Source organism: Schistocerca nitens, chromosome 1 (assembly GCF_023898315.1).
Source record: "Schistocerca nitens isolate TAMUIC-IGC-003100 chromosome 1, iqSchNite1.1, whole genome shotgun sequence".
Lineage (NCBI taxonomy): Eukaryota > Metazoa > Arthropoda > Insecta > Orthoptera > Acrididae > Schistocerca > Schistocerca nitens.
In genome coordinates this window covers 1,060,085,603-1,060,329,395 of record NC_064614.1, presented here as the reverse complement: position 1 = coordinate 1,060,329,395, position 243,793 = coordinate 1,060,085,603, and the positions used below count along the sequence as shown (strand labels likewise).

Below are 243,793 nucleotides of genomic sequence, written 5' to 3'. Positions count from 1 at the left end.
GCAATGTCACTGGGCCACAACTTTTTGCTACTCGTTTGAAGAACGGTCTGGACAGTTCGAGCGAATGATTTGGTCATCCAGATCACCCGGTGCGAATTCCATCGAACATTTATGGGACATAATCGAGAGATCAGTTCGGGCACAGAATCGTACATCGGCAACACATTTGCAATTATGGACGGCTAAAGGGGCTTCGTGGTTCAGTATTTAATCAGGGTACTTCCAACGACTTGTTGGGTCCATGACAGTCAAGTTACTGCACTACGCCGTGCGAAATGAGGTCCGACACAATATAGCCCTGACTTTTGTCACCTCAGAATGCATCCCAGCAACTCTATCGTTTCAGCAGGGCCTCTAACAATCTGACTGATGATACACTTATCTGCCGTGTTCCTCAGAGTTTACCGTGAAAGCAGAGCTGTGCTCAAAGCAGTTTTATCCCTGATGTGACTGCTTCTAAAGCTTAGACATTAAGATCTACATTACCATTTCGCATATTGATTTTTTGCCAGCGCAGTCAATATTGTCGTTTCACACGCAGTTTCACTTTCTTTCGTGGATAGATATGACAGGATAGCAGACTTCGACTCACCATAGTGTCTGCAAAGTAGTTTGATGAGCTGTCCATTCCTATTTCTTCGCCATCCATGGACATAGTTACCGTACGGTTACTAAGAGCTGCTCGACACGAAAGTTTGGACGAAATTGGTATCTACCTTGAGTGTTTTCCTTTGCCCTCGTTGTTATTTTTTAGTCCAAAGACTAGTTTGATCCAGGTCTACACCCTAGCCTATCCAGTGCTGGGCTCTTTATCTCTATGTAGCTACTGCTACATCCGCTTGAACCTGCTTACTGCAGTCAAGACTTGGTCTCCACACTTGCCTCCACAACAAAGATGACTAAACCTTGATGCCTCAGGATGTGTTCTCTTAACTGATTCCTGATTTTATTCAGGTTGTGCCTTGATGTTCTCGTCTATTCTAGTCGATCCAGTGCCTCCACTTTAGTCAGTACACTTACGCGTCCATTTATCAGCATTCTTCTGTGACACCACATTTCAAAAGCTTCTGTTCACTTTCTACCTGAGCTTTTTATGGCACATGTTTCACTTCCACACAAAGCTACACCGCTGTCAAATACTTTCGGAACACCCTTCCTAAAAAAAAAAAAAATTGTTACATTTTACCAGATTTCTCATTTTCAGAAGAGTGATTTCGCTGCACTGCAAACCCTTCCCCACGTATCGTATGGTGACTTACGGTGTACAGATATAGGTGGGAAACTATATGTTTATTTCATTTCAACTAGATTGGTATAGAATATTACAGCAAATTTTGTTTTCCCCAGTATAATGAGTTCTCGTCTGTGTATGCAGTTCCCTTGTAGGAGTAAAATGTTTATCGAAAACAATAGTCGTTTGAAATACCGAACCCTAGTCTGAATAGCGTACGTACGAAAAAATCTCATAGACCCTTCACTTTTCTGAATCTTAGCTCTCGTGTAAAGACTCCTTTACGTGCTTGCTGATCCGGTAACCCGCGAAAGGAGATGTCTCAACGTATCAATTACCCAGGCTCATCCACGACTAATCGCACATGAGACAGTTTCTTTCGTTGTCTTCGCTTTATGGAAATGAGATGGAGCATCCTTCGCCCGTAGAATACTCTGTCAGTCTGGCTCCAAATTCGGGTGGGAAGTTGTTAGAAGTTAACTTTCTCATATGGAGGCTTTGAAAGTCTCAGACCGATTCAAGTGTCCTTCTGAAGAAGACAGTTTTTATTTAATATAATGATATCAATTTATATAAGCGATCTCTGTCACGATCGCTACCTCTCTACCTCATCCAGTAGAAGTGCTCTTAATGAATGTCACCTTCTATGATATTTCATTATAATTTCTTGATAACAACGATTCATTGAAGTAGTTGTTTTCTGATTGCATGTTCTCACGACTAGGCCTTGTGCAGAGACAATTCCAACTATCGGATCTTTATCTTTCACAGTGAACATGTCATAGGTTTCAAGTGTTCCTGCAAGTGATTTAAAAGTAGTGCCAACCATTATCTGGAAAAACCATAAGAAAGTTGCTTCTCAAACCTCTGCATAACTCTACACTTGTCTAGTCCTTCCGCGATGGAATCCTTAGAGGTTCCTGCTAAAGCCTGCATCTGTAGTACTTCACTTACAACGTAGAAATGTTTTTTAGATGATCGATCGTTCGATTGCTTTTATGCTGGATTCCAATATTTACTGCCTTGTTTCAACCTTTCCATATCTATGCACCACGGCAGCCAAAATCGCCTACAATTTGTTTCTCATACTCTAGTCTTCGACCCTGCTATTTGTCCCCTCTTCTGCTCCTGCCAGTTCCAAGCCAACTATTCCTTGATGCTGCAGCAGCATGTCCCACTAACCCAAGCCTTCTTCTGCTAAGGGTCTTGTTCCCTCACCTGTTCTTTTCAATACTTCTTCATTTCTTACTTTACCTGTTCATTTTTACATTTCTTGGATAGCTCTGTATTGCAATTGCTTCAGGTGTCTTCCCCTCTAGATTTTCGATGATCCACGTTTCACCCTTACAATACACTTCGAAGAACTTGTTCCTCATTTGTTAATCAACATCTGATGGTAGTAGAGCTCTTTCATTGAACAAAATGTTTTTGGTTTGCACCAGTCACTTCTAATATACACTCCTGGAAATTGAAATAAGAACACCGTGAATTCATTGTCCCAGGAAGGGGAAACTTTATTGACACATTCCAGGGGTCAGATACATCACATGATCACACTGACACAACCACAGGCACATAGACACAGGCAACAGAGCATGCACAATGTCGGCACTAGTACAGTGTATATCCACCTTTCGCAGCAATGCAGGCTGCTATTCTCCCATGGAGACGATCGTAGAGATGCTGGATGTAGTCCTGTGGAACGGCTTGCCATGCCATTTCCACCTGGCGCCTCAGTTGGACCAGCGTTCGTGCTGGACGTGCAGACCGCGTGAGACGACGCTTCATCCAGTCCCAAACATGCTCAATGGGGGACAGATCCGGAGATCTTGCTGGCCAGGGTAGTTGACTTACACCTTCTAGAGCACGTTGGGTGACACGGGATACATGCTGACGTGCATTGTCCTGTTGGAACAGCAAGTTCCCTTGCCGGTCTAGGAATGGTAGAACGATGGGTTCGATGACGGTTTGGATGTACCGTGCACTATTCAGTGTCCCCTCGACGATCACCAGTGGTGTACGGCCAGTGTAGGAGATCGCTCCCCACACCATGATGCCGGGTGTTGGCCCTGTGTGCCTCGGTCGTATGCAGTCCTGATTGTGGCGCTCAACTGCACGGCGCCAAACACGCATACGACCATCATTGGCACCAAGGCAGAAGCGACTCTCATCGCTGAAGACGACACGTCTCCATTCGTCCCTCCATTCACGCCTGTCGCGACACCACTGGAGGCGGGCTGCACGATGTTGGGGCGTGAGCGGAAGACGGCCTAACGGTGTGCGGGACCGTAGCCCAGCTTCATGGAGACGGTTGCGAATGGTCCTCGCCGATACCCCAGGAGCAACAGTGTCCCTAATTTGCTGGGAAGTGGCGGTGCGGTCCCCTATGGCACTGCGTAGGATCCTACGGTCTTGGCGTGCATCCGTGCGTCGCTGCGGTCCGGTCCCAGGTCGACGGGCACGTGCACCTTCCGCCGACCACTGGCGACAACATCGATGTACTGTGGAGACCTCACGCCCCACGTGTTGAGCAATTCGGCGGTACGTCCACCCGGCCTCCCGCATGCCCACTATACGCCCTCGCTCAAAGTCCGTCAACTGCACATACGGTTCACGTCCACGCTGTCGCGGCATGCTACCAGTGTTAAAGACTGCGATGGAGCTCCGTATGCCACGGCAAACTGGCTGACACTGACGGCGGCGGTGCACAAATGCTGCGCAGCTAGCGCCATTCGACGGCCAACACCGCGGTTCCTGGTGTGTCCGCTGTGCCGTGCGTGTCATCATTGCTTGTACAACCCTCTCGCAGTGTCCGGAGCAAGTATGGTGGGTCTGACACACCGGTGTCAATGTGTTCTTTTTTCCATTTTCAGGAGTGTAATTCCCGTTCTGGCTATCTAATGTAAACCTTCTTCATACACAGAGTCCTGACATATCTTCCACTATTATATCGTTTATAACTATAATGTGAAGCACGTCGTCCCATAGAGTGTGCTAGTACGCTGTCTGTTACTTTCAACAGTTCTTATAAGCCGTCCTTCCACACAGCCTGCAGGGCTATGTCGTCTGCAGATTTTGCCATTGGAACCTCTTCCTCTTGCACTTTTATTCTTTTTCTCATATTGTCTTTGCTTGCAAACTAGTACACAGTGTTTGTTTTAAGTTATAAACCTTGTTCACCTACAGTTTATATAAGAATGTTGCACTGCACACAGATTTTTCTAGAATTAAAGTTAGCTGGCAGCCCTTAGTCTAGTATCACTTACAACAATCTCACACCTTTCGCTGATGGCTAATCCTTTCTCTGATGAGCGTGCTAGAGGTTCTTACCACATTATATAGCACCACTGACTCAAGTTCCAAGCAGTAACGTTGTGTTCGACAGCCACTGTCTCGAAACACCGAAATATTCTGTGTGTTGCCTAACTAACTCAAGATGCTATCACACAAAGGAGCCGGCCGAAGTGGCCGTGCTGTTAAAGGCGCTGCCGTCTGGAACCGCAAGACCGCTACGGTCGCAGGTTCGAATCCTGCCTCGGGCATGGATGTTTGTGATGTCCTTAAGTTAGTTAGGTTTAACTAGTTCTAAGTTCTAGGGGACTAATGACCTCAGCAGTTGAGTCCCATAGTGCTCAGAGCCATTTTTTTCACACAAAGGAACTAATCTGAAATCTTTCTGTCATATTAAAGCTGTATGAGCGACCTGGAATCGGACACACTGTTACCACCCAAGAACAATGATCTTACCATTTTCTTTACTTTCTAGTCTAGTTACAAAAATCAGAAAGTATAATGGTCAGTTATCTATATCTACGTGACTACTCTGCGGTTCACAGCTACGTGCTTGGCAGGGGGTTTATCCAACCACCTTCAGGCTATTTCTCTACCGTTGCACTCTCGAACAGTGAGTGGGAAACACGAACGCTTAAGTCTTATCACGAGAACACTGGTTTCTCTTATTTTATTGCGACGATCATTTCTCCCCATGTAGGTGGGCACGAACAAAATATTATTCCATTCGGAGAAGAAGGTTCATAAATTGGTGAAAAGATCCCGCGCAACGAGTGCCACCCCAACTCTCGAATCATAGCCGTGACACTCTCTCACCTATTTCGTGAAAGTACAAAACGTCCTGCTCTTCTTTGAACTTTTTCGATGTCCTCCGTCCTGTCTGTTAAGTTTCCCATACCACACAGCAATACTCCAGAAGTGGAAGGAGTAGCGTAGTGTAGGCAGTCATCTCTTGCACAGTCTTTCTGCCAATAAGAAGCGCAGTCTTTGGTTCGGTTTCTCAATGAACCTTCTTTGCGATCGTTCCAGTTTAAGTTTTTCCTTGGTATTTAGTAGAATCGATAACTTTTGAATTTAAGTGATTCATACATGTAACCATCAGATATATAAGAGAACGACGACAGTGAAAATTTGTCCCAGACCAGGACTCGAATCCGGATTCCCCTCTTATCGTCAGTGGTCGCCTTACCGTCAGACCATCCGACCACGATTCACGGACAGACCCCAACTTCCATGTGTCATCAGCCATATGTCTAAAACCTACACTTGTGTATTCATCACGTATATTCTCATACAGGGGAGACATTTTATTTGAAAGTAGCTTGCCCAGTGTCGGCGGATGAATACGATATTTCAGTACCTGTGTTGTCCAAAAGTACGATGCAGTACCCCATACCGTGCAGGAATACTCCAGAAGAGACCGGACAAGTGTAGTGTAGGCAGTCTCTTTAGTATATCTCTTGCATAGCCATGCATGCATGTCCGTAGAAACATGCACTGCGGGTACAGCCGCTACGCAAAGTATTCGCATTTGCCAATACGGGCAGCCATCAGCTGTATACTGACAATTAGTGCCAGGCCAGGACTCGAATCCGAATTTCCCGCTTCGGTTGCCTTACCATTCCTTAAATTTATTTAGATCACATAGGACGTCCTTCTCTTACGTCAATTGGGATGGGTGTGTAGTCTTTTTTTTTTTAACTTCTATCTTCGTGTTCTATAGTTTTCACTTGGGTGCGTATGACGCCAGCTGTTTCTGCGCCCTAAAACAAAACAAACAAAGAGTTATGTTGCCAACAGAAACATCGTTTAAAAAAAAACGCCGCAATTCTACATATTTGGAGTAGTAATAGGCAGGTTTAATTTAAATCTTCATCGTCGCTGCCTAGTGCAAAGTTGTTCATCTTCATTTTATTTCAATGGACAACATCAATAATTGTCTTCTGATCGGCCTGTAAGCTGAAGACCGATTAAAATAAATAAACTACGGCAGATGTAGTGGGACGCGAAATTGAAGCGTCACCCCATCCACCAATGTCAGCCCAGTTTGCAGGTGAATATAGGTTTAATTTAGTTTTTTTTTATTTTTTTGTAATATTTGTAATGGTTATGAACTGTCTAAAGTTTGTATTTATTTTTTATGTTTCATGTACGGAGAGGGCGGCGCAACGAACGGAGACAGCATCTTCGTTGCCGGGACCGGAGAGAAAATTGCTGGTCACTATACGTCGCTGGTCGACAGCCAAAGAGCAACAGAAGATCCTGAAACTGAGTTGTTGCGTCGTGCTTCTAAAAATCCAATAATTGAGAATTTGTAATGTTTTGTACAACAATGATATCATAGGAAGTTTAATCTTATTGAAAAAGTTAGTTTTGTCTCGTCAAGGCTCAGGTTCACGTCTGTATGTAGGAAGATAATAAACTAGTGGATGCTGCTAAAGTTGAAATACGTGTTCCGAGGATTTATTTATGAAGAATTATGTGAATGAATTAATAATATATTTGACAAGATTATTGAATTTTGACAGCGTTCATCGCGACTTTGAATCTCAAAAAGTTTATTCAATGTGGTCCTAATATCGATTAAATCAGATAACGAGTATCAGTATAATTTCTGAGGAGAAACAAACGACATCTAAAATTGAAAAAGTTTACGCAAACCAATTGTCCCGAGTGACGTAATTCTGCGCATACGACTCAAATGATGTTTTACAGTTTCGTTCAAGAACCATTCTGAGACAAATTTTAAAAAAAGAGTTTAAATAATTTTGAAGTGTGTTGTAACTGACGTAGGTGACGAAGTCTGCACATGGTCATATGTCAAATGAAAATCATTTAAACAAATCTATACGTCGTTACACTACACAGGACAACCGCAGTTAATGTTATAAATACTCACCAATAAGGAACTAGAGTACTAAACACATGTTTTGGTCTGACGACAAACCGGAACTTATTTTTTTTATAAAGGAACATAGAGAAGTGATTCCAGCATTGATAACTACTGTGGGCTTGCACTGGTAACGAAATCGCTCTCCAAACAAACTTGTATGAAATGGTGTGTATGCAATAAAGGCGGCATGAAAAATTTTGGAAGAAGTATAAAAAGGAATAAAGTGTGCTATGTATAGAAAATTAAATTTTATTAACAGTAAGAACAACAGTAAGTTTACATGGTAACTGAACGTTACGTCGAGTGTATTTCATTTTCCTGCTGCGCCCAGTACAGCGCACAGAATTGACGTATTTTGGCCTGTGTGTGCTCAGCACTATGTTCATATTGTTGTCGCCGGTGATGTTTGATTGATTTGACACTGCTTGGAAATCTTCCACTACTGTTCTCTGTTGCAGCTACGCGGTTACTGCAGACTTCCCACTGCGGTCTGCTACCTTCCAAACGAGAGGCTGTTTTCTTGTTTCGGCAGGCCGCTAATTCTTAGGCTGCTGGTGTAACTGAGGTAGCGCCGGGGCAGCATACACCAAGGAAACTGGAAAAAAGTAAATGCTGCTTTAGACAGATTGTAGAGATGCATATCAACAAATGGCTTATGTTAGAGACTGAAATACCGCAAATTTAGAACATAAGCAAGGTCCTTTCGCTGGACTGTCATTTTTGACATTTTTCACTTTGAAACGTAGAAACAACATTAAGAACAATTAAATAGTGTCAGCTGTAAAAGAATTCCGCCTTCGATATGTGCATCGTGTTGACACAGAGGACAGGTAGAACGAGGTAGGTCAAAGAGAGAAGTAGTACTGTATAGCGCAAGACAGTGTTATCACTTACCATGGACAGAACGATTACAGCATTATAATGTAATTTAAGCGAGGTTCATTTGACAGCTATCGGGCTGGATAAGACCCTCATCAGTAAACAAATGGTAGCCTGGCATTGACAGCGCCTACTGTGTTGCCACTTTCGCTGTACAAAGCATTGTGCCTGCCAGGACCCCTTGAGCTGATTCAGTAAGAGATTCGTCTAACGCGGGGGTGGTTTTGTGAGTCGATATTGTAAAATCATTCAACAAAAAATGAACTGTTTTTTGTAAAATGTGAGTTTGTTGACAATCTGTTCAAATGGTTCAAATGGCTCTGAGCACCATGGGACTTAACTTCTCAGGTCATCAGTCCCCTACAACTTAGAACTACTTAAACCTAACTAACCTAAGGACATCACAGACATCCATGCCCGAGGAAGGATTCGAACCTGCGACCGAAGCGGTCGCGCGGTTCCAGACTGTAGCGCCTAGAACCGCTCGGCCACTCCGACCGGCTGACAATATGTCTTCGCACGGAATTCGTAGGCAGTAAATCTGACAACACTGACTTCTCCTCTTTTGTCTCCATTTGCATTTAACCGGTTTAACGCTCGTGCCAAGCAACGGTCTTTTCTCCTGCACAGTTACAGAAATTAAATGTTAAATACTTTCCTCAAATACAGTCAGAACTATCCTATCAATGAACATTATTGGACCAAGAAGCTGGAAAGGATAGGACCAAAATGACAGCAGTGAAAACCGATTTTCAGATTTCAAGGCAATCGAATCTCTTCTAGCTTTCATAGCTCAAGATTTCCAAAAACGGATGTGGAAGATATTATAAGTAAAATGCGTACTCTTTTTCTGTTTTAGTGCGACTGAACTTGAAGATTGACATTTCAAAATGACATTTCCTTAAAGCCATAATACAATAAAGATCGCTTATGGAAGTTAGTTAAAAACGTACTCTAATTCTGTAAAAGATAGCTTTTGGAAGTTATTGTGTGCAAAAACCTGCTCTAACGGTATAAAAGTGGTATCTTATGTTTAATCGCTTCTTGGATCAACTTATCTATGTGAGGCAGGGATTTCAACGATGAACACAGCGAAATGTATGAGTAAAATTGAAATGAGTGATCTTTGAATGCATTCTAGGAGGGGAGTTGCAGAACTAGTCAAATATTTCCTTTCAGAGGCTTTGCTTGCTTTTTGATATACCGTGTAAACGATGAATTCCCCGCCCAGTCCACCCTCTGTCCCCGCGCTTCAGCCGCAAATGGCCAATGTGATGGATCCAACACAAGCTTTTCAGTTTCAGAAACAACAAATCGCTACCTTATTGACGACGGTACAACTACTACTGGCTGCACAAGCTACGTCGGCCCAACAACCACAACGGACCAACCAACCACCCCAACAAGTGCCGCCGACCAGTATACCACCGCCCCGGAAATTTAAGGAAACATGGGATAAATGGATTGAATACCTGACTCGGTTCCAAGCACATTGTCAAGTTGATCATGTTCAAGGTATAGTAAAGTTACGATACTTCCTTTCGATCGGGATGTCCCCAGTGTTTAGATTAATAGAAAAATTATTCCTAAACGTGTCTTCCGACGAACTAGTCCATAACAAAGTAATCGCTGCATTAACTCAGTACTGTGTCCAGCAAATCCAAGTAGCTGCAGCTAGATACCAGTTCTTTCACTTGCAGAAAACGCCGGAATAGACGTACCGCCAGTGGTACACAGCATGAGTAGGAAGTGTAAATTGAAGTGTAGTTTTGGCAACTTTTGCAATGATTTAATGATACGTGATGCAACGACATTGTGTCCCAGATAGAAGAATAGGGGAACAGATTTTACTCTGATCCATCACTTCGCCAAGTATTGCAGGTCTTAGAGCAATTTGATTCGGGTGCCATAGCGTGGATAAGTTTGACAGGGTCCCGACTGGTCGGGTCGAGTCGCTCCTTGCCGCGACCGCCCCTAGAAACCACAACGAGCGCCTACACAGCAGCGCCGACAGTCACATAGACAGGTAAACAGGCATGTGAATTTAGTAAAGTCTTGCCCTAAATGTTTTTCTCGCCATAAGACAGGACTGCCCATCACGTAACGCAATGAGTTTCACGTGTGGAAAGAAAAGGCCATGTCGAAGCAGTTTGTTTGTAACGGCAGAAAAACGCTGATTTTGCCCGCTCCCAGAAAAAAACAGGCTCGCGTACATACAGTGAACGGTGTGTTTTCAAAACCTAAAACAGATTCTCTTAATAACAAGATTAGGAATGTTCCTCCTTCTCGCCCTCATGCTGTGCAACGACGTTCTAACAAACTACACTCCTGGAAATTGAAATAAGAACACCGTGAATTCATTGTCCCAGGAAGGGGAAACTTTATTGACACATTCCTGGGGTCAGATACATCACATGATCACACTGACAGAACCACAGGCACATAGACACAGGCAACAGAGCATGCACAATGTCGGCACTAGTACAGTGTATATCCACCTTTCGCAGCAATGCAGGCTGCTATTCTCCCATGGAGACGATCGTAGAGATGCTGGATGTAGTCCTGTGGAACGGCTTGCCATGCCATTTCCACCTGGCGCCTCAGTTGGACCAGCGTTCGTGCTGGACGTGCAGACCGCGTGAGACGACGCTTCGTCCAGTCCCAAACATGCTCAATGGGGGACAGATCCGGAGATCTTGCTGGCCAGGGTAGTTGACTTACACCTTCTAGATCACGTTGGGTGGCACGGGATACATGCGGACGTGCATTGTCCTGTTGGAACAGCAAGTTCCCTTGCCGGTCTAGGAATGGTAGAACGATGGGTTCGATGACGGTTTGGATGTACCGTGCACTATTCAGTGTCCCCTCGACGATCACCGGTGATGTACGGCCAGTGTAGGAGATCGCTCCCCACACCATGATGCCGGGTGTTGGCCCTGTGTGCCTCGGTCGTATGCAGTCCTGATTGTGGCGCTCACCTGCACGGCGCCAAACACGCATACGACCATCATTGGCACCAAGGCAGAAGCGACTCTCATCGCTGAAGACGACACGTCTCCATTTGTCCCTCCATTCACGCCTGTCGCGACACCACTGGAGGCGGGCTGCACGATGTTGGGGCGTGAGCGGAAGACGGCCTAACGGTGTGCGGGACCGTAGCCCAGCTTCATGGAGACGGTTGCGAATGGTCCTCGCCGATACCCCAGGAGCAACAGTGTCCCTAATTTGCTGGGAAGTGGCGGTGCGGTCCCCTACGGCACTGCGTAGGATCCTACGGTCTTGGCGTGCATCCGTGCGTCGCTGCGGTCCGGTCCCAGGTCGACGGGCACGTGCACCTTCCGCCGACCACTGGCGACAACATCGATGTACTGTGGAGACCTCACGCCCCACGTGTTGAGCAATTCGGCGGTACGTCCACCCGGCCTCCCACATGCCCACTATACGCCCTCGCTCAAAGTTCGTCAACTGCACATACGGTTCACGTCCACGCTGTCGCGGCATGCTACCAGTGTTAAAGACTGCGATGGAGCTCCGTATGCCACGGCAAACTGGCTGACACTGACGGCGGCGGTGCACAAATGCTGCGCAGCTAGCGCCATTCGACGGCCAACACCGCGGTTCCTGGTGTGTCCGCTGTGCCGTGCGTGTGATCATTGCTTGTACAGCCCTCTCGCAGTGTCCGGAGCAAGTATGGTGGGTCTGACACACCGGTGTCAATGTGTTCTTTTTTCCATTTCCAGGAGTGTATTTGTGTCGGTACGAATTGCTGGCCGTCGTGTGAACTTTTAGTTAGACACAGGTGCCTCAGTAACTTTGTTTAAACGTGCCACGTACGAGTAGTTAGGCTCATCACGCCTTTCTAAATCTAGCAAACACCTCATTGCTTAAGACGGACAAGAAATTACAGTGCTTGGACAGTGTAGTTTGCCTGCCACTTACAAATCTCACACCAGGGCAGTGGATTTTACTGTGTTGAAATCAAGAGACAGTGAGAATATATTCGGTTTATATGCCTTTAATTTCTTTGGACTTAGCATCCAAGACAATGTACTTTCATTGACTGCTTTTACTCCAAAAGACAGTGTAACTAGCTTGCTTAAAGAATTTCCTGGGACGCGCGGGATTAGCCGAGCGGTCTAGGCGCTGCAGTCATGGACTGTGCGGCTGGTCCCGGCGGAGGGTCGAGTCCTCCCTTGGGCATGGGCGTGTGTGTTTGTCCTTAAGATAATTTAGTTTAAGTAGTGTGCAAGCTTAGGGACTGATAACCTTAGCAGTTAAGTCCCATAAGATTTAACACACTTTTGAACATTTTTTTTTTTTAATTTCCTGGACTATTTTCAGAAGGAATGGGAAACGCTAGTAACTTTGTAGCGAATGTTACTTTGAAAGACAACGCAGAGCCTAAGTTTTGCCGGGCCCGTCCCGTTACAATTGCTTTAAGAGACAAAGTAGCCTGTGCTTTGAAAGAATTGCTCCCATTCAAGCTAGCCAATGGGTACGTCCTCTCGTTTGTGGCCTAAGCCCTCAGGTCGCATTCGTATTTGTGTTGACTTCAAGTCTACAGTCAACCCACAGACAATAGTTGGCACTTACCAGTTACCTCGCCCTGAAGAACTCATGGGCAGGCTTGGTACAGGACGTTACTTTTCGAAGATAGATTTTCGTGATGCCTACTTGCGAATTCCATTGGATAAAGAATCAGAGAAAGCTTTTGTTGTAAATACACACTTAGGACTGTTCAAGTACTTGTGTTTGCTCTCCGACAGTGCTTCCAGACCCGCCATTTCTCAACGTTACTAGGAACAACTGACTGCATGCCATTTTGTTCAAAGTATCTTGACGATATTGTCGTCTCAGGTCGTACACCAGAGGAACACATTGCCAATTTGTGTACTCTTTTTTGAGTGATACCAGAAGCAGGACACAAGTGTCGTCTCGAAAAGTGTGACTTTTTTCAGACAGTATTTAGGTCATGTGACAGTTAGGGTGTGGACCCCTCCAATCTGATTTGCTTGCAATCCGTGACCTGCCTTTTCCTTGCAATGTCTCTGAACTACAGTCAGTGCTAGGCAAGTTGAGATACTACATCCGTTTTATTCCGAACGCTTCATAGATTGCGGCTCATTGTATCGCTTGCGTCGCAAAAACGTGCGTTTTGTGTGGACTAAAGACTGTCAAGACGCATTTTAGGAACTCAAAACTGCCTTTAGTGCATTTTGACCCTGGCAAATTAGTGATGCAAGTAGACGCTTCTCCCTTCAGAAGCGGCGCTGTGCTTTCGCACAGAATTGGTTCACGAGACTGACCTATTGCTTTTGCCTCAAAGTTGTTAACTCAAATTCCGTGCAATTATTCTCAAATAGAAAAAAAGGCTCTCGCCATTGTGTATGGTATGACCAAATTCCATCGCTATTTGTGTGGTCACAAGTTCTTTTTAGTGACAAATCACAAGCCTATGCAGTCCTTGCTTCGTCCTTCAAAGCCAGATTATACACGCACTGCTCAAAAATTACAGTGTTGGGCTTCGCTGCTTTCATTGTATCAGTATGAAATTGTGTACAGATCTACGGTACAGCATGGCAATGTAGACGCCCTATCTCGATTTCCTATTGGCCCAGATGCAACTGCCGCACCTTGTTGCCAAATCCACGCTCATGACTCGGAATTCCTGGAATAATTTCCCTTAAGCACTACAGAAAAATTGCACTGGTCATGGAAACAGAACTAGATCACAAGATTTGTTGCATTCCCACGTCTTGGCCTCAATCAGTGAATAGTATCGAGAACTCAGCTGTGCTCCAATATTTTGCTCGTCTACATAGCCTTTTAGTTCAACCGGATGTTACTCTAGTTCTAAATGACACTGGACAATCGCGTGTGCTAATTCCCAAAGTGTTGCAAAGGGATGTGTCGCCTTGCTCCACCAAGAACATTGGGGAATTGTTCGTACTAAACAGTTAGCGCGACGGCACTGTACTTGGCAGGGCATGAACGCCCATATTGAATAGATGACATCACATTGTCGCGCATGCGCGGGAAACCAATCAGCTCCGCCACAGACATTCTCAGTTTGTCCTAAGACTCAATCCCCAAGGCAACGAGTGCGCACTGACTTCGCAGGACCATTTTGGAATACTCGTTGGCTCATAGTGATAGTCTCTTTTAGACAGTTCCCATTTACGGTGCCTATGAACTCTCCCGTGTGACGTAGCACCATTCAAGTGTTGTCCTCAATATTGCATGTAGAAGGTTTGCCAGAAGTACTTGTGTCTGACAAAAGTCCACAGTTCACTTCACGTAATTTAGAACCATTACCATTTTGTGAGCGAAATGGCATTCGTCATCTATCAAGTGCTCCAATTCACCCCCAGTCCAATGGAGAAGCAGAACACTTCGTACACAGTTTTAAACATCAGATGGCCAAGCTTCGTACCACCCACTCACGGGAACAGACGCTGCAACTCTTTCTCGCCTCCTATCCCTCTCACCCACGAGACGGACTATCACCGGCTGAACGTCTGTATGGCCGCCACCATCGGACGCTGCTACTCTTGCTACACCCACTGCAGCATCCGGCGCCGTCAATGACCGCAAGCATCGCTTTGAGAGGCATGATTTGTTCTTTTCAGGGTTTATGGCAACCTTGGGCACTGGAAAAGATGTGTAATCCAGGAACACATTGGTTCTTCTACATCTGCATCTATACTTCGCTAGCCACAAGGCGATGTATGGCGAAGGGCACAATTCTCGCCAAAGCCATATTCCCCCCCCCTCCCCCCCCTCCCCCCCCCCCCTCTGTTCCACTCGCGGATCGCGCGAGGGAAAAACGACTGTCTTAACGCCACAGTACGAGCTCTAATTTCCCTTATCTTTGAATGGTGATCATTGCGCCATTTGAAAGTTGGTGGTAACAATATATGTTCTACATCCTCGGTGAAGATCGTATTTCGGAAATCAGTGAGCAGCGCCTTTCGTTTAGCGCGCCGTCTATCTGAAAGTGTGTCCCACTTCAAACTTTCTATGAAATCTGTAACGCTCTCCCGATGGAGCGGTTGCAGTTGGTACCAGTCACGAATATTGCCACTCTTCTTTGCACCTTCTCAATCTCTTGAATCAGACCCAACTGGTAAAGGTCCCATACAGACGAACAATACTCTAAGACTGGACTAACTAACGTATTGTAAGCTATGTACTCAATTGCAGGTCCCGATGGCTTGCAGCGCCACCACCAGAACCAAATTCGTGCGTGTCATTTGCCCTGTGATTCTGCTGCTTTTATTCCACCAGATTCACGACCTCACGGCACCACGCGGCCTTCGCAGCCGCCCGCCGGAGGAGGAGCGGATGGACGATGCGCCCTCACTCCCATCGTCTCCGCTCGTCGAACGAATAGTCGTGACCCGTCGTCGCCGTCGCCATCATCGCCCCAGAACACACCCTCGGGCCTGGGAGTGTGCCCAGACAGCAGTTTTCTGAAGGATGTTCCTGTTGCCTCGCAAGCCAGATGGCGGGGTGTGTCAGGAGTTTGCTGTCCTCTAGTCACATCTCCCAGCTCATCTCTATGTCCAGTGTCCTGTCTCCCTCCGTTGTCGTTTGTATCCTCCCTACATGACAAAGGTGTGGCATTTTGAGGGAGAAATGAGCTGGCATAAGCTGTCACCAGCCCACCAAATTGGTAAACATGAAGCGTGAAGAATGTTTAGTAGGTGCTGGATCAACCGCAGCTATCATGAGAGAGGCCAGAGACACATTCACAAGCAACACGCCGCCAACGCAATCTCAGCAGCTTGTACTTAAGTCACGCCGTTCACTGGTTCAAATGGCTCTGAGCACTATGGGACTTAACATCTGAGATCATCAGTTCCCTAAAACTTAGAACTACTTAAACCTAACCAACCTAAGGACATCACACACATCCATGCCCGAGGCAGGATTCAAACCTGCAACCGTAACGGTCGCGCGGTTCCTTACGGCCGCCGCTGACAGGAGTGTCTCATTCAATCATCCAGTTTGGCATCTGGTAGACTGCTTACAGAGCGTGTTTAGTTCGTCAGTACATAGCGACCAGATTAGTAACTATTGTGGGATTAGTTTACCTCAATCAGAATTGTACTTTACATCAGCCTGCAAGAGGACTATTACTGATGAACTTTCACCACAACACATGGACTCTATTCAAGTTAAGTACATGTTTTTCCACTTCATGTAAATAAAGAACCGTATTAATCCACGTGGACATTTGTCTTCTAGAAAGAGGACACCGGCCACCATCTCCCTTGCTTTCTTGCTGTACGAGACTCTAAGTTTAATTACCTAAATCTGTGACAATCTTTGACTATTTACAACGCAAGGAAGCTCTAGTTTGCAACTACTGTTTGCGGGTTAATGTTTATTGTCAACGTGTAATGATAAGTTTGGTTAAATCTAACACGTTAGTTGTGATATTAGGTTAAGTCGCTTACATTAAATACTTGAACCGCTATGTTTTCCTGCCGTTAAATATTCAATTCGGAATCAGTCTCTTCCTTTGTATTTCAACACACTGTCTTTGGAATGACGTTCATCAGTCAAATGAAGTTCTGTGATCCAAGGAGTAGAGCTGTGCTGCAGCAGGAATCGAGCTGTTCGAACAATTGACGTCACAGATCGCGGATTCTCGGGCTCTTCTCGAACTTCGGATCGCTGCACGATCTAGCGACTTCTCTTGGTACTATTTTCGTGACAGGTCATAGTTATTAATATATTGTGAAAATTTATCATAAAAATAACCTTGAAACACGTACTGCAGTACGTTATAGAGTGTAAGTCATATGTAAACACAGCCTTTAACAAATAAACAAAGGTTCACAATCGCGATTCAGTCTAATTCTCCAGCTTTAGCTTGTTCTGCAATCTAGTCGCTTCTGTTGGAAGTATCTGCACAAAGGGTCTTGCCACGTATTTATTCTCGCGATCACAGTAACGGTCAATTTAATGTAATTTATTATGTTTACTAGGCATCCAGTTCCAAATTAATTTCCTCCCTTGTTTCACCTGAATGTTACCATTGTGTTCTAAATGTGATTAACAACTGGTAACATTTTTACACATTAAGTGAATAGGGATCAAATTACTCATTTGCAACTCAATTGGTAAATTATTGTAGTCTCTAATAACACTGTATTGGGCTCATATCAAGTAATATTTTGGAACGACATAACATTCGCAGTTGACTGTTGACTTTACATAAAAACTCACCAGTGCTCTTAATTACTGTATGGGAACTCCCATTTTAAATTTGTTAAAATACAACAGGAATTTATACGAAGGTATGATTTGTTTCCACTTCGATCTGTCTTTCACGAAACTGTCAGATATCAAGCGTATTTATAGCTTGTCCTTGGGGCAATCTTTTAGCTTCTCACAATCGGCTGCTTTTGCGCCGCGTGAGTCAAATGTCACGCGATTGTTCGAGTTAGAAGATTTCTTTTGAGCAGTTTTAACAGCCATTTTAAACTAGAGATGAGAAAAGAAAACTATATAACCGAAAACCCGTTGTATCAACGATAACAGTCATTCTTGCCACGGCCTCGCCTCAGGTGGTCTGTCAACATAGTGACGTGAGTGGAGTCAGATGTTTTAGAAGGTGACTGATTGAATTTGAGAGATAACACTTCCATGGATGACATTTACGTGAGATATGCGCACACAGACTTTCATAATGATCTGAAAACGCGGTAAATGTTCTCCAGGTAGGTATCACGGATTCTGGTGGACGACTTCAATGCTACGCGCGAGGCAACTTGCAGGGGAGGCTGACACTTGATGAAGACGAAAATGGGACTCTGTTTTCGACAGCAGTGGCGATGGATAAGACATGGATGCCGTTTTTAAATCCACAAACGAAGAGCCAGACAGCTCAGTGAAAACACAGAGGCTCGACACCACCAAACGTGCCTGTGATGAAAAAATGATGGTGGCCTAGTTGTGGGAGAACACTGGCAACATCCGTACTCTTAGTGTTTCAAAGAGCACTACGGTGACTGGTGCGAGCTAGCAAGACGTTTTGAAGAACAAGCCCTACAAGCACTGCGAGAAAAACATCTGGGAAAGGTTGCACGTGTGCTCTTTCGGCAAGAAAATGGACCAGAATATTGTGCGAACGTGGCGAAGGAGTTCCTTCGCGAAAAGAACTTTGAAATTGTTTCTAATTCTCCTTACTCAGATGACCTGGATCCTAGCGACTTTACGGCGTATTGCAACTATGAAAGGGACACTATGTGAACGCACATTCTCCAGTCATATTGCTGTTGCAGCAGCTTCCTTCCAGGAATCAAAACAGGCTCCTGGCGAAGTGTTCGTTGACGTTTTGGAAAGTTTGAAGGGAGGTTATTTGAGAAATAGTATTTATTAATTTTCTTCGTGACTACTTTGTGAAAAAGAAAGTGGATGCCGTAGAACTTGATCATACCTGCTGTGGGTTCACACGGACCTAACGCAGCAGGGATTCGATTTGCCATTTCGTACCTCGGGTTCTAGCCAGTTCGATGTGAAGCATGACACTTGTTTCATGCTTGATATCAATTAACTGTGTTATATTATATATTAAATTTCAAATATTGTAGCCTATATTGTTATATATTTTATTTTATATTATGTTATATTATTATATTTAAATCTCAAATTTATCCGTATATTACTGGCTTAACCTACCAAAGTCAGAACGGTTACTGTCAATATCATTCGGCTAAAAACTTGAGAAAATCATAAACACCAAGTGCTTTAAACCCATGTTGCACCACTCCCATTATTGAACTTCTAAGAGACAATACGAGCAGAGCCGGTTTAAGTAAGTAGCAAGTGTCACACATGCTAAGGGCTCCTAGCTGTCATGGGACCGGTACCTCATAACCCAGTTTTGTGGGAAATATTAACCGTTAACGATTTTGAATGTAGAGTAATAACACTCTCATTTTACCCATATTACGCAGTGTGAAGACGAATGTATTTAGTACGCAGGAGTCTGAATAATAACGGCTTCAGTCATAAGTTATTCTTGTTTATTGAAATACATGATGCATTTCGGACCCTGTGGTCCACCGTCAGAGACAAATCGTCTTTACTGATTATTTAATTCTGATTCAGGTGAGGTTTGTCTCTGTAATAAGAAGGTTAGGTGTTAGAATTTTATTTCGCCAATCAAATGATGGAAAATATGATGAGAAACCGCGAAAAACATAGGGAAAAACGAAGAGGGAGCATTTTTTAACATTCTTATGCAAGTAGACGTTAGTTTATTCTTTCTGTGACCATGCGTGACGTTACTCAAGGCGCACACTTATTTATACATTTCAAGACACTTCATAGTTGTAGTTTAACATGAATTGACCGAAGATGAAGTTTACCAAGTAGTGTCAGACATCAGAGTGCTAAATGAATTGACATGTGGAAGGAAATAGATTTAAAATAAGTTTTTAAATTATTAAAATAGGTAAAACTAGCGAAATCTGCCTGTTCATTAAACATCTATTAATTTTATGAAAGAATTTTTCCAATTGTTTTAACAGATTTAGGGTCTTACCATTTGTTTCATTGTGTAGTACTACCAAACTGTTTTCTACCCTGTCAATAATGTGTTTGTTTACCGACATATTCCCTACAAAGTCTGGTTTTTCAAAAGGTTTGAGTCTGAAAGTCTTGATGTGTTTGAGAAAATACATGATTAACCATCAACTGTTTATTACAGACCTGTATGTCTACCTGTTTTGGTCATAGACCACAATCACAGAACGTCAGGAGATAACAGATCAGGTTAAAGCATGGTATAATGTTCTTTACGGCCTCGTATAACATAGAAGTCACAACCAATTGATTAAGGATTTTTCACTATGATAAATTTGATGTTATACAAACCCATAAGGACATGAAATATTCTTTCAACTGATCTGTTGTAACCTTACCTCTTCTAATGATGGGCTATGACTAAAGCTGATGGTTCATAACGAATTTTCTCAACTACTTGACGGCTGCTGACTGTCACTTGACGAAAAACTTAACATTCACGTGTTTTTGGAAACGGGTTTTGAAATTCGTGTCTGTATTCCCCAAGTAACGGGCAGAACAAGTGGGGCATGATAGTTCATATACTCTCTGTTCTTGAATTTTTGGGTACTTGTTTTAAGTTATGGACTAGTAACAGTTTTTTGCCAACAGGGCTTTCAAAAAATGAGAGGGCAAGCCAAGAGATAGCCAATTCGTTATCTTCAAGTTTTTGTGTGAAGAACGATGTAAGTAGTCCTTCAATTTTACCCATCACGTAGCAGCAATGCGTCGTCAACATACCCCAGTAATAGACTATGTAATTTTTGCGTCTATCGTTTTCTTTAAGAAAAGTGTGCACCTTGAGTGATGTGATGTATGATGTACGATTAGAGAAAGGACAAACCAACATCTGCTGACATACAGTGGAGAGCCAAAGAAAGTGAACGTCTCTCTGATATCGTGTAGGGCCCCCGCGACCACGCAGAAGTGGCATGGACTCGACTAATGTCTGAAATAGTGCTGCAGGGAGCTGACACCATGAATTCTGCATGGCTGTCCATAAATCCGTAAGATTACGAGAGGGCGGAGATCTCTTCTGAACAGCACGTTGCAAGGCATCCCAGATATGCTGGACATTACCTAAAAAGATATCTGGAAGGTGATCTGTTGAGTGCAGTTTAGAATCATTTTATTGGTTAGTCATTGACGGAGCCATTGCCTCTGAGGGAAGCTCATTTTCGCAAATTTTGTGCATAGCAGAGAGGAAGTGCAGTATTTTGGAGAGTCTGGAGACGGATACAGAAGCAGCGTTGACGGACCCAGGCGACATTATTACACCACTCAAAGTGGACCACAAATTTCTCTCTGTCACAGTGCAGGCAGGCCGCTCACTGGTTAATTTAAAAATTATTAGCTATATAAGTGTTTCATGTGAGGGGAGGGAATTAATTGGGCGACTGCACCATTACGGAGCCTCCACTAGTTACCACAGTCCCCTGCAGATATGCAGGGTCCATGGATTCATGAGGTTGTTTCCATACCCGTACACGTCCAACCGCTCGATACAGTTTGAAACTAGACTCGTCCGACCAGGAAACATGTTTCCAGTCATCAACAGTCCAATGCTCAATGATGTTCATGTCTGGGGAATTTGGTGGCCAGCAGAAGTGTTTAAACTCAGAAGAGTGTTCCTGGAGCCACTCTGTAACAACAGAAGAAAACACTCTGGCCTGAGGCACAGAGATTGGGGGTAGAGATGCAGAAGATGGTGGAATAGTCTGGGAGTTGCGGCGCGAACCACAGTTTGCTATCTTGAGAATCAGCTTATCAGATCATCATTAAAGAGTTGCTGCCACCAGCGGGCCGCAGCATATGTCTTGTCTCCTTGAGTCGTTAATTATGGTGAGAGCAGCTTGCATTGTTGGTTATCACGGAAGAATCGTGATAAGGTGCTTTCGATTCGCGTTGCCCTAGATGTCGTTAAGCAGCGTGGTTCAATGTAGCCTCATAGCTAAGGGCACACCCATGACCGAGTGGATCTAGGCACTTGCATATCGAATCTATATCTCGTTTTCTGTTTCTATCAGAGTAATCATATTGCGAACCCATCTGTTGTTATGATTGCTAGAGAACAACCTGTTGGGGTGACTGGTCACTAGCATCACACCTCTCTCTTATGGCCCATACAACGTCGATCTAACATTGTGTTAAATCGTGCCTGTGTACAATATTTCTTATTGTTTCTGTTTGTTTTTTATTCTTGCTATTCTCATTGATGTGGGGTCTTTCCTTTTTTCCATGTGTGTGCTGGTGACGAGCGAATAAAACTGATGTAATTTTGGACCAAGACTTTTAATTCAGCAGATGTGTGACCTTCTCCAATCAATTATCGTTAATGATTTTGTAAGAATCGTCACCCACGACTCATTCACGAGGCCCAAATCTTTCTCATTATCCAGTCTGTTGGGCGACAGATCCATGTCTAAGTTGATGGGGACCAGTTTTTCTCTCAGTCTGTCCAGCCGGGAGAGATTATTAAAATTGCAGTTGGCGTCTTGCAAAGAGGTTATTTTATGTACATGTATGTTCCCAATATAGTCTGCTCTGTATTTCCACGAATTTAGTCTGAAATCTGTTTGTTTGAATGATGGCCGATGACAATCTTGCCCACTTACAATTACTGTTCTGGCACACCTTATTTACGTTAGTTCCATTAACTTTTGAGTTCAAGCAAGCTTTGTCTTTGTAATATATTATTGTGAAATTCAATATGTTATATCAACTTCAACATAGTATGCACACTTTAGCATTTGCAGCAGCAGTCATTTGTCAGTCTCATTGGCGATAATTCAGCAGACGGTACAAATCTGTGACAATGCATATCTTACTTTTCCATGGAATGAAAATACGAATAAGAGCAAACTAGTCAGTAGATAAATTTTCAGTGTACTTATGACCAACGTAACTAATGGACTAAAAATTTTCGTTTTGGCGAAGAAGAATTTTATATGTACAAAGCTAATAATAGTCAACTGTGATGCGTAATTTTAGTGACTTGAGAAATTTGATTATGATGCTGAATTGATAGTTTCATAAAACAAGGTACACAGCATGTTAGTGGACGAATCAGTAAAATAAAATTTCCTGACGTGTCATTTCGGATATTATATGGAAGTGAAATTAGACGTCTATAAACTGCTGATTAGAGATCCCGCAATTGATCAAAGCAGCGGAATCCCCCTCCCCCCCTCCGCCCCCCACATTAGTCTTAATTCGGTCCTGAAGACAACAGGTATATAAAGGCTGTCTCACCTGCCCTCAACGACGCACAGGTAACCGGAGAGGAAGACGTCCAGCCTCTCCTTGAACTCGGGGAGAATACAGGCGGCCAGATGTCGGCAAACGCCAGATCCGCCAGGTGGCGTGGTGCAGTTCTGGAAGCTGCCCTCCGTCTGGAACACAAAGCATAGGCTGCAGTCAGCTGCCACATCTTGGACTTTCTACTATCGTAAGGGCATACCGAATGGCCCAAAAACATGTAAACGCCTTGATAGTAAATGTTAATGGAACGAAATGTCATACCGTTACAATTCTTGAACATGGGAGAGGTTTTTTTATGTTATAGGTCATATAATTAAAGTTTTCCGTGAGACATTTAAGACTCGTCTTTATCTGCGATAAAGTAAGAACTTAAAATCTACGCCACTGCCAGGACTTCAACCCGGGTCTTCTTGCTTACTAAATGTTAAACATTACACCACCGCAGCTACATAGTAAACATTGCTGCACGAACTACCCAAGTCGAGTGCCCTCCGCAACAAAAAATTCAGTTCATATCTTCAACTTATTTTCCCTGGACATTGTCACTATTGGCACAAATTTTAATTTCTTCCTTCTAAAACTAAACTCCTCCCGCACAGGCCGCCGCGTCATCCTTAGCCCACAGGCGTCACTGGATGCGTATATGGAGGGGCATGTGGTCAGCACACCGCTCTCCCATCCGTATGTCAGTTGCCGAGACCGGAGCCGCTACTTCTCAATTAAGTAGCTGCTCAGTTTGCCCGACAAGGGCTGAGTGCACCCCGCTTGGCAACAGCGCTCGGCAGACCGGATGGTCACCCATCCAGGTGCTAGCCCAGCCCCACAGCGATTAACTTTGGTGATATGGCGGGGAACCGGTGGTACCACTGCGGCAAGGCCGTTGGCCAATTTCTTTCTTCTACTTCATCATTATTGCAGATAAAGACGAGACTTAAATGTCTCAGGAAAAACTATAAGATTTATAACATCACCTATGTACATGACTTTCCCATTACGTCTAACACTGTGGTGCTATTCCAATGCCGGAGAGCCCTGACAATGGTGACAATGTAGGGGAAAATCAAACTGAAGATATGAATTTAAGTTTGTGTTGGGGAGGGCCGGTGGTGTAATGGTTAGCCATTTTGCCTCCTAAGCAAGAAGACTGGGGTGCGAGTCCCAGCTGTGGCACAAATTTCAATTTCTTTCTTCTGCTTCCATCCTTATCGCAGCTGTTTCTTCAAAGTGACCCCCATTAGCAGCCAAACAACATCGGTGCCGCTGTATTGTTGACCGAACTACGGTTGTCAGTGTTGTCTGTATGACAGCCGCACAGGACGCCTCGACGTTTACCCGCAGCTCTTTCAGTGTAGCTGGCTTCTGTTGATTATTTTTCAAGGTCCACCATAGGTAGAAGTCAAGAGGTGTAAGGTCTGGAAACCGTGGTAGGGAACTCAACAGCTCCCATTCGCCTATCCATCGTACAGGTAGATTTTCGTCCAAGTAGGCTCTGAAGCCTCTATGGTAGCGAGGAGGAGCGCCATCTTGTTGTAGGTAAACTGTTTCATTTCTAAACATCTCTCGGATAGCAGGTGAAATCGATGTTTGCAGCATATGAAGGTGCTCCTCACCAGGTACGCTACCTTCAAAGAAGAAAGGGCCTATCAAACCGCGTGATGGCAGACCACACCACACAGGAACCCTCTTCAAATAAACGTGTTTGTCCACGTGAACATGAGGATTTTCAGGAGCCCACTACGCGTAGTTGTGACGGTTTACAGTATCGTTCAGTTTGAATTGCATCTCGTCAGAGCAGATAATCATCCCTGCAAACCGTTCATTCTCGCGAATCATGCCTTCAAAGCACTCGCAGTACTCCATGCTTCGATTTGGGCTGACCTCGTCCTTTGCGTGCGGCGATCTTGGAATGTACACTTTCCACTTTGCAGCCTTCAGAACTCGTCGTACTCTTGATCAGCTTACCCCGCCCTCACGTCCAACCTGCTTCACAGATTTTTTAGATTACCTAGCAAAATGTTGCAACACAACAGTGCTGGAAGCTAGACTTGTTAATGATTTTGGTCACCCACATACTGAACAGTGCCGTCGCCTTCAAATTTATCTCGAATACGATAAATTGTTGTACGTGTTGGTGACTGACTTCCGTTGGACCTACGTCATGTTCTATTGCACCGTGATGGTAAAATCCTTTACACCTAGCAGAAATTATTTGTTGCCTGCAGATCCCTTGCTACCCCTTTTTTGATACTTCAAGATTATTTCCACGATCAGTTCTGTTTGAGTCTCTAATGGAAAAGCTTTCTCGGCAGTGTTGAGACGGTTTTTCTATTGTTCTTAATTTCCTCCACTGTTGATAGCAGTTTACATGGCAGTCTTCGTTTGTGCTTGCTCCTGTTGTGGAAGTATTGATTAAAACTCTTATTTAAGCATTGCATTACGTCACCACATTTTGCCTTCATTTCCCTCGAAAACACTTCGTCGGGCTGTGAAGCCCACAGGGGCTGACAGCTTACCCTTTCCGTTCAACTTGAAAGAAAACACATAAGTGAAAGCTTGTATTCGTGTATTATCGGTTGCGAGTTCAAGCACCAGTATATGTTCGCCTTCATTTCCATGCAACATGCGTAATGAAGGTGGAGTTAGTAAGTTTAGACGGTCTCTGCAATTATGCGGCCTCTGTAGTGAGCTAAAGGAAACACATAAATATACGGTTAGGTTTCTCACAATATGTTATTACACGTGTCCTTTTTCTTTATAGGAGCCGCATATTTTATTTCTGTACGTGCTGTTAAGATAAAAATGTTATTCACTTTAGTCGTGTAAACACTTAAATTCCAAAATAAAGAAAAGCCAACGGGGATTTTTCGAAGGATTAGAAGGGACGTGCTATTAATCAAGATTAGCTAACCTTTAAGCATGTGCAACTATCATTGTGTTCAATACCGTCTCTTGCGTATTTCCATACTGGGGGTCTATCAAGGAAAACCTAAAAAGGTTTTAACAATAGCTGTAGCAGGAGTACAGGTACGGAGCCTGTCACAGATGAGTTCCCTCAAAAATTAAGCATCTTATTTACAGCTGGGCACTGGTCCGCTGCAGAGGTACTATACATCTGCGCCAGCGGTAACACTCTTGCTAAGGTAAGGCATAGCTAGCGTCGACTTACCTGGTTCTCAGCGAGCTGGAGTTGTTGCTCGGTGCCGTTAATATTCAGTGTGACCTGAGATCCGTTCCGCAGCGGGCCCAGCCACGTAATGTCGGCCAGCGTTGGCACTACCTCTGCGAAAGACGACAAAGCGAATGCCAGTGGTTATCTCTTTAGGTAAACATATAATATGTGATACTTCATGCGTATTTCCGTATTATTGTACTTCATATGCACTATGTTATTTCAGTGTTGGCGACAGACCAAAATATTTTCGTTCCTTTACTGTTGACTCGACACCACGCGCCACAGAAGTAAGGGTTGGGCTTTCAACGGCATAACCGCCACACTCTCAAGCGAAATGCATTGAAAACGCGATGTATTTCAAAAAGCTTGATTCAGTTTAGCGAGACTATCTTCTACACTACTGACCATTAAAATTGCTACACCAAGAAGAAATGCAGATGAAAAACGGGTATTCATTGGACAAATATATTATACTAGAACTGACATGTGATTACATTTTCACGCAATTTGGGTGCTTAGATCCTGAGAAATCAGTACCCAGAACAACCACCTCTGGCCGTAATAACGGCCTTGATGCGCCTGGGCATTGAGTCAAACAGAGCTTGGATGGCGAGTACAGCTACCCATGCAGCTTCAACACGATACCATAGTTCATGAAGCGAAGTGACTGGAGTATTGCGACGAGCCAGTTGATTGGCCACCATTGACCAATTGGTGAGAGATCTGGAGAATGTGCTGGCCAAGGCAGCAGTCGAACTTTTTCTGTATCCAGAAAGGCCCGTACAGGACATGCAACATGCGGTCGTGCATTATCCTGCTGAAATGTAGGGTTTCGCACGGATCGAATGAAGGGTAGAGCCACGGGGCGTAACTCATCTGAAATATAACGTTCACTGTTCAAAGTGCTGTGAATGCGAACGAGACGTGACCGAGACGTGTAACCAATGGCATCCCATACCATCATGCTGGGTGATACGCCAGTATGGCGATGACGAATACACGCTTCCAATGTGCGTTCACCACGATATCGCCAAACACGGATGCGACCATCATGATGCTGCAAACAGAACCTGGATTCATCCAAAAAAATGACGTTTTGCCATTCGTGCATCCAGATTCGTCGTTGAGTACACCATCGCAGGCGCTCCTGTGTGCGATGCAGCGTCAAGGGTAACCGCAGCCATGGTCTCCGAGCTGATAGTCCATGCTGCTGCAAACGTCGTCGAACTGTTCGTGCAGATGGTTGTTGTCTTGCAAACGTCCCCATCTGTTGACTCAGGGATCGAAACGTGGCTGCACGATCCGTTACAGCCATGCGGATAAGATGCCTGTCATTTCGACTGGTAGTGATACGAGGCCGTTGGGATCCAGCATTGCATTCCGTATTACCGTCCTGAACCCACCGATTCCATATTCTGCTTACAGTCATTGGATCTCGACCAACGCGAGCAACAATGTCGCGATACCGTAAACCGCAATCGCGGTAGGCTACAATCCGACCTTTATCAAAGTCAGAAACGTGATGGTACGCATTTCTCCTCCTTATACGAGGCATCACAACAACGTTTTCCCAGGCAACGCCGTCAACTGCTGTTTGTGTATGAGAAATCGGTTGGAAACTTTCCTCATGTCAGCACGTTGTAGGTGTCGCCACCGGCGCCAACCTTGTTTGAATGCTCTGAAAAGCTAGTCATTTGCATGTCACAGCATCTTCTTTTTGTCGGTTAAATTTCGCGTCTGTTGCACGTCATATTCGTGGTGTAGCAATTTTAATGCCAGTGTCGTAAATAAATGAAGATAGAAACTTGAGATAAATTTAAACTGGCACATCTAAACTAAAAGAGCACCTAAGTGCCGATCCGTTGTGGCCACCAGTCGAGGTATCCCCGACGCAACTGCTAGAACGTGCCGAAAATTTCAGTTTTCGACCGGCAGTTGCTTGTGAGGGCATTTCTTAACAATAACCATTATTCAGTGTATCTCGATGGTTGATTGCAAGTATTTCTGCTGGTGACCACGTCGGCGACGTCCGTGTCTCTAATCCACCCAGATGGACAATTGGGGAAGCGAAACCTACAATTTAACGTGGAACCCGAGCTACGTGTCACTGCTGACGACTTCTCAAGTCGTTAAACGGTGAAGGTTAGGTTAAAGACAGACTGAAAATTTCCATGGTTGATAGGAATTCGATCCGCTGACCTCTCGGTTTCCAGTCATGCGCCTTATCGCTAAACTACAAGACCTGATAATTCTTAACAACGTCGTGTGACGAGGGCCTCCCGTCGGGTAGTCCGTTCGCTGGGTGCAAGTCTTTCAATTTGACGCCACTTCGGCGACGTGCGCGTCGATGGGGATAAAATTATGATGATTAGGACAACACAACACCCAGTCCCTGAGCGGAGAAAATCTCCGACCCAGCCGGGAATCGAACCCGGGCCCTGAGGATTGACATTCTGTCGCCCTGACCACTCAGCTACCGGGGGTGGACATTCTTAACAATAAACTGCCTAAATGCAGAACTACATTGCACCATTGGCCTTGTATGTCACCTGATCTCACGCTAAGAATTTTTTCTTTTTTTTTTCGTGCCGGTTCGTCGAACACTCTGCTGACGTGTTTCCGTTTTCAACAACTTTTGGAGACCTGTGACACACCTGAGACACAGCACCAGTTAATGAAAACTATGGTAGTTTTACTTTCGTCTACAAGGAATGATGTATCACTTGCAGCCACGTAGTACAGTGTATATACACTGGTCATAGTAACCGACGGGGAACTCCTTGTCTGACTCAAATCCTATAATAATAACTGATGTTAAAAACAGGTCCAAGTCAATTAGTTTCCGAGAAAACATTGCGATGGGAACTGGATGCTAAGGGCATCGGAAGAAGATTGCTTCGCAAAAGACCTTTGTTCACAGCGATACACAAGGCTGCACCAAACACAAAATAAGGCCAGAAGTTGATTTTAGACGCCGAGTGTGGTCCGACGAGTCGTGATCTTGCCTCGAGGTGTGCACCAAAGGCTCTCTGTGACCTTTGACCACCAGATGTGGAGGGTGTAGTTCGGCCCGGAGGTGGTTCTGTGAAGTTTCTGAGGTGTTTCTAGTAGCACGACTTGGGCCCACTTCTTCAAGTTGCCGTGAAAATGAACCGGAATGTTTATTTCAGTGTCACTTGTGACGAGGTGGTGCCCTTTCTTCTATATCTTCTTCATGAGTTTTCTGTGGAGACTTCGAAGATGATTACAGCTACAATCACAGGGCTGCACGGGTATTTTCGTGGTCTGACGAACACTCTACAGGAACCTGTACGTGACAGTGGTAAATATACATTGATATGGCAAAAGCAAAGGCATAGCGATATGCACATACGCAGAAGTTTATTAAAAATGAAACTCCTGCAGCTGTACTTAAGATTTTATATTTATAGTACAGCTGGAGGAGTTTCATTTTTAATAAAAATTGTACCAGCTGTGTCCCACCTTCGTCGAATTTAAATATGGATGTACCAAGACATAATTATACAGATGGCGGTTACATCGCGTACACAAGGTGGGCAGCGATTTGGCTGAGCTGTCATTTGTACTCAGATTATACATGTTAAGAGGTTCCCGACGTGATTATGGCCGAGCGACGGGAATTAACAACCTTTGAATGGGGGACGGTACTTGTAGCCAGACTTGCGGGAAATTCCATTTCGGAAATCGTTAGCTAATTCAATATTCCGAGGTCCACTGTGTCAAGAGGGTGCCCAGAACACCAAATTTCTGGTATTACATCTCACCTGGGACAACACATTGGCCGGACTCTACTAAACGACTGAGAGCAGCGAGGTTTGCTTAAAGTTATCAGTGATTACAGACACGCAACAATCCATTAAATTTAGCCGAGCGGTCTAAGGCGCTGCAGTCATGGACTGTGGGGCTGGACCCGGCGGAGGTTCGAGTCCTCCCTCGGGCATGGGTATGTGTGTTTGTCCATAGGATAATTTAGGTTAAGTAGTGTGTAAGCTTAGGGACTGATGATCTTAGCTGTTAAGTCGCATAAGATTTCACACACGTTTGAACAATGCATTAAATAACCACAGAAATCAGTGTGGACGACTGGAAAAACTTGGCCTTGTTAGATGGGTCCCGATTTCAGTTGGTAAGAGCTAATGGTAGGGTTTGGGTATGGGCCAGACCTCACGAAGTCATGTAATAAGTGGTCAACAAGGCACTGTGCAACTGGTGGTGGTGTAAGCTGTTTTCACGCGGAATGGACTGGGTCCTCGGGTTCAACTGAACCGGTCATTGGCTGGAAAGGGTTATGTTCGGCTACTTGGAGCCATTCGCACTTACGGACTTCATGTTCTCAAACAACGATGTCACCGGGCCATAGTTGTTCGTGAGTGTTTTAAGGACCATTTTGGGCAATTAGAGCGAATGATCTGGCCACCCAGATCTCTCGACGTGAATCCCATCGACCGTTTATGGGAGACAAACTAGAAGTCAGTTCGTATACAAAATCCTGCACCAGCAACACTTTTGCAATTACGGACGTCTATAGAGGCAACATGGCTCAATATTTCTGCATGGTTCCAACGACTTATTGAGTCCATGCCACGTCGAGATTCTGCTCTACGCCGGACCATAGGAGGTCTGACACTATATTAGGAGGTATTTGATAAATTTTGCCACCTCAGTGTATATACTACTGGGTTACATGCTGTGTATTACTTTATTTAGTACAGACGATCGATGTTATTGGTATTAATATTTTCACAAGTTTCTATAATAAATATGAGTACCATTCTTATGTGCCTAAGTTAGTAGGCGTTAGTTATCAGTGAACAAGCTAGAAGTGGCCTTAGAGGCGCTCGTCTACATTTCTGGTTTCCCGTCAGCTGGCATTTGTCACATGTGGATTTTTGTCTTCTGGTATCTTAAGTTCAGTTCACAGTAACATTTACTACATTATAAAGTTTAAAATCAGTATGGGAGATGTTTGTAAGCAAACTTTTGCTAGTTTTGTTCTGCACCGTACATGTCAACAAACAAATTGTCGTGTAGTCAGTTCTTGGTTAAATCCTGCTTCACGTGTTACATGCTGAGGAATGCTTCTTCTGATGTAGAAATAAATATTTTCATAAATGTTTTCGAAAACATTAGAGACAATGTAAAATATTTTCGCTGACAGTGAACATATAGTACGATTACTTAAAATATGGAACACGATTAGTTTATGCACACTCTTGAATGTAACAGGCATGTTATTTACTTTTTTTTTGTTTGGTTTTTAGAGTTAGAGGGATAATATTGACATTCGTGAGTATATTTTTTGTCTATAAGAATTATGCCAAGGAGATGGAGTAGTTACGTGGCAGATGAAGACTGTTTGATGCTGGGAGAGGAGGAGTAGATCAGTGTTTAACGTCCCGTCGACAGCGAGGTCATTAAAGACTTAGCACAAACTCGGATTAGGGAAGGATGGGGAAGGAAATCGGCACAGTGTCCTTTCAAAGAGACCATTCTGCCATTTGCCTGGAACGATTTATGGAAATAACGGAAAACCTAAATCATGATGAACCGTAGTCCTCCCGAATGCGAGTCGTCTGATGCTGGGGCTACAGAAGAGCAAGGAGAAGAATCAAAATTTAGAGGAGACACTGAAGCAGACCGTTTAGCTACTCAAATTTCCACAGTTTCAAACACTACTACAGTAACTGACGAGAGTATGAATAACAAAGTGCCAAGTGGACCAGTGGGTGCAGCGTTTGTTACACACAGAGCAGGTTGGGTAGACTATTTGCCTATGCTTGAAAAAGCTTTTAAAACAAGTCAAAACACACTCTAATACTGATGTGGCTGAAAATGTGTGTTTGTATGCATGGTCTAAAGTCGAACCCCAATTTTGGGAACTATCTTCCTTCTGTGGACAGATGTGTACTAACAGAAGTTGAAACTGATAATTTTCAACAGATTCCTTTCGTAATTAACAGTGAATTATTTACTATGTATAATTATGAGCTTCTGATTCCTTTGTATGAATATTCACCACCCCATAACTCATGATTGGCGTAGAAGTAGATAATAAATTGAGCAGTTGTATTTAGTACTACTCCCTAGAACACATCCTGATATATACCCTTTGATTGTTTTGTTGGATGAAACATTTTGTCACTTTAAGGATTAATCCTATAGAAAATATTTGGGGTTATTTAAAGGAGCGGGAGCACGAGCAAGTCTTTTCTGAAAGCCTTACCTGTTTGGGCCACTACGGGATCACCGAAATTAAAACTGCGCGCTGAAACAAATGGAACTGGTATTAGAATCAGATCGAGAGTTGTTTAGTTATAAGATGCTATCAAAAAGTTTCCGTTTGAGGGCGTTGCAGTAGCTTATATGCAACCCAGTGCGACTCCGATGCGAGTATGTAAGCACCGACGTGCAGAGAAGTGCTTAGTGTGACCTTCGAACGGGAACTTTTTGATAGTTTCTTCAAATACAATCATACACTGAAATAAAACTTGCTTTACTCTACTATAGCTTACATCTTTGTCACTTTCCAGAATGCAGACTGTTTAATTTTACCAGAATATAAAGTTGAGAGTAGGATAGGTGTAATAGGGGAAGTCTAATCGAGCAACATTTTGCCGTGTAACCGTAAATTGAAAATACACCCTAGGGGACCTAAGCCTATAAAGCGGCAACCAATCTTCAAAGAGAGGGCGAACATATGCACATTTAACACAACCTAATTCCCCCCAACTGATCCGAGTTATCTTAAAGAACACTGTGGCTGGTTAAATTAACTCAAGATAATTGTTGCATTAAACTGTCAAAGCTATGCAAACACTAGATTTCTATCCTCGTGTGATTTCCTCACACAGCATTTTTTGCGATTTTTAATGTAGGAAGCTCAGTCACAACAAATGTATCGTAGCTCCATTAAATTGTTAAGATAAAAAGGTGCACTTCCGGAACACCACAGTAGCAAGGTTTGTACTGTATAGTGCTTTTAATCACTGACTCAAAAGACCATGTGTTTTAAATTTTGCTAATTTATGGAGAACATGTACCAACTTTTGTTCCATAAAATAGATCAATAGCTGTAAACTGGGCGCCAACAAAAAAGAAAGAAAATAGGTCGAAGACTTTTTTTTAAAAAATACAATGAAATGAATACCCTCAGCTGCATATAGTCGTTGATATAAGTCAACGGGGACAGTTGAAAATGTGTGCTCCGACCAGGACTCGAACGCGGGATCTCCTGTTGACATAGCAGACGCTCTATCCATCTTCTCTCTCTCTCTCTCTCTTCTTTTTAGCGTTTGGTCTGGGCGGACGTCACAAGACATCCGTTCAAGTTGATCGTTGATTTATTTACACATTTTTTTTTTATTACAGAGGGCGAACAGCCCTCTGACCGAACACGCTGAGCTACCGTGCCGGCTTCCATCTGAGCCACCGAGGACACACAGGATAGTGCGACTGCAGGGACTTATCTCTAGCACGCCTTCCGTGAGACCCACATTCGCAACTTATTGTCCCGCACTTTATTCATAGTGCCCTGCCCATTATACTCATTACTCGCGGCTTTACTGCCGATTACCGTAAGAGTTCGGGCACTGTTTGTGCATCCGCACAGAAGACGGCCAATTGGCCGGTGAGCCTTAACTATATATATATAATGTCCGAAAGAACAGATACCATCTTCATATATATAGTTAAGACTCATTTTTGGTCAAATTACATTTTTGCAGCAAACGGACCTAATTTCTGCATCCAACATTGCTATTAAGTCGAAATCGTCGAAGATATTCTGAAAAATTATTGCGACGAGCTGTTCTGAGGTCTTGACTTCCTTGATCTCTTAGCTGATTGGGAGACATTCTGTGGCCGTAGCTAGACAACGTGCGTATCCCACTAATGGTTAGCTGGGAAACATCTGTACAATTCGTCGAAACCCTTCTCTTCTTTGGCAGTGCTACCATTTTTTCTTTCAGTCTCCGTGTGTCAAATGCCCAAGGCCAATGCACAACAATAGATTCTCCTCCTATAGGCTGGAGGCACAAAACTACCCAGTTAAATGGCTTTCAGTCTGCTGTAAAATGTTTAAATAACACGAATACTGTCCGCTCATGTAAAAACTTCTCACGTAATGTCAGAACGTCACGTAATAATTACTTTCGCGCATTTGTAATTTGGTTGTAGTCTAATGTCGTTGTTTACGGACCCAGGTGAGACGTAAAACTTCGTGCCGTGCCGCAATCAAGGGTACACGAGTGGGCCTTCGTCTCCGGAAGCCCATATCGATAATTTGTCGTTGAGTGGTTCGCACGCTGACACTTGTTGATGGCTCATCATTGAAATCGGCAGCAATTTGCGGAAGGGTTGCACTTCTGTCACAATGGACGATTCTCTTCAGTCGTCGTTGGTCCAGTTCTTGCAGAATCTTTTTCCGGCCGCAGCGATGTAAGAGATCTGATGTTTTACTGGATTCCTGACATTCACGCTGCACTCGTGAAATGGTCGTAGATATTGTGTCACATCGCTGGTGCGCCGACTATAATACCACGTTCAAACTCACTTAAATGTTTATAAACTGCCATTGTAGCAGCAGTAACCGATCTAACATCTGCGCCAGACACTTTTTTGTCTTATAGGCGTTGACGACCGCAGCACCATATTATGCCTGTTTAGGTATCTCTCTGTTTGATTAGGCATGTCTATACTAGTTTCTTTGGCGCTTCAGTGTATAACTGTCGTAGAGCTATCGTAGTGTATGACAGCATGCAGAGGCTCTCTAAAGTGAGAGAACGTCTGTTGTCCGACAACACGTGTTTGTAATTTGACACTGTTTCAACATTTACTGAAGAAATTCGAGTGTACCCCTATAATGTCTTCTTTTAGTTTCAAAAACGAACCTAAAACATCGTAACACGAAATTTTACAAATGAGCAGTACGTTCGATGCAATATTAGTACAAAACATCGAGATTTTTGTTTCTGTAGCCATAGCTGGTACAACTTAACAACAGTAAGCGATGCAACGATGATAATAAGCAGGTGAACTATTATCCTTTTCAGCATGTACAGATGCATTCTTGATCAGCATTGACGCGTTTCTTGGCAGAGACACCAGCATTGTTCGTTCTTGTCAATATAAAAAGATTGAATTTTTGATCCATAAATGGACATTAAACATAAGCATGTAAGAAGATGACTTAAAATCTTAAAAGTGACATCATCTTTGAAAAATTAAATACAGTACGGTACTGTTATGAAGAAAGAAAAAAAGTAAATTTACATTTCTATAGACAGAATACTGTGCGCTTGAGGAAGTAGTCACAGAATGGAACACAAATATTAAGAGTGGTATAAGACTGGGTTTCAAAAAGAAGAACCTCCAAGTAAATTGCATTGCTTTTGCAGATGATATGGCCCTGTTTACTGAAACAATGGAAGAAGCACGGGAGCAAATCCTTGAACTAAAGAAACAAGCAGCTAAAATTGGTCTTCACATCTCCTTTGAAAAAACTAAGATATTGACAAACATCAAGCACTCATGTAAATACCTCAAAGTTCAAGAACAGAAGATTGAAATAGTAAAAGAATTCAAATATCTCGGAGAATGGATTAGTTGAAATGCTGGGGCAAGCAAAGCAATGGAATCCAGAAAAAATAAACTTGAATTGGCCTTCCAAGTAACAAAAAATACATACAACAAAAAATCCCTTTCATGAGGGTCCAAAATTACACATTACAAGACAGTGATTAAGCCAGAAGCACTGTATGCAGCAGAAACACTTAACATGAATTTCAAAGGCCAAATGGAGAAACCTGAGGTAAAGGAAAGAAAAATTTTAAGAAAAATCATTGGGCCAAAATTTCAAGACAATAAGATTATATACATCAAAAATGAAACCCTCTACAAGAAAATTGAAAAAACTTTCAGATTATATGCGAAAAAGGAGAATCAATTTTTATGGTCATCTTCTCAGAATGAACTCCAACAGATTAACTAAACAAATCTTTGACTTCTTCCGTAACCGAAAAACGAAGCCCAACTGGTTTAAAGAATCTGAGAAAGACCTAGTGGAATTAAAGATTTCAGAAAATTCACTTATTGATCGAACTGCTGAATTAATTACTAAAGATGAAAACATAAGGTTCCAAGACAAATCCACACAAAAGTCCAAACCCTTCACCTCGGAAGAAGAGAGGAGAAGAAGATCAGAAAGAATGAAGAAATACTGGGCCCTACGAAAAGAACAACGCACAAAGAAATGATTGATTCAGCGTACCCCAAAGAGGGTGAAACGAAAGAAGAAGAAGAAGAAGAAGAAGAAGAAGAAGACAGAATACTGGGTATTTTAATGTGCAGATAATAAGAAAAGGAAGATTACATGTCAGCAAAGTCTGAGCATTATTAATAAGCTACAATAGAATGAAATGAAGTTTCCGATCGACTGAGTGACACAACTGCTACATGAGTATGCTGTCCTACTAAGGAGGAGGAAGACATTTGTATTTAACCTCCCGTCGACATTAGAAACGGAGCAAAATGTCGCACCAAGGAACGATGTGGGAGGAAATCGGCCGTGTCCTTTCAAAGGAAAGATCCCGGAATTTGCCTCAAATGATTTAGGGAAATCACGGAAAACCTATGTCAGGGTGGCCGTACACGGGTTTGAACCGCCGTCCTCCCGAATGCGAATCCAGTGTGCTAACACTGCTCCACCTTGGTCGGTGCAGCCCCATTAACAAGGATAGCCACGGTGAGATTTACGTCTCGGACTTATTGCATTCCTGGGGAACGTCACTTGTTGGCCACATCTTCATAAACACTAAATGGCTACTACCAGTTATCATTTACATCAATAATGCACGGCATGGTATGGCATTAATTGTCCAGGCGTCGAGTGATATGGCATGACTGATGTTTGGAGTGATAATGATGGCTTGAACGTGATAGGTTGACAGTGATTTTGACATGAGTGGTCTCAATACCTTAGCAGCCACAACAACTTCCTGTGTTGCCATACTTCGTACCTGTCAAGCGTACCCAGGTTCTGGATGTGCCGGTTTCAGACTGACGACAGGAAAAATGAAAATTTGTTGCCAGGGCCTTGTATCGCTCGAGAAGGGGTGGGTTGCTCGCTTCATATTGCAAATAAGCAACCGTAAAGAAGTGCGGAGCCTGTAAAGTCAAGCAGCTCGGGATTAGCTGAGCGGTCTAAGGTGCTGCAGTCATGGACTGTGCGGCTGGTCCCGGCGGAGGTTCGAGTCCTCCCTCGGGCATGGGTGTGTGTGTTTGTCCCTAGGATAATTTAGGTTAAGTAGTGTCTAAGCTTAGGGACTGATGACCTTAGCAGTTAAGTCCCATAAGATTTCACACACATTTGAACATTTTTTTTTTGCTGGCGATCCCCTAGGATCACATTGGCCATACTAGTAGATGTGGGGAGAGAATTCCCTTACATTCCCTGACTCCTATGCTCTCGACATCAAAGGCCAAAAGTATATAAGTATTAGTAGGGAGGCCAGTGCAGTTTCTGATGCAAAGTAGGTCACTGATGACACTGTCGATGATAATCGGGTTTACCGACCACTACACCTCCCTCTATGATGTCATACGCATTTGCCATATTTCCCCCAACCCTCTGACATACGCCTATTTGTACAGCGGTGGGAAACTTCAAATAGTTAAGGTTCCTCTCACTCCCATGGCAGCACTGACCAAATAAAGTAGTTGTTCTAAGTAAATCGCTGAAAAATTCAAACATCCAAGATGAGAATTTCCATATTGGTGGCATTAGGACACTTGTGCTAATTACAGAATTCGGGATGGTTACTGAGAGTTCCCCTGATGTCACTGTGAAAGTAGATCACTTTTTATAATTATAGAATCCAGGATGGCCGATGTGGGATACTGACACAGTCACTATGATGTCCAAGATGCTAAGTAAGAGGGAAGTAACCAGTCTGCTGACCCACTTAACATGTTTTACCAAAGCTACCATTCACTCAGATGCATGTGACTTTTAATGGGAGTCATATAACTTACAGAATTCCACTGTTTTCCCCTCTGATGTCACCATTTAAACAGTTATCAAATGGTTCAAATGGTTCAAATGGCTCTGAGCACTATGCGACTTAACTTCTGAGGTCATCAGTCGCCTAGAACTTAGAACTAATTAAACCTAACTAACCTAAGGACATCACACACATCCATGCCCGAGGCAGGATTCGAACCTGCGACCGTAGCAGTCGCGCGGTTCCGGTCTGAGCGCCTAGAACCGCTAGACCACCGCGGCAGGTTAAACAGTTATCATCCTAAGTTTAAGTTTGGTAGGAAATTCAAAATGGTCATGTCACAGAGCACCATGTAACTCCAATTCCGACCCGAAAGCCCACCTTTCCCCCTAAGTTTAATAAGTGCCCTCCTGATGTTACAGTTGAAACAGGTTGTCCTGGAGCTTACTTCGAACCGTATATTTGTCAGTATCACGTGCTGTAACATATCCTAAATCCGCCAGTGCTATTTTTAGACAATGTTGAAGTTTAAATCATGCTGCCACCACTGTTTAATTGTTTAAACACCTCAGAGGCTACATTAAATTTCACACGCCAGAGCTCACTTCTCCTACAATTAAAATGGCGGGAAAAAATCACCAAATGCACTTATTGTAAGTTTAAAAACGACATGAAATTAAAAATCAAATGACCTTAAGCAAAATTATGGAAATCCCGCTGACTGTTAGAACTGTAGAGTAGCTCTTGTTAGGATACTATCAGGCAGCTCTTCTAACTTTAAAATTGTGTAACTCACTGATGAAGTCTGTATGGTTGTCAAACACTCATCACCGTCATGTGTAGTGAGATAACGAATACAACAGATATTCGCTTGCTTGTTTATTGGCTCCGAGGCCACACCACACTGAGACTGAAGAGGGATCATGGGCGCTGACTCGCACCAAATCCGGCTCATTGCACGCTGTTCTGCCTCGTGCTGTCCTGGACCGCATGGAGGTAACCACCCATACCAGCTGACCACATAAAACTGAGCACTGGTATCGGTCAGAGCACACAGCGTAATGTCACGTTGCGCGCGAATGCACAGCTACAGAGAGGCTGCTTTCGCCTATGAGTCTGGAGCAGCCAGCGCCACGTCATAGGGTTAGGAATACAGATCGACATCCCTCGCCTTTGTCCAATACTGGCTATGTGCCCTGACACAAAACGGGCGTACTCTATAAGATGACACATCTTTGTGACGTATTCAAACGGCAGTTGTCAACACCGTTCACCCACACTGAGACTGATTACGATTCATTTATTTTACGATGATTCCTGGTCCTGAGAACCAAAGGCATAGTCGACATGTAATACGATGAACCCTTATCTCTGTTGTAAACTTCACAAATCTGAAATGTCTGATAAGCGACGACATCACGTGACTTGAAATTAACTAGCCCTTTTACTTATCGACTTTTGATCCACGCACAAGAGCAACGGTGACCCAGCCGTTACCGTGTTCATTCGTATCCTTGTTAGCGAGAGTGAAGTTCAAAACTCCACTGAAAAACACCGATGGCCCATGCAAGATGACTTGGGCACCTACGTAATCATTGGTAGTAATAGAAATGTTGTCTATTGCTTTAAAAACTGTAAGACGCGAACGCCTACTCCTCCTAAAATAAGGCGGCATAACTAATCTGTCTCGATGCTACTGCACTTGCGGCTGCTCGACGACTGACCCTGTCTTTCCAGATTCATTACTTATATAGCTGCCAGTTATCAAACCACATCGTAGGTGCCCAAGTCATCTTGCATGAGCCATTGGTGTTTTGCGGTGGAGTTTTGAACTTCACTCTTGGTAACAAGGATACGAATGAACACGGTAACGGCTCTTGTTAGAACGTATGGGCAAGTTTTGATTTGCAGTCAGTTAAATATCGTAACAAGTGGTTAGTGTACACCACTAAAGAAGACGAGGACTGCATTACTAATATTAGAGAAAGTGAATTAAGTTTCTATTATCAGTTGCGCAAATTTGCATCTCGATCGGATTCATTTGAGATTGATGTTACTCATCCTTTTGTAATCAAACATTGGCCCAAGCTAAAAGTTATAGAACATTTTGTTCATGATTATAGGTTGAAAAGAGCAACAGTTAATAACTTTCGCTCTTACGACTATCTATACATCGGAGGATCTTGGGATTGGGAAGTTGTGCGTTGGTATAATCGCACATATGCGTTACGACAGGTAAGGAAATTGCAATTATATTTGTGAGATGCAGTGGCGATGTAACAGATGTACAGATGTAACAGCTCCGATATTCCATAGCTCGAGCAGCCTACATGGCTCTCTGTACACTGATACTCACCTTTCAACAGATGCTCCTTTTGTGTGAGCTAAATATCGTTACCTGATGCTTTCATCCGATGGAAGTATACACCAGCTATGTTACCGATTTTTGTTGTATGTGTACAGTATGGATATCACAAGTGAAAATCTGATTAGAATATCTTTTGCATTGGATACAATGACGATTCTGCGTGATACGAGCAATTAGTAGGTTTTAAAGAGATATAAGGCATATATTCGCTCACGAAATTCACTTAAACTGCGTGCGCAGGGCGGTATTACACCCAGATGAAGAGTAACCTCGAAGGGAGGGTAATGTTTTCTGGTCTCTTAGTACTCAGAAATACGGCGCTATCAACATTCCAATGTAAGAAATCTATTTCCAGCGCCTGACGTACGTATATTTACATAGCGACGTTCTCTTGCACAGTGTTCCACACATTACGGTTACAAACCTTAAGAGGATGAAACTACTACCTTGTACGCCAAATACAACATAACACATGACACCCCTCATTTATAGGGTTCTGCAGTCGTATAACAAAATTCACGTCCATTTACGGTTCGGAAATAATTCCGAATACGCTCACATCACTCCTATACAATGATCATCAGCGAACGTTCCAACCTATGCACAAGCATCTGGATTTCAAATATAGGTCAGAAACATGGTACGTAATTTCATATACTTCCGGTGCCACCAGTTAACCAACTTCAACAATTTTTATATTTCTTAGGGAACCACAAAGGCTACAGAACGCTGCTCTCGGCCTTCAGGGATGTGGTATCATAGAAATGAACGAAAACTATACCTCTGTTACGACGTCAACTGGTCGAGGCAGCGACAGTACACGCAATCTCTCTAGGCGTGTGCTGTGTTGTCACCCTTATTACTCGTCCATTTGATAGGTTTCCTGAGGGGGTAAACAGTACCATGTGTTTACGAAATTTCTTTCAGATACTGGTAAGAATGCTCACAGCCTGCAGTACAAAAGTTCTGGTTATTTTCGCTGCAATAATTTATCACCAGTGTCAAGTTTGCCTCACGGTACAAAATTCGCAGTTCTCTCTAGATATCACCGTTAAGTGCCATCTCATTCGACAAAAACGTTTGCTTGGTAAGTCTTTTGCTGACGCAGCGAACGGTTATGATAATGATGGTGTGCTACTATGACTTACTCTAACCTGGACACATAGGCTTACGAATGCCAGCAGATGAATCCGCTGCTGTGGTTTTAAAGTAAAATCATCCAAGCCTTACTACTTATGTTTACCGGACACATGCCTTTAATTTCTGTATATCACCTGAAATAGCCGGAGCTACATGGCAGTAAACTCTCAATGTAACTGGACATAAGAATGCTTGCATTTGGCAGTATAAAGTTTCTGCACGTTACGGTTACACTAATTTATCATCAATCGTAAGTTTGATGTATGTACTTTCTTGACCCCGTTACGAACAGTTATCATAAAAATGATTTCCTGTAGGAATTGCATTCACAGTAAATGAAAAAATATATTCAACTCAATATGTATTTCAATCACAAACCAATGTCGCAAATACACACACCTATACACACATCCATCTCCTCCCTTTCATCATGAACTTCGTGTTCCAATACGTACTTGACAGTTTCGTTGAAGAGCTGTGTAACACACTCTGGCTAGGGCACCAATGTGAGTGCTCCGCAAACCACTACAGCGCGAGATAAGCCTTATATCACAGTCAACTATAATTTTGTTTGTGCAGGAAAACGTGTTACATTAGTTCTTAAAGAGCTGTGGTTGGTGTGGTACAGTTGGCAGAGTACTGGTGGATCTTGTAGTAGTACATCCGTTCGATAGATTCAAACAGTAGTTCCAATGTCGAATTCAGTGACGTAGATTCACATTATAGATTCAAACAGGTACTCATCTAGCCGTGATCAATTCATAACCATAGCTACTCAACCAGTTGTACTACAGTGACCACACATTCTTTTGGTGGGTGACAGTATTATTTTTAATCGCCATTTAGAAACTGAGCACCCTTCCCTTATAAACAAATCCTGTGACTTTTTTACACGAAAAGCTAAGGAGTGAGAAAATGATTCAACTACTTTTGTATCTGCTGCAAACAGTGACAATGAGAGTGCTCTTGAAGTGTCTTGCCGCGTTAGCTACAGATTTACTAAAACTGGAAAACTTCATTCAATAGCTGAAGATTTAATACGACCATGTATAAATGATGTAGTATAGTGAGTACCGAGAGAATCTTTCACAAAAAGAGCCAATATGGTACCACTGTCCGACAATACAATGAACCGCGAGATTAAAGACATATCAAATGATATAGAAAATGAAATTTAGGGGAGAGTTCGTACTAGTCCTTCTTTAGCGATTTAAATTGATGAATCAGTTGATGCCGCCAATTTAGCCATTTTGTTACTTTTCGTCCGTTATATTAATGAGGAGTCTGTAGAGGAGGAGGTATTCTGCAGACCTTTAAAAGAGAGAACTGCGAGAGGAGATATTTTTAAGTTCAGCTACGAATACTTTCGTGAAAATTCAACAGACTGAACTCGCTGTGTAGGTATTTGATAGATGGTGCGAAATCTATGACAGGGTGTTATGCTCGGTTTGTTGCCAAAGTGAAATCGGTAGCGCGGAACGCTTCTTGGACACATTGCTGCATTCACAAACAGGCTCTTATTCTTTAACACATGCTCGAAGGATCGGAATCTTTGCTGGACGATGCAGTGAAAGTAATGACTTTTATTAAGGCTCGCCCTACAAATTATCGCATCTTTTTAGTGCTTTGTGACGAAATGATAAGCATTTATAAGTGTTTATTGTCTCACACTGAAGTTAGGTGGGTATCTCGAGGTAAAACTATTTGTAGTACACTGAATGAGCATAGAGACGAAGTTTACGTTTTCCTCACCAGCCATGCCTTTCACAAAGTTCATGGAAGATGAAATCTGGCAGACATTTCCTCAAAAATTAAGAGTCTATACTTATCTCTCCAGGGCTCAAATATAAACGTTTATGCTGTGCCAGACCGTATCGCATCATTCATTAAAAAACTTAATATTTGAGAAACGTGTTTCAGTAGGAATCAAATCGAGTGCTTTTGATACCCTTGACGACTTCTTGGTGGAAAGTCATCTTTCTTTGGACGAAAATGTCAAGAACATGCTTAAAGAACATTTGGAGGGACCTGGAAGAACCCTCAGAGAATATTTCCCTGCAATAACAATAATTATATTCGCAATCCCTTCGAAGAGTCAACAAATGTAGATTCCATATTCAGTGTAAATGAAAAAGAGTAGCTTCTTGAAATTTCCACAAATTTTCAATTACAGGAAAACTGTAATCTTTGTTATTAATTGGTTTTTCATTAGGTTTAAAGCATTTTCAGACACATACTTGCGGGGAAAGTCATTTTATTTATATGCCTGTTTAAAAAATAAATACAGAAAAAGACTTTGTGCTGAAAGTAATCTGAATCTTTATTTAACTTCTGTGATTCCATACTTCAAAGCTCTGAGCCACGGAAAGCAGGCGCAACTTTCTCACTGAATTCCAAAGAAGAGGTGAGTAATTACAGTCTGCAGTCTCAGAGAACTGTGGTGTGGTTTCAGTTCTCTGAGGCTGCAGACGTGTGTCAAGTTGCGTTTGCGTGAGTGTGTGCGTGAGTGTGTGCGTGCGTGTGTGTATGTGTGTCTACTGCCGACAAAGACCTTAATGGCCGAAAGCTATAATTGTGTGAATCTTTCTGTTGAGCCTAGCGCGACTCAACATCTCCGCTATATGGTGAGTAGCAACTTTTCTTCTCTGGTATTGTTCTTACATTCGTTTCACAAGCTGCAACCTCCACCATATTATCTCACGCGTTAATGCTAGCATTTGAAATAAAAAATGTAATTATTGGTAACTTTTCTTATTAGCATTACAGTTTTACGAAATAGTGATAATAATGAGAACGATATTTTCAAAATAGTTTAGTTTCGAGACCCAAACGCTACCGAACCTTTCTTTTTTTAGCCCTTAGAAAATTTCGTTTTACCCCTCAAGGAGTAATTATCCCCAGGTAGGGAATCAATGAACTACAATGAGAAGTAGCGGCTTTACTCACGAAAGCTGACAATGGCCGGGATAACGGTGTGGTGACCACATGCTTCTCCCTATCCGCATCCAATCACGCCTGTCGGCTGAGATGACTCGGCGGTCGGCTTTTACCATTGGGCCTTCCGAGGCCTGTTCGGACGAAGTCTGAGTTTATTAATTGGAGAGTAGTCTAGTATGGTAGTGAAACGTGAACTACAACCAGTTCAGACAAGAAGGGAATAGAGGCTATCATAATGTGGTGCTACAGTAGAACGTTGAAAACTGCATAGGTGGGTCGTATAAGTAACGAGGAGGTACAGATTCGAATTGAGGAGAAAAGAATTGTGTGGCACAACTTGACTAAAAGAAGGGATCGGTTGGCAGGACCCTTGAAAAGCATGAAATATTCGTCAGTTTGGTACGGAAAGGAAGTGCAGGAGCTAAAAATTATAGAGAGAGACGAAGAATTTAATACAGTGAGCCGGTTGAAGTGAATGTACACTACTGGCCATTAAAATTGCTACACCACCAAGATGACGTGCTACAGACGCGAAATTTAACCGAAAGGAAGAAGATGCTGTGATATGCAAATGATTAGCTTTTCAGAGCATTCACACAAGGTTGGCGCCGGTGGCGACACCTACAACGTGCTGACAAGAGCCGGCCAGTGTGGCCGTGCGGTTCTAGGCGCTTCAGTCTGGCACCGCGTGATCGCTATGGTCGCAGGTTAGAATCCTGCCTCGGGCATGGATGTGTGCGATTTCCTTAGGTTAGTTAGGTTTACGTAGTTCTAAGTTCTAGGGGACTGATGACCACAGATGTTAAGTCCCATAGTGCTCAGAGCCATTTGAACCACTTTGCTGACATGAGGAAAATTTCCAACCGACTTCTACACACAAACAGCAGTTGACCGGCGTTGCCTGGTGAAACGTTGTTGTGGTGCCTCCTGTAAGGAGGAGAAATGCGTACAATTACGTTTCCGACTTTGATAAAGGTCGGATTGTAGTCTATCGCGATTGCGGTTTTACGTATGGCGACATTGCTGCTCGCGTTGGTCAGATCCAATGACTGTTAGCAGAATATGGAATCGGTGGGTTCAGGAGGGTAATACGGAACGCCACGTAGGATCCCAACGGCCTCGTGTCTCTAGCAGGCGAGATGACAGGCATCCGCATGGCTGTAACGGATCGTGCAGCCACGTCTCGATCCCTGAGTCAACAGATGTGGACGTTTGCAATACAACAACCATCTGCACGAACAGTTCGACGACGTTTGCAGCAGCATGGACTATCAGCTCGGAGACTATGGCTGCGGTTATCCTTGACGCTGCATCACAGACAGGAGCGACTGCGAAGGTGTACTCAACGACGAGCCTGGGTGCACGAATGGCAAAACGTCGTTTTTTCGGATGAATCCAGGTTCTGTTTACAGCATCATGATGGTCGCATCCATGTTTGGCGACATCGCGGTGAACGCACATTGGAAGCGTCTATTCGTCATCGCCATACTGGCGTATTACCCGGCGTGATGGTATGGCGTGCCATTGGTTACACGTCTCGGGCACCTCTTGTTCACATTGATTGCACTTTGAACAGTGGACGTTACATTTCAGATGTGTTACGACCCGTAGCTATACCCTTCATTCGATCCCTGCGAAACCCTATATTTCGGCAGGATAATGCACGACCGCATGTTGTAGGTCCTGTACGGGCCTTTCTGGATACAGAAAATGTTCGACTGCTGCCCTGTCCAGCACATTCCCCAGATCTCTCACCAACTGAAAACGTCTAGTCAATGGTGGGCAAGCAACTGGCTCGTCACAATACGCCAGTCACTACTCTTGATGAACTGTGGTATCGCGTTGAAACCTGCATGGGCAGCTGTACCTGTACACGCCATCCAAGCTCTGTTTGACGCAATGCCCAGGCGTATCAAGGCCGTTATTACTGCCTTAGGTGGTTGTTCTGGGTACTGATTTCTCAGGATCTATTCACCCAAATTTTGTGAAAATTTAATGACACGTCAGTTCTAGTATAATATATTTGTCCAATGAATACCCGTTTAACATCTGCATTTCTTCTTGGTTTGGCAATTTTAATGGCCAGTAGTGTAGTTTGCAGTAGTCTGCAGAGATGAACGCACAGGATTGCCTAGCACGGAGAGCTCCTACAAACCAGTCTTTGGAATGAAGACAACAACATCAGAAAGAACTAATAATAATCATAAACTTACAAGTTTACAGTGATAGATTGTTTTTATTTTATGTTATTTTAGTTATGTGTTATTCTTTTAGTTACTGAATTCTTGACTACGGCTTGTTGGTTTGAAAGCTAAAATTGTATTCTAAACTATTCGCGAAAAAATTTGGGTGTGAATACAATTATTCCAGCAAATTAGAACACGAAGAAAAAAAGGACATATCGTTTATTGCGAATGTGATATTTTAAAATACGTTACAGGAGATCCTAAGATGACTATTCTCTCCCGTAACTGGCACATGAATAAATTTCGCGCTAGAAGTTTGGCGAGCTGTCTTTTGGTACTTGGGGCGCTGCATGTTCCCCCGATCTGCGTGTCCTGCAGACACGACTCCAATTCAATATGAATGGGACGCCGCTACTGGCCAACTGGACCTTCACTGACGCACAACAGCCTAGAGGTATGTGGCCTTTGGATTCCAGCAGTCTTGCTGGCAGGGAAGCAGTAGCGTTGCGGCGTAACGCGCAGTCATACTTAACGTAAAATTCTAATTTTTATCTCTGTTTGCGACTCAGAAACTTCACACTGGTCACACCACAGGTAATCGACCTGCTTCATGCAGCAGTACTCGGAAAGTTGCTCGATTTTCTTTATAACGCGGTAATACACCCATAAAGAGAGTTCCACAGTGATGGGATCGTCTGTTTGAAACCATAAAGGTTAAGGTCCCGGGTATGAAATCCTGCAGCCATTCAGTCTGGTGGGCCCTCGTTTGCAAGTAAACGACGAATAAAAATGTTGGAGTTTCACGTGATGTTCTAGAGCGTTAAGCAACAAATGTTAGTGAGGGTGGTTGTGTAGCGCAATGATTATAATACAAGCCTTATCTACAGGAGAACGTGAGTTCCAATCTCATTTGATACATTCAAATTTTTTATTTTTAAATCTTTATTGAAATAGCTTTGAACATTATTTTCATACAGTTAATAAGTTTAAATTTAATTTTTTCTGGTCCTTCGTCATATCATTTTAATCGCCATATTAGTTTTTTCAATTGCTGTAATGTTTTCTTTTTTCCGCTTGGAACCTTTCTGCATACAGTTGTAACTATTTTCATGTATCAATATCGATTTTATTTCTTCTGTTTCATGATCCTATATTTTCATCCACGGTTATTGCATTCATTACTCCTGTTCCTTATATTGCTTGACCTCCTTTTACTTATAATCCCTTCTTTTGTTTATATCTTCAACACCGATAACGATAGTTCAGATACACATGCCGACGTCCCAAGCTGAGAATGAAGAGAGGGAGAAAGTGTATGAGGGTAATGGTAGGGTAATACAGTACGTAAAGGGAGATGAAAATCTAATAGTCATGAGGGACTGGAGTGCAGTTGTAGGGGAAGGCGCAGAAGAATAGGTTACAGGACAATATGGGCTTTAGACAAGGAATGAGAGAGGAGAAAGACTGAGTTCTGCAATAAATTTCAGCTAGTAATAGCGAGGAGGAGGTATACTTGGAAAAGGCCGGGTGATATGGGAAGATTTCAGTTAGGTTACATCATGGCAGGCAGAGATTCCAAAATCAGATACTGGATTGTAAGGCACACCCAGGAGCAGATACAGACTCAGATCACAATGTACGAGTAGTGATGATGAAGAGTAGGCTGAAGTTTAAGAGATTAGTCAGGAAGAATCAATATGCAAAGAAGTGGGTTACGGAAGTACTAAGGAATGATGAGATAAGCTTGAAGTTCTAAAAGGCTATAGAACAGCAATAAGGAATAGCTCAATAGGCAGTACAGTTGAAGAGGAAAAGACAGCTCTAAAAAGGGCAATCACGGAAGTCGAAAATAAAAACATAGGAACAAAGAAGGTAACCGTGAAGAGGTCATGTATAACAAAAATACTTCAGCTGGTCGATGAAGAAATGAAATAGAAAAATGTACACGGAAATTCGGGGATACAGAAATACAAGTCGCTGAGGAATGAAGTAAGTAGGAAGTGCTAAGAAGCTGAGACGAAATGGCTGATGGAAAATATGAAGAAATCGAAAAAGAAATGATTGTTGGAAGCACTGATTGAGCATATAGAAAAGTCAAAACAACCTTCGGAGAAATTAAGAGCAAGGTTGGTAACATTAAGAATGCAGTGGGAATTCTGCTATTAAATGCAGAAGAGAGAGCGGGTAGTTGGAAGGAATACATTGAAGGTCTCTATTAGGGGGAAAGATTTGTCTGACGTGATACAAGAAGACGAGTCGATTTATAAGAGATACTGAATCCAGAATTAGAATCAGAATTTAAGGAGCTTTGGAGGACTTAAGATCAAATAAGGCAGAAGGGATAGATAACATTCTATCAGAATTTCTAAAATGAGTGGGGGATATGGCAACAAAACGACTATTCACGCTGGTGTATGTAATGTATGAGTCTGGTGACACACCATCTGACTTCTGGAAAAGTATCATCCAGACAATTTCGAAGACTGGAAGAGCTGAAAAGTGCGAGAATTATCACAAAATCAGCTTAACAGCTCATGAATCCAAGATGCTGACAAGAATATTACACAGAAGAATGGAAAAGAAAGCTGAGCCTGTGTTAGATGACGATCAGTTTGGCTTTCGGAATACACCGGAGAAGCAATTCTGACGTTGCGGTTGGTAATGGAGGCAGGACTAAAAAAAAATCAAGACACGTTCATAGCATTTGTCGACCTGGAAAAAGCGTTCGACAATGTAAAATGGTGCAAGATGTTCGAAATTCTGAGAAAAATGGCGGGGGAGGGCTGTAAACTATAGCGAGAGACGGGTAATATACAATATGTACAAGAACCAAGAGGGAATAATAAGAGTGGTCGTCAAAGAACGAAGTGCTCGGATTAAAAAGGATGTAAGACAGATATAGTCTTTCGCCCATACTGTTCAATCTGTACATTGAAGAAGCAATGAAGGAAATAAAAGAAAAATTCAGGAGTGGAATTAAAATTCAAGGTGAACGGATTTCGGTGATACGATTGGCTTATGACATTGCTATTCTGAGTGAAAGTGAAGAGGAATTACATGATCTGCTGAACTGAATGAACAATGCGATGCGTACAGTATACGGATTGAGAGGCACCGAAGAAAGACGAAAGTAGTGAGAAGTAGCAGAAATGAGAACGGTGAGAAATTAAATATCAAGATTGATGGTCACGAAGTAGATGAAGTTAAGGAATTCTACTACCTAGGCAGCCAATTAACCAATGACGGACGGAGCAAGGAGGACCTCAAAAGCAGACTAGAACTGGGAAAGAGAAATTCCTGGCTAAGAGAAGTCTACTAGTATCAAACATATGCCTTAATCCGAGGAAGAAGTTTCAGCGAATGTAGTTTGAAGAACAGCATTGGATGGCAGTGAAACACTGTGGGAAAACCGGAACAGAAGAGCATCGAAGCACTGGGATGTGGTGCTACAGAATAATGTTGAAAATTTGGTGGAATGATAAGATAAGGAATGAGCAGATTCTGCACAGAATCTGAGAGGAAAAAATGTGTGGGAAACACTGACAAGGAGGAGGGACCAGATGATAGGACATCTGTTAAGACATTAGGGACTAACTTCCATCGTACTAGATGGGGCTGTGGAGGGCAAAAACTGCAGAGGGAGACAGAGATCGGAATACATACAGCAAATAATTGAGGACGTAGGTTCCAAGTGCTACTCTGAGATGAAGAGGTTGGCACAGGTGAGGAATTCGTGGCGGGCCGCATCACACCACTCAGAAAACCGCTGACATTTTTTAATTAAAATTACACTATTGACACTACTACACATGTAAATGGATTAACTTGTCTTTTTTTTAGCCGACAGGTAGGCATTTTCGAATGTTTAAAAATTATTAAAGGTAAATAAAAATAATTAAATAATCAAATTCACGTACAAAAAAAGTATTCCAACAGGAAAAAGAATGATGGAAAGACAAAATGAGAGAAAATGAAGAAGTTAAGATGGTGATTAAAATGACGTGACAAAGGAATTGAAATTAAAAAATAAATACATTTTAACCCATTAACTGAACAAAAATAATGATCAAGTCATTTTGATAAAGATTAAAAAATTAAAAAATTGATTGCACCAGGCGAAATTCGAACCGATAACCCCCTCCTTAAGAATCTTGTATTATAACCATTATGCTGCACAACCGATCTTACTAACAATTCATTCTTAATGCCATATCACGCGAAATTCCAATTTTGTTTTCGTCGATTGCTCGCAAAAGAAGGCCCACAAAGGTGAATGATTGCAGGGTGTGGTAGCTGGGATGGTTTCAAAAAGGCGACGCCACCGCCAGGGACCTCTGATTGTCAGAATAAGGTCACCGGGCAAAATATTTGTCACCGTTTTAAACTTGCAGACTCGTCGACGTTGAGCGCTGAAGACGTTGTGGAGGGCTCTCAAGAGACTCTCTACTGCTGTGGGTGTATATGTGCCAGTTGATTGCACTGAATCAGCCCAGTAAGAAAGGCCCACGTGGAGGTTTGTCAGAATGTCACAAAAGAGATTTTCTGTTTGGGCGAACCCATGACAACACTGTGAATGAAGTTGCGGGATTTGTTGGTGTATCAGCGCACGGACTGTCCAGGGTGACTACAAGAAATTGTATACCACCCGTAGCAACGTAACCCACAATGAGAACGGTGATCGTAAAATATTGTAACTGATAGGTAAAGGAGAGGAGTAGCCAGCCTAGTCAATGACAATCGGGTTCCAACCTAACAGGAACTGCTGCTGTTAATAAAAACGAGTTCGTCTGTATAAGTTTCGGAGTGAACATTGCAAAGGGAAAAATGGCTCTGAGCACTATGGGGCTTAACATCGGAGGTCATCAGTCCCCTAGAACTTAGAACTACTTAAACCTAACTAACCTAAGGATGTCACACACATCCATGCCCAAGGCAGAATTCGAACCTGCGACCGTAGCAGTCGCGCGGTTCCGGACTGAAGCGCCTAGAGCCGCTCGGCCACCACGGCCGGCTCATTGCAAAGGAAACTGCTTGTAATGTACAGGTACTACGCAAAAGGCTACTGGCCATAGTGGCATATAGAGCTCCACCTTTTCAGTAGGCTAAACTACAATGAAACTGCACAGATGCTGACTGGGCCGACGAGTCGAGATTTTTCCTCTTTCCAGATGATCGGTAGCCCATTAAGCCCTTTGGCCTCCAGTATGTGATGGATACTGGGTGTCGTTCGAAGACTGAGGTCCCTTGTTAAAGTAGATACTTCACGACTGAACCACAAGATAACGACAGTCGCTGCCAGACGCAGCCACGAACGAGAGATGTCGACGTTAGGCGCGTCATGGAGCCCCTTAGGGACATGGCTGCCAAAAGGGGAAGAAAGCCAATGTGCACTCCGTGTGCATACCGGGTGGAGTCATTCCAGATGAGGAACGGGTCCTTCCGGATACCATGAAGAGCACAGCGTGCAGCCAACTGCAGGTGGTGGCTCACGTCAGTGCCAATGATGTGTGTCACTTTGGCTCAGAAGAGATTCTCTCTGTCTTAGAGTGGCTAAATGAAGTGGTAAAGGCTGCCAGTCTTGCATGCAAGACGAACGCACAGCTGACCATTTGCAGCGTAGTCGGCAGGATCGATTGCCGACCTCTGGTACAGAGGCGTGTGGACGCCCTGAAACAGAAGCTCAGACGGTTCTGCGACCGTGTAGGCTGCAGATTCCTCGACTTGCGCCATAGGGTGGTTTGGTTTCAGTTTCCGCTGAATAGGTCAGGAGGGGCTGTGTGGCGTAGACTGGGCGGTTTTTTAGGTTAGAGGGTCTCGGGAAAACACAAAAAGAGGTTCAGTCCCAAAGGATCCAGGAAGAACACAGGAAGAACGTAGATACAGCAACCTTCGGTATAACAGCTGTAAATTGTCGTAGCTGTGTTGGGAAAGTCACAGAGCTCCAAGCGCTAATAGAAAGCACTGATGCTCAAATTGTTATAGGCACTGAAAGCTGGCTAAGGCCGGATATAAGCTCAGCCGAAATTTTTGCGAAGAACCTAACGGTATTCCTAAAAGATAGGCTAATATTCCAGAATTCGAATCAATAACAGCTGCCAACATGAGTAACGTAGAAGTAGATATCCTTGGATTAGTGTAGCAATCACTTTATAAAAGCAAGTCTTCAGGTACAGACTGTATACCAATTAGGTTCCTTTCGGAGTATGCTGATGCACTAGCTCCATACTTGACAATAATATACAACCGTTCGCTCTACGAAAGATCAGTACCCATAGACTGGGAACTTGCACAACCCGTAAGGGTAGCCGAGAGCGCCAGCCCCGGATCGAATCCGCCCTGCGGATTAACGACGAGGACCGATGTGCCGGCCAGCCTGGATGTGGTTTTAGGCGGTTTTCCACATCCCGCTAGGCGAATACCGGGCTGGTGCCCATGTTCCGCCTCAGTTACATGGCTCGCAGACATCTGAACACTATTCCATGGATTACACTCGACACAGACAGCTGAGGTACACTAATTCCGTCCTGGGCGGGGGGGGGGGGGGGGGGAGGGGGGTACGGGGTGGCGGTAGGAAGGGCATCCGTCCACCCCTTCAACATTACATACCAAATCCGATTAACAATGGCTAACACTGCGTAACTGTGGGACAAGGCTAAAGCGATAGATAGATAGACTGGAAGTTGCACAGGTCACACCAATATTCAAGAAAGATAGTAGGAGTAATCCACTAAATTACAAGCCCATATCATTAACGTCGATATGCAGCAGGATTTGGGAACTATATTGTGTTCGAACATTACGAATTACCGTGAAGATAGTGGTCTACTGACACAGTCAACAAGGATGTAGAAAACATCTTCCTTGTGACACACAACTAGCTCTTTGCTCGCATGAAGTGGTGAGTGCCATTGACAAGGGATTTAAAATGGATTCCGTATTTCTGGATTTCCGGAAGGCTTTTGACACTGTACCACGCAAGCGGCTTCTAGTGAAATTGCGTCCTTATGGAATATCGTCTCAGTTATGTGACTGGATTCGTGATTTCCTGTCAGAGAGGTCACAGTTCATAGTAACTGATGTAAAGAAATCGAGTGAAACAGAAGTGATTTCTGGCGTTCCCCAAGGTAGTATTATAGGCTCTTTGCTGTTTCTTATCTATATAAAGAATCTGGGAGACAATCTGAGCAGCCGTCTTCGGTTGTTTGCATATGACGCTGTCGTTTGTTGATTAGTAACGTCATCAGCAGATCGAAACAAATTGAAAAACGATTTAGAAAAGATATTTCTATGGTGCGAAAATTGTCAGTTGACCCTAAATAACGAAAAGTGTGAGGTCAAATCTGAAGGCCGTAAATTCAATTAAACACCTAGGAATTACAATTACGAACAACTTAAATTGGAAGAAAAAAAAAATGGTTCAAATGGCTCTGAGTACTATGGGACTTAACTTCTAAGGTCATCAGTCCCCTAGAACTTAGAACTACTTAAACCTAACCAACCTAAGGACATCACACACATCCATGCCCGAGGCAGGATTCGAACCTGCGACCGTAGCGGTCACGCGGTTCCAGACTGTAGTGCCTAGAACCGCTCGATAAATTGGAAGAACCACATAGAGAATGTTGTGTGGAAGACTAACCAAAGACTGCGTTTTATTGGCAGGAGACTTAGAAAATGTAACAGGTTTACTAAGGAGACTGCCTACACTACGCTTGTCCGTCCTCTTTTAGAATACTGCTGTGCGGTGTGGGATCCTTACTGGATAGCATTGACGGAGTACATCGAAGAAGTTCAAAGGCTAAATATGGGAGAGAGTCTCACCGTAATGATACAGGATTCGGGATGGATGTCATTAAAACAAAGGCGTTTTTCGTTGAGAAGCAATCTTCTCACAAAATTCCAATAATCGACTTTCTCCTCAAAAATGCGAAAATATTTTGTTGACGCCGACCTACATAGGGAGAACCGATCACCACGATAAAATAAAGGAAATGAGAGCTCGTACGGGAAGGTAAAGGTGTTCGTTCTTTCCGCGCGCTGTACGAGTTTGGAATGATAGAGGATTGTGAATTTGATTCGATGAACCCTATGCCAGGCACTTAAATGTGATTTGTAGAGTATCTATGTAGATGTAGAAGTAGAAGAAAGAAGAGGCTTATTCCTTCAGTCGAAACTAAAAAAAAGAAGAAATAGAGCCGTCCTCAATCCGAAGTTTGGTAGAAACCCTACAATGCTTTAATATCCATTACCTTACAGGAGGTGCGTGCATTAATCTTCCTCGGCCCTCTGAAATGGCTCACCCATTCAGTTATCCGGGAAGGTACCGTTTACCGTGCATTCTGAACCACGAAATGATGCGCTACATGCCGATAAACTTACCTGTGACGGGATCTGGGTCGATATCTAGGGCGTCATCGTCATCAAAACTCAAATCTGAAACATATGGAATTGGCTTTAGAATAAGATACAAAGCACCCTGCTCTCATACACATAATGCAATGAAATACAGTTGAGGCGTTCCTTGGAACAGCGACTTAACTGGAATATGTTGAGATCGAGATATGGAGCATTAAACGTTTTAAATAGTAGTTTTATGAATTTCAAGCTCTTGTGTAAGGACTATATTTCAGTCACATATGAATGAAATGTCATGCTTCATCTGAAGGTGGACCAAAGGGCTATATGATCTTTTCTGCTCCTTATCTTCGCAGATATAGTTTACTACAAAATCTCCCCGTATGTCTGCGTCAGAGCTGCATGATTGCAGTTATAATTTATTTCTTCTTAAAGACTTTTTGGAAAGTGATTAATAAGAGGCTCATTGCCTGTAACATTATTTCAAGACCATATCAGGGGAGTTCAACAGATAACGCAACATTTTGTTTCATAAAGCAGGTTCGATTTATTCAGGATTCCAATACACCATATTATTCCCCTCTGTTTTAACCACAGAACTCTATTTTTCAACATAATTTCCGCTCAATGCAACGGCTCTACGTCATCTTACTGGGAGCACATGTGTGCCCGCATGGGTAACACTCTACTGGTTGACGTCAAAGCCAACGTCAGCACCTTGAGTACCGCGACTGGTACACATTGTGTCAGCGCTACCAAAAGGGACGTGCAGTCGCGCAGTGAGGTGTTTGATTGTGATCCATCGATCATCTCGAGGGAGAGGGTCCGCACGTTGCAGCATTGCGGGAGTGACAGCTGTGCGGCTGGCCAGCACACGGGAGATCGTAGAGTTGGGCGCGCTCTTCTTGAGATGATGACGGACGCCTAGCGCAGAGACTCATCGAACTTTTGTTCACTGCCAGGTCTCCACAGACATTCTGCAAGCGACTATGAACATCTGCGATGCTCTGTTTTCATCCCAAAAGAAACTCAATGACAGCTAACAGTTTCGAACGCACCTCCGTTACAGACGCCATTTTGAAAGCTACTTATAGCGCTTTATACCGGGATTTTTTGTGCCGAGTACCCAGGAACAGCGGAGCATAATTCAAAGCAGGGCCTCAGTTTAGATACTTACGCTGGTAACTTATAACTTGCAGGGGACATTTATTTTAGGTACCTTGTAGAGATGGTTCACCCAAGATAACGTGAATAACACGAATTCTTACTGAACTTTCGTGCTCAGGATTCAGTCCCATCGATGACGAAGTCGTTAGTGCTGGGGCACAAGCTCATGTAGGAGAGCAGCAGAGAACTAGACCAGCCTTGTCTTTCAAAAAATAACGATGCCCACAAGTTTAGGAAAACCACTGAAACCTACTTTCGAGGCCTAGCAGAAATTTACCCCGTATACATGACCACTGCATTGCACTGCCTAGCTCGGTATCAGTCTTGAGACCTATACATGCAAGAAGAAAATTTGGCGTGCTCTGTATCTGGGGGCGCCCTGAGTGGAAAAAAAAGAAACTGTACGTCCAGTTCTTGGGTCTCAGAGAGAGAAAAGTCTGAAACTGTAGAGTTCTTAGTCCCACCTGACAATCAGTGATTTGCGTTTGTGACTTTGTCAGCACTGCATTGCTGGGCAGTGCGTATGGATCATTCAGACTTGCAAGTCTTTGTAGTTCGTGACGTTTACAGTCGTCCGTAAACGCTGTAGGCACAGATTGAGAGGAAGAGTGGAACACCTCCACATTATGCCTGAGATCAGGCAGCGACGGATAGGACTGGCTTTAAGTAACACTATTACCTGTCGAAGAAAATATAGCTAAAGTTTTCTAAATTCTTGGACGAGGATATACAAGGAATCGATACTACGCCTTACCAGAGTCGTCACGTCTGTTACTCGGAGGAGCTGGGACAGATTCCCGATACTATTCAGAAGTTTTCGTTTAGTGGTAGGAGTTAAACAAGTTGCATTTGGCAGAGCGTAAACAGTTAAGGAGCTACCTGAAGCGAAAGTGGCGATCGTGGTGGAATCTACATCTACACAGATACTCCGCATGCCACCGTATGGTGCGTGGTGGAGGGTACCCTCTACCACTACTTGTCATTTCCTTCCCTGTTCCACTCGCAAATAGAGCGAGGGATAAACGACTGTCTGTATGCCTCCTTATGAGTCCTAGTTTCTCATATCTTATCTTAGTGGTCCTTACGCGCAATGTATGTTGGCGGCAGTAGAGTCGATCGGCAGTCAGTTTAAAATATCGGTTTTGTAAATTTTATCAATGGCATTTCTCGAAAAGAACGTCGCCTTTCCTCCAGGGATTCCCATTTGAGTTCCCAAAGCATCTCCGTAACACTTACGTGTTGTTCGAACCCACCGGTAACAAATCTAGCAGCCCGCCTCTGAATTGCTTCGATGTGTTTCTTCAATCCGACCTGGTACAGATCCCAAACACTCAAACAGAACCCAAGAACAGGTCGCACAAGCGTCCTACATGTGGTCTCCTTTGCAGGTGAACCACTCTTTCCTCAAATTCTCCAAATAAGCCGAAGTCAAACATTCGTCTGCCCTACTATAATACTCTTATGCTCGTTTCACCCCGTATCGCTTTGCAACGCCATGCCCAGATATTTAAATGATATGACAGCGTCAAGTAGGACACTAGTAATACTTTATCTGAACATTACAGGTTTGATCTTCCTACTCGTTGTTGTTGTGGTCTTCAGTCCTGAGACTGGTCTGCAGCTCTCCATGCTACTCTATCCTGTGCAAGCTTCTTCATCTCCCAGTACCTACTGCAACCTACATCCTTCTGAATCTGCTTAGTGTATTGATCTCTTGGTCTCCCTCTACGATTATTACCCTCCACGCTGCCCTCCAATGCTAAATTTGTGATCCCTTGATGCCTCAAAACATGTCCTACCAACCGATCCCTTCTTCTAGTCAAGTTGTGCCACAAACTTTTCTCTCCAATCCTATTCAATACCTCCTCATTAGTTACGTGATCTACCCACCTTATCTTCAGCATTCTTCTGTAGCACCACATTTCGAAAGCTTCTATTCTCTTCATGTCCAAACTAGTTATCGTCCATGTCTCACTTCCATACATGGCTACACTCCATACAAATACTTTCAGAAACGACTTCCTGACACCTAAATCTATACTCGATGTTAACAAATTTCTCTTCTTGAGAAACGCTTTCCTTGCCATTGCCAGTCTACATTTTATATCCTCTCTACTTCGACCATCATCGGTTATTTTACTCCCTAAATAGCAAAACTCTTTTACTACTTTAAGTGTCTCATTTCCTAGTCTAATTCCCTCAGCATCACCCGACTTAATTTGACTACATTCCATTATCCTCGTTTTGCTTTTGTTGATGTTCATCTTATATCCTCCTTTCAAGACACTGTCCATTCCGTTCAACTGCTCTTCCAAGTCCTTTGCTGTCTCTGACAGAATTACAATGTCATCGGCGAACCTCAAAGTTTTTACTTCTTCTCCATGAATTTTAATACCTACTCCGAATTTTTCTTTTGTTTCCTTTACTGCTTGCTCAATATACAGATTGAATAACATCGGGGAGAGGCTACAACCCTGTCTCACTCCTTTCCCAACCACTGCTTCCCTTTCATGCCCCTCGACTCTTATAACTGCCATCTGGTTCCTGTACAAATTGTAAATAGCCTTTCGCTCCCTGTATTTTACCCCTGCCACCTTCAGAATTTGAAAGAGAGTATTCCAGTCAACATAGTCAAAAGCTTTCTCTAAGTCTACAAATGCTAGAAATGTAGGTTTGCCTTTTCTTAATCTTTCTTCCAAGATAAGTCGTAAGGTCAGTATTGCCTCACGTGTTCCAACATTCCTACGGAATCCAAACCGATCTTCCCCGAGGTCAGCTTCTACCAGTTTTTCCATTCGTCTGTAAAGAATTCGCGTTAGTATTTTGCAGCTGTGACTTATTAAACTGATAGTTCGGTAATTTTCACATCTGTCAACACCTGCTTTCTTTGGGACTGGAATTATTATATTCTTCTTGAAGTCTGAGGGTATTTCGCCTGTCTCATACATCGTGCTCACCAGATGGTAGAGTTTTGTCATGACTGGCTCTCCCGAAGCCATCAGTAGTTCTAGTGGAATGTTGTCTACTCCCGGGGCCTTGTTTCGACTCAGGTCTTTCAGTGCTCTGTCAAACTCTTCACGCAGTATCTTATCTCCCATTTCGTCTTCATCTACATCCTCTTCCATTTCCATAATATTGTCCTCAAGTACATCACCCTTGTATAAACCCTCTATATACTCCTTCCACCTTTCTACCTTCCCTTCTTTGCTTAGAACTGGGTTTCCATCTGAGCTCTTGATATTCATACAAGTGGTTCTCTTCTCTCCAAAGGTCTCTTTAATTTTCCTGTAGGCAGTATCTATCTTACCCCTAGTGAGACAAGCCTCTACATCCTTACATTTGTCCTCTAGCCATCCCTGCTTAGCCATTTTGCACTTCCTGTCGATCTCATTTTTGAGACGTTTGTATTCCTTTTTGCCTGCTTTATTTACTGCATTTTTATATTTTCTCCTTTCATCAATTAAATTCAATATTTCTTCTGTTACCCAAGGATTTCTATTAGCCCTCGTCTTTTTACCTACTTGATCGTCTGCTGCCTTCACCACTTCATCCCTCAGAGCTACCCATTCTTCTTCTACTGTATTTCTTTCCCCCATTCCTGTCAATTGTTCCCTTATGCTCTCCCTGAAACTCTCTACAACCTCTGGTTCTTTCAGTTTATCCAGGTCCCATCTCCTTAAATTCCCACCTTTTTGCAGTTTCTTCAGTTTCAATCTGCAGTTCATAACCAATAGATTGTGGTCAGAATCCATATCTGCCCCAGGAAATGTCTTACAATTTAAAACCTGGTTCCTAAATCTCTGTCTTACCATTATATAATCTATCTGAAACCTGTCAGTATCTCCTGGCTTCTTCCATGTATACAGCCTCCTTTCATGATTCTTGAACCATCCCCATTAATTTCCATTTTTCCACATTTAGGGCTGGCTGTCATTCATCACACCAGCCCGAAATTTTGTCTAAGTCGTCTTGTGTCTTTCCACAGTCACTCAACTTCGACATTTTACCGTACACGACGGCATCATCAGCAAACAATCGCAGATTGTTGCCCAACATGTCAGGCAAATCACTTATGTGTCTAGGGATGTCTAGAGACCAATAGCGGTCCTTACCACACTTCCCTGCGGCACTCTGATGGTACCCTTGTCCCTGATGAACACTCGCCATAGAGGTCAACATACTTGGTTCTGTTGTTTAAGAGGTCTTCGTGCCACTGATATATCTGCAAACTTATTCTATATGCTCATACCTTCGTTAACAGCCTGCAATGGCGCACCATGTCAAATGTTTACGGGGAATATAGAAATATAGAATCTGTCTGTTGTTCTTCATCCAGAGTTCTCAGTATGTCATATGAGAAAAAGGAAAACTGAGAAAAGACATCGGACAGCGAACACAATTTATAAGAAATGAAATATCAGACAAAAAAACGAAAAAGGTTAGGTAAAATCTCACAAGAAGAAGCGATAGAGCAATTAGATGAAAAGCATTGGCCAAACGACTTAGAAGATACAAAAAAAGTGAAAATAGATGGATACAAAACCAAACATTCAACACAAACCAAAAGAAATTTTACCAGACAATAGATAACACACACATTAAAATAGACAATCCACCAAACATAACAGACATGGAACACTTCTGGAGCAACATATGGTCAAATCCGGTACAATATAACAGGCATGCACGGTGGATACAAGCAGAAACAGACACATACAAGATAATACCACAAATGCCTGAAGTGATAATTTTTCAACATGAAGTCACCCGAGCAATTAATTCTACTCACAACTGGTAAGCCCCTGGAAAAGATAAAATAGCAAATTTATGGCTAAAGACGTTCACATCAACATCTAATTAAATTATTTTACAGTTACATTGCAGACCCATACACATTCCCTGATACACTTACACATGGAATAACTTATCTGTAACCTAAAGATCAAGCAGCTAAATATCGCCCCATAACATGCCTACGAACAATATACAAAATATTAACTTCAGTCATTACACAGAAATTAATGACACATACAACACAGAACAAAATTATAAATGAAGAACAAAAGGGCTGCTGCAAAGAAGCACGATGATGTAAAGAGCAACTGATAATAGATGCAGAGGTGACATATCAAGCTAAAACTAAACAAAGGTCGCCACACTACGCATACATTGACTACGAAAAAGCTTTTGATAGTGTACCCCACTCATGGTTACTACAAATATTGGAAATATACAAAGTAGATACTAAATTGATACAGTTCCTAAAGATAGTAATGAAAAATTGGAAAACGACACTTAATATCCAAACAAATTCAAATAATATAACATCACTGCCAATACAGATTAAGTGTGGAATATACCAAGGAGACTCATTAAGTCCTTTCTGGTTCTGCCTTGCTCTGAACCCACTATCCAACTTGCTAAATAATACAAATTATGGATACAATATTACTGGAACATACCAACACAAAATCACACATTTGCTATACATGCATGATCTAAAACTAGTGGCAGCAACAAATCAACAACTCAACCAATTACTAAAGATAACAGAAGTATTCAGCAATGATATAAATATGGCTTTTGGAACAGACAAATGTAAGAAAAATAGTATAGTCAAGGGAAAACACACTAAACAGGAAGATTACATATTGGATAACCACAGCGACTGCATAGAAGGGATGGAAAAAACAGATGCCTATAAATATCTAAGATACAGAGAATAAATAGGAATAGATAATACAAATATTAAAGAAGAACTAAAAGAAAAATATAGACAAAGACTAACAAAAATACTGGAAACAGAATTGACAGCAAGAAACAAGACAAAAGCTATAAATACTTATGCTATGCCAATATTGACCTACTCATTTGGAGTAGTGAAATGGAGTAACACAGACCTAGAAGCACTCAATACACTTACACGATCACAGTGCCACAAATATAGAATACATCACATACATTCAGCAACAGAAAGATTCACATTAAGCAGAAAGGAAGGAGGAAGGGGATTTATCGACATAAAAAACCTACATTATGGACAGGTAGACAATTTAAGAAAATTCTTCACAGAACGAGCAGAAACTAGCATAATACACAAAGCAATCACATATATAAATACATCAGCTACACCACTGCAATTTCATAAACACTTCTACAACCCTTTAGATCACACAACACCAACAGATACGAAGAAAGTAAATTGGAAAAAGAAAACACTACACGGCAAGCACCTGTACCATCTAACACAGCCACACATCGATCAAGATGCATCCAAAACATGGTTAAGAAAAGGCAATATATACAGTGCGACGGAAAGATTCATGATTGCAATACAGGATCGAACAATAAATACCAGATATTACAGCAAGCATATTATTAAAGATCCCAATACCACAACAGATAAATGTAGACTTTGCAAACAACAAATAGAAACAGTAGATCACATCACAAGCGGATGTACAATACTAGCAAATACAGAATACACCAGAAGATATGACAATGTAGCAAAAATAATACATCAACAACTTGCCATACAACATAAACTAATAAAACAACATGTTCCCACATACAAGTATGCACCACAAAATGTACTGGAGAATGATGAATACAAATTATACTGGAACAGAACCATTATAACAGATAAAACAACACCACATAACAAACCTGACATCATACTCACCAATAAAAAGAAGAAATTAACACAACTAATCGAAATATCCATACCCAATACAACAAATATACAGAAGAAAACAGGAGAAAAAATTGAAAAATACATCCAACTGGCTGAGGAAGTCAAGGACATGTGGCATCAGGATAAAGTTGACATTATACCAATTATACTATCAACTACAGGAGTCATACCACACAATATCCACCAGTACATCAACGCAGTACAGCTACATCCAAACCCCAGATCACATAAGAAACAGATTGACCGTTCTTACGGTGGAACAGGCAACCGTAAAAATAGTTTTCCCGTCGGTCAACAGATGTCACAGGCGACGCTACAATGCTAACTGACCTGTCCATGTCGCGGAATTGGCAACGCTGTATCTTCGGTGACGTGAATGACGCTCATTTGCGTTCGGCTAGAGCGCTGCGCGCGAAATGCATTCGTAACACTGCTGACTGTAGCTCATTATCGGCTGTGGTTTTTCCCGAGTTTTCAATCAAAGAATGTAGATTAGCTCCTGTAATTCTACAAACCAAGTTTATTTCTCGCAATCATATGCGAAATGAAATAAATGAAAAGTAACACACAAACATTTCTCGCGAGTTACTGTTTAAATGCAGACTGTATTGCAGTCGCAAGGGTTTTACACTCGCCTTCCATGCCGTCGATTTCCTCTTTGCTATACAGCTCTTCTGATACGGATTATGGTGGTAAAAAAGATCTCCACTTGCAGGTTAACACTAGAAAGTTTTCAAAATCCGCACTCGGTTATGATGCGAATTAGGTCTGGACATATTTCAGTGACAGTCATTTCAAATTTAAATTCTTTTACTTTGCATGTAACTTATCGTAAATGATATAAGAGTGGCACAAAACGATGAATTTTGGATTGTTGTTGAAAGGGGGCTGCAAACGCGGTAATATACAAGTATAAGCGTGTTTTTCGAGCATATTTTGGCGGTGTCAACTTTGAAGAGCCACAGACAGCAAACCGTAATTATGTTAAAAATTTACTTTGTGCAGTTTAAAGGTAACCCGCAAATATTCGCAACAGACACAGTTATTACTGGGGATATCTGCACTCGCGCAGACCTGTTACTATAAGTAGTGTTGTTTTCAAGTGAAAGCTGTGAGAGGATTATTAGTGCAGAGATTTAAAAAAATTAAAATAGGCAGCGTCTATAGTTTGCATGTTATGCTCGTTCTCTTCTATTCTCCTCCCTTCATTCCAGTATAAACGCTTGTTCACAAGTATAAACTAATGGCAGTGAACGTTGGCGAATTATCTATGAATACTCGTTTGCAGCAGTGTAAACGATGTTTTACACTCGTTCGCTCTAGTATATACCAGGATTTAGAGGGACCGATGATCTAGCAGTTAGATGACGGCTATTATTCAGTTATTTCACTGTTGCAATTTCAGCTCTAGAGCTATTTTCAAGTACCAAGGGAAAGATCTTGTTAGGTAATGCTTCTTGAATTGTTTACCAAATGTTACTACACTATGCTTTGCATTTTGTTATCCATATGTTATAATGTTATATTGGTTTCAGTTTTCACATTGCGCACAAAAATGCCTCTACACCCAAAATTACGATAGTGAAGTGAATAAACAGTTTTAAAAAGTCCAAATCGCAGCAAAGATTTCATTAAAAAATTATATGATATGATTCTTGTACAGGAAGGGCTGCCACGTTATATCGAATATAACATCGACAAAATTTAAATAGGATCGAATGCTTATGGCTATTTGTTAATTCTTACTTGTAACTGATTTATTGATTTGCCTCAATTTAAAATCCACTCGCGTAACCTTTCTTTATCTTTGACAGGAAATCTGAACATTTTTAGTTGAGGATTTGTTCGTCTACTCCTTCCACAGTTGATATACTCGTAGGTCCTCGGTGTGACGACTCGATCCACTACCACCGGTATGTCAGAAACAGCTGTATTTCACAGACGCCAAGTAGTGGAAAGCTGCACACATTTGGCCGATGTTGCCACATATTTCACAGAACGGAGTGCCATCTAGTGGTTGATTCCAGAAGTAATGGTGTGACGCTGTTGCCGCATGGTGGCCGTTCCCTGACAAGGGTTGCCTGCTAGACCAAGCGATCAGGCAATCTGTTTCTTACATGATCTGGGATCCAAACGTATATATACAACTACAGAAATCGGTAATTATTGATGTATCTTCAATTACACAAAAGTTCCTAAATGCAATGTAACATATACCGTACAGTTAAAAGGAAGTCACGCTTGATTAGGGTCTGTGTCACTTTCCATTTTTTACCAGACATAGCGTCTGAGAAAGGAAAGAAATAATAATAATAAATGATTATACAATGATTATATATACAATGATTATCCAATAATTATATTAAGATTAACACGATTTTGAGGAGACAGACATGTTGGTGTACGATGTTGGGTTAGGCCCATCTGCATGTACTGTGAGTAATAAGAGATTGTGGAACACTGATCTGGAACATCATTTTCATTTAAAATATATACGGACTATTAAAGGTGTTACTACGCTTACCTCTTGCCGCATCGTATGACATTGGGATATCTGAAACAGATTCCAAATGTGTGTCAGAATTTGTTAATTATAGATTGCAGTAGCAAATTATAGCGTTGTAATATAAAGTACATAAAGGTGAGAAGTAGTCATTACGCTTGAGACAAAGCCTATCCTTTGAGTTAAAAAGCCTGTGATCTTGGAACTTTGGAATAATTGGACGAAATATGGGTGAAAATAAGAAGAGACTTATTGTAAGCAGTTGTGTATTAAACTAATGTCCACCAGGGGCTTCGCTGGCGGTAAGAGAGTAGGTGGATAAAATATTATATTAAAAAATCAAAGGAAACAGCTGTAAAATTTTTGTGACACGAGAATCAGCAGAAAGGGACCATAATGTCATATCATTTTTACATCATCCGTTGTTTTTATTAACAATGAACAGTTTTTTAATTCGATAAGTGTGCGTTAAAATATTTATGTAGCAATAACTCTGGATTTAAAATTAGCAGCTTTGTTTGGACACAATAATGCCAGTTTTAAAAGCAACAAAAATGTATCAACAATTTTATAATTACATATAACTGAAATAGATGCAACTGAAAATAAATGTAAATCAAATCAAGGAGAAATTTTCATTAGTGGTTATTGTGTAATTTTTTATTTAGAGGTATTAGGAACAGAAAAAAATTCTATTGCTATGAGTAAACTGTATATCAAACCACTGTCCTCGCCTGCTTTTATCCAGAAAGAAATTATTAACCGTACAGAAAACGTACATTCTTGCGTAACCTTACAAATATATGGCACAGAAATCATAGAATGGCGCAATTGTAACTGACAGAAATGTATATGGCAAATTGTATAATGTTCTTAATAAGAACAGATTGATAGACAATAGACAAAATGATTTCAGGTGAAACTAGTCAGCGGAAACAAATGTCTGTGTTTGTGACACGCAGTAGAGAACGAGAGGTAAACAACACTTTTCATGATATAGGAGCCTTAGTTATATGTCCCACCTAGCTCTGTATGAAGCCATTCGTTAAATTACATATTTATAAATGATATGCCAAATAGGCTTTTAGTAATTGATAAAGAAACTGGTATAGGCATCCGTATTCAAATACAAAGCTACGTAAACAGGCTGAATACGGCGCTGCGGTCGACAACGCCTGTATATGTTAGAACGGTTACTGCTGCTACAATGGCAGATTATCAAGATTTAAGTGAGTTTGGAAGTGGTGTTATATTCGGAGCACGAGTGATAGGAGACAGCATCGCCGACGTAGCGATGAAGTGAGGATTTTCCGTACGATCATTTCACGAGTGTGCCGTGAATATCAGGAATCCGGTAAAACATCAAACCTTCGACATCGATGCGGCCGGAAAAAGATCCTGCAAGAACGGGACCAATGACGACTCAAGAGAAACGTTTAACGTGACAGAAGTGCAACCCTTACGCAAATTGCTGCAGATTTGAATGCTGGGCCGTGAACAAGTGTCAGACTGCGAACCATTCAACGAAACATCATCGATATGGGCTTTCGGAGCCGAAGGCCCACTCGTGTACCCTTGATGACTGCACGACAGAAAGCTTTAAGCCTCGCCTGGGCCTGTCACGACCGACAATGGACTGTTGATGACTGGAAACATGTTGAGTGATCGGACAAGACTCTTTTCAAATTGTATCGAGTGGATGGAAGTGTACGGGTATGGAGACAGCCTCATGAATCCTTGGACCCTGCATGCCAGGAGGGGACTGTTCAAGATGGTGGAGGCTCTATAGTGGTGTGGGGCGTGTGCAGTTGGAGTGATATGGACCCCTGATACGTCTAGACACGACTCTGCCAGCCAGCTTGTCTCCGTCTCGCAGTCCAGGTGTCAGGGAGTTGTTCCCCTGGAAGACGACGGATTCGCGCCTTCCCATCGGCATGATGAAGAAGGTATCGGGATTCATCAGACCAATTAACGCTCTGTCACTGCACCAACGTCCAGTGCCGATGGTCACGTATCCATTTCAGTCGTAGTTGACAATGTCGTGGTGTAAACATTGGCACATGCACGGGTCGTCGGCTGCGGAGGCCCATCTCTACCAGCGTTAGGTGCACTGTGTGTTCAGAGACACTTGTACATTGCCCACCATTAAAGTTTGGTGTTATTTCGGTCACAGTTCGCCTCCTGTCTCGTTTTACCACTCTGCTCAACCTACGACGTCCGACATCTATAATGAGGGATGACCGCCCAACCTTACGACGTTTTGATGTGGTTTGACCTTGGTTTCGCCATGTGTTGAAGGCACTCACCACAGCACTCCTCTAACACCCAACAAGTCGTGCAGTTGCTGAAGCGTTCGTGCCGAGCCTCCGGGCCATCACAATCTGCCCTTGGTCAACCTCATAGATAGCGTACTATTCCTTCGAAGTAAAACATTGTGTAATTATCTGACACTATTTCACCACTATCTGCCTGCTTCACATCACTTAAACCAATTATATCACATGAATTCGCAACTTCGAATAATGACTACCATCAGCTATAGAATGGAATGACGGCAGTGAAAGTCTGTGCCGGACCTGGACTCGAACCCGGTAATCCCGCTTATCGCGAGCGGTCGCCTTACCATTTGGCTATCCGTGCACGACTCACGGCCAGACCGAAACTTCCATATGTCATCAACCATACGTCTGCGATCTGTACTCGCGCATCCATAATCTGCATTCCCGTACAGATCAGACGTAATCGCGATAAGCGGGATTACCGGGTTCGAGTCCAGGTCCGGCACAGATTTTCACTGCCGTCATTCCATTCTATAGCTGATGGAAGTCATTATTCGCAATTGAGAATTCATCTGATGTGTTTCGTAACGGCTGTGGTCGCCGCAGTCAGCAGAATAACACAGGCACTGAAATCTCGTATAAACCAATTATGTTCACTTCAGGTTTGTCCATTTCTCTCCTCAGATTTTCCAGTTCTCCTGCTCTTTGAAATGGTCTTACGTTCAGTATCCTGATCCTGATTTGATGACACTCCCTGAAGTAATAGCCACCTGGAGATCCGAATGGGGGAGCAGTAAAACCTCGGAAATTTTTTACTCCAGGTGCGGCCATCAGTATTCGCCATCTTCCAACGTACAGTAAATGCAATAATGTGATAGTCTTTCCAATTCCTTTACACGTTGCAGAATCACGGCCGAAGAACCAGACTATGACTGGTTTCGCTCATGAACATCGATATTGATCGAGGGCAGGGCTCGCCGCAGCAAAGGCGGTGATTAACGGGAGCAGACCACACACAGCAGCAGGCTGGCCTGCTATCGAACACTCACGTTCAGAAAAAAAAACAGAACACCTTGAATAACTAGAGACAGGACGTTCATATTCACCCGACATGTATATTAGGATATTCTGCAGAAATGATATAATCGTTTAAACCATGTCGGCCCGCGGTTCAAGATCAACATCGATATCGTGGAGCAACACCACCTATCGGTAGAGTGTGCCTGCGGCTGTAGTTGTCGCTATAAACCGAAGGTAACGGGTCAGTGTAATTTGAGTAGACGTGCAGGATGCCTCGCAAATTGAATGCACGAACCGTACCGTTAAATCAATGAGTTTGAAAGAGGGTGCATTTTTGGCATGAGGGAATGTGATGCATCCATCCGGGAAATTGCTGCTCGTGTTTCGGCAGAACAAGGGAGGGGGATCGGGAATGCTTCACGGAAGGCCGTACAACACGACAAGACGGCTCAGATCGGACCACCCAGATTCCGCCCCCCCCCCCCCCCCCCGTGCCCCGTTGTGACGGTACGTCACATAAATATTGACATTTTTGTCGGTTGTGAACCGTAGTTAACGTATTTTATGAATATAATTAGTATAAAAGATACAGTTAATGTTCTTGAAACAACTGATATGCAGCGATAAATTAAGAGTAGCATCTTTATTTAATGTCTATGAAAATAAAAAAAGGATCGAAAGAGACGAGATTGTACGGCCGAGGAGGAAGGACGTACTTTATGGTACATACACTGTTTTGTTTCGCGATACGGAAGGCAGCCATTGAGCAGCTACACATATTTTATGTAAGTTATTCTGTATTCTACTAAAATAAACTTATTATTATTATTATCACAAAATGAATTTCTCTGTAGTAGTTGTCACTTCAAATGCTCACAGTGGCTAATTATTTTTAATAAGCATTTTTTCATTAATTTGCGCTGCGGGAAGCTCATCTTCCGATGCAGCCTCTGGTCGGCCATTACGCGCCGAAGTATTAATTTATTTTTCAGTGTTAACAGTAACTGTAAATGCGAGAGATTTCGTTGTAAGAACCATTTTAAATTGCAACAGATAATTAATTTACGTTAAAACTCATTTTTATATTATACAGATTCCATGAGTTCAGTAAGTTTTTTCTTTGCCGCTCCACGGCAACAATCGAAATTCTCTCGAGCCTTGCTTTGCAATCAATAAATAGATATTAACAAAATTACATTCAATTCAGTTTACGGCAACTATATTTTAGTTATCACGTTCAAAATCTAAAGTTGGTACATGAATAACAGCTGCCCTTCAAGAACCCGTTTCATCTTTACTTATGCACGTAAGTAAAAGTGATAAGAAAAGATAATATCCCTGAGAGAAAGAATCATGCTCTAACAAAAGAGAAATTAATGTTCACAAATAAAAATACATACATATATATATATATATATATATATATATATATATATATATAATTTTTTATATAATAACGTAACAAATGGCACCGACGTAACACCGTGAAGATCGACACCTCTACCAAATGGCATTGCAGGACACATCTGCTTTCTTCTCGGCTCTGGCACAAAAGTGGGACACTGTAACACATCTTACACTATCAGGACTGACAGTCCATTGCTGTTTATTACGGCAATGGTAACGTGCGCGTCATCCGCATCTCCGCCTACCTTTGACGAATGCGCAGAAACATGCTAGACAGCAATGGTGTATGAAACGACGTCACTGGAGATAGGAATGGCATCAGATAGTGTTTTCGGACGAATACAGGTTCTGTTTCTTTGGAAATGAAGGCCGCATTTTGGTTCACCGCAGACAGGGGGAGCGGCATCTCAGTGACTGCATTCGCACAAGACATACAGCGCCAACTCAATCTCTTATGACGTGGTATGCTGTTGCTGCACGAACATGTGCCTTCTTAATGTCACAGGATGTTAGCATTTCGCCCTGGCCCGCCAGATCACGAGACTTGTCGCCAATCAAATATGTATGGGACATGGTGAAATGACAGGTGCAGTGTTGTGACCCAATGCCAACCACACAGCTGAACTTTGGAACCAGGTGAATCCAGCATGGATGGCTGTACCACAGGGTGCCATTTGCGCCTCATATGCGTCGATGTCATCACACTTGGAACAAGTTATCGTGGCTCATGGAAGACCCTTTGACTGTTAGGCAACAGGACACATCCTGACCCGTGGCGACTGAAATGCTAATCATTTGTGCAGAACATACTAGTGTACGTATCCTGTGAATACGAACGTCCTATCTCTAGACGTCCAAGGTGCTCTGTTTTCTTCTGAATGCGAGTGTATAACAAGCGGAAAAATACTCATATAATCGCACCAAATATGCGAATACGTTCCTGTTTATTCAAAAGACTCTGATTGAAAATTGGGGTACCAGCTGTCTCATTCTACCTTCCTCAGCACCTGTAAAATTTCCCCAAAAATTGTGGCAGGCGAACACATTCGCGCTTTTTTTTGCTGTATCATACTGCTACTATGTCATTCTTTGCACTGCTGCTGCCTCTTCCCACTGTCACTCTCTCTCTCACACCTCCTCGTTGTCACTGTCACATACTCTGTCTCTGGCTCTCTCCCACTTCCACTTTCTCCTTCTCTTTATGCCTCTTCCAATGGTATTGTCTTCTTTAACCATTTGCTAGCACTTTTGGTATGTCCATTATTTTGACTGGGGTCTTGGCGACCACGACAGTTCACTACTGTAAGAAAATGAAGCGCCTACAGCCGTCTTTATGATCTTTTTTATTGTGTAGCTACCTGTTTCGGCGCTTCAGTGCGCCATCTTCAGGCCTTAGTTGGCCTTAGTTGATGCTGAAGGGGTTATCACTATTCATACACTCCTGGAAATGGAAAAAAGAACACATTGACACCGGTCTGTCAGACCCACCATACTTGCTCCGGACACTGCGAGAGGGCTGTACAAGCAATGATCACACGCACGGCACAGCGGACACACCAGGAACCGCGGTGTTGGCCGTCGAATGGCGCTAGCTGCGCAGCATTTGTGCACCGCCGCCGTCAGTGTCAGCCAGTTAGCCGTGGCATACGGAGCTCCATCGCAGTCTTTAACACTGGTAGCATGCCGCGACAGCGTGGACGTGAACCGTATGTGCAGTTGACGGACTTTGAGCGAGGGCGTATAGTGGGCATGCGGGAGGCCGGGTGGACGTACCGCCGAATTGCTCAACACGTGGGGCGTGAGGTCTCCACAGTACATCGATGTTGTCGCCAGTGGTCGGCGGAAGGTGCACGTGCCCGTCGACCTGGGACCGGACCGCAGCGACGCACGGATGCACGCCAAGACCGTAGGATCCTACGCAGTGCCGTAGGGGACCGCACCGCCACTTCCCAGCAAATTAGGGACACTGTTGCTCCTGGGGTATCGGCGAGGACCATTCGCAACCGTCTCCATGAAGCTGGGCTACGGTCCCGCACACCGTTACGCCGTCTTCCGCTCACGCCCCAACATCGTGCAGCCCGCCTCCAGTGGTGTCGCGACAGGCGTGAATGGAGGGACGAATGGAGACGTGTCGTCTTCAGCGATGAGAGTCGCTTCTGCCTTGGTGCCAATGATGGTCGTATGCGTGTTTGGCGCCGTGCAGGTGAGCGCCACAATCAGGACTGCATACGACCGAGGCACACAGGGCCAACACCTGGCATCATGGTGTGGGGAGCGATCTCCTACACTGGCCGTACACCACTGGTGATCGTCGAGGGGACACTGAATAGTGCACGGTACATCCAAACCGTCATCGAACCCATCGTTCTACCATTCCTAGACCGGCAAGGGAACTTGCTGTTCCAACAGGACAATGCACGTCCGCATGTATCCCGTGCCACCCAACGTGCTCTAGAAGGTGTAAGTCAACAACCTTGGCAGCAAGATCTCCGGATCTGTCCCCCATTGAGCATGTTTGGGACTGGATGAAGCGTCGTCTCACGCGGTCTGCACGTCCAGCACGAACGCTGGTCCAACTGAGGCGCCAGGTGGAAATGGCATGGCAAGCCGTTCCACAGGACTACATCCAGCATCTCTACGATCGTCTCCATGGGAGAATAGCAGCCTGCATTGCTGCGAAAGGTGGATATACACTGTACTAGTGCCGACATTGTGCATTCTCTGTTGCCTGTGTCTATGTGCCTGTGGTTCTGTCAGTGTGATCATGTGATGTATCTGACCCCAGGAATGTGTCAATAAAGTTTCCTCTTCCTGGGACAATGAATTCACGGTGTTCTTATTTCAATTTCCAGGAGTGTATATACGCTGCGTCAGTTGTCAACATAACTGGTTTACGCTAACTGTAACTGTGATGTCAGCATTCCATCCATCACCTGCCAACTGACTGGAAAACCATCCAAAATACATCCGAAAAAAGTGTCAGCGGATACCATGTGGTATACCATAGAAAATATAACAGAATATACAACAAATATGTACAACATAATATACAACAGAATATACCATCCAAAATACAACTCCTTATATACCTTGTGGTATTCGCTGACATTTATCTTTGGTTGTGGCAACGGGTGCTACTGCTTCGTGATAACTCACTTTTCCATATCGCAAATGTCGTAACGCAGGTGTTACGCCAACTCTAGTGGTAGGCATTAGAGCAACAGCCCTATAGTCCTGATCTCTCTCCATGCGACTACCATGCCTTCGGTTGCTTAAAAATGACCTCGAAGTGTTGACGATTCCTGTCGGAAGACGATGTACAGCAGACAGTTACGGAGCTCTTCACGCAGCAGTTTGCCAAACGGATGAGATTTTCTCAAGGAAATTGCGACTGGTGCGTTTAATTCCTGCGCTTTTATTCTTCATCACCAATAAAAAACTATAGTTTTTTACATACCTCTCGTTTGAATATGGTTATTTTTATCAGATCAGCAGAGATTTAGCTTTCGGAAAGGTAGTTTTCTTTTTTAGTTCGAAAAATGCTGATAACGTCACGAAGACATAACATACTGGCCTTGCAATCCGAGAGGAGAACTATATATGAGCACCGAAAAATTTTCGGTTTTCGTGTTGCAACTAATTTGTACGATAATTTGGATGCATTATTTACTTACTAGGGGAGGCCATGACATAGAGATCAAGGATTTACTTCAGACTTTGTACACCTTTAGTAGGCCATTAAAACAACATAATGTGCAAGTATACCTGTGCACTACTCTGGCTATTCATAGAAAATCTGAAAGGAAGTATGACGTGTCTGTTATGTGGCTTATGTATCTGTGCGTAGGTACCGGACGTTAGAGTTCATGGTGGTCAAGTGATCTGCCGGCACTGTAGCCCAGTGTGTTCGGGCAGAGGGTTAGCTGCCCTCTGGAATAAAAAACTGAGTTAATGGATCAATGTTGAAACTGAACAAGCTTCAGGGGACGTCCGCCCCGAACAAACAGAATGAACGATAATGAACAAAATGAGTTAAAAAAAGTGAATAGCGCTCAAGGTTCATAAGATGATCCTGTATGAGGCGACGGTTCGACTTCCGTTCAAGCATAATTACCAATCAATTATTTTTCATCACTGGTCATATTATTTAATCTATGTGACATTTGAGACGTAATGTAATGAAAAAGAAAACCACTTGGATTTGCATTAAGTATTTGCATGAAGTTTCAATTTATGTTTTCCGTGTCTGTATGACAAATAATATCCTGCAAAGTGTGATGTCGAGAGCACATACGACAAGTGATCGTACATCACTCTTGTGGTCTGTCACATTGAGACTTATTATATTACTGATTGTGAATAACTTCCATTCGCATCCTTATTTATCGAGGTTTGACTTGGGCTATCCAAGCCTGACCCTCGTCGTTGAAAATTTAATTAAAAATAGTAAATAGCCAAGTAAAATACGAATTTCACTATAACTTCATGAAAATTCATGTTTTTTTCTCATATAAATTAAATCAAGTGACCAGTGATGAAGAAAAAATAGATTAAAAGAAGCGTTTGCGGGGTTCATTACGTCATTATGTAATTATTTAACTGTCGGTGACAGTGCATGGGAATTTACTTTGCAATAACAAAATAAAAAATAAAATCTATAGCTGTAAAAAAGTAAAACTAAAGCCGAATATGAGAGCGATACCAAAACTTAGACGTCGGACAGTAGTAAGGATCGAACCCGAACCAAGGCTCACCATTCACGTGCACTATCATCTACGCTATGAGAACAACTTATAGGGTTATTTTACACATAAGCCCCCTTGTCAGTAAAGAAGAAAGAATATCACATGTGAAATACTCTGTGTCAATTATCAAATTACGCATGAATTATGTAATGTTCACACAAGTAAGCTTTATGCAAATTAAATGTTTTATGTTCAAAAGCATTCAGAGACGGTTTGTATATTAATTTCTTCCCTTAGAACTAATGCGTTCTCCACGCCCCGCTTGCTGTTAGCGAATCACAACCACTTTTTTATATCATTTTGTTCGTTGCATTTGTTCGGGGCGGACGTCCCATAACACCCGTTGAAGTTCACTGTTGATCCGTTCACTCAGTTTCTTCATTACAGAAGGCAGTTAACCGTCTGACTGAACACGCTGAGCTACTGTGCCGCCAAACCACTTGACCACAATGACTTCTTGCTGCTGGAACATCCGCACAAATACATCACTTTCATAGTAGACGCATAAGACTTTTCTTGAGATTTTTTCGGAATTGCAAGAGTAGTATACCTTATTATTTGCACATTATGTTGTTTTAATAGCCTATTATAGGTTTACAAAGTCTAAAGTAACTGCGTGATCCCAACGTCGTGGCATGTCCTTGTTAGAATAGGTATCACAAGTGCGGCAGTAGAAGTATTGACAATATCTTTGTTTGGACTTTACGGCTTGACATTCAACAGTTTTTTTAGGATATCAGGAAATACATGGCAGGTAGTAAGCAAAGCGCGCCAAGCAATTAAAACAAAGTTTATGTCACACTACGGCCAAATGCTTCAGATGTTTCTCGCAGCTGTCGTCTCAACTTGCCACTCTGGCGGGCCACGTGAGCTAGCCTGCAAGCGCGAGGCGCGAGCTAGATAGGCCTAAAACTGAATCCTACTCGACTCTAACCAACATCAACATCTGCACATGAGGCCGAAGTCTACTATTGGACACTGACAGCTGTTGGGAAAGAAACACAACATCCTTTGGACAAGCAACAATACCAGTTTCCTGTTACACTTGCATCTTATTTCTGGTAGCAAGTAGTTTATGCGTATGGTACTCACATTGATGACGGAATGGGAATGTACGGTGCGACATGAGTTGCGGCCAGCTCTGTGGTAACGAATGCATTGCGTGAAGCCCAGGAGGCGGCGGTAGTCCTTGGAAGGAAGCCGGAGCATACGCTGCTACAACACAACAACACAACGCATGTTCCACTGCAACAAGTGCTGACACCTTGCGTCATAGGCAAGAGAGCTTTAGTACAGCGTGGCCAATAAGAACCACGACTATTTTTGTTGGGATTAAAGATAAGGAAGGTCTCAATGTCTAGTTTATGTTGCAGCAGCACTGCGCGCGTGAGATTCTTAACCTTAATTAGCGGCATTAGTAAAAAATGGTTTCTTTAAAGTTTGAGTGATGGTGGGACTGTGTTACTTGGTCTGTATTGAATTACAATGTAAATTATTTAACGAAGATGAGAAAAAACAAGTTTTTGGTCTGGAATGGTTGAATCAGCTCACGAAGCAAAATGGAAGCTTCATCAGAGAGGTTGTCTAGATTTTTCTTCATGAGGTCAGACATACCTAAAGGCCATTATGTAATTATTTAACTGTCGGCTACAGTGCATGGGAATTTACTTTGCAATAAAAAATAAAAACTATAACTGTAAAAAAAATAAAACTAATGAATAAGAGAGCGGTACCAAAACTTAGACGTGGGACACTAGTAAGGATCGAATCCGAACGAAGGGCTCACCATTCACGTGCACTATCATCTTGTGGTGTGCGTACTGTAAGACCTTCAGTACACACACCATCAGATTATTTGGCTTGTCGCTCTAACGAAGTAGGCGAGTGTCAACAATACGTCTCGTGGTCTTATCGTGGCGTGATTATCTTCTGCCGTTAGGTCAGATGATAGAAATGCCACTTGCACGCTTAGAGTAGCAGATTGACGGTGACCAAAATTGACAATCTGAAGTTCCTTTGGTTTTGGTACGTTAATCTTATTCTCACATATATCTCTGATACTTGACAAAAGTGTCTATACATTTATCTTCATGGCTATGTACAGGAATATGGTAATCTTATTAGGCGCAGACTGAAACTTGTCTATAAACTGGTACAGACAAACGCAGACTGGTACAGACTGGTGCAGGCAAATGCAGACTGACAAATCGGAGGTCTGTACACTTGTTATAATACCTCGCACATTCATGTCTCACTGCGCGAGTGTGATCCGCGAGGAGAAAAGGTTCTACATCAGCAGCAATCTCATTGGCTGCGTTACGTATTAATACGTGGATCGGCGGAAGCAGAATTTGGTCCGTCTCTATGGCAGCGCCATCTCGTAGTGCGGGGACGGACGAGCGCTGCACCTGCGCTGTTGTGCTTAGCGGGGCGCGCTCTAGTGGGAAAGGTGTGTACGCGCTGACTACGCGGAACTATGTACACAACACATCCACGCTATGAGAACAACTTATAGGGTTATTTTACACATAGGCCCCCTTGTCAGTAAAGAAGAACGAATATCACATGTGAAATACTCTGTGTCAATTATCAAATTACGCGTGAATTATGTAATGTTCACACAAGTAAGCTTTATGCAAATTAAATGTTTGACGTTCAAAAGCGTTCAGAAACGGTTTGTATATTGTTAATTTCTTCCCTTCATAACCTAGACATGAGCTAGGATATTCGTAAGTCCACTATATGCTCTCATTATCTGGAATAATGACAGTTATATGAATTTAACTGATTCAATTTCAGTAAGAACTAAATTGGTTCAAATGGCTCTGAGAACTATGGGACTTAACATCTATGGTCATCAGTCCCCTAGAACTTAGAACTACTTAAACCTAACTAACCTAAGGACAGCACACAACACCCAGCCATCACGAGGCAGAGAAAATCCCTGACCCCGCCGGGAATCGAACCCGGGAACCCGGGCGTGGGAAGCGAGAACGCTACCGCACGACCACGAGATGCGGGCAAGAACTAAATCAATAAGCCTTTCCTGTCAAGTAAAATAACAGATAATAACGTTTAACCGTTCAAACTAAGTTCAGATCGGTAGTTTCATGACGGAACGATCTAGTGTTTCAGTGAGATATCGTTAATTGTTACATTGTTTAAATTGACCACTCGTTTTCCGACAGTCTTGTCCTTTAAAGTAATTTTCTCTTGTGTGTAGTAACATTAATTAACTTATAAGGTCAAGAAACATCTTGTGTGCCGTCAACCACCATTGCACTTTTGGATTTACAAAATATGAAACTACGTATACTAAAAAAAAAATAGATTTACAGGAAAAGTATTCAAAATTAAATGCTTTCATCATCCTGTACCGAATAACAGACAGTTCCATAATTCATGAAGTGCTTCATTTCGAGAAATATCTTGTATTTCCTAAGACATAATGCAAAGGTAAGCAAGCCGCGATAGGAACGCTTCAAACTGAACACCAACTGTATCTGGTGGACCACTTGAGTTTGCGGGCGCGACGGCGTCATTGCATAAATGCAACGTTAATTAACTCGGGAACGGCGCAACGTATCGATTTTTTTTCTAAAGAGTTATTTCTAAGCGAAACCTACCTGGCAACAAGCTTCCAAGCTTTTCAGATTGTTGCTGACATCCTGCACAGGGAAATATTCCTACCTTATAACTTTGACATGTCATATGGTGTAATGAGGGCTTAGCATAGAGCACTGAAGAACCACAGCGGTAGTAGGGAGTTGGGGCTACGAGGACACTTTTGAAATCGAGTTTATATGCAGATTATTTAAGTTGATCAATTAATCGCCCCCCACTCCCGACCACACCCGCCCAACCCCGTCCTTGACCATGCCCACCCCCTGGATGACATCACATGTTTTTCTTAGCCTGCACGTCGGCCCCTGCCTCTCTCCATCCGCCTCCCCTCCCTCACCCCACCCCCTACCCCATCCTACCCTGTTGGTGGACACTGGACTCGCATTCGGGAGAACGACGGTTCAATCCCGCGTCCGGCCATCCAGATTTAGGTTTTCCGTGATTTCCCTAAATCACTCCAGGCAAATGCCGGGATGGTTCGTCTGAAAGGGCACGGCCGACTTCCTTCCCCATCCTTCCCTAATCCGATGAGACCGATGACCACGCTGTCTGGTCTCCTTCCCCAAAAACCAACCAACCAACCTATTGGTGGAAAATATTGAATTTTGGTTGAAATTTTAAATTTTGGTGGTAATTTCGAATTTTGGTGGTAATTTCGAATTTTGGAGGAAATTTCGTTGTCCCATGGCTGTGCTGAAAACCCACCCCATCCCCCACCTGGGAAATGACGGGAAATTAAAATTGGTGGTGACCTTCCGGCACTCGAACCCTGGTCGTCCTGCGTGGAAAGCCCAAGTGCACCCCCCATAATACAATGAAACCACCACAGGCTAGAGAGGAAGATTAGATTATTGTAATTTATTTAGTTTGGCCGGGAAACTGACCCAAAGATTGATCCTAACTACACAATTCATCACAAAGAATGGGCCTCATTACACAACCATATGCATAGCGCTACACAAGGACGGCATAAAAGCGAAATACATGTAAAAAATTGGCGACACCTTACAACTGGTGTTATCTTGCTGGGGAAAAATTTCGGAATACCACTCGAAAATAGGGACAGACGCACTCAAACACTACCCTTATCCCACAAGCTGGCAGGAAAAAGGCAGGGGATTAAGGTACTACCGTTGTTCTTTTTAGTGGGAAATATGTTCAACTGACGAGGCGCTGGTTTTCGACAGAGAGGACTTTAAAAAGTGTATTACCTGTAAGCAAACAGTACCTATCGCTGCTTGACGTCAGATTTCGCTACAGATAGATGCCTGGTCAAAAACCCACCTGCGGCCCAGGTAATCGAAGCCAATAACCGCTATCACAACTGATGAAAAACATTGCGTCACAGTTCGAATTACACTTCGAAATTGTCATGAAAAAACCAGCACTCATTATGAACGGGTCATAATGCAGCATATGTACTGGGGAAAATCGTCGTCCTAAAAGACTACAAAGGGATTGGTAGTTGAACGTGCATTCTCTTCAATGTACAATCACAAACAGCCAGAGACCGTGGCCCTCTCCCCTCCCTCCCTCCCTCACCCTGCCTTCCTCCATCAATCGATTTACATGGAGAACACATGCTTCTCAAATGGCCGGCTTCTCCGCCGACCACCCTGCAGCACGGGCAGGCCACTGTCCATCCTCTGCTGTTTTTCTGCCGAGCCCTCTATGGCCGCAGGCCTCACCAGGCCCTTTGCGTTCCGTCCCGATATGCAGCATGCCTTGACGCAACGCTCCTAGGCAACACAAAAGGGAAATTTTGTAGCATAGACCCGCCACCCCTAACAGGAGAACTCTCCAGAAGGCTATTTCAAAAGTCAGCTGCTTGTGAAACAGGAAGACCCTGCTACCTAAAGCGACCATTGCCTAACGCCGGCATCCCTCAGAACAGTGATAAATACCTGCTATCCTGACCGAAGGAGATCTGCGGCCTGTTAGGGAACTTGCCCGTAACAGTTTACCGTTCTGCCCTTGACTATTTAACATCAATGCAAGTATTAAAGAAGAAACACACAATGGCGCCCATAATAAACGTCCTCTTTCCACGAAAATAGCTAAAGTCTTTTTTCTTTTAGTTTTATGAGCAAAATCGGTACAGTTTTTTACGTTCGGCTCCAGATTACAGTTCGCATCTCATTATTTTGCGACATCCAGCGAAGTGTACCGCCACCAGTTAACGGATGATCAGCAGAGACATATCCACCATGTGTAAAATCAGGAAAAAAAAGCTTCGACTATTTTGCTGCGAAAATTACTAATCACCGCAGAATGTCATTATCTCTAAACCGTCAATGGAGTAAAGAAAAAGCGAGAATTTAAACTCGAAAGAAAAAAATCCATTTTAATCTATTTCTATCAGCTTGCTGAACAAATTACACGACCTGAGAGCGTATCTCGCGTTTAGTGTCTGTAAATAAATTATCGTGCACGTGTGTATTAAAACCATTTCAGACAATCTTTCACGCCATTGGCACACATTCATTTTACGTTTGACGACAGCGGGCTATAATTCAAAAGAACCGTAGCTGTTTTTACACTATGACAAGTCCCGTTTTACCAGTGCGATGCTATATCATACTAGCATTTACGAAACAAATCGTCAGAGCCTGTCTCGCCATGTGTAGGTGGGAGTACGAACTTTCGTTAAAAGATATTGCTGCAATGGAAAAGAAAGAAACACTAGTCAAGAATCATGCCCTAGCAATCTCTTCCACCCGTCAGGTAGCAAGTCATCGATATCGATTTGATAGGCTAAGTAATTAAACTGATCATGAGAGTCAGTTTGCATTGCGAGGATGTTTTTTCAGTAGTCGGATCACACTCACCAGGCAGACCAAAAGGGAATCCCTGAATGGAAGACGATGTTCTTTTAGAGGAACACTGGTGGAAAATGGTATCTGAAGCTTACCATAGAGGGATTCTACAAGCCAGAATATATATTTTGCGTAAAGAGCGCGCTATTAAAAACACGATCATAATGCTTATGTTACCATCACCCTGTATAAAAAAGTGGTATTGAGTCTACACGGGCCGCTGATAGTGTTAACGTTTTCTGGTAGAGATGCTGTCCGCAATTTGGAATCAAATCTATCAATTTAACCATATTTGCGTTGGATCCTGTAGATACGTCTTTTAATGAATACAGCCGCTGGTGAATCACATTCGCACCACTCTCGTATCTCGAAACGAGTCACCTTTTTTCGAACCTACCTGCTAAGGATCCCAAACGCCAGCGCTGTTTTTTAGACAGTCCCTCTGCATTTGTAGCTGCTCCTAAGTCTCTGCCCTGCCCTCCCTGCAGCTACGTCCATGTATTTGTCACACTTTAAGTCGGATCTGAACAGAAGTCGGCCAGCGCTCTATCTAAGACCTTCTGCAACCTGTGGGGAAACGGGACGAGCTGACTTAATGTGACATAAGCGCGTTTGACCACTTGATGTAAATGGCAACATTTCGTAGCTCCGACAACCGTGTACATCTACATCTACATCTACATCCACACTCCGCAAGCCACCTGACGGTGTGTGGCGGAGGGTACCTTGAGTACCTCTATCGGTTCTCCCTTCTATTCCAGTCTCGTATTGTTCGTGGAAAGAAGGATTGTCGGTATGCTTCTGTGTGGGCTCTAATCTCTCTGATTTTATCCTCATGGTCTCTTCGCGAGATATACGTAGGAGGGAGAAATATACTGCTTGACTATTCGGTGAGGGTATGTTCTCGAAACTTCAACAAATGCCCGTACCGAGCTACTGAGCGTCTCTCCTGCAGAGTCTTTCACTGGAGTTTATCTATCATCTCCGTAACGCTTTCGCGATTACTGAATGATCCTGTAACGAAGCGCGGTGCTCTCCGTTGGATCTTCTCTATCTCTTCTATCAACCCTATCTGGTACGGATCCCACACTGCTGAGCAGTATTCAAGCAGTGGGCGAACAAGCGTACTGTGACCTACTTTCTTTGTTTTCGGATTGCATTTCCTTAGAATTCTTCCAATGAATCTCAGTCTGGCATCTGCTTTACCAACGATCAACTTTATATGATCATTCCATTTTAAGCCACTCCTAATGTGTACTCCCAGATAATTTATGGAATTAACTGCTTCCAGTTGCTGACCTGCTATTTTGTAGGTAAATGATAAGGGATCTATCTTTCTATGTATTCGCAGCACATTACACTTTCCTACATTGGGATTCAATTGCCATTCCCTGCACCATGCGTCAATTCGCTGCAGATCCTACTGCATTTCTGTACAATTTTCCATTGATCATACAATGTAAACTTTCACGGCCGGTATTGACTTCACTTAAAACTTCCGGGCTGATAGGCCGTGGTCGAAGTATAAAACTGTCTCCTAACGTTTCGTCTCCGACTGCGGGAGACATCATCGGAGGTAAAACGGCGAACTGCGAAGATGACTCGAGGAGATTGATAAACATCGTAATAATTTTAACAGGAAAGACGAAGGTGTTAAACTGGATAAAATTTGGATGTCAGCGTTGCACCGCAAGCGTGACGATCGATTACTTTCAATCGTGAATGTTGGCATTACCAGAGACAATCTCATAGCCGACGCCACGTGATCGACAGTGGCGCCCTCTGTACTGCCTATATAATCAACGCCTCCTCGAGTCATCTTCGCAGTTCGCCGTTTTACCTCCGATGATGTCTCCCGCAGTCGGAGACGAAACGTTAGGAGACAGTTTTATACTTCGACCACGGCCTATCAGCCCGGAAGTTTTAAGTGAAGTCAATTTTCCATTGCTACAACCTCTCGATATACCACAGCATCATCCGCAAAAAGCCTCAGTGAACTTCCGATGTCATCCACAAGGTCATTTATGTATATTGTGAATAGCAACGGTCCTACGACACTCCCCTGCGGCACACCTGAAATCACTCTTACTTCGGAAGACTTCTCTCCATTGAGAATGACGTGCTGCGTTCTGTTATCTAGGAACTCTTCAATCCAATCACACAATTGGTCTGATAGTCCATATGCTCTTACTTTGTTCATTAAACGACTGTGGGGAACCGTATCGAACGCCTTGCGGAAGTCGAGAAACACGGTATCTACCTGGGAACCCGTGTCTATGGCCCTCTGAGTCTCGTGTGTAAGTGTGTAAGGCCAGAGCCAGAGCCAGAGCCAAACGAAGATTTCCCCTGCTACACGATTTAATAGAAGATATAGTATGAGGAGTTAAAGTGGTGTTTCTTCTTGGGAAAATTAGGAAGACTCCGCATCATACGTGGCATGGAGGAAGCACGAAGATTTTTCTACTGCGTTGCTACTCATCTTCAAACTACATACAGGTACTGCAATAAAAGAAATATGGTTCAAATGGCTCTAAGCGCTATGAGACTTAACATATGAGGTCATCGGTCCCCTAGACTTAGAACTACTTAAACTTAAGTAACCTGAGGACATCACACACACCCATGCCCGAGTCAAGATTCGAACCTGTGACCGTAGGAGCAACGCAGTTCCGGACTGTAGCGCCTAGAATCGCTCGGTCACAGCGGCCGGCTACTGCAATCCGAAGGACATCTGTGTCTCTCAGGGTGCATTCATGTCTATCACCAAAACATATAAGGCGATCATATTAAATATACAGGCATTGGTTCACTGGGGCAGGTGGTTCATTATCGTACTCGCTACCACAGTAAAGTTTCATCACCTGTACTGTAGGGTGACCAATCCAACTGACTATCAATGACACGACAGGTTTCCTCTATTGTTCCTTCATAGGCAATTTAATACATTGTTTTTTCGTTTGTAACACACCCAATCAGTGTACACTGCCATACACTTTGTTTTTTCTACCATGACTTAGAGATCCGTGTCAGCTGCTGCTAAACCGACATTAACATGTTTCGATCATCTGGCTCTCACAGAAAGCTGAACATCGCATTGCATATACTACACAGCTACCACAACACAGGCTGGTGGAAATAAAACACAGAGGCGATATTTCTCATTGGCAAAAATGTGGAAGAATTCGCAACATATGGAGACCGGAAGAGTTTGTGATATTGCAAAGCCCTCCCAACAGCTATTGGAAGGTACACTTATTATCCTGTACACTTAATCTCATCTTCCTCATCGACAGGCTTGCGGGTGTCTCGGTGTTCCATTTCGAAAAGCATTGTTCCTTCATTTTGCAGTCATGTACATGGTTACTGTTCCGGAGTCGACCTTCGCTGGAAGGGACTGTTCACAGCATGCGTGGGGTAGTACAATGAAAAAGAGGTACCGGCGCTTTATTGGTGAAAAAAAAATTAAAAACATATGGAGGGCATCGCAGCATATGGAAATTGAACCATACTTTAGCATGGAGGAACACTACCAAACAACTGTATGGAGGTGATGACCTCTACATTTAATCCCATGCTTCACAGCGACAAGTAGCAGTTATCTGGAGTTCCGCCAAGGCTCCCTCCCTCTTAGCCGAGAGGTGTCAGTCAACCATTATGCAGTAATCACCAGCTTACCAAGTAGACGGTCGGGGTTGAAAGATACCATTGATATGGAACGATTTACTGTAATACACACTGCAATAGATAGCGAGATCAATTGTACCCAGAAGTCGGAGAGAGCTAATTTCCTTGACATTCACGCATCTTGAGAAATCTTGTGCTCTTGGGTGGGTGCCGACCAGCAGTTATAGCCTCGGTTCACACTGTTCCTACACAAAATGTAGAATGTAGCGGTCTACTTCTGATCAAGAGCAGATTAAATCGATGCCAGTACTGCAGGGAGCGTTGGTCAAAGGCAATATGAGGAAATCTTTCGGTCTCTAACTTTATCCTAAGAATAAGAGAATGCCCTGTGACTCCCATCCACATAGAGAAAGATCGTAAATTATGCACTATGATCGAAGTACTAGAGATATTCAGGTCACTCTCTGGTATACTTTGGTGTATACGTTCGAGAATTAACGAAGAATGAACGTACCACACAGTTGGCTATTTACATTCGCTATGGAACTCGCTAAGTCGTGGAGAGACTGTTTAGTGATGATACAGAAATTGGTACGCATCCAGCCGCATCACTGGTCATTATTAAAATTACGACAAAATTGCTAAACTTGATCGCACTATCATTTATGTTGCTTATTATTACAGTATATCGATGGTGCCTTTTCCATCCTAGCAGTCCACTGGTAAGCTGTTGATTACCACATAATGACTGACTGACATCACTTGTTTGAGATGGAGAAAGGGTGGAGGGGGCAACTCCTTCCAGGGATGGCTGACAACAAAACAGTGATCAAGTGCATGGCAACAATATGAGGAATCAATCAAATGGAACACAGCGACATCTGCTATCCCGCCACTGTCAATAATGACTTGAAATGTAGATGTCTTCAATCACTTACGGTTTGCAGTTTGGAAACGCTCCACAATCCCTCAAAACTCTTCCAGGTTCCTTTTCATGTGACTGTCTCTCATTTCAATTACCCATTGTGTGGGTGTGTTGTAAGATTTACACCGTGCGATGTCTTGTTTTTTGGGGGACAAAAACGTGTTAATGTCAGTTTAGAATCTGACATCGTAGTCGTGGCAGAAAAAAAACTGTAATGCAGTGTACAACGGGTGTTACAGCAGAAACAGTGGTGTAGCAAACAACGAAACAGGGACCCTCTCCTGCGACTGATAACCTTGGAAGATGGTTCTCGTACAGTACAGGCAATTAAAGTTTAAACCGATCTGTGCAAGTGGCTTCGATCACTGGCCACCTGCTCCGACGGATAAATACCTGTATATTTAATAGGATCGCCACGTATGCTCGATGCTAACATGTAGATGGTATTCGTTTTCGATATATATCGTAAGTGTCAGATGTGGTAAAAAGGCATTGAATAAAGTTAGCGGAGTTTTTATAGTTCGTAATTTTTCTCTGTTGGATGGTACAGAATAACGAATGTTTGGGTGATATCCGTGAATGGACCCTGAGACACAAATATGTCGTTAAATTGATAGACTTGATCACAAATTGTGGACAGCATTTCAACTAGAAAGCGTTAACACTATCAGTGACCCATGTGTTCCTGTAGACTCAAGACCGCTTTTTATGTAGGGTGATGGTAACATAGGCGTTATGATCGTGTTTCCAATGCCGCGCTCCTTACGCAAAATGTATGTTGTGGGCTGTAGAATCAATCTGTGCTGGGCTTCAGATATCATTTCACAATAATGTTCCTCGAAAAGAGCATCGCCTTTCCTCTATGAATTCCCATTTGGCCTACCTTGCGAGTGGAATCCAAATACTGGAAAAAAAAATTACTCACCATGCAAACTGACTCTTATGATCAATATAATTGCTTAAGCTATCACACTGATATCAACGACTTGTCGCCTGGTGGGTGGAAGATATGGATATTGCACCATGGAGTGGTTCTTGACTGGTGTTTCTTGTTTTCCGTTGCAGCGATATCTTTTAACGAAATTTCAAACTCCCAGCTATACAGGGCGAAACGGACTCTTACTATTTGTTTCGTGAATGCTAGTATGATATAGCATCTCAATGGTAAAAGGGAACCTGTGATAGTGTATAAAACAGCAATGTTCTCTTGAATTATAGAGTGTTGCCGTCAAACGTAAAATGAAAGTTTCTTTCCGACATGTGTGCCAATGTCGTGAATGATTGTCTGAAATGGTTGTAATACACACGCGCATGACAGTGTTATCAGGAGAAAGAAAACTGGCGTTATACGGATCGGAGCGTGGAATGTCAGATCCCTTAATCGGGCAGATAGGTTAGAAAATTTAAAAACCGAAATGGATAGGTTAAAGTTAGATATAGTGGGAATTAGTGAAGTTCGGTGGCAGGAGGAGCAAGGCTTTTGGTCAGGTGAATACAGGGTTATAAATACAAAATCAAATAGAGGTAATGCAGGAGTAGGTTTAATAATGAATAAAAAAATAGGAGTGCGGGTAAGCTACTAAGAACAGCATAGTGAACGCATTATTGTGGCTAAGATAGACACGAATCCCATGCCTACTACAGTAGTACAAGTTTATATGCCAACTAGCTCTGCAGATGAAGAAGAAATTGAAGAAATGTATGATGAAATAAAAGAAATTATCCAGGTAGTGAAGGGAGACGAAAATTTAATAGTCATGGGTGACTGGAATTCGAGAGTACGAAAAGGGAGAGAAGGAAACATAGTAGGTGAATATGGATTGGAGTTAAGAAATGAGTGAGGAAGCCGTCTGGTAGAATTTTGCACAGAGCATAACTTAATCATAGCTAACACTTGGTTCAAGAATCATGAAAGAAGGTAGTATACATGGAAGAACCTTGGAGATACTAGAAGGTTTCAGACAGATTATATAATGGTGAGACAGAGATTTAGGAACCAGGTTTTAAATTGTAAGACATTTCCAGGGGCAGATGTGGACTCTGACCACAATCTATTGGTTATGAACTGTAGATTAAAACTGAAGAAACTGCAAAAAGGTGGGAATTTAAGGAGATGGGACCTGGATAAACTGAAAGAGCCAGAGGTTGTACAGAGTTTCAGGGAGAGCATAAGGGAACAATTAACAGGAATTGGGGAAAGAAATACAGTAGAAGAAGAATGGGTAGCTCTGAGGGATGCAGTAGTGAAGGCCGCAGAGGATCAAGTAGGTAAAAAGACAAGGGCTAGTAGAAATCCTTGGGTAACAGAAGAAATATTGAAATTAATTGATGAAAGGAGAAAATATAAAAATGCAATAAATGAAACAGGCAAAAAGGAATACAAACGTCTCAAAAATGAGATCGACAGGAAGTGCAAAATGGCTAAGCAGGGATGGCTAGAGGACAAATGTAAGGATGTAGAGGCTTATCTCACGAGGGGTAAGGTAGATACTGCGTACAGGAAAATTAAAGAGACCTTTGGAGAAAAGAGAGAGACTCTTGTATGAATATCAAGAGCTCAGATGGAAACCCATTTCTAAGCAAAGAAGGGAAAGCAGAAAGTTGGAAGAAGTATATAGAGGGTCTATACAAGGGCGATGTAGTCTAGGACAATATTATAGAAATGGAAGAGAATGTAGATGAAGATGAAATGCGAGATACGATAATGCGTGAAGAGTTTGACAGAGCACTGAAAGACCTGAGTCGAAACAAGGCCGCGGGAGAAGACAACATTCCATTAGAACTACTGACGGCCTTGGAAGAGCCAGTCCTGACAAAACTCTACCATCTGGTGAGCAAGATGTATGAGACAGGTGAAATACCCTCAGACTTAAGAAGAATATAATAATTCCAATCCCAAACAAAGCAGGTGTTGACAGATGTGAAAATTACCGAACTATCAGGTTAATAAGTCACAGCTGCAAAATGCTAACGCGAATTCTTTACAGACGAATGGAAAAACTGGTAGAAGCGGACCTCAGGGAAGATCAGTTTGGATACCGTTGAAATGTTGGGACCCGTGAGGCAATACTGACCTTACGACTTATCTTAGAAGAAAGATTAAGGAAAGGTAAACCTACATTTCTAGCATTTGTAGACTTAGAGAAAGCTTTTGACAATGTTGACTGGAATACTCTCTTTCAAATTCTAAAGGTGGCAGGGATAAATACAGGGAGCGAAAGGTTATTTACAATTTGTACAGAAAGCAGATGTCGAGAGGCATGAAAGGGAAGCAGTGGTTGGGAAGGGTGTGAGACAGGGTTGTAGCCTCTCCCCGATGTTATTCAATCTGTATATTGAATAAGCAGTAAAGGAACCAAAAGAAAAATTTGGTGTAGGTATTAAAATCCATGGAGAAGAAATAACAACGTTGAGGTTCGCCGATGACATTGTAATTCTGTCAGAGACAGCAAAGGACTTGGAAGAGCAGTTGAACGGAATGGACAGTGTCTTGAAAGGAGGATATAAGATGAACATCAACAAAAGCAAAACGAAGATAATGGAATGTAGTTAACTCGGGTGTTGCTGAGGGAATTAGATTAGGAAATCAGACACTTAAAGTAATAAAGGAATTTTGCTATTTAGGGAGCAAAATAACTGATGATGGTCGACGTAGAGAGTATATAAAATGTAGACTGACAACGGCAAGGAAAGCGTTTCTAAAGAAGAGAAATTTGTTAACATCGATTATAGATTTTAGTGTCAGGAAATCGTTTCTGAAAGTATTTGTATGGAGTGTAGCCATGCATGGAAGTGAAACATGGATGATAAATAGTTTGGACAAGAAGAGAATAGAAGGTTTCGAAATGTGGTGCTACAGAAGAATGCTGAAGATTAGATGGGTAGATCACATAACTAATGAGGAGGTATTGAATAGAATTGGGGAGAAGAGGAGTTTGTGGCACAACTTGACAAGAAGAAGGGACCAGTTGGTAGGTCTGTTCTGAGGCATCAGGGGATCACAAATTTAGCATTGGAGGGCAGTGTGGAGGGTAAAAATCGTAGAGGGAGACCAAGAGATAAATACACTAAGCAGCTTCAGAAGGATGTAGGTTTCAGTAAGTACTGGGAGATGAAGAAGCTTGGACAGGATAGAGTAGCATGGAGAGCTGCATCAAACCAGTCTCAGGACTGAAGATCGCAACACATGACAGTGTATTTGCAGACACTGAACGCGAGATACGCTCTCAGGTAGTGTAATTTGTTCAACAAGCTGATATAATTAGCTTAATATAGATTTTATTGTTTCGAATTAAAATTCTCGCTTTTTCTTTACACCGATGGTGGTTTCGAGATAACGAGGACATTCTGCGGTGACTGGTAATTTTCGCAACAAAATAGTTGAAGCTTTTTTTTCCTGGTTTTACGCAAGGTGGACATGTCTCTACTGATCATCTGTAATTGCTGGCGGTGCACATCGCTGGATGTCACAAAATAATGAGATGCGAAGTTTAGTATTTGCTTATTATAGGAGTCGCGTTGATGTTAAATAGTCCAGCACATAACAGAGGGCTGCTGCGGGCGAGTTCACTAACAACCCGCAGCTCTCCCTCGATTGGGATAGCAGTCTTTATGACTCATTCATTACGAGTGCTGTCCAACACCAGCATCTCGTCAGTTGAACTTACTTCCCACCAAAAAGAATAAAGATAGTACCTTACACCCCTGCCTTTTTCTTGCCAGACTTCTCTATCCCTAGGTTTTGAAATCCATTTGGTCGTACTATCGAGTCCCTGTTTTCGCAAATTATTCGAATGCTACGATGGTATCACGAAACGGGTTCCTAGCATGTCGGGGTGGGGAGGGGGGAGGTGTAAGTGTCGCGAAAACATCGAATTTGGAGCTACTGAATGCAGCAATTAGCAATTTATCGCACTTCCAAATGTTTTTAGGAACAAATTTCTTCTGTTTCCACTTTCTCGCTCCAAATATTTAATATTCGTTTATTTTTAGAGAAACTAAAATGTTAATCGCATATACTCATTCTGCACGTCATAGCTAATCGTAACTACTTTAAATCAGCACAATAGTTTGGATACCTGTCTAATCCGAATAAATATTTGTAGGTGAAATTTGCTCGATGTGTGTATACGTTCAATGGGTTTACTAACTGTACACCCGCACAGTAGAGAATTTATCTGTCATTGGCTCATAAATCTGTGGCCATACAGTCACAGAAATGAGCCTGACGACATCAGTTCATTATTAAACTGCTTCCCGATTTTTTTCAGCTCATAACTGGTATGATTATTGTAACTAGATCTCAATGGTACTTACTATAAGTAACATTTCCACTTTCGATGTAGCACGATCTGCATTCGTAGTAGCAACAACTATTCACCATTACTGTAACTAATAAATACATGTATAAAAATATCGTGCAAAATATGAACAAACAGCTTTATAATCGCGGCACGTGACAATTCCGATCTGATGCTGGCGGCGTGCGCAGGTAGGACGTTGTAGTCACTCCATAAACATTCCTATTATGTGATTAACTCTCTTTGCATTACAGAATAACTGTATCTATATTGATTCACGAAGGTTTTAGTGAAACAGGCTGTGGACAATTCGAGAGTTTAACGTACATGTGTCTTAGAACAATGCTAGGTTGATTCCCAACTTTTAACAGAAGTGCATCAACTATGGGATAAAGTAAAGGCCTTGTAATGATGATAATTGGCTGAAGGAGTAACAAAGATTTACATTATTTATATGTTATTCGAAAAAGTCAGATCGGATTTATATCATAACTTCTGTAAACAGAGATCAATGCAAGATTATTACCTTCTCCTGGCGCGTTGGGCTCATCGAGATTGACTGCAGACGTAGCATTCGGCTTGACCACCACCAGTGACGTAACAGACGTCACAAACGAGTACTGTAAGGGAGAAAGTAAGAATTAAGAGTCTTACTAACATAATACTAGTGCTTCGTGGAAGAATGATTAACCGGATACGCTGTAAAGAGGATGTATTATTATTATTATTGCTTGCTTAGTCATCCGTACGATACCGAATGTTGTGGCCCATTTTTGTGGGTAACAATCAGGGAGATGAAGTATAAAGGTAAAGGAATTCTTTCTTATCCATCTACATTATATTTGTTTAACAATGAAATTCGCCAACGCGGACAGCAGCAATACAAAAACTTTAATCGGAAAGTTGTTTTCCCTTTCCTCTTACAGAACGTTAGATGTACAACATTTTTAACCATACACGAAAAATATTTAGCTTCTGCTTGAACGTTATCAGCAGCTTTCACTTCTGATCCACTCATCAATATTACAACATAAAAAGGATTTGATGAAGGTGCAGTATTCTTAACATCACACTTTTTCTCAGAACGTGTCTAGTCTGTTACAGTATCAGTGGACACTTTCGAGCAGGTTTACTGTATGTTAAATATTTGTTTGCAATTTGCACGGATGTTTCGCGAATTTCTTTGCTGAATACTTGACCAGCCGCTGTCCCACATCCATAATGGATCAACAGAGACTTTACCTTATTTTTTCTGTTAACCGTCTTTCCCTAGTTGCTTCAAAAGTCGTGGATGTATGTTCCGTCTACGCAACTAATTGAAGGCAGTTTATTTATTGCCATACGTGTTCCGCTTCTTTTATTTGTGAAGCGTCTTCAGTGGTGATGGCGATGTCCAGCGCTGTTAGCGCGTGCGTGTTGTCCTGGAGATGTGTTCATTAGTCTCCATGTTCCAGTTGGCCAATTTCCTGCGTTCTTTCCCCCACATTCGGTTCAATACATCGGATACATTACTTGCAGTTTGCACTTTGTGTTCAGCATGTGTGTGTTTTCTGTGTATAGTGTCGGTTAACAACACATCTACAGGACAACACGCATGAGCTAACAGCTCTGGAAATCGCCACCACCACTCAAGACGTTTCACAAATAAAAGAAGTGAAACGCGTATGGCAATAATTAAATTGCCATCAATTAGTTGCTTAGACGTAATATACATCCACGAACATTATATCTATGTAGCGTGAATTATTGTGATGAGAGCTCGGACAGTGGTATAGCGTTTATGTTGCTAAGGAACATTATGCAAATGAAAACAAGTGACAAATGTTGCTTCTCTACTATCCTTGAATACCACTACGGGTAATATCGATCTTGACGTCGCCTTTCCACAGTTGAATCGTCCTAGAGAATATCGCTTTCACTCACTCCTAGAGACATCGAGGAGGTTTTTAACTCACATCACCAGAATCTGGTGATCGGAAACGGTGGATACCTTATTCCCTCGTATTATGGACTAGGACGCGAACTGGTGTGCTCATCATCAAACGCCATTGCACTATCAGGCGACAGCGACATCAGCTACGAAGTTATGACAGCACTTACTAACATATTTCATAACATCGTATTGCGAACAGATAATTTTTTTTTCTACTAACTTTGTATTCTTCGATCGTATTTTCGGATCACAAGCCTGAGCGTGACAAAATTTGTGAAACCAAACCTACATTGATTTAGAATAGCAATAGCTTGCAATATCAATGAGAGCCTTGTGTTGTAAAATATGAGAACATATTTTGAGCTCAAAGGTAATGTGGCATCGCGAACTGACCTTCACCACACCAACCAATATGGTTCAAATGGCTCTAAGCACACTGGGACTTAACATATGAGGTCGTCAGTCCCCTAGACTTAGAACTACGTAAACCTAACTTACCTAAGGACATTACACACACCCACGCTCGAGGCAGGATTCAAACCTGCGACCGTAGCAGCCGCGTGGTTCCGGACTGAAGCGCCTAGAACCGCTCGGCCGCAACGGTCGGCGCCAACCAATATAATTCACAAAACATCGGTCACGCGAAACCCAACTCGCGCTTTTCTCCAATGACATCGTGAAACCTATGTATCAAGGCAGTCAGGCAGATGCAATACTTCTTGTCTGCCGAAAAGCATTTGACCAGTGCCACACCCGCGGTCATTAACAAAATTACGATCGTATGGGATATGAAACGAAATTTGTGGGTGGATTGCCGATTTCTTGGCGAGAGGAAGCTGAATGTTGTTATGGATGGAGAGTCATCGACATATGTAGGAGTACATTCAGGTGTATCCCAGTCAAGTGTGTTAGGACACTTGCTGTTCATTTTGTATATTAACGACCTGGCAGACAATATTAATCGTAACCTCAGGCTTACTGCAGTTGATACAGGTGTCCATCATGAAGTTATGTCTCACAAAAATCTGCACAAATATTCAGTCAGACCTTAATAAAATTTCAAAACGGTGCAGATAGTGGCAACTTATGTTAAACGATCAGAGATGTAAAATCGTGCACTTCGTAAAAAAAAAGAAAGGAAAAAAAACAAGAGAGAAGCGCAAATGGGATACGCGCTCTGAGAGTTCCGTGCGAACTTAATTATGTGTACGAGATCTGTTCCAAAAATTCCGGAAAATTCATAATTTCTTGCCAATGGTGTGTTGGAGCGAGATGCGGTTAGTACCCTTGCACACGCCTGTGTTTAATGTATAACCGCCGGGAGTTTCATTGTTGAATGTCTGTTAGTTTTGTCCAGTGCTGTATTGAGAAGAACGTTGTGTCGCACAGTTTGTGAATTTCGAGATGACAGAGAGAAGCACGCGTCTGCCTTAAATTTTGTGTTTAACTCAGGAATACCTTTACAGAGGAACACCAAATGTTTCAAGAAGCCTATGGCGATGAGTGATTAAGCCGTTCTCGGTGATACGAGTGGTTTACACAGTTTGAAAATGGCCGGACGGGAGTTAAAGATGACCCTCGTTCAGGACGCCCTTCGGGGTTTGTCGACGCCGCTCATGTCAGGAACGTCAACGAAATTGTGCGTTCCAATCGAAGACTGACTGCCCGAGAGACTGCAGAAGAATGTAACATTTCAGTTGGATCATGTCATGAAATCCTGACACATCGGATTTTACCTGTGTATGTTGGTGTACAAGTAGAGTAACTTTGAACCTCTGTAACTCGTTTTGCCGCCAAGTTCGTCCCACGGCTCATGAGTCAAGACCAGAAAGACCTGCCTCACAGTCTGGGAAGAGCTTTTGGGTCGCGCAAATGAGAACGAGATGTTCTTAAAGAAAATCATAAATGGAAATGAGACGTGAGTCTACAGTTATGATGTTGAGACCAAGGTTCAAACTTCACAGTGGGCCGGGAAAGGTTCTCCAAGAGCAAAAAAACCTCGTCAGGTCAGATCAAAAGTGAAAACAATGCTGAAGTTTTCTTTGATTTTGAAGGAATTGTTCATCATGGATTCGTGCCACAGAGACAAACGGTTAATTGATGGTACCTTCGGGATGCATTGCGACGCCTGCGAGAAAAAGTTGGAAGGAAACGGCCTGAAATGTGGCGAGACAATTCCTGCCTCTTGCATCACTGTAATGCACCCGCACATTCATCCACGTTGGTGCGTGACTGTTGCACAAAAAACGAAATCACTGTGTTGTCTTATCCTCCATACTCATCAGATCTGACTCCTGCGGACGTTTTTTTATTTGCAAAGTTGACAACGCTGTCGTGAGGACGAAGATTTGCAACGATAGACGAGATAAAAGAAAATTCGCAGACTTTGCTTCGCGCGATCCAGCAAGAGGTGTGCCAAAACTGCTTCTGTAAGTGAAAACGGCGCTGGGAGTGGTGTATCAATTTTGGAGGAGAGTATTTCGAAGGAGACCATGCGCAAGAAGCAAAAGGTAAGCGTAGAAAAATTTTATGGACAAAGTTCCGGAAATATTTGAACAGACCTCGTATAGATAGTTCATGCATAGTCTTTGGTAAGTGAGTTTGCGAATATCAAAATATGTGATATAAATGGCTGCATCTTTTGACTGAATTGTCTTAGAAGGCAGAATTTTGTACACCGCCAACGGACCGTCGACTTTAGTATTTGATAGTAATTGCAGCTAGACAGCTCTACCCGTTCCTCAGAAGAAGGCGTCTTAACGGACGGAGAGAGTGATCCTATAACGATTCCATTTTTACTGTCTAAGGTATGGCACTCTAAAAACGTAAAACCCTATGACTGTAATATCATTGAGTGACCGCCGGAATCAGCCAAACCATAAAAATACCTGTGTGTAACATTTTGTGTGAACGTGAAATGTAATGAACACAAAGATTCAGTTCATTAGAGGCATACTGGGAAAATGCTACCAGTCTACGGAGGAGATTGCTGACGAAACGTTCGTGTGTGCCATCCTAGAATATTGTTAAACTATGTGGAACCATATCCACATACAAATAACAGCGGATATTAAACGTAAGGAAATTTGTGTGTTTGTGACCTTTGACTGTGCACTATTTGATAAACTAAATTTTTATACCTGGGATTCACAGTCACGTAGAACTTTATAAATGACATTATATTTACGCCAGTGACTGTTTGTGAAATAAAGAAAGTTACAGTCACTAGCGTAAATATGATACCTTTTATAAAATTTGAGAAACTGTTCTTAGATTAAAAGAAAAAAAGCTTTAGGAGACACGTTTTTTTGACTTGAGTTTGGAAAGACTGAATAATAATAATAATAATTTAAGTGGAAATTTCATTATTCGCAAATGTAATAAATTAGAAAGGCTCGTATCAAATGAGAGCCGTTCAATCGTCATAATTAACAACAGTTCCCCTGTAGCAACAAGTAACACAAACCAGAACCGTAACTATCAATAGTGCTCATGATAAAAAATTTCAAATGTAGCATCTGTGGAACAACAGCGATTGATGATTAAAAACTGCACTTGAAACTGCCCATGTGGAATCAGAACGCATGTGACAGCATGATGTAACTAATATGTTCGAGCACGCCGCGCATAAAAACGGGATTCTTCCGGGGCTCATACCCGGCGTTCTATTGTGTTACAAAGGCAGGGTCAAGTGTTTTCGATAGCCCTTGAGCTAGGTACCAATTGTATACCCAACATAAGGATCGTCTTAGTGTTACTGTTCTACTGTACAGGGTCAAAGTAGGAATATTACACACTTCCTCCTGCCTAGGATAATGGAGCATATCGGTTCGTTCTTCTTGCATTAGATGTGCTCTACAATGTACCTTAAAGGATTTATTCATCCACCATCAGTTCATGGGCAGTTCCTTAGGCTATCTCAATTATTTTTCCATTTTATCGTACCAAAATCGAGTCGCGGATTCGAAGACGACTATGCACAGCAAATGGCTTGTACTTTTGGGATACATTCCTAACAGCCCGGTCTCGAACAAGCACTGAAAATTTTCTTGACATCTTCATCCATTTCCGAGTTACAGAGGTTCAAAGCTACTCTACTTGTACACCAAGATACACAAGAAAAATTCGATGTGAGACGAAAATGTAATGTATAAAGTGATGTAGCACGGAGAAGTACGCTGTAAAATGTCTCTGATATCATCAGAAGGGTTACGGTAACCTCATGTTATAGTACAAAATTTTTGTGGACGTAAAATTCTCTCTAAGGTGTAAAATTAGTTTCGGATTATATAAATCCCACACAAGTAAATTATCAAAATTTTACTGAACCATAAAGTTCTTTTCATGTGCATGACATGACCTGCTGCAGCAGGAAAAAGGCAGGAAGCAGCGGAAAAACATTCCTACCGGAGCACAAAAAAGGCGAATATGCTCCGGTTTTAAAGAATGACATGAAAATTGGGGTACCAGCTGCGTCATTCTACCTTTCTCTGCACCTGTAAAATTTTCCCAAAAATTTTGGCATGGGAATATATTCTGTTTGTTTTATGCTGAGAGAGAAGGAGACAGTGGCTATGGGAAAGAGACGGAAAAATTATAAATGCTGGTAGATAGTAGACTCTAGTTGTGGTATTGGAAGAACGAAGGAGGAGAGGAGAGGAGAGAGAGACAACGAGAATGGAACATAGTTTACAGGGAGAGAACAGTACTAGGAAAAGTGTCAAGGAGACAGTGTCTATGGGAGAGAAATAAAGAGACGGAGAAAGTGCAAGCTCGCGAGAGCTTCTGGTAATGAGAGACAAAGTCTATGACAATGACAACGAGGAGGAGAGAGAGACGAAAAAAATGGCTCTGAGCACTATGGGACTTAACATCTTAGGTCATCAGTCCCCTAGAACTTAGAACTACTTAAACCTAACTATCCTAAGGACAGCACACAACACCCAGCCATCACGAGGCAGAGAAAATCCCTGACCCCGCCGGGAATCGAACCCGGGAACCCGGGCGTGGGAAGCGAGAACGCTACCGCACGACCACGAGATGCGGGCAAAGAGAGACGCACAGTCAGAAGAGACAGCAGCAGTGGGAAGGAATGAATGAGACAGTAACGGCAAGAGAGACAGCGAGAGCGAGATCGTGACAGTAAGAAGAGTCAGTATTAGTTGCACAGAACGAGGGAGACTATGGCTATGGGACAGGCACAATGACAGTTACGGAGATACAGAGAGATATTGGCAATGATTTGGGACGAATGAGTAAGTGAGAATTGTGTAGTGGGAGTGGATGGGTGAGAGACTTACAGCAGTGGACAAGTGGGTGTGAGCGAGTTACAATTAAGGTAGCTTGTGGAAGTGAGAGGCGTGTTTCATTTTAAAAAGAGCACAAATATTTTCGCACGCCAAAATCTTCAGTAAAATTTTTAAAGGTGCAGTAAGGTAGAACGTGAGGCAGCTGGAACACTATTTTTCGATCAGTCTTTTAAACAGGAGCATATTTGCCATTTTTTCACTCCGATTTGAGCCTTTTTCCGCTAGTTTTTATTTATACGTGATGACAGATTTCAGTTGAATAATCGGTATACCAAAATGTCTGTGGTGAAGTAGCATCATTGGTGGCATTTATAAAGTAATACGGAACATTAGGAGCAACGAAGCGCATAGTAGCAAAAGTTTTCGCGTCAGCCGCGTCTCGCAACAATATTCGTGACAACCTCGTCGCGTGATGTACGCCAACCCTGAAAAACTCTCAAATTGGTAACCGAATAGTCGAGAAGTAACCACACTAGGACGTTGTAACATTTTCTGCCGGGACAAAGTGTCTCCTAGAAGCGCTGCGAATGCAAGTATCTGAACTATCTGAGCAAGTAACAGCGCTTCAGACAAGCGTCGCAAAGGCAACTCTCTCGCAGAAGGAGCAAGTGTTCGTCAGCCAGAGAGAACTGGGAGAACGTGTGCTGGTATAACAGAAAATTTTGCTATTCATTCATTCAGTGTCAACCAGCAGGCGACATGGGAAACGCCGCTTGGTATCAATGGCGACAAGGCTACTTTCGAACCGGACATGCGTCGACTGTTCACGACAGAGCACTCTAACAAACTACAGTTCCTGAATGATACAGATGCTGAAGATCCAATGTACTCTTCTTTTCGTCTTCCACAGCGAAAAAAATCGATGACAGTCACCTTTCTGCTGCAAATGGACGTTTCAAGACCTAGGGCCACGTCACGCACCATCTGAGTTTCAACCTTCGACTTGCATTCGCATGGAGATTCATTGCCTCTGACTAGCTACAGGGTGTTTCAAAAATGACCGGTATATTTGAAACGGCAATAAAAACTAAACGAGCAGCGATAGAAATACACCGTTTGTTGCAATATGCTTGGGACAACAGTACATTTTCAGGCGGACAAACTTTCGAAATTACAGTAGTTACAATTTTCAACAACAGATGGCGCTGCAAGTGATGTGAAAGATATAGAAGACAACGCAGTCTGTGGGTGCCCCATTCTGTACGTCGTCTTTCTGCTGTAAGCGTGTGCTGTTCACAACGTGCAAGTGTGCTGTAGACAACATGGTTTATTCCTTAGAACAGAGGAGTTTTCTGGTGTTGGAATTCCACCGCCTAGAACACAGTGTTGTTGCAACAAGACGAAGTTTTCAACGGAGGTTTAATGTAACCAAAGGACCGAAAAGCGATAAAATAAAGGATCTGTTTGAAAAATTTCAACGGACTGGGAACGTGACGGATGAACGTGCTGGAAAGGTAGGGCGACCGCGTACGGCAACCACAGAGGGCAACGCGCAGCTAGTGCAGCAGGTGATCCAACAGCGGCCTCGGGTTTCCGTTCGCCGTGTTGCAGCTGCGGTCCAAATGACGCCAACGTCCACGTATCGTCTCATGCGCCAGAGTTTATACCTCTATCCATACAAAATTCAAACGCGGCAACCCCTCAGCGCCGCTACCATTGCTGCACGAGAGACATTCGCTAACGATATAGTGCACAGGATTGATGACGGCGATATGCATGTGGGCAGCATTTGGTTTACTGACGAAGCTTATTTTTACCTGGACGGCTTCGTCAATAAACAGAACTGGCGCATATGGGGAACCGAAAAGCCCCATGTTGCAGTCCCATCGTCCCTGCATCCTCAAAAAGTACTGGTCTGGGCCGCCATGTCTTCCAAAGGAATCATTGGCCCATTTTTCAGATCCGAAACGATTACTGCATCACGCTATCTGGACATTCTTCGTGAATTTGTGGCGGTACAAACTGCCTTAGACGACACTGCGAACACCTCGTGGTTTATGCAAGATGGTGCCCGGCCACATCGCACGGCCGACGTCTTTAATTTCCTGAATGAATATTTCGATGATCGTGTGATTGCTTTGGGCTATCCGAAACATACAGGAGGCGGCGTGGATTGGCCTCCCTATTCGCCAGACATGAACCCCTGTGACTTCTTTCTGTGGGGACAGTTGAAAGACCAGGTGTACCGCCAGAATCCAGAAACAATTGAACAGCTGAAGCAGTACATCTCATCTGCATGTGAAGCCATTCCGCCAGACACGTTGTCGGGTAATTTCATTCAGAGACTACGCCATATTATTGCTACGCATGGTGGATATGTGGAAAATATCGTACTATAGAGTTTCCCAGACCGCAGCGCCATCTGTTGTTGAAAATTGTAACTACTGTAATTTCGAAAGTTTGTCTGCCTGAAAATGTACTGTTGTCCCAAGCATATTGCAACAAACGGTGTATTTCTATCGCTGCTCGTTTAGTTTTTATTGCCGTTTCAAATATACCGGTCATTTTTGAAACACCCTGTATATGCGATTGATGGAGTTGTATAGTCAAGGACACCTAATCGTATGCAAAGTGATTGCTGGAGAGTCACCACACGAGTACTTCATATCCACCAGCCTCCCACTCCAGCACCAGCATAACACTGAACAGTATCTCACATTTCCGTCTCGCCAGGAGCACCAGTTCACACACAGCTCTATCGTCTGACTACAGTTACAGATTGTTCCGTCCGACACTTACGATTCAACTCTAAATATCGTTGACGGAGGAAGTAACGTGCAAAGTAAATCGTCTGTAGTATTTCACGTGCAGTGTAGATCCTTTGATAAATGATACTGTCCCAGAACTTAGAATAAATAAATGATATACGACTCTCTTTGCCGTTGACAGTGCTCGCAGCGAACTATTGCTTGTTGGGTCGAAAAAAATTCCTTTTCATACGATACATACGACAGAAAGATTGTACATCGTTTGTGACATGACTAAATGCACAACTGGCCATTAAAATTGCTACACCAAGAAGAAATGCAGTGATAAACGGGTATTCATTAGACAAATATATTACACTAGAACTGACATGTGATTACATTTTCACGCAGTTTGGGTGCATAGATCCTGAGAAATCAGTACCCAGAACAACCACCTCTGGCCGAAATAACGGCCTTGATACGTCTGGGCATTGAGTCGAACAGAGCTTGGATGGCGTACACAGGTACAGCTGCCCATGCAGCTTCAACACGATATCACAGTTCTCAGTAGTGACTGGCGTATTGTGACAAACCAATTTCTCGGTCACCAATGACCAGACGTTTTCAATTGGCGAGAGATCTGGAGAATGTGCTGGCCAGGACAGCAGTCGAACATTTTCTGTATCCAGAAAGGCCCGTACAGGACCTGCAACATGCTGTCGTGCATTATTCTGCTGAAACATACGGTTTCGCAGGGATACAATGAAGGGTAGAGCCACGGGTCGTAACACATCTGAAATGTAACGTCCACTGTTCAAAGTGCCGTCAATGCGAACAAGAGGTGACCGAGACGTGTAACCAATGGCATCCCATACCATCACACCGGGTGATACGCCAGTATGGCGATGACGAATACACGCTTCCAATGTGCGTTCACCGTGATGTCGCCAAACACGGATGCGACCATCATGACGCTGTAAACAGAAGCTGGATTCATCCGAAAAAATATTTTGCCATTCGTGCATCCAGGTTCGTCGTTGAGTACACCATCGCAGGCGCTCCTGTCCGTGATGCAGCGTCAAGGGAAACCGCAGCCACGATCTCCGAGCTGATGGTCCATGCCGTCGAACTGTTCGTGCAGATGGTTGTTGTCTTGCAAACGTCCCCATCTGTTGACGCAGGGATCGAGACGTGGCTGCACGATCCGTTACAGCCATGCGGATAAGATGTCTGTCATCTCTACTGCTAGTGATACGAGGCCGTTGGGATCCAGCACGGCGTTCCGTATTACCCTCCCGAACCCACCGATTCCATATTCTGCTAACAGTCATTGGATCTCGAACAACGCGAGCAGCAATGTCGCGATACGATAAACCGCAATCGCGATAGGCTGCAATCCGAATTTTATCGAAGTCGGAAACGTGATGGTACGCATTTCTCCTCCTTACACGAGGCATCACAACAATGTTTCACCAGGCAACGACGGTGAACTGCTGTTTGTGTATAAGAAATCGGTTGGAAACGTTCCTCATGTCAGTACGTTGTAGGTGTCGCCAACCTTGTGTGAATGGTCTGAAAAGATAATCATTTGCATATCACAGCATCTTCTTCCTGTCAGTTAAATTTGGCGTCTGTAGCACGTCATGTTCGTGGTGTAGCAATTTTAACGGCCAGTAGTGTATTTAGAAGCTGAGCCAGCTCAGTACCTGGTCGGATTGCTAAAATTAATTTCTAATATGAAGACTTTATAAATAAGGGGTACATAAGTACGGCACTGTCATCATGGACAGGTTGGTTGGTTGGATGGTTGGTTTGGGGGGATTAAAGGGGCCAGACTGCTATGGTCATCGGATTATGGACAGGTATTCAGCTGCCCTTTCCGCCTAGTAACAGTCAGGTGTGCTAGTTAAAAATGTTTTTCGGTGTACGTCACTGATGGGTGTGTTACCCTGAGAGCGATGTCCTTGGCCCTGGTGCGGAGAGTTTCGTTGGGTGTGGCGGCGTCCTGGTCCAGCAGCTGCCGCACCGTCAGGTAGGCCCACAGCCGCTCTGCTGACGTCACGTTGACCACGGCGGGCGCCGGTACGGCGCTTGCCGCGTTGCCGTCCCTGCTCCTCACGGCACACCACGGCTCTCTGGTCCCGGAGGACAGTCGGCCCGCCACCACCAACTCCCCGCCGCCGAACAGCGTCGGGAACTTCACAGTCGTAAGTGAGTTCTCGTCCACCTGTTGAAAAGCAGATTTTTCTAAACAACTTAATATTCATATCTATACTGACGTCTCAAAAGTCACGCGACAGCAATATGCACACGAACAGACGCGAGTAGTATCGCTTACGCAAGGTATAAAGGGGCAGTGCTCTGGTGGAGCTGTCATTTGCACTTAGGTGATTCATGTGGAATGGTGTCCTACGTAAGTATGGCCGCACGACGAGAATTAGCAGACTTTGTGCGCAGAATGGTAGTTAGAGCTACACCCATGGAACATTCCATTTCGGAAATCGTTGGGGAATTCAATATTCCGTGTCAAAAGCGTGCCGAGAAATCAAAATTTCAGGCATTACCTCTCACCACGGTCAACGCAATGCCCGACAGCCTTCACTTAACGACCGAGAGCAGCGGTGTTTGTGTAGAGCTGTTGGTGTCAGCAGACAAGCAACACTATGTGATAAAATCGCAGAAACCGATGTCAGACGTACGATGAACGTACCTGTTTGGAGAGATCAGCGAAATTTGACGTTGATGGGCTGTGTAAACATACAACTGACGCAAGTGTCCTTGCTAATAGCACGGCATTGCCTGCAGCGCCTCTCCTGGGCTAGTGACCATATCGGTTGGACCACAGACGACTGGAAAACCGTGGACTGGTCAGATGAGTCCCGATTTCAGTTGGTAAGAGCTGATCATAGGGTTCGAGTTTGGTGGAGAACCTACGAAGCCGTGGATGGAAGTTGTCAACAAGACACTGTGCGATCTGGTAGTGGCTCCATAGTGGTCTGGCATTAGATGGAATGGTTCTCTTATCAAACTGAACCGATCATTGGCTGGATGGTTACGTTCGACTGCTTAGAGACCATTTGCAGCCATTCATGGACTTCATGTTCGCAAACTATGATGGAATTTTTATGGATGACAAAGCGCCCTGTCACTGGGCCACAACTGTTGCTATTGGTTGGAAGAGCATTCTGGAGAATTCGAACGAATCATTTGGCCACTCTTCGAACATTTATAGTACATAATCAAGGGATCAGTTCATGCACAATATCATGCATTGGCAACGCCTTAACAGTAATGGATGGCTGTAGAGGAGAATGGCTTAATATTCCTGCACAGGACTTCCAATGACTTGTTGAGTCCATGTCATGACTATTGGCTGCACTACACTATGCAAAGGAAGATGCGACAGGATATTAGGAGGTATCCCTTGGTTGTTTTTTTCGCCACAGTGTATGCTGTTTGCGGTAACCTGCATATCAAGACGTTCATTCGAACCCAAACTCGATAGGTAGAGTCAATTTCGCATACTTCCATTTAATCGATATGCAAATCTAATAAATAAATTGTAAGTGCGCACAGCGATTAAAAAGTCAAGGCTGGCGTACACAAACATTGAAGACACGACGGCCACAGGAGCTTTTGTTCGGCGGAGTCAACCAGCCCGCTGGAAAGTCCGTAGGAGGGTGAGTTAGCATGCAGCTGTGCCGGCTGGCTGACTGCCCAGGGACCAAAACAGTTTTATGCCAGAGAAAAGGGATAATGGCCTGCGTGTTCACCTTAAAAGCAAAACACACTGTATTGTTTGGGAGAGCCCCAGTCCACAGTTTTCCATTCGTCTGTGGTCTAGCCAATATGGCCATGAGCCCAGAAGAGGCGCTGCAGGCAATGTCATGGTGTTAGTAGGGACACCTGCGTCAGTTGTCTGTTTACACAGCCCATTAACGTCAAATTTCGCTGATCTTTCCAAACAGGTACGTTCATCGTACATCTGACATCGGTTTCTGCGGTTTTTTTCACATAGTGTTGCTTGTCTGTTGTCACTAACAGCTTTACACGAACACTGCTGCTCTCGGTCGTTTTGACGGACCTGGTGCACAGTTTCAGAGTTCTCACAGGTGGACAGTAAACGCCTAACGCAGATGCTATATACACTCCTGGAAATTGAAATAAGAACACCGTGAATTCATTGTTCCAGGAAGGGGAAACTTTATTGACACATTCCTGGGGTCAGATACATCACATGATCACACTGACAGAACCACAGGCACATAGACACAGGCAACAGAGCATGCACAATGTCGGCACTAGTACAGTGTATATCCACCTTTCGCAGCAATGCAGGCTGCTATTCTCCCATGGAGACGATCGTAGAGATGCTGGATGTAGTCCTGTGGAACGGCTTGCCATGCCATTTCCACCTGGCGCCTCAGTTGGACCAGCGTTCGTGCTGGACGTGCAGACCGCGTGAGACGACGCTTCATCCAGTCCCAAACATGCTCAATGGGGGACAGATCCGGAGATCTTGCTGGACAGGGTAGTTGACTTACACCTTCCAGAGCACGTTGGGTGGCACGGGATACACGCGGACGTGCATTGTCCTGTTGGAACAGCAAGTTCTCTTGCCGGTCTAGGAATGGTAGAACGATGGGTTCGATGACGGTTTGGATGTACCGTGCACTATGCAGTGTCCCCTCGACGATCACCAGTGGTGTACGGCCAGTGTAGGAGATCGCTCCCCACACCATGATGCCGGGTGTTGGCCCTGTGTGCCTCGGTCGTATGCAGTCCTGATTGTGGCGCTCACCTGCACGGCGCCAAACACGCATACGACCATCATTGGCACCAAGGCAGAAGCGACTCTCATCGCTGAAGACGACACGTCTCCATTCGTCCCTCCATTCACGCCTGTCGCGACACCACTGGAGGCGGGCTGCACGATGTTGGGGCGTGAGCGGAAGACGGCCTAACGGTGTGCGGGACCGTAGCCCAGCTTCATGGAGACGGTTGCGAATGGTCCTCGCCGATACCCCAGGAGCAACAGTGTCCCTAATTTGCTGGGAAGTGGCGGTGCGGTCCCCTACGGCACTGCGTAGGATCCTACGGTCTTGGCGTGCATCCGTGCGTCGCTGCGGTCCGGTCCCAGGTCGACGGGCACGTGCACCTTCCGCCGACCACTGGCGACAACATCGATGTACTGTGGAGACCTCACGCCCCACGTGTTGAGCAATTCGGCGGTACGTCCACCCGGCCTCCCGCATGCCCACTATACGCCCTCGCTCAAAGTCCGTCAACTGCACATACGGTTCACGTCCACGCTGTCGCGGCATGCTACCAGTGTTTAAGACTGCGATGGAGCTCCGTATGCCACGGCAAACTGGCTGACACTGACGGCGGCGGTGCACAAATGCTGCGCAGCTAGCGCCATTCGACGGCCAACACCGCGGTTCCTGGTGTGTCCGCTGTGCCGTGCGTGTGATCATTGCTTGTACAGCCCTCTCGCAGTGTCCGGAGCAAGTATGGTGGGTCTGACACACCGGTGTCAATGTGTTCTTTTTTCCATTTCCAGGAGTGTATTTCCAGATTGGTCGGCTTAAACGGAGCGCCATTCTCCCATTTGTAAGAGTAATACTGATTGGCGGACTATTTCTGAAGCAATGAGCCAGAGGAGTGAGGGAAAGACAGCGGATGATATACCTTTTCGCTTTTTGCATGGAGAGGGGTCATTTCGGTGACGCTCTTGAAGTGGGAAAATGTAGCAGGAGTGAACGTGTTCGTGCATGTATGCAGAGAGCATGGAATAAAGTCTCTACTCTGTACTGCACTTAGAGAGCACCTCTGTCGCTAGTGATTTGGAGTGATACTCTATATTGAGTCACTCGTGATTAAGCGTTTGCTCACTGTGTTGGCCGTGACACTTAATGTGTGGTGTGAACACAGAGTATTAGTTAGCGCCTGCAAGCGAACATTGAGTGGCATCGCAGTGGACTGGTTATCTGACCAGGGTACCACACCAATAGTTAGACCTGGGGCAAATATAAGTCCCTGACTTCATCAAGGTGTAGTGAGAGTCAGTCCAGATAGAAAGAGATAGTCTTGTTATTTTTCAGCAGCTAACGACGCAGGCATCTGTCGTCACATTTCACGGTATTGTGAGCTACAGTGTAGGCGAGCCCCATCTTTCCTCCATTAGAAATAACGTACTTCATTCACCACTACATTTCTCTTGCAACAGCATCGAGCGTACTTAGAAGATTTCAATCGGATAATTATTCAAGTTTAGTGGGCGCAGCTCTCAGCCATTCTGCCGAGTAAATAACATTTTTAAAGAAAAGGGATAAAAGAGCTTTCTCACATTTTGTATATAAATTTCGTTAACAGGATTCCTATCCATAAGAGGTAAACTCCTATTCCGAAAAGAACCCGGGAATTTGTGTATCAGTTTATAAACGAAAGTTTCACTTGATTTTCTCTTATTTTGCAATAAATAATATTTTCTGTTCGTTTAATGTTTATCTCACACTAACTAGCAATACATCAGTACCCATGTATCCCACTAGTTACGTAACAAAACAAAATATTTTTGTGTCTTTTCCTTACAGCGGACTACTCCAGAATATATTTACTGCTGAAAGTTTTTCAGGCAATTTTGGTACGTTAGGAGCGTCTGTCCGACTTCTGTAGTAGTGTGGGGTGGAAGTTGCTTCTTGCAGGAGCCAAAGAGTACTTGTCAGATCAATCCGTTGCGCAACTCATCAACATAACAGCCACACACTTACAAGCACCACACCTGATACAGTTCCGTCACTGTCCAGAAGTGCCTACCATGAAGGGTTGCCCCATTCCCGGTCTCCACTGAGTGATTATATAGCAAAACATAGCCTCAACGTGGCGTCAGTTCGTCGCCCCCCATCCGCTTGTGAGCTTGAGCAAAGGATATCCATTGTAGGCTGAACTTAATAAATCGTAAATCAACTGCCTCCAACATGTACGTGGCTGATTTGCTCTTACTTATCCACTAAAGAATCCTGTGCCATTAGGTTTGGAATCAGGAGAGCGACTGGGAGCTAACGACATTGTGGCTGCGGAGCAAGATAGGCAAATCCAGCAACAGTTCTGAGACAGCATTTAGCAGAAGGGTGCAAGTCAGTGTTGATTATGAGCGTTATATGGGTTCGTAAGGTCATTTTTTTCTCTTAATGTGGTTGTATTTCACACAGATTTGTTTTAGCTTCAGGAGTAACATTCTTTGAGCGAGAAGGTATGTGCCCAGGGGGCGACCCAGCCTTTACTTGATCAAGTCGCTGAAGTATGAGCAGATAATTTAGAATTACTTAAGAAACTAGAAAGCTTACTGGAAGAGAGAAAAGAACAGCCACCTCCTAGTGTGTCCCTGCCCATCCTAGACGCTAGCACTGCCACATTAGGTTATGGGTAAGATGGAAGAAAACGTTTTGGCGTTCATGAACAATCTACACAATCATGGATTCAAAATTAGGAGGCTAGAACGATGAGCAGTTGTTGAGTAAGGCTTGATGGAGGTTAACAGGGGACGAAACGGCATGTGTTTTGTGCCAACAGTTGTGGGGTACTCATGCCCTCCATGAACTGTGGGAAGTGTTATTGGACCGCTGTCAGAGTAAAAACGCTTCTAGGTAGTTTCAGGAACAGCTGAATAATGTACCTCAGAGGCGAATAAACAAAAAATTTTGTGGACAGAATTAGGACAGTAAATAATAATCCTTTGAGCTTCTACAGAAAGCAGAAGAAAGGGCAATGGATGCATTACTTCAGTGATTACCAGCTGAAGTTCCCTGCAAGATTCGAACAGAATTTCCGAAGTCATGAAACAAAGCTGTGACAACTGATTTGGCTCTGGCAGAAATAAATGCAGTGGCCAGACCTAGGAGAGAAAAAATAGTATTTAATACAGAAGTTACATGTTATCAGTGTGGTCAGCTAAGTCACATTTGTGACATTCGCTGGAAACCTCTGTGTGGGAATTGTAAACAGGTTGGACATTCGGATCCAAAATATTAACTGAGTTTTTCACTTGCACAGGATAGATTGATGCAAGGTGGAATTCGAACTCCAGCGTTAAACATAAGCAGGGTACTTGTGGCCACTGTGTGGTGTTACTGTAAATATGAGCTCAGCAGATCCGTGTGTGGAATCAGTGGGAGATTATTGTGTGACCGACTTTGCAAAATACATGGTCACAGGTATGTACGGCGAGTCAAAATGTAGTTGGAGTGCGAAATCTAGACCCATCTTGTTGTAGACTAAGTGTCATAGTTAGAGATAGTGTTCAGTTGCTCGGTTTGACATTAGTGAACTTCTGACTGAGAGGGAAAGATTTCCAGGCTTGTGTGGAAATACTTCCTCCAAATGGCAGCAATTGTCATGTCTTAATGGGGCTGGATTTTCTGAGCAGACATCATGCTGAAGTCGATCTGACATGCCAAACAATAGAGCCGGATGATGCATTGTACCACTGAGGTATTACAGCCAAGAAAACTGAACTACTATGAGGCACATTCCTAGACCAGGGGAAGTCACCTTAACTATGAACTCGTTCGAATCGACTCATGAAATAAAGTATTACAAGTGCAGGGAAACTAGTCTACGCAGATTTGCCATTCAGTATTTTGTGTATGGTTGAAGTTCAGGAGAGAATGAGCAACTGGACAAAGTGCAATGATTAGTGTGCCGTAGAATATCGCGTGCACAAGAGGTTGACGGGAGTTGAGTAGTGATTGTCACCAAGGATAATTCTGGTTATTAGAGGTAGAGCTGTTATGAGGTGCACTGATAGCCAATCTGGAAGACAAAGATGGGCTGGAAGATAAAGATTTTGGTAGGGAGTTAAATATAAAATTCTCTAAGCCATAAAAGTCTGCCAATTTAGCTACAATGTGGGAGGTATCTACAGGGAAGGGATAAGGGGGAAATGGAAAAACTGTTAGAAGAAAATGCAGAGTTTTTTAACGCTCCAAGACCATTTTCTGTACCACGGATAATGAAGTATAGGATTCCCACTGGAGTGAGCTGCTGATGTCCAAGCAACCATACCGAGTTCCACACCACTTCCAATCGGCGATGGAAAAATATAAATCAACAATTTCATTATAGTATTATACAAGAAAGGATCAGCACTTGGAGGGGGGCAGCAATAGCAACGGTACCTGTGGTGTGCGTACTGTAAGACCTTTGGTACACACACCATCAGATTATTTGACTTGTCGCTCTAACGAAGTAGGCGAGTGTCAGCAATATGTCTCGTGGTCTTATCGTGGTGTGTTTATCTTCTGCCGTTAGGTCAGACGATAGAAATGCCTCTTGCACGCTTAGAGTAGCAGATTGACGGTGACCAACTTTAAACAGAACTTGATTAATTTTCACACACATTTATTAAAATAATAAACAGGATAGACATTACGTAACTTGATTCTGGATGCTGTTTACAATTGACAATCTGAAGTTCCTTTGGTCTTGGTACGTTAATCTTATTCTCACGTATCTCTGATACTTGACAAAGTGTCAATACATTTATCTTCATGGCTATGTACAGGAATATGGTAATCTTATTAGGTGCAGACTGAAACTTGACTACAGACTAATGCAGACTGGTAGAGGCAAATGCAGACTAATGCAGACTGACTAATCGGAAGTCTGTACACTCGTTATAATACCTCGTGCGAGTGTGATCCGCGAGGAGAAAAGGTTCTACGTTAGCAGCAATCTCATTGGCTGCGTTACATATTAATACGCGGATTGGCGGAAGCAGAATTTTGTCCGTCCCTAAGACAGCGCCATCTCGTAGTGCGGAGACGGACGAGCGCTGCGCCTGCGCTGTTGTGCTTAGCGAGGCGCGCTCTATTGGGAAAGTTGTGTACGCGCCGACTACGCGGATCTACAGGGTGTTTCAAAAATGACCGTTATATTTGAAACGGCAATACAAACTAAACGAGCAGCGATAGAAATACACCGTTTGTTGCAATATGCTTGGGACAACAGTACATTTTCAGGCAGACAAACTTTCGAAATTACAGTAGTTACAATTTTCAACAACAGATGGCGCTGCGGTCTGGGAAACTCCATAGTACGATATTTTCCGCATATCCACCATGCGTAGCAATAATATGGCGTAGTCTCTGAATGAAATTACCCGAAACCTTTGACAACGTGTCTGGCGGAATGGCTTCACATGCAGATGAGATGTACTGCTTCAGCTGTTCAATTGTTTCTGGATTCTGGCGGTACACCTGGTCTTTCACGTGTCCCCACAGAAAGAAGTCACAGGGGTTCATGTCTGGCGAATAGGGAGGCCAATCCACGCCGCCTCCTGTATGTTTCGGATAGCCCAAAGCAATCACACGATCATCGAAATATTCATTCAGGAAATTAAAGACATCGGCCGTGCGATGTGGCCGGGCACCCTCTTGCATAAACCACGAGGTGTTCGCAGTGTCGTCTAAGGCAGTTTGTACCGCCACAAATTCACGAAGAATGTCCAGATAGCGAGATGCAGTAATCGTTTCGGATCTGAAAAATGGGCCAATGATTCCTTTGGAAGAAATGGCGGCCCGGACCAGTACTTTTTGAGGATGCAGGGACGATGGGACTGCAACATGGGGCTTTTAGGTTCCCCATATGCGCCAGTTCTGTTTATTGACGAAGCCGTCCAGGTAAAAATAAGCTTCGTCAGTAAACCAAATGCTGCCCACATGCATATCGCCGTCATCAATCCTGTGCACTATATCGTTAGCGAATGTCTCTCGTGCAGCAATGGTAGCGGCGCTGAGGGTTTGCCGCGTTTGAATTTTGTATGGATAGAGGTGTAAACTCTGGCGCATGAGACGATACGTGGACGTTGGCGTCATTTGGACCGCAGCTGCAACACGGCGAACGGAAACCCGAGGCCGCTGTTGTATCACCTGCTGCACTAGCTGCGCGTTGCCCTCTGTGGTTGCCGTACGCGGTCGCCCTACCTTTCCAGCACGTTCATCCGTCACCTTCCCAGTCCGTTGAAATTTTTCAAACAGATCCTTTATTGTATCGCTTTTCGGTCCTTTGTTACATTAAACCTCCGTTGAAAACTTCGTCTTGTTGCAACAACACTGTGTTCTAGGCGGTGGAATTCCAACACCAGAAAAATCCTCTGTTCTAAGGAATAAACCATGTTGTCCACAGCACACTTGCACGTTGTGAACAGCACACGCTTACAGCAGAAAGACGACGTACAGAATGGCGCACCCACAGACTGCGTTGTCTTCTATATCTTTCACATCACTTGCAGCGCCATCTGTTGTTGAAAATTGTAACTACTGTAATTTCGAAAGTTTGTCCGCCTGAAAATGTACTGTTGTCCCAAGCATATTGCAACAAACGGTGTATTTCTATCGCTGCTCGTTTAGTTTTTATTGCCGTTTCAAATATACCGGTCATTTTTGAAACACCCTGTATGTACACAACAGTACCATAGCAAAAAATAGGTGGGAGTGGGGTACATCGGTTTTGTTTAAGTGATGGTATTTGATTCAGCATGGTTATTGATGCGTAGCCAGTGCCATATAGTACGGATACTTTGATAACCGGGACAAGGCCGATATGTTACAACTATGGATTTGCAAAGTGGGTACCAGCACTTGGAAGATCGACTCAAGACCACATTTATGTCTGTATCTGGTAGCACTGAAAGTCGTTTGTATTGAAGAAAGCACTAGTGATGTTGCAGAAGGGTGCTGCAAGGTTTAAAACCGAGACAATTTACGGTAAATTTAGATGATATTCTAGTGTTTTTCAAGGACATCTAAAATCGTGATGTATGGTTATTGGATGTGTCTAGTCGATTATGAGCAACATAGCTTGGTTCGGTGAAATACCATTTCGTCATAAGTGAAATTCGCTATTTCCGCCATGTTATCGGCTAGGATGGTGTGTAAATAGACCCCTTGCTCGTATCATCCATGTGAGAATTTCCTGATTGTAATACAAAAAAAAAGAGCTGCAATCCTTTGTAGCTTGGTTATCTATTATAGAATGTTTGTACCAAAACTTGCGGATATAGTGAGATCCCTCACACCTAAGGAAGGGGAGAAATTTCACTGGCGAATAGATTCTGAAGAAGCCTTTGTGTAGTTATAGGACTTATTAATCACTGGTCATGTCCTAGCTTTTTCAAGTTACCAAAAGCAGTTCATGTTGTCTCGTGATGCTTGCAACCATGCCGTAGGCTGCGTATTAAGTCAAATTGTAGATGGAGTAGAGAGTTCAATAGCCTGTGCTTCCAAGCAAGTAAATAAGGTGAAGAAGAACTATTCGACCGAAAGAAAAAGAGACGATCATCCTGATTTGTGGTATCACATATTTCTGTCGTTATTTTTACAGCAGATGCTCCAAAATAGTAACAAATCATGCAGCCTTAAAATGGCTTATAGACCTGAAGGATCTACTTGATACAATGGGCATTACAGCTCTGTGATTTTGACATTGAAGTATCCATGACCTGGGAGAACTCACAATAATGCCGACAGCCTCTGTCAGAAAGTGCACGCAATAGAGTGTTTTGGCATTCCTGTAAACGAATAGCAGAATGCACAGGGCACTGACCCAGATTGTCATCAGTTTGTATTGCCAACAGACTAGCGCTGATGAAGGGGTACTGCATAAATAAACGAAGTGTGGATAACATATAATCATACTATAAACTTTACATGATGAGATGTTGAGATAGCCCATGATTCTATCTTGGCAGCACAAAGAGGCCGAGTAATTACAGAACGATGTATTACAGAGAAGCATTTATGATTGACACACGAGTGGGACATGGAACAATACTGAAAATCTGTCTGTCTTGTGCACGAAGATCAGTCCTTAACCATCATACAGTTACAGAGATTACCAAGCCTAATGATTGGTGTGAATATTACTGAGCGACGATGTGTCAATAGCAGGGAATCAGGACATTTTAATTATTACTGACCACTTCACATGCTCTGTATCTATGATTGCTGTGCCTAATCAACAAGCAGAGACAGTAGTGCAAGCAATGGCTAACCACTGGAGCTTTAATTTTGGGACACTGGAGACCATGATAGCCAATCAGGGAACTAATTTTATATCTGAGTTAATAAAGCAGTTATCTCAGTTCCTACAAATCTAGAAGACATGAGCATTTGATTTGGAAGGTTATGGAAGAGCAAGGTAGGTGCATAAACAAGAACATAAATGAAATGTTGAGTAGTATGTGAACAGTCACCATAGTAGTTGGCATACTTTGCTGTCTTATTTTATATTAACATATAACTCGAATGTGTATTAGGTTACTATAGGTGGAGGATCCCTTTCAAGCTATAAAAATCAACCCCTGGGTACGATGTGTCAACCTTCTGTAGTTTTGCAAAACGAGTAAGAGACATGTGGCGTCAGGTACAGAAAGCAAATACCAAAGCCCTGGAGCAGCAAGAAGACAAATAAAAATTAAACTATCTAAATTACAGACTGGTAATTGGATGATGCTAACCAACCCTAACATTCCTATGGGCAAAACGAATTAATTCGTTACATGGCATCAGGGACCCTATCAGATGGTCAAGATGACGTCTACGGTCACTGTGAAATTACAGCTTCTTATGCCTATTATCATAGTGCACATGGAGCAGGTTCGACCATTCAAATGTGCCGCAGAAGCTCTGCCGTAGTTGTTAGCAGCTTCCTCAAAGAGGAAGAAGGAGATGGTGGCAGGTGAAGAGTAAGGTAAAATCCAGCATAGCGAGAAAATTCCACCTACAGCTGTACCTGCCCCTCCATATGCACTGAGATTGTGAAATCAGCAATGATAAATATGAGTAGATACTGAACACAATCTATTCACTGCTTTATCTGCTTTATCTTTCTTTTGAGACCCTGCCCACCGAAAAACTAAAATGCCTAAATTCCAACAATTCTCGCGCCCTGGACGAAATGGTAGCAGCTCAGAATAATCCAGTTCGAATGGAACAGCTGCTGGTATATGTAAGGCAACGACGCAGAGAGTACCAGCATCGTCTCCTTACATTAAGAACTTTTATTACAGCCATTTCCTTAGTTTTGATATTGATAGGCTCTACATATTGCTACCAACAAAAATTGAGCAATTCAAACTTCACTCCATCTGGAGGTCTATGCCAACCATGTCATCCGTTTGGAGAAATTGCGTGGTAAGAATTCAGCAGTACCAGCAAGACTGAGACACCTGGCTGTCTGTACAGGCCATACAACAAGGTTGTATTCAGTGTAACTAGCAAAATAAAGATAATATGTGTGTCCAGTATGAACTGTGTCTAAAGCAGTCAGTGCTACTACAGCAAGGAATTCAGAAGGTGGAATTTTTCAAAGAGGGGAAGAATGTAGCAATGCTGGCCAGAGCAAGCGATCGTTGCTATAATCGTGCTCCTTGCACTACTTGGTCGATAACCAGCCATGTTACCAAAGTCCAGGACGCTTCTGCAATGTTTGGTACAGCAGAGCATCATGATGCCCGAGGTGCACCAGACCCTGGTGTGTACAAATATTGGTAATCCAGCGAACAGGAGGCATTGAACTCTTGACCTCCGTGGAGCAGGCTACTGCTGTGTGACCCAGAGGAGAATCATCACCCTATATCATGCACTGAAGCAGCCATCACTATCTATCACGGGACCATTTGTCTTACAGTTCAGCATCAGCTCTAATGGGCTGAGAGTCTGACAAGTACACTTTCAGCCACCAACTCTTTTGCCATCTGTCTTTGCCAGGTGCTGTGAATATCAGGGTATACTATCCAGATGCCGTTACTTCTGTCACCTCCCATTGCTGGGCCACGCCACCAACATCCAGTGCTCTCATCACAGCCATACTCTTCTGCATCACCAGCTCTTGATGTAGCCCTGCTGCAGGCCACGAATGCCTACCATGCAAGGTTGCTTTGTTCCTGGGTCACCAACTCGCTTGGCATCATAGGTGACTACACAGAAACAGATCAGGACAGTGGATTGTATGTTCGACACCCGCTGACCACCTGTGGTTCTGGGCACAAGATACCCGTTGTAGGCTTAATAAATAAGAAAAAACTTCTGCCAAGCTCAATGTGACTGGATTTTACTTTGCGTACTACTAGAGAAGTATGTGCCTAACAAAAATATAGGGGACGGAAAGGATCCACTTTGGAACAACAAACATATTAGGAAGTTGCTGAGAAAGCAGAGAATTTTGCACAGTCGTTCTAAGCCCCGCTGACAAACAGAAATTATGAAAGCAGTTGTCAAAAAATCTATGAGAGATTCTTTTAACGAATATGAAAGCAATACAATGTAAACTTTCACGGCCGGTTTTGTCTTCACTTAAAACTTCCGGGCTGATAGGCCGTGGTCGAAGTATAAAACTGTCTCCTGACGTTTCGTCTCCGACTGCGGGAGACATCCTCGGAGGTAAAGCGGCGAACTTCGATCACGGCCTATCAGCCCCGAAGTTTTAAATGAAGATGAAAGCAATATTTTATCTGCAGATTCTAGAAATAACCCCAAAAGATTATGGTCATACGTAAAATCTATGAACGCTACAAATAATTCAATACCTTCTCTTTCTGACAGTACGGGTAATGCAACGGATGATGATAAACAGAAGGCTGAAATTCTAAACCTAGCTTCCAAAAACTCGTTTACGATAGATATATCTCATGATGATCATATAGATCAACATCAGGAATCAAAAATAAAAAAAAAAAAAACAGTTCGCTAATCGAAGATCACAAAAATCTAGATATCACCTCCATAGAGTTATGATACACCTACCTCATAGAATGTGTATACTGAATTATTCATAAATCTCTGGAATTAAATATTTTTTCTACATTCATAGAACACTTATTACTGATAGTTCTTTTAGGATAGGAAGTCTAGAAACTTTGCTCTTGCTTAAGGTGTAATAAACATCCGTTTTTCACTTATTATAAACCTGTTTTAAGGATTACTGCAAATTTCCCAAAATTTGACAGTTTTATGTATTCACATTGTCATTTAAATGTTAAGCTGATTATTAAAAGAATATTATGTTTCCAACAAACTGTTTTCCTTCATCCAAGCGATTTAAAATTTCTAGAGTAAGTAACCTGAATCTGTATATTTTAAGTTAGTGTACCATTGTAAGCAAGTAATGAAGAAGGAACGTTCAGCTCAATAACGAGACTAGTACCATTGTGTAGAGCTGTTAATAAAATGTTTTCTCACTTTCTCTATGACATCTAGAGACATGGGCATTCTTTGATAATTAATTAAAATCTGATGAACTGTTACTCAAGAAACTACTTAGGTTACTCATAACTGTGAAGGCCTATTGAAAAAACACTCTAACATATGTGATATGAAAATGACAGTGAAATCGGTCAGAAATGCTGAACCTTCTAGGTATTTAATGGATGTTTTGTGGTAATTGGAAATTCATCACAGTCTGGGATCCCAACCAAAAGCCATTGCTTTCTATGGGTCGTCGCCTTAACAATTACGCTGTCGGAGCATGCGTCGATGCCCCACTCAAACTTTCATTGTCGCTGAAAGTTTCCACCTACGATCCCTGAACACAGGACACAGAGGTCAGGTAAGAATGTGGAAATACCATCGCTAGTGGAATGGATTTTTTAGAGGACTGAGGTTTTACCCTGCCGCAAAGGATGTGCGTGAACTAAATCAACTGAAATGAAATGGAGTCAATGGGGATAAAATCAATACAATGCAATGATAATCTTTGAAAATTAGGCAGAAATGCTCAATCTGCAAAGTAAAAACAATTGAAAATTTGTGCGACCAGATCGGTAGAGCTCAAGCAAAATAGCTTTGCAGGAGTGCAGAAATGCATGCTGGTTCTCAGCGATGGGCAAGTCCATCCCTTTGTTTCTGAGTGATCGCCACATTAGTCTGCTGTCACTTGCCGAAGAAGCCATCTCAGTTGTTAATACACGGATTTTCTTATATTGATATTCAAGTCAGAGACTACTGACTGCTGAAGTTATTGCTCATACTGGCATAACCCATTAATACGGTAGTTTGCAGACTTGCTAGTTGCAACTTGTTCCGCTTGTGAGTAGGCTTCATGTGTTGAACTACACCTCCAGTACTGCACAGCATTTGCATGCAACAGAACTCCCAACACTACCATCGTCTCTGCCCTATCACACCATGTGTGCAGGTATGGGCCAAGTTAATTCGTGCACACTCTAACAAGCGTGGCGATAATCCCATCTTGTGCAAGCAAGGAATTTGTATATTTTTTTAGTTATCGCTTTTATTTAACACAGACCACGGTTGCTGTGCCATCTCAGAAGACAGCCACAGGCCAGGTACAATCACAAAAGACTATATATGCCCACATATATCACAATGACTTGAATATAAGCTGCACAGTTAATATTGAATTGAGAGAAAGAGAAAAGACCAAACGAGAAACTTTTATGTCAAATTAAGAGTGTATAAAAACTTTCACTGAATGGTCGTTCTCAAACACTTGTTTTTATGTAGTAATGTAGAAAAATTACACAGGAATAAAAATATTTTAATCACAATCTTTAGTGATGTCACAGCGAATGTTACTATCGTTTGGAGATCGCGGTGCTATGCCAAGGTTGTCAACGTGAATCGATACCACGAACATTACCAATGGTTCGGTATAGTCTGCAACAACCAATGGGAGGCACTTAAGATGACCACACCTTCCTTTCAGCAAAGCATCACCCTCACGCTGAGTTTCTGACCTCATCTGAAGGAGACGGCGTCTTAGTGTAGAATCAACGAATTGTTAAGGTTTCACATGAACTTGTGCTGCCGTAAACGTCGAACCTCAAGAGAACAATTTGTTACTTAGTGCATCAAGTGATGCTTTTATATTCAATGACAGATGTAAATTATCAAGTTATCCTGTGGAAAACAAGTGTGTCAACTGTGAACTAGTATTTCATGTATTCTAGTTCGATCAGCCTTCTCCTAGAACAATGAAAGAATCTACAGTTATGGCCGGATGATGGTAGTTTCATCCAGTATTTAACAAAGGGTGTTATTAGGAAAGAGACATGTATCAAGCTATCAGGCCTCATCCAACTGGGAACTAATTACATGTGGGGTCCCACAAGGTTCCATTTTGGGCCCCTTACCTTTTCTTGTGTATATCAATGACCTTTCATCAGTAACATTACCAGATGCCAAGTTTGTTTTGTTTGCCGATGATACAAACATTGCAATAAATAGCAAGTCAAATGTAGTCTTAGAAAGATCAGCCAATAAAATATTTGTGGACATTAATCACTGGTTCCTAGCCAATTCTTTGTCACTAAACTTTGAAAAAACATACTACATGCAGTTCAGAACTTGTAAGGGGTGTCCCAAGAGTATATGTCTAACATACGATGACAAGAAGATAGAAGAAGTGGACAGTGTTAAATTCTTGGGATCACAGCTTGATAATAAATTCAACTGGGAGGAGCACACCACAGAACTGCTGAAGCGTCTTAACAAATCTCTGTTTGCAATGCGAATTTTGTCAGACATAGGGGATATAAAAATGAAAAAGCTGGCATATTATGCTTAATTTCATTCTATAATGTCATATGGGATTATTTTTTGGGGTAATTCATCAAGCCAAGCGAAGTTTTCCGGGCACAAAAACGTGCAGTGAGAGTTATATGTGGTGTGAACTCAAGAACATCCTGCAGAAGCCTGTTTAGGGAACTAGGGATACTAACTACTGCTTCCCAATATATTTATTCCTTAATGAAATTTGTCGTTAAAAATATATCACTTTTTCAAACCAACAGCTCAATTCATGGAATCAATACTAGAAATAAGAATAATCTTCACAAGGATTTAAAGTCACTTAGTCTTGTACAAAAAGGTGTGCATTATTCAGGAACACACATTTTCAATAACTTACCAGCAGCCATAAAAAGCTTAACAACCAATGAAATTCAGTTTAAGAGAAGCCTAAAGGATTTATTGGTGGCCAACTCCTTCTACTCCATTGATGAATTTCTTAGTAAAACCAACTGATTTGTATATAAGTGCAACATAACTTCTGCACAATTTCAGTGCAGTAATGTGTTCATCGAAAATTTGTGTGTGTGTGTGTGTGTTAGTATAATCTAACTTCTGCACCATTTCAGTGCAGTAATGTGTTCATTGTAAATAAGTATTACAGCAGTTGTATTACCTTATAAATAAATAAAAAACTTTTTTATTTTAAATTCAGTGCATTAGTATTTGTTAAATGACTCTTAGTGTTCATTAAAAAATGACGATCATTCCACTTGGGACCTGTGGAATGGTACATTAGCTTATTTGTTTTAGTTGTAAATATTTGTCATGTATTGTTGTTTTTCTGACATGTTCCACATCCTGGAGGACCTCCTCACTACGGATCAATTGGAATGAAAGTAAATCTAATCTAATCTAATCTCAACACTGTCAGTATTTCTTTATCCTCCTTCCATAGTACATTTACCTCATTATCATGTATGGTACTAAACACATAACGCATCTTCAACTCTTACACTAGAACCTGGTGATATTGTAAACAAAGAAAAGAACATTAACCCCAAGTTCAGGATATTTCACAATTTTAAGCACACTCTATTCTTTCATTTACGAAACAGCGCTCTGTATATCATTCTCCAGTGCGAACCAATGCCACACATCTGTTTCGTTCAAGTCATAACTTTTGCCAGCTTCTCTGTTTGCATTATAGGTGCTCCAAATTTCGTAGTTTGTTGTTGAGTTTCGCTCAACGTTACCAATCATTGGTGAGGAATGAATTTTTAGCTTTAGTTCGATAACTACTGATTTGGAGTAGGTATGAGAACATTTGCCAACGGCAACACCAGTTCCCGTCAGATCAGCGAAGTTAAGCGCTGTAGGGCTTGGCTAGCACATGGATGGGTGACCGTTAATGTCTGCCGAACGCTGTTGGTAAGCAGGGTGCACTCAGCCCTTGTGAGGCCAATTGAGGAGGTACTTGATTGAGAAGTAGCGGCTCTGGTCACGAAAGGTGTCAACGACTAGGAGAGCGATGTGCTGTCTACATGGTTCTCCATATCCGCATCCAGTGATATATTTGTTGAGGATGACATGGCAGTCGGTCGTGTTTCTTCCTTGTTTCTAAAACTAGCCTACCCAAGTAAAGCGACCATGCCCTCTATTCATTGGCTGAGCCAAAATAGCTCGAAAGAGCGCAGGCAAAGACCTAAACGTAGCCGTTGTAGCGAGAAAATGCGGAAATCGATCAATGTGTTACGGATACAAAAGCAATGAGCGTTTGGCGTCATTGACGGGAAGCCCCTTGCGCGGCAGCTCCGACTGCCTTGGTGCAGGTCTTTCTACATTCGAAGCCACATTGGGCGACCTGTGCGCCGGATGGGGATGAAATGATTATGAAGACACCCAGTCCCTGAGCGGAGAAAATCTCCGACCCAGCCGGGAATCGAACCTGGGCCTGTAGGACGGCAATCCATCACGCCGACCACTCAGCTATCGGGGCGGACACAAAAGCAATAAGTGCATGTCAGTAATCAATAAGATAAATATGGAACAAATGAACAATGGCTGATCAAACCTATCAATATTGATGAGAGGTTTGCAGACAGTGGTGCGAAAACCTACCTGCTGGCCGTCGTAGTTGAACGTGACGTCGGCGAGCAGCGGCGAGGCGATCTGGCGGTAGAAGTTCCGCAGCTGCAGGTGGGCGTCGGCGGCCTCGTAGATCCTGCGGCCGACGCCGCTGTTGCGCAGCGCGAGGCGTCGCAGGAAGCCGTAGTCGGCGCCGGTGCCGAAGGCCAGCGTAAAGATCGCCGCGCCCGACTCTGCGTTGCGCTCGGTGATGCGGCGAACGATCTCGTCAGTGTCGCTGACCTCGCCGTTGGGTTCGCCGTCCGTCAGCAGCACAATAATGGGCGCGTGCCGACGCCACCCAGGCGACGAGGCGCCGCCCCCGCTGTGCACCCCCGCGTCCGACACGCGCAGAGCCGTCTTCAGTGCAGTGAACATGTACGTGACTGCACAGCACACACGTGAGTAAATTTGTTATCGTCCTGCTTCCAAATTACTCGCAGCTAACACATTAATTGACTAGTTTAGATGGTTATATTTACACAGTGCTAAAAAAAGAAACCTTGAGGACTGGTCCTCTCCTTTTCAGGCTTGTGAAATTGAAAGCTCAGTACCCAGACATCACTTCCTAAAGAAGTATTACGCAAAAAATCCAAAGAAGGCTGGGTTAAGTACAGAAATTTTTTAACTTATTAACGTAGTCGCTGACAGCTGAGTGTGCAATCTGAAAGTCTTGTGAACGATCGAAATTTCTGTTGTAGCCCCTTTTATAAGATTTTTTTTTTTTCAATTTTCGTATATATTATTGTTGTGGTCTTCAGTCCACAGACTGGTTTGATGCAGCTCTCCATGCAACTCTATCCTGTGCAAGCTTCTTCATCTCCCAGTACTTACTGCAACCTACATCCTTCTGAATCTGTTTATTGTATTCATCTCTTGGTCTCCCTCTACGATTTTTACCCTCCACGCTGCCCTCCAATACTAAATTGGTGATCCCTTGATGCCTCAGATTATGTCCTACCAACCGATCCCTTCTTCTAGTCAAGTTGTGCCACAAATTTCTCTTCTCCCCAATTCTGTTCAATACCTCCTCATTAGTTATGTGATCTACCCATCTAATCTTCAGCATTCTTCTGTGGCACCACATTTTGAAAGCTTCTATTCTCTTTTTGTCTAAACTATTTATCGTCTACGTTTCACTTCCATACATGGCTACACTCCATACAAATACTTTCAGAAACGACTTCCTGACACTTATATCTATATTCGATGTTAACAAATTTCTCTTCTTCAGAAACGCTTTCCTTGCCATTGCCAGTCTACATTTTATATCCTCTCTACTTCGACCATCATTAGTTATTTTGCCCCCCCCCCCCATATTTATTAGCGAATGGAAACGTTAACTTAAAAATATTTACTTATATTTTTTTAAATAAATAGAACACCCTTTGTTCTTAATAGTGCGGGAGTGCTGTAACAAATAAGTCTGTAAAGGCTGCACTCAGAATCCTGGTTTGGAGGGGGCCTCGGCTCTTGGGGTTGTATGTGAACTACGAACATGGGGTTAAAAGCTATTTGGTTTTCCCCCAACCAGTGGCCATTTGTATAGCCACTCAAACATCTGACTTGAAGTAGCTAGGTTACAACATATTAAGCAAGGTTTGAACGACTAACCAGAAGCGACGTCCAGGGAAATTGCATGAATTGTTTAATTCGTTCAGCAAAAGACTTTAATTGGAGTGATATTAACGCGCAGGTAATAGCACCATTTGTATAGGCATCCTTCAGATTTTACGTTTAAAAACACCCAAAAAACACGTTGTATGATGAAATTTCTGAAGTGCACTGCGTCTGTACTTTAAACTTGTACGAATAGTTTCAGACTTTGTATCAAAGTAGGTAAAAGGATGAAGTCAAAATGAAATTTTGTTGTCCAATAATCTTTGTCTCTAGGCGGGTATGATGGTTTAAAGTCGAGCTAAATGCAGCATGTAAAATTCGCTCTTACTTGAACTGAATGTGTGGATAAGGTTTAAAGTGGATAAAATAAACTAAAAAATGCATTCTTACCATAAAATTGAAAATATCTAGCTTCATTCGGATTTCATGCACAAAAAACAGGTTTTTGTAACAAAATAGAGAAATACATGTTTTGTGGAAGCTTTATCCATTGCCACGATGTAAGGAACGTGGTTCATAAGATCGGATCATCATTACCTGATTCAACAAAAATTTACATCGGTTTAATGTCAAAGTTATGGTAGAGTAAAAGTTGGGAACCATAAAGAAAAGTGCTCCTATCATAAGAAAAAAAGACGAATATGCCCTGGGCCGAGTTAGGGACGTAAAAAAAAAAAATTGCTTTTCGACATAACTGGCAGTTTCTAAGACTTCTGAATCCAAACATTTTGAAATATTCGCACTATTTTACACGTTAATCCTACTTCCTGAAAATGTCTGTAGTCTGCTTCCGAATCTGAATGGCTGAAATATTTATACGTAAAACGATTTTCATGGAGCTTCTCGGAGCTAAGGAAATCGAGGGTCATTGGCAGCTCTTGGGACTGTGGTAACGTTTTTGTGAAAGTATAGTGTGGAGGTAGCAGTAAATTAGTTGTGTGTATGTAGTCGAGGAAGAGTGAGCCTTAATGAGTCGCAAAGTTATTCTACTGGTACTGAAGCGCGTAGGAGAATTAAAGTGTGTTTTCCCTTATGCAGGTGTGGAACTTCGTTTAGAAAGGCGCCTTATGTGCACAGACATCAAGAAGATTGTAAGATATCTAAATTCTGTGAAGCACAAAACAGATTAATAACAAACTGATCAGTAGTGTAGCACATAGCATAATGAGGTAACTACATGTAAAGATATCAGTCCTGGAATTTCTCTAGTGGCATACTTTTTTCACTTTTTTGGATCTCATTTTTATTTGAAAATGAAAATGTTAATTAACATAAGTGGAACCATAGTTTTTCTTGAAAATAACATCGGTTTTTTAATTAATATTTGCAGAAAATATACAAAAATTTAAATTTTTGTTTAAAAGTGGAAACATCAACAAAAAAAATCAAATACTTTTTTTTTGAGAGTGAATGGTACTGTTGATGTATATAATCTTTTCGTTTAGTGAAGAGTCTTTTCGCGTATCTGTATCGAAAATTCAATTTTTTATCATGCAACTGGCAATCAAAAGTAGTAAGATTTTTTAATAAAAAAGTCATTTGTTTTTTGTTAGTTAACATCCTTTTCTTAATAAATATGAAGTACAAATGTGTGCTAGTATCAAAATTAAAACCAACAACTTCATGATTACAATCTCATTAATCTACATGCTGAGGTCTCAACGAATTTGTAATTAAATTACGAATGATTTACCCTTAAGAGCATATTGCAAGTATTGGTCGTGGTAAATGAATAATCTTCCAAAGAACCATTAAACATTAATAACTGTTGAACACTTCATGTAATCTTGACAAAGAAGGTAACAGATGATAACTTAGGGCACTAGCTATCATCAGTAAAAGCCTATTTATCTGCATTTTATTTATTGAGTTAATTCGTATTTTACATATTTTAATTATGTAGCTGTGTCAGATTATTGTATTATCTCTAGTCGCATATCAAATGAATATAGCATGGTATTCCTTAAACCTTTCCCTACTTCATTGTACAACATATGTCTAGGTTATTACTTCATTTCTAATTTATGTAATTAAATTGTAATTTGGGCTACATTAAAGACACTTGCAACTTGAAAATGGTATTTTTCACGTAAAATTTGTTAGCACCACTGAATAGAGCGTAAAAAGCACATATACTGAGGATGTTAACAAATTTTTCTGTGTTAATTGTCGTTATTGCACATGTGCAAAATTCATGATTAAATTATTAATCGTTAAACTTTTAGAAATAGAGTAATGTGTATGGTCTGAGGAGGTTCAGAGAGAAAGACCTTTCATTTGACATATGCGTCTTTGTAACATGTATATTCCGAATGGTGCTCCGTTTTCTATATAATTTTCATTATTTTATTCTTCTGTTTGAATATATATTGCTTTTTATTTTGAAACTCGTATTACATGCCAATGCTTGGATAAAGAGACTGAAGGATCACGGGTTACACTGATTTTTCAGCGAGTTTAGTTGCTGGGAACGAAAGCTGGAAATTATGATTATACAAAAAAATGTGTGTGAAATCTTATGGGACTTAACTGCTGAGGTCATCAGTCCCTAAGCTTACACACTACTTAACCTAAATTATCCTAAGGACAAACACACAGACCCATGCCCAAGGGAGGACTCGAACCTCCGTCGGCACCAGCCGCACAGTCCATGATTGCAGCGCCCCAGACCGCTTGGCTAATCCCGCGCGGCCACTATTATACCGACTCGCACTTCTAAAAAGAACCGTACATTTCAGTGCTTAATCTCGTCCCAGGGATTTTATTTAGTACACTGCATTATGACAGATTCGTCACATCCTTCCCTTTCATGTCATTCTGGTCGTGTTATAGGTAACCTTGCGTCTCGGTGTTTTATTCCTGCTATCTTCAGAATTTCAAAGAATTTGTTCCAGTCAAACGCTGCAAACCTAGATTCCCCTTTCGTCAGTTTATAATCTAAGATAAATTGTGGGATCAGTATTACCATGCGTGTTCACCAGAATCTAACACTGTATTCATGTGCGTATGTATTACCCCGCACCGCTCTTCTGCATACGAGTATTCCTTCCACCTTGAAGCCTTTTCTCCGTTGTTTAGTTCGGACTTCCCACCTGAGCTCGTACATTCATACAGCTGCTTCTCTTTTCCGCTAAGCTTTTAATTTAATTTTCCGACCTGCGACCCTTACCTTTTCCGTGCATGCTTTTACAGCCTTGCATTTTTTGTCTGGCCGTTCTTGCTCTGCGACTTTCCACTTTCTGGCAGTCTCATTTTTTTGGACGTCTGTAATCCCTTTAACCTACTTCATTTGCTGGATTTTTGTATTTTTCCATTTTTTTAGTTAAATTCAATATCCCATGTGTTATCCAAGGATTTATTCTGTACCTTTTACCTACATGGATTCTCTGATGCCTTCACTACTTCATCTCTCGAAACTACCGGTTCGTCTTGTAGGGTATTCCTTTCTCTAGTTTCTGTCAGTCGTTGCAGAAGGGTCCCTTTGACATTCTCTACGACCCGTGTGACTTTTAATCTGTTCAGATCCGATCACAGTAATGTACTATCTTTTTCTAATTTTGTCAGACTTAATTTCCCCCTCATAACCAATGAATTATCTTCAGTCCACATTTGTCACTGCAGATGTTATAGTGTTTTGAACCTAGTTTCGGAAAGCTCATTACATACATAAAGCATCTGAAACCTTCTACGTACGTAACCGTCTTTCATGATTCTTAACAATTATTAAAAACCCCTTTGCGCTAACTTCCACAAGAAGGCTTCGTCTTGAACCCTGATGTGTAGTTCTCCACTGGAGTGGACAGCTGCCAATGTCGCTTCTCCGGCGTTTTAATCAGTCCCGAGGCTACAAATGTATGTAGTTCACTGCAGTAGACACAATCTACTGGTGCTGTGCCCTTTCGGCTTCTACAGCCTTAGGATCCATTAAAAAAGTCAAAGAAGCGACAGTGGACAACTGCACCTAGAGTTAATTCATTTTTCTCAGTTCCCGTTTGTTGATATGCTTCCTTTTCCTACTATTGAATTCCATTCTCGCATAGAAATTAATTTTTCGTCTTCTTAAGGACGTCAATAATTTCTTTTATCTCATCATACATTCTTCCAACTCCTTATCACTTATGGTGTTAGTAGGCATATAAACTTGTGCTATTCAGGTGGATGTTGGCTTTGATTCTATCTTACCTATGAAATTATTTGACGTTAGGAGGTAGAGTTGAGTATTGTGACACTACCTAGTGCTTATATCAATAGCTACCATTTGTAGAGTGGTTAAAATTCTGAGATTCATATAACACATACTGAGGAGCAACTATCAGACATGTGAAATTACAAGCAAATGCCTAAAGTACATAGGGTAATGAACTATTTGTGGTAGTAGACTGGATTTATGTACTGCAAACTGCGATGTTAAAAGCTATTGTTAGAGTCATTCCAAGTTCTTCAACGGTGATCAGTTTTCTAAATGTTTTCAACTGCCTAATGAGACAGAGTATAATCATGAACGGTAATTCATCAAATGTGCTTACGTTAAACAGGAAAACGTGAGTAATGAAATGTGAGAAAGAATATGTCATAATGACAATAAAAAAGGGATATGTCTCCAGCCAGCTTCGTGCATCTTTTTTTATAGTTTCATATTATAGTGAATCATATCCACTGCTTTATTTGCAGCAGTCGCTACAATAATCCTACAATCTTTGAACTACATGGGCGCATTAAAAATACGGCAAATGCATACTAATTCGAAGTATTTTCTTCTGTCTGAGGTGCCAATTGTCAAATGCGTTTCACACACGTACATTGGCAACTGTTTACTAGGAAAAGCAGAGAAGATGAAATCTGGAAGTTAACTACAGCTCTTTTATTGTATTGTGATTTTTATATGTTTAAAGTCCCGGAGGAGACTTGTACATACGTCCGGTCGCTTCAAAGGAGTTAATGCTGTTTTTGGCCTTCGCGATGTTCTCGCTAGTCGCCTCGACGATGGCACTGGCGTTGAACGCAGAGCTCACGCCCGGCTGCCAGTGTCGAAACGTGAGCGGCACGTCTGGATGCCATACCTGCAACCAAGCATTATCACCTCAGTCCCACTTCATTCAGCGTGGTACAAAATTCACTCAAATGTCCAAAAACCCTCCCAACATACGCGCTGCTAAGGATTTGGTTGATCAGTAAAACGGAATGCATACCGTCTTGGAAACAGGTTATAAGATGAACATCGGCGTTGTTGTGGTCTTGAGTCCAGAGACTGGTTCGATGCAGCTCTCCACGCTACTCTATCCTGTGCAAGCTTCTACATCTCCCAGTACTTACTGCAACCTACATCCTTCTGAATCTGCTCAGTGTATTCATCTCTTGGTCTCCCTCTACGATTTTTACCCTCCATGCTGCCCTCCAATACTAAATTGGTAATCCCTTGATGCCTCAGAATATGACCTACCAACCGATCCCTTCTTCTAGTCAAGTTGTGCCACGAATTTCTCTTCTACCCAGTTCTATTCAGTATCTCCTCATTAGTTATGTGATCTACCCAGCTAATCTTCAGCATTCTTCTGTAGCACCAAATTTCGAAACCTTCTACTCTCTTCTTGCCCAAACTATTTATCGTCCATGTTTCACTTCCATGCATGGTCACACTCCATACATATACTTTCAGAAACGACTTCCTGACACTTAAATCTATACCCGATGTCAAAAAATTTCTCTTCTTCAGGAACGCTTACCTACATGTCTACATTTTATATCCTCTCTAGTTCGACCATCATTAGATATTTTGCTCCTCAAATAGCAAAACTAATCTATTACTTTAAGTGTCTCATTCCCTAATGTAATTCCCTCAACATCACCCGACTTAATTCGACTACATTCCATTATCCCCTTTTTGCTATTGTTGATGTTCATCTTTCAAGATACTGTCAATTCCGTTCAACTGCTCTTAAAGGTCCTTTTCTGTCTCTGATAGAATTACAATCTCATCGGCGAACCTAAAAATTTTTATTTCTTTCCCATGGATTTTAATTCCTCCTCCGAATTTTTCTATTGTTTCCTTTACGACTTGCTCAATATACAGATTGAATAACATCGGGGAGAGGCTACAACCCTGTCTCACTCCCTTCCCAACTGCTTCCCTTTCATTCCCTTCGACTCTTGTAACTGCCATCTGGTTTCTGTACAAATTGTAAATAGCCTATCGCTCCCTGTGTTTTACCCCTGCCACATTCAGAATTTGAAAGAGAGTATTTCAGTCAACATTGGCAAAAGCTTTTTCTAAGTCTACAAATGCTAGAAACGTAGGCTTTCTTTTCCTTAATTTACCTTCTCAGATAAGTCGTAGGGTCAGTATTGCCTCACGTGTTCCTACATTTCTACGGAATCTAAACTGATCTTCCCCAAGGTCGGCTTCTATCAGTTTTTCCATTCGTCTGTAAAGAATTCGCGTTAGTATTTTGCCGTTATGGCTTATTCAACTGATAGTTCGGTAATTATCACATCCGTCAACACCTGCTTTCTTTGGGATTGGAATTATTATATTCTTCTTAAGTCTGAGGGTATTTCGCCTGTCTCATATATCTTCCTCACCAGATGGTAGAGTTTTGTCAGGACTGGCTCTCCCAAGGCTGTCAGTAGTTTTAATGGAATGTTATCTGCTCCTGGCGCCTTGTTTCGACTTAGGTCTTTCAGTGCTCTGTCTAAGTCTTCACGCAGTATCGTATCTCCTATTTCATCTTCATCTACATTATCTTCCATTTCCATAATATTGTTCTCAAGTATATCGCCCTTGTATATACCCTCTATATACTCCTTCCACCTTTTTGTTTTCCCTTCTCTGCTTAGAACTTGGTTTCCATCTGAGCTCTTGATGTTCATACAGTGGTTCTCTTTTCTCCAAAGGTCTCTTTAATTTTCCTGTAGGCAGTATCTATCTTACCGCTAGTGAGATATGCCTCTAGATCCTTACATTTGTCCTCTAGCCATCCCTGCTTAGCCATTTTGCACTTCCTGCCTATCTCATTTTTGAGACGTTTGTATTCCTTTTTACCTGCTTCATTTACTGCATTTTCATATTTTCTCCTTTCATCAGTTACATACAATATATCTTCTGTTACCCAAGGATTTCTACTAGACCTCGTCTTTTTATCTACTTGATCCTCTGCGGCCTTCACTACTGCATCCCTCAGAGCTACCCATTCTTCTTCTACTGTATTTCTTTCCCCCATTCCTGTTAATTGTTCCCTAATGCTCCCCCTGAAACTCTTAACAACATCTGGTCCCGTCAGTTTATCGAGGTCCCATCTCACTCAAATCCCAACTTTTTGCAGTTTCTTCAGTTTTAATCTACAGTTCATAACCAATAGATTGTGGTCAGAGTCCACATCTGCCCCTGGAAATGTCTTACAATTTAACGCCTGGTTCCTAAATCTCTGTCTTACCATTATATAATCTATCTGAAACTTTCCATTATGTCCAGGCCTCTTCCATGTATACAACCTGCTTTCATGGTTCTTGAACCAAGTGTTAGCTATGATTAAGTTATGCTCTGTGCAAAATTCTACCAGGTGGTTTTCCCTTTCATTTCGTACTCCCATTCCATATTCACCTACTACGTTTCCTTCTCTGCCTTTTCCTACTATCGAATTCCACTCACCCATGACTATTAAATTTTCATCTCCCTTCACTATCTGAATAATATCTTTTATCTCATCATACATTTCATCAACCTCTTCGTTATCTGTAGAGATAGTTGACATACTAACTTGTACTACTGTAGTAGGCGTGGGCTTCGTGTCTATCTTGGCCACAATAATGCGTTCACTATGCTGTTTGTAGTAGCTTACCCGCACTCCTATTTTTTATTCATTATTAAACCTACTCCTGCATTACCCCTATTTGATTTTGTATTTGTAACCCTGTATTCAACTGACCAAAAGTTTTGTTCCTCCTGCCACCGAACTTCGCTAATTCCCACAATATCTAACTTTAACCTATCCATTTCCCTTTTTAAATTTTCTAATCTACCCGCCCGACTAAGGGATCTGACATTCCACGCTCCGATCCGTAGAACGCCAATTTTCTTTCTCCTGATAACGACGTCCTCTTGAGTAGTCCCCGCCCGGAGATCCGAAAGGGGGAACTATTTTACCTCCGGAATATTTTACCCAAGAGGACGCCATCATCATTTATCCATACAGTAAAGCTGCATGCCCTCGAGAAAAAATACGGCTGTAGTTTCCCCTTGCTTTCAGCCGTTCGCAGTACCAGCACAGCTAGGCCGTTTTGGTTAGTGTTACAAGGCCAGATAAGTCCATCATCCAGACTGTTGCCCCTGCAACGATTGAAAAGGCTGCTGCCCCTCTTCAGGAACCACACGTTTGTCTGGCCTCTCAACAGATACCCCTGAGGCACGCAAGCCTCCCCACCAACGACAAGGTCCATGGTTCACCTACAAAATTTAATTCTTGAAGTGTGACATGTCTAGAAAATGACCAACTTAGACGCAATGAACATCATCAAAGGTGAAACAAGTGTGATGCAGTGTAGAAAAATGAAGTGAAGTGATGCTGAGGGAATTAGATTAGCAAATGAAAGGCTAAAATTTGTAAGAGAGTTGTGCTGTTTTAGCAGGAAAATAACTGAAAACAGTAGAAGTAAAGAGAATATAAGATACCGACTCACCGTTACAAGGTAATTGGTCGAGAAAAGAGAAATTTTCTGACATGTAACATAAAATTGGGTCTTAGGAAGTGTTTTACGGTGGTATTTGTTTTGTTTATAGCCTTATATGGAATCAAATATGGACGGCAAGCAGTATATACAAGATCATAGAAGTTTGTGATGTTACAGAAGAATGGAGAAGATTGAAGGATAACTGACGAAGAGGTACTGAAATGAATTGGAGAGAAAATTTAGGTATTGCACAATGTACCTAAACAAAGAGATCGGCTCGTGGAACTCAATCTGAGGCATCAAGGATGAGGCGGTTTCGTAAGGGAGGGAAGTGTGAGGAGAAAAATTGTAGATCATGAACAAGGCTTGAGTACAGTTGACACTTTCAAGCTGATGTATGTAGTTTGCAATGTAGGTTTATTCAAACGTGCCTCTGGAGTTTCTATCGATGACTGTATGAAAGTTGGAAGAAATACAGATTCATGGTACATATCATTCGATGGGGAGAGCATCTCTTCAAGTTTCCATTCGTAATACGCACCGTGACAAAGTTGCAGATTTCACTACTGGAGGGCAGGTGTGTCAGGATATATGAACTAATCATCCGCTCCTTATCGTTGCCTCGAATTAAAAGGGGCGCTCAAAAACGTTCCGTTTGAGGGCGTTGCTGCATCTCAGATTCAATGTAGCGCGACTCCGATGCGGGTATATAAGCACCGACATGTAGGCAAGATATCAGTGTGACATTCGTGTCTTTCCGAAGTACGCGCGATAAATATGGAAAACTGAAGTATGGCGACGTTATTATTAAATGCGTCCAAACAGGACCAACGTGCTGTTATTATTTTCTTGGCTGCTGAAGGAAAACATCGGTAGACTTCCATCGGAGAGCGGATAATGTGTATGGTTCAGCATAATTGCCTTAATCCACCGTTGGCGAATTGTGCACCAAGTCAGTGCTGGCCACGATTCGACACACAAGACGCCGGTCAATCTGTGCGATTGGACACTCGACAGTAGGACACTGGGACACTCGAGAACATACCCTGATTTATTCCCATGCAATTACCACCCTTCCAGTCCCTTAAAGACGGCCTTGGAGTGTCGTCGAGTCCTGTTGGACGAAGATGTGAGTATGGCAGTTACAGACTTCTCCAAGGAGCAGGACATAGTGGTTTAGAAAACGGGTATGTTCATACTAGTGGCTCGATAAGACCATTGCCTCAGTACTCACGGTGATGTTGCTTCACTGGCATTCCGATTCTGAACAGTACAGCCTTATAAAAGAAAAGTTTTAATGGCCACTTATATTTCGCGCCTGTAGACAGACAAACGAATGAACGAACGCCCAAAGTGGACTGCTGTCTACATCTACACCTACATTTATACTCCGCAAGCCACCCAACGGAATGTGGAAGAGGGCACTTTACTTGCCACTGTCATTACCTCCCTTTCCTGTTCCAGTCGCGTATGGTTCGCAGGAAGAACGACTGCCGGAAAGCCTCCGTGCGCGATCGAATCTCTCTTATTTTACATTCGTGATCTCCTCGGGAGGTATAAGTAGGGGGAAGCAATGTATTCGATACCTCATCCAGAAACGCACCCTCTCGAAACCTGGACAGCAAGCTACACCGCGATGCAGAGCGCCTCTCTTGCAGAGTCTGCCACTTGAGCCCGCTAAACATCTCCGCAACGCCTTCACGCTTATCAAATAACCCTGTGACTAAACGCGCCGCTCTTCTTTGGACCATCTCTATCTCCTCTGTCAACCCGACCTGGTACGGATCCCACACTGATGAGCAATACTCAAGTACAGGTCGAACGAGTGTTTTGTAAGCCACCTCCTTTGTTGATGGACTACATTTTCTAAGGACTCTCCCAATGAATCCCAACCTGGCACCCGCCTTATTAGCAATTATTTTTATATGATCATTCCACTTCAAATCGTTCCGCACACATACTCCCAGATATTTTACAGAAGTAACTGCTACCATTGTTTGTTCCGCTATCATATAATCATACAATAAAGGATCCTTCTTTCTATGTATTCGCAATACATTACATTTGTTTATGTTAAGGGTCAGTTGCCACTCCCTGCACCAAGTGCCTATACGCTGCCGATCTTCCTGCATTTCGCTGCAATTTTCTAATGCTGCAACTTCTCTGTATACTAACAGCATCATCCGCAGACACTATCTACTAGGTCATTTATATATATTGTGAAAAGCAATGGTCCCATAACACTCCGCTGTGGCACGACAGAGGTTACTTCAACGTCTGTAGACGTCTCTCCATTGAGAACAACATGCTGTGTTCAGTTTGCTAAAACTCTTCAGTCCACCCACACAGCTGGTCTGATATTACGTAGGATCTTACTGTATCAGGCGGCAGTGCGGAATTGTATCGAACGCCTTCCGGAAGTCAAGGAAAATGGCGTCTACCTGGGAGCCTGTATCTAATATTGTTGCACTGTCGTTGCACCTTCCCTGGCATATGCAACGCTGACTTTAATGACATTTGCCACAACACAAGGAAGGGTGTTCGATCGAGTGTCCCTTTTTTTGTCATCAGTCTCCTGTGCCAAATTCTTCATTTCAGAGTAGCACTTGCAACCTAGTGTCATAATGTGAGTTAAAAACTTGGAGAGATGCACTACTCACTAATATGTGTCTATTTTCTATATTTCTTATAGTTTTCGTGCTAGTATCTTCTGAAATCCTAGAGTAGTCTTCCATAGATTGAAAGGACTGGACAGGACGGACTAGTATGGAGAGCTGCATCAAATCGCCTTCCGACTGAAGACCACAAAACAACAACAAAATAAATTTATAGGAGACACAGTTTTCATTGGTTCAGATTAGCAGCTGCTATAGTTACAGGAAGAAGAAAGGTGAGATCTGCCTAGAAAATTTAATGAAATAAAAATGAGATGCACTGTCATAAACTAAAAGGAAGGAATATACTTTAAAACCAATGAAAGCATGGTGTAGCGAAATTAAGTGTTGCATACTTCCATATGAAAGTGTTAGAGAATGTGAAAGGTAATGGGCGAGCTTAGACAACATACTAATGCGAGATACTGTAATTTAAAATATGTTACTTCAGATCTTTTACCCGCGATCGTCAGAAAACATTTTAGTTAGAGCAATTATAATTGTACTTATCAACCAACAACGTAGTTTTCCACCATTTGGTTCCAATTAGTGGCGGTTCAGCTTACCTTCACGTTAGTAGAAAACGGGATCAGGGAGAAGACGTCGCCCGCGTTGAGCTCGTCCAGGATGGTGTTCATGGCCGTCTTGAGCTGCTCGATCTTACGGCCCATCATGGAGCCGCTGACATCGAGCACGAAGACGACGTGTTTGCGCAGCGGCGGCAGGCCAGGAGGCGCGTAGAAGTGCACGAAGTAGCCGTCCTCGCTCACCTGCACACGATTCAGCTGGTACAGAGGCAGGCGAGCGGGAAATAACAGGGCAATGGCGACGTGCTTTATGTCCACATAGCACTTACTTGTTGAGGGCTATGTTACGTCAATTTCAGAGAAATTCGCCGCTACAGAGTGATTACTATATGTTTGGTGTTGAAGCGTGGCTGCTCGATCGTTTTATGAGTTGGGTGTACGGTGAATTCTGTACCCCCACAGTATAAGATAAAATTTAATAGTAGTGAGTAATGTTGTCGGTACCCGCCAGAATAGCCGAGAGCTCTATCGCGCTGCTTCCTGGACTCGGGTAGGCGCGCCGGCCCCGTATCGAATCCGCCCGGCGGTTTAAAGACGACGGCCGGTGTTCTGGCGAGCCTGGATGTGGTTTTTAGGCGGTTTTCCACCTCCTACAAGATGAATACCGGGCTGGTCCCCACTCCCCGCCTCAGTTACACGACTCACAGACATTTGAAACACATTCACACTATTTCACGATTTACACAAGACGCAGACAGCTGGGGTACACTAATTCCGTCCTGGGGGGGGGGAGGGAGGGGGGGGGGTACGGTGTTGCGGCAAGAAGGGCATCCGGCCACTCCTTACAATTAACTTGCTAAATCCGGTTAACCATGGCCGACCCTGCGTAACCGCAGGACAAGGCGCAAGCGATAGTAGTAAGGTTGTGGGTCCCTTTTTCGTCGTGTTAATTTTTCTTAAATTTCACCTGTTTTTCTACGAATTTTGGGTTTCAAAGTGGTGGGGTTGTGACACACACAGACACACACACACAAGATTAGATACTGCAGAGCACAGTGCAACATAATCTGCTACAGTTTGTTAAATGTGTACAGACGCTGATAGGTAATCTATTGTTTGTGAAAGGAAAAATTCTGTTTGAAATCCGGTATCGCAGGACAGAGCGGATCAGGTTGTGGAAAGGGGCCAAGATCAATTACTGTTAGTTACACAAGTACACAGATTTTTAATCCTTGAAAACACAATGTACAGTTTTCTCTTTAAAACAACAAGGATCAGTTCACCGCTGAGGGCCGAAGTAACTTCTCAATAGTAAGGTTTAAATAATTCCTTTTTAAACACAAGGATTTAGAGAAACGGCTGACGGCCTTACTTAAGTAAAACTAAAATATCCTTAAATAATTCCTTTTAAGGTTCAAATGGCTCTGAGAAGTATGGGACTTAACTTCTAAGGTCATCAGTCCCCTAGAACTTAGAACTACTTAGACCTAAGTAACCTAAGGACATAAAACACATCCATGCCCGAGGCAGGATTAGAACCTGCGACCGTAGCGGTTGCGCGGTTCCAGACTGTAGCGCCTAGAACCGCTCGGCCACCCCGGCCGGCTCCTTTTAAGGCACAAGAATTTAGACAAACGGTTGAAGGCCTGACTTAAATAAAATTAAAATATCTTCTCGGTTACAGGCCCAAATAATATTTCAGATCAGCAAAGGAAATTCTTAAAAGGCAAGCATTAACCAATTTCGGCTAAAAGCCATATTATGGAAAACTTAAATTAATTCCTCGGCTGAAATCCCAATAATATTTCAACATAATAAAAGGGAACCTTTAAAGACAAGCATTTAAACAGTACAACAGAAAACCATCTTAAGAAAACTTGAAATATCTTGACGGCTGAAGGCCCAAACAATTATTCAGAATAATTAAAGACAAACATTAAGATAAGCATTTACACTATACGGCTGAGGGTATTTTAATATTTCAAGATGATTAAAGAGAAACCTTACAGAAAGGAATTTACACGTTACGGGCTGAAAGCCACAGATTTTAAAACAAACGCGGCTGAAGGCCTAAATACAAAGCAAACAAGGATTTTAAATAAAACATGGCTGAAGGCCTTATCTTAAAATACTTCACATAATGTTCGACTGAAGGCCATATACTGAACACAGAACTGACAAAATTAATACACGGCTGAAGGCCTGGCACAGTACTTGCGACAAAAGAAAATCACAAACACAAAGAGCAGAACAGTGGTGCTCAGAAGTGTTCCGAAGCCGGCCTGGGGAGGAAACTCTAACAACAGTTTAGGTGAGATAGGCAGTCAAGTGTAACACTAAATAATCGGTGGCAACACGGCCTAGAGACGGCTGAAGAACCAACAAACAACCTACTGAATTCCTTTCCACCCAACTAAAGGCGCGACAACCGATCGACTGGCTACTCCAGTACGCCGACTACATTAATCTGCTCAACGGAAATCACAGAAGCTACACACAGTTCCACATAAACACTTGCACCAAGAACTCTGACAATCCTAAAAACCAATCACCATGGAACAACAAGGAGAAATGACAAGTCACACACACAGAGTTTCCATAAACGGTCGGCGACCAAATACACGTCGTCCGATAAGACGACCGACCGACCGACCAATAAAGGTCATCCCCACTCAAGCTATGAGTGTCGGCAATGGTCGGGCGAGTCTTGGCTGTCCTGAGCTCACTGCAGCTGCAACCCGACTCAACTCGTTGTCCGTTTGGAATTCGGAGACACGGCGACCCGGGTACACTGGCTCGGACCCACCCATGCAGAAGTAACTCTTGCCCATCGGCGACGACATCTCTGCACGAGGAAGGAACCGACCCACGTCCGGCATGACCAACTTACGAGGCCCAGAAACGATCAGAAGACCAAATACACGTCGCCCAATGAGACGACCAACCGAACGACCAACCAGCGGTTGTTCCCGCTCCAATCTGCTTCCGTCGGACAGTTCATGTGTGTGGCCAGCGGTCGGCAAGTACTGGCTGTCCGCGCCTCACTGGCGCTAAACGTCCCCGACTGACCTCCCGACAGACGACGACCCAGAAATACTAACGGTCGCGCCAGAAATAGTACGACAGTGCACTTATCGATAAGCGCTGCTGCTGCCACTCATGGGCAAGCAAACCAGCAAACTAGTGACACCAGTAAATAGGATTAAAAGATGGTTCAAATGGCTCTGAGCACTATGGGACTTAACATCTGAGGTCATCAGTCCCCTAGAACTAAGAACTACGAGGGTGAGTCAAATGACAACCTTAAATATTTTTTTAAATATTATTTATTGAGCAGAAGTGGTACAAAGCTGTATCACTTTTCAACATAATCTCCCCCACGCTCAATGCACGTCCTCCAGCTCTTACAAAGTCCATAAATTCCTTTAGAAAAAAATTCTTTTGGTAGTCCGCGCAACCTCTTCATCAGAACGGAACATTTTTCTCCCATTGCGTCTTTGAGTGGTCCAAACATATGGAAATCACTTGGGGCAAGGTCTGGTGAGTATGATGGATGAGGAAGACACTCAAAATGCAGGTCTGTGATTGTTGCAACTGTTGTACGGGCAGTATGGGGCCTTGCTGACAGCAATACACGTCGCTTTGATTTGATTGCGGGCTGGAGATGATTTTTTAGAAGATCTGTGCATGATGCAATGGTGACAGTGGTCCCTCTAGGTATGTAATGCTCCAAAATGACGCCTTTTTCTTCCCAAAAGAGAGTCAGCATAACCTTCCTAGCTGATCATTCTGTTTCAAACTTCTTTGGTTTTGGTGATGAGGTATGGCGCCATTCCTTGTTCGCTCTCTTCGTTTCCGGTTCGTGGAAGTGAACCCAGGTTTCGTCCCCAATAACGATTCTTGCAAGGAAGCCATCACCTTCTCATTCAAAGCGGGGAAGAAGTTCTGCACAAGCATCAACACGTCGTTCTCTCATTTCAGGAGTCACCTGCCGTGGCACCCATCTTGCAGACACTTTGTGAAACTGGAGCACATCATCCACAGAGTGGTGTGCTGACCCATGACTAACCTGTAAACATGCTGCAATGTCATTCAGTGTCACTCGGCAGTTTTTCCTTCACTACGGCTTCAACTGCTGCAATGTACTGTGGAGTCAGAACTCGTTGTCCCTGACCTGGACGAGGAGCATCTTCCACTGAAGTCACACTATTTGCGAACTTCCTACTCCATTCGTAGACTTGCTGCTGTGACAAACATGCATCACCGTACTGAACCTTCATTTCTCGATGAATTTCAATAGGCGCAAAAACCGAATAACGGAACGCTGTTCTTCCCTGGTGCAAGTCGCAAGTGGGGCGGCCATCTTTATACTGATACTGCGATGGTATGTGTGCATTTGCACTATGCTGCCACCTACAGGTCATGCTGAACGCTGTTTGTAGCACGCTTACCAACTTACGGGATAACGGCGAGAAATTTCGATTTCTTATTACAAATCTGAAGTTTTCATTTGACTCACCCGCTTAGTAGTGCTGACAAACTCGTCCACCTGTTGGTGTCTGAAAGATGTGTACCTACTGGTTTCCTCGCCTTCTAACAGAAGGACCAATAGTGCGGAATTGCTTGCGTGTTACGAGGCTGATCGTCACCATTGTTTGTCGAACATCGCCACATTGGAAACAAAACTGCAATCCTCAGAAGAAAATTTCAAACTTGTACACTCAGACGGTAGGATCATGGCGACGGTGTTCTGGGAGTCTGAAGAGGTTACTCTGTTTGATGTCGCCCTCATCGTGCAACGATCAACTCTGAAGTGTATTGTGCTACCCTCAGGGAATTGAAGAAACGACTTCAGCATGTTCGTCGCCACAAAAATGAAAACGAACTTCTCCTTCTCCACGACAACGCAATACCTCACGCAAGTCTGTGCGCCAAAGAGGAGCTGGCAACTTCATTGAACTGTTCTTCCACGTCCATGCTACAGCCCGGATGACGCATCTTACGACTTCCATCTATTTGGTGCAATACGTGTGTGGAGAGATCATTGACACTGCAGGATGATGGCTCCGAAGTCGACGTGGAGAGTGCTACCAGCTGGGTACACCGGCCCGCCCAATAAACGTGGCGAAAAGTCGTCACATTGAACAGATATTATGGTGAAAAATAGGGTTTTGTAGCCAGAAGACTTTGAAATGTGGTGTATTGGAATCCCGAACAAAAAGGGCCTGTTTTTAGAAAAAAAAAGTGTTGCGTTACTTATTGAACGTCCCTCGTACGTATTCCTGAGTCACATTACTGGCAGAGCCATAGTTCGCGAGAAATACTTTAGGTCAAACGACTCCCTATAAACTACAGAATGGGGTTTTGTCCGAATTTACGTAGCCAAACTAAGAGTGGGAAATGGACAAATGGGGTCTGAAACTGACCAGTTTCAGATCTAATTTTGTACATAAAACGTTGTATTGGTACAGGGTGACACACGGTAGACAGACGGTTTTTAAGGAAATAATACTCAGACAACTTTAAAATTAATGCATGTTTATTTACACAAAATCAGAGCTCATTATTTGCCATTTTAGTTAACAAAGTTATTTGTAAAAAATGATGTCCTCAAGGTGATGTCCACCATTTCGAATGCATAACTCAAGTCTCTTATCAAAATCCTCCATTAAACGGATTAAAATCTCTGCAGGAATGGCAGAAATTTCTTCAATGATTGCATTCTTCAACTCGTCCAAATTTCGTGGTTTGTGGTTATAGACACAGTTCTTAAGGTACCCCCAAAGAAAAAAGTCACATACTGACAAGTCGGCAGACCTGGGAGGCCAAGGAACATTGCCAAAGGGTGAGATAATCCGGCCAGGAAACATGCATCTAAGAACTGTCATTGAAGTGTTTGTGGTGTGCGATGTTGCCCCATCCTGCTGGAACAAAACTCGTTTTAAAGGGATTCGTCAACTTCTTAGTTCTTGTTTCAAGAATGTTTCAAGCATACGAATGTAACGAACCGAATTAACAGTAACTGTGGCCTCATTCTCTTAAAATAAAATAAGGTCCAATAATGCCAACAGAGCCAAGAGCATACCAGACTGTTACTTTTTCTGAATGTAGAGGACGCTGGTGGTTAAGGTGTGGAAGCTCTAGAGCCCAGTAACGTGGGTTTTGCTTATTCACAGTCCCGTTTAAACGAAAATGAGCTTCAACGCACATCAATAAAATTTCATTTTTATTAGATCCCAAAATCACTTGCATTCTGTAAGCGAAGTCTTCTCGTACAGCAAAATCAGTTTCCTTAAGTTGTTGGACAATGAGCATTTTGTAGGGATGGAATTTTAATTCTTTATGCTAAATTCGTCTAACTGATTCAGGATTGATTCGTAACTCACTGGCATGACGTCTAGCTGACTGCCGCTTGCCTTACCCCTTCAACATTTTCTGGTGTCGTTACTCTGAATCTCGGGCCAGGATGCTTCTTATCCAGTATGTTTCCAGTTGATCTGAAGTTTTCCACCCATCTGAGGATTGTGTTACGGGTCGGAACACCTCCATGTCGACAGACATTAAACCATGCACGAAACAATCGCTGCGTAGCAATAATAGACTCACCACTTTTCACGAAACTTTCATAGACAAACACTCGATGTTGCAAGTCCCACTGCTCCATAGTGACTGAGTAAATGAAATGGCGTCTTGTGTGGATCAGAACTATCCTCACCACGACCACCTCCGACCACCGCGCCCTCAGTACTACGCAGTTCAAAACCGTCCGTCTCCCGTGTGTCACCCTGTGTGATATCTGACTGTCAATATGGTTCCTTCGAACAAACTACAAAATTCCCGCCATTTCGGGGTAAAAATACTTTAGGAAACCGATTCTGTGAACGTCTTTGTAATGTCTCGGCTTTGTCGCAGCTATATCGAAGCCTATCGTTTATCGTGCAGCCATTATCACTTCACAGCTGAAACTTTGTAACAGGGCTGCTAGCTGTCAGGAATCTTCTTATGGTAATTCGACTGCAGAATGTCTCGAACATCATATCAGTTGTACAAACTTGGCTGGCGACCAAAAATGCCTGGTCTTCCGGGAACAATGAAGGCAGATAAGTGTGTGAGAAGAAATGACAACCGAAAAGTTTGTCCAGGCTCGTAGAGTTGCCTTAAAGAAGAGTGAGAAAATTCTTGGCAGACTTTGACACTTTCTTGACCTATCTTGCTACGTTTGTGATCGCCAAATCGTTCTTTTGGTAAGGTGTGTGGGTATCATCAGGATACATAAGCTGCTTGCACATAATGATATGCCTGCCTATAATGATGGACAAACATGCAAAGGATGCTGTAAATCATTGATCGGTAATCGTATTCCTTCAGAGGCAAACTGCAACAAAATAAAATTGGAAGAAGTGCCATCTATCTTCAGTGACTCGTCATTCAAGGTAAAGCGTCTTCTTGCATCATTCCACACATTTATCATTTATCTACATCCAAAAGGATCACAGTGTAACTTAGACGAAGAAAAAAGAGTCTTCCTCACGTCCCAAAAATCGTGGAGGGAGTATTCAGCAACTGCCAAGCAACCTTATGGATGAAGGCGTCATCCTGATCACAGAAGAGTTGCAGTCAATATCAAGCGGAATTTTGACACTCGACCACAAATCATGCATTCTGCTTTTAATTATCTCAGGAATCATAAACATTTGTATGCCAATTTCAGTCTTGTTGGCTGCCTTTATACCAAATGGTCTATTTGTTTTATATTCAGAAATGTCAAATGCACTGAGTTGACACCTGATCACTTCGTATGGATCACAGTTCTCCACCCAGTAAATGAAGCTGTCTGTGTCTATATCAAGAAACTCTGGATCTCCAAAATGAGTTTTCTCAAACTCATAATGAAAATGGCACATGTGGATATTTAATAGCTCCATTACATACATACCAACATAAACAGATTTCGTGAACTATATTGCAACTGTCGCCTTCTCCAGAGCAACAAATACTTCACGGAAGTTGGTGGCCCACTTAAAATTTGGACTGGCGATCAATTGTCTAGGCCCCCAAAGCCATTGCAATGACTGTAGGTTTTACTTGTGCTGTGATTCCGAACATTCCCCATTATTTTGCGATAAATAGCACTTTTCATCTGTAGTAATATGTAAAAGAGAAATGAGAGGAAACATTGTTTCCAAAAACATCGAACATTCTTGACCGATTTACTTCAGATATTTACATGATACTCTAATAAACATTCTGATAAACATATTTACTCCGTTCACAGAGTCTCTCGAATTTTGTGTTGGTCTGGTGAACGGCCCTCTCGAATTTTATGCTAACATTTGCACATGTTTCTGCTTGCGCATTCATATGTGTCAGATCGTCATTCTTCATTCCAAATTATTCATCAATATATAGATAGATGTTCTCTGACTGATTACGTGGCGTATGTGAATTTGTCCATAGTGTAATGAATAATTGTGTAATTACCTCCCTTTACTATTTACTAAATCCCAGCTGCTTGACGAATTTCAAGATACATCACCCATCTGTTAACGTATTAAATTCTTCTGCGGTGCTTTATAGGTTACAGCGGTGATTTCATGCTTTGTGTCAATATTTAGTTAACACTTTTGTACAGATCTGTGAAAAATATTCATTATTTCAACTCAGAAGGTTATATGTATTAACTTCGAGGATGCATCACATGATTGTATTTCTCCATGGTGTGTTTTTTACTAATAGCCTTATATACCATTAAATTGCCTTAAAAGATACTTGAAGTTTTCATGTTATTGTCATTCCTTCAACTGTGTTTTATCTATAACCAAAAACCTGTGCCGTGAGTGGTTCCAAAAATCTTATGTACCGTGTCGTTCTATTTGTGATCATCCATCACCAGGTCCGTAAGTCGCATACTTAAGATTAAATGAAACTAAACTAAAAAACTAAACTTCTCCCGCACAGGCCATAAAGGTCCAAAGGTACCGACTGACCGCCGTGTCATCCTCAGCCCACAGGAGTCACTGAATGCGGATATGGAGGGGCATGTGGTCAGCACACCGCTCTCCCGGCAGTATGACAGTTTCTGAGACCGGAGCCGCTACTTCTCAATCAAGTAGCTCCTCAGTTTGCCTCACAAGGGCTGAGTGCAGCCAGCTTGCCAACAGCGCTCAGCAGATAGAAGTGCTAGCCCAGCCCAACAGCGCTTAACTTCTGTGATCTGACGGGAACCGGTGTTACCACTGCGGTAAGCCCGTTGGCTAAGATTAAATACACTAACAAAAATAGAAACAACAAGCAGCAGTTGTGTGACATAAATGAAAGTTGATAGCGTGTTTCTACGTCTGTTGGATAATATCTATTCAAATTTTGTGCCAATCGCATAAGAGTAGCACAACTATGAGGATGCAAATCAGGTTGCCCTTAAATATACGCAGTAATCGTCTTGAGACTCGACGCAGTGAGTAGATGGATGTTGGTGAAGAATGCATTTAAGGCGACAAAGAAGCCATTATCAACACCTCTCTGAGTTTGAACGAGATCGAGTAATAGGGCCATGAGGAGATGGATGTTTCTTCTTCTGTAATGCAGAAAGACTAGGCAGGAATGTAACCACTACAGACGATTGCTGGTAGCCATGGTCACGAGAATGTACAGTCGTAAGAAGACTGGGCTTTTGATGTCCGCGTGGCACTACCGAAAGGGAAGACCATTGTGTTTGGTATGTGGCTCTGGCGCATCCTAATACATCTGCAGCAGTAATTTGAGCACCAGTTGGCACTACAGTGATACAGTGAACTGTCACAAATCAGTTACTTCAAGGACAGTTTAGGGCCCAATACCCTGTAGCTTGCATCCCACTGACCCCCAAACCACCGCCATTGTTGGCGACTTCAGTGGTGTGAAGCGAGAGATCATTGCAGGCCAGGGTGGAGGTCAGTTGTGTTTGCTGCTGAAAGCTGGTTCTGCCCCGATGCCAGTCACGGCAGTGAGTTGATCAGAAGAAGACTAGTTGAGGGTCTGTAACCAATCTGTCTGCATGCTAGACACACTGAACCCACATGATGTCTTAACATTCGGTACCACATACATCTACAGGCATATGTTCCAAATGTGTATTACTTAAGACTGTCACATGCTAATAAAATTTTTGCCAAACCAAAATAAATGGTGACTGGTGAAGTTATTGGCCATACTGGTATTGACCAGGATGTAGGATACCTGAAAAGTAAATACTGTTTTCAGAGGTAGATAATCAGCTGTTGCAATGATTGGATGATGAGCAGAGTAAAAATATTGTAGCGTGGGATTATACAAACAGTTACTAATATTTGACGACAAGCGCATTCTGCTACCTGTTGACTAATGGGACAAACGTGTCTGGATGCTGCCATTTTATACACTCAGAATACAACAAGAAGAGTGCATTGAACTTTTGAAGTTTATGGTAACTGCGTGCATTGCAAGCTTGCGCATACTAAAAAAAAAGTTTTAGCTGTGTATGAGCTACCGTGCTGAAAAACTGAAAGATGGCACAACATTCCCGTCCACCTAAGGAGGCCAGTGAGAGAAAAGAAGCTTATTTAGGTACTCACATTATATTATTGATGTATGTGTATCCGTGTGTGTAAGACTGTAATCGCCGTGGTATTTTTCTTGTATGTGATGTCATTGAGTATTCACAGCCTGAAGTTTCAGTATCATTGTCCATATAACGTACAGTTTGAATGTTAGAGGGAGTAAGCTAGTTATTGTGGGAATGACGTCAGAACTTAAGTTGAAGTCAGTAACAGTATTAAACAATTTCCTATACTGTAGTAATGGAATGACGTTATGCAGAAATGAGTGGCACTACCTACACGGTGGTTCAATGAATATCGCAGCAATGTTCAGCAGATATATTAAAAAATCCTGCAGTATTATTAGATGAGCATACAATCTCCAGTGGCAGCTTCCAACATACAGTGAAGAAGGTAACACTGAGTGTATGTGTTTGCGAGAATATACACTGAGAGAAGAAAAATCACAAGGCCAAAAAATAATTGCCGTAGAGTAATTAAATTTAGGGATTACATTTGTCGAGCTGACATACATAAGTGATTAAAATTGCAAGATCACAGGTTAATGTAACTGTGAGATACATCACTGCAAATGTGAAACCTTGGTACACTAATAACCGGCGTGACTGCTAGAATGTTGGATGCAAGCATCGAAATGTGCAGGCGTTGTGTTGTACAGGTGCCGGATTCAGTTTGTGGGGTGGAGTTCCATACCAGTTGCACTCGCCCAGTCAGTACGGGTAGAGTTAATACTATTCCTTTATGACGCTGGAGTTGTCGTCCAATTATGTCGCATAGGTGCTCGACTGAAGATAGATCTCATGATCGAGTGGGCCGAGGCAACATGTCGACACTCCGTGGAGCATATGCAGCCACAGTGGTATGTGGGCGAATTATATCCTGTTGGAAAACATCCCCTGGAATGCTGTTCGTTAATGGCAGCACAACAGGTCGTATCACCAGATTGACTTACAGTTTGGTAGTCAGGGTGTGTGGGATAACCAAGAGAGTGCTCGTGCTGATATGCAAAGTAGTACCCCATACCAGACTCCGATTCGTCGGGTCGAGTTGCCCCTTGTTCACGACAGCCCCAAGCAGCCACAACAAGAGCGCTTTCACAGCCGCGCGTACAGCCACGTAGACATGTAAACAGGCTTGTAAAGTCTTGCCCTAGATGTTTTGCCCGCCATAAAAGACAGGATTGGTTCAAATGGCTCTGAGCACTATGGGACTTAACATCTGAAGTCATCAGTCCCCTAGAACTTAAGGTACGTTTACACTGGAATACATGTATCGCGACATGTATGAGCGACATGTCAATTTGACATGTCGCGATACATCACCTCATACAAAAATTCACGGAACTTGTATGCGGACCCTCGAGCTCATACATGTCGCGTATACATTTTGTATATCGCTTTTTGGCCATATACGCGACATGTATGAGCGACATTTGAAGAACTCGCGCATGCGCAGTACTATCATTTCCTGTCGTCTTGTCGACTGCCGCTTATTTCGACGATTAGCGCATGCGTAGTACCAGGCTCTTTGGCGGCTTTTTGAGTTTTGAAGGTGCCGACTGTCGTTTCGACGTTAATGTATCTGCATAGAATATCAAAAAGTGCCATATGCAACATTATTCTTCGTGTTTGCGAGGCCATTGTGCAAGTTTTATCCCAAGAAGTGAAGGTAAAAGTTTTATATATATATCAGTGTATGTAAAACATATAATTTTTTCATGCATCTGGCACGTATATTAATGTTTTGCTATTATTCCGGTGGCCTCGCGTGATAATGTTGACAACGGATGCCGACAATCGTGTGTGAGACGTTGGCATTAGCAATCGCGCGACAATGCAAATGTTTTGTCATGAAATCTTCGTTTTACGAGGAATCCCCAGTGGCAAAAAAACGGAGTGTTACTGCCAACTGATCCTCTGGTGGAATCGCTTCCCGAAAGTTTGTGTAGGTTTTGGACACAAGAGGAGCCACAAGTGATAACAAACCGCGGAAATCCTCCATACTCATCCTACCATAATTTCTAAAATATGCGCCATCCTCTAGTGTTAATTCGCGAGAAACTCTCTGTGCCACCATCTACGCTTCCTCCGCCTTTTCTTCCTATCATCTTCCAAAAGAGCAAGTGTATCAGCACATAAAAATGTGAAATCTTCCAAATCGTCGTCGGAAGCTATCGCACTGTGATACATATCAACCAGTGTAAACGCACCCTCATACATGTATGAGGTTGATACTTGTCAACTCATACAAGTCGCGATACATGTCGCAAAGTCGCCTATACATGTATCTCATACATGTGCCGATACAAATCGCAGTGTAAACGCACCTTTAGAACTACTTAAACCTAACTAACCTAAGGACAGCACACACATCCATGCCCGAGGCAGGATTCGAACCTGCGACCGCAGCAGTCGCGCGGTTCCGGACTGGGGCGCCTAGAACCGCTCGGCCACCGTGGCCGGCCACTGGAATTTCCTGTGCGTTGTATGCAGTGGGGGCTCGCTAGATTTAAGAAGGCGTGATGAGGCTAACTGTTCGTACGCGGCACGATTAAGCAAAGTTACTGAGGCACCCGTATCTAACTGAAAGTTCACACGACGGCCAGCAGTTCGTAATGACACAAATAGTTTGTTAGATCGTCGTTACACATCAGTAGAGCGAGAAGGAGGCACAACCTAAATCTTATTTTGGTCAGAGCCTGTTGTGGGTTTAGAAAACACAGTGTTCACTGCTTGTGTACGAGCCTGTTTTTTCTGGGAGCGGGCAAAATTGGCGTTTTTCTGCCGTTGCAAACAAACTGCTAGGACAAGGCCTTTTTTCCACACGTGTATCACGTTGCGTTACGTGATGTGTAATCCTGTCTTTGCCGGCCGGAGTAGTTCTAAGTTATAGGGGACTGAAGACCTCAGACAGTAAGTCCCATAGTGCTCACAAGGGAACCTCCCCATCGCACCCCCCTCAGATTTAGTTATAAGTTGGCACAGTGGATAGGCCTTGAAAAACTGAACACAGATCGATCGAGAAAACAGGAAGAAGTTCTGTGGAACTATGAAAAAATAAGCAATATATACAAACTGAGTAGTCCATGCGCAAGATAAGCAATATCGATGACTGTGCGAGCTCAAGAGCGCCGTGGTCTCATGGTTAGCGTGACGAGCTGCGGAATGAGAGGTCCTTGGTTAGAGTCTTCCCTCGAGTGGAAAGTTTAACTTTTTGTTTTCAGTTTATGTGACAAACTCTTATGTTTTCATCACTTTTTTGGGAGTGATTATCACTTCCACAAGAAAACCTAAATCGGGCAAGGTAGAAGAATCTTTTTACCCATTCGCCAAGTGTACTAGTTAGGTTGGTCGACAACATATTCCTGTCATGTGACGCACATGCTGTCACCAGTGTCGTATAGAATATATCAGACGTGTTTTCCTGTGGAGGAATCGGTTGACCTATGACCTTGCGATCAAATGTTTTCGGTTCCCATTGGAGAGGCACGTCCTTTCGTCAACTAATCGCACGGTTTTGCGGTGCGGTCGCAAAATACAGAGACTAAACTTATTACAGTGAACAGCGACGTCAATGAACGAACGGACAGATCATAACTTTGCGAAAATAAAATTTTCTGTCGAGGGAAGATTTGAACCAAAGACCTCTCGTTCCGCAGGTGCTCACGCTAACCACGGGACCACGGCGCTCCTGAGTTCACACACTCCTTAATATTGCTTATCTTGGGCATGAATTACTCAGTTTGTATATTTTGCTTATTTTTTCATAGTTCCACAGAACTTCTTCCTGTTTTCTCGATCGATCAGTGTTCAGTTTTTCAAGGCCTATCCACTGTGCCAACTTATAACTAAATCTGAGGGGGGTGCGATGGGGATGTTCCCTTGTCAGAGGCCGCGCGGGATTAGCCGAGCGGTCTACGGCGCAGCAGTCATGGACTCTGCGGCTGGTCCCGGCTGAGGTTCGAGTCCTCCCTTGGGCATGGGTGTGTGTGTGTTTGTCCTTAGGACAATTTAGTTTAAGTAGTGTGTAAGCTTAGGGACTGACGACCTTAGCAATTAAGTCCCATAAGATTTCACACACATTTGAACATTTTACCACTGTTCAAAGCCATTTGAACCATTTTTGAAATTCTAGTGCTTGGACAGTGTAGTTTGCCTGCCACTTATAAATCTCACACTAGGACAGTGAATTTTATTGCGTTGAAATCAAGAGACAGTGAGGACATATTCAGTTTAGAAGCCGTTGATTTGTTATGACTTAACATCCAAGACAATGTACTTTCAGTGTCGGCTTTTGCACCAAAAGACAGTGCCGCAAGCTTACTTAAAGAATTTCCTGAACTACTTTCAGACAAAATGGGAAAAGCTAATAACTTTGTAGCGCACGTTACACTGAAAGACAATTCACAGCCTAAGTTTCTCCGGACCAGCCCCGTTCCAGTTGCTTTGAGAGACAAAGTAGCCAGTGAATTGAAAGAATTGCAAAATAATGGTATAATTGCTCCCATGCAAGCTAGTCAAGGGGCAAGTCCTCTCGTTTTGTTTCCTAAGCCTTCTGGTCGCATTCGCATTTGTGTTGACTTCAACCCACAGACAGCAGTTGACGTTTATCCGCTACCTCGCCCTGAAGAACTCATGGTCAGGTTTGGTGCAGGACGTTACTTTTCTAAAATAAATTTGCGTAATGTCTACTTGCAAATTCCATTGGATGAAGAATTACAGAAAGTGTTTATTGTAAACACACACTTATGACTGTTCCACATTACTTGGAACAGCTCACTGCAGCAGTGCTGTTTCGTTCAAACTACGGTACTTCGACGATATTGTCGTTTCAGGTCCTACACATCGCCAGTTCGCGTACTCTTTCTCGACTGTAGTCAGAAGCAGGACTCGAGTGTCGTCTCAAAAAGTGTGACTTTTTTCAAACTGAACTACAGTACTTGGGTCAAGTGGTAAACAGTCAGGGTGTGCACCACCTCCAATCTCATTTGCTTACAATCCTTGACCTGCCTGTTTCTCGAAATGTATCTCAACTGCAGTCACTACTTGGCAAGATGACATACTACATTCGGTTCATACTGAACGTCGCTCAGATCGCGGCTCCATTGCATCGCTTCCGTCGGAAAAATGAGCCTTTCGTATGGACTGAAGACTGTCAAGACGCATTTCAGAAACTCAAAAATGCCTCCTGTCTCCTGCCTCGAGTATGGATGTTTGCGATATCCTTTGGTTAGTTAGGTTTAAGTAGTTCTAAGTTCTAGGGGACTGGTGACTTCAGATGTTAAGTCCCATAGTGCTCAGAGCCATTTTAACCATGCTTTGCTTAGTGACAGATGTTTAGTGGGTTTTGACCCTGCCAAGCCAGTAGTTTTGCAAGTCGACGCTTCTTCCTACGGAATTGGCGCTGTGCTTTCGCACAAAATTATTGCAAGAGACGAACCTATCGCTTTTGGCTCAAAGATGTTAACTCAAACTGTGTGCAATTCTTGTCAAATTAAAGACGCTCTTGCTATTCTGTATGGTGTGATCAAATTCCATCACTAATTGTATGGTCGCAGATCACAAGCCTTTGCAGTCCTTGTTTTATCCATCAAAGCCGGTTCCTACACGCACAGCTCAGAACTTGCAACGTTGGGCTTTGTTGCTTTCGCAGTAACAGTATGAATTTGTGTACAGACCTACGACGAAGTATGGGAATGCAGACGCCCTATCTCGCCTTCCGATTGGCCCAGGATGAGTTTGATGCATCTGCTGCATCTTGTTACCAAATAGATACGCAGGACTCTAAATTGCTGGAATCTTTTCCCTTGCACTACAGAAGAATTGCACAGGCCATGGAATTAGACCCAGATTTTGCTGCATTACATTGGCACGTCTTGGACTCGTTCATTAAACAGTATTCAGAACTCAGTTGTGCGCCGATATTTTGGACGTCGGCTTAACTTTGCAATCCAACAGTGTGTGATTCTAATTCAAAATGGCAGTGGACAGTCGCGTGTGCTTATTCCCACAGTGTTGTGAAAGGATGTGTTGCGATTGCCCACCAGGGACATTGGGGAGTTGTTCGCACTAAACAGTTAGCGCGAGCACTTGGCAGGTCATGGACGCCCCTATTGAACAGGTGACGTCACAGTGTCGCGCATGCGCGGAAAACCAGTCGGTTCCTCCACAGAGATTCTCAGCTTGGCCTGAGATTCAATTGCCATGGCAACGATTGCACGATGTCTTTGCAGGAGCATTTTAGAACAGTCGTTAGCTCATAGTGGTAGACTCTTTTAGCAGGTTCCTATTTGCGGTCCCTGTGATTTCTACCACATCACATAGCACCATTCAAGCATTATCCTCCATATTTTGCATTGAAGGATAGCCAGAAGCACTTGTGTCGGACAACGGACAACAGTTCACTTCATGTGATTTTGAACAGTTTTGTGAGCGAAATGGCATTCGTCGTCTAACAAGTGCTCCGTTTCAGCCGCAGTCCAATTGGAAAGCAGGACGCTTCGTAATACTTTTAAGCAACAGATGGCCAAGTTTCGCAGTATCCACACACGGGAACAGGCACTGCAACACTTTCGCGCCTCTTGTCGCTCCCTCAACCACGAGACGGTCGATCACCGCGGATCTTCTGCATGGATACACCCATTGCAGCATCTGGCGCCACTTTTCAGGGTTTATGGCAACCATGGGTGCTGAGAAAGAGGCGTGATCCAGGAACGCTTTGGCTCTTTTATATACCATACTGGCCATTAAAATTGCTACACCACGAAGATGACGTGCTGCAGACGCGAAATTTAACAGACAGGAAGAAGATGCTGTGATATGCAAATGATTAGCTTTTCAGAGCATTCACACAAGGTTGGCGCCGGTGGCGACACCTACAACGTGCTGACACGAGGAAAATTTCCAATAGATTTCTCATACACAAACAGCAGTTGACCTGCATTTCCTGGTGAAACGTTGTTGTGATGCCTCGTGTAAGGAGGAGAAATGCGTACCATCACGTTTCCGACTTTGATGAAGGTACGATTGTAGCCTATCGCGATTGCGGTTTATCATATCGTGACATTGCTACTCGCGTTGGTCGAGATCGAACGACTGTTAGCAGAATATGGAATCGGTGGGGTCAGGAGGGTAATACGGAACGCCATGCTGGATCCAACGGCCTCGTATTACTAGTAATCGAGATGACAGGCATCTTATCCGCATGGCTGTAACGGATCGTGCAGCCACGTCTCGATCCCTGAGTTTGCAAGACAGCAACCATCTGTACGAACAGTCCGACGGCGTTTGCAGCAGCATGGACTATCAGCTCGGAGACCATGGCTGCAGTTACCCTTGACGCCGCATCACAGACAGGAGCGCCTGCGATGGTGTACTCAACGACAAACCTGGGTGCACGAATGGCAAAACGTCATTTTTTCGGATGAATCCAGGTTCTGTTTACAGCATCATGATGGTCGCATCCGTGTTTGGCAATATCGCGGTGAACGCACATTGGAAGCGTGTATTCGTCATCGCCATACTGGCGTATCACCCGGCGTGATGGTATGGGGTGCCATTGGTTACACGTCTCGGTCACCTCTTGTTCGCATTGACGGCACTTTGAACAGTGGACGTTACATTTCGTATGTGTTACGAACCGTGGCTTTACCCTTCATTCGATCCCTGCGAAACCCTATATTTCGGCAGGATAATACACGACCGCATGTTGTAGGTCCTGTACGGGCCTTTCTGGATACAGAAAATCTTCAACTGCTACCCTGGCCAGCACATTCTCCAGATCTGTCACCAATTGAAAACGTCTGGTCAATGGTGGCCGAGCAACTGGCTCGTCACAATACGCCAGTCACTACTCTTGATGAACTGTGGTATCGTGTTGAAGCTGCACGAGCAGCTGTACCTGTACACGCCATCCAAGCTCTATTTGACTCAATGTCCAGGCGTATCAAGGCCGTTATTAGGGCCAGAGGTGGTTGTTCTGGGCACTGATTTCTCAGTATCTATGCACCCAAATTGCGTGAAAATGTAATCACATATCAGTTCTAGTATAATATATTTGTCCAATGAATACCCGTTTATCATCTGCATTTCTTCTTGGTGTAGCAATTTTAATGGCCAGTACTTGATTACAGGTCCCGATGGTTTGCAGCGCCGACACCAGAACTAAATTCGTGCGTGGCAGTTGCTCTTTAATTCTGCTTCTTTTCTTCCAACAGATTCATGGCCTTACTGGACCGCCTTCTGGTGCCACCAGGCACACCAGGAGGAGTGGATGGACAATGCGCAATCGCTCCTCCATCCCAGCTCGCCAAACCGATGGATTTGGACCTTCCGTCGCTGTCGCCGTCATCACCCCAGGACACGTCCTCAGGCCTGGTCGTGTGCCCTGGCAGCAGTTTACAGGAGGATTTTCCATTTGCCTCGCAAGCCAGATGGCGGGGCACGGTCTGGAGTACGCCCTCCTCCACGGTGCGACATTTCAGAGGGGAGGAATATGCCTACATAAGCTGTCGCCAGCACACCGATCGTCAAAGGTGTAGCAAGAAGATCGATAGTAGGCGCAGGAGCAATTGCGCCTACCACGAGAGAGGCCAAAGACAGACTCGCAAGCAACAGGCCACCAACGCTCTCTCGACTGCAATCATTTAGGCCGCCGCAAGCCGGAGGGTTACAATCATGCAGTCACTCAGTCACTGACGCACTAATTCGCACTCCAGTTTGGCTTGTACCACAACACATGGACTCTATTCCAGTTACATGAAAACTTATAGTTCATGTAAATAAAAAACATGTTACTCCACAAGTGCAATTGTGTTTTGGAGAGAAGATACCAACTACCAATTACATCCTCTCCATTAAGAATGAGACTTCCACTTTGCAGAGGAGTGTGCGCTGATATGAAACTTCCTGGCAGATTAAAACTGTGTGTCCGATACAGTTTTAATCTGCCAGGAAGTTTCATATCAGCGCACACTCCGCTGCAGAGTGAAAATCTCATTCTGGAAACGTCCCCCAGGCTGTGGCTAATCCATGTCTCCGCAGTATCCTTTCTTTCAGGAGTGCTAGTTCTGCAAGGTTCGCAGGAGAGCTTCTGTAAAGTTTGGAAGGTAGGAGACGAGATACTGGCAAAAGTAAAGCTGTGAGTACCGGCCGTGAGTCGTGCTTCGGTAGCTCAGATGGTAGAGCACTTGCCCGCGAAAGGCAAAGGTCACGAGTTCGAGTCTCGGTCGGGCACACTGTTTTAATCTGCCAGGAAGTTTCATCCTCTCCATTGCTTCCATGGTACAAGACGCTTCAGTGGTGGAGACGAGGATACTACATCCTGATGGTAGACGCTATCGTCTGAGAAAAAAAAACTGCATATAGGGGTTGACATGGTCTCCAGAGACAGAAAAATATTTGTGTTGATCCATTGTGCTTTCTAGAACGACCAGATCAGCCAGGGAACGCCGCAAAAACATTCCCCAGTCCACAACGATCCCACCACCGGTTTGAACCCCTCCAACGATTGTTTCGGTGTGTTTTGTTTAAGATATTTCACGCTTGTGGAGCGTAAAGCGTGATTCATCTGAAAGGCCACCTTTCGTCGCTCACTGCACATCCTGTTGCGGTACAGGAGTGCAAATTCCAGTTTCCGTCGTCAACGAAGCGCAGTCAGCATAGGTGAATGAACGAGACGCCTGTTATGGAGGCAAGTACGCAACAATTATCGTTGAGTGATTGAAGATAAGATACTGTTGGTAGCCCTTGGTTTATGTGGACAGTCACTGCTCAACAGTTCCAAATGTATTCGCCCGTACACATCTCCCATCTCTGACTGGGTGAATACCTGGCTGGTACCCATTTCCCGCCTCAGTTAGATGATTCAAAAACGTTTAGAAAACGTTCGCACACTTTCAAGTGGGATAACAGTAGAAGAAGACAGTCGGGGTACACAAATTCTGTCCTGGGGAGATGTGAAGGAAATCCGGCTAACCTATACTACCACTAAGAAGGCCAAATACAGTAATTAACTTGTCTACCCCATGAAGATACAGGAGAAAGTCCAAAAAAATTAGAATGAAGTAATTAAAAACCCTGTGGAAGCGAACCATATGCACATTTGACAAGAGCAATACTTGGAATTATTGGTGTACCCACCTTGCAGTATCGACAACTATCTTTTTCATTGAAATTTCGTGTTTGCACTTTGATGACAAGTAAGTGAAGAAGTTACCACACGAAAACAATTTGTATTTTCGGAAATATAACTCTGTTAATTCTCCATGTGGAATCATACATTGTTTCAAGCAAGCTTTTTTGCTGAATAAAAACCAACTTATGGCTCTTGAAAATCATATGGTCATACTGTCTGTTGCATGGTTGCATGATGCTGTTTGTTGGCCGTGCGGTCTAACGCACGGCTTTCTGGGCGGGAAGGAGCGCCTGGTCCCCGGCACGAATCCGCCCAGCGGATTTGTGTCGAGGTCCGGTGAACTGGCCAGTCTGTGGATGGCTTTTAGGCCGTTTTCCATCTGCCTAGGCGAATGCGGGCTGGTTCCCCTTATTCCGCCTCAGTTACAATATGTCGGCGACTGCTGCGCAAGTTCTCCACGTACGCGTACACCATCATTACTCTACCACGCAAACGTAGGGGTTACACTCGTCTGGTGTGAGACGTTCCCTGGAGGGTGGGGGGGGGGGTCCACCGGGGGCGGAACCGCACAATAACCCTGGGTTCGGTGTGGGGCGGCGGAAGGGTGAAGTGGGCTGCGGTAGTCGTCGTGGGGTTGTGGACCACTGCGGCTGCAGCGGGGACGGAGCCTCTCCGTCGTTTCTAGGTCAACGGTTAACATACAATACAATACAATGTCACTGTTTACCTTAGGTTCATTAATCTTCAAACATTGATTGAAAACGAATGAAGCCGGCCGCGGTGGCCGAGTGGTTCTAGGCGGTTCAGTCCGGAATCGCGGTGCTGCTACGGTCGCAGGTTCGAATCCTGCCTCGGGCATGGGTGTGTATGATGTCCTTAGGTTACTTAGGTTTAAGTAGTTCTAACTCTAGGGGACTAATGACCTCAAATGTTAAGTCCCATAGTGCTCAGCGCCATTTGACCTATTTGAACGCGAATGAAGAGCTTTATAGGTGAAATCAATTTTAACCGGATCTAACATTTGGAGCTGTGGCAACGGCCTTGCCGCAGTGGTAACACCGGTTCCCATCAGATCATCGAGGTTAGCGCTGCCGGGCTGGGCTAGCACTTGGATGGGTGAGCATCTGGTCTGCCCAGCGCTGTGGGCAAGCAGGGTGCACTCAGCCCTTGTGAGGCAAACTGAGGAGCAACTTGATTGAGAGGTAGCGGTTCCGGTCTCGTAAACTGACATACGGCCGGGAGAGCGGTGTCGTGACCACATGCCCCTCTATATCAGCATCCAGTGACGATTTTGGGCTGAGGATGACACGGCGGCCGGTCGGTACCGCTCGGTCTTCCAGGGCCTGTTCGGACGTTGTTTAGTGTAGACTTTCGGGCTGCGGCACATTCCTCGTGGGTGTGATTTCTTCCCCCTGGACCTGTTAGCCTGGTATGGGAAGCGGTTCTAGGCGGATCAGTCCGTAACCGCGATGCTGCTACGGTCGCAGGTTCGACTCCTGCCTCGGGCATGGATGTGTTTTATGTCCTTAGGTTAGTTAGGTTTAAGTAGTTATAAGTCTAGGGGACTGGTGACCTCAGATGTTAATTCCCATAGCGCTCAGAGCCATTTGAACCGTTTTAACCTGGTATGGGACAAATAGGGCTTAGCACTGTGAGCAAGCAAAGTGGCGACTCACGAGTATCTGGTTGGGGCTAGCGTCGCGGTCCACGTCGTAGCGCACCACCAGCTGGCCGGAGACGCCCTCCTCGCCCCGTTGCCGCTGCTCCTCCTTGGTGGGCGACCAGCGCACGATGGCAGACAACGGCGTGGGCCGCTCGATGCGAGCCAGGGGGTCCGCTGCAACAGGTAACACTCGGTACTCTCAGGCTATGCCTTCTCTCCTTCGAATCAGGGCCACGTACCATTGCTTGTACGCTGATCGATCACTAAACCTAGGTCACCGACTGGAGTTGCACAAGTGCAGGTATTTGGTGGGCTGCTCTGTGTATCTGCGGGGCGGACAAGGACACCACACGGCAATCGGATTTTTGTGTTTTTCTGTATTTGTGCTAGGTGAAGTTCAGAACTCAAATATCAGTTTGTCAAAGCACTTCTATGAAACTCTTAAAAATTCTCAAGAAAATCGACTTTGAAGTTTTCAGAGCGTTGCAAATGCATCTATTTAATCGGCAAGGTGGCTCTATGTTAAGAGCTTACCTGCCATAAGAATGTCCTAGGTTGGATTCCCATACATGGTAACATTTTAGACAAAGGTGTATGTATGCAGACTCAAGTGATGAATGAAAATTTGTACCGAGGCTGGAATTCGAACCTAGGTCCCCAGCTCAGTACGCAGATGCGCTAACCACTACGCTACCCTGACACAGCGGCTTTGCACGTCTGTCCGGGCTACCCTAGCACGCCTCCCATTTCCATTCACGCCTCGGTCCACTTGGTATTCCCCCTGAACTCCAACAGCATTTCAGAAGCTCTCCAATCCAACATCGAACGAAATAGGAGAGCCAGCCTGAAACCACGGCATAGGTGCTTTAATCAAATGAAACACACCTTTATTCCTGTATTTTTTCGAGTCACAAATATCTTTGATGTACCGGGTGATCAAAAAGCCAGTATAAATTTGAAAACTTAATAAACCACGGAATAATGTAGATAGAGAGGTAAAAATTGACACACATGCTTGGAATGACATGGGGTTTATTAGAACCAAACAAAAAATAGTGTTGCTAGACGCGTGAAAGATCTCTTGCGCGCGTCGTTTGGTGATGAACATGTGCTCAGCCGCCACTTTCGTCATGCTTGGCCTCGCAGGTCCCCAGACCTCAGTCCGTGCGATTATTGGCTTTGGGGTTACCTGAAGTCGCAAGTGTATCGTGATCGACCGACATCTCTAGGGATTCTGAAAGACAACATCCGACGCCAATGCCTCACCATAGCTCCGGACATGCTTCACAGTGCTGTTCACAACAGTATTCTTCGACTACAGCTATTGTTGAAGAATGATGGTGGACATATTGAGCATTTCCTGTAAAGAACATCTTCTTTGCTTTGTCTTACTTTGTTATGCTAATTATTGCTATTCTGATCAGATGAAGCGCCATCTGTCGGACATTTTTTTGATCACCCGGTGTATACACAGATTGAAGCGACGAATGAAAATTAGTGCCAAACATGGGTTTCGAAACTGTGTCTCCTGCTCACTACGGAGATAGGGGGACTATCAAAACACTGTACCTGTCGACTGGTGTTGCTATTTTTACTGACAACGGAGGAGAGGTGAGCAGCGATTTCAAGAATGTTCGAGCTTCACTGTAGTGCTTGTTTATCCATTTATTTTTTACCTCGTCACGTTAAGAGTATGCACATACGCAATATTTTATGATTAGAACAGTGTGTGTCACAGCAAAAAGATTACAGAATATATTTACCTTTGACAGATTCATTTAATTGTTGTTGTTGTTGTTGTGGTCTTCAGTCCTGAGACTGGTTTGATGCAGCTCTCCATGCTACTCTATCCTGTGCAAGCTTCTCCATCTCCCAGTACCTACTGCAACCTACATCCTTCTGAATCTGCTTAGTGTATTCATCTCTTGGTCTCCCCCTACGATTTTTAACCTCCACGCTGCCCTCCAATGCTAAATTGGTGATCCCTTGATGCCTCAGAACATGTCCTACCAACCGATCCCTTCTTCTGGTCAAGTTGTGCCACAAACTCCTCTTCTCCCCAATCCTATTCAGTACCTCCTCATTAGTTATGTGATCTACCCACTTAATCTTCAGCATTATTCTGTAGCACCACATTTCGAAAGCTTCTATTCTCTTCTTGTCCAAACTATTTACCGTCCATGTTTCACTTCCATACATGGCTACACTCCATACAAATACTTTCAGAAACGACTTCCTGACACTTAACTCTATACTCGATGTTAACAAATTTCTCTTCTTCAGAAAAGCTTTCCTTGCGATTGCCAGTCTACATTTTATATCCTCTCTACTTGGACCATCATCAGTTATTTTGTTCCCCAAATAGCAAAACTCTTTTACTACTTTAAGTGTCTCATTTCCTAATCTAATACCCTCAACATCACCCGACTTAATTCGACTACATTCCATTATCCTCGTTTTGCTTTTGTTGATGTTCATCTTATATCCTCCCTTGAAGACACCATCCATTCCATTCAACTGCTCTTCCAAGTCCTTTGCTGTCTCTGACAGAATTACAATGTCATCGGCGAACCTCAAAGTTTTTATTTCTTCTCCATGGATTTTAATACCTACTCCGAATTTTTCTTTTGTTTCCTTTACTGCTTGCTCAATATACAGATTGAATAACATCGGAGAGAGGCTACAACCCTGTCTTACTCCCTTCCCAACCACTGCTTCCCTTTCATGTCCCTCGACTCTTATAACTGCCATCTGTTTTCTGTACAAATTGTAAATAGCCCTTCGTTCCCTGTATTTTACCCCTGCCACCTTTAGAATTTGAAAGAGAGTATTCCAGTCAACATTGTCAAAAGCTTTCTCTAAGTCTACAAATGCTAGAAACGTAGGTTTGCCTTTCCTTAATCTTTCTTCTAAGATAAGTCGTAAGGTCAGTATTGCCTCACGTGTTCCAGTATTTCTACGGAATCCAAACTGATCTTCCCCGAGGTCGGCTTCTACTAGTTTTTCCATTCGTCTGTAAAGAATTCGTGTTAGTATTTTGCAGCTGTGGCTCATTAAACTGATTGTTCGGTAATTCTCACATCTGTCAACACCTGCTTTCTATGGGATTGGAATTATTATATTCTTCTTGAAGTCTGAGGGTATTTCGCCTGTTTCATACATCTTGCTCACCAGATGGTAGAGTTTTGTCAGGACTGGCTCTCCCAAGGCCGTCAGTAGTACCAATGGAATTTCTTTTAATCTTAATTTCAAAATAGCGCAAATCACAATAATTTGACAGAATTAAAGGCAATGTGTTCTTATACCCATATCTAAATAACGTACTCCGCAAAGCACTGCTAGATGGCTAGCAGAAGGCACAAAGCATTGTACCACATATTAGGTCATTTCCGCTTACTACAAAAGCTTATGAAATGGAGAAAGAATGTCTTGTTCAGTGCCTCTATGGGCAATGTAACTAGGTTTTGTCTCTGCAATGCATTTGGGAGTGATACATAGTGGGCTGCAGTTCATATCTACATTTCTCACTTTACAGTGGCTCTAAAAGATAGGTAAGTGGGGCTTTGCGGTATAATTCGATCTATCTTCAAGGGTGTACTAATTATAGTTATTGAGAATTTTCCTGATGGTTTTCTCAGAATCGAAGAAACCTGTGACTATTTCCAGAATGAGATTTTCACTCTGCAGCGGAGTGTGCGCTGATATGAAACTTCCTGGCAGATTAAAACTGTTCTGCAAGGTTCGCAGCAGAGCTTCTGTAAAGTTTGGAAGGTAGGAGACGAGATACTGGCAGAAGTAAATCTGTGAGGACCGAGCGTGAGTCGTGCTTCGGTAGCTCAGATGGTCGAGCACTTGCCCGCGAAAGGCAAAGGTCCCGAGTTCGAGTCTCGGTCGGGCACACAACAATATTTTAAGATGGGATGCACAAGAGTTTTGTAAGCATTCTCGTTTGTATAGTGTAATCGCTGATAATCACATTGTAAAAGTCCGTGGCACAACGTGGGAATGACGCAGATGACGCTGTAGATGATATAAAAGTCATATTTTCTGTCTATTCATTCGTCCGCAGCTCGTGGTCGTGCGGTAGCATTCTCGCTTCCCGCGCTCGTGTTCCCGGGTTCGATTCCCGGCGGGGTCAGGGATTTTCTCTGCCTCGGGCTTGGATGTGTGTGATGTCCTTAGGTTAGTTAGGTTTAAGTAGTTCTAAGTTCTAGGGGACTGATGACCATAGATGTTAAGCCCCATAGTGCTCGGGGCCATTTGAACCATTTTGTCTATACATTTTGAGAAGTTACAGACAGATGCGAAGTGCATATAGCACAGACAACGAAATGTGACAGTGAATACAGCGAGAAGAGTCTCGGCGGGGTCTTACGCTATTTTATACAGCACGCTGTCTGCTGCGCAGCTAGCTAGCCCGGCAACCGCGTGGTCCATACAGGCCAGCACGCGGTAAGGGCTGGGCAGGATAAAATCGGTATCACGCACCATTGCAATATACATATAGATTCTTAACACTATTTCTTAAAACTTGGTAAGTGGTCTTTAACGGTATACTTCGCATTTACCTTTCAGCGTCTGCTAATACCTTATCAATCGTAACTGTCCCATTGGCTCTGGGGTCAATATGACGCCATAAGTACTTTGGGACATGTATCTCCCTTGTTTTCAAAACTATTATTTTCAAAATCTATAATTTTTCCCTCCGAGTCCATTGTATCCTATGATGTTTCCTTCATTTTTATATTTACAACACATTAAAATTTATTCACAGTTTTCGCACTGAATACCACTGGGATCATTGTGACCCAAAGTTTAATTGTTTGTTTGTTTCGTGAATGTAACATTTATGAAAACAGAATGATGAATTTTGAGCTGAACAGCTGTTACATGAAACACCTGCAGGAATGAAAATATTATTTTCTGCTTATTTTTATCCATATTAGTGTTTCCTGCATCAGCTGTTGTTTTACTTTTCCTAATACCACTGGGGTCAATATGACTCCACAAGCACATTAGAATACGTATCTCTATTGTTGACGGCTGGAACACCTGGCTGCTCAAAAGAGATTTGGTGCTTATTCGTAAGGATATTATCGGCAATAGGTGAGGTTTCTAGATCTCTGTAGGGGAGACTGGGGTTAGTTGGCACAAGATAAGGGGCTACTTGGCACACAACATGTATTTTCTTCCACCGTGAGGTTAGAGAGCTGCTAGTGGGAGGTGGGGGTTATGTAAAGATGCGTTATCCACCGTTACTTCAGTCTGCTTAGAAGAGTCACGGAGGCAGTACCTTTGTTTCATCTTTTTCTGACTGAAACTCCTTTGTTCTGCTGAACCCGTAGATCGAAATGTCGTGCCACTGATGGTAGTTTTGGAAAGAATGGTTAACCGTGGTTGCATGTGTGTATATAATCTTTACAATTAATGAAATTTTCCAGGCTGTTATGCCGTGGTCGAATGAATGTCACCTTATAAATCAACGTTTCGTCCCCATCTGCGAAGGACATTTTCAAGGGGAATCATAGCTTCTTTTGAACGTCCGATTCACACCCTGGCTCGCTGCTGATTACATTTAGGCATGGGGTCAGTTGGCATAGCAATGGCAACTCGCTCTCCAAACCTACGTCAACTACACACCATATTGAAATGAAATGAAGTCCCATGTTTCTTTACAGAGCATAGGGGAACGATGCGGGAGACCCGCACCGCCTTACTAGGCAAGGTCCTAGTGGAGGTGGTTTGCCATTGCCTTCCTCCGACCGTAATGGGGATGAATTATGATGATGAAGACGACACAACAACACCCAGTCATCTCGAGGCAGGGAAAATCCCTGACCCCGCCGGGAATCGAACCCGTGACACCGTGCTCGGGAAGCGAGAGCGCTACCGCGAGACCACGAGCAGCGGACATACACTATATTACTGTTCATTAAAAAGGAAGCAATTTTTTTTGAAAATGAATAAATACAGGTCACTCCATTAAAAAATCGCCCTTTCGCGCGGGCCATGAAAGCAGCCCAACCGTGACCGAAAAAGATTTACTGCTGTTCTAGCACACAGTCCCATCAATGACAGAATCACTGCTGAAAAAGTCAAAAAGAAGAAAAATCCATCAACAATCAAGAAGGGTGACATGGCTAGATTTGACAAGTGTAAGAAGAAAGAACTTCCTAGAACTCGTCGATCTCACTTTTCCTCTATGTATTCTGATGACAGCATGTCAGACATTAGCTATGCTGAAAGTGACGTAAGATAGTCCTTCCTTGACAGTCAGAGACTGAACCTCCCCGTGGCGAAGAGGTTTTACCCTCAGCCTCCTACCAAGACTATGGTGAGGGTTCTCCACTGTTTCAACGAACCATGGAGAACCGCAAAAAGATGCTAACAGATCACCCTGAACAAGAGCATCAACGGATATCCCACAATATTAAGAACTTCCTTATCACCAGCAATACCACGCAAATGACTTTTTTGGTGAAGTCCCGTGTCCGCCAGCACCCTGGAAAGATGTCGAAACAAATGGCAACGAGATTCCCGTGTCCACTACGGCCAGAAAAGGTAAAACTGATGGTGGACAGACGAGGATGGCTCAGTTTGATAAGGTAAAGTAAAATTGTGCGGAAATTGAACCCATCTGTTCAAATGAAGAGATGCCCTACGCCCACACTCGTGGCTTATTTAAAACATTGAGCTAATTTTATTCGGATAACTGTAGATATTGATAGCTATAATAATAAAAGCAAAATTATTTTTCATGATGAATTCAGTTTTAGTTCATACATTTAAATACATACTGTTGTTCATACACTTAAGTAGAATTTGCGTTTGTTAAAATATTATATCTTCATGAGGACTTTATTTTTTGAAGAATTTAGACTTTGAAAAGGAAGTGGCTCCATATTTGCAAAAAAAAAAAAAATTAAATTTGTGGCACAGCTTGACAAGAAGAAGGGACCGGTTGGTAGGACATGTTCTGAGGCATCAAGGGATCACAAATTTAGCATTGGAGGGCAGCGTGGAGGGTAAAACTCGTAGAGGGAGACCAAGATGTGAATACACTAAGCAGATTCAGAAGGATGTAGGTTGCAGTAAGTACTGGGAGATGAAGAAGCTTGCACAGGATGGAGTAACATGGAGAGCTGCATCAAACCAGTCTCAGGACTGAAGACCACAACAACAACAACCAACTAGCCCTGGTCTCCCTTACTTTATGTGCTGCTGACGTTCGGTACAGCGCCGGAAAACGGTTGGAACATAATGTTCCACATAGCTATTGCCATGTTAACATGAAATATAGTAAATACCTGGGACTCCGGAGCTATGATTATTCCTCAGACGTTGAGCCTAGTGAAGGATAGTAATTATTAAACTGCTCGGTAACAAGATCACTTACATCAAAACACAAAGTCAAATCTCCCTGAACACTCTCCCAAATTTGTAGCAGAAGATCTCGTTTGCCTTGTACTTTAGGTCGTTTGACGCGAATGACGACTTACTGGCATTGTCCGGCGTGTCCAGGATCTCGTTGGTCTCCTGCAGTCTGGGCACCTCCACCAGCCGCAGGGGTGCCTGCTCTTCTATGCGCACCTCCACCGCCAGATCATCTACGGGCTGCAACAAATAACAGTTGGCAGTCGCATTCAGATCCACCGGAAAACACTGACCGCTGCTCAGTAAAGCTGAAACAATAACTTATTACAGCCGAAGTTTTACATTACGCAATTTCAGATGTAACTTATTAGCGAGTTACGCACCAACAGGGTCCTCAACCATACGTTCTCTGCGCGTATTACAACAGTATGGACAGTTTGTGTCCATGAGAAATCTGGCGCTTCTCTAAGGGCAAGCAGAATCGTTTATAATATTTTCTTCACTGCGACAGTAAGACCTTTTGTTGTCACTGCCATTATTACCTGATTCGTCCCCGTGTGAATCAGATCTACGATAGTGTAATGAGAATCTTCAGTATCTACTGTGTCATCTTTCTCTCTCTATTTCCTTTTACACTAGTTAAGACACTCCACTCATATACGGTTATGAGAGGGGTTGCGTCCAAACCGTTAGGCTTAAGTTCTCCATGGAATTCCTACATCAATAAAAGGAAATATCGAGGTAGTTCCTGTGGGAAGAACGTGATCAATATTCTTCACTATTACAGTACTGTCCTATCCGAGTTTGAGCACCACATCCAATGCCTCAGACGTCGAAGAGAGTTAACCTTTCATCTTTACTTTTTATCTGTACTTATGCCCTTTCCTGACGGCAACATCTCTGTCTATGTATGAGTGTGTGCGTGTGAGAGAGACGGGGGAGGGAGAGAGAGGGGGGGGGGGAGAGGGGAGAAAGGATAACGGTGAGGTTGTCTTGGTGTGGGGCAGTAACTATTTTGGCTACTTATTTCGTCACACACTATCAACGACATAATGTTGGCCCTAGTTTTAATTATGAATAAGAACCTTCAGTGGTGGGGAAGATGTCGAAAACGACAACACTAAAGACAACAGACAATCGCAAGAAATATGCAACAGTAACTTGTGCAGTCTGATATTTCCTCAGCTTATTAAATGCTTTGAAGCAACTCCCATCTCCTTCTGCCATTAGCTATGTAATGTAAGACTTTATCGGTTCATATGGCTTCCAGTATTAACAATGATTTGTAGTTCATTAACCTGTATGTTCATGTAATGCGTGAAAGGGTATTTGTTATTGTTTCAGGAATGTTTTGGGGCATAGGATTTGTTGCTATAAGAATTACCACATGCAGCGCTAGGAAACATGTGTGACAGAGCATGAAGACGTGTACTGATTTACATCTTTCTGTAATAATACTTGGCCAATAGGACGGGAAGAAGTGACAGCTGCTGGAGACAACTTATTCCACAAAGTTACTACACATACCAGTAAAACTGTAGATATTCTGTAGTTATCTGTGGCTGTCGAACGTCATTCGCTGGTATTCCGTCACGGACTGGCACATCGCTTCTGCTTGGAATCCGCTATTCATGTGAGATGAAGAAATTAAAATCAAGGAGTTATTCAGAAGTTGGCAAATAAACTAAATACCGAAATAAATTAATCGGCTGACCAACCAATAAATGCCAAACCAGTATTAATTACAGAAGAGTTGTATGAGTTAAACAGGGCTACAGAAATGTAGTAAGTATTTTTGATACAGCGTGTACATAACCAAAGTTCCTGTAGAAAGAAAACCACTGATCAGAATGGCACAAACTAGTACTGCGTATTATTGACGTAGGGGGTAAACATCAATGAAACAAAAAAAAAAATTATCGAAAATCGTACCAATAGATTTAGCCATAAGCCTCATAACGTAAATAGGGCCGGCCTCAAATGACAGATGACTGCAATACGACGCCAGTGTTTTGGGTTAGTTAAGCAAGCCCATCCACCACGGCGAGGTCGTACCACGTCGCATGGGAAACATAGGTTTTAATTAGAGGCCAACGTTGTTGTTGTTGTGGTCTTCAGTCCTGAGACTGGTTTGATGCAGCTCTCCATGCTACTCTATCCTGTGCAAGCTTCTTCATCTCCCAGTACCTACTGCAACCTACATCCTTCTGAATCTGCTTAGTGTATTCATCTCTTGGTCTCCCTCTACGATTTTTACCCTCCACGCTGCCCTCCAATGCTAAATTTGTGATCCCTTGATGCCTCAAAACATGTCCTACCAACCGATCCCTTCTTCTAGTCAAGTTGTGCCACAAACTTCTCTTCTCCCCAATCCTATTCAATACCTCCTCATTAGTTACGTGATCTACCCATCTTATCTTCAGCATTCTTCTGTAGCACCACATTTCGAAAGCTTCTATTCTCTTCTTGTCCAAACTAGTTATCGTCCATGTCTCACTTCCATACATGGCTACACTCCATACAAATGCTTTCAGAAACGACTTCCTGACACCTAAATCTATACTCGATGTTAACAAATTTCTCTTCTTGAGAAACGCTTTCCTTGCCATTGCCAGTCTACATTTTATATCCTCTCTACTTCGACCATCATCGGTTATTTTACTCCCTAAATAGCAAAACTCCTTTACTACTTTAAGTGTCTCATTTCCTAATCTAATTCCCTCAGCATCACCCGACTTAATTCGACCACATTCCATTATCCTTGTTTTGCTTTTGTTGATGTTCATCTTATATCCTCCTTTCAAGACACTGTCCATTCCGTTCAACTGCTCTTCCAAGTCCTTTGCTGTCTCTGACAGAATTACAATGTCATCGGCGAACCTCAAAGTTTTTACTTCTTCTCCATGAATTTTAATACCTACTCCGAATTTTTCTTTTGTTTCCTTTACTGCTTGCTCAATATACAGATTGAATAACATCGGGGAGAGGCTACAACCCTGTCTCACTCCTTTCCCAACCACTGCTTCCCTTTCATGCCCCTCGACTCTTATAACTGCCATCTGGTTTCTGTACAAATTGTAAATAGCCTTTCGCTCCCTGTATTTTACCCCTGCCACCTTCAGAATTTGAAAGAGAGTATTCCAGTCAACATTGTCAAAAGCTTTCTCTAAGTCTACAAATGCTAGAAACGTAGGTTTGCCTTTTCTTAATCTTTCTTCCAAGATAAGTCGTAAGGTCAGTATTGCCTCACGTGTTCCAACATTTCTACGGAATCCAAACTGATCTTCCCCGAGGTCCGCTTCTACCAGTTTTTCCATTCGTCTGTAAAGAATTCGCGTTAGTATTTTGCAGCTGTGACTTATTAAACTGATAGTTCGGTAATTTTCACATCTGTCAACACCTGCTTTCTTTGGGATTGGAATTATTATATTCTTCTTGAAGTCTGAGGGTATTTCGCCTGTCTCATGCATCGTGCTCACCAGATGGTAGAGTTTTGTCATGACTGGCTCTCCCGAGGCTATCAGTAGTTCTAATGGAATGTTGTCTACTCCCGGGGCCTTGTTTCGACTCAGGTCTTTCAGTGCTCTGTCAAACTCTTCACGCAGTATCTTATCTCCCATTTCGTCTTCATCTACATCTTCTTCCATTTCCATAATATTGTCCTCAAGTACATCGCCCTTGTATAAACCCTCTATATACTCCTTCCACCTTTCTGCCTTCCCTTCTTTGCTTAGAACTGGGTTGCCATCTGAGCTCTTGATATTCATACAAGTGGTTCTCTTCTCTCCAAAGGTCTCTATAATTTTCCTGTAGGCAGTATCTATCTTACCCCTAGTGAGACAAGCCTCTACATCCTTACATTTGTCCTCTAGCCATCCCTGCTTAGCCATTTTGCACTTCCTGTCGATTTCATTTTTGAGACGTTTGTATTCCTTTTTGCCTGCTTCATTTACTGCATTTTTATATTTTCTCCTTTCATCAATTAAATTCAATATTTCTTCTGTTACCCAAGGATTTCTATTAGCCCTCGTCTTTTTACCTACTTGATCGTCTGCTGCCTTCACCACTTCATCCCGCAGAGCTACCCATTCTTCTTCTGCTGTATTTCTTTCCCCCATTCCTGTCAATTGTTCCCTTATGCTCTCCCTGAAACTCTCTACAACCTCTGGTTCTTTCAGTTTATCCAGGTCCCATCTCCTTAAATTCCCACCTTTTTGCAGTTTCTTCAGTTTCAATCTGCAGTTCATAACCAATAGATTGTGGTCAGAATCCACATCTGCCCCAGGAAATGTCTTACAATTTAAAACCTGGTTCCTAAATCTCTGTCTTACCATTATATAATCTATCTGAAACCTGTCAGTATCTCCAGGCTTCTTCCATGTATACAGCCTCCTTTCATGATTCTTGAACCAAGTGTTAGCTATGATTAAGCTATGCTCTGTGCAAAATTCTACAAGGCGGCTTCCTCTTTCATTCCTTCCCCCCAATCCATATTCACCTACTATGTTTCCTTCTCTCCCTTTTCCTACTGATGAATTCCAGTCACCCATGACTATTAAATTTTCGTCTCCCTTCACTACCTGAATAATTTCTTTTATCTCGTCATACATTTCATCAATTTCTTCATCATCTGCAGAGCTAGTTGGCATATAAACTTGTACTACTGTAGTAGGCATGGGCTTTGTGTCTATCTTGGCCACGATAATGCGTTCACTATGCTGTTTGTAGTAGCTAACCCGCACTCCTATTTTTTTATTCATTATTAAACCTACTCCTGCATTACCCCTATTTGATTTTGTATTTATAACCCTGTAATCACCAGACCAAAAGTCTGGCCAACAACCGGATAAAAAGCAAAATGATATAGAATTATAATTTCGTGAGACAGGTGCAAGACATATTCAATATGCTATCACCCGTTTTCTACCACAGGTTGAAATCGAGAAGCAGCATCTTCCACAGCAGACCGGGGTGTCACGGGGGTCACGTTCTAAACGCGTGGAGCAATGCTTGCCGTCAGTTCAGCAAGTAATTGGAGCAGTGAACTCAGAATCTTTCAGAAAATCTTACAGCCATAAGTAACACTGATTAGATCAGGTGACATGGACGTCCAGGTTGTAGGGGGATGATGTCTGATAACTCTAGTATTTTCGAAATACTTCTGCAGCAGCCGCTCCGATGACTGTGTAGTGTGCGGAGGAGCGCCATCTTTCATAAAAATGATCGTATCTACAGATCCACGCTGTTGGAAGGTTGAAATGATGTTGGTGCGCAAAACAATCTCAGGTCATTTACTAATGATGGTACAGGTAACAGGGCTGGCAGGACTCATCTTCTCGAAACTATACGACCGTACGATACACGATGCCCCCAACACACACCACACCGTCACCTTTGCAGAATGAAACTGTACCGGTTGATGTGCGTGCGGATTTTCCGTTGCCCAAATTCTGTAGTTCTGTGTATTTACATGGAAATGGGCTTCGTCTGTCCGCAAAATATTCCACGGCCGTTCATTGCCCACTCCCATGCGAACAAGAATTTCCAGAACGAATGTTTGTCTAGCTGGTAGGTCAACAGGAAGCAACTCCAGAACATGGGTGATTTTGTATGGATAGTACTGCAGAATATTTCGTAGGATTTTATGCACATTGCTCACAGACATGACCAACTTTCGGTCAGTTCCCCGTGTAGTGCATGTTTGCACACCACCGCTCGACCCCTCTTGCAGTGCTGTGGTCACATCTTCGACAGACATCGGTTCAATTACATTCCTTCCTCTGCCACGTTGCACTACAAAAGAATCTGTGTTTTCTAGTTTTGTAATCATTTTCTTCAGACCCTTTGTAGACATCCGACATCTGCCTTTTTTTCATACTCTTGCATTCGGAACTACCGCAGGGCCACTGGCGCTCAGTTGTCGTTCTTACGAAAGAGCTTTACTAGCAGCACGGGATCCTTCACGGAGACAGCCAAGTTGGGCTTCTCGGATGCAAACTCAGGAAGATCCGTGTGCCACGCCTCTGCTGGTCGCAGCGCCATCTGTTAATACAAGTTTCTTTGTTTTTGTTCCATGACTTTTCTTCTTGCGCCAATAATACGAGGGGGGACCCAAAAGAAACCGGACGCCGTGGGCGCTGCCACTCGTAGACGTAGTGCAGGGTTCTCACGCTAGATGGTGTAGTACAGACCTTCATGAAACAGCTGTGGAGACGGCGTCAGTGTAGAGCTGAACGTGGAAGTGTGGTATTGTGTTTCTCTGACTGTTGGCGGGTTACCTCTGCGAAGTCGCTGTGGCAACTTTAAAAGAACAAAGAGTGTGTGTGAAATTTTGTTTCCTGCTTTAAAATAAAACTGTAACGGACACACACCAAATGCTTCAGGAAGCTTTCCAGGAGGACGCTATGAGCCGCACACAGGTTTTCGAGTGGTTTGGGCTCTTTAAACGTGGTGACATGTATGTTGAAGACCAAGATCATTCATGGACGCCATTCAACATCGCGGAATGAGAACATTGAAAAGGTCCGCCAAAGATCAGCGAGGATCGTCGCCAAACGATCGACCAAATTTCAGCAGAGACAGGAATTAGTTGGAGCTCGTGCCAGTGGATTTTGAGTGAGGATTTGCACATGAGACGTGTTGCTGCTAAATTTGTTCCGCGCCTTCTCACACAGGAGCAAAAAACGATCCGCATGAATGTGTGTCAGGACTTGAAAACAGAGATTGCACGTGATCCAATCTTCTTGAACAAAGTCATTACAGGGGATGAGAGTTGGTGTTACGGGTATGACCCAGAAACGAAGCAAGTGTCAAGTTAGTGGAGGACTCCCAACTCTCCCAGACCAAAAAAAGAAAGGCAAGTGAGGTCAAATGTGAAGACGATGATCATTGTCTTTTTTGATGTTCGTGGAATTGTGCATCGCGAATTCGTACTTCCTGGCCAGACTGTTAACCAGCATTTGTACTTGGATGTTTTAAGGCGTCTGCGAGAGGATGTGAGGAGGACACGCCCGGAACTTTGGCGATCAGGTATCAGGTGACTGGTTTCTGCATCACGACAACGCTCCAGCACACACGGCCTTACGAGTGACCCACTATTTGGCATCTCAGAGGTGGACTGTCGTTCCCCACGCTCCGTATTCGCCGGACCTAGCCCTGTGCGACTTTTTCCTATTTCCACGAATGAAAAAAACGCTAAAAGGGGAGCGTTATGATGATGTGGAGGCGGTAAAAACAGCTTCGCAAAGGGCACTGGACAATATCAAACTTGAAGAGTTCCAAACATGCTTCCAACAGTGGGAAAAGAGACTTGACAAGTGCATCGCACGTAATGGAGAGATTTTGAAGGCGACTGAAATAATTTTGTAAAAAGGATCATCAATAAATTTTGTATGACAACAATCCGGTTTCTTTTGGGTCCCCCCCTCGTATACTGATACAATTTGACGTTATTCTGAGAGATGACTCTCTTTCTACAGCGTCTTGAAACTAGAACATAAATTGTGGACGCCATGTATATTAGTTACCTCTTCCTTCACAATGTCGTTTCTAAAAGACAAATATCGCCGTGTATCGAGTTCTTAGATAATTACCAGAACGCCGGCTTGTCCTATTTGGGCTTATGGTCTGTCTACAGTAATCCCGTCATTTTATTTTTTCTAATAGATTCAGTGACTGTGAATATATATTTGTGACATGAATTTAGTTCAAAACATTTTTTTAAAATTTTCTAACAAAAATCGTCTAAATATGTTATATTATCTCATTTAAGGGTCTACATGTCATGCACTGTGATGCAGCTCACTGCAAAAGCGTTTTTTGACATATTACACGGATGAGCCAAAACATTGTGACCACCTGCATAACAGTTTGTTTGTCCATCTTTCGAACGAAATGTGTCACTGATCCTGTGTATGAGGGATCAGACAGTTTGATGGTAGGTTTGTGGAGATATATGGTACTAGATGTCCACGCACAGGTCACGTAATTCGCGTAAATAACGGGTAGCTGATTTTTGTACGCGGTGATGGTGCCCCATAGCGAACCAGATGTGTTCCACAGAATTTACATCAGGCGTGTCAGTTCACTAAAATGCTCTTGAAACCACTGTAGCATGGTTCTCGGTCTGAGACACGGACAATTATACTGCTGAAAGACGACATCGCCGTCTGGGAAGACATCAAGCGTGAAGGGTGGCAGGTGGTTCGCGGCTGTCAGTGTGTCTTCGATTACTACCACAGGTCCCATGCAGCCACAGGATAACGCCTCTCACGGCATAATACTGCTCCCACAACCTCCGTCCGTGATGCACTGCACGTTTCGTTCGCCTTAATGACGCCGTTTGTGGAGACGGCCATCGACCAAGTGTAGCAAAAATGTGATTCAACCTAATAGGCGACACGTTTCCATTGATCAACGGTCGAATTCCGATCCGATGATCCAGAGACCACTGCAATAGTAGATGACGATGTCGTTGGTTCAACATGTGGGCTCCATGTTCAACAATGTGTTATGAACAGCGCGCTCCGAAACACTTGTGCGTGCACCACCATTGTGCTCTTTTGGCAGAGGTGCCACAGATCTCCATCTATCCTATTTTACAGAGCAGACAAGTCTCCGAACCCCTAGTTCTGTGAAGAGTCGTGGGCGTCGAACCATATCGCGCCTAGTGCTCGTTTCACTGTTCTTCTATCTCAATCCGTAGAGGCTCACGACAGTAGCACATGAACAATCGACCAGCTTCACCGTTTGAGAGATACTCGTTCACAGATTCTGCGCAATAATAATCTGCTCTTAGTCAAAGTCGCTTATCTTAATGGATTTCCTCATTTTCAGCCATATCTTCGCTAGTGTGATTCCCTGTCCGTGTCTGCTCTGCTAACATACATACGTGTAACTTGTCCGCAGTTCCACTAGGCGGCATCGAGCGTCGCGGTGGGCAGTGGTCATAATGTTTTGTCCGCTCAGCGTATGTGACAACGTTGGAGATTAGTATGCCCAAGCCGCTCACAACTAGTTATGCGATAACAAATTCATTTTAATGTTACATGGCTTTAACATCCATTTTCTTCTCTCCTGTGACAGAAGTAACTCAAAAATGGTTATAACTTCTCTACTTGTTGTGGTAGATGAGATTATAATTTTAAGCGATAGGGTTCAGAATATCTTTTCATCTCAGATGAATAGTGGATTCCAAGCAGAAGCAATGTGCCAGTCCGTGGCGGAATACAAGTGCATGCCGTTCGACAGCCACAGATAACTACAGAATGTCTACAGCGATGATACCTTTCATTAGGCCAATGGACATAGATGGTTAAAAAATTTACATGAGGGGAAATCAGACTTAAAGGTAAACAACGTATTGAAAGACTATAAAATGAGTCCATTGACATGAAAAGTCAACGAGGATCGAACTCATTAGGGCCCACATCGTGTCACATTCCATAAGTTTGTTGAGTAACAGTGGTTGCAGTGCCATACGGAAAATTGTGGAAAGCTCGGAATATTTCAAAGTGAGCACTAGTGTGTGTATTGCATATTAAACCGGGGACCTAGAAACGACGGAGAGGCTTCGTCCCGCCTCAGCCCTCAGTGGTTCACAACCCCACAACAGGCCACTGCAGTTCACCCACCCCACCGTCGCCCCACGCCGAACCCAGGGTTATTGTGCGGTTCGGCCTCCAGTGAACCCCCCCACCCTCCCCCCCTCCCCCCCTTCCCCCAGGAAAGTCTCATACCAGACGAGGTAATGTGGTAGAGTAATTATGGTGTACGCATACGTGGAGACGCTGTTTGCGCAGCAAAAGCCGACGTAGTGTAACTGAAGCGGAATAAGGGCAACCAGCCCGCATTACCCGAGGCGGATGGAAATCGCCTTAAAAACCATCCACAGTCTGGCCGGCACGCCGGACCTCGACACCAATCCACTGCGCGTGTTCGTGCCGGGGACCGGCACGCCTTCCCGCTCGGGAAGCAGCGCGTTAGACCGCGCGGCTAGCTCTGTGGGCAGGTGGGCACTTTGTTTTTGCCGAAGCTTGAGGGAGAGCAGGTTGTAGTCCTCTCTGATATGCACGAAACATTCAAAGTCAATGACAGAAGATGAAATGTGGACGTATTTTTATGAACTGGGAGACGGAGTTTAATTCAGCTGATGGTATGACACCTCTTACCAATGGCCTGAGAAATTTAAGTCAGCGATGAACAGAGAAAGCCGTGGTGCTTATTTTTTTAATGAAAAGAGTGCCAGTCTTTTTAAATATCTTAGACGTGGTCGCAGCATATAACAATGCGTGATACACTGACAAGGGAACCTCCCCATCCCACCCCCCTCAGATTTAGTTATAAGTTGGTACAATGGATAGGCCTTGAAAACCTGAACACAGATCAATTGAGAAAACAGGAAGAAGTTGTGTGGAACTGTGAAAAAATAAGCAAAATATACAAACGGAGTAGTTCATGGGAAGATATGCAACATCAAAGACACTGGGAACGCAGGAGCGCCGTTGTCTCGTGGTAACGTGAGCAACTGCGGAACGAAAGGTCCTGGGTTCAAATCTTCCATCGAGTGTGAAGTTTAATTTTTTATTTTCAGTTTATGTGACAAACTCTTATGTTTTCATCACTTTTTTGGGAGTGATTATCACATCCACAAGAAAACCTAAATCGGGCAAGGTAGAAGAATCTTTTTACCCATTCGCCAAGTGTACAAGTTAGGTGGGTCGACAACATATTCCTGTCATGTGACGCACATGCCGTCACCAGTGTCGTATAGAATATATCAGATGTGTTTTCCTGTGGAGGAATCGGTTGACCTATGACCTTGCGATCAATTGTTTTCGGTTGCCATTGGAGAGTCACGTCCTTTCGTCTACTAATCGCACGGTTTTGCGATGCGACCGCAAAACACAGACACTAAACTTATTACAGTGAACAGAGACGTCAATGAACGAACGGACAGATAATAACTATGCAAAAATAAAGTAAAATTTTCACTCGAGACGTCAATGAACGAACGGACAGATAATAACTATGCAAAAATAAAGAAAGTAAAATTTTCACTCGAGGGAAGACTTGAACCAAGGACCTCTCGCTCTGCAGCTGCTCACGCTACCACGGGACCAGGGCGCTCCTGAGCTCACATTCTCCATGATGTTGCCTATGTGCCCCATGGACTACTCAGTTTGTATATTTCGCTTATTTTTTCACAGTTCCACACAACTTCTTCCTGTTTTCTCAATTGATCTGTGTTCAGTTTATCAAGGCCTATCCACTGTGCCAACTTATAACTAAATCTGAGGGGGGTGCGATTGGGAGGTTCCCTTGTGAGACAATCCAACAGGTTGGAGCTGTCATTAGAAGGTGCACAAGTATCAGAGACAGATAAATTCACTATAACAATGTGCAAATGCATCATGGAGCCTTGATTTGCCATACACCAAACTCAAAATTTTTGCCTAATAAAACATAATTTTCTCGGAAAAGGATTTGCTGACACATGCAAAGTGGCAGTGGATGTGCAAAAGTGGGTACAATAGTGGCGACAGGATCTACTTTAAAGCATGGTTAAGAGCTGGGTTCAGCTATGCTGCAAATACATCACATTCCTGTTAACGAAGTTTTTCTTGAATAGTACCTATGTATAAAGAACTAGTTTCCACAACTACGTTGGCTAGTAAGGAAGCGATGGTTATATTTGCCTTAGTGTCGGTATATGCATCGTGTGAATCCCGTGGCGAAACAGTTTAGTTTCGCAGCTATTCACGTGTCATCTCCCCCACATGGACTTGTTCTTCTATTCAAAATCTTTAAAATACTGCGGCAGTGATGTTCATCCATCACAAAAGGTCACTTCTTTCACTACCGCACTACACTTATAGGGCATCCCGAAAAGACACGCACCGACGTCACATAATATGAAATGGCCTTAACACGAACTACGTCACGATACTTATGTTAAGCCACTTAACGAATATTAATAATAGCACCATTAATGACGCCGTGAATTTTCTTTGCACTAGTGGCATAAATACACTCACAGAAAAAAATAGCAACACCAGAGGTAATTAATATAGACTAATGAAATTTCGGGAATACACTTGTCTAGGTAACATATTTGAGTGATTAACACTGCAAGATCACAGGTTAATGTAGGTGCGATATAAGCAATTGCAAATGTGAAATGCTGCTACATTAATAACCGGTGTGACGGCCAGATTGTTGACGCTGGAGGTGTTGTCCAGTGATGTCTTATAAGCACTAGAAACAGACCTGCTGATCGACCAGGGCAAGGCAACGTGCCGACATTCTACTGGGTGTTACAAAAAGGTACGGCCAAACTTTCAGGAAACATTCCTCACACACAAATAAAGAAAAGATTTTATGTGGACATGTGTCCGGAAACGCTTAATTTCCATGTTAGAGCTCATTTTAGTTTGTTCTTCCACCTACGCTCAATGGAGCACGTTGTCATGATTTCATACCTGTGCTGCTAGAACATGCGCCTTTACAAGTACGACACAACATGTGGTTCATGCACGATGGAGCTCCTGCACATTTCAGTCGAAGTGTTCGTACGCTTCTCAACAACAGATTCGGTGACTAATGGATTGGTAGAAGCGGACCAATTCCATGGCCTCCACGCTCTCCTGACCTCAACCCTCTTGACTTTCATTTATGGGGGCATTTGAAAGCTTTTGTCTACGCAACCTCAGTACCAAATGTAGAGACTCTTCGTGCTCGTATTGTGGACGGCTGTGATACAATACGCCATTCTCCAGGGCTGCATCAGCGCATCAGGGATTCGATGCGACGGAGGGTGGATGCATCTATCCCCGCTAACGGAGGGCATTTTGAACATTTCCTGTAACAAAGTGATTGAAGTCACGCTCGAACGTTCTGTTGCTGTGTGTTTCCATTCCATGATTAATGTGATTTGAAGTAATAAAATGAGCTCTAACATGGAAAGTAAGCGTTTCCGGACACATGTCCACCTAACATATTTTCTTTCTTTGTGTGTGAGGAATGTTTCCTGAAAGTTTGGCCGTACCATTTTGTAACACCCTGTATACAGCATGTTGGATTACAACAGCGGTATGTGAACAAGCGTTATCCTGTTGGAATGCTGTTGGTTGGTTGGTTGGTTGGTTTGGGGGAGACCAGACAGCGTGGTCATCGGTCTCATCGAATTAGGAAAGGGAAGTCGGCCGTGCCCTTTCAGAGGAACCATCCCGGCATTTGCCTGGAGTGATTTAGGGAAATCACGGAAAACCTAAATCAGGATGGCCGGACGCGGGATTGAACCATCGTCCTCCCGAATGCGAGTCCAGTGTCTAACTACTGCGCCACCTCACTCGGTGAATGCTGTTCATGAATGGCAACAAGACAGGTAGAATTATCAGACTGACGTACAAATTTGGAGTCAGGGTGTGTGAATCACGAGACTGTTCCTGCTCTGACGATAACTCTAGGTTTAGCTCAAGTGCGTCTATCACGCAGACAGGTTGGTTGCAGGCCCTCAACTGGTCTCCTTCTAACAAACACGCAGCCATCACTGACACCGAGGCTGAACCAGCTTTCATAAGAACAGACCTCCACCCTGTCCTCTAATAAGCTCTCGCTTGAGTCGCTGGTTTGGGGTCATTGAAACACACGTTACAGGGCGCCTGGCTCGGAGTTGTCTTTGCAGTAACCTATTTGTAACACTATCACTGTCGAGCTAACTGCTGCCCAAATTGCTGCTGCAGATGCAGTTTGATGCGCCACAGCCATACACCGAACACGATGGTCGTCCCTCTCTGTAGTGCCACGTGGCCGTCCGGAGTCCGGTCTTCTTGCGACCGTACGTACTCACGACCACCGCTACCAGCATATCATGTACAGTGACTACATTTCTGCCAAGTATTACTCCTCAGTCTCAGAAGGAACATCCAGCTTCGTGTAGCCCTGTTTCACAACCTCGTTCAAACTCGGTGAGGCATTCATAAAGGGGCATTTGTCGCCTTAAAGGCGTTCTTGACCAAAATCAACTCACCACGTCCAAAGGTACACTACTGGTCATTAAAATTGCTACGCAACCAGGATGACGTGCTACAGACGCGAAATTTGACCGACAGGAAGCAGATGCTGTGATAAGCAAATGATTAGCTTTTCAGAGCATTCACACAAGGCTGGCGACGGTGGCGACACCTACAACATGCTGACATGAGGAAAGTTTCCAACCGATTTCTCAAACACAAACAGCAATTGACCGCCGTTGCCTGGTGAAATTTTGTTGTGATGCCTCGTGCAAGGAGGAGAAATGCGTACCATCCCGTTTCCGACTGTGATAAAGGTCGGATTGTAGCCTATCGCGATTGCGGTTTATCGTATTGCGACATTGCTGCTCGCGTTGGTCCAGATCCAATGACTGTTAGCAGAATATGGAATCGGTGGCTTCAGGAGGGTAATACGGAATGCCGTGCTGGATCCCAACGGCGTCGTATCACTAACAGTCGAGATGACAGGCATCTTATCCGCATGGCTGTAACGGATCGTGGAGCCACGTCTCGATCCCTGAGTCAACAGATAGGGACGTTTGCAAGACAACAATCATCTGCACGAACAGTTCGACGACGTTTGCAGCAGCATGGACTATCAGCTCGGAGACCATGGCTGCGGTTACGATGGTGTACTCAACGACGAACCTGGGTGCACGGACGGCAAAGCATGAAGATGGTCGCATCCGTGTTTGGCGATATCGCGGTGAGCGCACATTGGAAGCGCGTATTCGTCATCGCCATACTGGCGTATCACCCGGCGTGATGGTACGGGGTGCCAATGGTTACACGTCTCGGTCACCTCTTGTTCGCATTGACGACACTTTGAACAGTGGACGTTACATTTCAGATGTGTTACGACCCGTGGTTCTACCCTTCATTCGATCCCTGCGAAACCCTACATTTCAGCAGGATAATGCAGGTCCTGTACGGTCCTTTCTGGATACAGAAAATATTCGACTGCTGCCCTAGCCCTGAATTCTCAGGATCTATGCACCCAAATTGCGTGAAAATGTAATCACATGTCAGTTCTAGTATTTGTCTAATGAATACCCATTTATCATCTGCATTTCTTCTTGGTGTAGCAATTTTAATGGCCAGTAGTGTAATTACCCCCTTACACCGTGTACTTAAAGCAGGCATGATATGGATCCTCATAGTGGTGCTACTGGCGCCACTCTCATGCGACTAGCTCGAAATCTGAGTAGGCGTTATCTTTCAGACGTAGAAAAACGCGTACCAACTTACGTTATGTCGCTCAATTCCTTCTTGGTGTTGCGAATTTTTTCCGTCAGTATAGTTCATCAAGATGTCAGTTCTAGCGTGAGAGAGTCACCCAGTGGGAAGTATGCTAATAACGACTTCCTCCAATCTGAAGAAAGATACTTATGGACGTCGGTTTCAGTGGAACGAGGAACTGCAAGAGTGACTGCGTTTCTAGATCCGTTAGCGGCCGCCCGCTTTCTACGAAACAAGAGTTGATCGTCTCGTCTCCCAGTGGGAGAAACCTCTTAACGCATGTGGTGATTACTTTTGAATGGAACCAGTAGTTTACAGTTTTTTCGAAAGGATGTTCGCCACACACTCTTCTTCTATTTTTTTGTTTTTGTTTTTTATAAGATAAGGCGTCTTAAGAGAGCACGCAAGTCATCGTGTGGGATTTTTATTGACAGCTGGTTTAATGTGTAAGGTTCCCTAGCTAATGCTTCAGCATGATCATTGATAGGAACACATACGTGGCTCGACGTGGAGGGGGATTCCAAAAGTCCGGTGTATTTCTGAGGTTGTACAAAGATGTTCTTGAATTGGAGACAAACGAATGGGTCGGATGGTAATTATCAAACGCCTTTAAACTACAAAGAGAGATAGCCCTGTGTTGTTACTGATTTCGGCTCAATACAGTCCGACAACCACGAGTGATAGTCTGCGGTGCCATCTCATTTCATAGCAGGACATTGGTTTGACATCTGCGGCACCCTTACATTACAGCTGCTTCACGGTGAGTCATCCAGGGTTTACATTTCAGCAGGATAATGCACACTTGAACACGACGAAAGTTTCTGTTGCTTGTGTTCATGCTTGCCAAATCCTACCATGGCCTGCAAAGTTTTCTGAAACTCTCGCCAATTGAGAACGTTTGGAGTATTATGGACAGCCCCCCCCCCCCCCCAATGATCTCTGGATTTTAACTACACCCCTGGAAATGGAAAAAAGACCACATTGACACCGGTGTGTCAGACCCACCATACTTGCTCCGGACACTGCGAGAGGGCTGTACAAGCAATGATCACACGCACGGCACAGCGGACACACCAGGAACCGCGGTGTTGGCCGTCGAATGGCGCTAGCTGCGCAGCATTTGTGCACCGCCGCCGTCAGTGTCAGCCAGTTGGCCGTGGCATACGGAGCTCCATCGCAGTCTTTAACACTGGTAGCATGCCGCGACAGCGTGGACGTGAACCGTATGTGCAGTTGACGGACTTTGAGCGAGGGCGTATAGTGGGCATGCGGGAGGCCGGGTGGACGTACCGCCGAATTGCTCAACACGTGGGGCGTGAGGTCTCCACAGTACATCGATGTTGTCGCCAGTGGTCGGCGAAAGGTGCACGTGCCCGTCGACCTGGAACCGGACCGCAGCGACGCACGGATGCACGCCAAGACCGTAGGATCCTACGCAGTGCCGTAGGGGACCGCACCGCCACTTCCCAGCGAATTAGGGACACTGTTGCTCCTGGAGTATCGGCGAGGACCATTCGCAACCGTCTCCATGAAGCTGGGCTACGGTCCCGCACACCGTTAGGCCGTCTTCCGCTCACGCCCCAACATCGTGCAGCCCGCCTCCAGTGGTGTCGCGACAGGCGTGAATGGAGGGACGAATGGAGACGTGTCGTCTTCAGCGATGAGAGTCGCTTCTGCCTTGGTGCCAATGATGGTCGTGTGCGTGTTTGGCGCCGTGCAGGTGAGCGCCACAATCAGGACTGCATACGACCGAGGCACACAGGGCCAACACCCGGCATCATGGTGTGGGGAGCGATCTCCTACACTGGCCGTACACCACTGGTGATCGTCGAGGGGACACTGAATAGTGCACGGTACATCCAAACCGTCATCGAACCCATCGTTCTACCATTCCTAGACCGGCAAGGGAACTTGCTGTTCCAACACGACAATGCACGTCCGCATGTATCCCGTGCCACCCAACGTGCTCTAGAAGGTGTAAGTCAACTACCCTGGCCAGCAAGATCTCCGGATCTGTCCCCCATTGAGCATGTTTGGGACTGGATGAAGCGTCGTCTCACGCGGTCTGCACGTCCAGCACGAACGCTGGTCCAACTGAGGCGCCAGGTGGAAATGGCATGGCAAGCCGTTCCACAGGACTACATCCAGCATCTCTACGATCGTCTCCATGGGAGAATAGCAGCCTGCATTGCTGCGAAAGGTGGATATACACTGTACTAGTGCCGACATTGTGCATGCTCTGTTGCCTGTGTCTATGTGCCTGTGGTTCTGTCAGTGTGATCATGTGATGTATCTGACCCCAGGAATGTGTCAATAAAGTTTCCCCTTCCTGGGACAATGAATTCACGGTGTTCTTATTTCAATTTCCAGGAGTGTATATAACTAGCCCCTTGGACAGAATTTCGCACAATATCCCTCCGGAGGACATACAACTCTGTCAATCAATGCCAAGGCGAATAATTGCCTGCTTATGGCCAGAGAAGGATCACCGCGTTATTAACTTGCTCAGTTTGTAAATCTCTTTCTCTTGAACAAATCATCCAATTTTTTGAAATTTTCACTTCATTCCAGTCGGAGAGAGGCTACGGTCTTAGGTCGCATCCGTTTTGCTTATACCTGTCTCACCTATAGCTACATATGAAGCATACTCAAAACCATACACCCGCCAAAGCGGGACCATGGAATGGTTGCATTCAAAAGTAATCACCACACGCGTTGAGAGATTTATCCCACTGGGAAACGAGATAATCAATTCCTGTTTCGTAGAACGTGGTCGGCCGCTGATGGATGCACAACCGCAACCACTCTTGCAGTTCCTCGTTCCACTGAAACACACGTCCACACATATCTTTCTTCAGATCGCCAATGATGTGAAGCTGAAAGGTGAAATATTCTAGCTGTACATTTCACAACCAAAATGCCGCTGTGTATCCTTTACATCTATCGGTTTGCATCCGGATCATGCCTTCGAAGTCGGTCTTTTTTTTCCCTCTCTTACAGTGTCTTAGAATCTGTGTGATCCTTGGTTCAACAACAGAGGTTTCAAGGAATGTAGGACAGAAGCAAAGATCACTCGTGGTGTAGCAGTGGTACTGTGTAAGACCTTGGCGGACGTACCTGTCGAGGGTTGATGTTGATGCGCAGGTTGTAGGCGCCTATCTCCCTCTGCAGCAGCTCCTCGTACGTCAGGTTGAAGGTTACTTTTTTCTGCGCTTCAACGTTCACCGACACGTGCACCACGTTGGAATCGCGTGCGCTGCAACATTCAACGACGACATTATGCAAATAAATAGAAATAGCGTAAGAGATTTATAATACGGTGAATAAAAATTACAAAAAATCAGAAATTGTTCAAATGGCTCTGAGCACTGTGGGACTTAGCATCTGAGGTCATCAGTCCCTTAGAACGTAGAAATACTTAAATCTAAGGACATCACACACGTCCATGCCCGAGACAAGATTCGCAACTGCGACCGTAGCGGTCGCGCGGTTCCAGACTGAAGCGCCTAGAACCGTTCGGTCACAGGGGCTGGCAATAAAAATTACAAACATGTGTCCATGCATTACGCACACTCACATACAGACACACACACACACACACACACACACACACACACGAAACAAACTGTAAAATCCACTTTAAGGAAAATACTAAGACAGATATTAATTACTCCCTACTCGTCTCACTATTGACTTCCGTTTTTGAAACGACAATGCATTTAAGAACAGTGGAACACATCTGAAAATACGAGAGCCTTTGTCACCACAATTTAGATTCACAAGGGCCTCTCTACTAAACATGACATCTACCTTTTCAGTGACCATATGTTAAAATATCTAAGCGACAAGATTTCCGACACCGGCGTTTTATGTGACCTGTCTAAACCATTTGACTGTAGCATCTTTTGTTGGAGGAACTGAAAAGTTTATAGCTTTCGAGGTACAATGTGTAAGTTGTTCATTGATAAGAAGCAATGAATCATGTTACATAGCTCATGGAGCTTTCTTGATGAATGTTCTACTGTAGCAAAAATTACTTCTTTTGTTCCACAGATTTCAATTCTGAGACCACCCATGTACATGCTATGTATTAATGAATATCCGTTTTACACTGAAGAATGAGAAAAAGTGTCTTTCCTGATGATGTGGGCATCACTACAGAGCCCCTCGGGGCGGCAACAAGAGAAAAGGTGCAGTAAATTGATATCGATTAGTCCACGATAGTTGGTATACTACTTAACTTACAAAACACGGTTCATTCACTTGTGTAATTGGCAAATGATCAATAAAAATACAGCACGGGGGAAAGGTGAAACTGGTTGTCCAAGACATCAAATGCTTGATGACAGTAATTATTGATTTTGGAGATTGAAATATTAGAAAGTTAACTTACATTCCATATATGGAATAATGTTCTCGACCGGTTTCACACTCAAATATAAAATATGCACTGCTCAGCAGCGTGTTATAACGATAATAATTGATGGCCATCCCTGTACTTCATGTAGGCAAGCGTGTAACGATTAGGAATATTAACTACAATATATTTACTATCTTACAGAGTTTTTGTGAAGTATTAGAGGTAATATGAAACTATTTGACCACGTTCCTTGTGAATTAAAGGTGCCGACAGATGATGAAAGTTCTGAAGAACTGGAAATCATTTCTACTAGACAACTGCTTGTACTCCATACACTGATTTCTGGGTATATAGCATATTTTTGTAGCTGTGCTGCAGATATAAAAATTTGTCGTAGAACTAAAAAAAAATGTAGTTACGTAAATGACCCGTATGTAGAGGTCTTTTTACAGAGAAAAGTATCTTTTTTATGACTATACTGATACTTCCACAACACGGCGAGTGGTTGTGAATATGATTCATGGAATATACAAAAACATAACTAACAAACTAACTGAAACACACACACACACCACACACACACACACACACACACACACACACACACACTTACCACAATTCCGTAGTTTACATTGAAGTGCATTACTTCTGCGATCGATTGTTAGACGCAAATATAGTATTTGCCTGTTGGCATTGCCTCAGCTCCTGAGGCGTTGCTACTGGTGTGAGTACCCACCTGACTGCGACGTGTGCCGCGCCACGCCCTTCCGCCACTGCTGCGTCGTACTCCTGGCGGGCCTCCTCTTTGCCTCGCACGTAGGCCTCGTATGTCACGTTGTCCATCTCTCTGCAACAACAGTCATCAACTCACTCACTTCCATTTTACAAAGTTCGCAGCCGGTATGTCTGTTGAAACAATCATCTCTGTTGATAGAAGAACGGCGCACCATCCATGACAAATATCATTTCATTGGTTCAAATGGCTCTGAGCACTATGGGACTTAACATCTGAGGTCATCAGTCCCCTATAACTTAGAACTACTTAAACCTAACTAACCTACGGACATCACAAACATCCATGCCCGAGGCAGGATTCGAACCTGCCACCGTAGCGGTCGCGCGGTTCCAGGCTGAAGCGTCTAGAACCGCTCGGCCACCAATTCACTGGTAAAAAACCTATCTTCATGTACTGTGTAATGACACAGTAATTTGTGATTACTGGTACATCAGTTAAGTTTCCTTTTTAATTTATTATAAACTAGCCTTTTCCTCGTGCCTTCGCCAGCATAAGCAGTCAACACAATATTGCACAAGACTCCTCCACCCCCTCCCCCCCCTCTGGTTATACCTCTTCGTCTGTCACTCTTCCACCTCATCCTCCCACCTCCATCAGTCTCTCTTCACCTTCTCCTCCTCCGTCTGCCTATTCCCTCCTTCCCTTCTCTCTGTTCTCTCTGATCATTTCCTCCTCCCTCTCTCTCTGTCATATCCTCCTCACCCTTCTGTCTATATCCTCTTCCCCCTCTCTCTATCTCTTCCTCCCCCTCAGTTCGCATCTCCAATGTACAAATGTGTGTGAAATCTTATGGGACTTACCTGCTAAGGTCATCAGTCCCCAAGCTTACATACTGCTTAACCTAAATTATCCTAAGGACAAACACACACACACACACACACACACACACACACACACACACACACACACTCATGCCCGAGGGAGGACTCGAACCTCGCATCTCCTCCTCCTCCTCCCTCTGCCCAGCCACTCCTCCTCACCCCTGTCTCTGTCCGTCCCTTCCTCACCCCTCTCTCTTGACCTCCTCTGCCCCGTCTCTGTTGTGACCGCCATCTCGTCCACACTCTGTGTCTGTCTTCTCCTTCCCTCTCTGTCCTTCTCCTCCTTCCCCTGTTTCTTGCCCCAGACATCAGTCTGCAAAGCAGGTCGGTCAGGGAGCTGATACTCTTCCTACATCATATACCTTTTATGGAGGGCAACCTATACACCAAGCGGTGCACAAATACCTTTTTGCCCCATCACCTCTCCTATTGGAGGTGGGAGGTTATAAACCCTATAGTGCCTGCTGTTTGTGTGAAAAATTAGGTGAAAGCGATCCAGGGGTTTTGGAGGAGATCCTGGACACACACACACACACACACACACACACACACACACACATATATATATATATATATATATATATATATATATATATATATATATATATATGAGATCTACCTTAAATCATCTTAAAATACATACCAACATACAGTACCATTAACAATGAGATGACATCAGTGAGTAGTATGTAAAACTAACCAACTCAATTTGTAATCGGTGCAGATACTAATTCTCTGGATTCAATACCATGCAACGTCTTTTTACATCTTTCAATCCCAGCTCATGTGACGAACGCAATATGTTGTAGAACTTGGCTCTTTCCACTCAAATATCCCAGCTGCCTGTGAATGGAATCGGCAGAATCCCAATAGGAAGTGTTTAGCAGTGGGTTTCCAGTTCTGGCATTTGCTTGATGACCAGGAGAAACTTCTCAGAAATCTGTGTCAGCCCATGAGATTGAAACTGTTTTAAATTATTTCTGGGACAACATTATCCTCTGTATCAGACTAAATTTAAAATTTTGTTTAATCTTATGTATTTGTGTATGTGCCAGTCGGTTTTAATCGAAGTCCATTTACTCACAATGGTGCAGTTTGGGATGTAATTATCATATGACAGCGAAACTTGGCAGATATTCTAAATTGTTAATGTGTAACTAATTTATGTTGGAAAAAAATAGTTCTAACTTTGGCTAGCAGGTGCAAATCTGGCATTGTGATTGCAAGAAGGACGTATGGAAAGGTTTCCATATGTAATGTTTTAGAAATGTGACCTGGGCGGAAAAGGTCGAACAAGTGAGAAAGGCATAATGTTGATTTTGTTATTAACTGCAGATTAAACAGTTTGTTCAATGTGTTGTTGTTGTGGTCTTCTGTCCTGAGACTGGTTTGATGCAGCTCTCCATGCTACTCTATCCTGTGCAAGCTTCTTCATCTCCCAGTAACTACTGCAGCCTACATCCTTCTGAATCTGCTTAGTGTATTCATCTCTTGGTCTCCCTCTACGATTTTTACCCTCCCCACTGCCCTCCAATACTAAATTGGTGATCCCTTGATGCCTCAGAACATCTCCTACCAACCGATCCCTTCTTCTAGTCAACTTGTGCCACAAACTTCTCCCCAATCCTATTCAATACCTCCTCGTTAGTTATGTGATCTACCCATCTAATCTTCTGCATTCTTCTGTAGCACCACATTTCAAAAGCTTCTATTCTCTTCTTGTCCAAACTATTTATCGTCCATGTTTCACTTCCATACATGGCTACACTCCATACAAATACTTTCAGAAACGACTTCCTGACACTTAAATCTATACTCGATGTTAATAAATTTCTCTTCTTCAGAAACGATTTCCTTGCCATTGCCAGTCTACATTTTATATCATCTCTACTTCGACCATCATCAGTTATTTTGCTCCCCAAATAGCAAAACTCCTTTACTACTTTAAGTGTCTCATTTCCTAATCTAATCCCCTCAGCATCACCCGATTTAATTCCATTATCCTCTTTTTGCTTTTGTTGATGTTCATCTTATATCCTCCTTTCAAGACACTGTCCATTCCGTTCAACTGCTCTTCCAAGTCCTTTGTTGTCTCTGACAGAATTACAATGTCATCGGCGAACCTCAAAGTTTTTATTTCTTCTCCATGGATTTTAATACCTACTCCAAATTTTTCTTTTGTTTCCTTCACTCCTTGCTCAATAGACAGATTGAATAACATCGGAGAGAGGCTACAACCCTGTCTCCCTCCCTTCCCAACCACTGCTTCCCTTTCGTGTCCCTTGACTCTTATAACTGTCATCTGGCTTCTGTACAAATTGTAAATAGCCTTTCGCTCCCCGTATTTTACCCTAGCCACCTTCAGAATTTTAAAGAGAGTATTCCAGTCAACATTGTCAAAAGCTTTCTCTAAGTCTACAATTCTAGAAACGTAGGTTTGCCTTTCCTTAATCTAACTTCTAAGATAAGTCATAGGGTCAGTATTGCCTCACGTGTTCCAATATTTATACGGAATCCAAACTGATCTTCCCCGAGGTCGGTTTCTACTAGTTTTTCTATTCGTCTGCAAATAATTCGCGTTAGTTTGTTCAATATGAATACCAAAGATATTGACAAGATGTTGCACCCATAAAACGACGTGGTCAGTTGTTGCTCATAGCAGTTCTAGTCGAATCTCTGCAACATGTTCCTGTATACTACCCTTCAAATCAGGTGTAGACTGAATGTGTACCTGGTAAACGTGTTCTTTCAGATATCTTCGGAGCCTTTAGTCACATAGATTAGGAGCAGGTGATCTTGGAGGCAGTGCATGTGGAAAATCTCTGGAGATAACACTTTCGTGGAAGGTTGCATTAAGCATATCTTCCACTGAGTAAGTGACATGAGGTGATTCCCCATCTTGCATGAAAACATTGGTTTCCACACAGTTGCACTCCTTCAAAGCAGGAATGGTGTACAAGGAGGATTCGATAACGTGCAGACGTAGAGATACATCTGACAGTCTCTCTCGGTGTTTTCACTTCAAAGAAGAAGAGACCGAGAATAACGTTGCTTGTGAACCCACAACACACAGTCACATACGAAGAGTGCAGTTGGTCTTCATGCACAAAACATGGTTTAAAAGTAATCCAAATTCAGTCGTTTTGTATATTCACTGCACTCTGTAGAGTAAAATGAGCTTTTTAGCTCTATACAATATTGCCTGGCTACATGTCATCAACTTCTATTAGTGCCAGTAAGCGAAGAGAAAATTCAGAACGTTGACGATGAGGTTTCTGTTGCTGGATCTCGTACGGGTACCAGTAGAAAACAGACCGCAAAACTTTACATTCTGTTGACCGCGTGATGGACAATTCTTGTGAAACTGCACGAGCACTAGCTCTCTCCTATGGCGACTACATCCTCGGACATAAGTTACATCAGGCTAGGACGCCAACCTCTTCCAGGTGCCATACCGAGCTCGCCTACGTCTTCGAATTTCATTATCAGCTCCTTTAAATCATTTAATGACATGGAGCCTCTCCTCAGACCTTTCAGTCGGTGATACTTTCTCAATGCAGCACTGCAATTACTGCAATACAGGCAAAATATTTAGATTAACATGGCACGTTTTTCTCGATACTCATACTGTTCACTCACATTATGGCTTGACAAATGGCAGTGTGGAACAGTGTGGAAGTTCTATTGTCAGACAGACATTGCGCAGCGCCAGATTTGAACCTGGTGGCCAAAACTGGAAATAATTCTCCACCATAAATCGGTTCCTCATTAATGTATTGGTATGGCTACCAAGTGTCGCTGCCATATGATAATTACAGCCCACGTGGGACCTCCGTGAGTACCTGCACTTTAATTATAACCACACAGTATTCCAGCTGTATGTAATTAGTTGTTTTGTATAATATTTGGTTGTAATGTAAGTTAGAGAATGTTTACAACGCATAGAAAGATATTTGTGAAACTTCTATAAACATTTCAGAGAGACGCGCTAAGTTGGTACACGTGTCAAAGATAAATTTCGTTTTTCCGCAATGGCGAGGGCAGAGAGAAAGCAGTTAGGGTGTGTAGAGTCTGTGAACGGCGGCGGCTGGCGCCTTGGATCAGAATCGTCTTAATTTTATGAACGAAGAGACTTCTTTCCTCACTTTCGATTGTTTAATCATTAGATCCGGTTCAAATGGCTCTGAGCACTATGGGACTCAACTGCTGAGGTCATTAGTCCCCTAGACTTAGAACTAGTTAAACCTAACTAACCAAAGGACAACACAAACATCCATGCCCGAGGCAGGATTCGAACCTCAGACCGTAGCGGTCCTGCGGTTCCAGACTGCAGCGCCTTTAACCGCACGGCCACTTCGGCCGGCAATTAGATCCGGTCTATTACAGAATATCGGAACTTTTCAGTCAATTACCAGGAGAGCTGGTTGTGGGGCAGCGGGTTTCCCAATTGGGACTAACTGGAACGGGATTGTCAGCTCCGATATTTACGTGACAAACAACGGAAAATCTACCAAAAAACCTGGTCGGAAACGCTTTAATTTGTTTCTGGGACAACGTTTCCGATTACCCCAGGCAAAAAGTAGAGCAATATGTACCACTATGTACATTTTTGTATGTGTGTGTGTGTGCGTGTGTGTGTGTGTGTGTGTAAGAGAAAGAGAGAGAGAGAGGGAGGGAGGGAGGGATGGAGAGAGAGAAAGGGAGGGAGAGAGTGAGAAAGAGAGAGAGAGAGAGAGAGAGAGAGGTGACGTAACTGAAGCCATTTGATCACAAGCACTGACGACACATTCGGAGTCGTTGATAATGCTGCTAGGGAGGTATCTGTCAGTGAGCGAGAATAAACTTCGTTGTGGCCGTCGAAAATGCGTTCAATTATGCTAACGTATTATTTGTTCACAACGTCCTGAATCATGTCTCCCCAGTTCTGAGTAGGGAATAGTCGAATGACTTCGGCCCACTAATGTTTTGTGTCCGCACACAGCCAACATTGACGATCTGACACTACGGTGCCAATGTGTAACTTAACTGTTACGACGTGACTGTCGTGGCGTGCTGTGCCGAACTAGTAAGCACACGTGGAGTCCCAGTTCTGTGTGACGAAAGCGCAGCCTTTTCGCTCTGTACAATCTGCATGGCGGTGTTACTCGACACTGCCGGCTCACGGCAATGGGCAATTGGTAGAAAGGGGATGTGGCAATCAAATATTTACCAATCATCAATTGTCTGTTGTTGTTATCGGTTGAATTAACAGAGCACTACCAATACAGGTCGGAAGATTACCACAGTCAAGACGTTTTAGTAGAATGACGTGCTACAGCTAGTTCCAAACCCCAGTTATCCTGTCTCATGTACCAGTCTTTGAGTAATATACTGCCATGTAACACTGCTACTCAGTCTCTGCTAGAATATTGGTGTTTTGCTGTTCCTGTTAACACATACCATTAAATCAATTATAGCCCTTGGCTAATTTCGGATCGTTTTATTGAATGTTGTTGTTGTTGTTGTAGTTTTCAGTCCTGAGACTGGTTTGATGCAGCTCTCCATGCTACTCTATCCTGTGCAAGCTTCTTCATCTCCCAGTACCTACTGCAACCTACATCCTTCTGAATCTGCTTAGTGTATTCATCTCTTGGTCTCCCTCTACGATTTTTACCCTCCACGCTGCCCTCCAATGCTAAATTTGTGATCCCTTGATGCCTCAAAACATGTCCTACCAACCGATCCCTTCTTCTAGTCAAGTTGTGCCACAAACCTCTCTTCTCCCCAATCCTATTCAATACCTCCTCATTAGTTACGTGATCTACCCACCTTATCTTCAGCATTCTTCTGTAGCACCACATTTCGAAAGCTTCTATTCTCTTCTTGTCCAAACTGGTTATCGTCCATGTTTCACTTCCATACATGGCTACACTCCATACAAATACTTTCAGGCACGTAAAATTTCACTCAAAAATCTGTTATTGCTAATGGTAAACGAACCGATTCTTTTCTTTTGATATTTGATAGTACACGAAATACTCTATAAACAATATGCTTTGGCTGAATTGACAAGTTACGAAAATGAACGTACAAATGGTTTAAATGGCTATAAGCACTATGGGACTTAACATCTGAGGTCATCAGTCCCCTAAAACTTACAACTACTTAAACCTAACTAACCGAAGGACATCACACCCATCCATGCCCGAGGCAGGATTCGAACCTGCGACCGCAGCAGCAGCGCGGTTCCGGACTGAAGCGCCTAGAACCGCTCGGCCACAACGGCCGGCAATGAACGTGCCGCTGTTTGCGGAAACACCAGAGGAAAAGCTCCTGGTGTCTCTTAGGAGAGACACCCAGTGTACTGAAAACAGCTCTAAGTATTTTATAAGCTTATAAAATAATAATTCAGTTTTACTTTATAATGCGAATAAATCTGATTGATATCTCGTAATCGCTTATCGACGTCAAAGTAGAGAAAATGCAATGTGAGAAAGATGCTTGCAGCACATGTTCTCTGGGACTTGACCTGATCGCTGCATACTCACATTAGAAAGCGGGAAATAAAGGCGTTCTCAGGCAACACAGCATCGAAGGATATTTCCCGTGCTTGATCCGCAGTGTTGCCAACCCTGCTGGTAATCAGTGTTTTAGCATAACGGTTGCGGACCTCGGACAACACATGCAGTCTGTGCACCTTCGGTTGCTGAATTCCCTGGAAAAGAAGGATCAGTAAGAGAAAGTTGTCTTGTGGCTTTACGCAGTCTGACTTTATCTCTCTCTCTCTCTCTCTCTCTCTTTCTCTCTCTCTCTCTCTCTTTCACACGCACAGTCAAGCACACACACACACACACACACACACACACATAAATCACGCTGTATAGAGAAGCGGTGCTGGCCGATGCAGACATCGTGGTAACTGGTAACTTAATATATACCAACTTCAGTGTTGTTTTTTGTCTGCGTCTGTAACAGTATTCCCGCAAACAGATCAAATAATTTACTACCTGATGTTCTGCATGATCGTAACTGCACCACTAAGTCTACTACACCTGTCAGTATAGACTATTCGTTCCGTGCCCACACGTCCACATTTCGAAACTGACCAGCCGCCCTGACAATGTCTTGCTTGTGCCACGCATACTTGGCAGTGCTAACCAACCTTTAAACATACTACTCGCAATTTCTATAATAATAATTAGTCTGAAAATGAAGTAAATACAGGTGTAAGCTGGTGGAGCCCACTGTCGTCAGTCATCAGTAGAAATATCACCACTTCTGCCCCTAACACCCTCTACATGCAGGATGATTCAGCTGTCCCTACCGATGTCATTTTATGCAACCCCACATGACAGAGCAATATTTTAGACTAGTTCACTCTGCAGACGTGAAAGACGTTATAAATCGTCGAAGAATAACAGGTAAAGCACATGAAGACATCTTAGAGCTATTGTACAAATTTTGTTTACGAAACTACTTCGGCAAAGCCGGCCGCGGTGGTCTCGCGGTTCTAGGCGCGCAGTCAGGAACCGTGCGACTGCTACGGTCGCAGGTTCGAATCCTGCCTCGGGCATGTATGTGTGTGATGTCCTTAGGTTAGTTAGGTTTAACTAGTTCTAAGTTCTAGGGGACTAATGACCTCAGCAGTTGAGTCCCATAGTGCTCAGAGCCAGCCTACTTCGGCACATTAACGAAGCGAGTCACTGATAATCTTGTCAGTGGGTTGCACACAACAGAGCTGTTACTCCTATGTTTCCCATTTTGATATCCCCTCGTAATTTAGTTTTTTGGTGGTGAACCACAATTTATAAAGCAATGTCTTTGAACCATTTACCAAATATTAAATACTATACGTGGAATAAAGTTACAGACACATCCAAAACCTATATGATTACAACAATAAGCACAAAAGAAAAATTGAAGACATTTGGAAAGTATGGAAGAAGTAAGATACATCTAGTTCGAAATACATTGTGTAACTTATGGCCAGTCCTCAGTTGTATTTTGTGTAGTATGATTCCATTTGCTAATAGTCGCTTGAGGAACTGAGAAGGAACTGCGAACCAAATCGCTGCAGCGGAGCCATCGTCCGATTTGAGTGTGGGGGCGGGAAATATCGTGTTTCAGGATTAGTCCATCCGACAGCATTCCTGGGCGTTTTTGACTTTATGGCGCGTCTTCATAGCGCTGCAAATTGATTGTGGTTCCACTCTCAAGGAAATGAAACGGCTGATGTCCCCTGCAGTCGATGAAGGAGTTTGTCACGACCTTACCGGAACTTGTGTGAACAACTTTGGATTTCTTTGGGGGGGGGGGGGGGGGAGCTGTTCGATGTTTCTACTGTTGCTCTCTGGATGTTGGAATGCTGTTGGATGGAATCATCCTTTTGCACGATAACGCCCGCTTTCGTACTGCCAATCGGACGAAGGCTACGCTTTCTCTGTACGGTCCAGATCTTTCACTGCGTGGTTTTTCACTTCTCTGGGGACTTGAACAGATACATTCGTGGACTCGGTTTTAGCTGGACAAGGAAGTGCAGTTGTGGACACGTCGGTGGCCGATCGCGTTCTAGGAGACAGGAATTGGTCGTCTCGTCTCCCACTGGGATAAATGTCGTAACACATACGCTGATTAATTTTCAATGGAATCGTTCCATGGTCTCGTTGTGGCAGGTGTCCCGTTTTCATTTGATGCTTCTTACATATATATGTGGTTCAAATGGCTCTGAGCACTATGCGACTTAAATTCCGAGGTCATCAGTCGCCTAGAACTTAGAACTAATTAAACCTAACTAACTTAAGGACATCACACACATCCATTCCCGGGGCATGGATGTGTTGATGCGCCGCTACGGTCGCAGGTTCGAATCCTGCCTCGGGCATGACTGTGTGTGATGTCGTTAGATTAGTTAGGTTTAAGTAGTTCTGAGTTCTAGGGGACTGATGACCTCAGATGTTAAGTCCCATAGTGCTCAGAGCCATTTGAACCATTTTTGATAATGGCTAAATCAGAACTGGTAATCCATTCACCATTCCTGAGAGGATAAGGAGCATAAAGGTCGCGTTGTCGTATTCTCGGAAGTGCTTTCCATGGGATGTACAATCACTTGAAGATGGAGGCAAAAGATCTTTCTGAGCGTAGGTCTCAATGATTGAAAGCACACATGTGAATGTATCAGACAAGTGGAAATCTGTACTAGTGCTTTAGCTGCACATTCAAGAGGTATTAATGTTGTTCTTGATGGTGCCGCGCCCACACATTAGCCCTAGGGAGTAGCAGCACCACCGCTGAAGTCGACTCTCTCTGGTGTGGACGTGAGTTGTGTAGTGTAGCGCTGAGAGACGATCGCCCGGTATATCAGCCAGGACAGACGATGGCCCGGTGTATCAGCCAGGAACAGGACAACGTGGTCTTTACAAACTGACAGGTAACTGGCAATGGGTGGGTGATACCATATCTGTACCGGAAAAGTATGCGTGCCGACAGCAGTTGCGCAACAAACTACTGGTAACTGTGTTTCGTCGTTCGTGTAAGACAGGCTCGTTAACAAGAATGAGTAACAATGAAAGGAGAGTGAGCATGGCGTGGTCTTGGGAGAACAGGTGTTGAATGATGTCGTACAGGGATGGCCAAGAACTCTGAGTGCGTGCAGGTCTCTCTCGCCTGACTGAACACTTCCCCCACTACCACGTGTACTGTTTGAGCCAGAAGATGAGGAAACTGCGGACTTTGAGCATTCGATCACAGTGCAGTCACATGGAGAGTATTCAAAAGCTTGGTTTCATATTTCATACTGCTGAACCACATACATCAGAAGTAAAACCAATTTTCACTATTATTTAATTATTTTTGGTTCGCTGAAGATATAATAAAATTTATATCTTCCGAAAACTATTGGAAATTGGACAAAAGCAGATAGTTCAGCAGATTTTCATGACCCATATTGCCCTGGAATCCCCACTTATTCAATTTCATATCCAAAATCGCCCTTCATTCACATAAGTTGATTGAAACATTGGCATCAGTTTTGCAGCTGTGTAGATATAGAAACTGTTCGCAAGGAAAACTTTGCAGAACTCCTGAACAATTTCAGCGCAAATAATCTATCTTGTAAACGCGTATTACGCTGGAGATCGATCAGTTCCATCTTCATACGCTAAACGGGGCATTCAGCTGAAACAGCGAATGGTCTCGAAAACGGCTCAAAAACAGGCGGTAGACTGGTAGTATTCTGAAAATGTTTATAAAACAGTTCCAGTAATTCTTTCATATCCACATTTAATTCTTAAATTTTCGTTTTCTTTAACGTCATTGGTCTCAGGGGAACTGGTGGTGCTCTTTGCCAGAAGTCATCCCTTCTACAGTATGAGATTCTCTTTAAATGCATCCACAGTCCCCACAAAATCAAAATAAGCTGCCTTCCGCCTTGCAGTCTGTTACAGAGGGAAGCCAGTGGGCAGTCAAGTCTACTTAAAGTGAAAGGTGAGCAATCTATTCTGGATCTTCTAAATCTGTTTTCTGCTTCATAAAGTCGACAATAGCGAGCCTTAAATCGAAATATCCTTCGATGTCTCCCCTTTGAGTTAGGTACGTCGCAGTAGCATATAACCTCTCTATAATCTTTGTTCAATTCAATCAAAAACTGTTGAAAACTGACGGCGTAATAACGAGTGTGACTTCAGAAAATGTATTGTTCACACCACCAATTTCATTATGTGCAGCATGCCCGCAAATTGGTCACAAAGTGCATTTTGATGTACACGACAATGAATCCAGTCAGATCGTCTGTTGATCTTTTTTAGTTACCAGAGGTTGAAAATAACGCTTCAGTTGTAAATTTCTTTTATTATCACGACCGGTTTCGGGCTCTCATAAGTCATCCTCAGGTGAGGATGGGCTTAAGTACAGGTCCACCGCGGCGCTCGGGGACCACAGCACAGTTGCCACAACTGAGGATGAGCTTATGAGAGCCCGAAACCGGTCGTGATAATAAAGGAAATTTACAACTGGAACGGTATTTTCAACCTCTGGTATAGTGTTCAGTTGCAGATGTTCTTTCAACAGGGTTTTTTAGTTAGTTAGTTGCATGTTCCATAGATCATTTGAACGATTCTTATGCGACATGAAAGAAGTCAATTCACAGGATATGTATAAATGATTAATGTTAACACTGATGAACCTTTTTTTTAGTCTACTTATACAACACAAAATACCCTCAAGAATTATAAAGCAACTACGGATACTATGGCCATACAAATGAAGAACTACACATAAAACAATATTTTTTTCCATCATTAACTAAGCTTTTAAATGCTTTGTTGTATAGACACTATTTAGCAAATTTATGGTACCCTCGATTATTCGACTGAAAAATAGATATTACGAGTCCCACCCTAGTCTTCGAAAAAGGACAGTAATTCCAGATAGCCTCTTTTTGTGCAAGTAGCCACTGACTACTGAATGTCCTTCATTCCACGAACGAATAACGAAGGATAAACAGCGCTTATACTAATATTCTACCGAATTGAAAAAAGTCGTGCCGACCGGAAAATGCCGCACCAAATGTCACAAGAAAAATTGCTGGATAGCACGCCAAGTGAAATGTCGCGCTGTAGTTATTATTTCCGAGGAGAACCGAGTAAAGCCGAGACTTACCGAGTAGTGCCGAGTCAGACACAGCCCTGGGCTGTATGTTTGCAGCACACGATGTATGCGTGAAGTTTTACACGCTCTGGCTGACTTTACTATGGAACAGAGTCCAGGGTCAGCACAAGGCAGATGGCCCGAAAACATAGAGTAACCAAGGGGAGAATGTGTCACATTATCTGCGACAACTGCTGCCGACCGTATCACTTACAACCCGTGCACGCCGTAATACCCATGAATTTGCCTACACAGTGACACTTTTGTCACTTGGTTTTTGCACAGGCCACCATGGTGCTGGGGTTTCTGTCACCCATCCTATTCGCAGATGAGGCTACCTGTATGAGGGGCGGTATCGTCGACCTTCAATTACTCACCTATGGAGCACAGAGATCCTCATGGTATGATGGTAGTGAACCAGCAGTAACAATTCAGCCTTTGTGTATGGGCAGGTATCGTTGACGACCATCTCAAGTCAGCCTACTAGAACACCTCACAGACCAAATATATTTGTTCCTGGTCGTGACTATACCTCACCTGCTGGAACAAATGACTTTGCTAGTACAAAGTGTAATGTGGCTGCTACATGATGGTGCCCTATCTCACTTCCACGTTTCCATGCAAAGATATCTCTGGACGATGGGTCATATGAGGTGGTACAGTCGCATGGCCTGTGGGGATACCTAAAAGAAGTCGTGCTTGCAGAGGCCATAACGGACGTGCAGACACTGTAACAACACGTATTTTTGGCTCCTTATCCTCTCAGGGATCGTTTTTTAATAATTTGTCTCCATTTGGCATTTTATGTATATGTAGTCAGTTATGATTAATTGCACTGACAATGGGAATATCTAATTTGATTGTGGGCCAACGGACACATGTTAGTTGCTTAAATCAATCACGTTTCTTGTTATAAAAGATGTTGTTATGTCCGTATCTGCCATCATCTAGACGAACGTTTGCTTAAAACTAGCGCCACACAATGGACGCAGGAAGATGGGGAAGATATTATGCTATGGGGGACATTAGTATGGACCTCCATTGTACCAGTGACAATAGTTGAAGGCAACAGAACAGTTGTGGACCACGTAAACATTATTGCGCACCATCTTCATTCCAACATGCCTGATGTCTTCACTTTCAGCGGTGTCAACTTTCAAAACGATAACCATCCGTGTCGCAAAGCCAGAACCGTACTGCGGTTCGAGGAGCATGAGTGTCAACTCAGATTGACAGCTTGGACACCAAAATCGACTGACCTGAATCCTATGGAACTCGTCTGGGACATAATGGGTACAAGAGCAGCGTCTCACAAACTACTGGCTTACTAGAACTGCCCGATCTGTCAATTGACATCAGGTGTCATATACCTGAAGAAACCTATTAAGAACTTGTCGAACTCGTGTCACGTAGGGTCGGTACTGTATTGCATTCCAAAGGTGGACCACCTGCTATTAAGCGGATGGACTAAATATCGCTCATCAGCATGTATCCAATGGGTGAGAGATCTGTAGAAGGCACTGACTAAAATTAAAAAGAGCGTGAGACAGGAATGTAGTCTTTCGCCCTTACTGTTCAATCTTTACATCGAAGAAGCACTGTCCGAAATAAAAGAAAGCTTCAAGAGTGGGATTAAAATTCAAGGTTAAAGGATATCAGTGATAAGATTCCCTGGTGACATTCTCATTCGCAGTGAAAGTGAAGAGGAATTACAGGATCTGTTGAATGGGATGGACAATATAATGAGTAAAGAACATGGATTGAGAGTAAATCGAAAAAGACGAAAGTAACGAGAAGCATCAGAAATAAGAATACCGAGAAACTTAACGTCGGAATTGGGGAACACAAAATAGACGTAGTTAAGGAATTCTGCTGTCTTGGCAGGAAAATAATCCACGATGAACGGAACAAGGAGGGCGAAAAAAGTAGACTAGCATTGGCAAAAAGGGCATTCCCGATCAAGAGTAGTCTGTTAGTATCAAACATTGGCCTTGTATTGAGGAAGAAATTTCTGCGAATGTACGTTTGGAATACAGCATTGTATGGTAGTGGAACATCTAGGTAGCAACACATTGAATGACGGACCTAGAACGGAGGACATAAAAGGAGACTAACACTGGCAAAATGGGCAGTTTTGGCCAAGAGAAGTCTGATAGTATGAAACAAAGGTTTTAATTTGAGGAAGAAATTTATAAGAACGTAAGTTTTGAGCACAGCGTTGCATGGTAGTGAGATACGGACTGTAGGAAAACTGGAACATGTGAGAGTCGAAACATTTGAGATGTGGTGCTACAGAATGTTGAAAACTGGATGGACTGATAAGGTAAGGAACGAAGAGATTCTCCGTAGAATCAACAAGGAAAGGAATATATGGAAAACACTGACAGGAAGAAGGGAGAGGATGATATCACATCTTTTAAGACATCAGAGAATGTGTTCCATAGTAGTAAAGGGAGCTGTAGAGGGTAAAAACAATAGAGGAAGATAGAGATTGGAATACATCCAGCAAATAACTCAGGACATAGGCTGTAGGTGCTACTCTGAGATGAACCACTTGAATTCGTGATGGGTCCCATCTAAATGATTTTGAAAAAAAAAATCTCTATGACGTGCAAAACCCCTGTCAATTGCCCTGTCTGTTTATTCGTTTTTTTTCTGTCGCCTCTTCTTATGCCGAGGCAGCCAGAGACTGGTCATGTGTGTTTGTGTATGTGTGTGTGTGTATGTGTGGGTGTGAGTAACGTTTGCGTGAGTGTACGAAAGCTTACTTGTTTGACAGTTTTTTTTGTTGTTCCTATCTGCTACTCAACTTCTCCACTATATGATGAGTAACAAACTACCCTTTTAATCTATCTGCTACTCAACTTCCTAGCTGCTACTCAACTTCTCCATTATATGATGAGTAACAAACTACCATTTTCATAATATTGCATTATTTCATCCTGGATTTTCCATTGTTTGATATTGACAGAATTTTATACCGTCTCTGCCCTTTTATACGGCATAAAATAAACTACTTTAATGAATCTATATAAATGATGAGATACAGTCAACTGAGGTAATATTGTACATTACATAACTTTTGAAACTCTTATATCTAGTGTGGGATGTGGTTAGCGTTTCATTTGCTTACGCTGCATTGCGCTCTGTACCTAATAAACCCTTATTTAATTGGGGATATTACTTATAGTTGCACATTAGTGCGAATTTCTTAAGGTAAAACGAAGGCCTAAGCCTACAGAATACTTGTCAGTTACAGGGTAAAGGGCACTTCTGTACGTGTTCGCAAAATCACACGCGTATCTATCAGGCATTCATGCGTAAATTTCATATCGATACAGGCGGGAAAGACCATGGTATCACGCGACCAAGGATTGTCCGACGCTGTATTGCTCATCTCCACGCGGGTGTTCCCGTTGTTCAGATAACCTTGCGTACCCCGAATAGCTGAAGGACCTGCGTGCTTGGGAAATCTCGTGGCCCTTGTGCTTCTGCATACGCTGTAGGCGGCAGATATGGCTGTTTGCCAGACGACCCTTGCATGCTACAGTAGCGGATGCAGCCGCATTTTCTACAGGATACATTCAGGAGGAGTATCACGGTCTAATAACTACGCTACAACGGCAAACTGACGTGTGGTATTGCTGTCGCTGCCGCGAGGATACAGCAGTGCGCAAGGAGTCAGCCTCTCAGGGTATTTCCCCTTGATTAGACTGTATAACTTCCTCCTCTGAGAGCCGTGGCTGTTGCCAAACGAGATGACAACAAGCGGAACATAAGTCAGCCGATAACTGGCCGCGATGAGATGCTCTATAGCAGGACGACGAATTATAAAAAACCCATTCCAGATTAAAGAACCCTGCATTGTCGTTCCGAGTTAATTTCATACTGACACGAAGAAGGGAGAGGATGATAACACATCTTTTAAGACATCAGGGGATGAGTTCCATGGTAGTAAAGGGATTGTAGAGGGTAAAAACAATAGAGTGACACATGAGTGAAATATAACTTGGTCACTTGTAATTTTTCAGTTGCACCTGAAGAGAAGACTGTTGCTCTGAAACCTGTCTGTGCTTTACTTCATTTGAAAATGAAATTTAATACAATTATATGCAGATGTTATCAATCGTGAATAACCTATAAAACAGTTGTGAATGTCCTATCAAGAGAAACATATAGAAATATCTTTAAATAATCTTCACAATCTAGTGTCCTTATATTACGAAGATAATAGCCTTCATTTTTACTTGATGGTGGTACTATTTAAATTGAATCCAGTACCATACAAACCAATAAATAAACAGTGACACTCCTACGGATTTTCCGCACATCGCTCTATATTAAGATATTTCTTTAAGCGGAGCGAGGACATGCTGTGGGTAATGTATGTTCGGGAGGAGGCTCTAGCTTAATCCCTGTCAAGCGATTCAGATTTGGGTTTCCCTTGCGTTTGCTGAAGCTGAAGTCGAATTAGGTTTTCTCCGACGTTGAATCTCCGTCCTTAATAAATTTGTTGCGGACAGGACAATATCCGGCCGTGGTAGCCGAGCGGTTCTAGGCGCTCAGTCCGGATCCGCGGGACTGCTAAGGTCGCAGGTTCGAACCCTGCCTCGGCCATGGATGTATGTGTTGTCCTTAGGTTAATTAGGTTTAAGTAGTTCTAAGTTCTAGGGGACTGATGACTGCAGATGTTAAAGCCCATAGTGCTCAGAGCCATTTGAACCATTTGACAGGACAATAAGCTTCAGACTTCCAAGACACCTTCGGAATTTCATGAAAGGTACCGCATTGCTTCCACCCCTAATACCGTTCTGGTTAAACTCACAAAATGGCGAAGAATTAACACAAAGTGTATCAGTTTTTATTTACCAAGCCAGCCATTTCATGTGAAACATGATTGTGATTTAACATGACGCCTTAAACAGTGCTGAAACAAATGAGATGCCGGCCGCGGCGGTCTCGCGGTTCTAGGCGCGCAGTCCGGAACCGTGCGACTGCTACGGTCGCAGGTTCGAATCCTGCCTCGGGCATGGATGTGTGTGATGTCCTTAGGTTAGTTAGGTTTAAGTAGTTCTAAGTTCTAGGGGACTAATGACCACAGCAGTTGAGTCCCATAGTGCTCAGAGCCATTTGAACCATTTGAAACAAATGAGATGGCACATAACCAGCGTCCCTGAGAAACCCCACTTCGAATACACATTCTGACGTACAGAACTAAGTTCTTCCCGTAGTTTCCCTAAATCGCTTAACATAAATGAAATGATGCTTTGTTTGGAAAGAGTTCGGCCTATTCGTTCTACATCCCTGTCAAAACCGATCTTCTGCTCCCTTTCTAATGATCTTGTAGTTGGCGGTACGTTAGACATCATTCTTGGTGTGCATCTTGTTAAATGATGAACCGCAGAAGCTGTTAAACAATCATTTATTGAAACTACAGCTTTCGCAACTTATAGCTGCATCCTCTAGTCTATATAATCAATTCATAGAGGATTCAGAACAGGGTTAAAGGACGATCCAGTATTATCAGTCAAATGAAATAAAACTCAGGATGTTGTGTCGTCCATTTAATCCTGATCTGGATTTTGCCGGCGTATATTGCTTCGACGCTCTGTAGCGTAGTTTTGTGAGGTTTCTGAACACAGGTTACAATTCTCGATTTGTTTCTCAAGTACAGTTAAAGTTTGTCGCCACATTCTGGGACACCCTGTATATACAATAAAGAGCTAGGGCCCCCGCGAGGATGCAGAAGTGCCGCAACATGACGTTGCGTGGACTTGACTAATGTCTGAAGTAGTGCTGGAGGGAAATGACACCATGAATCCTGCAGGGCGTCCATAAATCCGTAGAGGACGAGGCGTTGGAGATCACGTTTGAACAGAACGTTGCAAGGCATCCCAGATATGCTGAATACTGTTCATGTCAGGGAAGTTTGGTGCGGGCGGAAGTGTTTAATCTCAGAAGAGTGTTCCTGGAGTCACTCTGTAGCAATTTTGGACGTGTGGGATGTCACATTGACCCGCTGGAATTGCCCAACTCCGTCGGAATGCGCAATTCAGATGAATAGATGCATTTGATCAGACAGGATGTTTACGTATTGATCACCTGCCAGAGGCGTATCAGGAGTCCCACATCACTCCAACTGCACACGCTCCACACCATTACAGTGCCTCCACCAGCTTGAATAGCCCCCTATTGACGTGCCTAGTCCATGGTTTCATGAGGTTGTCTCCATACCCGTACACGACCATCCTCTCGATACAATTTGAAACGAGACTCATCCGACCAGGCAACACGTTCCCAGACATCAACAGTCCAACGTCGGTGTTGACGTGCCCAGGCGATGCGTAAAGGTGGTGGTGGTGGTGGTTAGTGTTTAACGTCCCGTCGACAACGAGGTCATTAGAGACGGAGCGCAAGCTCGGGTTAGGGAAGGATTGGGAAGGAAATCGGCCGTGCCCTTTCAAAGGAACCATCCCGGCATTTGCCTGAAACGATTTAGGGAAATCACGGAAAACCTAAATCAGGATGGCCGGAGACGGGTCCGCATCTCGTGGTCGTGCGGTAGCGTTCTCGCTTCCCACGCCCGGGTTCCCGGGTTCGATTCCCGGCGGGGTCAGGGATTTTCTCTGCCTCGTGATGACTGGGTGTTGTGTGCTGTCCTTAGGTTAGTTAGGTTAAAGTAGTTCTAAGTTCTAGGGGACTGATGACCATAGATGTTAAGTCCCATAGTGCTCAGAGCCATTAGCCGGAGACGGGATTGAACCGTCGTCCTCCCGAATGCAAGTCCAGTGTGCTAACCACTGCGCCACCTCGCTCGGTCGCGATGCGTAAAGCTTCGTGTCGTGCAATCATCCAAGGTACACGAGTGGGCCTCCGGCTCCGAAAACCCGTATCGACGATGTTTCATTGAATGGTTCGCACACTGACACTTGTCGATGGCCCAGCATTGAAATCTGACGCAATTTGCGGAAGTGTTGCACTTCTGTCACGTTGAACGATATTCAGTCGTCGTTGGTCCCGTTCTTGCAGGATCTTTGTCCAGCTGCAGAGATGCCGGATATTTGATGTTTTACCGGATTCCTGATGTTCACGGTATACTCGTGAAATGGTCATACGGGAAAATCCCCACTTCATCGTTACCTCGGAGATGTGTGCCATCGCTCGTGCACCGACTATAACACCACGTTCAAACTCACTTAAATCTTCATAGCCTGCCATTTTAGAAGCAGTAAACGATCTAGTAACTGCGCCAGACACTTGCTGTCTTATACGGGTGTTTCCGACCGCAGCGCCGTCCTGTGCTGTTTACATATCTGTGTGTTTGAATGCGCATGCCTGTACCAGTTTGTTTAGCGCTTCATTGTATATACCTGAGGATGCAGCTACAAACTGCGGAACCGATCAATAAAGGATCATTTAACAGCTGTTACGATTCCTCATTTAACACAATGTATTTCCACGGCTTTGGCTGCCCGGGATATAAAATGTTTTGTAATCGTGATGTAGTTTAAGGGCGAAGCAGCTGTGACATGCCTTCCAAAATCTATCAAGGAGGAACAAATAAAGTGATATGTGGTTTTCGCTAAACTATATCGGACGAGGGGCAAGGGGGGAGGGATATTCTGATGTAAACACCTCACAGATTACGCCTTAGACTTGTTCCGACTAGCCGACTGCTGCCTGCAAGGCAATACGAGATCTATGGTGATCGTGATCAGCGTGTCCCCAGTTCCTCCAGCCGCTATTGCCAGTAGATGAATCTTGGTGATACCTCTGCTTCTTAATTCAATATGTCTTTCGCGCTTGGCTTCACGAGGCTGACTGTACCCCGTTCGATGTACACGAGTAATTTTTAGCGCTTATAGGAGCCGAATTACGACACTGTTTTCTCTTCTTGTAAACTTTTTGCTATGACGTTCGAAAAATCCTTCGAAGTGGACTTCTATGGCATGACATGTTTCGAACTTCGATTGCGTAGAAACAATGAAACAGCACCGCAATCCAATGTTCGACAGTCACCAGAAGACGTTCCATGTAAGCTGCCTGTTGTATCCTGTAACTCAGGTGCGGTACGTGTTTTTACCAATAGTCTCGAAGTCCCTCATTCTGTACCATCCTGTTGTAGCGATCAGATAACTTACTCGTGGAGACATTCTTTCACAATGTATATGAGGTGGATATGATTTTCGTTTGGGTTAAATGCCGGAAAACAGAGCAGTGATGCTTTTGTTTACTGTGAAGAATCTTGATGTGACCTTAAGCCCTTACGATCTGTCTTTACAAACATTATTATAAAAATATGAAGAAACTAGATGGGTGGACAACAAAATACGACACAGAAAAAGAAGAGCAGCTAATGGGGAAACTATTCTAGCAACGATAAGGCACAATCACATATCGCTTCAGTATACAAGTGGGATCAGCTGACTTAATCTTTTCCGCTTTTGGGTCCATCAACACGTTCAAGGTAGTAACTTCTACCAAATTTCGGCGAATTTTGTCTACAAAAACTGAAAAGTGGTGCAGCATTTCTGTGCAAGCTCGTGTTTACAGATGGGACATCATTTATAAACTATGGGCGAATCAGTCCTCGCCGTACTCACTAATGATGACTTGAAGGAGAACTCTGGTTGAGAGAAGGGTACAAACCTAGGTTGGTCAACGTATAGTGCAGGCTTCTTAGGAACGGTGTCAAAAAATGGTTAAAGTGGCTCGGAGCACTATAGGACATCTTTGGTCATCAGTCCCAGCCAGCCTGTGTGGCCGTGCGGTTCTAGGCGGTACCGTCTGGAGCCGCGGGACCGCTACGGTCGCAGGTTCGAATCCTGCCTCGGGCATGGATGTGGGTGATGTCTCTAGGTTAGTTAGGTTTAAGTAGTTCTAAGTTCTAGGGGACTGATGACCTCAGAAGTTGAGCCCCATAGTGCTCAGAGCCATTTTTCATCAGTCCCCTAGACTTAGAACTACTTAAACCTAACTAACCTAAGGATATCACACACATCCATGCCCGAGGCAGAATTAGAACCTGCGACCGTAGCAGCAGCGCGGTTCCGGACTGAAGCGCCTAGAAGCGTTCGTCCACAACGGCCGGCAGGAACGGTTTTATTGGTCCCTCACTCATTGAAGGGACGTTAAACATCCGCAAGAATCTACAATTCTTAACAGATATGCTGAAAGACACACCACTGAACAGAAGGTAACCCACATCGTTCTCGCAGAATTACAGACCTGTACAGAACACTGGAGATTGTAATCGGTCGTTCGGGAAGCACGAAATGGCCTACACGCTCATCCATCAAAGCACATCTGAACTGTTGTTTGTAAGCAAACTTAAATAAGAAATCTACAAAGAATACATTATTAATACCATGTAACAAGGATTGTGCTTCGATTAGTCCAGACGAAACTCAACGACAAGAATCACCTGTCCGTAACGGTTTTATATCAAGTGTGAATACTCAAGATCAATATTTCCAGCCCTTAATGACAGTGACAATGATAGACACATGTACCGTGCCTGAGCTACGGGTTTTCTTGCATTTGGTATAAGGGCGCACACGTTTGTGGAACCTCTTCTCCTGACAAGAGGTTCAAATGGCTCTGAGCCCTATGGGACTTAACATCTGAGGTCATCACTCCCATAGAACTTAGAACTACTTAAACCTAACTAACCTAAGGACATCACACACATCCATGCCCGAGGCAGGATTCGAACCTGCGACCGTAGCAGTCGCTGACAACAGGACAGAGGTTGGAGGCTCTGTTGTCTTCTTACTGTTTGGTCACTTTCCATGTTACGTCCTTGTCCACTTCGAAGGTCCTTTCCAGTTCCAAGGAAAAAGTATATAATTAAAAAAAATGTCGGTGACTTGGTTCGGCAAGTTGAGATGCTGAAAATTATCAATTTGCGTCAGACAGTGCTCCACAACTTAGCGATAACCGCACCTCGATAAATCTACTCCTCTGAATATGTTTGGGAAGACTTGACTTATCTGCCCCACCCTGCATAGACAGTGTTCCGAACACTGGCAGGTGAGCCAGAGTTGATTCGAATCAGCTCCCTGAATTGACCACCACCGGTCGATACATCGAGAAATCTGCGTATCATTTTACGTGGTAGCGAAACTGGGCACAAATATTGCTGTAATACAACAAACGAGCAGAGCGCACTTGATTTCTAGACTGATGACCCCCCCCCCCAATTCGATTTCTTACCATTAAAATGGACATCCAGCTAAGAAAAGAAACTTCAGATCGACATGGAGCAAAGATTCATCAGGTGCCGACTTCATAAAGGAAGCAGTAAGCGTTTTAATAACTGTAAACACCTTGCCGAGCCGTCTTCTGGGTCTTTATCGGACGGCATAAAGCAGTGCCGTATTATCGAGGCGCAGTCGGAGTATGTATTTCACATTCCATCGTTAAGGGTGCCCGTATTTCGCAGTGGTTAATGAAGTCAGCTAAAGTATTTACAACATCATTTCGTGTGCCAACAAGTTTAGGTCAACCGTTTCGCTGTAGCGAATGGAATATTTTGACAAGAGATAGTTATTTCATTCACGTATTTCTCAAGTGGCGAATAGCTCAGGAAAGCATGAAGGTGGTCGTGAAAGACATTTCAGCAGTATACTTACTGTATTTCCTTACCACGACTAGGTCCTGGGTTCGATTCCCGGCCGGGTTGGGGATTTTTCTCTGCCCGGGGTTGGGTGTTTGTGTTGTCCTTATCATTACATCGTCATCATCATCATTTGTGATAGTGGGTACAATGGACTGTGAAAAAATTGAGCGGGCCGGGGTAGCCGTGCGGTTCAACGCGCTTCAGTCTGGAACCGCGCGACCACTACGGTTGCAGGTTAGATTCCTGCCTCGGGCATGGATGTGTGTGATGTCCTTAGGTTAGTTAGGTTTAAGTAGTTCTAAGTTCTAGGGGACTGATGACCTGAGTTGTTAAGTCCCATAGTGCTCAGAACCATTTGAAAAAATTGGACCGCGTAAAATTTGGAACTTTGTACGGGCGCTGATGACCGCGAGCTTAGCGCCCCACAAACTGAACATCATCATCGTCATCATCATCATCATTACCACGACCACCCAGCCGTTCGTCCGAAAACGCATCAATCTCGACTCACTTCGATAACAGTATTGTAGATGTATTACTGTTCACGTAGGAAACAACTTGCGTTTTCGCTGATGATCTTTGTTGTATTTCGAGAAAATTCGAAGGTAGAATGTTGTAGTGAAATGCAGGAAAACCTGCAGCCCGTCACCATGTTGTGCAGGGATTGGCAGTTGTCCCTCATTACAAATACGAGAAACTGACTATAAGTGGAGAAAGTCTATTTATTGGTTGATTACATAGCTTCTGATTAATCATTGGAAATAGTCACATCCGTTAAATACTTCTGAGTAAGCGTACAAAATTATTTAAAGCAGCACAGCCACATAAAACCTAGCATAGGAAAGGCAGATTCTATTGAGATTGACTGGAAGGGTCGTGAGGAGGAAGAGACCAACCACGAAGTAGGTAGCTTACAAAGCGCTCATTCTATCGGCATACGAGTGTTTATCCTCAGTCTGGGATCCTTAACCCTACGGCTCCATAGAGGAAATAGGAAAGATCTAGGAAATAGTCGAGTGTTTCCTCACGGATTCATTAAGCAAGCGTGAAAGCGTAATTCTCATACAGCTCCAGTGACAGATGCAACAAGAGTGTCGGTGCTGGACCACGGTGTGGTTTGCTGTTACATTTCCGGGAGTGTGCGTTCCTAGAAGAATTAGCCAACATATTGTTTCCTGCTACAGGCATCTCGCTAAAAGACCGTGAAATTCAAATTAGATGGGTTTGAGCTCACATGGAGGCTTACAAACAGTGACTCCTCTAGTACACACCGTTCGCGCCTGTAGCAGGAAAGATAGGGAGTGGCAGTGGTGTGAAAAATACTCTCTACCACACACGTTATGGCGGCTTGTGGAGCACATAAATGGGTTTAGATGTAAATAACTAGAAAATCGTATCCCTGAATATTCCTTTGAGGTGAAAATAGTTGCAATTGCAATGAGATCTAGGCTACCAATGGAGTCTAACTTATATTTATGCATGTTACATGGATGTGACTTGGAGACTGCGACTGTATTGTAGGATTTTTATGAAATAATGTATACTGCAACAGTCACTTGTTACTAAAGTTTGTCTACCACACTAACTACTATAATAAATCAGCTACAGCCACCCACATAAACACAGGCCACCCATGCTGTGACATAGTGCATGATATTTATGTATACTGCAACAGTCACTTGTTAATAATATTTGCCTACCACACCAACAACTATAATAAATCCGCAATAGCCACCCACATAAACACAGGCCACCCATTCTGTGACATAGTGCATGATATTTAAGTATACTGCAACAGTCAATTGTTAATAATGTTTGCCTACCACACTAACAACTATAATAAATCAGCAATAGCCACCCACATAAAAAACACAAGCCACAGACTCCTTGACATGGTGCACGATATTTACGTATTACATAAAATGATCAAGAGGTACCAGATGAACTCGTATGAAGAACTGGAAATATTCATTGATGGCATAACACATGGAGACATGTTACTAAATGATAAACTTGTAATAATATTAGCTTCTTTAAAACTTCTCCAATGCTGAATGCCTATTTCATTGGAAAAAATATATTTGCCATGACATAAACATATCTAGATATAAATGTTACATCTTCACTGTATACTACTGTTTCAGCAATAGAAATCAATTTATCTTAGCTTTCAAGTGTCTTTGGATTGATGTAAACAAATGATTGTGGAAGCGTTAAGTTGTGTTGTACTTGTTACTGTGCTCTGTGTCCCAGACACAGCTTTTAGAATACTGCTGCGCGGTGTGGAATCCTTACCAGATAGGACTGACGAAGTAAATCGAAAAATTTCAAAGAAGCGCAGCACGTTTTGTATTATCGCGAAATGTGGGAGAGAGTGTCACAGAAATGATACAGGATTTGGGCTGGACATCATTAAAAGAAAGGCGTTTTTCGTTGCGACGGAATCTTCTCACGAGATTCTCCTCCGAATGCGAAAATATTTTGTTGACACAGACCTACATAGGGAGAAACGATCACCATGATAAAATAAGGGACATCAGAGCTCGTGCGGAAATATATAAGTGTTCGTTCTTCCGCACGCTATACGAGGTTGGAATAGTAATTGTGAAGGTGGTTCGATGAACCCTCTGCCAGGCACTTAAATGTGATTTGCAGAGTATCCACGTAGATGTAGTCGTAGAATTTACCAATAAAAATGTAAGTAAATGCGCTAACAAAACGACTACTTATGCCTATCACAATATAATGAGCACACCGTAACACAATTATCTTCCTGAACAGGCGTCATTTTCTACACATAACCTCACTGGCACATTAGCAGAAGAAACTGACATCACTTCATATTAACTGCAATGTAAAAGTAAATGCGCCTAATGATGGCAGCAAGCTCCCGAAACGCATCGTTCCAACACAGTATTAGTGACAAGTGACTGTTTCGGTGTATATTAATTCATACTAATGGAATGCCAGCTAAGCGAAGTAACCTGAGCAGAGACTGCGACCAGCAGCGCCGCCGAAACCACGACCGCCTTGAAGCCCATCCTCAGCTGCAACTGAGGCTGCAGACCACGCCGGCGTCCCATCTCTAGCCAGCCGCCCGAACCGTGTGACGTCAGCAAGCGACCCTTGTCCCCCGGCGCGTCAGGCTGTTCGCGCGACTTGGAGTTAGCTTCCGTTAGTGGACAGCACCATTTTCCTTTAGCACACAAACAAGGCTATCCTGACGCAACCCGGATAATACTTTTTTTTTCTTTTTAAGTTAGTACCGTTTTCATCTTGTTCGCAGAATAAACCTTCATTTTGTTGATACCAATACTTCTTTATAATGCGGTATTCTTGTATTTTCCCACTCGGCAACATTACTGAAACGCTATGAGTACGTACAGCTTCTCCCAATTAGGTAGCCATCTCTGTTTCTAGGCACTATGTTTCCAACTGTTGAGTACTATTCCGACGAGTAACTTTTAATTTCGTTTATTATTTCTATATTATGTGACCAAAAGTGTCTTACTGCCAGGTACTCCATAATAACGATCTCAGTAGTCATTACACATCGTGAGAGAGCAGAATAAGGCGCTCCGCGGAACTCACGGACTTCGAGCGTAGGCAGGTGATTGGGCATCACTTGTGTCATACGTCTGTACGCAAAATTTCCACACTCCTAAACATCCCTAGGTCCACTGTTTCCGATGTGGTAGTGAAATGGAAACGTGAAGGGACACGTACAGCAAAAAATCGTACAGGCCGACCTCGTCTGTTGACTGACAGGGACCGCCGACCGGTGAAGACGATCATAATTTGTAATAGGCAGACATCTATCCAGACCATAACACAGGAATTCCAAACTGCATCAGGATCCACTGCAAGTAGTATGACAGTTAGGCGGCAGGTGAGAAAACTTGGATTTCATGGTCGAGCCGCTGCTCATAAGCCACATATTACGCCGGTAAATGACAAACGACGCTTCGCTTGGTGTAAGGAGCTAAACATTGGACGATTGAACAGTGGAATGTGGAGTGAAGCACGGTACACAATGTGGCGATCCGATGGCAGGGTGTGGGTATGGCGAATGCCAGGTGAACGTCATCTTCCAGCCTGTGTAGTGCCAACAGTAAAATTCGGACGCGGTGTTGGTATGGTGTGGTCGTGTTTTTCATGGATGGGTCTTGCACCCCTTGTTGTTTTGCGTGGCACTATCACAGCACAGGCTTACATTGGTGTTTTAAGAACCTTCTTGCTTCCCACTGTTGAAGAGCAATTCGGTGATTGGGATTGCATCTTTCAACACGATCGAGCACCTGTTCATAAAGCACGGTCTGTGGCGGAGTGGTTACACGACAATAACATTCCTGGAATGGACTGGCCTGCACAGAGTCCTGACCTGAATCCTACAGAACATCTTAGGGATGTTTTGGAACGCCGACTTCGTGCCAGGCCTCACCGACCGACATCGATACTTCTCCTCAGTGCAGTACTCCGTGAAGAATGGGCTGCCATTCCCCAAGAAACCTTCCAGCACCTGATTGAACGCATGACTGCGAGATTGGAAGGTGTCATCATGGATAAGGGTGGGCCAACACCATACTGAATTCCACCATTACCGATGGAGGGCGCCACGAACTTGTAAGTCATTTTCAGCCAGATGTCCGGATGCTTTTGATCACATACTTTACTTTGGAAGTCATATGAGAAGAAGAAGACTTTTTTAACTCTCTAGTCGGGTGTAGGATGCTATGACCATTTGCGACGATTTAATATTTGATGTGGAACTAGAATTCGAAGCCGCATCCCACACCTTTCGCTGGTGAGTACTGCACTGCCGCCGGTAGCTGTGGCCGAGCGGTTCTAGGCGCTTCAGTCTGGAACCGCGCGAACGCTACGGTCGCAGGTTCGAATCCTGTCTCGGGCATGGATGTGTGTGATTTCCTTAGGTTAGTTAGGTTTAAGTAGTTCTACGTTCTAGGGGCATGATGACCTCAGATGTTAAGTCCCATAGTGCTCAGAGCCATTTGAACCATTTTTACTGCACTGCCCGCTGTTGCCTTGCGTACCGAATTGCCGTTACACACTGGGTTACGTCAGCAGGATCTCTGTCAAAGAATTCGATTAGACTGCATATATTTTGGTTATTCTTCTGTCTTCGTTTCACTATAAAGTTATTTTCTTCAGTTTCATCAGGTTTATTCTTACATTCTCTGCTTCCATTTTAATTTAGCATACACGCATTTTCGTTTATTAACAATCCAAGAAGGGTGGCGTGGAGTGAGAACTTGGGAACTCCTGTAGCAATTTCGACCAAACTTGGTACATGTATTAGATAGTAAGAAGCGGAACGCGCCTACTCATCATCGCCATTTCAACCAAATTTGTGTTATATTCGGGGCTTGGCCAAAAATGAAGTCGGAGCTCCAGATGGCCAAGCGTTTAAGAAAAAAGAAGTATTTTTGATGCGGATCAGGGTGGCATGAGCTATCATCTTTAGCCTTGTGTCGAGGCAGCAGTTGGCGCAGTTGAAAAAGTGTAAAGCGGTATCAGAAAGTCGTGCCGTCGAGTCATGGCTGGAAAATTTTAATTTACGATTTTTTCGTACGTTATACTGCACATAAACCCAAATATTACTAAATGTATCGTAGTTATTAATAATGTAATAAATAAGTAAGGAAAGGAATCGCAAAAGAAAATTTGGGATTGCTAATAAATTTCCAGGAAGGAACTGTAAGGCGTACACGAGAACTTCGAATGTAAAATTTTGTACTTTTATTATTTTACAATTGACTGCTTGCACATGCCGGAGGTGACATTAAACTTAAGAACATCAAAAAACTGTAATTTTCTCGGCTTGCTGCACACGCTATAAACGTTGCATTTTACAATTGCATGGCTGTTTTAAAGTTTCTGTAGAGAAACAGATTTGGTTTACATCCATAAAAAGCTGTCTTTCGTCACACAGTTTGTCCTTGATCTATGTGCAACGCGTCATTTTGCCAAATATTTGCGAGGATAGGTGGAAATATGCAGTGAAATGTATTTTAATGATGTAGTCTTCCCAGGATGTAATTTCTTTTTCTCGGTCGATGAGATAAAAGCAGTTTTGAAACTTTTTCATGAAATTATTTACCTATGACGAAAATAGACATCAAAGGGTTACATTAGCTGCCAAGGATTACTCGAAGGTCAAAGTGAAACTAACGGAATACGAAGTGCTGTACACTTAATTACAGCGCTTTCTTGTAAACTAATTTGCAGAACCCTCGTTGTCGCTGTAAGTATAATCCTTTCTCGGAAATTTATTTTCGATACCATATTTTTTCTTTGCGTTTTTTCATTCTTTTTATGAAAATTCAAACAACACTATATGCTGAGCATTATTTCCTTTTATTTGAGTGTAAGAAACGTATTTTTTGTTGAAAATTAATAAAAGTTTCCGCATTGGTACTCAACCAATTGGTACTCGACCTACCGTTCTTCACTCCTTCCGTTGTGCCAAGCTCTATCTGGACACCACTCATGCCTATCCCGTCTCGATCGAAAACTCTTTTTTTCTTAACGTTTGACGGTCTGGAGCTGACATTTATGTTACTTTAATTTGTGGCCATAAATTTGACCAAAATTGGTGAGTACGCGTAGACCCCTTGTAAGTGGAAACAAATAATGTATAAAAACCTATACACCCCCATAGGGAGGGCTGAAGACAGGAAAGGGTTAGAAGAGCGATGCGTAACTGCGGAATACCTGGAGCTAATTCAGTTCAACTTGACAGACATATGACTTAGGTATCGCCGTCTGGTTTGAAGACGAAGTGCTTTACTTGGCATGGATCTTTGAAACGACGTACCCAACTAATTGTAGAGGGGCGTGCACCTGTAACATGCACTACGGACTACTGTGCAGTTAGGTAGTTTTTTACACATACAAATCATTGCACGAGGTGAAAGAAGCGATAAACGCCAGAAGAAACCTTGGACCGACAGATGATCAGACCCCTGATATTTGGATTTTAATTTGATAATCATTTAGACATCGATCAATACTGATTGAAAAGACGTATTTTTTCAACAAGAAACTCTTTAACACTCATTGATGTAGTGACGAGGATGAGAAAGGGGTGGCATGGAGAAATATTAAAAAGTAATAATATTAAAGTTGAATTTATTGTTTCTGCCGTCGCTATGCGTCTGTGTCCATGCTTGGTCAAAGAGGATTAGAGCTCTCAGTAACCTAAATTTCTAGAAACCTTTGTTCAGTACATTTATGTCAAGAGAATTTTCAGTAAATAAATAGTACACAACGCACTACAGTTTGATAGTATGTGAATAATATCCAATTAGATTAATTCATTCAGACATGTTGTTCAGCAAAATTCCTCGTGGATTGTGAATCGAGTCAGTTAGAGGCAGAAACAACCATTGTGAGCTACGTCTGCGCAGTGGAGAAACGTCTAGCTAATGCTAACCTAAGCACGTTGTGTAACACGGGAATTAGTTCTGGATTATACGCTTACATCAATAGAGAAGCATCTGCTTGGGAAAAAAAACTAGAACGCTTTCTCCCACACTACTCAGGTGGTGGTTCTACCTTCTTCACACTTAGCATTCATGTAACCTAACTGGTACCACAGAATATTGTCACTACTTAACCGCATTCAATTCCAAATCTGAAAGCAGAATCGTCAATGAAATGTCTCTGAGAGTACGTTTATTACGAACGCCGTCATACAGAAAGAACAGAACTGAACTCCGGATGAGGAGTGCTGCTATTTATACAGATACTGAAAACCACAGAATATACAGAAATTACAAACAGCAGAAATTTCGAGAAGCTTCCAGAAATAATAAGTACTAAACGACAAAAAACTGCTGGTACTAAACATCACGCCAGGGAGCGATTCTAACCGCTACATCACAAGGCATGTTCCACAGATAACGGGATTGTTCCCTCTCCTAGTGGATCAGAGACTCGCTGTTGCAAAGCCAGCTACACCACTCTGGACCAAAATTTTCTCGATGATCCTCTGTATGACAGCGATGGCGGATCCTCGCGTTTTGGTCGTGTTGTCACGTCCTACTCACTATGAAGCGCATCGAAGTTAGCCCCTCCCATCGCAGATTCGCGATCGTCCAGTGAGCCTTCAGATTCCTTGAACAAGAAGACCCTGTCACCGTACTAAGCCTCAGGAGTATAGCAAGGCGTCTTACCTAGACCCTACCATCGATTTGCATCTCTGGACTGTCGTAGGGCATCATACGGACATGGACAACATCTCTGCGCTTTTGTTTTCTTGATGGTGAGTCATAATCCTCAACTTTGTAAGTGACGACCAACAAACGAGAAGACTGCTATAAGTCAAAGTAGTGCTTTAGTAAATTGCTATAGTTCAACTTTCCGCACAGGCGCACCAATCCATACTAAGTCTTCCGGGATGTACCTCACTGAAAGGTGCTTGGCATTACAGCGCTCTCAGTCTTTCTCCTGCCCGTCCAGGCTCCGTATGGCAACCAGCTGTCTTACTTGTTCGGTCTCGGCAATGAGGTGTTTCAAGCGGTCATACTGAGTATTGTACGACGGGAAGGGCAACGGGTATACATTATCGTTTCAGTCTCGTGACCGTGGAGCGGAAACGACGGTGTGAAGCTTGTAATGTTTCGCTTCCCTGCATTGTATGCGAATGTCATGATGGGCGGTACTGTATCCTAATCTCACTGTTCGACATCAACCTGCATCGTATAGCTGCCAATTTCTTATGTGGGTGGTAGGCACTTCTCGTCTGTCGGGACGTAAACAATGATTGAATTATCCGAACATTACATGCAAATGGAGCATCTGTATGGTATTTTTTATCTTCATTGATTTGCATGCAGGACGAGGAATCTATTACGGGTCTTATACACAACTGGGTGATATCGCGACGTGAAATAACCTCTGATACTGGTCTCCACTGAAAAACTTTTTCAAGCTCAGAGATCGTAAAATGGGGCGGTCCGTGGTTCAAAATGATGTCTTGTACAGGCAACCCTGAAATTTCTGGAGCTTCAGCTGTCAGCACAGCTTTGATGACATATCAGTCAGTGCGGATTACTAACGGTCGATGCCCGCCCCATCATCTGAATGGTCAGCGCGTTGGAATGCCACGCGCGGGAGCTCGGGTTCGATTCCCGGCTGGGGTGGCAGATTTTCTCCCTTCAGGGACTGGGTGTTGTGTTGTCCTCATCATCATTTCATCCCCATTGTCGAAGCAAATGTGGCGTCGCACTCAATAAGACCTGCACTTGGCGGCCGAACTTCCCGCCTGGGAACTCCCGGCCACTGACGCCATACGTTCATTTCCGTTTCCATTACCGGTCGATAACCGTTTGTCGAATTTTAGGAATCTCCCAACGAGGTCGATTCCAGTTCAGTGGAACGGTGCTCCTGCAGGTGGGGTTGTTACAAGAAGCCTCTGAGGTAACAACGACACCTGCCTTAAAGTGGCTCACACACTAATCGATCGGTAGACACCTGCCCAGTGATATCTGCGTCTGAGTCTGCATGGATCCCCAGTGACCAGATGTTGGAGCGTCGTGGGAAAACGTCAGGATAATAGGACGTAGATGTGTTGGGATGTTGAACAATCGTTTCCACCCTGTCAGATCATAGTTCCTCTTATATAATGATCCGTTTATCAACTGAAATTCTCCGTTGGTTCCACGTTTTTCAAGGCTTCTAAGGTTTCTGGCGATGGTGGTTCTTACCTCGGTTCAGCAGCAATGTCGTTTAATGGAGGAATGACTCAGATTTCGTCCACGCTGTTCTATTCCGCCAAAGGTTTCCTTGTGTCTCCTGTGCTATATTCCCGGGGCCTCAGTGACCGCCTCGCCAATCGACCTGACAGATACCTCAGGTTAGTTAGCCAGCATAGGGAATTGTGGTCCGTCACAACGGTTAATGTTATGACAAAGGAATACAGCCGGAAAATGTAGATGGTCCGAACAACGGCCAAATACACTTTATCGGTTGTGGGATAGTTGCTTTCGGGCTTTTAGAGTATTCTGGAAGCATAAGTTCTCACCTTTCCAGCACCTTACTGGGTTTTAACTTGAACTGCATCTATCCCGTAACCAGTAACTGAAGATCTGTCTCGGAATTCTCGTTATTTTATGGCTGGAGAAAACCTCAGCGCCTCCTTAAGTACAAGGAAAGATCTTTCTTGCTTCTCGTTCCTGGAAAATCTGGCGTATCCATGCAGTAGTTCTTGCAAGGCACGTGCGTTGCTACAGAAATTCTTGATGAATCGCTGGCAGTATGAGCACATTCCTGGAAAACTTCTGTGGCCAACAGTCGGAAAATCTGTGAGTGCTCTTGTTTTCTCTGCATTGGTTCGAACACCAATGCAATTCACTAGGTACGCCAATTCTTTTATTTCTTGGGCGGCGAAGAGGAGCTTTTTCCGATTCGGGTAGGAGCCTACAACTTGAACACACTTCATCACGGTTATCAGGTAGCTTAGATGTTCTTTAAATGTGTTAGAAACAATGAAAATGTCATAGATAGCAAAGACACATCGTCTGTTTCAAAGGTGGAAGCAAGTTGTCCATCAAACGCTCGAAGGTGGCTGGATCCTTACGCAGTCATTGGTACCATTAGGAGTTATGAAAGCAGTGTTTCCCCAGTCAGTCTCATCAATCTAAATTCATCAGTAGCCTGTCTGCATGTTCATAGCTGAGAATACTTCACTCTTCTCAAGCAGTCTAAGGGTCAAGGGTAGACGTCTTTTTTCGTGATGTGATTGAATCGTTGTTAGTTTACGCAGGACCGCCATGTGCCATCCTTCTTCTCCACGAGGACCACGGGAGAGGTCCAAGGACTCTCCGAAGTTTCAATGACGTCATCTTGTAAGTTCCTCACTTTCTCTCGAATTACGAATTGTTCAGATGGCGACACACTTCACGATCGCTGGCTAAGTGGGGGATGATTCCCAGCGTTGATACAGTGTTTTACCAGGGCCATTTTGTCTGTTGTTTCCTCCCTCTAGATCTGAAAATATCCGAAAACCGGCATATAAATTTTTGCAGTCGACAAAAGCTTCAAAAATTTACCCTGAACATCTCGATTGACTGCTGGAACTCCTCTCGCTGCACGGCGGAACAACAACGTCTTTAACGGCAAAACAAGTGCTCAGAGCAGTCTATTTTGTGTAAACTTGTTGAAATAGCTTCGTCAATCTGAACCTCAGATTTTCCACAGTGTGTAACTACTTGTGATGTCTACAAGGAGTCGAATTCGAGAATAACATTACTATTACAACTTCATAAAATGATCAATTCGAAGGGCTCGAATTCTGTCATTGATACACATTTTTGTAATACATGTTCGTGTGGACTGGACGTATTTCCTATTTCCGACTTTCAGCATAATCGGTTCCTTTAGCTGACGACGATAAGCATTCGACATTACAGAAAAGGAAGCCCCTGAGTCGACTACTACCCGGACACGTTGGTCGTTGATGATGCAATGATATTTGCCGACATCCTCGTAGTAGTCGCCCATTGAGGATTTTTGTCTGTGGTAGTCTGTCCACCATAGTGCCCGCCTCACTTAGTTTTTCTCAATTCGGCCGTAGACGAGCGGCTGGTTACTCTGTACGGCGACTGGGAATGGCTTCGTCGTGTTGGAGATCGGACTTGTCCAGGGTAAGGCGGTGGGCTTCGTCCCACACGTCGACTATAATCGTCTGCAGTTGACTGAAATGATGTGAACTGCTGTGATGGTTGACGTCTGGTGGCATAATAGTCTCTGAAACTGGTCTTCTTTCCCTGCAGTAGCGCACAACGTCCTCAGGTCGTCGATAGTGGAGACGTAGCAATGTCTGTTCCTCTGCGGAGCGTTATATTTGGCCGAGGAGCTAGCTGTAGCTAAGTTTGCCGGATGCTGGGTTGCAGTTTAACGACTTCGCCTAAGTCCATTCTTCTACTCGCGATCGGCTGGTGGCGAAGACTGCTGGTAAAGATCGAATACCTCTTCTTCAACATTCTCCTTACCTCCAGATGTGTGGGGTAGACACTTGTGGCTTCTGCCTCTCACGTACTCAGTCAGGTGGTTCTGGTTGCCTTAACATACTGTATTTCACTTAAAACCTGGCGTAAGATAGGGGAAAGGGACCACAATCGGAAGTCTACTTTTTTTGTGGAATTTCCTCTAGTCACTGGAACCATTTGATGAAATGTCGGTGAACATTTCCTTCAGTTCGGCGTTCCTTTCATATCAGGTATTGAGCTGCTCTTCGTTGTTCTCGAACCACTGCTCGGCTGTGCCGCCCTAGTAAACTTGTACATTTATCGAAAGGCGTCTGTAAATAGTGAGATGTACTCGTCTAGTAATCGTATTGAGAGGCATCTGTATCACAGCCCGTTTAGACAGAACCTGGTATGTATATATAATATACATTACTTTGAAGATATTCTGGCGTACATCAAATGATAAATAAACTCTGTATGCCGCGAAAGGCCAGTTCATTTCTTATATATGGGGTAAAGAAACTAAATCTGTTGTACGGTTACTCAAACAGGGACTGAAAATGCCACACGACCTGCAAAAAATTACGTAATAACTAGGCAGCTGGAGTTTCGAAGTTCTGCAGCGTGTGTTACCATACGTTTACAAAATTGACCCCCTTATACAACAGTGAGTCTCTATAGACATCTTAATTAGGCATGAATAAGTTAAAAATGCGTAATCATAAAAGGTATTTTTTTACTAGTTTAGAAACCCGTGAAATGGGAAAAGCAATCTGATTAAGGTAATGAAAATGGAAATGTTAAATAAATTTATTATTTATTAGAATAATTAGTGTGATAAGCATTCACGTAGATTAATACAACAGAAACGATCTGCGACATTCAGTAAAAACAGATTCTGCTCGACTCTTGAATAGGTAACGTTACAATAAATGCACATAAATATAACCAGTCTGTTTGGTGAATGAAATAAGGACTTAATAACTCCCGATCTGTGGTAAATATGGGACGCGAAAGTAATCAAAATACTGTATATTGATTTTAGTCTAGCCATCACTTTAGTAGACGGTTCATATGAAAATCTAATCAGTCATACTTCCTCCACATAACACATGAAACTGCGAGGAAAACAATTCAACTTAATTCGTACTGCTCAGCAGAATAAAAAGAGAGGTGCTTCATGTGCTTGTCGTAGTCAGTTCAAAATATAGCTCTCTCTCTCTCTCTCAAAATATAATATTGTAGCCACTCTCAATACCAAATCCTATATTATGCACTTTCTCTTCCACTGTGTAGCAGTAGAATTATCAGACCTCAGCTTGTCTGATACAAACAACTTTCAAATGGGTTCTTCCGGCCTAGGTCTGCCTGCTTGCAAAGAGTCACAATAACAGGCACTTCACACGCAAAATTGCTCAGCGCCGAGTATCAATATCATGCACTACATTATATGATATGACCATTAACGACTGCCCACGTTTGACCACAACAGACTAGACTTGCTCCATACAACTCGTTCTTTCCTACCTGCTCATGTGGCGTGACTTTGCCCTAGCCGTTTATTGACCAAGCTACAAAAACCACGAGTAAAACTTAAGTATTTCCCATACAGCTGAGATAAATATCTAAAACGATCAACGTGCAATCAGAAAATAAAGGCGGGGACCTCTCCCGTAATCGATGCGAAAAACACGTAATCCAAATGTAGCGTGGCTCCATCACAGACACCTTTCACGGCAATGTAGATGTTTTTAAGTAGTCGGTATTTCCACCAAACAATATCACATCGTAACCAGAAACAAAGTCAAATACAAAAGCAGGGTCGTTAATGAAATACAGAACCTAGCACTGGAAGCCCTCTTATGACGAACACCAAAGTACAGACAGAACAGAATTGACATGGCGGACGCAAAGTGCAGCTATTTATACAAACATCGAATACAGAAACACCACAAACATAAGAAATTTCGAGAAATAGCAAGTAGCAGATGGCAAAGAAATGGCAGTGCTGGGTTTGAACTGACACTGAGCAGAACGTCAGCCAGAGAGACTAGCCGCTAGGTCACACTGCGTGCAGCGCAGTTCGTGCCAATGCCGTCAGCTCTTCAAACACTGGAGGAAAAGTTAAACGCTTTTGAATATAAACATTAGTATTTACTTGGAATGGACACTCGTGTGTCCAAATATTATAATAAATTGAAAGAACTTATGATAATGTAAGCTTTTCTGCGGATCTCCACTGCCTGCTGGCGAATTTCCAATGCCTGCTGGCAACCTATCAAAGGCTTAAGCACCGTGAATTGATACTTCATTCCGAACACTAGACATGGACGCATAGTCTACATGGAAATTATTTTTGCCGCTGGTATTGAGTTTCTCTATCTACCTCAAATTCACTCTTATTATTAACCATAAATACCATCAAGTGGTAAATGTATTAACGCACAAGCTTCCTGAAGACTTTCGCACTACGCCCGGTTTTCAGCTTTACATAATAAACTTACCATAGGTACCTGTAACTGAATGCTTACTGAACCTAGCTTCAGTACTTCAGAAAATTGTACCATAAGACGGTACTGAGTGATGGTATGCAAAAGATGTAGTTCAGTACAACAAGAGCGAAGAAGGCGGAACTGAAAACTTTTTCGTTACCTTATCAACCGGGTGTTCTAGATATTTCACACATTAAATTTTACTTATAACGCGTACTTGAAGTCCAGTTACTACGGTTCCCGCAACTACCAAGGGCTTTCCTCTCCTATTCTCCTTTAAAGCTCCTCATTATGTGTTCTGTGAATCTATTTAATATTTAGCACTTTTATGTAAGATCAGATATCAGTCGTTTAGATTATGTCTTCCCCGTTTTTCGACAGTCCACGAGTCAACGCCAGGGTCTGCACAAATCTGTGCTCTAGACGTACATTCTCATAACTTTAACGCCCATCTTTGGTGGCAGTAAATTTTATTTGGCGAGCAATGCTGTCTTTGTCTATGCTTGTCTGCTTCTCATGTCCTTGCTTCATCCGTCAAGCACTACCTTTCTTCCCAACTTCATCTACTGCGAGATCCCCGATTTTATTTTTCCGTTTCTGGCTAATCTAACTTGTGCTACTCCTCACTAACTTTGTCTTTCTTTATTTTGCTCTCACGTATGTTATCATTGCTTCAGCGCGCCTGTTTTCCATTTGTGTGTAAAGAATCGTTTCTAGAGAAAAACTTTCATCATTGTATCCCATTGCCAAAAAATATAAGTAACGGTGCCGGAGTTCTAGGAGTACAGCTGCCGAATAACGGCAACTTTTGTAGTTCACTTCACAGATTCAGGGAAAGTTTTCGTAATCTGCCAGTCTCCGAAAGAGAATTATTTTCATTAATTGGGCGTCTGTGTCTTGATGTCATCTCCTACACTTTTTCACTTTCCGATGTGACAAAGGTCTATTGGGCATACTGTGCTGCAACACTTATCTCTGCGTGGGAGCCAGGGAGCCATACGTTGGCAATCTGCTTGCAGCCGTAGTGAGCGGATTTGCGTGTCCAGGCGGGCCACGACCTCGACTACAGCAGACGTAATCTGCTGACACCGATGACCCACTGTCGCATCTCTGCTGGTGCGCTGCGCTGCGTCCACTCTATTTCAGAGACATAGGGCGAAAAGTGCTTCATGAACAGAGCAATTATTTCACAGTGCTGAGTGTCTTTATTGTAATATCCTCGCAGTGTGCATGACATGCCGTCTATAGCAGTGACGGTAGTGGTATTAGTTACGGTAGTAGCCTTATTCACTTTTATGGTATTAAAAATTGACAACAAAAAATATAATTCATACACACAGGTACTCACTTGCTTACAGCCCTGGATTGACAATGATGGGCAATGTAGTCGACTGTGGCCTTAGCAGGAACCATCCTGGCATTGTCCTGACGTAGTTTAGGGAAACCATGGAAAACCCACATCAGGATGACCAGAAGACGCTGGAGCCTCCATCCTTCCAAATACACGAAAATGAAGATAAATTTAAAGCTGCTTAATCTCATTCGGTTCGTCCTCAGTGTAGAAAAGCAGTTATTTAGTACTACCCTGTTCATTCCTTTCTCAACGCCGATCACAGCCTACACTATACGCGCTCTACACCCATTATTCACACTGTCAGCTGACGTCAGCACTATGTTGACAATGTTTGGCTTCCATCTTGTGTATAGCAACACCCTATTTGATTCCTTTTCGACCCGGCCCACAAAACATATGGAAAACGCATTGCAAGTTCCACAGGAAATAACAAAAGGACGTGCTATGAACAGTTTGGAACAATTATAGATATATATACGCACATGAAAACTCATTCAAACGATATTCTTAATGAACAAATTGATATGAAACAAAAAGTTATCTAGTAACAATTATTGACATTCAGGAAAACAAGAACAGATAAAAACACACAGTAAACGAAAACAAAAGATAACCACAGATACAACTCATAGCAAAATTATATAATCAATGAAACACAACTATCATTACTGACTAGCAAAGGTTTCACTGTATACACAAAGCATCAGAGAGAATAAACTGTCAGATTAGATGTCAAAAGTGCTTCACGGAGAAAACATTCTATACAAACAGAAATTACGTAACTTATAACAGTCTAGCAACGAAACACTGAAGTTTACTCACTGATGCAATATGGTTGTCTATTCCAACGAGAATTAAGCATATACAGTCAGTTCTGCAAGAAAGCGTAACGTCCGCGGCGACATCTCTGGCAATGGTCTCGAATCTGTACTCAATGCGCTTTTGCAGTGTATAGATAAACAGTGGGAGAGTTGAATGTTTTCTTTTGTTTGTTGCGGTTTTGCTTATTTGCATTTACTTACAGCCCATTTAAACGCTGAAAAAATGTACAATATTTATCAAAAATTCCTTTTGAAGTCCGTCAAGTAGCTATTTGGTCCGAACGAGACAAACTGAGTGCTTCAAGAGGATACTGATATGAAACATCACTGCCGTCTCTGTACAGCTTGGAAACAAGACAATGGGATGTCCACGATATATTGGCCTGCAATATCTCCGGATAAAGATCCGATCGCAAATGTTTGGTCGTATATTAGGATGTAGCTTAGAGGGAAACCAACATATACTTTGAAGCAGCTGTCGTATAAAATCAGGACAATATGGAGACCGTTACCGAGAGACTATGCAGAAAATTTCGTGAAAGGATGCCAGAAAGGTTCCAATCTGTAATCGATAATGGCGGTGATTGGATTAACTGTTAGGTAATTGCGCAATTAGTAATAAAAGGTATTCTTGATACATGACTTTTATAAACGAAAGTAGACTCATCAAATGTAACATCTATAGGTTTACTTGAGAACGGCGCTATAGCCGAAGCAATTTTGTAGCAAGGAAGAAACCCTACTAATTAAATTATTTGTAGCTTGGCTGGAATCATATAAAATGTCATTTTATGTCCGAGCGGTTTGGTTGAAAAGCTGAGTCGGCAGCCCCCGTAATGTGTGAGATGCCGAGCATCCAGAAAAGTATTTGACTGCTTGTTATTCCTCAGCGGCTTACCTGAGCAAACTTACCTGGAAATCTATAGGTTCCTAACACGTCACGTCGGCCCGATCAAGTTATTCATTCTTGGTCTCAACCATCTCAACCGGATACCGATATTGTTTCTTCGACAACACCAAGGCCGAGTTCCTTGCCTATTCCGTTTCTAACGACGTCGATGATTATATTTCTTTGTTTCTTTCAATTGCTTATCGAAGTAATACAGTTAACGAAAGAGTTATGCGTCCTGTCACTTGACTCTGCCGCACAATTCTAACCACTTTCATCTGAAATTTGCTGCTCCATTCTTTTTTTTTTTTTTTTGACGTACTTACATCGCATGTAAAATATTCACTAAGAAATACCGGGAGAAGACCTCCGTCCATCGATTGTTTTGCATTCGTCTCTTTTTTTTTGGGTCATCAGTCTTCTGATTGGTTTGATGCGGCCCGACACGAATTCCTCTCTTGTACCAACCTCTTCATCTCGGAGTAGCACTTGGCACACCCGTCCTCAATTATTTGCTGTACGTATTCCAATCTCTGTCTTCCTCTACAGTTTTTGCCATCCACAGCTCCCTCTAGTACCATGGAAGTCATTCCCTGATGTCTTAACAGATGTCCTATGATCTTGTCCTTTCTCCTCGTCAATGTTTTCCGCATGCTCCTTCCCTCTCCGATTCTGCACAGAACCTCCTCATTCCTTACCTTATCAGTCCACCTAATTTTCAAAATTCGTCTGTAGCACCACTTCTCAAATGCTTCGATTCACTTCTGTTGCGGTTTTCCTACAGTCCTTGTTTCACTACCATACAATGCTGTTGTCCAGACGTACATTCTCAGAAATTTCTTCCTCAAATTAAGGTCTATGTTTGATACTAGTAGACTTCTCCTGGCCAGAAATGCCCTTTTTGCTAGTGCTAGTCCGCTTATATTTTGCTTCTTGCTTCGTCCGTCATTGGTTATTTTGCTGCCCATGTAGCAGAATTCCTGGACGTCATCTACTTCGTGACCATCAATCCCGACGTTACGTTTTTCGCTGTTCTCATTTCTGCTACTTCTCATTACTTTTGTGTTTCTTCTATTTTCTCTCAGTCCATATTCTGAACACATTAGACTGTTCATTCCATTCAGGAGATCACGTAATTCTTCTTCAGTTTCACTCACGACAGCAATATCTTCATCGAATGGTATCATTGATATCCTTTCACCTTGAATTTTAATTCCACTTCTGAAGCTTTCTTTTATTTGCGTCATTGCTTCTTTGATGTACAGATTGAACTGTAGTGGCGAAAGACTCCTCGTGGGATTATCGCGCGCTCTGAAGCGCCCTGCCAAGGTTGGCGTGGCTCCCCCCGTCGGAGGTTCGAGTCCTCCCTCGGTCATGGGTGTGTGTGTGTGTTGTCTTTAGCGTAAATTAGTTTGTGTTAGAGTAAGTAACGTGTAAGCCTAGGGACCGATGACCTTAGCAGTTTGGTCCCATTGGAACTTACCACAAATTTCCAAAATTTGCCTCTCTGGTGCCGTTACCTTTTCTAAGGCCAAACGTCACCATCTAGCACATCCTCAATTTTCTTTTCGTGTTCTTAACTGGAAGCAACTCGGATGGATGAGTGCTAAATTTTATTTCAAACTATGAAATCACCGTACATTCGCCAATGTTACTCCAAGCAGCTACTTAGAATGCATGGGACAATTCGCAAATTCGGTATGTGATACCACTGGTCCTACTTAGTGGTCTATAGACGAATAGTAACAAAAGAATTTACGCAATAACTGAGCAGTAATTTTCCAAAACCGATCCCTCGTGTAGAAATAAATTCAAAAGACAGGCATCAGCCATTAGATTGGCTCTCGCATTAAGAAAACGGCCCGAAAGAAAGCGCTGTGGTGACTGGCTACCTTGTCAAGCTCTGGCATATGCTCTTCGCTCTCCCGGTCGTTGGCGCCTTTCCAAGCCTTCGAGCCGCTACTGCTTGTTCAAGTAGCTGCTCAATTGGAATCACGAGGGGACCGTCAGGCCTGTTGAGTCATATGTACACTCCTGGAAATTGAAATAAGAACACCGTGAATTCATTGTCCCAGGAAGGGGAAACTTTATTGACACATTCCTGGGGTCAGATACATCACATGATCACACTGACAGAACCACAGGCACATAGACACAGGCAACAGAGCATGCACAATGTCGGCACTAGTACAGTGTATATCCACCTTTCGCAGCAATGCAGGCTGCTATTCTCCCATGGAGACGATCGTAGAGATGTTGGATGTAGTCCTGTGGAACGGCTTGCCATGCCATTTCCACCTGGCGCCTCAGTTGGACCAGCGTTCGTGCTGGACGTGCAGACCGCGTGAGACGACGCTTCATCCAGTCCCAAACATGCTCAATGGGGGACAGATCCGGAGATCTTGCTGGCCAGGGTAGTTGACTTACACCTTCTAGAGCACGTTGGGTGGCACGGGATACATGCGGACGTGCATTGTCCTGTTGGAACAGCACGTTCCCTTGCCGGTCTAGGAATGGTAGAACGATGGGTTCGATGACGGTTTGGATGTACCGTGCACTATTCAGTGTCCCCTCGACGATCACCAGTGGTGTACGGCCAGTGTAGGAGATCGCTCCCCACACCATGATGCCGGGTGTTGGCCCTGTGTGCCTCGGTCGTATGCAGTCCTGATTGTGGCGCTCACCTGCACGGCGCCAAACACGCATACGACCATCATTGGCACCAAGGCAGAAGCGACTCTCATCGCTGAAGACGACACGTCTCCATTCGTCCCTCCATTCACGCCTGTCGCGACACCACTGGAGGCGGGCTGCACGATGTTGGGGCGTGAGCGGAAGACGGCCTAACGGTGTGCGGGACCCGTAGCCCAGCTTCATGGAGACGGTTGCGAATGGTCCTCGCCGATACCCCAGGAGCAACAGTGTCCCTAATTTGCTGGGAAGTGGCGGTGCGGTCCCCTACGGCACTGCGTAGGATCCTACGGTCTTGGCGTGCATCCGTGCGTCGCTGCGGTCCGGTCCCAGGTCGACGGGCACGTGCACCTTCCGCCGACCACTGGCGACAACATCGATGTACTGTGGAGACCTCCCGCCCCACGTGTTGAGCAATTCGGCGGTACGTCCACCCGGCCTCCCGCATGCCCACTATACGCCCTCGCTCAAAGTCCGTCAACTGCACATACGGTTCACGTCCACGCTGTCGCGGCATGCTACCAGTGTTAAAGACTGCGATGGAGCTCCGTATGCCACGGCAAACTGGCTGACACTGACGGCGGCGGTGCACAAATGCTGCGCAGCTAGCGCCATTCGACGGCCAACACCGCGGTTCCTGGTGTGTCCGCTGTGCCGTGCGTGTGATCATTGCTTGTACAGCCCTCTCGCAGTGTCCGGAGCAAGTATGGTGGGTCTGACACACCGGTATCAATGTGTTCTTTTTTCCATTTCCAGGAGTGTATGTTATAAGTGCCCTGTCCTAAATACCTGGCAACAGACTTTTCATACGAAGCCCTCCTAGTTGCCGAGCAAATCGATGCTGAACTTGTATTCAAATCTCCAATACCTGTAACGTTAATCGTGTTTTGACCGAACGAGCGGCTAATGCTGTCGGCTACCACGGTGACGGTACGGGTACAATCCCTGTTCATGTCCTTTTCTGGTCTCGTCATACGAGATATTGTTAAACAGCACTAAACAGTACTTGTCACGTAAAATTATTCACAGTGTAACGTTCCCTGGCAGCACACACACTATTGATGGACTGAAATGACATTTAATTGTACTATGTACGCCGCTGTGAAGCAGTTCGTATGTACTGTGATTGTTTAACAAAAAATATTATTTAATATTGTATGAGGGACGTTGGTTGTTATTGTAATATTTTCTGTAATAATATTCTCGATGTATTTATGATTGTAATATTTCTATACTCATAATGTAATTGCGAAGTATGCTAGTATCTGCGATGAAAAAATGTAAAATATAGCCACAGAGGAAAATAATGTTGCAAGATTACAAAGAGATATTCATAATCAGCAACAGTATAAATAGCACTACATAATGTGCATTCTTTGTCGTCTTCCTCGAGAGCTGAGAGAGAGAGGAACCTGTGACGTAGCATTATATGAATGAGTAGACTTCTTTTGTCTGTATCTATCTTTAGCCGCCATTAGAGGAGAAATTATAAAGGTGTGTAATTTTAATTATTGTTATGGTCTAAATACATCATAATTTATCAAAATTGTGTATTACTAATGTAAATTAGCTTGCTCATGTCATCTATAATATTTCTTTAAAGAATTTTCAGCACTTTTAGCGATTATCGTTGGTGTTGCTGGGCTGTGCCGCGACCGAACGATTTGCAACGGCGGCACATTTAAAAAATTGTTCCGCTATAAAATTAACCAAACCCGTAAATCTGGAGCAGGTAAAATTAGCAGTGGTTCAAATGGCTCTGAACACTATGGGACTTAACATCTATGGTCATCAGTCCCCTAGAACTTAGAACTACTTAAACCTAACTAACCTAAGGACAGCACACAACACCCAGTCATCACGAGGCAGAGAAAATCCCTGACCCCGCCGGGAATCGAACCCGGCGACCCGGCCGTGGGAAGCGAGAACGCCACCGCACGACAATTAGCAGTGAATTACGAAATATTTTTCTTTTACAGCGATCCTGAGGCAGACTGAATTTATTACTGGTTTTACATTTGTGCATTCATAGGCGGATAATTAACGATGAAGTTGTTAATCTGTTGATTCTTTCAATTTCTAAAGCAAATAACTTAAACGTATAGTGAAGTGTGTTTTGTCAATGATAATTAAACGTTCAGGTCGGCTTGGCAATATTTAACCATTTTATGCTAACAGAAACAGTCTTGTGTTCCATAGCTAACGCCGGGAAAGAATTCAGTAAATATTTAAAAACCCACTGCATCTAGAAAATATGTGCCAAGGCCGAAATCCGTAAAAAAATTTAATTTAAATAATTTTCAAAGTCATAAATGTTATTAATCAGTTAGTTTGAATTTATCAGCATGAGAGGGTTGCTAAAGTTCACGTAATTTTAAATGTGCTTAATTCTGTCTGAATGAATTTTTATTACCACACGTAAAAAAGGGGTTCTTCAACAAAGTTCGTACTGAAAGAGTAAATAACAAAAATATTTAAAGCCATTTCTTCCACATTTTCATCCATTCATTTTACATAATATTTTTTTTTTCTCATTAAAACAGGCGGCCATTTTCGCCTTAGTTATATCAATCATTACAACAAACTTTCTTCATATATGTATTTCGTTTGTTACAGAATAGATTACAGAACCGCTAGGTGAGCAAGAACAGTATTTCGGATGGTACATGTCGTAGAAACAACCGAAACACAATTTCGCGGAGCACCACGCCCATTTAATGAAAGTTCCTGGCTTGCAGACATACGGGATTTTCGGAAGCGATACCGGAAAACACTGTTTCGATTCAAGAAGTTTGTTCTGTCTATGAACAACTTCGAATGGGACCAGAAATGTATGATCATTATTGTGAAAGCGGGTGCGCTAAATTGATGCAGAATTTAAGAAGGTCTTTCTATGGAATCTTCCCTAGAAGCGATTTCTCTGTTAATCTTTAGTAAGTCTGGACGATTTTAAATTTTTGATGATAATTTTAAGCTGGCTGTAAAAATAAACATCAAAGGGTTGACAGAGTGAAGTGCATTTGAGTGGGATAATTTTTACGGTGGACGTGCATGATTTTCTTTCATTTACAAAGATTTGATCGTAAACTGTCTGACTAGTTTGCTCTCTCTGTTGAAGTTATAGAAATTTTTCTTGTGCCTCGTGTAAAACAGAAAGACACATTTTAATAACTTCTCGTACAACACCTTCGTGAACCTCGATTTCGAGCAGGTCACGATCACATTTTTTAATTAGTCAACTCCGTCAACTCTTTTTTCAACAATCTACCAAAATTCTCAGACGGTTCTTACATGCATAAGAAAAAGTAAATGTATGTCTTAGCTGAAGCAGTTATGGTATATTGTGTTGTGAAGGCTTGACTAATCTTGCTTCGCTCTGATTTTACACAGGGACGTGTACCGCTCCCTGTTCGGCAGGGGTCTGCTGTACGTTGATTGGTACTGGCAACCGGTTTGATCGGTATTAATTACATAGTCGAGATCAAAATTACAGATGAGAATTTTCGTCAGTCTCTGGACTGATATTCTGTAGAATTGAAAAAAGAACACAGACAGGATTTAGAGTCGTAGTGTCAGCGTGGTTTTCATGCACCTTTCTCGAAGTTATATTAACATTACAGTTACAGGGGAGACGCATAATATTTTCCTCGTAAACTAGAGGCCGTTGCATGAAAATACGCTAGGCAGATGCTCAGTACAGTTCCATCTACAACATACCCAATACTCATCAATACCCGTGATTAACAAGTCTGATAGTCGCCTTGTGAGTTCCTGGCAGTACCAAGAAATGACCACGACTGCTCCGCACTGACCAGTCAGTTATGGAGATGCACTGGACTCTCTGCGACAGACGTACGAATGCTTGCATTAAGCGCACAAAAGAAACATTTAAAACGCCTACATAGAGAGGAAAACTAAAACCAAGACTCTAATAGTACCAGAATACAGGAGAAACACAACACAGCCTCTGTACTCGTCCTCGCCTTCTTCTAAGTATCCGCACTCGACAGGTGTCATGGTGGGAGTAGAAGCGTCGCACAATCTCCTCCAACACCGATTCTCAAAGTTACGCAATCATCACCTTCATTCCAGACATACCATTTAAGATCCCTCAACACCTCTGATATACTTCAGTATGAGCGATAACGACCTGTTACCATCTTGGCTGCGCGCCTTTGAATTAGTTCCTTGGCTGTTGTCATGTCTATTTGATAAACCACCGAACAGTTTACATACGTCACCCTAGCTTCTTACGTACGATTTCTTTTTCAGCGGTATCGCACTTTCCCTAGGAACCTTCTAAAACATACACGTCTTATTTTCGCCTTCGCTACTACTGATCTTCCATGCTGAATTCATTTCATATAACACGGCTGTATTTTTAAGTATGTAAGTGGTGTGATGGGCTGCAAAGATTACAACGAACATTATACTTCTAAATCTACATCTGAATACATACTCCATATAATGTATCTAGGAAGGACGTGAAAAAAAAATTGGACGATATACTTTATTTTGTTATCACTTACAATAAATTGTAAACAGTTAAAGGAACTAAGAAAACATAATATATCTGTAGCCAAACACGAAAGTCGAAGATTGGGCTGCACCCAACTCTTTTTGGTTAACTTCTTCTCTCTAGTACCAGTCATTGCTCGAATATGTTGAGCGAGTCAGCCATATTGACACTCTGCAGCAAGAACTCACTTTTAAAGGGATAATATATGAGTCTGTATGAAAACAGAATTATTCAACTGATTTCTTCATCAACCCGACACTAGAAAAGGATCAAGGCTACACGGGAACAACATAAGATTCGTTTTGGCGGACCACCACTACGGAGACTGGAAGACCTCACAATGAAGAGGTGAAACGTCGATTTTAACTATTTCCAGAAAAATCAGCACTTTTAACTACACTTAAAAGTACAATTCATACATACGTTAGCACTGTATAAAAATCTTTGTAGAAAATTTTTCATTGTTCTTTCTGATTCTGTAGGGGGCACCTTAAACAATTTACTGATTGATAAATAGTGCAACATTAACACTATAAATGGAGAACTTAAAGGACTGTGCCTATCGCTTTTAAGTACAATTTCTTAAAACTATTATAAAGAATTTGATTGTTCACATAATAGTGATGTGTATTTTCTTCACTGTATGATAGGAGACCGTCAAGAAAATGAAAATATCAAAGTGAAGAAGGAAAACAAAAGAGCAGAAGGAAACCTGGAATAAAATAAGAGAAGGAAATACAAAATAAAAACGAAAATTTTATATAAATATGTAAATGAGCACATCAGCGGAAATCGAGGTAGGGCCAAGTATATCAGTTATCACAGTCTTTAGCCACGGCCTGTGCAGCTGATCCCGGCGGAGGCTCGAGTCCTCCCTCGGGCATGGGTGTGTGTGTTTGTCCTTAGGATAGTTTAGGTTAAGTAGTGTGTAAGCTTAGGGACTGATGACCGTAGCAGTTAAGTCCCATAAAATTTCACACACATTTGAACATTTTTTTGAACAGTCATTAGCGCTATGTCGATAGATTCAACAATAAGAGATCCTTGTTTTCTTTCCTTTCAGCAGCTTAATTTTTTTAACATTTTTCGCATCAACATTTGTGCGAAAACTAGTATATAAATAGGAATGGTTTTCACACCATTTCAATTGGGCTCAAGGAAACAGCAGCCATCTTGTTGCGCCCAAATGGCATACATAAATATATATTAATCAAAATGGAACCAAAAGAAACCAAAGATATGAATGGAAATATTTTTAGCACCCAGGAACAGGAAATCAGTATATATTACAAAGGTAAGTGTACAGTATGCGTGCCGCTAAAACGAGTCAACGTACGCTCAACGGAGTTATCTGGTGTGGAAGCCCTCTATCCCCGATCCATGAAGGAAGTTCCCATTTTCACCTGAAGGACGTGCTTTTGAAGATAAAAGTTCTGGGAAGTTTCTCCCTCTAGAAATTACTAGAACATTCTAGAACATTCGAACATTCGGGAGTGTTAGAGAGCATTCTACAACATTCCGAACGTTCCTGAATGTTCCACAATGATTCGGGATGTTGTGGAATGTTTGAGAACAGTATGGAACATTCGGGAAGATTCCAGGAAGTTTGTGAACAGCCCAGAACATCCCAGATCATTGTGGAACATTCCAGAATGTTGTAGAATGTTGTGGAACTTTGTGGACCTTTCTAAACTTGTTTGGTATGTTTCGTAATTAGACACTTGTGGGGCTGCTCACTGGTACAGAACGTGGGTTCGAACGTCAGTTGCTCATCAGTGACGAAGGGAGGAACCGAAAAAGTAACACAGTAAGTGAATAAAAACGAGCAGTGGTCTGTAAGTAATCAAAGTGATACAGTGACTGAATATAAGTTGAAAATAAAGAATGAAAAGTATTTAAAGTGGAATTAGCGTACTTGTTAGTAAAATGTTGATTTGATACATATTTTAGACAATGCCCAAACGTAAAAGAGAAGGATATCTTGGCAGCTCTGAAGCAAAACGGCGAAAACAAAAAGAACAGCGAAGAAACGAAACGAAGAGCGCGAAGCACGTTTGAGTTCCCAACAAACGAAATGAGCACCGTGAGAAGCGGAGAAACCGAAGAATAACGAAATGAACGAATTGAAGAAGCAAGAATTGCGACACAATCTTACGATAAAAGACTGCGAACTCAAGCCAGCCATGAAAATATCACCCTACAACCTAACAAATGAAGAATTCCACTATGACCCGACGAAAGAATATACGAAACACAAAAACGTCTTAATCGGCAGCACATTGCCGAGGCATTCGTCTTCGTGGACGATAAGTCGCCCTCCCATTGTGCACATCTTGTGCATGACTTCCTTCAGGATAACGACAACTTGCTGCTGTGGCCGAGCGGTTCTAGGCGCTTCAGTCCAGAATCGCGCTGCTGCTACGGTCGAAGGTTCGAATCCTGCGTCGGGCATGGAGTGTGTGATGTCCTTAGGCTAGTTAGGTTTAATTAGTTCTATGTCTAGGGGACTGATGACATCAGATGTTAAGTACCATAGTGCGTAGAGCCATTTGACCCATTTGATTTGATAGATTGGTCAGCATGTTCTCCAGATGTGAACCCTATCGAAAATACCTGGGATAGATTTAAAAGGGCTCTTTATGGATGACGTGAACCTCCAACCACTCTGACGTATCTACGCCGAATAGCCGTTGAGGAGTGGGAAAAGCTGGACCAACAACACCTTGACGAACTTGTGGGTAGTATGCCACGACCAATAAAGGCATGCATCAACGCAAGAGGTCGTGCTACTTGGTATTAGAGGTTGCGGTGTGTAAAGAAATCTGGAAAATTGAAAACTTGTGGTAAGGTCTTATGTCCCAAACTCCTGAGGTCATCGGTCCCTTAGCCTACCCACTACTTAATCTAACTTAAACTAACTTAAAGCTAAGGACAACACACACAGCCATGCCCGAGGGAGGACTTGAACCTCCAACGAGGGGGTGGGGTAACCACACGAACCGTGACAAGACGGCTAGACCGGGCGGCTACCCGGCGCGGCTCAGCAATCTGGACCACCACCTATCTAAGTCTCGCTATATGGTGGTACAATATCCAATGTGTGGCTTTCATGAGCAATAAAACGGGAGGAAATGATGTTTATGTTGATCTCTATTCCAATTTTATGTACATGTTCCGTATCTCTCTACACCGAGGTGATGCAAAACTTCCTTTTGATGTGTGTACTTAATAACAAGTGTGTTACAGCATTTTCATGAGCAATAAAAGATTGACTGCAACAAAATATGGCCAGTAATCTTATAAAACCACATTACAGAATTTATTCGTGAGTCTGAGACCTGTATCAGGTGGGGTTAACAGATTATCAAGCTCCCTATGTTAAACATACGGCCCCTGAACAAATTATGTAGCAGAGTGCAAAAAGTGGAAAGCATCACATGTAAAGGTTATTGGCATTTTCCAAACGAGTTGTCATATTTGCCGAATTGCAAGAGAATGAAATAAAATATTTAGTATTATCCTCCTATCTATAATCTTCTCCTCTCGGCGGCATCAGACTCTGAACTCGCCGTGGTAGTACCTGATTTATCCTTCATCAATGACAATGTCGTATACAGGGCATAGTCTGATCTCTAACGATATATAGGCACCAGGAGAGAGATGGATTTCTGGTAAATCCTTCATGTCCGACACATTACAGCTGATGATATTATTGCACCGAATTCACGTAGGTGTGTTTTTGCTACTATAAAATAAAACTCTGTGTGGGTAAAGACACTGCCTACAGATGTGTTCATCCACACACATGAGCCATGTAACAGAATTTTTTTTACAGCGTTTTCGTTCATAAGGTTTCTGATGCACAGCGCTTTCGAAAGGTGGTACACAACGAATCTTATCAGGAATCGGCTTCTTTTGATTCGTAGCGCATGGGCTCTTCTCAGATCTTTCATCGAGCCGTTTAAGTATGTGCATTGAACTTGTTAGCTTCAATGTTATGTAACTTTTTACCTGGGTTCTTCTTGAAGAGTCCTTGTTATTAATCGGTGAAAAATTTGACAATAAAACAACCAAGTTACGTCATCATGTTCTGACATCTACGTATTTCGTATTTAACGACATACAGGGTTATTACAAATGATTGAAGTGATTTCACAGCTCTACAATAACTTTATTATTTGAGATATTTTCACAATGCTTTGCACACACATACAAAAACTCAAAAAAATTTTTAGGCATTCACAAATGTTCGATATGTGCCCCTTTAGTGATTCGGCAGACATCAAGCCGATAATCAAGTTCCTCCCACACTCGGCGCAGCATGTCCCCATCAATGAGTTCGAAAGCCTCGTTGATGCGAGCTCGCAGTTCTGGCACGTTTCTTGGTAGAGGTGGTTTAAACACCGAATCTTTCACATAGCCCCACAGAAAGAAATCGCATGGGGTTAAGTCGGGAGAGCATGGAGGCCATGACATGAATTGCTGATCATGATCTCCACCACGACCGATCCATCGGTTTTCCAATCTCCTGTTTAAGAAATGCCGAACATCATGATGGAAGTGCGGTGGAGCACCATCCTGTTGAAAGATGAAGTCGGCGCTGTCGGTCTCCAGTTGTGGCATGAGCCAATTTTCCAGCATGTCCAGATACACTTGTCCTGTAACGTTTTTTTCGCAGAAGAAAAAGGGGCCGTAAACTTTAAACAGTGAGATTACACAAAACACATTAACTTTTGATGACTTGCGAATTTGCTGCACAAATGCGTCAGGATTCTCTACCGCCCAGATTCGCACATTGTGTCTGTTCACTTCACCATTAAGAAAAAATGTTGCTTCATCACTGAAAACAAGTTTCGCACTGAACGCATCCTCTTCCATGAGCTGTTGCAACCGCGCCGAAAATTCAAAGCGTTTGACTTTGTCATCGGGTGTCAGGGCTTGTAGCAATTGTAAACGGTAAGGCTTCTGCTTTAGCCTTTTCCGTAAGGTTTTACAAACCGTCGGCTGTGGTACGTTTAGCTCCCTGCTTGCTTTATTCGTCGACTCCCGCGGGCTACGCCTGAAACTTGCCCGCACGCGTTCAACCGTTTCTTCGCTCACTGCAGGCCGACCCGTTGATTTCCCCTTACAGAAGCATCCAGAAGCTTTAAACTGCGCATACCATCGCCGAATGGAGTTAGCAGTTGGTGGATCTTTGTTGAACTTCGTCCTGAAGTGTCATTGCACTGTTATGACTGACTGATGTGAGTGCATTTCAAGCACGACATACGCTTTCTCGACTCCTGTCGCCATTTTGTCTCACTGCGCTCTCGAGCGCTCTGGCGGCAGAAACCTGAAGTGCGGCTTCAGCCGAACAAAACTTTATGAGTTTTTCTACGTATCTGTAGTGTGTCGTGACCATATGTCAATGAATGGAGCTACAGTGAATTTATGAAATCGCTTCAATCATTTGTAATAGCCCTGTATATTTTGAGCAAACTGACGGAGTGGCTATGAGGAGTCCTCTTTCCCCTAGTCACCATTTTGTTTATGGAAGCTTTTGAGGGCATGGCATTCAGGACTTCGTTTCTTAGATTCACCAATTTTTGAAGATATGTTGCGATACTTTTATGGTTTGGCCTCATGGAACACATGCTTTGAATCGTTTTCTTAGAGCATTTTAATTGTCTCCATCCTAGTATCAGTGTTACCATGGATGTTGAAAAGGATGGAAAACTTGCTTTTCTTGGTGTTTTGGTTCACAGAAATGGCGAGGGCACTTCGGGGCATAGCGTAATACTAAACCCACCTTCAAGTGACTAGCTGTCACTTACAACACAAATGCACGGGGTCTTGCGGACTTCGCTGAAGAAAGCTAACGCCATTTTCAACGCAGAAAACTTGATACAGGAATTGGATTATCTTAAAATTGTTTTTATGCAGAACGGTTATACCGACCAAGAAATTTGTCGTGCTCTTCCGTTCGGTTCGCTGGGTGAACCACTAGGGGTTACTTGTAAATCTGTTGCATTTTTTACCGTTTGCTAGGTGTATATGCCCAAAGTTTCAATAATTTTAAGAAGAAATGGCATTGAAAGTATTTTTATGCCATCAGCTAAGATTAGAGGGCTTCTAGGATCGGCAAAGGAAGATGTGGGCCTGAGGAAACACGTAGTATAAAAAGTATACAAAATTCCTGTCATTGTGGCATGGCTTATATTGGCCAAATTGTCCGTACTATTCAGGTTCGGTGTATAGAGCATCTTTGTCACACGCGTTTGTTCCAGGAAGAGAACTCCGCAGAAGTAGAACACCGTCCTAATGAGGGAATAATATGTTGTATAATAAGAAGTAAACGATCTCTCCTACTTCCCACTACAAGGAATGTGTTCTAAAGGAATCTATCGAAATTCGATTATCTAATAAAATTATTAAAAGGGACAAGGGAGTCCCTTACTTTGACCTGCGGATTCATTTAATTAGTGTCTGCTAGGATGTATCGTTTTCTTCCACTAGTGCACCATCAGTTCACTTGCGCTTGACGGCTGCAGGGCTATTGCTAGAGAATGCATAGGGGCCGGCCGCGGCGTACTAAGGAGAAGCCGAATCTGTTGGAAACTCATTTCCGTTGAGATTGTGCATCAGCACATTCAGCTGAAGAAGGTGACCAGATGGTCTATTGAAATATCGTGTTAAGATGGCTGTATCATGCGACTGCATACCTGGGATGAGTATCCTCGGATCCTGTTTCTTTAATGAATGCAGAGCAGTTTATGGAATGTGCGATGGAGATTCACATGCAGTGATGGGAAGGAATTTCTTGATCGTTAACGTTAGCGACACGCACACACAGGTCGGTGATCTCCCACATTTATCAGTTTTTTCTAGGACGTTTTCTCGCAGTTGCCATCAGTGAATCTTCACGCCTTAAGGCTACTGGTCTCAGGACTAGGTGTTTCATTTACACGAAGATTGATGTTCTGACTACACCTCTGAGCTACCTCGGGCGTTGTGGGCGGTCATTGAAATCGAGAAGAAATGGTTTTGATTCTATTGTTATCAGGTATGTGCAGCCCCTTTCTTTTCAGCGCTCATTGTGTGTGTTTTGTTCACAATTTGAATAATATTGGTGGTGGGTTAACTGTTATTTGACTGGAGAATAGTCGTATCGACAGACGGTGTTCAATCTCTGCAGTTCTCTCTAAGGTCACTTTTTATCAAGTTGCAAGGTAGGTGCTGTGACTTCTGTCAGTCTATCACTGTGTACGCAGAACAGTGGCCATTTCTCAGTTTCATTTGTATTCGGCGACGCCGTATATACTTCAGATTATTTTCGCATCTATTTACTGGTCTTACGGTAACGTCACACACTAATATTTCGAGAGTTGCTTGTATTTACGTCCTGCCTGGGAGTCCTGGTGGATCTCGTCCAAAGTCAGTGCACTTGTAGGGTTGCCTTATAGCATCGCCACAAACTAATTATATTGCAAGATTTATTTGCATAAATATCGTGTTGTGTCAGGTTAGTTCCCATTATTAAAACGCCAGGGATTTAGTAACGGCCATGGCCACTCGATGAGTTCGATACCCTACCGGCATCTCGTTTGGTTCGTTTGACTTGCGTTATTCCGCGAATGCGCTAAGGAGGACCTGGTTGACTAGATGTATATTTATATCCTTGATATAGCAGTTGTGTATTTTGTAGTGTTGTGCTACACACACAGTATCTTTGCTTGAAAGTTAAGAACTTTGATATGACGTCACACGATAGTAACGTGGTGGTGGTTGGATTTGTTGTAAATACAGCAATCGTTGGTAGGAGATCGGTAATGCTTATAGAATTTGCTACGACTTCATTAATATAACGTGACGCCATTATTTCTACGGTCATGTTCGTTTCTAACACATAACTTCGACGTCACACATACACTAGTAATGTCGCAGTGCTTTAAAAATGAAAGATTACTCGGACTCGTGCTGTACTGTGAATGTCTGAGGGCATCATATCATCGATGCAACGCGACGTTAACGTGACATCAAGACAGAACTCAAGCAATCCGATAAAATGCTTAAAATTGTGGAAGTTTACATGTCTGCCTGGGTATGTTCTCTGTTGTTTTCTCGCATGACGAAATATTAAATTGTTACTAACAAACATACATCGGGTGGTATGGCAATGTTATTAAGGAATAGGAACAGCCTGATCTTGTCTCTACATTCTTTTAAAAGGTAGCTGAATAGAATATTGGTGGTTTGAGGAAATATTACGTATTTTATTCACTATTTTTATACAAGTTTCATTGCACAGTGGCATCACAAAAGCTTGAAGAAAGTTGTCATATGTATGAGTTTAAAACTCGGCCTTATAGCATAATTTTTAAAATGAAAACGAAAATTTTTACTAGAGAAACTTTTTTATTGAAATAAATCTGACTTTTGTCAAATATGTGCACTACATTAATCCGTTCCTCTCTTGACGGTTGTGGCTTTACCTAAGGTGTGCATCATAAATACATAGAAGGGAAAGAAATATAATTTCGTTAATGTTATTCGGCAAAGTAAAAGATACCTATAATTCATGTCTGGAAGTGTTTAAACTCAGAAGAGTGTTTCTGGAGCCACTCTGTAGCAATTCTGGACGTGCAGGGTGTCGCATTGTCCTGGTGGAACTGCCTAAGTCCGTCGGAATGTAAAATGCACATGAATGGATACAAGTTATCGGACAGGATGCTTACGTACGTCTCACTTGTCAGAGTCGTATCTACACATATCGTGTGTCCCATATGATTCCAGCTGCACATGCCGCACACCATTACAGAGCCTCCACCAGCTTGAACGGTTCCCTGCTGACGTGTAGGGTCCATGGATTCATGAAGTTGTCTCCCAACCCGTACACCTCCATTCGCTCGATACAATTTGAAACAAGGCTCGTCCGACCAGGCAACATATTTCCACTCATCAATAGCCCAATGTCGGTGTTTATGGGCCCAGGCGAGGGGTAAAGCTTGTGTCGTGCAGTCATCAAGGGTACACGAGTGGGACTTCGGCTCTGAAAGCCCGGATCAATGATGTTTCGTTGAATGGTTCTCATGCTGACACTTGCTGATGGCTCAGCACTGAAATGTGCAGCAATTTGCGGAAGTGTTGCACTTCTGTCACGTTGAACGATTCTCTTTAGTCGTAGATGGTTCCGTTCTTGCAGGATCTTTTACCGGCATTAGCGATGTCAAGAATTTCATGTTTTACTGGATTTCTGATATTCACGGTGCACTCATGATGTGGTCGTACGGGAAATTCCCCACTTCTTCGCTACGTCGGAGATATTGTGTCCAATCACTCGTGCGCTGAGTATAGCACCACATTCAAACTCACTTAAATCTTGATAACCTGCCATTGTAGCGATCTGAGAACTGCGCCAGACACTTGTTGCCGACCGGTGCCATATTGTGCCTGTTTACATATCTCTGTATTTGAATACGCATGCCTAAACCTGTTTCTTTGGCGCTTCGGTGTATAACCCATCATATTACACAAATGTTCCCACATATACCATGAATATTGAACTCTTGTACCGATGCGTTGCTCGTTTCCAACGTCAATAACCAGGGCAAAGTCATCGTCCGGTGACAGAGCTACGTTTACTCGTTCAGATCCACACGTAGTAACGTTAAGTGCGCTGGCGAACTCTCTTGACGGGGGATCTGCCTGCAGTTGTGTGAGCTCTTTCTGATGAGGCTGCAGTGCAGTTACAGGGCAGTAAAGGGAAGGTGGCTGTGGCATGGTACACTATAGCTGAACCACGCCAGCTCCGGTAACTGAGGAAGCCTATTTGTGGACCAGCTGCTGCTCTGTTGTAGGTGTGGCATTGCAGCTAATAGTCTGTGGTTGTCCTTATCCAGCAGTTCCTCTGCCATTGGTTCAGCAACGTGTTGTCCTGTTGGAACAATAACAAGCCACAACTACGCAATCGAATATATCTTTGTTAATAACAATAGAAATAAGAAACCTCCTGGCAGATTAAAACTGTATCAGCGCACACTCCGCTGCAGAGTGAAAATCTCATTCTGGGTACAATAGAAATAATTTCATTAATAATCTTATTAGATACTTACTTTCATATGTAACTGTTCCTTATGTGCATGGCGATGCTGGCTTGTGCCTGCTGCTACTGCTGCTGGCTCTTCATCATTTTCTCACTCTGAAGATTAGATCTCGACTGAGGGGGGCTTGGGCGTCAGGATTCATAACACAATAGCGGGAGGGGTGGGGAGAGCTCAGTTCCTTGGCCCGTTAGGTTTCCCACCATTTTATTGTCTTCCCGTTGGCTGTGAGAGATAGGGAGGGTTTTCCCAA

General features: G+C 43.3%; 1 protein-coding gene across 8 annotated transcripts; it reads right to left on the bottom strand.

The window, feature by feature from the left end:
* Positions 1-7,644: 7,644 nt before the first annotated feature.
* On the bottom strand, positions 7,645-212,080 carry LOC126197766 (inter-alpha-trypsin inhibitor heavy chain H4-like). Of its 8 annotated transcripts, none has more exons than XM_049934662.1 (19): positions 211,999-212,080; positions 211,690-211,901; positions 192,990-193,156; positions 185,582-185,692; positions 183,603-183,741; positions 165,339-165,453; positions 157,853-158,013; positions 135,508-135,711; positions 128,539-128,683; positions 121,998-122,389; positions 103,295-103,573; positions 91,944-92,037; positions 76,221-76,343; positions 65,699-65,728; positions 55,338-55,391; positions 32,552-32,593; positions 26,302-26,414; positions 23,127-23,266; positions 7,645-8,010 (listed from the first exon to the last, which is right to left on the bottom strand). In XM_049934662.1, exons 1-19 carry the CDS (start codon positions 212,063-212,065, stop codon positions 7,959-7,961), a joined length of 2,640 nt encoding a protein of 879 aa, XP_049790619.1. In that variant the 5' UTR covers positions 212,066-212,080; the 3' UTR covers positions 7,645-7,958. The 8 variants fall into 8 exon arrangements, with proteins under 8 accessions (XP_049790619.1, XP_049790620.1, XP_049790623.1 ...); XM_049934663.1 differs by having other exon boundaries at positions 76,221-76,340; XM_049934666.1 differs by lacking the exon at positions 32,552-32,593.
* Positions 212,081-243,793: the final 31,713 nt, after the last annotated feature.

Bases quoted from the DNA above. Each gene is read 5' to 3' on its own strand.
- LOC126197766 (XM_049934662.1), bottom strand. From the start codon at position 212,065: ATGTTGCCGAGTGGGAAAATACAAGAATACCGCATTATAAAGAAGTAT. The intron at 158,014-165,338 runs GTAAGTCGTCAT...TACCTGTTGCAG, and splicing joins GGACACGCCGGACAATGCCA to CGGACCCCCTGGCTCGCATC. The intron at 32,594-55,337 runs GTAAGTTTATCG...CATTTGTTTCAG, and splicing joins CGACCCAGATCCCGTCACAG to CGCGCAGTTTTAATTTCGGT.